Source organism: Rhinopithecus roxellana, chromosome 8, assembly GCF_007565055.1.
Source record: "Rhinopithecus roxellana isolate Shanxi Qingling chromosome 8, ASM756505v1, whole genome shotgun sequence".
NCBI classification, from domain to species: Eukaryota; Metazoa; Chordata; class Mammalia; order Primates; family Cercopithecidae; genus Rhinopithecus; species Rhinopithecus roxellana.
In genome coordinates this window covers 10,431,820-10,712,712 of record NC_044556.1, presented here as the reverse complement: position 1 = coordinate 10,712,712, position 280,893 = coordinate 10,431,820, and the positions used below count along the sequence as shown (strand labels likewise).

At 51.1% G+C, this 280,893-nt stretch overlaps 8 protein-coding genes and 1 long non-coding RNA gene across 16 annotated transcripts; 4 read left to right on the top strand and 5 right to left on the bottom strand.

The window, feature by feature from the left end:
- Positions 1-62,443: 62,443 nt before the first annotated feature.
- On the bottom strand, positions 62,444-72,651 carry LOC115899129. Of its 2 annotated transcripts, XM_030936079.1 has the most exons (3): positions 72,288-72,651; positions 66,390-66,519; positions 62,444-65,682 (listed from the first exon to the last, which is right to left on the bottom strand). In XM_030936079.1, the coding sequence occupies exons 1-2, from the start codon at positions 72,545-72,547 to the stop codon at positions 66,516-66,518; spliced, it is 264 nt and encodes an 87-aa protein (XP_030791939.1). In that variant the 5' UTR covers positions 72,548-72,651; the 3' UTR covers positions 62,444-65,682; positions 66,390-66,515. The 2 variants fall into 2 exon arrangements, with proteins under 2 accessions (XP_030791939.1, XP_030791938.1); XM_030936078.1 differs by lacking the exon at positions 66,390-66,519 and having other exon boundaries at positions 65,142-65,682; positions 72,288-72,616.
- A 17,242-nt stretch (positions 72,652-89,893) lies between these two features.
- Positions 89,894-126,517, bottom strand: SAFB2 (scaffold attachment factor B2). Of its 2 annotated transcripts, XM_010367220.2 has the most exons (21): positions 126,332-126,517; positions 125,125-125,212; positions 119,875-119,939; positions 119,585-119,788; positions 116,950-117,012; positions 116,011-116,038; positions 114,593-115,103; positions 114,112-114,161; positions 113,469-113,569; positions 107,679-107,828; positions 107,473-107,585; positions 103,165-103,295; positions 101,827-101,918; positions 98,381-98,517; positions 96,905-97,192; positions 95,754-95,894; positions 94,609-94,654; positions 93,149-93,279; positions 90,753-90,865; positions 90,586-90,652; positions 89,894-90,285 (listed from the first exon to the last, which is right to left on the bottom strand). In XM_010367220.2, exons 1-21 carry the CDS (start codon positions 126,515-126,517, stop codon positions 90,129-90,131), a joined length of 2,862 nt encoding a protein of 953 aa, XP_010365522.2. In that variant the 3' UTR covers positions 89,894-90,128. The 2 variants fall into 2 exon arrangements, with proteins under 2 accessions (XP_010365522.2, XP_030791936.1); XM_030936076.1 differs by lacking the exons at positions 125,125-125,212; positions 126,332-126,517 and adding an exon at positions 120,293-120,348.
- A 323-nt stretch (positions 126,518-126,840) lies between these two features.
- SAFB (scaffold attachment factor B) lies at positions 126,841-173,470 on the top strand. 5 transcript variants are annotated; one of them, XM_010367219.2, is made up of 21 exons: positions 126,841-127,195; positions 130,188-130,272; positions 145,707-145,771; positions 145,853-146,059; positions 149,448-149,510; positions 152,055-152,082; positions 153,025-153,535; positions 153,959-154,008; positions 155,330-155,424; positions 157,416-157,565; positions 157,644-157,726; positions 158,059-158,198; positions 158,366-158,454; positions 162,011-162,117; positions 165,985-166,272; positions 168,970-169,107; positions 169,347-169,389; positions 172,003-172,121; positions 172,338-172,435; positions 172,807-172,873; positions 173,149-173,470. In XM_010367219.2, the coding sequence occupies exons 1-21, from the start codon at positions 127,007-127,009 to the stop codon at positions 173,276-173,278; spliced, it is 2,745 nt and encodes a 914-aa protein (XP_010365521.2). In that variant the 5' UTR covers positions 126,841-127,006; the 3' UTR covers positions 173,279-173,470. The 5 variants fall into 5 exon arrangements, with proteins under 5 accessions (XP_010365521.2, XP_010365519.2, XP_010365520.2 ...); XM_010367217.2 differs by having other exon boundaries at positions 172,332-172,435; XM_010367218.2 differs by having other exon boundaries at positions 165,982-166,272.
- Positions 173,471-173,863: 393 nt separating this feature from the next.
- Positions 173,864-175,007, bottom strand: LOC115899128. The gene is made up of 3 exons (XR_004058798.1): positions 174,948-175,007; positions 174,544-174,666; positions 173,864-174,418 (listed from the first exon to the last, which is right to left on the bottom strand). It is a non-coding gene; the product is annotated as an uncharacterized LOC115899128 (long non-coding RNA).
- Positions 175,008-183,368: 8,361 nt separating this feature from the next.
- MICOS13 (mitochondrial contact site and cristae organizing system subunit 13) lies at positions 183,369-186,810 on the bottom strand. The gene is made up of 4 exons (XM_010367208.2): positions 186,374-186,810; positions 185,478-185,655; positions 185,237-185,288; positions 183,369-183,596 (listed from the first exon to the last, which is right to left on the bottom strand). The coding sequence occupies exons 1-4, from the start codon at positions 186,400-186,402 to the stop codon at positions 183,499-183,501; spliced, it is 357 nt and encodes a 118-aa protein (XP_010365510.1). The 5' UTR covers positions 186,403-186,810; the 3' UTR covers positions 183,369-183,498.
- A 139-nt stretch (positions 186,811-186,949) lies between these two features.
- On the top strand, positions 186,950-193,870 carry HSD11B1L (hydroxysteroid 11-beta dehydrogenase 1 like). Of its 2 annotated transcripts, XM_010367209.2 has the most exons (9): positions 186,950-187,190; positions 189,070-189,170; positions 190,111-190,235; positions 190,319-190,449; positions 191,750-191,861; positions 192,235-192,326; positions 192,617-192,710; positions 192,838-193,003; positions 193,095-193,870. In XM_010367209.2, coding segments are annotated over exons 2-9 (918 nt in total). In that variant the 5' UTR covers positions 186,950-187,190; positions 189,070-189,168; the 3' UTR covers positions 193,291-193,870. The 2 variants fall into 2 exon arrangements, with proteins under 2 accessions (XP_010365511.1, XP_030791297.1); XM_030935437.1 differs by lacking the exons at positions 186,950-187,190; positions 189,070-189,170 and having other exon boundaries at positions 190,040-190,235; positions 192,617-192,764.
- Positions 193,871-195,835: 1,965 nt separating this feature from the next.
- On the top strand, positions 195,836-197,079 carry RPL36 (ribosomal protein L36). Its single transcript, XM_010367207.2, has 4 exons — positions 195,836-195,970; positions 196,149-196,243; positions 196,730-196,864; positions 196,943-197,079. The coding sequence occupies exons 2-4, from the start codon at positions 196,151-196,153 to the stop codon at positions 197,030-197,032; spliced, it is 318 nt and encodes a 105-aa protein (XP_010365509.1). The 5' UTR covers positions 195,836-195,970; positions 196,149-196,150; the 3' UTR covers positions 197,033-197,079.
- Positions 197,080-197,236: 157 nt separating this feature from the next.
- On the bottom strand, positions 197,237-222,664 carry LONP1 (lon peptidase 1, mitochondrial). Its single transcript, XM_030935436.1, has 18 exons — positions 222,081-222,664; positions 215,897-215,985; positions 214,854-214,973; positions 213,306-213,537; positions 211,291-211,352; positions 210,642-210,771; positions 210,006-210,089; positions 208,406-208,626; positions 206,756-206,894; positions 204,370-204,548; positions 201,926-202,013; positions 201,480-201,602; positions 201,286-201,402; positions 199,951-200,091; positions 199,701-199,866; positions 198,849-199,066; positions 198,605-198,769; positions 197,237-197,618 (listed from the first exon to the last, which is right to left on the bottom strand). Exons 1-18 carry the CDS (start codon positions 222,507-222,509, stop codon positions 197,436-197,438), a joined length of 2,886 nt encoding a protein of 961 aa, XP_030791296.1. The 5' UTR covers positions 222,510-222,664; the 3' UTR covers positions 197,237-197,435.
- Positions 222,665-223,018: 354 nt separating this feature from the next.
- On the top strand, positions 223,019-280,529 carry CATSPERD (cation channel sperm associated auxiliary subunit delta). Its single transcript, XM_030936490.1, has 22 exons — positions 223,019-223,182; positions 226,947-227,001; positions 230,694-230,770; positions 233,303-233,375; positions 236,246-236,360; positions 238,892-238,959; positions 241,722-241,835; positions 247,466-247,549; positions 248,759-248,909; positions 250,441-250,536; positions 251,413-251,495; positions 253,815-253,991; positions 254,974-255,087; positions 258,953-259,042; positions 260,192-260,250; positions 262,545-262,623; positions 266,479-266,531; positions 268,620-268,694; positions 271,461-271,589; positions 274,565-274,742; positions 277,977-278,134; positions 280,174-280,529. The coding sequence occupies exons 1-22, from the start codon at positions 223,109-223,111 to the stop codon at positions 280,472-280,474; spliced, it is 2,403 nt and encodes an 800-aa protein (XP_030792350.1). The 5' UTR covers positions 223,019-223,108; the 3' UTR covers positions 280,475-280,529.
- The last annotated feature ends 364 nt before the right edge of the window (positions 280,530-280,893 follow it).

Below are 280,893 nucleotides of genomic sequence, written 5' to 3'. Positions count from 1 at the left end.
ATTCTCCTGCCTCAGCCTCCTGAGTAGCTGGAATTAGAGGCCCATGCTACCACGCCTGGCTAATTTTTGTATTTTTAGTGAAGACGGGGTTTCACCATGTTGGTCATGCTGGTCTCGAAATTCTGACCTTGTGATCTGCCTTCCTTGGCCTCCCAAAGTGCTGAGATTACAGGCGTGAGCCACTGTGCCTGGCCTATACAAAAATTTTAAAAATTAGCTGGGCATGGTGGTGTGAACCTGTGGTCCTAACTACTTGGGAGACTGAAGTGGGAGGATCACTTGAGACCGGGAGTTCGAGACTGCAGTGAGCTATGATCACACCACTGCACTCCAGCCTGGGGGAACAGAGTAAGACCCTGTCTCTGGAAAAGGAAAAAAGAAGTGCTTGTGGTTGTATGTCAAAGAGATTTGGTGGATGTAATAGCTACTGCTATGACATGAGCCCATTTTGGGATTGAACATCCTGGCTTCTGTGATGGGTTGAATTGAGTGGGGATGTAGGATGGGTTCTAGCCAACATGGTGAAATCCTGTCTTTACTCAAAATACAAATATTAGTTGCTAATGAAGTACCCTCCAGAACCCTATTTTCTTCTGCCACAGAAATCAACAAGTTCCAGGCAGTGACTGCTCCATCAGCCAGAGTCCGGGAGGGAAGTGATAATCTTCAAGTCCCTGGCCCAAAAGGTCACAATTGCATATACATTGTGAGTGAGAAATAAACTTTGGATGTTCTTAGCCTCTGAGACATAGGGGCTGTTTGTTACTGCAGCAAAACCAAGCCTATCCTAACAGATACAACAGGAATGGAGGCTTTTGATACCACAGAAAAAGGTGGCAGACATCCTAGGCAAAAGGTGGCATAGATCCTAGGCAAAAAGGAAGACTCTAGACCCTATCTGGGTAACATTTATCAAGCCTTTGCTGTGGTCCAGGCGCTCTGCACAGCACTTCTTTTGAGAGCTTACATGCTTACATTGAATTTGCACACCCACACTATGGGGTAAGAGCTGATTTTTTTTGAGATGGAGTCTCACTCTGTCGCCCAGGCTGGAGTACAGTGGCACGATCTCAGCTCACTGCAACCTCCGCCTCCTGGGTTCAAGTGATTCTTCTGCCTCAGCTTCCTGAGTTGCTGGGATTACAGGTGTGCACCACCATGCTCGGCTAATTTTTCTTATTTTAGTAGAAAAAAAAAAATAGCCAGGTGCAGTGGTGTACGCCTGTAATCCCCTGTAATCCCAGCTACTCTGGAGGTTGAGGCAGGAGAATTGCTTGAACCCAAGAGGCAGAGGTTGCAGTGAGCTGAGATCGAGTCATTGCACTCCAGCCTGGGTGACAGAGCAAGACTCTGTCTCAAAAAAAAAAAAAAAAAAAAAAAAAAAATGCACCTTTATTTTACGTTCCACTGAAGAAGAAAACAGCGCTGCCCGTTAAATCACAGCACAGATGCAGGAGACACAACCTAATTTAAGAGCTGTTAAAACGTGGAAATTGTGCATCTCAGAATGAAGGGAATGTGCTGTTTAATGCTTCATGACTGACTCCCCTGCTAGACCCCAAAGTCTGATGTTGAGTTCCCAGGGGTGCCTACAGCAAGGCTTAGCACATAGCAGGTGCCCAATAAATATGGGTTGGATGAGTAAATGAACTGTCTGGCCAATGCTAAGAAGATTTCAAGTGTTCCGGGCATGGTAGCTCACGCCTATAATCCCAGCACTTTGGGAGACAGAGGTGGGAGGATTGCTTGAAGCCAGGAGTTTGAGAACAGGCTGGGCAAGATAGGGAAACCCCATCTCTACATTAAAAAAGAAAAAATAGCCAGATGCAGTGGCACAAGGCTGTAGTCCCGCTACTCTGGAGGCTGAGGTGGGAGGATCGCTTGAGCCCAGGAGGGTGAGTCTGCAGTGAGCTGTGATCACACCACTGCACTCCAGCCTGGGTGACAGAGCAAGACCCTGTCTCAAAAAAACAAATAAATAAAAGGCTGGGCGCAGTGGCTCACGCCTGTAATCCCAGTACTTTGGGAGGCCGAGACGGGCAGATCACTTGAGGTCAGGATTTTGAGACCAGCCTGGCCAACATGGTGAAACCCCATCTCTACTAAAAAAAAAAAAAAAAAAAAAAAATTCAAAAATTAGCTAGGTGTAGTGGTGGGTGCCTGTAATCCCAACTACTTGGGAGGCTGAGGCAGGAGAATTGCTTGAACCCAGGAGGCAGGAGCTTGCAGTGAGCCGAGAGTGTGCCACTGCACTCCAGCCTGGGCGACAGAGCGAGACTCCGTCTCCAAAAAGAAAAAACATAAAAAATTTAAAAAACGTTTTCTTTTTTTTTTGAGGCGGAGTCTCACTCTGTCGCCCGGGCTGGAGTGCAGTGGCCAGATCTCAGCTCACTGCAAGCTCCGCCTCCCGGATTTACGCCATTCTCCTGCCTCAGCCTCCCGAGTAGCTGGGACTACAGGCTCCCGCCACCTCGCCCGGCTAGTTTTTGTATTTTTTTAGTAGAGACGAGGTTTCACCGTGTCAGCCAGGATGGTCTCGATCTCCTGACCTCGTGATCAGCCCGTCTCGGCCTCCCAAAGTGCTGGGATTACAGGCTTGAGCCACCGCGCCCGGCCTAAAAAACGTTTTCAAGTGCTATCTCATTTTATCATCGCCATCATCACATAGGGACCATCATAATTCACATTGTACAGATGGGGAAACTGAGGCCCCCAAAGGGACAGAGGCTTTTTGAAATTGACTCCCCTGTCCTGAGGTTTGTCTCCGCCCTGCAGCCTCCATCCCCCAGTTCCAAATCAGGGTGCCCCGGACATCCCAGGGCCGGCTTCACCCTGACATCAAGCTCCGGCCGAGCTGCGTTGTTTGGTGAAAATCTAATCACGCCAGCCCGAATGCCGACATCGAAATGACTGCCAAGCCCTTGACTCGGGGTAATTAAGAGCATTTTGGGACGCCTTGCTTGATTAAAAGCAGATCATTCGTTGAGAATGAAAATTCAGAAGGCAGATTGCTTTTGTTGCTGCCACGATGCTATTTTAAACCCACGCAGCTCTCCAGCTAATAAAGACCCATCACTCGGTTGTCGGGGTGTTCAGGACGAACTGTCTGCAGGATTCCCCGACTGCTGTTTACCGCAGCACCACAGCCCACAGGGACCCCTGTCACGGCATCAGACCCAGCGAGGTGCAGGCTGACCTCAGTGTCACTCCCAAACCTGCTCACATCTCAAGGTTACCCCTCGTGTCTTCCTGGTCCCCGAACCAGAGAGTCAGATGTCAACCTGGTCTCTTCTTTTTTTTTTTTTTTTTTTTTTTTTTTTTTTTTTTTGAGACGGAGTCTCGCTCTGTCGCCCGGGCTGGAGTGCAGTGGCCGGATCTCAGCTCACTGCAAGCTCCGCCTCCCGGGTTTACGCCATTCTCCTGCCTCAGCCTCCCGAGTAGCTGGGACTACAGGCGCCCGCCACCTCACCTGGCTAGTTTTTTGTATTTTTTAGTAGAGACGGGGTTTCACCATGTTAGCCAGGATGGTCTCGATCTTCTGACCTCGTGATCCGCCCGTCTCGGCCTCCCAAAGCGCTGGGATTACAGGCTTGAGCCACCGCGCCCGGCCCAACCTGGTCTCTTCTTGCCCTTACCCCCTCCCCAGACTCTATCCCACCTGTCCCCAGGACCCCCTCCTGCCTGGATTCCAGTTCCAGAAAGCTCCTTTTTTTTTTTTTTTTTTTCCCGAGACAGAGTCTCGTTCTGTCACCCAAGCCGGAGTGCAGTGGTGAGATCTTGGCTCACTGCAACCTCGACCTCCTGGGCTCAGGTGATCCTCCCACCTCAGCCTCCAGAGTAGCTGGGACCATGGGTGCATGCACCACCACGCCTCATTTTTGTACTTTTTTGTACAGAGGGGGTTTCACTATATTGCCCAGGTTGGTCTTGAGCTCCTGGGCTCAAGTGAGCCTCTTGCCTCAGCCTCCCAAAGCGCTGGGATTACAGGTGTGAGCCACTGCACCCAGATGCCAGAAGGCTCCCTCTAACGTTTGCTCAGCCTCCCCACGCTTTGACTTCACCCAACGAACCGCTTCTTATTCTTCCAGACTCAGTCGCCTCCTCTGACCTCCAGGCTGGCCCAGAGACCCCCTGTTTTCTCTAATCACCCAGGTCGGAAGGGCCCTCTCCTGGGTCTGCCTCCTGCCTAGACTGTGAGCCATGTGTGGATGGGGTCAGGTCTGTGGTGGTCACTGATGGTTCTCCAGAGCCCAGCACAGGTTCAGGCACCAAGGAAGGGGAGGTAAATACTGATGAATGAGGGGGCCGGGTGCGGTGGCTCACACCCGTAATCCCAGCACTTTGGGAGGCCAAGGCCAGCAGATCCCTTGAGGTCAGGAGTTCAAGACCAGCCTGGCCAATATGGCGAAACCCTGTCTCTACTAAAAATACAAAAATTAGCCAGGCTTGGTGGCGTGCACCTGCAATTCCACCTACTAGGGAGACTGAGACAGGAGAATCACTTGAGCCTAGGAGGCAGAGGTTACAGTGAGCTGAGATTGCACCACTGCACTCCAGCCTGGGCGACAGAGACTCCGTTAAAAAAAAATAATAATTAAATAAAAATAAAAATACTGATGAATGAATGAATGAATGTATTGGGGTGGGAGGTACTAGAAACATGCTGGATCTCAAGGTATCGGGACCTCAAACGGCCCCTCTCTCTGCCCTGAAGCACCGCTTCTGCCAGTCTAGGTCCTGACCTGCACCCCAGCCAGGGGGAGGGACAGAGGCCTTCCTCAGAGACTCAGCCTTTAGCTCATTATTTCCCCAGCAGAGGAAGGGACAGGACAGCCCCTTGGCTTGGCCCCTTCCCCACCTCAACCCCCAAAGACGCCAGTATGTCCACATCACATAGATGCAGGCATTCTGTCCGACCCCAGGAACAGATAATCCAGTGCTGGGGAGAGGATGGGGGTGGGCTCCAGGGCTGGGCTCCCTGCTCTTCAGGGGCCAGTGGCTGGGCAGGGAGTTGGAAGACACAGAAGGCCCTGGAGGCCAAGGGAAAGGATTCCAGCAGAAGAGGTTGGGGAGGGCTGCAGTGGGAAGTCCCTCCTGTAGTCTAACCTCGGGCCAGGGAGTGACGTAACACAGCGGTTCTCCCTGTGGGTGATTCTGCCCCCCAGGGGACACTTGACCATGTCTGGGAGTATTTGTGCTTATCACCTCTCAGGAATGGAGGTGTGCTGCTGGTGTCCAGTGGGTGGAGTCCAGTGATGCACAACCTAAAATGCACAGGACACTCCCCGCCTCAGAGGGTAACGCAGCCCCAGATATCAGCTATGCCCTCCGGAAGCGGTGGCTCACGCCTGTAATCCCAACACTTTGGGAGGCTGAGGCGGGAGGATGGCTTCAGCCCAGGAATTTGCAACTAGCCTGGGTAACATGGTGAAACCACCTCTCCACCAAAAAACAAAAAATACAAAAAATTAGCTGGGTGAGATGGTGCGTGCCTGTGGTCCCAGCTACTCGGGAGGCTGAGGCAGGAGAGTCGCTTGAACCCAGGAGGTGGAGGTTGCCGTGAGTGAGATCGGGCCACTGCACTCCAGCCTGGGCCGCAGAGTGAGCCTCCTTCTCAAAAAGAAAAAAGGCCGAAGAGGAGAGCATCTAATGTCAGCTACCACTTAGGGACACCCACTCTGTCCCAGGCTTTTCTGGGGAGTGCTTGACCATCCTAACTTCCCGTGAGGTGGGCACGAACATCATCCCATTTTCCAGATGTGGAAAACTGAGGACCACAGCAGCAAAGCCACGTCCCCAAGGTCGCACACTGTGTTTGAAGGTCAGCCACACGGGAGCAAGAATTTTGTTTCTGGCTAATTCACTGCTGGGTCCTTGGATCAGGCCTGGCACATAGTAGGTGCTCAGGAAACACTGAATGAATGAATGAATGAATGAATGAATGAATGAATGAATGAATGGCAGAGCTGGGATTCAGACCCAAGCTGGTGGATGCCAGAGTCCCCCACTCACAGCCCTGGGCTCAGGGTGGGAGGAACTTCTGCTGCCCCTTGCGTCCCTGCAACCCCCTGGACCTCTGAGCCCCACGGACCAGGCGCTGTCAGGATCCTGGAGGCCACAGCTGATGTTTAAAGTCCTTATTGTGGTTCCTGAAAAAGGAGCAGGTGTTGGCAGCTTGGCTTTGCCGAGGAGGCCCCACGGCCGGTGCCTTTGTCCCCGGAGCTGGTAGAATCCTCTGCTCAGCCCCTCCATTCAACCCACTCAATTCCACATTCCACTTCCCCCCTCCCCGTCCACATTCTTCGCCTGCAAATACCCCCATTCTGAGCAGCTGGGGCCCAAAAGGCAGGCATCTTTGTTCGTCTTTTCTTGTCCTCCTCTGCCCGTTAATCTAATCGCTTCCTCTCTGAGATGCGGGAGGAAGGAGAAGGGAGGGAGGAAAATAAACAAATACCGAGGGGAAAAGAAAAGATTCGCCGAGGTGTCCACTGAAGGGGATTTTCGCCTGCCACTTTGAGATATTAACAAAGGCCGGCGGGGCGCGAGGGGAGGCTTGCGGCAGGGAAGTTGGGCACTGGGCGGGTGGATCTGGCTCCCGGCACTGCATTGAGATATTCAGAAAAACAAATTCATCTGGCCTGTCTTCCTGACGGTTTGACTGCCAGACACTGGTGAGTCCAGGCCAGGGGAGACAGCCCTCAGCCATGCCGAGCCGAAGAGTTTGGGAAGGAAGGCAGGGACCAATGGGGCCCATTTCCCTCTCTCTCCCCGACTTGCTGTGTGACCTTGAAGGATCTGCCTGCTGTCTCTGTGCCTTGTCACTAAGAAGCGGCCCTTTATGTCCCCACTTTGGAGGGATGGAGGATTCAGGGGTGCTCAGAGAGTGAAAGGTGTTTGCACAAGTTTACCCAGTGCTGCCGAAGCAAACTCCTGGTTTAGGGCCCCTTCCCAGGACCAGGGAGGAGGGGAGAGGGCTAGGGGCTGGTCAGAGGGTCCAGATGGAGCTCAAAAGCCGTCAACCCAATGTCGTCCCACAGGGATTCCCAGGTGACTGTAGGAGCCTCTTCTGTCTGAGTCCTCAGCCTTTTCTGTATAGTAATATCTTTTTATCTTTTCTTTTGTTTTTGAGATGGAGTCACCCTCTGTCACCCAGGCTGGAATGCAGTGGCGTGATCTCGGCTCATTGCAACCTCTGTCTCTTGGGTTCCAGCGATTCTCCTGCCTCAGCCTCCTGAGTAACTGGGATTACAGGCGCCCGCCACCACGCCCAGCTAATTTTTGTACTTTTAGTAGAGATGGAGTTTTTGCCATATTGGCCAGGCTGGTCTCAAACTCCTGGCCTCAAGTGATCTGCCTGCCTCGGCCTCCCAAAGTGCTGGGATTATAGGCGTGAGCCACCATGTCCGGCCAAGACCCTATTTCTTAAAAAAAAAAAAAAAAAAAAAAAAAAATTGGCGGGTGTGGTGGTGTGTGCCTGTGTTACCAGCTACTCAGGAGGCTGAGATGGGAGGATCGCTTGAGCCTGGGAGGTTGAGACTGCAGTGAGCTGTGATCATGCTACCGCACTCCAGCCTAGGCAACAGACTGAGACCTTGTCTCTATTAAAAAAAAAAAATAGATGATGGCCAGGAACAGTAGCTCACTCCTGTAATACCAGCACTTTGGGAGGTCGATGCGGGCAGATGCCTTGTGATCAGGAGTTTGAGACCAGCCTGGCCAACATAGTACAACCCCGTCTCTACTAAAAATACAAAAAAAATTAGCTGAGCGTGGTGGTAGGCACCTGTAATCCCAGCTACTTGGGAGGCTGAGGCAGGAGAACGGCTTGAACCCCAGAGGTGGAGGTTGCAGTGAGTCGAGATCGCGCCACTGCATTCCAGACTGGATGACAGAGTGAGACTGTCTCAAAAAAAAAAAAAAAAAATAGAAGAAGAAAGAAAAGAAAGAAAGAGAGGAAAGGAAAGGAAAGGGAAAAGGGAAGGGAAAAGGGAAGGGAAAAGGGAAGGGAAAAGGGAAGGGAAGGGAAGGGAAGGGAAGGGAAGGGAAGGGGAAAAAGAAAAGAAAGAGGCCGGGAGCAGTGGTTCACGTCTGTAATCCCAGCACTTTGGCAGGCCGAAGTGGGCGGATCACCTGAGGTCAGGAGTTCAACACCAGCCTGGCCAACATGGAGAAATGCCATCTCTACTAAAAATACAAAAATTAGCTGTGCATTGGGGGGTGGAGTGGGGGAGTCTGTGATCCCCGCTACTCAGGAAGCTGAGGCAGGAGACTCGCTTGAACCCAGAAGGCAGAGGTTGCCGTGAGCCGAGATCACGCCATTGCACTCCAGCCTGGGCGACAAGAAGCAAGACTCGGACTTAAAACAAACCAAAAAAATACATGAAAAGCCCAAGGTTTGGTGCATAAAGAGATGGCAGAAACCAAAGTCTCAGAGATGTCGTGTAAAACTTGCCCCCAAAGGATTCTGCAGTCCCACCCCTAGGCTTTTATTTTCTTTGATGATACATGTGCCTGTGTCCCTGGGTGGGGAATCTTGCTATTGTCAGGAAATGAAACGCCACCGCCTGAGCTTGATTGCGTTCTTCCCACCCCCGCTGCAGGATCCACTCACAACGGGGGACGGGGGACGGGGGACGTGGATGGGGCATGGAAGCCCCAACATGGGAGGTGGAATTAATCACGGCGCCATTCATGGGAGGCGCCTCAATTGTTGCAAACTATTTAATGAGAGAAAAACAAAAATGACTACTTCCCTGAGGAATTAGAGGGAGGCATTTTCCATTAGGGTTTTGTTGATGAAAAAGGACACGATTAGAGAAAATCCTATTGTTGGCAGGGCCCTGGTCCTGGGTTCGAGCCAGAGAGGGGTACTCCAAAGAAATGGTGGCTAGGGCTGGGAGCAGGGTTCACGCCTATAATCCCAGCACTTTGGGAGGCCAAGGCGGGCAGATCACGAGGTCAGGAGTTTGAGACCAGCCTGGCTAACAGAGTGAAATGCTATCTCTACCAAAAATACAAAAATTAACCAGTCCTTTTGGCGGGCGCCTGTAGTCCCAGTTACTCGAGAGGCTGAGGCAGGAGAATCTCTTGAACCCTGGAGGCGGAGGTTGCAGTGAGGCGAGATCGTGCCACTGCACTCCAGCGTGGGTGACAGAGCAAGACTCTCCCTCAAAAAAAAAAAAAAAAAAAAAAAAAAAATTAGCTGGGCACGGTGGCTAACGCCTGTAATCCCAGCACTTTGGGAGGTGGAGGCAGGCAGATCACTTGAGGTTGGGAGTTTGAGACTAGCCTGGTCAACATGGCAAAACCCCATCTCTACTGAAAATATAAAAATTAGCCAGGTGTGGTGGCGCACGCCTGTAATCCCAGCTACTCGGGAGGCTGAGGCAGGAGAATTGTTTGAACACGGGAGGTGGAGGTTGCAGTGAGCCAAGGTTGCGCCATTGCACTCCAGCCTGGGCGACAGAGTCTCTCTCTGTCTCCAAAAAACAAATAAATAAAACAAAATAAGCAAACCCTTGCTGTTGTGGAAGAACATGGAGCCAGGATCAAACAGGCTGAAAAACAGGGTGATGGAGCTGTCTGGGAGGTGCACAGGGCAAGGGGGCATCATGGAAGGCTTCCTGGAGGAGGTGGCTCTGCAAAGACAGCGGAAGTTAGAAGGAGCCAAGAGAAGGGATGTGGGGGAATGTTTTAAGCAGAGGGGGCAGCGAGGGTAAAAGCCTGGAGGTGAAACTGTGCGTGACTCCCTCAGGCAATCGGGGGGTGCAGGAGAGAGGCGGGAGACCAGGGAGGAGATCTGGGGTGGGAGTAGCAGACTAGTGTTGGAGCAGAGCTGAGAGGGGCAGATGGGAGAGAGGGCCTGGAGGGAGAGCAGGCAGGATGTGGGGACAGACAGACTGTGATGGGGAGGGGAGAAGCAGGACAGAAACCAGTGTCCAGGTCTCCAATTCAGGGGTGGGGGCCCAGCGGGACCACCGCTGAGATGGGGACCTAATAGAAAGAGCCAGCTGAGGGAAGAGGCCGAGACCGGGGTGGCAGCTGAGGATGGAAGTCCTGAAGGATGTTCAGAGGACACCCCCAGGGTAATGACTGGGCTCACAGGAAGGACGCGGAGCTAGAACCAGAGCTCTAGCATCCATGCAGCACTGCTGTTCCCTGTCTAGAACACCCTTCCCCATGCTCCACCCAACTACACTGTCTTCTCCCTCCACGTCTCAACCTGGAAGACACCTCCACCTGGGAGCCCCTCTGGGTTGTACATCCCCCGTGACAGCCCCACTGTCACTGCCCAGTCACCGTGAGCTCTGTAGCAGGGGGGCTGCCTCCATCTCTTCTCTTCTGTGTCCCCAACACACAGTCAGCACCCTAGGCCTGTCTGTTACCAGAGCAAATACATCTGTCATTTTCACCATCATGCACCCAGCACCCATCACAGCCCTTTGGTAACTCTCTCGCCAGCCATCCCATCTCACGTGGCTCTTCGAGGGGCCGCCACACAGAGGGAATCGCCAGAGGCCAGCCTTTCTGATGCAAGTGATAATGGGGCCTTTTCCAACTGTCCAGGCCCCAGAAGAAATCAAAAACGGAAGAAATGGGCCAGGTGTGGTGGCTCACACTTGTAATTCCAGCACTTTGGGAGGCCGAGGCGGGAGGATCACCTGAGGTCAGGAGTTCAAGACCAGCCTGGTCAACATGGTGAAACCCTGTCTCTACTAAAAATACAAAAATTAGCCGGACGTGGTGGCATGCACCTATAATCCCAGTTCCTCAGGAGACTGAGACAGGAGAATAGCTTGAGTCCAGGAGATGGAGGTTGCAGTGAGCTGAGATCACACCACTGCACTCCAGCTGGGGTAAGAGTGAGACACCACCTCAAAACGAACAAACAAACAAAAAACACAAAATCACGAAAATAGGTGATGAGATCAGGAAACTCAGAAGCGCTATTTAAGCTTAGGAAATCAGGGAGGACTTCCTGGAGGAGATGATATTGGAGGTGAGAAAATCAGAAGTTGAGATGGAGCTGGCCAGGTGGATACCTGGCACAAGAGCACTCCAGGCAGAAGGCACAGCCCGTGCAAAAGTCCTGGGGCAGGACTGCACCTGGGGTGTTGGAGGAACGGCAAAGAGGCCCATGTGGCTGGAGCGGAGTGAGCAATGGGAGAGAAGGAGGGGAGGGCAGGGCAGGGACCGGCCAGGTTGTGCAGGGCCTGTGGGCCTCAGAGAGAACTTGGGCTTTGACCCCAAGGGAGGTGGTTGCCATGGAGGGTCTCCATAAATGTTTCTCCCTCCTGAGTCTCTGCGACTATAGCTCCCACCACCTCATATGGAGAGAACCTCCAAAGGGGACATTTGACACTCTCCAGGAAGATGATCCTCACCCCCGACGTAGCCCTGGCTACATGGCTCCTCCTTCTTGACCGTGGCTCCTCCTTCTTGACCAAGCGGCAGCCTGGTCCCAGGTGGCTCAACACACTGCTACCCAGTAGAACCCCAACATGGCTGCCTCATCCTCAGCAGAATCAAGTCCCCACATCCCCACACTTGTCCAGGCTTCTGCCCCACATATGAAGAGCTCCAGATAAAACCATTTAGGTCTCCCCCTCCCAGCCCTATCACTGTCTCCACCATCTCCCACCTGCCAGGGTTGGGGTGGGGGCTCTGGGAGAGAAGCCACATGCCCTCGGTTTCCCCATCCAAGGCATGGCCACATCTGTCCTTGAAGGAGTTAAGGGTACGGGAACCGTAGTGGCCATCACTGTATCTGAAATTCCACCATTAGGGCTCCATCCCTGCAGACCTTGCAGAAATCACTAGCGGCACTGCTTATTCACTCAACAAACACCGACCCAGTGCCCACTTTCAGATAAGTGTAAACCAGGTGCAGCCCCAGCCCTGGGCTGACTGCAGCCGAGTCCTGGACCCGACCTGATCCTAACCGTGGACTAAACCCAAATCCTGGCTGAGTTTGGACTGAATCTCAGACCCTGGGTTGAGCCGGGGTCAACCAGGGACAGCCCCAACTGCAGACTGAGCTCCAGACTCAGACTAAGCTGCTGACCCTGGCCTGAGCCCTAATACCAACAGAGTCCCAACCCCAGGCTGAGCCCCAATCCCAGCCTGTCTTGGCTGAGCCCCAATCCCAGCCTGTCTTGGCTGAGACTATAGACACTGCCTGAATCTGACTCTGAATGTCAGATTCTTTTATCACCCCTGGAGGAGGCTGAATCCCTCCCAGCTCGGCTACCTCTAAATCCTAAAGCCCACCCCGTAGCCCCAGCTGCACTGACCCATGCTGGCTCAGCCAGATCCAGAAGGTAGGAGGGTCTTGCCCCACTTGCTCCCCTCAGAGACCCCGGGACTGGAAGTTTCCCAGTGGCCCAGCAGTGAGAGTGAGCGGGTTAAGGTCCCGGCTGCAGCGGGTGGGCCTCAAATGCCCTAGCCTGGGAGGCCCTGCCAGGCGCTCCATCTCCTGCCCAGCGGGGGCCGCATTAGCCGCTCAAAACCCATTCGGGGAAATTAGAGCAGAGGCCTCTGCGACAATCACGGGTCATTCTCGTCTCCTGTTCCCAGGCTCTCCCGCAGCGATGACAGCCCAGCAATGGGGCTATAGGGGGAACACAGGGAGACTGGGGGATCCCAGCCGGCCGGCTCAGGCTGAAGCCTTCTCCAAGTCAGCCAGGGAAAGAAAACTGGAGGCTTTAAAGACATCACTTCAGTGCTCCAGCACCTTCCATTGCTCCCAGCTGACAAAGATGTCCAAATGGTTCAATCCAACAAGCAACAGTGAGGTCACGGCAACACCAGGGGAGAAGCCCATTCCACCAGTTCTCCATCTTTCTTCACACAGTGTGTGCATTTTCCGAATGTCCTCCAGCCTCGGCAGGTCAGGAGGCAAAGTAGGTCAGGTTTACATTTAATTCAGAAATGAGGTGGACTTCAGGAATGGTTTGATCCAGTATTTTCAAGTGGTCTTCAAGAATCAAGGTTCAGCAGTGCGTGGTGCCTCACACCTGTAATCCCAGCACTTTGGGAAGCTAAGGCAGGTTTATCACCTGAGGTCAGGAGTTCAAGACCAGCCTAGCCAACACAGCGAAACTCCATCTCTACTAAAAATACAAAAATTAGCTGGGTGCGATGGTGCTTGCCTGCCATCCCAGCTACTCAGGAGGCTGAGGCAGGAGAATCACTTGAACCCAGGAGACGGAGGTTGCAGTGAGCCGAGACCACACCACTACACTCCAGCCTGGGTGACAGAGCAAGACTTTGTCTCAAAAAAAAAAAAAAATTAAATTAATTAAATAAATAATAAAAATTAGCTGGGCATGGTGGCAGGTGTCTGTAATCCCAGTCACTCGGGAGGCTGAGGCGGGAGAATCACTTTAACCCAGGAGGCAGAGATTGCAGTGAGCGGAGATGGCACCACTGCTCTCAAGGTTCAGCAGGGCCTGGTGGCTCACAGCTGTAATTCCAGCACTTTAGGAGGCTGTGATAGGAGTATTGCTTGAACCCAGTTCAAGATCAGCCTGGGCAATAGAGTGAGACCTCGTCTCTATAAAAACAACTTTGTTTAATATTAGCTGAGCGTGGTGGCACACGCCTGTAGCCCCAGCTGCTTGGGAGGCTGAGGTGGGAGGATTGCTTGAGGCTGGGAAGTGGAGGTTGCAGTGAGACAAGACTGCACCACTGCACACCAGCCTGGGCAACAGAGTAAGACGCAGTCTCAAAAATAAATAAATAAGTGAAAATAAGAATCAAGGTTCATTCTATCCTGAGAGATCTACTCCCAGCTTCTTCCCCCACATTCTGCAAGTTTTTCACCTCCAGGTTTTCACTCAAACAGGAGCCCCTACATGACTGGCTGTTCCATGCCCACAGGTAGCACAGCAGTGCAGTCCCGGAAAAAGGGGTCAGGAAACTGGCTACTGCCCCAGCCGGGAATTCTCTGCCCTTTTCCAGGTGTAAGTTTCCCCACCTGGAAAATGAGAGGATTGGAATCTAGGACTCTTAGAATGTCTTTCAGCTCTAAGGCTCAGTGATTCAGAAGCCCTCACAATGGGTGTTTTTGGGGCATTAATCCTCTGGTAACCATTTCAGTCAACAGGCAATATTAGTGTGCATTTGCTATCAGCTGTGCTAGGGCCTCTGGGCTGTGATAACCTCTAATCTTCACCTCCTGTGTGAAGTAGGTACTGCTCCATTTTACAGAATAAGAAACTGAGGCTCAGGCAGATCCAGCCTCCTGCTGAACATCACACAGCTGTTTGGTAGTAGAGCCAGAATGTAGCCCCCCACACTACAGCACCTCTAGTCCTGCTGGACAGGATTTCTGGGTCCAAATCCTCAATTCTGGCAATGAGAGGGAAAGTGGAAGGAGGCTTTTTTCTCCCACGAATGCATCTCCAGATTTGTCATGAAGCCAGTGGACTCAGTTTACCTCCTGGAACTCCCCCTTCCCCTGCAGGGTCTCCCACATTGCTGACAAATGCACCTCCTTCTTTTACAGATGTGGAAACTAGGGCTCAGAAAGGAAAAGCGAGTCTCCTAAAGTCTCACTGCCAGGCAATGCTATGGTGTCTTCATCAGTCTGGATGGACTGCTACAGTAACAAAGAACCCCGTGGAGCCAGCCTCCAAGATGGCCCCAGTGAGCCTTTGCCTCCTGGTATTCATGACCTTGTGGAGTCTCTTCCTCCACTGAATCAGGGCTCAGTGAGGCATATAGAAGTGACAGTGAGTGACCTCTAAAGCTGAGCCGTAAAAGGCACTTCAACTTCCTCCTTGCTTTCTCTTGGATCAACTCATCTAGGATAAACCAGCCACCATGTTGGAAGAATACTCAAGCAGCGCTATGGAAAAGTCTGCATACAAAATTGAAGGACAGGCTGGATGTAGTGGCTCACACTTGTAATCCTAGCACTTTAGGAGGCCAAGGCAGATGGATTGCGTGAGGCCAGATGAGATTAGTGCCCTTACAAGAAGAGACACCAGAGAGTTTGCTCTGTCTCTGCCATGTGAGAACACAGCAAGAAGGTGGCCATCTGCAAGTCAGGAAGAGAGCCCTCACCAGGAGCTAAATTGGCTGGCGCTTTGTTCTGGGACTTCCCTGCCTCGAGAACTGTGAGAAAATTATCTTTTTTTGTTTAAGCCACGCAGCTTGTGGTACAGGCTGTCCCTGATTTACAATAGCTCAACTTATAATTTTTTTTTATTTGAGGGTGACAAAAGCAATACGTGTTCAATACACTACTCTAAGTTGAGTAACAATAAGGAGGAGGCTGGGCATGGTGGCTCACATCTGTAATCCCAGTACTTTGGGAGGCCAAGGCAGGCAGATCATGAGGTCAGGAGTTCGAGACCAGCATGGCCAACATGGCGAAACCCCCATCTCTACTAAAAATACAAAAATTAGCCAGGCATGGTGGCATGCACCTGTAATCCCAGCTACTCTGGAGGCTGAGGCAGGAGAATTGCTTGAACCCGGGAGGTAGAGGTTGCAGTGAGCCGAGATTGTGCCTTTGCACTCCAGCCTGGGTGACAAGAGCAAGACTCTGTCTAAATAAATAAATAAAATGAGGTGGCATCCAGGTAAACTCATTATAAGTTGAAAATATTATACATCTAAAACATACTTAGACTTATATTTTCAACTTTTGATGGGTTTATTGGGTGATGACCCCATTGTAAGTTAAGCAGCATCTTTGTTTAGTGATGGCAGCTGGAGCTGACTTCACTATCCTCACAAACCAACCAATCCCCATTTTATCCCCTTCATTAACTTCTTTTTTTTTTTTTTTTTTTTTTTTTTTTTGGAGACACAGAGTCTCTGTCACTCAGGCTGGAGTGCAGTGCAGTGACACAATCTTGACTCACTGCAACCTCCACCTCCCTGGTTCAGGTGATTCTCCTGCCTCAGCCTCCCAAGTATCTGGGACGACAGATGCCCGCCACCACGCCCAGCTAACTTTTGTATTTTTGGTAGAGACGGTGTTTCGCCATGTTGGCCAGGCTGGTCTCAAACTCCTGACCTCAAGTGATCCGCCCACCTCGGCCTCCCAAAGTGCTGGGATTACTGGTGTGAGCCCCTGCGCCTGGCCTCCTTCGCCAACTTCTGAACCCACCTTTGGTTTACCTACCTGCTCTTCAACTCTCTACCTTGACTAGAAGTTAAACCACATGAGGGCAAGTATTTTGTCCATGTTATTGGTGGCTGGATCCCCAATACCTAGGATGGTGCTTGATATACAGTAAGTGCTCAACATCTACTGGGCGAATAGGCCCAGGACTCGCACCAGAGTCTCTGCACTGTCACAGAGGGTCTTGTCCCCCCGAACTTTGGAATAAACAGGACACAGGGTTCAGAAGCAAAGATGGGGTAAGAGATCAGGGTCCTTCCAATTGCCTTTCATGCATCTCCCGAAGGCAGAGCTTCTTTGCTTTGGCACTGTGGGCATTTGAGGCTGAATCGTTCTTTGGGCTGGGACCATCCTGGACACTACAAGGTGCTGAGCAGCATCCCTGGCCTCCACTCACTCCATGCCAGGAGCACCCCCCAAGTCATGACAACCAAAAATGTCCGCAGACATTGCCAGATGCCCCAGGGCATGCAAAATCACCCCTGGTCAAGGCCACTACCTTAAAGAAATGACTTCTTGGCTGGACACAGTGGCTTACGCCTGTAATCCCAGCACTTTGAGAGGTTGAGGTAGGAGGATCACTTGAGGTTAGGAGTTGGAGACCACCCCGGCCTCCAAATCTGTATGGCAATATAGCAAGAACCCATGTCTACGAAGGAAAGGAAGGAGGGAAGGGAGGAAGGAAGGAAGGAAGGAAGGGAGGGAGGGAGGGAGGGAGGGAGGGAGGGAGGGAGGAAGGAAGGAAGGAAGGAAGGAAGGAAGGAAGGAAGGAAGGAAGGAAGGAAGGAAGGGAGGGAGGGAGGGAGGGAGGGAGGGAGGGAGGGAGGGGCCGGGCACGGTGGCTCACGCCTGTAATCCCTGCACTTTGGGAGGCCGAGGCGGGCGGATCACGAGGTCAGGAGATCGAGACCATCCTGGCTAACACGGTGAAACCCCGTCTCTACTAAAAAAAGACAAAAAATTAGCCAGGCGCGGTGGCGGGCACCTGTAGTCCCAGCTGCTCGGGAGGCTGAGGCACGAGAATGGCTTGAACCCAGGAGGCGGAGCTTTCAGTGAGCCGAGATGGCGCCACTGTACTCCAGCCTGGGTGACAGAGCCAGACTTCGTCTCAAAAAAAAGAAAGAAAGAAAGAGAAAGAAAGACAGGGCTCGGGCCGGGCGTGATGGCTCACACCTCTAATCCCAGCACTTTGGGAGGCCGAGGCAAGTGGATTGCCTGAGGTCTGGAGTTCGAGACCAGCCTGGCCAATATGGTGGAACCCCATCTCTACTAAAAATACAAAAATTAGCCGGGTTTGGTGGTGTGCACCTGTAATCCCAGCTGCTCAGGAAGCTGAGACAGGAGAATCGCTTGAACCCAGGAGGCAGAGATTGCAGTGAGCTGAGATTGCAGTGAGCCAAGATCACACCACTGTACTCCAGCCTGGGTGACAGAGCAAGACTCCATCTCAAAAAAAAAAAAAAAAATGGCTTGTTGCCCACCTCTCTGCCTCTGCCACTGCCACTGCCAAATACATCCACAGCACTTGTGGGAAGATCTGTCTGAGCCCATGGATTCCAGGCTGGGCGGATGCCGGCACGTAGAAGGCTTCACCCAAGACGGCTGGTCCCAGCCAGACCCAGAGAAATTAGATTAACTCGGAGAAGCTCGCCAAGACGATCCGTCAGGCTGCCTGAAGGACAGCGTATTGATTTCCACGTTGCGAAAAAATTAAATGATATCCCTTTTTGTTATTTAAAACGCTGCTTAAGCAATTCCGTAATGGAATGGCCCGGCCCGGGTCCAGGAACTCCCTGGCCCGGCCAGCAGCGTCTCCGGATTGGGTGGAGGATGAGGGAATGCGGACACGGCCCTGTCTTCCCCTGGGTAATTGATGACCTCAGGAGAACAGCTCCATTTTGCCTGCATGCAGCGTGCACAGCTCTGATTTATTAAAGACATAACAATTATGAAAATAGCTGATTTATAATCAACTCGCCCGGACCCTAATTGATTTCTGGGGCGAAATTTAGAAGAGGAGGTATTGACACCTTGGGGACAGAGCCAGCCACCGGCCTTGGGGATGGACTGTGATGGGTGGCTGTGGTGGGGTCCGGGGAGAGGACGGGACAGGCAGACAGCGGCCTGAATCTAGTTGGGCTCTGTCACTTCATGAGATGGGCTTTCTGCCCAGCGTTGCTGGAGAGGGTCAAGCGGTAATGGTTGCCACCATTTGCCAATGACAGAGGCGGGCCCTGGCTCCAGCAGAAGGACCTGTACCATACTGCAGACAAATCAGGCTGGGCCCGGTGGCTCATGCCTGGAATCCTAGCACTTTGGTGAGGCTGAGGCAGGTGGCTCGCTTGAGGTCAGAGGTCAGGAGTTCGAGACCAGCCTGGCCAACATGGGGAAACCCTGTCTTTACTGAAAATACAAACATTAGCCAGGTGTGGTGGTGTGCGCCTGTAATCCCAGCTACTCAGGAGGCTGAGGCAGGAGAATCACTTAAACCCAGGAGGTGGAGGTTGCAGTGAGCCAAGGTCGCACCACTGCACTCCAGCCTGGGTGACAGAGTGAGACTCCATCTCAAAGAAAAAAAAAAAAAAATAGGCCAGGCGCATTGGTTCATGCCTGTAATTGCAGCACTTTGGGAGGCTGAGGCTGGCAGATCACGAGGTCAGAGATCAAGACCTTCCTAGCTAACATGGTGAAACTCCGTCCCTACTAAAAATTAAAAAAAAAATAGGATGCCAGGTTCAATCCGAGTTTCAGCCAAACAACAAATGAGTTTTTAGTGTTAAGTATAGCCCATGCAATACTTGGTTTATACTCAGACTTTTTTTCTTAAAAAAGTATTTGCTATTTACTTGAAATTCAAGTTGAACCGGATGTCCTGTATCTTATTTGACAATCCTTCTTTGACAGTCAGGACTCCAGCTCCCAACAGCCCATAAGGGACAAGGCTGACTCCCATTCACCTGATGGGGAAATTGAGGCAAGAGGGATCAGGCGTGGTGGCTCACGCCTGTATTCCCAGCCCTTTGGGAGGCTGAGGCGGGCAGATCACAAGATCAGGAGATGGAGACCATCCTGGCTAACACAGTGAAACCCCATCTTTACTAAAAATACAAAAAAAAAAAAAAAAAAAAAAAAAAATTAACCAGGCGAGGTGGCACACGCCTGTAGTCCCAGCTAATCAGGAGGCTGAGGCAGGAGAATCGCTTGAACCCGGGAGGCAGAGGTTGCGTTGAGCCGAGATTGCACCATTGCACTCCAGCCTGGGCAACGAGAGCAAAACTCTGTCTCAAAAAACAAAACAAAACTAACAAACGAAATTGAGGCAAGAGGATTTTCAATGTTGGCCCAAGGTCACATGGTAGCTGACTTTAAAATTCAAATCCAAGCCAGGTGCAGTGGCTCATACCTGTAATTCCCCAGCCCTTTGGGAGGCCAAGGTGGGAAGATCGCTTGAGACCAAGAGTTTGAGACCAGCCTGGGCAACATAGTGAAACCCCATCTGCCCAAAAAACCTTTTTAGAAATTAGCCAGACCTGGTGGTGCGCACCTGTGGACCCAGCTACTTGGTAGACTGAGGTGGGAGGATCCCTCGAGCCTGGGGAATCGAGGCTGCAGTGAGCTGTGATTGCACCACTGCACCCTAGCCTGGGTGACAGAGGGAGATCCTGTCTCTAAAAATAAAAATAAAAATAAATAAGTAATAAATAAATATATATATATATATATATATAAGTATTCTGTCAGCTACAACAGCTGACCACCATGCAGACAGCACCACGTCCTACAGCTTACTCTATGGCCCAGGCTGGAGAGTAGTGGTGCGATCTTGGCTCACTGCAACCTCCACCTCCCAGGTTCAAACCCAGCCATGAAGTCCGCCTACCAAAGCTTTCAAGATGCCACATCTCTTTCGGAGGGAAGGGACCAGTTTTTCTTTCTATGCAGGAACATGTAAGAGTGGCTATGGGACATCTCTGGTAACAGAGAGATGTGGATTAAAACTACCTCTTTATTTTGGGGGGGGGGTTGTTTGTTTAATTGAGATAGAGTCTCACTCTGTCGCCCAGGCTGGAGTGCAGTGGTGCGATCTCAGCTCATTGCAATCTCCATCTCCCATGTTCAAGTGAGTCTCCTGCCTCCCGAGTAGCTGGGATTGCAGGCGTACGCCACCAGGCCTGGCTAATTTTTTTGTATTTTTAGTAGAAACGGGGTTTTGCTATGTTGGCCAGGCTGGTCTTAAACTCCTGGGTTCAAGCAATCCTCTCACCTCAGACTCTCAAAGTGCTGGAATTACAGGCCTGAGTCACTGCACCCAGCCAAATTGCCTTTATTTATTTATTTATTTATTTATTTTATTGTATTGTATTTTATTTTATTGTTTTTTGAGACAGAGTCTCTCTCTGTCACCCAGGCTGGAGTGCAGTGGCACAGTCTCGGCTCACTGCAAGCTCCGCCTCCCGGGTTTACGCCATTCTCCTGCCTCAGCCTCCCGAGTAGCTGGGACTACAGGCACCCGCCAGCTCGCCCGGCTAGTTTTTTGTATTTTTTAGTAGAGACAGGGTTTCACCGTGTTAGCCAGGATGGTCTCGATCTCCTGACCTCATGATCCGCCCACCTTGGCCTCCCAAAATGCTGGGATTATAGGCATGAACCACCGCGCCGGGCCACTAGTTTTGTTTTTTTGTGTTTTTTTGTATTTTTTGTAAAGGTAGGGTTTCACCATGCTGCCCAGGCTGGTCTCAAACTCCTGACCTCAAGTGATCCGCCCACCTTGGCCTCCCATAGTGCTGGGATTATAGGCGTGAACCACCACGCCCGGCCACTAATGAGGTTTTTGTGTATTTTTTGTAAAGACAGGGTTTCACCGTGTTGCACAGGCTGGTCTCGAACTCCTGACCTCAAGTGATCCTCCCAACGTGGCCTCCCCAAGTGTTGAGATTATGCACTTTCATGCATTAGGCATTGATTCCACCCTGAGTGTGGAGTCATACACTTGACCCTTTCTGCCTCCCCAACTCCTCCTCACAGCCTCCACCAGGGGAGAAATTACCACTGTACCTAATGCACTGATCAAAACATTGAGACTCAGTTGGGTGCGGTGGCTCACGCCTGTAATCCCAGCACTTTGGGAGGCTGAGGCGGGTGGATCACGAGGTCAGGAGATCGAGACCATCCTGGCGAACATGGTGAAACCCCATCTCTACTAAAAATACAAAAAAATTAGCCAGGCGCGGTGGCGGGCCCTTGTAGTCCCAGCTACTGGGGAGGCTGAGGCAGGAGAATGGCGAGAATCCGGGAGGCCGAGCTTGCAGTGAGCTGAGATCCGGCCACTGCACTCCAGCCTGGGCGACAGAGCGAGACTCCATCTCAAAAAAACAAAAACAAACAAAAAAACATGGAGACTCCGTGACTGAACAACTTGCAGATGGTTCCTCCATAAATTCCAAAGTTGGAATTCAAATGTATGCGCCTGTGATCACAACGCCTGTGGCTTTTTCTTCTTCTTCTTCTTTTTTTTTTTTTTTTTTTTGAGACGGAGTCTTGCTCTGTCTCCCAGGCTGGAGTGCAGTGGCCAGATCTCAGCTCACTGCAAGCTCGGCCTCCCGGGTTCTTGCCATTCTCCTGCCTCAGCCTCCCCAGTAGCTGGGACTACAGGCGCCCGACACCTCGCCCGGCTAGTTTTTTTGTATTTTTTTAGTAGAGACGGGGTTTCACCGTGTTAGCCAGGATGGTCTCGATCTCATGACCTCGTGATCCGCCCGTCTCGGCCTCCCAAAGTGCTGGGATTACAGGCTTGAGCCACCGCACCCGGCCGCCTGTGGCTCTTTCAACGGATAAGGTATTTGTGACTACTTGTGATCTGTATAATTACTATTATGGGTGTATCACTACTATCCTTCACTGAGCTCCCACTGTTTGTTGATCAGTCCCCAGAATTCACGCTCTAGCGGACTCCTCTGGAAAAGCATTTTACAAAGGAGAGCGTTCACAGAGGTTGAAGGGCGTGCCCAAGGTCACCCAGTGGGTGGCAGAGCTAGAACTTGAACCCAAGTTCCCCTGGCTGCCGTCCATTGCCTTCCCTGCCCCTGGGGAGAAACCAGGGCTTTGCCCATGATCTACAGAGGTCGCTAATCGAGACCCTGCTCTGGTTATTTGGTAGTTTCGGGGCCTCAGCAGGCTTTTTTTTTTTTCTTTTCAGCAGAAGCAGGTGGTGGTCAGGGGAAGAGACGAGCCAAGTGCTGAGTCTGCAATGTGAGCGTCTCTGCAAAAGCCACCAGCCACGTGGCCACAGAGACCCAGGGCTGTGCAGATGATCAATGTCGCCTCATCCCTCGCTCTGCCGTCCTCTCACCTCCGCCTCGGCGCCCTTTATCCCTCCCACCCCGGGTCGCTCTCTAGCTTCCGGGTACAAGAAGACTGAGAGACACGGCACAGCGTCCTGAAAATTATGGTGCAGAAATCGTTCAAGGACTGCGGAGGTGAGGAAGGGCAACCCAGGCCCCCATGGAGACACAGAAGGCCCAGTGCCGTGGCTCATGCCTGTAAATCCCAGCACTTTGGGAGACTGAGGTGGGAGGATTGCTTGAGCTCAGGAGTTCAGGGCCAGCCTGGGCAACATAGCCAGACCCACATCTGTACAAAAAAACTAACTGGGCATGGTGGCCTGCACCTGTAATCCCAGCTACTTGGGAGGCTGAGGCAGGAGAATCGCTTGAGCTTGGGAGGCTGAGGCTGCAGTGAGCTGTGATCGTCCTACTGCACTCCAGCCTAGGCAACAGAGCGAGACCCTGTCTCAAGAAAGAAAGGAAGGTTTGGGATGCCAAAGCAGGTGAATTGCTTGAGGTCAGGAGTTCAAGACCAGCCTGGCCAACATGGTGAAACCCCGTATCTACTAAAATCCAAAAATTAGCTGGGCGTGGTGGCTGTAGTTCCAGCTACTAGGGAGGTTGAGGCAAGAGAATTGCTTGAACCCAGGAGGCGGAGGTTGCAGTGAGCTGAGATCACGCCACTGCCTTCCAGCCTGGGCGACAGAGCAAGACTCCGTCTCAAAAAGAAAAAGAAAGAAAGAAAGAAACAAAGAAAGAAAGAAAAGGGGGAGGGAGGGACGGAAGGAAGGAAGGAAGGAAGGAAGGAAGGAAGGAAGGAAGGAAGGAAGGAAGGAAGGAAGGAAGGAAGGCAGGCAGGCAGGCAGGCAGGCTCATAAGTAGGATGAACCTGCTGGAGAGCAAGTAGAGGGTGGGAACAAAAATCTTGGAGTCCACAGGCCGGGTGCCCATCCCAGCCCCTCCTCTAATGATGAGCAAGTTAATTTTTCTGTACATCAATTTCTTGATCTGTAAAATACGTTTGAGAAACAGAATCTACATCCTGAGGCTGATGTGAGAGTATGTGAGCTGTAACAAGCACTTTCAACAATGGTTGGGATAGATAAATCCTATAGTAGATCACAGGAGATTTGAAGGTAGCCCAGGAAGCCTTCCTGGAAGAGGCAACACTGGAGCTTGGCCCTCCTTAAGGGACAGAGAGAATCTGAACAGAAGGGAGTGGGAAGTCCTGGTGGGTGGAATAGCTTGGGTGGAGGTGTGGAGACTGGGAGTTACACACCTCAAAGGCCAGGACGAAGAGTTGGGATTTTGATTCAGGTAATGGGGAGCCATGGGAAGTTCCTCAGTAGGAGGGTTAGGAGGGTGAGAGTATCAGCATGGCTGTGATTTGGGGAGATAAGCCCAAAATCTCCTCAATCAGTGTCTAAGGCAGAGCCCATCAGGCATGTTATACTCCTGCTTTATACAAGTAGACACTGAGGGGTTCACTAAAGTTCCCAGAGCCACAAAGCACTTAAGTTCTGGGGCTGGGATTTGAACCCAGGCAGTCCAGTACCAAGACCCCATCTTTAACCACTCTGGTGTGAAGTCATTCTGCAGGAAAAGCACCAAAACCTGAACTAACAAGCACCAGTCCTAAGCTGCTTAAGGGCCAGGTGCGGTGGCTCGTGCCTGTAATCCCAGCACTTTGGGAGGCCTAGGTGGGTGGATCATTTGATGTCAGAAGTTCAAGACCAGCCTGGCCAACATGGAGAAACCCTGTCTCTACTGAAAATACAAAATTAGCCAGGCATTGTGGCACACGCCTGTAATCTCAGCTACTCAGGGGGCTGAGGGAGGAGAATGGCTTGAACCTGGGAGGTAGAGGTTGCGATAAGCCGAGATCGCACCATTGCACTCCAGCTAGGGCAACGAGAGTGAAACTGTCTCAAAAATTTTTTAAAAAGGGGGGTGGTGTGGGGGAGGAGATGAGGACACAGACACACACAGAGGGAAGACAGTGTGAGGACACAGGGAAAAGGTGGCCATTGAAAAGCCAAGAAGAGAGACCTCAGAAGAGATCAACCCTGCCAACACCTTGTCTCAGACTTCCAGCCTCCAGAGTTGTGAAACAACACACTTCTGTTGTTTAAACCACCCAGCCTCTGTACTTCTTTTTGGCAGCTCTGACAAACTCAAATAGTGCCCGTGAGACCACCTTTACCAGCTCTTCAATAGCCAGGACTCTAAAAGTCACAAAAACAAAGAACAAACAGAAACACTTGATTTCAATTGACTTCAGCAAAAAGAGAGCTATTGTAAATAAGTGTACGGCTTCAGGCACAGTTTGATCCAGGTGCTGAAGCCATGTCAAGACCATCTGCTTTCCTCTGAATTAACTTCATTCGCAGGAAGCTTTTCCACATGGTGATCAGATGGGTCCTAGGAGGACCAGGCATTTATCAGCTCGGCAACCCCTGAGGAAAAGGTGTCTTCTTACCCCACGGCAGGACTTCACCCACAAGTCCACCAAACATTTAAGAGTTCTCTCTGATTGGGACAACACTGGTCATGGCTCTGAGATAATCACTAAGTCCAGAGGTATAGCATCCTCTGATTGGCCAGCCCTGGGTATCTTTGATTGGACTTCCCTAGAAAGAGACCTTCAGGCAAGGATTTGTGGGGCAAGGAGTTTATGTAGAAGAAAGCATTCCAGGAATCATTGGGAGGGGAAAGTGAGACAAGGGAGGGAAAGATACAACACAAGGGGTGTTAATGAGCAGGTGAATGTGCGGAAAACTGGGGCTCACTCCCACTGGGAACCTTTGGGAAGTACAGAACCTGCTTGGGGTTATCCCAACAGATGGGTGAGGGAGCTGAAGTATTGATCCACCCACTCCCCATCTGTAAAGGTGGAGAGCTGCATTAGCTCTCCTGCCCTCTGGCCTGGCTTGCACGGACCAAGTGGCCTCCAACAGCCAGCAGGACACCATCAGAGAGGAGATGTCACAGGTGTTAGCAGTATACAGCCTTTGCATGCAAAGGTGACCTCAAGGCCAGGTGTGGTGGCTCATGCTTGTAATCCCAGCACTTTGGGAGGCCAAGGTGAGCTGATCACCTGAGGTCAGGAGTTCAAGACCAGCCTGGCCAACATGGTGAAACCCCATTGCTACTAAAAATACAAAAAAATTAGCTTGGCGTGGTAGTGGGCACTGTAATCCCAGCTAGTTGGCAGGAGAATCTCTTGAACCCGGGAGGTAGAGGTTGCAGTGAGCTGAGATCATGCTGCTGCCTTCCAGCCTAGGCGACAGAGCAGGACTCAGTCTAAAAAAAAAAAAAAAAGAAAAGCGACTTCAAGATCATAGGGGTAGGGTTGCATTGGGTCACAGCCTCCCTCCCTGGTTCCCAGGTTGAAGCCAACCCTGCCTGGACCTCAGGAACCAAAAGCAAGACAGGGAAGTTCCTCCCAGAAAAATCTAACATGCTATTCCTGAAAAAGGAAGAGTGCAATGGTCTTACTAGAGTCACTTCTCCTTAATTATTCCCATGGATACCATATGATCCCACTGACTGCCTCTTGACATTGACCTCAAGTTGTCCAAGACCCTGAGCACCTTCTCAGTCTACAGGGCCGATCACCCTTTCCAACATCACACAGAGAGAGGACTAGGTAGTAGGATGGATGACACCAAGGCTGCTGTTATATCTGTGGCTGCCACAAGGTGTCGCTGTTGAACAATAGTCTTGCACAGTCTGTTGCCTTCTTTTCCCTTTGCACTGGCCCCAGTAGAATCCCAATTGAGGTCCGCAAGGTTAGAGCCCTTTGATTTACATTCATGAATGACTTCAGGCCCCAATCACCAAGCTAGACACAATAACAGGGAAAGCGAAAGAGGCAGAACTTGCAGACACATGTTGAATTCAAATCAACCAGGTTTTCCTCCATTCTCCTCCTCTGTCCCCCTTAGGACTAAGTCCCCATGTGACAGCACTAGGCTTCCTTTTCTGCCTTCCGGTGTCCCTCAGGGCCACCCCTGCCCATCAGAGACAACCTCAGGAGCAAAGGAAACTGGATTGCAATTCCTTTCCTCTGGTGAATCCTACTTCAACACCACTAGCCAGCTCTGCACACCAAGGAGTTTGGGGAATGGCAGCCTATGTCCAAGTATCAGAATTTGTTACCTATTACTGTACAACAGATTATCACAAATGTAGCAGCTTGAAATAACTCATTTATTATCTCACAGTTTCTGGAAGTCACACATCCAGAAACAACTTAGCTCGACCTCTGTTCCAGGGTTTTTCCAAACAGCCATAATCAAGATGTTACCTGGGGCCACTGTAATCTCAAGGTTGCCAGAGAAAGATCTGTTTCCAAGTTCAAGAGGCCTTGCTCATGCCTGCTATTTGTTCTTCTTCCTCTTCTCTCTTCTCTCTTCCTCTTTCTCTTCTCTTTCTCCTTCTCCTTCTCCTTCTTCTTCAACAGCATCTTACTCTGTCACCCAGGCTGGAATAAAGCAGCATGATCTCAGCTCACTGCAGCCTCAACCTCCCCGGCTCAAGCAATCCTCCTGCCTCAGCCTCCCAAGTAGATGGGACTAGAGGCACACACCACCACACCCAGCTAATATTTTCTACATATGTATTTTTAGGGACAGGGTCTTGCTATGTTGCCCAGGTGGCTCTTGAGTTCCCGGGCTCGAGCAATGCTCCCACCTCAGCCTTCCATAGTGCTGGGATTACAGGTGTGAACCACTGTGCCCAGCCTGATGGTTGCTTCTTCTCACTTTCTTGGAGTCCCACTTCTATGGGAGTAACCTCAGGCTGGTCTTCCAGAAATGAGAGGGCCCATGGAAGAGAGCCCAATTATCCCAGCCAATCCCCTAACAAGAAAGGAAGCCCAACCAACATCAGCAGAGCTGCCGATCCAAGCCCAAGTTCACTGCAAATTCACTGCAGAGACAGGAATGAGCCCAGTTGAGACTGGAAGAGTCAGATGGTTTTATCTGTAGACTTATGATCACAAATAAATGCTTAGGCCAGGAGCTGTGGCTCACACCTGGAATCCCAGCACTTTGGGAGGCTGCAGCAAGAGGATCACTTGAGGCCAGGAGTTTAGGACCAGTCTGGGCAACATAGTGAGGTGCCATCTCTACAAAAAAAAAAAAATTAGGAAAAAATTACCTGGGTGTGTTGGCGCATCTATAATCCCAGCTACTTGAAAGCAGAGGTAGGAGGATCACTTGAACCCAAGAGACTGAGGCTGCAGTGAGCCATGATCATGCCACTGCACTCCAGCCTGGATGACAGAGTGAGACTCCAACTCCACACACACACACACACACACACACACACACACACACACACACACACACATAAGATAAAATAAAAATGCTTAGTGCTTGAAGTCATTGGCTGCAAAGCTGCTTGTTATATATGCAGCAGTAGCTGACTGATCCAACCAGCAACAGCGCCATCACCATCCCCCACAATGGGCACCCACTTGCCTTCAATAGGAATAAAACTAAGGGGAATCATTCAACTGATTCTCTCTAAATAAAGAAGTTCTGATTCAAGGAGCTTAGCTGTCTCCAATACACAAAGGAAAGGTGGCTGGCAGCACCTGCTGATTACAAAATGTTGAGTTCCACTGCACCAGGCATCCCAATACCCTTGTTTTCCATCCACCCTCCCTGGAAGGTTCAGAAGCCAGGGAGTGCTCTTCCAGGCTTGCAGACTGGGTCACAGATTGGCCAGGAGCATTCAGGACCCTTTGGCTGCCCTCCCTACTATCCAAGTAGGATAAACAGGACCCCTCCCTACTATACAAGTCCCAGCTGCTTGCAGCTAAGGAGGCTCCCTAACCCTTCTATCCAATGAACTGGAGACCCTCTCACGGTCAGGCATGGTGGCTCAGGCCTCTAATCCCAGCACTTTGGGAGACCATGGTGGAAGGAATACTTTAGCCCAGGAGTTCAAGACCAGCCTGGGCAATATAGCAAGACCCCATCTCTATAAAAAATTTAAAAATAAAAAATGATCTGGGCACAGTGGGGCACACCTGTAGTCCCAGGTACTCAGGAGGCTGAGGCGGGTGGATTGCTTGAGCCTAGAAGGTCGAGGCTGCAGTGAGCACTCCAGCCTGGGTGACAGTGAGACCCTGTCTCAAAAAACAAAGGAAGAAAGAAAGAAAGAGAAAGAAAGAAAGAAAGAGGGAGGGAGGGAGGGAAGGAAGGAAGGAAGGAAGGAGAATGGAAGGAAGGAAAAAGGGAGGGAAGGAAGGAATGAAGAAAGGAAAGAGGGAGGGAAGGAAGGAAGGAAAGAGACAGAGAGAGAAAGAGAGGGAGGGAAGGAAGGAAGGAAGGAAGGAAGGAAGGAAGGAAGGAAGGAAGGAAGGAAGGAAGGAAGGAAGGAAGGAAGATTGGTTCTTAAGAAGGGGCAATAAAGCCGGGCGCGGTGGCTCAAGCCTGTAATCCCAGCACTTTGGGAGGCCGAGACGGGCGGATCACGAGGTCAGGAGATCGAGACCATCCTGGCTAACACGGTGAAACCCCGTCTCTACTAAAAAATACAAAAAAAAAAACTAGCCGGGCGTGGTGGTGGGCGCCTGTAGTCCCAGCTACTCAGGAGGCTGAGGCAGGAGAATGGCGTGAACCCGGGAGGCGGAGCTTGCAGTGAGCTGAGATCCGGCCACTGCACTCCAGCCTGGGAGACAGAGCTTTCAGACTCCGTCTCAAAAAAAAAAAAAAAAAAAAGAAGGGGCAATAAATTTTAGTAGAAAATGGCAGGACTGGCTTCAGAAAGACTCACACCCTCAATGCCAGTCGATAAGGAACAAGATGGCTTGTGTTAAGGAACAAGATGGTTTGTGTTTTGCCTTGATCATATCATGGCCTAGGGCTTGGCAACATCCAGGAATTTTTTTTTTTTTTTTTTTTTTTTGAGACGGAGTCTTGCTCTGTGGCCCAGACTGGAGTGCAGTGGCGTGATCTTGTCTCACTGCAAGCTCCGCCTCCCAGGTTCAAGCAATTCTCCTGCCTCAGCCTCCCAAGTAGCTGGGATTACAGATATGCACCACCATGCCCAGCTAATTTTGGGGGGTTTTTTGTTTTACTTATTTTTTTATTTTTTATTTTTCTCAGTAGAGACAGCGTTTCACCACATTGGCCAGGCTGGGTCCTGACCTCAGGTGATCTACCCACCTCAACCTCCCAAAGTGCTGGGATTATAGGCGTGAGCCACCACACTCAGCCATGTCCAGGAATTCTTGATAAACGGCTCTGGTCTCCTGCCTACAGGCACCAACTTGAACCTGCCAGGACCTTCCCTATAAGCCCTGGACCTCCCCAATGTCCAGGCACTAACAGGGCTGCTGGGACCTGCTTCAGAACACTTATTCTCATTGGTCAGTGCCACAAGTTGTACCTGTAGCTAATTTGTTTTTAAGAGATGGGGGTCTTGCTATGTTGCCAAGGTTGGATATGAACTCCTGGCTTCAAGCAATCCTCCCACCTCAGCCTCCCAAGTGCTGGGATTACAGGAGTGAGCCACCATGCCTGGCCTCTCTAAATTTTGTGTTTGTTTGAGAAAGTCTTACTCTGCCATCCAGGCTGGAGTGCAGTGGTACAATCACGGCTCACTGCAGCCTCAACTTCCCAGGCTTAAGCAATCCTCATACCTTGGCCTTTCGAGTAACGGACCACAGGTGCATGCCACCACACCCAGCTAATTAAAAAAAAAAGGTTTCTTTTTTTAGAGACAGGGTCTTGCTGTGTTGCTCAGGCTTCTAAATATTTTTATCATCACTCTGGAGAGCAAGAGGTCTTGGCCAAATAGCTTAGTGGTTAAGAACATAAGCTCTAGGCCAGGTGCAGTGGCTCACACCTGTAATCCCAGCACTTTGGAGGCCAAGAGAATCACTTGAGGCCAGGAGGTCAAGACTGCAGTGAGCCATGTTTGTACTACTACACTCCAGCCTGGATGACAGAGCAAGACCTTATCAAAAAAAAAAAAGCAAAAGTAAATAAAATGCATATTTATGTGTCACTGTATTTGTAGAAATCACAGAAAGATTGACAAGAAATTAATCGAATTTTCTCTTGCAGTGGGATGGTAGAAGCTGAGTGGAAAACGAGAGGGCCAGGCACAGTGATTCCTAGCTGGATGAAGTCCTAGCTGCTCGGGAGGCCAAGGCAAGAGGATCATCTTTGAAAACAAAAAAAAGAGATAGCTTGGACTGCTCCTGAGCCAGGTGGAGCTGCAGCCTGCCTCTGAATGTCATCAATCAAAGACAGCCTACATCAGCCCAACCCCAACCAGATCCCAGACACAGGAGCAACAACACATAACTGATTGTAAGCCATGGAGTTTAAGCTTGGTTTGTTATGCAGCAGTAGCTAACCATTACACTTCCAAAAGATAACACTATCATGAACCCCGTTGTACAGATGAGGAAATGGAGGCTCACGGTCATTCTCACTGCTCAGTGCCACAAGCTGTACCTGTGGCTAATTTGTTGTGGTTTTTTGGGTTTATTTCTTTTAAGACAGAGTGTCACTCTGTTGCCCAACCTGGAGTGCAGTGGCATGATCTCAGCTCACTGCAGCCTCCTCCTCACGGGTTCAAGTGACTCTCGTGCCTCGGCCTCCTCAGTAGCTTCAGGGGAAGCCTGAAGTTTCCCAGAGAATGAGTGATAGAGCCAGGATTCAATCTCAGATGCCCAAATTCTTAACCATTCTGTATCTAGCCCTGAGATAACAGTGCCTGTCTCCCTCCAGGCTAAGCCATTCCTTCTGAGTCTCTCCTGCTCATTTACCTTTGAGAGGAATCACAGGATCATAGAGACAGAAAGTAGGATGGGTGGGGGGTAGCAGAGGCTGGGGAGGGGGAGGGGAGTGTGTGTTTCGTGGGGACAGAATTTGAGTTTGGAAAGATGAGAAGATTCTGGAGATGGAGAGTAGTGATGGTTGCACAATACTAATGAATTACCTAATGCCACTGAATTGTATATTTTCAAATGGGTTAAGGCCATGCACGCCTATAATCCTAATGCTTTGAGAGGCCAAGGAGGGAGGATCACTTGAGCCCAGGAGCTTGAGACCATAGCATGGTCCTTTCTCTACAAAACATACAACAATCAGTCAGGCATGGTGGTGCACCCCTGTAGTCCCAGCTACTCGGGAGGCTGAGGCAGGAGGATCACTTGAACCCAGGAGTTTGAGGCTGCAGTGAGCCATGATCACACCACTGCACTCCAGCCCGGGCCACAGAGCAAGACCTTGTCTCAGAAACCAAAAAGGGGGTTAAAATGGTAAATTTTATGTTTTGTCTATTTTGCCCCATTTTTTTTTTTTTTTTTTTTTTTTTTTTTTTTTTTTTTTTTTTTGAGACAAAGTTCCACTCTTGTCACCCAGGCTGGAGTGCAGTGGTGCAATCTTGGCTCACTGCAACCTCTGCCTCCTGGGTTCAAGCAATTCTCCTCCCTCAGCCTCCCAAGTAGCTGGGATTATAGGCGCCCACCACCACGCCTGGCTAGTTTTTGTATTTTTGGTAGAGACGAGGTTTCACCATGTTGGCCAGTCTGGTCTCGAACTCCTGACCTCAGGTGATCCATCCACCTCGGCCTCCCAAAGTGCTGGGATTACAGGCGTGAGCCACCGTGCCTGGCCTTTGCCACAATTTTTTAAAGGGGAGAGGCAGAAGGAAGGTTTCAGCCTTCCTCACTTGGCGACCTCACTTTGTGCTTCTCACTCTTCACCCCTTCCCAATAGCCTAGACGCAGTGTCAGGGGCCGGTTTGGAGACATTGAGACCAGAGAGGGTGCAGAATTGTCCAAGACCACACAGCAAGTTGAAGGCACTGCCAGAACTTACACTGCATCTACAAAGTCAAACTGCCTGAACAAATAAGATAGCCCCAGGATGCCTCTCCAGGGAGTGAGCGATTTTGCTTAAGCTCCTGGTGGCAGGGGTAAGGAGAAAGGGAAGGAAGCAATTTTTCTGTTGCCTGAGCCCTGAGAATTTCCTCCCTGGGGAGAGGCACCCGCTGGTGAGGACGTGCCCGGGAAGCCTCCAATCACAAGATTAGGTGATTTCATTACTGTCTGCAAAGCTGCTGGGATGGGGGTGGTTTGAACTTACAGATAATCACCCCTGATGCAGGGCGCTGAAGATATAACAGATCCCAGAGGCTGCTCCGGTGGTGGGGCCTGAGTTGTCCCCACGTGGGGAGTGGGGCTCAGGAGCTGGAGAAAGGGAGGAACCTGCCCAAGGTCACACAGCAAAGAGGGACAAGAGACTCCCCTACAGCCACCAGAGCACTTGTGATTAAACCTGAGGCAGGTGCCGTCCCTCCTCTGCCCACAACATTCCATGGTTCCCACCCTCCTCAGGGCAAAAGCCTAAGTTATCTCACAAAGCCCTGCATGACCTGCCTCCTAACCCCTCATCACCTCGCTGCCCTCTCCTCTTCCCTCCGTCCCCCTCACTCCCTCCATATTGTCCGTGTGGCTCCAGCCAAATAGGTCTCCTCTGCCTGGAACTCTCTTCCCCCACATCCCTGACTTAAACTAATGCATTTTCCTCCATCCTATTCCCAGTCTTCCATCTTCACCCATAGCCCTCCGTGGCTCCTGCTTCCCTGGATGTAAAAGCTCAAGCCCTCCCTGCAGCCCACAAAGGCCTGCATGATCGGCCCCATCCCCTCCCTGCCCTTCCTTCCTCCCTCTCTCCCACTCTTCCCTCCATCCCAGCCCCTGCCACTCAAAAAAAGAAAACAACAACAAAAAGAAACAAACAAATGAGGATTTTGCACACACCTGGGATCTGAAAGGAATTTTCAGTGCATAGCCCATGTTTGGACTCCTCCCTGGGTGAGGAGCTCACTACCTCCAAACAGTTGCCCTTTTATCTCTGAGCAGTGCCTGCCACGAGCCAGGTCAGCCTCTGCGAAATCTGGGCTGAGTGTGAAGAGCACATGTGGAGGGAAGGGGTTAAAATGAGGTCAGGGGCCAGCACGGTGGCTCATGCCTGTAATCCCAATGCTTTGGGAGGCTGAGACGGGTGGATCACCTGAGGTCAGGAGACCAGCCTGGCCAACATGATGAAACCCCAACTCTACTAAAAATACAAAAAATTAGCCGGGCATGGTGGCAGACACCTGTAATCCCAGCTACTTGGGAGGCTGAGGCAGGAGAATTGTTGAACCCGGGAGGTGGAGGTTGCAGTGAGCTGAGATCGCTCCACTGCACTCTAGCCTGGGCAACAGAGCAAGACTCTGTCTCAAAAAAAAAAAAAAAAAAAAAAAAGAGATCAGGATCTTAGCAGGCAGGCTGCTGTCTGGCAAAGGTTGGAAGCCCTCCTGAGGCCATGGGAGTTTGATTAACGCAGACCCTCCCTTCTGTCTGTCTTTGTCTCTCTCTTTCTCTGACAGTCTCTCCCTCTCTTTCTCCCTTGGTTTGTGTCTCTCTGCTTCTGTCTCTCCCCTCTTCTCTGTCACCTCTGTTTCTGTCTCTGAGTGTCCATGCTGTTAAAAGTCACACAGATACTGAGACAGCATTCCACCCCGACTGAAAATTGCCAGCCACCCCAGCAGTGGAATAATTGAATCGGCGGGCGGCAGGACTGAATCAAGTGAGGGCGGAAGGGGGCACATTCCCAGCTAAAAGTGGGGCCCTCGTCAGGGGGATGCGGTTTGCTATCGGTAGCAGGAACATGAGTTTGCGGGGTGGCGAGGGGCGAGTGAACTCTCACCGGCCGGCCTGGCTCCCCCCGGCTTCCCTGCTGAAGACCAGCTGAGTCCTGCAGAGAGAGCCCGAGGCCTGAGCCGTGTCTGTCTGCCCCCTCCCCCAACTTCAACACACGGAGTCTGCTTAATGCTCAAAGTCACTTGGCAGGCCCCAGTTGGGGGTTTCACCAGGATCAACAGCCAGCCAAGCCCAGCTCATCAAAGTGGGGTTTCATTCTCCATCATCCAACCATTCACACATCTGCCTTCCCCATCACGGATCCGTCCTTCACCCATCCAGCCAACACCTACCCATCCATCCATCCTCCCATTTCCCACACCCTCATACACTCACCCATATGCCCTCCCACCCATTCCCCATCATCTGCCTTCCATCCCCCAACCTTCATCTCCCGTCTCCCTTTCACTCACCTACACTCCCACCCATATACCCACCCCTACAACCCCCATCCACTCATCTACCCTTTCCTCCACCATCTACCCACAGGCCGATCCATCCTTACCTCCACTCAACCACCTACCCAACCATCCATCCATCCACTCACAATCCATCCACCCACTCATCCATTCATCAACCCAGCCATCCACCTATCCATCAACACACCCAACCATTCACTCATCCATCCATCGTTCATCCATCCACACATCCACCACCACCCACCAATCCATCCATGCAGCCATCCATCCATCCATCCATCCATCCATCCATCCACTCATTCACTTATCCACCTATCCATCCATTTATCCATTCATGCATGCATCTACCCATCTATCCATCCATCCATTCATCCATTTATCCATCCATCCATCTCTCCATCCATCCATCCATCCACCCACCCACCCATCCATTCATCCATTCACCACCCACCCACCCAACCATCTACTCATTTATACACCACCTACCCACCCATCCATCACACATTCATCCACCCATCCATCTCTTCATTCATACACACACACACCTTCCCATCCCCCACCCATCCACCTTTCTTCCCCTATCCCTCCATCTCCCATCCCCCATTCAACCATCCCTCCACTCACCTTTCATCCCTCTGTTCATCCATCTTCCCCTCCCTCACCCCACATTTCCCACCCACCCGTCCATCCACCCACACACACACACACACACACACACACACCCCATTGATTCATTAACGTTAGGCTTTTGCCAAGTGCCCATGTCTATGCTGGGTACTGAATATATGGGAATTAAAACAGCTGAGGCCCCTGTTCTATTGGAGCTTAGCACCCAGTTGGGAAGATAAATGTTAAGCAAACCCCGGAACACACAACTTCGTTATAGAAATTGTGGTGGTTCCTTGAGAGACGCTCAGGCCGCTCTGTGATGGGCAATGCGGGGAGGAGTTTGGGTAGGTTGGGGGGCCATAGGAGCACTCTGAGGGGGAAGGGTGTGGCAGGCAGAAGGAGCAGCATATGCAAAGCAGAAGCAGATGGAACTGCCCCTGGGGAGGGAACCTGGACAAGGAGTGGGTTTGGGGATAAGTTGCTGCTGCCAGATTGGGTGCTGCTGGGTGTGAGAAGCCTCGGGGGGAGATAGGTAGGAGTCAGCCACAGGGGGCGGCCAGAGGGCAATGGAGAGGAGAAGGGATAGCCAGAGAGATGAGAGGGAAACCAGGATGGGTGGGGTCCTAAAGCCTAGGGGAGGGACTGGGAATATCAATATCACTTTCCCTTGCTCAGATGGAGATTTGACATCCAGAGATCTGCATGGACCTGTCTCCCAGTCAAGACTCTGACCAACATCTCCATGGGAGAGGCAGAGGCTGCAGTGAGCTGAGATCGTACCACTGCACTCCAGCCTGGGCGACAGAATGAGACTCTGTCTCAAAACAAAAAAACAAAAAAACAAAAAACTCCCTGGGAGGATCACGGAAGGAGTACCCTTCTGCAGGTAGCTTCTTTTATTTTATTTTATTTTATTTTATTTTATTTTATTTTATTTTATTTTATTTTATTTTATTTTTTGGCACTTCAGCAACCTCCCTAGTAGCTGGACCCAAGCCCAGCTAATTTGTGTGTTTTTTGTAGAGATGGGGTCTCCCTATGTTGCCCTGGCTGGTCTCAAACTCCTGGCCTCAAGTAATCCTCCCACCTCAGCCTCCCAAAGTGCTGGGATGACAGGCATGGGCCACCGTGTCTGGCCCACAGCTGGCTTCTGATCCCAGCCGGGTCAGCTCTGGCTTGGGCTCCCTGGTCAGGCCACACAGACGGTGTAATAGCCTCTCTGTTCTCAGCTGTGAAATGGGAACATTTCACCCACTCCGTGAGGCCACGGGGAAGCACCAAGGGCAAGATTGTCAGGCCTCTGAGCCCAAGCTGAGCCATCATATCCCCTGTGACCTGCACGTGTCCATCCAGATGGTCTGAAGCAGCTGAAGATCCACAAACGAAGTGAAAATAGCCAGTTCCTGCCTTCACTGATGACATTCCACCATTGTGATTGGTTCCTGCCTTACTCTAACTGATTAATTGACTTTGTGACAATACACCCTCCCTGCCCTTGCGATAATGTACTTTGTGATATTCACCAGCCCTTGTGAATGTACTTTGTATGATACACCCTCCCCGCCCTTGAGAAGGTACTTTGTAATATCCTCCCCTGCCCTTAAGAAGGTACTTTGTAATATTCTCCCCCACTTTGAGAATGTACTTTGTAAGATCCACCCTCTGCCCACAAAAAATTGCTCCTAACTCCACCTCCTATCCCAAACCTTAAGAACCAATGATAATCCGACCACCCTTTGCTGACTCTCTTTTCAGACTCAGCCCGCCTGCACCCAGGTGAAATAAACAGCCTTGTTGCTCACACAAAGCCTGTTGGTGGACTCCCTTTATTTACACGGACGCGCGTGACAAACATGACCACAGCAGGACGCTATGGAGTCCTCTACACCATGCTAGCATGGCCTCTTGTCTCCTGTATCATTCATTCCTTCCTTCCTTCATTCATTCGTTGAATCCAGGAGGTGGAGGTTGCAGTGTGCCGAGCTTGTGCCATTGCACTCCAACCTGGGCAACAGAGCAAGACTCCTGTATTGACGAAGTGCCCAGGCACTGTTCTGGGTGTTGGGAAGACAGCTATGAACAAAACAGACCCAGTTCCTCTGTCCTCACTGATGTTAAAGTAGAGTGAGGCTGGTCGTGGTGGCTCATGTCTATAATCCCAGAACTTTGGTTGGCTGAGGTGGGCGGATCACTCGAGGTCAGGAGTTCAAAACCAGCCTGGCCAACATGGTGAAACCCTGTTTCTACTAAAAATAAAAAAATTAAAAATTAAAAAAATAAAAATTAGCCAGGCATGGTGGCAGGCGCCTGTAATCCCAGCTACTTGGGAGGCTGAGTCAGGAGAATTGCTGGAACCCAGGAGGCCGAGGTTGCAGTGAGCCGAGATTGTGCCACTGCACTACAATTTAGGCAACAGAGTGAGACTCTGTCTCAAAATAAATAAATAAAATAAAATAAAAATAAATAGAGTGAGACAGATAATAACACACAAATGCATAATCTAATTTCAGGGAGCGGGAGGAATCCTAAAGCAAGAATCGAGGCACAGGGAGCCATACCCTTGTAATCCCAGCTACTCAGGAGGCTGAGGCAAGAGGACAACTTAAAGCCCAGGAGTTCAAGACCAGCCTGGGCAATACAGGGAGACCTCATCTCAAAGAATTCTAAAGCAAAGGAAAGCAGAAAAGAAGGACAAAAATAGAGTAATCAGGGATGGCTTCTCTGAGGAGGTGACATATGCCCTGGAAGGAAGTCAATCTGGCCAAGAAGTCTGAAGTAGGACCAAGATTAGCATTTTAAGAATTGCTTAAGAATCAGGCACGGTGGTTCACGCCTGTAATCCCAGCACTTTGGGAGCCTGAGGCGGGTGGATGACTTGAACTCAGGAGTTGGAGGCCAGCCTGGGCAACATGGTGAAACCCTGTCTCTACTAAAAATACAAAAAGTAGCTGGCTGGGCATGGTGGCCCATGCCTGTAATCCCAGCTACTTGGGGGACTGAGGTGGGAGGATCACTTGAACCTTGGAGGCAGAGGCTGCAGTGAGCCAAGATCGAGCCACTGCACTCCAGCCTCGGTGACAGACTGAGACCCTACCAAGGAAGAAAAAAGAAGGAGAAGGAAAAGAAAGAAGAAAGAAAAATAAGAAAGAAGAAAGGAGGAAAAAGGAAGAAGAAGAAAAAGAATCAGCTACTTTTGAGGCAGGAGGATCGCCTGAGCCCAGGAGTTTGAGACCAGCCTGGGCAACATAGCAAGACCCCATCTCTATTATTTTTTAAGTAAATAGAAGTTTTTTAAAAAAGATTCAGCTACTTTTTTTTGAGATGGAGTCTCACTCTGTCACCCAGGCTGGATGGAGTGCAGTGGTGTGAACTCGGCTCACTGAAACCTCCACCTCTTAGGTTCAGTCGATTCTTGTGCCTCAGTCTCCCAAGTAACTGAGATTACAGGCACACACCACCACCACACCCAGCTAATTTTTTTGTATTTTTAGTAGAGATGGGGTTTCACCGTGTTGGGCAGACTGGTCTCGAACTCCTGACCTCAGGTGATCCGCCCACCTTGGCCTCCCAAAGTGCTGGGATTACAGGCGTGAGCCACCGCATCCAGCCTCGAATCAGTTACTCTTTGCAGCTGGAACTGAGAGGGAGGAAGGGAGAGAGGGGTCCACACTGCCTGGAGCCTGCTCTGGCACTTCCCATCCCCCTTCCTGGCTTACTTCTCCGTTGCGATTCAGGCTATGTGACATGCTATAAATTTTTCTTATTTATGTTGCCTGCTTTCTCCTCCCCAGACTGCTGGCTCCATAATGATGGGCCTTCCTTCCTTCAGACCTGCTTGTTCCTTGCTTTGCCTTCAGAAACTAAAACAGTGTCTGAAAATGTCTGAATGAATGAATGGATAAATGAACAAATGAACAGGCATCCTTCTCATCAGAAGGACAGGGTGGGAGGGCAATCAGCCTCCGGCCACTTCAAGAGGCCTCTTTAGGAGGTCAGAGCTAAGAGGTATAGGGTCAGGGCCCCCCATGATTACTGAGATTCTAATTAACTCTGGGGCCGAGAGGGCCGCTCCGCTCAGAGGAATTATAGATAAGTTTGCATCCCAGTGTTTGAGCAGTGGCTCTGTGGGGGGGTGGGCGGTGGCTCTCCCTCCCCTGCCCTCCCATCCCCAGCCAGCTGGCCAGGGAGGCGAGCACAGAGAGAGGTCATTTGCATAGGCAGGTAATTGGTTTTGCAAATAAATCTGGTTCTTGAAATTTGTAGATTAGCAATAATACGTCTCCAGATGAGAGAGAAAGGTCATGGATGAATAAAACAACAATTAAACTTTCAGAAGATTATTAAACTAAACAGAAACCTGGCATGGGGTGGCCGAGGGAATAAGGAGCTGGGCTAGGAAGGTGGGGGGGGATGGGAGTGGGGGCATCTGCTGCCTCTGCTCCTGCCCCCAGATCCTACTACTTAACAGGGTCTGGGTAGAGTAGAATGCTCCGTGATCCTCCCAGAACAGCTTTTAGGATTCCCATTTCTCAGTCTAGAAAACTGAGGTTGAAGAAGGAAGAGGAAGAGGCCCTAGGTCACCCAGTGGGGCCACACCCCAGGCAGGAGCTGAACCCAAGCCCGTTAGCTTTGTGCTGTCCTGGGTGGCACTGAACCTTATATTGGCAAGGGGATGGGCACAATGGCTCACACCTGTAATCCCAACGCTGTGGGAGACCAAGGCGGGAAGGCCGCTTGAGGCCAGGAGTTCGAGACCTCCTTTGGCAACATGGTGAGACCTTGTCTCTACAAAATAATAATATTGGCAAGGGAATGAGATGTAAGGAAGGGCTGGCATTGACAGATGCCAATTGACAGAGGGTTCGAAGGTCGGGCGCAGTGGCTCACACCTGTTATCCCAGCACTTTGGGAGGCCAAGGCGGGTGGATCACCTGAGTTCAGGAGTTTGAGACCAGTCTGGCCAACATGGTGAAATCCTGTCTCTACTAAAAATTCAGAAAAATTAGCCGGGTGTGATGGCGCGCGCCTGTAATCCCAGCTACTGGGGAGGCTGAGACATGATAATCTCTTGAACCTGGGAGGCAGAGGTTGCAGTGAGCCAAGCTCACACCACTGCACTCCAGCTTGGGTGACAGAGTGAGACTTCATGACACACACACAAAAGAAGACAGAGGGTTCGATTCCCCTCTCTGCACTTCTTGGCTGTGTGACCAGGACAATTCCATTCTCCCGCCGTGCCTCAGTCCTTCCATGCCTATAAAATTGCGGCGAAGAGCGTTTTAGGTGTGATGTGAAATTTGCAAATGTTATCATACTTGTGTGGCAATTCAATGTGACACAGCAGCTAATGGACCGGGCACCGTGCCTGGCATGGTGTAGGTGGCCGCTTTGGGCATGCTGGGTTCTTGGCTGCAAGTAACAGAAATGTGCTCCAGGAAACAAAAGCAGATGTATAGGTAACAAAACCAAAATGTACAGGTAACTCTCCGGGTGGAAGGCAAGAGTGAAAAAAGATGTTAGCCAACAGGGAGAAACTGAGGAAAAGCACCAGGTAGCACAGCCATCTTTCGGCCGTCCTCTAGCATGCACCCTTGGGTGAGTCACCTTTCCCCTTGACACCTCAGTCTCCATAGCTCTAAAAGAGGGAAGAGTGGTGTCTACTTTGCTTATTCAGTTTCATCACTTAAAATATTGACTGAGCCCCTAAAAAATGCCAAGCATTGTTCTAGGCACTAAAGATACAACAAAGAACAAAACAGGCAGAAATTTCTGTCCTGGAAGTGCTGGCAGCCTAGTTGGGCAGACAGATAACAAGCAAATAAATCAAGAACATCTATGGGGTTTTAGGGCAGAGCACGGTGGCCCATGCCTGTAATCCCAGCACTTTGGGAGGCCGAGGTGGGCGGATCACGAGGTCAGGAGTTCAAGACCAGCCTGGCCAACATGGTGAAACCCCGTCTCTACGCAAAATACAAAATTAGCCAGGCATGGTGGCAGGCCCCTGTAATCCCAGCTACTTGGGAGGCTGAGGCAGGAGAATCGCTTGAACCCAGGAGGTGGAGGTTGCAGTGAGCCAAGATTGTGCCACTGCACTCCAGCCTGGGCAACAGAGCAAGACTCCGTCTCAGAAAAAACCCAATACGTATATATATAAACTGAGCCCGTAACGAGTGCCAAGCATTGTTCTAGGCACTGAAGATGCAGCAAAGAACAAAACAGGCAGAAATTTCTGTCCTGGAAGTGCTGGCAGCCTTGTTGGGCCAAAAGACAATGAGCAAATAAATCAAGAAAATCTGTAGGGTTTTAGAGCATGCTAAGTGTTGTGAAGAAAATCAGAACATGGAAAGTATTAGGAAGGGACAAGAATTGGAGAGGGAGGGCAGGTTGCAATTTTTTTTAAGAGATGGGGTCTCTCTCTGTTGCCCAGGATGGAGTACAGTGGTGTAATCACAGCTCACTGCAGTCCAGAATTCCTGAGCTCAAGCAATCCTCCCACCTCAGCCTCTTGAGTAGCTGGGACTACAGGGGCACGCCACCATACCTGGCTTTTTTTTCTTTTTTTTGGACACGGAGTCTCACTCTGTTGCCCAAGCTGGAGTGCAGTGGTGCGATCTCAGCTCACTGCAACCTCTGTCTCGGGGATTCAAGCAATTCTCCTTGCCTCAGCCTCCCGAGTAGCTGGGATTACAGGCACATGCCACCATGCCCAGCTAATTTTTGTATTTTTAGTAGAGTTGGGGTTTTGTCATGTTGGTCAGGCTAGTCTTGAACTCTTGACCTCAAGTGATCCACCTGCCTCGGCCTCCCAAAGTGCTGGGATTACAGATGTGAGCCACTGTGCCCGGCCTAATTTTTATTTTTTATTTTGTAGAGATGGAGTCTCACTATGTTGCCCAGGCTGGCCACAAACTCGTGACCTCCAGTGATCCTCCTGGCTGCAATTTTAAACAGGTTCATCAAGGAAGTCCCATTGAGAAGAAGACTTAGACCAGAGACCTGAAGGAGAGGAAGAAGGGAGCCAAAGAGAAATCTAGGGTAAGAGCATTCCTGGCAGGAAACACAGCCTGTGCAAAGGCCCTGAGGCAGGACCATGCCTGGTGTGTTGGAGGAACAGTGAGGAGGCCCATGTGGCTGGGGCAGAGCAAGCAAGAGGGAGAGGGGAAAGAGATGAGGTCAGGGAAATGATTGGGGGCAGATTGTGCGGGCCTTGGAGATGACAAGGAAGACTTTGGCTTACGTCCTGAGATGGCAGCCTCATGTTCACACTCTAGCATCTCCCTGAGGTAGTCACTAAAATGGTGAAGAGTGTCCACTCCTTTTTCCCAATCCATTCAATGACAGAGATTGCAGGGTGGCCCCCAACATCCATTCCCTACTTTCTTCTTTACAAATGAAACCTACCCAGCTAAAGACTGTGTTGCCCAGCCTCTCTTGCAGGTCAGTGTGACTGTTTGACATATTGTGGACAATGGGACAGGAGCAGGTATAACCTCAGAAGAAAAGAACAGGCCTTCTTCTTCCTCTTCCCCCACTGCCCTGCCTGTGTCTGGAAGGTGGCCACTGTCGCAGGGGCCGGAGTAGCCACTGAGGTCCACAAGATAGAAGTTGGGGGCTGAGGAGGCAGAGCAACAAGACTGAAGGAGCCTGGATCCCTGGCAATTGTGGAGCCTCTGCTGCAGCCTGGGCTGATGCCCAGGTTATGAGGACAGGAGTGACCAGTGTCACCCTTGTTTAAACCATGGTCTTATGGGTTTCTGGCAACGTAGATCATGAATAATCAAAAGTTGTTTTATTTTTCAAGACTGAGTCTCACTCTGTCACCCAGGCTGGAGTGCAGTGGCACGATCTCCACTCACTGCAAGCTCTGCCTCCCGGGTTCATGACTTTCTCCTGCCTCAGCTTCCTGAGTAGCTGGGACCACAGGCACCCGCCACCATGCCTGGCTAATTTTTTGTATTCTTTAGCAGAGACAGGGTTTCACCATGTTAGCCAGGATGGTCTTGATCTCCTGACCTTGTGATCCGCCTGCCTTGGCCTCCCAAAGTGCTGGGATTACACGCATGAGCCACCGCGTCCGGCCGAATAATCAAAGGTTTTGAGCACTCTCACTGTCCCTATTGTAGATTTCAGAGTTTTTGTTGTTGTTTTTTGGAGACAGGGTCTTGCTCTGTTGCCAGGCTGGAGTGCATTGGTTCCATCACAAGCTCACTGCAGCCTTGACTTCCTGGGCTCAAGCGGTCCTCCCACTCAGCCTTCTGAGTAGCTGGGATTACTGGGATGTAATTTCTGGGATTACCTTTGACTTTTTTTGTGGAGATGGGGTCTCGTTCTGTTACCCAGGCTGGAGTGAAGTGGTGCCATCATAGCTCACTGCAGCCTCGACCTCCCCAGGCTTAAGCGATTCCCCAACCTCCACCTCCTGCGTAGCTGGGACTACAGGCGTGCACCACCACACCTGGCTAATTTTTAAATTTTTTGAAGCAGTTAGCGGGGGTTCTCACTGTGTTGCCCAGGCTGATCTTGAACTCCTGGGCTCAAGTGATCCTCCTGCCTCAGCCTCCCAAAGTGCTGGGAATACAGGCATGAGCCACTGTGCCCAGCCTTCCAGACTTTTGCTCTTCCATGCTAACACTCCCCTGCTGCAAAATCCCCATCCTCTCTCCTCTCCTCCTCCCAATTTTCCTTTGACACTTGGCCTGGCTCCTCCCACCCTGCTGCAACCAAGCTGTACCATGCCACATGCTCCACCTTTTGGCCAGCCTGGTAACTGACCCTGGCTCTCCTCTTCCTGATGCTGTCCACTTTTTTTCCAACAGACGTAGTTTTATTCCAAGATATGTTCATGGACATCCATCTTCCCCTCCACTCCTTCATCTTCATATATCCCTCCCTCTCTCTTCCAAACTTGCAGTTCCTCTAGAACCAAGCTGGGTCCTTTCAACCTCTATGTTGTGGCTTTGTTGTGATTCTGCAAGGCAGAAAGGGGACCAGAGAGGGTAAGTGGGCTGGCTGCATCACACAGCCGAGCCATCCTCTCCAGAGGAAGCTGAAGAGTGAGCCCAGTCAAGAGAGGATAAAAGCTGGGCATAGTGGCTCACATCTGTAATCCCAGCACTATGGGAGACCAAGGCAGTCCATTACTTGAGCCCAGGAGTTCAAGATCAGCCTAGGCAACATCATCTCTACAAAAGATACAAAAATTAGCTAGGCATGGTGGTGAGTGCCTGTAATCCCAGCTACCTAGGAGGCTGAGGTGGGAGGATCGCTTGAGGCCAGGATGTGGAGGCTGTGTTCAGCTAATATTGTGCCACTGCACTCCAGCCTGGGCAACACAGTGAGATCCTGTCTCAAAAAAAAAAAAAAAAATATATATATATATATATATATATGGGCATGTTGGTGCGCACCTGTAATCCCAGCAACTCTGGAGGCTGAGGCACAATAATTGCTTGAACCTGGGAGGCAGAGGTCACACCACTGCTCTCTGGCCTGGGTGACAGAGCAAGACACTGTCTCAAAATAAATAAATAAATAAAATAGAAAAGAAAAAGAAAAAAAGACATGACAGAAACTATGAACCGGCTGGGCGCGGTGGCTCAAGCCTGTAATCCCAGCACTTTGGGAGGCCGAGGCAGGCGGATCACAAGGTCAGGAGTTCAAGACCATCCTGGCTAACATGGTGAAACCCCGTCTCTACTAAAAAAAAAAAATACAAAAAAAAAAAAAAGAAAAAAGAAACTATGAACCTTCTGGTCTGGGGACACAGGACAGTGGGGACCCTCAGACACAGAGCCCCCCATTATTCTTCCAGGAAATCCTTCTATCATAGCTCAATTATCTAATTCCTTCTTTTGTTCCACAAACACTTACTGAGCAACTGCTGTGTACCAAGTCCTATTTGGGGTGCTGGAAACAAAACACACTCATCCCCTTTCTCCCAGGCTAGCGAGGGAAGCATGGGTGAGGTCAGACTGTGATGAAGGCACCCAGAGGAGGCCCCTGACCTGGGCCTTGGGCTTCCCAGAGGAGGTGATGTGGAGGCTGAGACGTCAAAGATGAAAAGGAGAAAGTACCATGGTCCATGCCGAGGGAATGGCAGAAGCAGAGGCTCTGAGGTGGGGTGGGGTGGGTTTGAGCCCCTAAGAGGCAGCCAGAGCAGTAAGAGATAAAGCCAGGGATGTAATAGAGGCCAATGGCCTGCAGAGCTGGGGACAAGAGCAGGGTCTTGATCTCAAGGGCAATAGGGAGCCAAGGAAGGATTTAGAGCAAGGGAGGAGTGAGACTGGATTTGCCTTTGAGAAAAGACTTTGAAGAAGGACTGGAGGGCCCAAGCCTTGAATTCAGGGCCCAGGACAGGGCTTTGCCTCCTTCACCACGTCCTCCACTCAGCCCAGGCGCAAGGAGGAAGGAAAGCCGGGAGGGGGTACCTGGCTGCCAAAAGCCCAGCCACTAATGAGCCCGGTGCGGCGCGAGCTATTTTTAGCAGCTGCTCCTCGGGACGCCTAATCGCTCCGGCCGGCTCCCGCCAGGCTGCCATGGAAACGCTCGCGCCACCGCCAGGAGCTCGGTCCGGTCCCGGCCCGGGCTGCCCGCCCTTCAGCCCGGGGCCAGGATGATGCGTGCTGCCCCCCGCCAGGAAGGAGCCCTGCCTGCCTTCCCAGCACTGCCACTGCAAGGCTGTGCGACCCCGGGGCATCTCTGCCCCTTTCTGGGCCTTAGAGGGCAAGAGGGGTAAAGGCGTGCACTGGAGGCTGAGAAGCACGTTCGAATCCCCACTGGGCCAACCACTTGGGGTGCAAGATCAGGAATGTCCCAGAATCTGAGCCCTCTTTTTGTCATCTGAAAAACAAGTCCCCCGTCTCATTTAACTGCGGGGAGCACCCGCCCCGAGGAATAAGTGATTTCAGAATTCCAAACACTCATTAAGCACCTACTGCATGCCAGCCATTGCCCTAAGCTTTTTTTTTTTTTTTTTTTTTTTTTTTTTGACAGAGTAGAGTCTTTTTTATTTATTTATTTATTTATTTTGAGACAGAGTCTCGCTGTCTCCCAGGCTGGAGTGCAGTGGCTGGATTTCGGCTCACTGCAAGCTCCACCTCCCGGGTTCACGCCATTCTCCTGCCTCAGCCCCCCAGTAGCTGGGACTACAGTCATCCGCCACCATGTCCGGCTAATTTTTTGTATTTTTAGTAGAGACGGGGTTTCACCATGTTAGCCTGGATGGTCTCGATCTCCTGACCTCGTGATCCGCCCACCTCGGCCTCCCAAAGTGCTGGGATTACAGGCGTGAGCCACCGCGCCCGGCCAGAGTGGAGTCTTACTTTGTCGTCCACGCTGGAGTGCAGTGGGACCATGTCGGCTCACTGCAACCTCCACCTCCTGGGTTCAAGTGATTCTCCTTCCTCAACCTCCCAAGTACCTGGGATTACAGGCATGAGCAACCATGCCTGGCCTTTTTTCTTTTTTTTAAGAGACACAGTCGCTCTGGAGTGCAGTGGTACAATTGTGACTCACTCCAGCGTCAGCCTCACGGGCTCAGGTTATCCTCCCACCTCACCCTCTGGAGTAGCTGGGACCACAGGCATGCACCACCGCGCCCAACTAATTTTTGTATTTTTTGTAGAGATGGGGTTTCACCATGTTGCCCAGGCTGGTCTCAAACTCCTGGACTCAAGTGATCCACCCGCCTCAGCCTCCCAAAGTGCTGGGATTATAGACGTGAGCTACCACCCTCCCTGGCCTAAATTTTTATTTTCATTTTTGTAGAGGCAGAGTCTTGCTTTGTTGCCCAGGCTGGGTCTTGAACTCCTGGCCTCAAGCGATCCTCCTGCCTCAGCCTCCCAGAGTGCTGGGATCACAGGTGTGAGCCATAGCGCCCAGCCTGCCCTAAGCTTTCTATGCATTCACTTTATTAATTTAATCCAGAGGCATATTACAGGTTAAGCGTTCACAGATGAAGCCATTGCTGCCAGGAGGTTAACTGGCTCTCCGGATGGGGAGGCAAGGAAGGGACCCAGGTTTACTGGATGGGGACACAGAGGGTGAGGCTTCCCTCCTCCAGGGTGCAGGTAGGGACACTGAGGCAGAGACGAGGGCAGCAAGTTGCCCAATGCTGAGAGCCCTGGAGTTCGGTTCTCTCTCGCCCACCGAGGAAAGCTATTATAGAGGGGTCGTGGGCGGGTGGCGCGGGGCAGCCCGCCAACAACTGACACCAGAGGCTATTTCAGGAAGTGTCACTCAGTTAGTTGGGACAGGCTGAGGCCCAAGGAGGGAGGACAGGAAGAACAAAGCCCTGACCTGGGCCAGGACAGGGAGGTGGAGGCAGGAAGGCAGAGTGCATGAGACTGCAGCCGTGTGACCTATGGCATGTCTGCTTTGTTGCTCCGGGCCTCAGTTTCCCCATCTATAGAGATGGGGTCTTGCTATGTTGCCCAGGCTGTTCTCAAATTTGTGGGCTCAAGCAATCCTCCTGTCTCAGCCTCTTGAGTAGCTGAGACCACATGCATACAACACCATATCAAGTTAATTTTTAACTTTTTGTAGGGACAGGGCCTTGCAGCATAGCAAGACTCTACCTCTACAAAAGAAATGAAATGGGAGAAGGGGATTCTTAAAAATTAAATTACATTTTAAAACTGACCAGGAGCAATGGCTCATATCTGTAATCCCAGCACTTTGTGAGGCTGAGGCAAGAGAATCACTTGAGGCCAGGAGTTCGAGACCAGCCTGGGCAACATAATAAGCAAAAGTTATTTTTTTTTTTCATTCTTTATTTTTTGAGATGGAGTCTAGCTCTCTTGCCCAGGCTGGAGTGCAGCAGTATGATCTTGGCTCACTGCAACCTCCACCTCCCAGTTTCAAGCGATTCTCCTGCCTCAGCCTCTCGCATAGCTGGGACTACAGGCACAAGCCAGCACACCCAGCTAATTTTTGTATTTTAGTAGAGACCGGGTTTCACCATGTTGGCCAGGCTGGTCTCGAACTCTTGACCTCAAGTGATCCGCTCACCTCAGCCTCCCAAAGTGCTGGGATTACAGGCATGAGCCACCATGCCTGGCCAAAAGTTATAATTTTTTAGATACAAAAAATTGAAAAATGAACTGAGCATGGTCGTCCCAGCTACCCAGGAGGCTGAGGTGGAAGGATCCCTTGAACTCAGGACTTCGAAGCTGCAGTGAGCTATGATTGCACCGCTGCTCTCCAACCTGGGCAACAGAGCGAGACCCTGTCTAAAAATAAATAAATAAATAAATAAAATACAGCGAGCCAAATGCTAAAAACAGTGCCAAGTGTCACGTGATGCTACTTGTCAGCTATTATGATTCACCGGTTGCATCTGCCACGGGACATCAGGCCTTGGTGGGCTCACGGGCAAGGTGGCGGAATAGCTGGCCTCATCCCAGGTCTGAGGGTCAACCCTGAACCACCAGAGAGCAGGAGAGAGAAAAAGGAGTCCCAAGCCTAACACACAGCTGTCCTGAGCTGGCTTCCCCACTCCCGCTTCCCACTGCCCTGCCTGACTGGTGCCTGCATTTTTACCCTTAGTGCTGCCTCCATGGCACCTGTACCAGCCCCCGGGAGGAGATGCTGGAGCTGCCCAGAGCTGGGGACCCGAATGGAACACAAGCCCCCATCCTCCACTCGTCCCCGGTCACCCTGGCAGCGGGGAGGGGAAGGGAGGGGAGGCCAAGGTTACTGAGCCCCTCCCCCTGCCTGGCTATAATTAGCCCCGAGATGAATTAAACATGAGGCTGGGCTTGTCTAGGCAGCAGCGGAGGCAGCAGCATCGTCCCTGACACTATAATTGTTCCCGGGCAGCAGGCAGAGGACAGGGCTGATGTGTGAGGCTGGGGGAGGTGGGGACACTGGGCTTGGCCGTGGGAACACAGCTGTGTGGGGCCCGTGGACATCTTTGGCAGGTACATGTGTGACCCTGAATGCCTGTGTGTGTGATCCTCAGGACTCTCCAGGCATGAGTGGGAAGGGGTGGTCCTTGGGCCTGGAGAAGGCTCAAGGCTCGGGAGCCCTGGGATGAAGGTGGCAGCCCCACAAAGGGCATGGAGGGGGGACTCTCCAACCCCATCTCCAGCAGCCCTGCGGTGGGGGTGGGGGGCCACCATTAACGCTGCTAACAGCCAGCATGGTGGTTCACACCTGTAATCCCAGTACTTTGGGAGGCTGAGGAGGGAGGATCACTTGAGGCCAGGAGTTCAAGACCAGCCTGGGCAACATTGCGAGACCCCATTTCTACAAGAAGTTTAAAAATTAACTGGGTGTGGTGGTGCGCACTTAGGAGGCTAAGGCAGGAGGATCACTTGATCCTGAAAGGTGGAGGCTGCAGTGAGCCAAGATCATGCCACTACACTCCTGCCTGGGAAACAGAGTGAAACCCTGTCTAAAAAAAAAAAAGTTGCCACCATCAGTATGCACACCTTCGTGGGAAGCCCCCATTCCAACCTCCCGTCACCAAGTCCCAGACTCCCTCATCCACAGTGCCATCGGGCACTCGGGCAGCGTAGCTGTGGTTCCAGCATTCAGGCTGCCACCAGCCACTGTCATGCTGATGGGAACCTGTCAGTCCAGTTTGCAGTGAACATGCCTGTCTGGTTCTGTCTCTTCCAGGCTGGGAGCCCCCTCAGGGCTGGGTCTCTGGACCCCGCATGGCCCAGCTCGGGTAGGATTCCCATAATGGGGGGACACTTCTGGGGTCTTTGGAGTTTGGGGAGGTGGAGAGGCTGCGGATGAGGGAAGCATCCTTTAGGTCTAGAAACATCTGCAAATTGATGGACATTCTTGGGCCTCCTGGTCATCTTTCCACTCCAAAAACTATTATCCTCCCGTTTTATAAGGGAGGGAAACTGAGGCTGAGAGAGAGCCAGTGAACTGCCAAAGTGACACAACAGGGAGGGAACAGAGCCTGGAGGTCTTAATGGCTCCATTAACACCATTATCTGGGCCAGGCGTGGTAGCTCACGCCTGTAATCCCAGCACTTTGGGAGGCTGAGGTGGGCGGACCATGAGGTCAGGAGATTGAGACCATCCTGGCTAACACGGTGAAACCCCGTCTCTACTAAAAAGGACAAAAAAAATTAGCCGGACACGGCCGGGCGCGGTGGCTCAAGCCTGTAATCCCAGCACTTTGGGAGGCCGAGACGGGCGGATCACGAGGTCAGGAGATCGAGACCATCCTGGCTAACACGGTGAAACCCCGTCTCTACTAAAAAATACAAAAAAAAAAAAAACTAGCCGGGCGAGGTGGCGGGCGCCTGTAGTCCCAGCTACTCGGGAGGCTGAGGCAGGAGAATGGCGTGAACCCGGGAGGCGGAGCTTGCAGTGAGCTGAGATCCGGCCACTGCACTCCAGCCTGGGCGACAGAGCAAGACTCCGTCTCAAAAAAAAAAAAAAAATAGCGGGACGTAGTGGCGGGCGCCTGTAGTCCCAGCTACTCGGGAGGCTGAGGCAGGAAAATGGTATGAACTTGGGAGGCAGAGCTTGCAGTGAGCAGAGATCACGCCACTGCGCTCCAGCCTGGGTGACAAAATGAGACCCCCATCTCTAAAAAAAATAAAAATTAAAAAATTAAAAAGGCCAGGCATGGCGGCTCATGCCTGTAATCCCCACACTTTAGGAGGCTGAGGTGGGAGGATCACCTGACGTCAGGAGTTCAAGACTAGCCTGGCTAACATGGTGAAACCCCGTCTCTACTAAAAATACAAAATTAGCCAGTTGTGGTGGTGCATGCCTGTAATCCCAGCTACTCGTGAGGCTGAGCCAGGATAATTACCTGAACCTGGGAGGCAGAGGTTGAGTGAGTTGAGATTACACCACTGCACTCCAGCCTGGGCAACAGAACAAGACTCCGTCTCCAAAAAATAAGCCAGGTGCAGTGGTTCACACCTGTAGTCCCAGCACTCTGGGAGGCCGAGGCAGGCTGATCACCTAAGTTCAGGAGTTTGAGACCAGCCTGGCCAACATGGTGAAATCCGGTCTCTACTAAAAATACAAAAATTACCTGGGCGTGGTGGCGGGCGCCTGTAATCCCAGCTACTTGGGAGGCTGAGGCAGGAGATCACTTGAGCCTGGGAGGCAGAGGTTGAAGTGAGCCAAGATTGCACCACTGCACTCCAGCCTGAGGGACAGAGCAAAAATCTGTCTCAAAAAAAAAAAAAAAAAAAAAGAATGTTTTCCTCATTCACAGCCCCTCCTCCACCTCCCCAGACTCGAAAGACCCCAGGAGTATCCCACCATTATGGGATCCCACCCAAGCTGGGGTGTGCAGTGTCCAGAGACCCAGCCCTAGAGAGGCTCCCAGGCTAGGGGAGACAGAACCAGACAGAAACCTCACAGCCCAAGCAACCAGGCCCGGTATGGGGGTGATCTGGTGGATGAGTACACGGGGGCCCCCTACAGACAAAGAGTGTTTACACATGGTAAATAAAGACATTCCCAGTGGGGAGGCAAAAAGCAAAAAGAAAAAACAAAAACAAACAAAACAAAACAAAACAAAAAAAAACAAATTTCCTTTGGGAAGCCAAGATGGACAGATGACTTGAGGTCAGGAGTTTGAGACTAGCCTGGCCAACATGGTGAAACCCCATCTCTACTAAAAATACAAAAATTAGCCAGGCACGGTGGCAGGTGCCTGTAATCCCAGCTACTCAAGAGGCTAAGGGAAGAGAATTGCTTGAACCCGGGAGGCAGAGGTTGTAGCGAGCCGAGATCGCGCCACTGCACTCCAGCCTGGGTAGCACAGCAAGACTCTGTCTCAAAAATAAATAAATAAATAAATAAAGTATATAGAAAGCCACTCTGGACCAGGCGCGGTGGCTCACGCCTGTAGTCCCAGCACTTTGGGAGGCTGAGACGGGCGGATCACGAGGTCAGGAGATCAAGACCATCCTGGTTAACACGGTGAAACCCCGTCTCTACTAAAAAATACAAAAAACTAGCCGGGCGAGGTGGCGGGCGCCTGTAGTCCCAGCGACTCGGGAGGCTGAGGCAGGAGAATGGCGTGAACCCGGGAGGCGGAGCTTGCAGTGAGCCGAGATCGTGCCACTGCACTCCAGCCTGGGCGCCAGAGCGAGACTCCGTCTCAAAAAAAAAACCAGAAACCCACTCTGGTGCCTACGGTGCATTTCAAAATGACAAATCCCACAGCCAGAAAAGCTCTTGCAAAATAGGGGTGACTGATAATAGCTTGCACCCCACCCCCCAGAGCTATTATAAGGATAAAATGAGATAAGGAGAGTGTGTAAACCCCCAGCACATACTCAGTGCTTGCAGAGCAGCTTTTGCAACCATGGCACCAAACAAGCCCATGTAGATCTTTTTTTTTTTAACAGTTATATATTCATTTCAATGTATATATTCCCCCAAATTTATATACAGCATCTACTCTACTCAAAAAAAAAGATCTATATCTGGGTTTTCATGGCAGGATATAAAGGTGCATTTTAGAAATAGATATATTTTGTCAGAAAACAATGGGAGGAGGAGTCGGTTTAGATAAAAATGATGGTCGGAATGAAGGAAGCCTGCAGTCAGGAACTGCTCAGAGTAATAGATTTCGCAGCCTGTTCCTGGGCCCAGTAATTAATCCTGAGGGGCTAATTAAATTCCAGTTTCCTCTCTAGCCACTAAGCAGCCTCCCTCCTGGCCTCCCTCTTCCCCTAGGGAGGCCTGGCCTGGCCCACCCCTGCCAGAGCCTTCCTCCTGCTGAGCCGCCAGGCCCCCAGTTCCCTGGGCTTAATCATCAGGAATTAAGGTTTAATCAGAAGGTTGCTTGAGAGGAGCAGCCTCCCAGGTGTACAGCCACACCGGGAATAGGGTGAGCTCAGTGAGGCGGGGTCGAGCAAACGCAGGGTCAGATGCTGTCATTCACTTCACACTTAGGTATTTTGTTCATTGTGTATGTTTTCATAATCATCGTGACTTTTTTTTTGAGACAGGGTCTTACTCCATCACCCAGGCTGCAGTGCAATGGCACTATCACGGCTCACTGCAGCCTCAACCTCCCTACCTCAAGTGATCCTCCTGCCTCAGCCTCTTCAGTAGCTGGGATCACAGGTGTGCACCACCACACCTGGCTAATTTTTGTATTTTTTGTACAGACAGGGGTCTTGGTATGTTTCCCAGGCTGGTCTTGAACTCCTGAACCAAGTGATCCTTCCACCTTGGCCTCCCAAAATACTGGGATTACAGGCATGAGCCATCGTGCCCAGTCTCCTCATGACTTTTTTTTTTTTGAGACAGAGTCTTGCTTGTGGCGCAGGCTGGAGTGCAGTGGCACGATCTCGACTCACTCAACCTCTGCCTCCCAGGTTCAAGCAATTATTCTGCCTCATCCTCCTGAGTAGCTGGGATTACAGGCACCCGCCACCACACCTGGCTAATTTTTGTATTTGTGGTACAGATGGAGTTTAACCATGTTGTCCAGGCTTGCCTCGAACTCCTGATCTCAATTGATCCGCCTGCCTTAGCCTCCCAAAGTGCTGGGATGACGGGTGTGGGCCACCGCGCCCAGCCCTTCATGACTTTTTTCAATGCCACATCAAACTACTGTTTATCTTGGTGACTGAATTTAATGGCGCCTCCTTAAATTTTGCGCTGAGGTGAGTGCCTTGCTGTTTACCCTAATCCTGGTCCCAACTCCTCCATTCATGCACAAAGCCAGCAACTCCTAAGCATCCTGAGACCTGAAGCTCATTTCAGGTTCACCGCTGTCTGAGGACACTCTGTTATTGGGCCTATTTTATGGATGAGAAACTGAGGCCCAGAAGGTCAAGCCATTGGCTTTGGGTTCCTTGGCTAAGGGGAGGCAGAGAGGCAGGATTTGAACCTAGGCCTCCACTGAGATGGGGTTGCTGCCTATCCTGAATCCAGAGACAATGCAACCTACTTCAGAGCACCCTTTCTGGTGTTTTTGTTTTTGTTTTGGTTTTTTGTTTTTTGTTTTTTGTTTGTTTGTTTTGAGACCAGGCTGGAGTGCAATGGTGCGATCTCGGCTCACTGCAACCTCTGTCCCCTGGGTTCAAGCAATTCTCATGCTTCAGTTTCCCAAGTAGCTGGGACTACAGGCACACACCACCATGCCCAGTTGATTTTTGTTTTTTGTGTTTTTTTGAGACGGAGTCTCACTCTGTCACCCAGGCTGGAGTGCAGTGGTATGATCTTGACTCACTGCAACCTCCACCTCCCAGGTTCGAACTATTCTCCTGCCTCAACCTCCCGAGTAGCTGGGACTACAACCACACCTGGTTAATTTTTGTATTTTTAGCAGACATGAAGTTTCACCATGTTAGCCAGGCTGGTCTCGAACTCCTAACCTTGGGTGATCCACCCGCCTCGGCCTCCCAGAGTGCTGGGATTACAGGCGTGAGCCACCGCACCAGGCCGATAAACTCCCTTTCATATATACATCTCTCCTATTAGTTCTGTCCCTCTAGAGAACCCCAGCTAATACTTTAATATTAATCTATCAGGTGTCCTTCCCCGCTTTATACCACCCTTATCTAGTCTATGGGGGATACCAGGAATCTATCAAGTATCCTTCCCTACTTCCTGCCACCCCTAGCTGTATGTCGACTACAACAAAGAGAGAGACTTGATGCTGAAAGAAGCCCAGAGTAGGTATGAGGATTTGTTCTGCGGCTTTGACACATCCATAGGAGTTTTCTAGGTATGAGAATTTGTTCTGGGGCTTTGACACATCCATAGGAGTTTTCTAGGTATGAGTAGGGCCTGCTGAAAGGGGTTTACTGTGTATGCAAAAGCCTAGAGAAGTGAAGGAGAGTGTGACTTGTTCAGGGACTAACAAGTTTGACTCCTTGAAGCTGGAGAGGACTTGAAGGCCAGAAAAGGAGCCTGAACGTCATCCTATTCATCCTGTTCACAGGGACATGGTCACCCAGGCTCAGCTCCACCCCCTCTCTTCCAGTTTCTCAGCTCCTTCCAACAACTGACCTGGCTCCCAGGTGCTAAGGTCAGAAGTGAATGCATCTGTGAATTAGTGAAGGAATGAATGAATGCATCTGTGAATTAGTGAAGGAATGAATGAATGCATCTGTGAATTAGTGAAGGAATGAATGAGCAGAGGCAGCTCCTTCAAGGTTGCGTCGTGATAAATCCTTCTGAACCCTGCCCCGGTGCCTCACCGTACAGGCTCCAGAGAGGACCCTGCCCCCAAGGATCCCCACGCTGGGACTGTGGGATGGAGCTGGACACAGACACCCAATCTCTGCAGAGTCAGGGCTGGTGCTGAACGACCTTGGAGGGGAGGACATTGAGCTGGGTGCAAAGTTTTTTTTTTTTTTTTGTTTTTGTTTGTTTGTTTGTTTGTTTGTTTGAGACAGGGTCTGGCTCTGTTGCCCAGGCTGGAGTATAGTGGTACAACCTCAGCTCACTGTAACCTCCACCTCCTGGACCCAAGTGATCCTCCCAACCCAGGAGGCAGAGGTTTCAGTGAGCTGAGATCGCACCATTGCACTCCAGCCTGGGCAACAAATATGGATGTGGGGGAATAGGCAAGCAGGTAGGTGGATGTGGCTGGCCGCGTGGAAAGAATGGGGGTAGTGGGGCCAGCCAAGGATCAATCAGGCACTGGTGAGAAGTTCTGGCTTTACCCCGAAGGCAATGGGAGCCATGGAGGGCTCTAGACAGAGGAGAGACATTGCCTGATTCAGGTGCTCACAGACAACCTCTGGGGGCTACAGTTGCAGCAGATTGTGAAGGGAGGTGACTGCATTGGTCTGGGAAAGTGAAAGTCATGTACCTAACGCCACGTTGTCCAATGTGGGAGCCACTGGCCACATGTAGCTATTGAGTACTTAAAATGTGACTGTTGGACTGGGCGTGGTGGCTCACGCCTGTAATTCCAGCACTTCGGGAGGCTAAGGCGGTGGATCATTTGAGGTCAGGAGTTCTAAACCAGCCTGACCAACATGGTGAAACCCCGTCTCTACTAAAAATACAAAAATTAGCCAGGTGTGGTGGCACGTGCCTGTCATCCCAGCTACTTGGGAGGCTGAGGCAGGAGAATCACTTGAACCTGGGAGATGGAGGTTTCAATGAGCCGAGATCGCACCATTGCTGAAGATTGCACTCCAGCCTGGGGGACAAGAGTGAAACTCTGTCTCAAAACACACACACACACGCATACTCTCAAACACACATACACCAGAAAAAATAGCTCATTCACAATTTTTTCTATAGATTGCATGCTTAAATGATATTTTGGCTGTATTGAGTTAAATCATATTACTAAAACTGCTTTCACCTGTTTCTTTTTACTTTTTTCTTTTTTTTCTTTTTAACTTTTTGAGATGGAGTTTCCTTCATTGTTGCCCAGGCTGGAGTGAAAAGGTGTGATCTCGGTTCGCCACAACCTCCACCCCCTGGGTTCAAGCGATTCTCCTGCCTCAGCCTCCCAAGTAGCTGGGATGACAGGCATGCACCACCACACCATCTAGTTTTGTATTTTTAGTAGAGACGGAATTTCACCATGTTGGTCAGGTCTCAAACTCACGAGCTCAGGAGATCCACCCGCCATGGCCTCCCAAAGTGCTGGGATTACAGGCGTGAGCCACCGTGCCCAGCCTTCTTTTGACTGTTTTTTCTTGTGGCTACCAGGAAATCTTTAATTGCCCACGTTGATGGCACTTGCATTTCCAAGATGCTGCAGCCTTTGCACTGACCACCAGAGAGTGTTGTGCCCTTGTGGCAGGATCAAGCAATCCGGAATCTGAAGGAAAAGGAAGTAGTTCAAACCGACGATCAGTCCTTTGTGGTTGTTGTCTTAGAAAGGTTCTTACAGCTGAGACACGTTTGCCATCTGGCATCTTTCAGCATCTAAGGGAGACAAATCTGCCTGGAGATAGGGAGTCTGCCGCTGATCCTCACACCATTTTATCCTGCTACGTGGGGGACAGAATGCGGCCTCTAGTCAACTCACAGATTCTGCAGCCTTTTTTTTTTTTTTTTTTTTTTTGAGACAGGGTCTGGCTCTGTAACCCAGGCTGGAGGGTAGTGGTGCAATCTCGGCTCACTGCAACCTCCACCTCCTGGACCCAAGTGATCGTCCCACCCCAGCCTCCCGAGTCGCTGGGAACACAGGCATGCAACACCATACCAGACTAATTTGTGTATTTTTTATAGAGACAGGGTTTCACTATGTTAGCCTGGGCTGGTCTCGAACTCCTGAGCTCCAGTGAGCCGCCTGCCTCAGCCTCCCAAATTACTGGGATTGAAGGCGTGAGCCACCGTCTACAGCATTTATTAGATACCTACTGTGTACTTTGCTTTCTTTGCTCTTGGTGATTCTCCAAAAACCTTAACATACAAGGATTTTTCTTTTCTTTTTTTTTTTTACTTCCCTTTTTCCAAATGAGAAAACCAAGGCTCAGAGAGGTCAGTGGTGCGATCTTGGCTCATGGCAACCTCCGTCTCCCGAGTGCAAGGGATTCTGGTGCCTCAGCCTCCCAAGTAACTGGGATCACAGGCATCCGCCATCACACCCAGCTAATTTTTGTATTTGCAGTAGAGACAGGGTTTCGCCATGTTGGCCAGGCTGGTCTCGAACTCCTAACTTCAGGTGATCCGCCCACCTTGGCCTGGCCTCCCAAAGTGGTGGGATAGGATTTTTTTTTTTTTTTTTTTTTTTTTTTGGAGACAGAGTCTTGCTCTGTCACCCAGGCTGGAGTGCTGTGGCCGGATCTCAGCTCACTGCAAGCTCCGCCTCCCGGGTTCACGCCATTCTCCTGCCTCAGCCTCCCAAGTAGCTGGGACTACAGGCGTCCACCACCTTGCCCGGCTAGTTTTTTTTTGTATTTTTTAGTAGAGGCGAGGTTTCACCGTGTTAGCCAGGATGGTCTCGATTTCCTGACCTCGTGATCCGCCTGTCTCGGCCTCCCAAAGTGCTGGGATTACAGGCTTGAGCCACCGCGCCCGGCCAGGAATTTTTTTTTTTTTTTACTTCCCTTTTTCCAAATGAGGAAACCAAGGCTCAGAGAGGGAGGGTGTATTGACCAAAGTGGCCCAGCAGAGCCACAGCCTTGCACCCAGCAGCTCTGGCTCCAATGTGTTCCAGACTTCTCCCATCAGCCAACTGCCTCGCAACTTCTAATAAACTCCTGAGAAGCGCTGAGCAGATGCAGTGGCGCCCACGCTCTTTATCTGCCCAGATCGGGCCGGCTCAGCAGAGCAGTCAATAATTAATTCTGAATTCTGCCCATTTATCACGGCGGCAGGAGCCAGAGTGCCTGGAATCCAAATCCCAAGCCTCCATGCCCCTCGGTCACCTGGACCAAGGCACAGTAGTGGCAGGAACTAAGCTGGGGAGGGGGCTTCATTGAGCCTGGGAAGGGAGCAAGGGTGTTCCTGCCTTCCCACTGCTCCCTGGTGCTGGGTTATTAAACGCTGTGTACTGCAGCAGTGACCAAACCAGACCTCTTCCCCATCTTCGTGGTGCCCACAGGCTAGTGGGGAAGACATACATTGAATGAATAATAATATTAATAATTAATGCTATAAAGAAAAAGAACAAGATGTTGTGAGAATACAAAACAACAGGAAGATGACTTGTTTTGGGGGCCTCCCCAAGGAAAGGACATTGAACCTACAAATCACAGGGTGAAAGGTGAAAGGTTGGGAGAGGGTATTTCATATACAGAAATAGCCCATGCAGGCTGGGCGCAGTGGCTCACACCTGTAATTCCAGCACTTTGGGAGGCCGAGGCGGGCAGATCACCTGGAGTTCGAGACCAGCCTGGCCAACATGGTGAAATCCTATCTCTACTAAAAATACAAAAATTAGCCGGCCATGGTGATGCGTGACTGTAGTCCCAGCTACTCAGGAGGCTGAGGCAGGAGGATTGTTTGAACCCGGAAGGTGGAGGCTGCAGTGAGCTAAGATTGCACCACTATACTCCAGCCTGGGCAACAGAGCTAGACTCTGTCAAAAAAAAAATAAAATAAAATAAAATAAGAAAGAAAGAAAAAAGAAAAAGAAAAGGAAAAGAAAAGAAATAGCCCCTGAAAAAAACCTTGTGGCTGAGGCCCAGCAAGGGGTTTAGTAGGCACAAGTGTGAGGTCAGTGCCAAGTCAGGAGACCTCAGGGCCAGGCCTGGAGCCCTCATAGTGAGGCCAGCAGCCTTCAGTGGAGAGCCAGGGGCCACCAAAGAAAGAGATGGGTAAGTTTCTGTGATGTTCCAAGGGGCTGCTTCCGCCCCAGGTGCCTCACCCTGCAAGGTCAGGTGGTCGGCTCTGTGTGGTTTTTTTTTTTTTTTTCCTTTGGTTGGTTTGTTATTGAGGCAGAGTCTGACTCTGTTGCCAGGCTGGAGTGCAATGGCGTGATCTCGGCTCACTGCAACCTCCACCTCTCGGGTTCAAGCAATTCTCCTGCCTCAGCCTCCCAAGTAGCTGGGACTACAGGCACTCACCACCACGCCCGGCTAATTTTTGTATTTTTAGTAAAGACAAGGTTTCACCATGTTGGCCAGGATAGTCTCGATCTCTTGACCTTGTGATCTGCCCGCCTCGGCCTCCCAAAGTGCTGGGATTACAGGCGTGAGCCACTGCACCCGGCCTTGTTTTTTTTTTTTTCTTATGACTGTTTTCCTTTCTGACGGTTCTTTCAAATCCATTTGGGCATGGGGATGAGTCGGGATTTGTCTGCCAGCAAACACCCAATGCCGTGCAAGCAGCTCCTGGCATGGCCATCCCAAACACTTCCCTCCTTGGGCAGGCAGGGAAACTGAGGCCCAGTGAGGTACAAAGAACACCCAAGGTCACTCAGGGGAAGGTCATGTGTGGGAGGAGTTTCTGGGGAGTCTCAGGGGCCGTGTGCCTGCCCTGCAGCTTCTGTCTCTTTTCTTGGGCCATGAGCTTGACTGGGTATCCTAGTCACCATGCTGTCCTCAGAGCCCTGTAAACTGGAGGTGCTTAATCAGTGATTGTGAAATGCATGATCCCACAAGCTTCTGAAGACACCCCAGAGGTCACACTTAGGACATCAGAAGGGAAGGGGGCTCTTTTTTTCTTTTTTTGAGACGGAGTCTTGCCCTGTCACTCAGGCTGGAGTGCAGTAGGGTGATCTCGGCTCACTGCAAGCTCCGCCTCCCGGGTTCACGCCATTCTCCTGCCTCAGCCTCCGGAGTAGCTGGGACTATATAGGCACCTGCCACCACACCCGGCTAATTTTTTGTATTTTTAGTAGAGATGGGGTTTCACCGTGTTAGCCAGGATGGTCTCGATCTCCTGACCTCGTGATCCGCCTGCCTTGGTCTCCCAAAGTGCTGGGATTACAGGCATGAGCCACTGTGCCTGGGTTTTTTTTTTTTTTTTTTTTTTCCGAGACAGGGTCTCGCTCTGTCACCCAGTCTGGAGTTCAGTGGTATGATTATAGCTCACTGTGGTCTCAAACTTCTGGGCTCAAGTGATCCTCCTGCCTCAGCCTCCCAAGTAGCTGGGACCACAGGGGCGTGCGACCACACACAGCTAATTTTTAAATGCTTTTGTAAAGACTGGGTCTTGCCATGTTTCCCAGGCTGGTCTCAAACTCCGAGGCTCAAGCAATCCTCCTGCCTCAGTCTCTCAAAGTGTTGGGATTAGAGTCATGAGCCACCGAGCCTGGCCCAGGGAAAGAGGGGTCCTTTTCAATAGGAGATTTGAGAAAAAAAAATACAGAGACATGGAGAGAGACAGAGACTGAGATGCAGACCAACTGAGAAACTCAGAGAGACAGACATTGAAGAGAGGCAGAGATAATGAGATACAAACAGAACCACAGAGAGAAATAGAGCGACAGAGAGCAGATGAAAAAAAGGCTGGGTGCAGTGGCTCACGCCTGCAATCCCAGCACTTTGGGAGGCCGAGGCAGGTAGGTTGCTTGAGCCCAGGAGTTCCAGAACAGCCTGGGCGACATGGCGAAACCCCATCTCTACAAAAATTTAAAAATTAGCTGGGTGTGGTGGCGTGTGCCTATAATCCCAGCTACCCAAGAGCCTGAGGTGGCAGGATCGCTTGAGCTGGGGAGGTTGAGGCTGCGGTGATCTGTGATTGTGCCACTGCACTGCAGCTTGGACAACAGAACAAGACCCTGTCTCAACAAAAATAAAATAAGAGACTGAGACACAGAGACAGATGAAGAGAGAGGAGAGAGAGAGAAAGAAAGATGACAAGGTCAGAACCAGCACTGACTTGTATGGGAGCTGTTGGATGAATTACAAAGAAGGGCCCCCAGGCCAGGCGCGGTGGCTCAAGCCTGTAATCCCAGCACTTTGGGAGGCCGAGACGGGCGGATCACGAGGTCAGGAGATCGAGACCATCCTGGCTAACATGGTGAAACCCCGTCTCTACTAAAAACTACAAAAAACTAGCCGGGCGACGTGGCAGCGCCTGTAGTCCCAGCTACCCGGGAGGCTGAGGCAGGAGAATGGCGTGAACCCGGGAGGCGGAGCTTGCAGTGAGCTGAGATCCGGCCACAGCACTCCAGCCTGGGTGACAGAGCGAGACTCCATCTCAAAAAAAAAAAAAAAAAAACAAAAAAAAAACAAAGAAGGGCCCCTTCCTGGGGCCCTCTCACCTCTGCAGCTGGGTCCTCTTGTGCAGTGAACAACCTGCCCCACTGTCTGTGGCAGCCGGAGCAGCATCTGTCTTGATATCTCTCATTGAATGAATGCTCAGAGTTAAGAGAATGCCAGAGTCCAGCCTGGAGTCTCACAGAAAGAGAACAGACAGACAGAGGCAGGGCAGGACAGAAGTGGCAATTCCAGGTCCTGGTAGTTTCTGGCTAAACCGCTGATGTCTCCTCTGGGAACCGCCTGGACTCACTTGCCCTCTAGGAGAATTCCCTTGGACCTTCTTGGAGCACAAACTAGGTGGGCGGCCAAGGCGGGAGGTGGCTCCTCCCCGGGACGCCGCAGGCCCTAGCGAGATGGCAGCTGCCAAGTCTCACCCGAAAGTCCTCATAGCCTAGACTTGCTCAGGGTGGAGCCGAGTCTGAGAGGCCCTGGCGGGGAGCGGGCGGGATTCTGAGTTTCACGGCTCAGAGATGGGAGGGGGCTGGCCTGGGGTCACCTGGAGTAACAGTGTCACCTGGAGTAACAGCATGTGCAAAGGCCTGGAGTGGAGTGAGAGGAGGGTAAAAGAACAGCAGCCTGAAACCGTAGATGGGGTAGAATGAAGCCCAAGAGAGCTAGCTCCAAGGCCAAGTTAGGAAGCTTACACCCAGTCTTGCTTTCAAATATTTAATCTTTTATTCAGTGCACTCTCAAAACAGTATTTCTGTATCTAGTTCCAAGCTGGGTGATCCTGCGGCCCCAAAGGTAGTGATGACTCCGACTGCTGGGAGAAGACACAGACCTCCCAGTTCGGTGGATCCCGAGTGAGTCAGAAGGTGAGACTGGAAGCAGCAGCGGCCTTGAGGGAAGTAGGCTCTTCTTGAAGGATAAGAAATGGCTGCATGAAGAAGCAGGTATTGAAGCTAGGGCTTTCAAGGATGAATAGGAGCTTGCCAAACAAAGAAGGTGGGACATGCAAACCAAATGGAGGGACTGTGGCCCAAACTCAGGGATATGTGGATGGAGTAGCAGGAGAAAGACAGACTGGGGGAGCAGAAGAGTCAGTGTGAGCTTTCTCCAGATCCAAAATCAGCAGCCTGTCATTCAAGGCCAAGAAATTCCACAATAGTTCCCCTTGGCCCTGTCAAGCCTGTCAGGCCTGGAGCTTCCTCAAAGCAGCTCTGATGACTCCAGCCACTGTCATCTCCCCTTCTTGTGTCACGAGGACCGTGCACTTTGGTGCATGGTGACATTCAGTGGGGGCTGCTTTCCTCGGTGTGGCTGTGGGAACTTAGACCCATGCCTCAGTTTCCCAACCTGGAAAATGGGCTGCAGGAAGCCACTTTTGCAGCTTTATGTCTATCTCAGGCCAGGGAGGCCTTGGACAAATTATGTGAAGGAAGAAGAGAAAAATGGAAGATAGAGAGAGAGAGGGAAGGAAGGGGGCGAAGGAAGGGAGAAAGGAGAACAGATGGGATGGGAAGCGACAGGAAGAGGGAGGAAGGAAAAGGCTGTGCACCTCCCCACCCAGGTCATCACCAAGGGACAGGTCCAACATTATTATTTCAGACACGCCAGTGCTGTCGAGGCTTAAGAAATGGGTGATGATTTGCATGCAATTTGCATGAGATTTGCATACTATTTGTTAAATGTCAAAAATGCCCTGAAAATGCTTTCTCCCACCTCCACCCCCAGTCGAGAAGTGGGAAACCTTTCCCCCCCTTCCTCCACCAGCTCCCAGCATGGGCTGGGGACCTCTCAGTTCAGAGGCTACTGGGGCACCAGTCCAGAGGGTGGTGACCCTGGGCAAGCCGAAAGCCATCTGTAAAATGGGCTGTCATCCCGGCCTCTGAGCAGCGAGGCTGTCAATCTTTTTTTTTTTTTTTTTTGAGACGGAGTCTCTCTCTGTCGCCCAGGCTGGAGTGCAGTGGCTCGATCTCGGCTCACTGCAACCACCGCCTCCCGGGTTCACGCCGTTCTCCTGCCTCAGCCTCCCCAATAGCTGGGACTACAGGCACCCACCACCACGCCCGGCTAATTTTTTGTATTTTTAGTAGATACAGGGTTTCACCGTGTTAGCCAGGATGGTCTTGATCTCCTAATCTCGTGATCCGCCCGCCTCAGCCTCCCAGAGTGCTGGGATTACAGGCATGAGCTACCGCCTCCGGCTGGCTGTCAATCGAGACAGGGCTCCAAAAAGACGTGCGCAGGTCCTGACACGGAGTAGGGACCAAGGAATGGAACTGGGGAGATTATTAAATGCCCCATTTTCTTGCCAAAACCTGATGGAGGAAGGTCCCTGAATATGCACAGGGAAATGAGTGACAGAGTGGATCCAGGTTCGAGATAGATGCATGTGGCCCAGCTGTTAGCAGAGTCCCAAACCACGCACGAGCAGGGATCTGGGCTGCCTCCCTCTGTGTCCCTAACAACCTCCTTGGGCCTCGGTTTACCCTCTGCAGAAAAGAGAGCAGAAGACTCTGCTCCAGGCGGAGCTCCAGGGGACACACAGTGGGTCTCTGTGGACAGAGTCCTGGGTTAGGCACCAAGGGAGAAGTGGAGGGGGCTAGGAAGGCCCCTCTCCAGGCACACCCAGGGGCTAGCAAGACCGAAGTCATTCTGCAAAGCAGCTCCAGTAGGTCTGCCTGCCGGAGGGAAATGGGGCTCCTCTCTCTTCCCCTCCTTCTCCCCCTCCTCTCGGCCAAGCGGGAGTTGGAGGGTAGATGCCCGAAGTTCAGCAGATGCTCTGAGGGGAGACGAGCAGGAGCCCCGGGGCCAAGTGTTGCCCCGAGCTAAGCAAACAAACAATCTGGGCGCGGCTGTCCCCATGGTGGCGATTTACTATCCACCTGTCCGTGCTTTGAGTCCTGCGGCCAACAGGACTCTTAATTAAAACATTATTTCTTCCCAGGCTCCGGCGTCTCCGCCCGTGGTGCCTGGAGAGTGAACACGGCCCTCGAGGACATGTGCAGCCCCTGCACTCCCTCCCCAAAGACCCTCCCCAGGGCTGCACAACGTAACGTTACGTGACGTGGCTCCGGGTCAGAGGTGCAACGGAAGCCCGGCACACTGCCCTGAGGGTCTCCACCTGGAATTCCCACAAGGCACTCCCTGCAGTGCCCCGAGATGACCTCCCATGCCTCGGCTCAGTTCCCTACCCCCAGATCCTCATCCTCTTGGCCAGAGTTCTTCAGACCCCCTTCCCCTGCCGCCCCAAGACCCTGTGCAGACAACAGATTTAAGGGAAAGGGGGAAACCGTGCAGGTACCTCCTGGGGAGGTATTTGGGGGTGGAGATGGGGCGCAGTTGGAGGCCTGAGCAGGAGCTGGGATGTCCCCATCTCCCTGCTTAGTCATTGGAGAGTTCGGTCAGGACTGGCTGCACCCCCAGCCAGGGCTGTTCACTGCACAAAGGGCCTGTGGGGGCCCCAAAGAGGGCTAGGTGCTCTCTGGCTGGGAAGGAGAGAATCCGAGAAGACTTCCTGGAGGACACTGCAATCCCAGGTGTATTGGAGCTGCAGAGAAGAGGTTGAAAAGTGCTCCAGGCAGGGGGCATGGCTTGGGCAAAGGTGTGGCTGGGAGAATGTCCTGGGCAAGAGGGGAAGTGCCTCCGAGTGCCTCTCCTGTCCCCTCTGTGCTTCTCTTCTTGCGATGCCCTCTGGATGCCCATGGGAGCTTTCCAAGGTGGCACAGTGCTTCCCACTGAAGACAGGGCACCCGGGGCCCCAACAGGGGAGCAACAGCCTCAAAGTCACACAGCAGAGCTGAAAGGCTCAAGGCTCCCTCCTGATAGGCTGGGCAGGAGAAAAAATGTCCTAGGTCCATGTCAGGGATTGGGGCTCCAGCAGGAGTTGTCTGAAGCAGTGTGTATCATCTGGTCAGGCCAGGGTTTCACCATCCACCTGGGAGCCCAGACCCTGGAACAACAGGAGGGGAAGGATACACCCGTTTCAATACAGGCCCAGGGAAGGGTGAAACACCAGTTCTCTACCAGTTGTCCTTCCCTTTGACCTAACATCCCTGACATGGACAGTGACACCTATAGTCATCCCCTCCTCCTGTGGATGTCCCTGGTGTCCTTTAAGAGGTACAGGGATGGCCCCTGGTGACTGGTGAATTTGGCTGTTTTCTTTCCTTTTCTCTCTCTCTCTTTTTTTTTTTTTTTTTTTTTTTCTGAGACAGAGTCCTGCTCTGTCACCAGGCTGGAGTGCAATGGCCTGATTTCAGCTCACGGCAATCTCCGACTCCTGGATTCAAGAAATTCTCTTGGAACGTGGCTGTTTTCTGCCACCTGATGGCAGTCGCAGGAATTGCAGGCAAAGAGTGCAGTAAAACCAAAGCTCAATCCTTCACTGTAAGGAGACAGGTAACAGAGCCCAGAGAGGAGAAGCAATTTTCCCAAGGTCACCCAGCAAGTCAGGGGCCATACGGCTCTGGTGCACATGTTAGTCCAAAGAGAAGTGAGCCACCGAGGTCATGTCCCTACCCTAGGGACCAGAAGCATAGGAAGGGGGTGATGGTCAATAACATCTGTCTCTTCTCCTTCCTGGGCCTCAGTTTCCCTATCTATGGTCTCCACAATCTCTAAGGTCCTTTCTCTGTCTCAACTACTACAATGACTTACCTGGAGTGAGATCTAGGCTCCCGGGAGGTGGGAGAAGTGTTTTCCAAAAGTGCCCTCTACCCCAGCTTATTCCTTCAGCCAATACCCGGGTCCCCTTGGTCATGGCTCTGCCTCCTCCAACCCAGACTACCTGAAAGAGGGAGACAGAAAGACACAGATTGCAGGAAAAACACAGCCCTTGCCTTGGCATTCGAGGCTTCCCTGTTCTGCCCAGTGTCTGGCTGGTGCCTCTTCCTGCCCCTGCCAGGGCTCACTTCTGACCTGGAGATTCCCTCCCCTGCATCCAGGCACCACTAGAGCTCCAGAAAAATATTCTGAGCAGCCCACTCCTTGCCTCCAGAGACAAATACATCCCACTAATATTTATTGAGCACCTACTATGTGCCAGGCACTGAACTGGGAATCCAGCAGTGAACAAGATGGATGGCAGTGCCCTCATAGAGTTTACAGTCTACTGTAGGAGACAGGTGAAAAAAACAAGTAAAGAGTGGAGAAGTTGGACGCTGACAAGTGATGGGAAAAGATATGAAGCAGGGACGGAGTGAAATACAATTTTATTATTTATTTATTTCGAGACGGAGTTTCACTCTGTTGCCCAGGCTGGAGTGGAATGGCACGATCTCGGCTCACTGCAACCTCCACCTCCCGGATTCAAACGATTCTCCTGCCTCAGCCTCCCCAGTAGCTGGGATTACAGGCATGTGCCACCATGCCTGGCTAATTTTTGTATTTTTAGTAGAGACGGGGTTTCACCAGGTTGGCCAGGTTGGTCTTGAACTCCTGGACTCAAGTGATCTGCTTGCCTCAGCCTCCCAAAGTGCTGGGATTACGGGTGTGAGCCACTGCGTCTCGCTGGAATGCAATTTTAAACAGGATGGTCAGGGAGGGCTGCAGGGAGAGAGGGAGTTGGGGACCTGAGGGAACAGTATTCCAGGCTGATGGAACAGCCTGTCCAGAGGCTCTGAGGCAGCGAGGAGGCCCATGTGGCTGAAGCAGAGGAGAGAGGGAGGAGGAGAAAGCAGGGAGGGAATACAGCAGGTCATCCAGGGTCTTGCAAGCCTCGGGAAGGACTTAGGCTTTGACCCTGAGGGAAGTGGGAGCCATGGAGGGCTGCTGGCAGAGGAGGGATGGGCCCTGACTCAGGGGCTCACAGGCGCCCTCTGGCACCTGCTACAGGGAAGACAGACTTGTAGGGGACAAGGGCAGGGGCTGCGGACCTGGGTGGGGGTGGCTGGGCTGGGCCAGGGGTTGAGAAGTGGGCGGATTCTGGTTAGACTTTGAAGGCGGAGCTGATGGAACCAGCTGAAAGACAGATAGAGGGCCTTGGGAGGAAGAGAGGAACAGACTGATGCCAATGAAATCAGAATAATAACAACTGTTCCCACTAATGGAGCAGGGGAAGGTTTAGTGATGAAGGCCGTGGTTTTAAAGCTTGATTTAAACCCTGGCTCTGCCCCTTCCCAGCTTAATCTTGCTCTGCCTCAGTTTCTCCACCTGTAAACCACCCATGATAACAGCACCTGGCCAGGCACGGTGGCTCACACCTGTAATCCCATCACTTTGGGAGGCTGAGGTGGGCAGATCACCTGAGGTCAGGAGTTTTAGACCAGCCTGGCCAACATGGCGAAACCCAGTCTCTACTAAAAATACAAAAATTAGCCGGGCATGGTGGCAGGTGCCTGTAATCCTAGATACTCAGGAAGCTGAGGCAGGAGAATCGCTTGAACTCAGGAGGCAGAGGTTGCAGTGAGCCAAGATTGCACCACTGCACTCCAGCCTGGGTGACAGAGCAAGACTCCATCTCAAAAAAAAAAAAAAAAAAAAAAAAGAGGCCAGGCGCAGTAGCTCACACCTGTAATCCCAGCACTTTGGGAGGCTGAGGAGGGCAGATCATGAGAGATGAGGTCAGGAGATTGAGAGCATCCTGGCTAACACGGTGAAACCCCGTCTCTACTAAAAATACAACAACAAAAAAAAAATTAGCCAGGCATGGTGGCAGGCACCGGTAATCCCAGCTACTAGGGAGGCTGAGGCAGGAGAATCGCTTGAACCCGGGAGGCAGAGGTTGCAGTGAGCCGAGATCGCACCACTGCACTCTGGCCTGGACGAGAGAGCAAGACTCTGTCTCAAAACTAATAATAAGTAAATAAATAAATACTAGCATCCACGCCGGGGGCAGCCGTAAGGCGACATGAAAAACCCCTAGCATCTCACAGGCTCTCAAAGCGTGACCATGATGGAGTGCCTGCTGGCTCCCATGACGACCTGTCTCCCTGCAACGCTGCTGCCTCGAGGCAGAAAATGTTGTCACTACTGCACTTCACAGAGCGTAGAAACAGGAGGTGGCAAGAGAGGCTGGGGGAGGGAGAAGGGGGGCCCTATCTACCCGGAAGTGAGAGAGGCCCTGGCAGGTTTGTCTCGAGCAGCCCCCACGGTTTTTTTCACCCTAGGGTACTGTCTGGGCTGACGGTCCAAAGTGTTTTTCTCATTTCTCAGATGCGGAAGCTGAGGCCTCCCCGGCTGGCGCTGCACCACCCACTAGTAGCCCCTGCTCTGCCTCTACAGGTCTGGGAGTGGTCTGGGGATCTGGGGAGCTCAGAACCCATTCAATGCCCAGAGAGGGTGGGTTAGCTGCCTCGGGACACACAGCCAGGGAACAGCAAAGGCAGATAGGGGCCCCCGTCTGTTGGGGAAGACAAAGCTGGACTCCGCCATCAACCCCAGCTGTGTGTGTGGTCAGGGATGGGGCAAAGGGCAGGGCATTAGGGTGGGGTGGGAGCCCAGAGGAGGTTGAAACTGTCTCTCTCTCTCCTTTTTTTTTTGTTTTGAGACAGGGTCTCACTCTGTTGCCCAGGCTGGAGTGCAGTGGCACGATCTCAGCTCACTGCAACCTCCGCCTCCGGGTTCAAGCGATTCTCCTGCTTCAGCCTCCCAAGTAGCTGGGATTACAGGCGCGCACCACCACACCTGGCTAATTTTTGTATTTTTAGTAGAGACAGGGTTTCACCATGTTGGCCAGGCTGGTCTTGAACTCTTGACCTCAGGTGATCCACCAGCCTCGGCCTCCCAAAGTGCTGGGATTGCAGGTGTGAGCCATTGCACCCGGCCAAAACTGTCTCCCCTGAAGGCTTCCATCCTCTGCCTCCAGCATGGCTCACTGGGATCTCCACCCTGGTCTCCTGTCTCCAGCCCTCCCCCCACCACAGTCCGTCCTCCCTGCTGCAGCCAGGGGTTACCTGTGAGCACTGAGTTAGGTCCCATGCCTCCTCTGCCCACAGCCCTCTATGGCTCCCACCTCCCTCAGGGTCAAGGCCTAAGTCCTCCCTGCAGTCTGCAAGGCCCTGCATGAACTAACTGCCTTGGCCTCTTCCCGCCCTCCCTTCCTCCCTCTCTCCCTTTGCTCCAGCCATACGGGCCTCCTCACTGTTCCTCCAACATGCCAGGTGAGGTACTGGCTCAGGGCCTTTGTACAGGCTGTTCCCACTGCCTGGAACACCCTTTCCTGACTCTCTGTTTAACCACCTCCTCCACATCATAGCCTGAAATGTCACCTTTCCAGAGAGGCATCCCCCAGTCACTGACCCCTCTCCACCTTCCTCGCGTCCCCCACAGCACCGACTGCGAGCTGACATTCTCCCATGCTATTATTTGGCTCTTGTCCCACGGGACTGCAGGCTCTGTGAAGGCAAGGTCTGGTCTCTCTGGGTCACTGCTGAATTTCAGTGCCCAGCATGGAGTCTGGCACACAGTAGGCACACAATAAATGCTGACTCTGTACTGCATGATTACAGTCTAGACGTCTGAGGGTCGTCCAGTCCCCAGACCTCATAGAAGGTACACTGCTGAGAACACTCTCTCCCAGCCCCAAGCTCTGAACCTCCATCCTTCATCATCCTCTTAGCCTCCCCCTCCCCGCTAAGATCTTCCCTCAAGAAGGCCTGGGAAAGGGACCTCTCCCGCCCCCACTGCAGCCCCAGGCTCCTGCAACAGGGTGGCATCTGAGGCTACTGCCCTCAAAACATCAACACAGGCTTGGTGACTCAAGCCTCTAGAGGGCCAGTGAGTGTGACCCCCAAAAAATCCAGGGTAATTCATATGGCCCCCGTCCCTCTCCTGTTCAACACTTCCAAGGTGGTGGTCCCAGGTCACCTTCACCACCGCACGGCCACCCCGACGTGTTTCCCAGAGCTGCCCCAGGCCAGCAGTGAGCTGTTCCTGTGGCCCCAGCGCCCTTCTCTGGAGACCCCTCCTTGGGCCAGAAGACACCCCGCTTGAGGGCCATCTTGGCCAGGGGACCTCTTTGGGGACCCAGATATCCAAGTGTGAGTGTGGGTAGCGGGCATTAGGGTGGGGCTATGGGAGAGATAAGGGGGTAGGGAGAGACCAGAGAAGGAAGAGAGAGAGACCCTCAGGGAGACAGAGAAAAACGGCAGAGACAAATGCACAGAGACACCTAGAGAGAAAGACAAAGAGACGGAGATAGACACACATGTTGAGACACACAGAGAAAAAAAAGAGCAGAGACTAAAATGACAGAGACAGAGACACAGAGAGAGACATACACCGCGGGAAGAAAGAGACAGAAATGGACAGAGATGCACAGAGAAACAGAGACAAAAGAGACACACAGAGAGAAAAACAGCAGAGATAGAAATGGAGAGACAGAGAAAGAGAGAAAGACACGGAGAGACACACAGAGAGAAGAAAGCAGAGACCAAAATGGGCAGAGACACAGAGAAAGACAGAGACAAAAGAGACAGAGACACAGAGAGAGATGCGCGCACACACACAGACGGAAATGGACAGGGACACAGAAAGAGACTCAGAGAGACAGAGAGAGAAAAGCAGCAGAGACAGAGACAAATGGACAAAGAGACAGAGAGACAGGGAGAGAGAGACACACATACAGACACAGAGAAAAACAGACAAAAATGGACCGAGAGACAAAAGAGACAGACACGGAGACATAAGGAGAAAAACAGCAGAGACAGAAACGGGCAGAGACACAAAGAGACAAAGGGGAAGAGAGACAGAGACACACACAAAGAGGAAAACAGCAGAGACCAAAATGGGGAGAGAGACAGAGACAAGAGAAGGGGACAGAAATGAGAGAGGGAGACAGAGATGAGGGAGAAACAAGGAGGAATACAGCAGAGATAGAAGTGGGCAGAGACACAGAGAGACAGAGAGAAGAGAGACAGAGACAGAGATGATCACAGGCAACCAAACCATCAGGGAAAGAAAGAAAGAGAGGCAGAGACAGAGAGACACACACAGAGAGGAAAAAAACAGACATCAAAATGAGCAGAGACACAGAGACAGAGAGAGAAAGATGAGGAGACAAAGATGAGAGACACAGATATAAATGAGACAGAGACAAGAGACAGAAACAAAAGAGGGAGACACAGATAAGAGATGGAGATGAGAGGGAGGGCGACAAAAGAGATGAGAGAGACAAAGGTGAAAGAGACAGAGATAAAAGAGAGACAAAAGAGAGAGATGAAAGAGACAAAGAGGATAGGCACAGAGACACAAGAGAGAGTCAGAGACAAGAGACAGAAAGAAGAGGGAGAGAGATGAGACGGAGACAAAAGAGAAACAAGAGACAGAGATGAGAGAGAGACGAGAGAGTGACAAAAATGAGAGTGACAGAGACAAGAGAGAGGGAGAAAAACAGCAGAGACAGAAACAGGCAGAGAGACAGACACAGACACAGACAGACAGCCGGGAAGCAAAAGACTGACGCCAGCAAGGCCGGGTCAGGAGAGAGGCCGGGCGGGCAGTGCGAGGTGGGAAAGCAGTGCCAGCCCAGGAGGCCGCCCTGGGCGCCTGCCTCCCACGCTGCTCTCCGGGGGTCCGCGGCCGCCACCCCGCCACCACCCCGAGCCCCGCGGCCACCTGGGGTCGCTGACGAGCAGCAGCACCGAGCCGTCCTGCAAGCGCGCGTCGCGCACCGTCTGGTGGTCGTCCAGCCGCCGCGCGTTGTAGTAGAAGGCGCGCTTCCAGGAGCTCACGCCCTGGCCCACCAGCTGGGCGCGCAGGTCGCTGAGTGTGTCCCGCGGCCGCACGGTCAGCGGCAGCAGCAGCGCCTCGTCCGCCAGGTGCACCTTGATGTGGTAGCGCTTCCAGCGCGACAGCCCCCGCCGCAGCCCCTCCATGGCGCCCGTCAGGCTCCGGCTCCAGCTCTGGCCCCGGGCCCCGCGCGCCCCGCGCACTCGCCCGACCGGCCTGGCCGCCCGCCCCCGCCGCGCCCGCGCTCCGCCCGCCCAGACACGCCCGGCACGCAGTGGGCAGGCCCGGCCCGGCGGGGCGGGGCGGGTGCCACGGTCCCCTCAGGCGTCCGCTCCCCACTGCTGACCCCAGAGTGCTCCCGGGGGTCCGAGGTGGCCACGCACGACAGAGCCATCAGTGGGGTCATCCCAGCCAAGGAGACGCGCGAATGTCCAGGGGGTTACATGGTGGAGGCGCCAGGGAGGGAGGCTGGGAGGCCACTTTATTTGATCTTTTTAAGGTCAGAATCTCACTCGGTCGCCCAGGCTGGAGCAGTGGCACAATCATGGTTCCTTGCAGCCTCGACCTCCCGGGCTCAAGCGATCCTCCCGCCTCAGCCTCTCGAGTAGCTGGGACTACAGGCCCTGCCACCAAGCCCAGCTCATTTTTGTACTTTTTGTGGAGACGGTGCCTGGCTGTGTTGCCCAGGCTGGTTTTGAACTTCTGACGACAAGCAATTCTCTGCCTCGGCCTCCCAAAGCGGTGGGATTATAACCCTCGGCCACCACGCTCAGCCTACATTTAAAAAAATAATAAATTTACTTTTAGGCCGGGTGCAGTGGCTCATGCCTGGAATCCCAGCACTTTGGGAGACTGAGGCAGGCGGATCACCTGAAGTCACGAGTTCGAGACCAACCTGGCCAACAAGGTGAAACCCCGTCTCTACTATAAGTACAAAAATTAGCCAGGCGTGGTGGCACGTACCTGTAGTCCCAGCTACTCAGGAGACTGAGGCAGAAGAATCGCTTGAACCTGACAGGCAGAGGTTGCAGTGAGCTGAGATCGCACCACTGCACTCCAGCCTGGGTGACAGAGCAAGACTCCGCCTCAAAAAAAAAAAAAAAAAAAAAGAGGAAGAGAGAAAAAAAGAAGATGAAAGAAAGAGAAGAGAAGAAAAAAGAGAAGAGAAGAGAAGAGGACAGGCGCAGTGGCTGACGCCTGTAATCCCAACACTTTGGGAGGCCAAGGTGGGCGGATCACCTGAGGCTGGGAGTTCGAGATCTGCCTGACCAACACAGAGAAATCCCATCTCTACAAAAAATACAAAAAAATTAGCCAGACGTGGTGGTGCGTGCCTATAATCCCAGCTACTCAGGAGGCTGAGGCAGGAGAATCGCTCGAACCCAGGAGGCGGACATTGTGGTGAGCCGAGATACACCACTGCACCCCAGCCTGGGCAACAAGAGGGAAACTCCGTCTCAAAAAACAAGAAAGTAAAGAAAAAGGAAAATAAAAGAGCACCTGCTGAGTGACAGTCTTCTAGGTACTTTATTGGGGTGGGGGAAGCATCTCTTATTTTTCCCATGACACTATGACTTCCCATTTTACAAGTGAGAAAACTGAGGCATGGAAAAGAGATTTCCAAGAGGAAACAGAGAAAAGTGGCAGAGCTGGGATTCGAACCCAGGCCACCTAGCATGAGCAGTTTGGTTGTAATCCCTTCATCACACAAACATCACTTTTTTTTTTTTTTTTTTTTTTTTGAGACGGAGTTTCTCTTGTTGCCCAGGGGGGTGGAGTACAACGGCACGATCTCGGCTCACCACAACCTCCGCCTCCCAGGTTCAAGCGATTCTTCTGCCTCAGCCTTTCTGAGTAGCTGGGATTACAGGCATGCGCCACCAAGCCTGGCTAATTTTTTCTATTTTTAGTAGAGACGGGGTTTCTCCATGTTGGTCAGGCTGGTCTTGAACTCCCGACCTCAGGTGATCCACCCACCTCAGCCTCCCAAAGTGCTGGGATTACAGGCGTGAGCCACCACGCCCGGCCCACAAACATCACTCTTATACAACCATAAGAGTTCAGATGGAAGTTTCTAATTATTATTATTATTATTTTTTTTTTTTTTTGAGGCGGAGTCTCGCTCTGTCGCCCAGGCTGGAGTGCAGTGGCGCAATCTCGGCTCACTGCAAGCTCCGCCTCCCGGGTTCACGCCATTCTCCTGCCTCAGCCTCCTGAGTAGCTGGGACTACAGGCGCCCGCCACCTCGCCCGGCTAGTTTTTTGTATTTTTAGTAGAGACGGGGTTTCACCATGTTAGCCAGGATGGTCTTGATCTCCTGACCTCGTGATCCGCCCGTCTTGGCCTCCCAAAGTGCTGGGATTACAGGCTTGAGCCACTGCGCCCGGCCTATTTTTTTTATTTTTGAGATGGAGTCTCACTCTGTCACTCAGGCTGGAGTGCAGTGGCAATATCTCGGCTCACTGCAGCCTCCACCTCCCAGGTTCAAGCGATTCTCCTGCCTCAGCCTCCTGAGTAGCTGCAATTACAGGCGTGAGCTACCATGCCCAGCTAATTTTTGTATTTTTAGTAGAGACAGGGTTTCACCATGTTGGCCAGGCTGGTCTCGAACTCCTGACCTCAAGTGATCTGCCTGCCTCGGCCTCCCAAAGTGCTGGGATTACAGGCGTGAGCCACCATGTCCAGCCTTTTTTTTTTTCCCTTCAGATGGAAATTATTTTTTTTTTTTTGAGGCGGAGTCTCGCTCTGTCGCCCGGACTGGAGTGCAGTGGCCAGATCTCAGCTCACTGCAAGCTCCGCCTTCGGGGTTTACGCCATTCTCCTGCCTCAGCCTCCCGAGGAGCTGGGACTACAGGCGCCCGCCACCTCGCCCGGCTAGTTTTTGTATTTTTTTTTTAGTAGAGACGGGGTTTCACCGTGTTAGCCAGGATGGTCTCGATCTCCTGACCTTGTGATCCGCCTGTCTCGGCCTCCCAAAGTGCTGGGATTGCAGGCTTGAGCCACCGCGCCCGGCCCAGATGGAAATTTTAAAGAAAATGCAAACCAAATTAAATTCCAGATGGCCCCTTCAACCCTTGCTCCCAGTGAAAGAAAATATACAACTATTAGGAGAAAACATAGAAGTTAAAAATAAAAATAATCTGGGCTGGGTGTGGTGACTTACACCTGTAATCCCAGCATTTTGGGAGGCTGAGGTGGGCAGATCACAAGGTCAGGAGTTCGAGGCCAGCCTGGCCAATATGGTGAAACCCGGTCTCTACTAAAAATACTAAAATTAGCCAGGTGTGGTGGTGCCTGCCTATAATCCCAGGACTCAGGAGGCTGAGGTGGGAGAATCACTTGAAACCAGGAGGCGAAGGTTGCAGTGAGCTGAGACCACGCCATTGCACTCCAACCTGGGTGACAGAGTGAGACTACGTCTCAAAAAAATATAAAAATAAAAATAATCTTACTGTGTTACAGCATATTAAACCCAGAAACCTTTAATTAAAAGATTAATAACTGACTACAAATATAAAATTCCTACACACATATGCACATTAAAAAAATACTAGAAGATCAACAGGCAACATCAAGGAGGAAAGTTTCCCAAAACATGATAGACCAAAGACTGATTTCCTTAATATGTAAAGAGCATTTGGAAATCAATAAGGATTAACAAGTCAATTGAAAACTGGGCAAAGTGGCTCACTCCTGTAATCTCAGCACTTTGGGAGGCCAAGGTGGGTGGATCACCTGAGGTCAGGAGATCAAGGCCAGCCTGGACAACATGGTGAAACCCTGTCTCTACTAAAAATACAAAAGTTAGCCAGGTGTGGTGGTGGGTGCCTGTAATTCCAGCTACTTGAGAGGCTGAGGCAGGAGAATGACTTCAACCCAGGAGGTAGATGTTGCAGTGAGCCAAGATTGTGCCACTGCACTCCAGCCTGGGCGACAGAGTGCCTGTCTTTAGAAAAACAAAATAGCCAGGCGCGGTGGCTCAAGCCTGTAATCCCAGCACTTTGGGAGGCTGAGGCAGGCAGATCACGAGGTCAGGAGATCCAGACCATCCTGGCTAACACGGTGAAACCCTGTCTCTACTAAAATTAGCCAGGCGTGGTGGCGGGCACCTGTAGTCCCAGCTACTTGGGAGGCTGAGGGAGGAGAATGGCGTGAACCGGGAGGCGGAGCTTGCAGTGAGCTGAGATCGCGCCACTGCACTCCAGCCTGAGCGACAGAGCAAGACTCCGTCTCATAAAAAAAAAAAAAGAAAGAAAGAAAAAGGGAGAGAGTGAGAAAAAGAAGAGGAAAGAAAGAGAGAGGAAAGAAAAGAAAAGAAAGAGAAAGGCTGGGCGCGGTGGCTCGAAAAAAATAAAGAAAAACAAAACAAACAAATAAAAAATACTAGAAGATCAACAGGCAACAACATTAAGGGAGAACAGCTTCCAAAACATGCTAGACAAGAGCCTGATATCCTTAATATGTAAAAAGCATCTAGAAATCGATATGGATTAACAAGTCAGTCAAACAAAAGGTGAGACATGAATGGTTTTTTTTGTTGTTTTTGTTTTGTTTTTTGAGCTGGGGTCTTGCTGTTTCCCACACTGGAATGTAGTGGCGCAATCTTGGCTCACTGCAACTGTGTACCACCCCTCCCGGCTAATGTTTTGTATTTTTAGTAGAGACAGGGTTTTGCCATGTCGCCCAGGCTGGTCTTGAACTCCTGGGATTCAAGCAATCCTCCCGCCTCAGCCTCCCAAAGTGCTGGGATTACATCCTAAGCCACCGCACAAGAACAGTTTTCTGAAAAGGAGACACAAACGTCTTCTGGGCATAGGCAAGGGAGTTCATTCTCGCTCATGGTAACCTAAATATAAAATAAAACTACCATGAAATACCTTTTTCTTCTTTTCATCCCTCTGGCTGGTAAAGATGAAAAAGTCTGAGCATTCGCTGTGTTTTCAGGGTTTGGGGAAAAGAGCAGCCTCATGCTGTTGGGGTTCAGAGTGTGAAATGGTGTAAGCTCTCTGACAATAGCTGTTTGAAAAAGGTATAAGCCAGCAGTGTCCTTTCTGGGAAGGTATCTTTGTGCACAAAGAGAGATGAGAACATAATACATGTGCCAAGAAATTTACATGTAACACAGCAAAGTAGGAGGCTGGCACAATCCCTGACCTCCTTGAACAAAGGAGGGAAACTGAGGCCCGGAGAGGAGTAGTGGCAGAATGAGAACCCAGGCTGGGCTGGTCACTCTCTGGGGAAGGTGGGAGGCTGGCTCAACCTGAAGAACTAGGTCACCATGGCCCCCAGCCACCTCCCTGTTCAGGCTGAATTCCAGGCCTCGCCCATCATAATTGCTGGTGTCCAAGAAGGTCAAAGGGAGGCCTGGGGACACTTGGCTTCAACATGGGGAGGCCACGCTGAGCCCTGGGAGTGCTAGGTGCCACTTCCAGTTAATTCTGACTTTCTCATTAAGCTGTTAGGAAAAGCCTGGTGGCTGCAGGCGACCGGCCCTCTGCCTGGGTCTGTGGGTTAGAGGGATCATGGTTTCTGCCTTGAGACACCGTATTATCTGTGGTGGGCAATTATGGAAGATCCAGGCAGACACTGACAAGCTCAGAGAATCCCTGAGCTCTGGAGTCTGGGAGGCTTAGAACTGTGGGATCACTGAACACACAGACTCCTCGGATCTTAGAACAGCTGGTGTTTTGTCCTCCTCAGAGCTCTCTAGTGGGTGGGTGGGGGCTCTGAGCGGTAATCACCAGACATCCCCTCTGGCTGTCTTAGGGGAGAAAAAGATGCAGTAGTAAGTTTTAAGAAAGTTCAGCAGGAAGCAAGAGGAATAGGCTTTTAAAAATGGGCCAGAGGCGGGGCACGGTGGCTCTTGCCTGTAATCCCAGCACTTTGGAAGGCTGAGGCAGGAGGATTGCGTGAGGCCAGGATTTCAAGACTAGCCTAAACGACATAGTGAGGCTCTGAGTCTACAAAAAAAAAAATTTTTTTTTTTTTTTTTTTTTTTTTTTTTTGAGACGGAATCTCACTTTTTCACCTAGGCTGGAGTGTGTGGCACGAACTCAGCTCACTGCAACCTCCACCTCCCCGGTTCAAGCGATTCTCCTGCGTCCTGAGTAGCTGAGATTACAGGCATGCGCCAACACGCCAGGCTATTTTTATATTTTTAGTAGACACGGGGTTTCACCGTGTTAGCCAGGCTGGTCTCGAACTCCTGACCTCAAGTGATCTGCCTGCCTCAGTCTCCCAAAGTGCTGGGATTACAGGCACGAGCCACCATGCCTGGCCAGAATTTTAAAATTAGCTGAGCGTGGTGGTGTACACCCCTGTAGTCCCAGCTATTCGGGAGACTGAGGCAAGTGGATCACCTGAGACCAGGAGTTGGAGGCTGCAGTGAGCTATGATTGTACCACTGCACTCCAGCCTGGGCAACAGAGCAAGACCCTCTCTCAAAAAAAAGAAAGAAACCTCTTCTACATTACAAGAGTCAAAGTATCTATAATTCCAGAATGTGGCAATGCTAAGGGCAGTGGATATGTTACAGATGGGGGCAAGTGGGCCCGGCACCCACCATCCTTCCCTATTCGCCTACAGGATTGGTGGAATATGTAGGTCCCCCACCCACACTTCTCCCTGCTGCCCAGCCTCTGATGAACAGGCATTCTGGCCTATGTTGTTTTATTTTATCTTATTTTATTTTATGAGACAGGGTCTTGCTCTGTCACCCAGGCTAGAGTACAGTGGCATGATCACAGCTCACTGCAGCCTCAGCCTCCCAGGCTCAAGCGACCCTCCCACCTCAGCCTCCTGAGTAGCTGGGACTACAGGCACGCACCTATAACCCCAGTTGTGGTGGCGGGTGCCTGTAATCCCAGCTACTCCAGAGGCTAAGGCAGGAGAATCACTTAAACCCAGGAGGCGGAGGTTGCAGTGAGCCAAGATCGTGCCACTGCACTCCAGCCTGGGCAACAAGAGCGAAACTCCATCTAAAGGAAGGAAGGGATGAAGGGAGAGAGGGAGGGAAGGAGCGAAGGAAGGAAGGAGGGAGGGAGTCAGGGAGAGAAGGAGGGAAGGAGGGAAGGAAGGAAGGAAAGGGAGGGAGGGAGCAAAGGAAGGAAGGAAGAAAGAAAGAAAGGAAGGATGGATACACTGCCAGGATGTTTGTTGGGCAAATGAAGGTTTATGGTGGTCCCTGTTGGCAAGTTGTGTTTTTCTAGCCTCATTCTATTAGAAACAAAGGCTATTTACCACCAACATGTTTAAACAAAGTAGCGTTCCTCATATATAAAGAGTGGTTAGAAATCAATAAAAATAAAGCAACACATGCAAAGAACGTGGATACACTTTGGACACACAAAAGACATAGGTGGGAAATTGTAAAAGACTCGTGAAAAAGTATTTTGCCACTCTAATATTTGACAAAAAGTTCCAATAATAGTTTTTGTGAAGGTACAAGGCAGTGAGAACTTGCATACATTGCTGGGATAAGTTAGTACCATCTTTCTGGAAGGCAAAATGGCCAAGTATATTGAAAGCCTTTGATGGAAAATAACCATAATGACTCACATTTGTGGAGTGACAACCTCATTTATTATCTTTCCCCATCAGAACAGAAACTCCCCAGCGGCTATTTTTTCTGTTCTGTTCACCACTGAGTTCCTGATATCTGAAACAACTCAGGCCCCTGATTTTTATACCTAGCATGATCCCATCTACTCAGTTTTCTGAAGTTTGAGAACCACTGAGCTAAGCTAAAAGGGAAGTTTTTATGCAGACAGACATCCGAGCATCCAATCTATTTAGGCCTTTTTGACAACCCTCAAGTTCTTAGCAGTGAGTGAAGAATTCTCAGGGGTTCCCCACTGACCCATAGGTTAATAGTTGTGCTTGTAGTTATTAGAATTAAACTAGATGATTTTTCTTTCCTTTTTTTTTTTTTTTCCTTGAGGGAAGGTCTGGCTCTGTGTCACCCAGGCTGAAGTGCAGTGGCATGATCTCAGCTCACTGCAACCTCTGCCTCCTGGGATCAAATGATCCTCCCACCCCAGCCTCCCAAGTAGCTGAGACTATAGGTGCACACCATCCTGCATGGCTAATTTTTTTGTTTTGTTTTGTTTTGTAGAGATGGCGTTTTGCCATGTTGCCCAGACTGGTCTCGAACTCCTGGACTGAAAACAAATCTGCCCACCTTGGCCTCCCAAAGTGCTGGGATTCCAGGCATGAGCCACCACACCCAGCCTGAGATAATTTCTCACACTGAGTCTTTAGAATGCACCAGGCAGTGTTCAAGGTTTTACAAACCTCAACTCACCTCATAGCAATGCTATGAGGTAGGTGCTAATATCAGACCCATTTGTTTTTTACAATTTCTTTTTGTTTTGTAGTTGTTGTCTTTTTTTTTTTTTTTTTTTTTTTTTTTTTTTTTTTTTTTTGAGACGGAGTCTCACTTCGTCACCCAGGCTGGATTGCAGTGGTAGGATCTCGGCTCACTGCAAGCTCCGCCTCCTGGGTTCACGCCATTCTCCTGCCTCAGTCTCCTGAGTAGCTGGGACTACAGGTGCCCGCCACCACGCCCGGCTAATTTTTTTGTATTTGTAGTAGAGACGGGGTTTCACCGTGTTAGCCAGGATGGTCTCGATCTCCTGACCTCGTGATCTGCCCACCTCAGCCTCCCAAAGTGCTGGGATTAAAGGCGTGAGCCACTGCGCCCGGTCGAATATCAGGCCCATTTTACAGATGAGGAAACTGAATGCATAGCATGAAAACAGTACCCGATCCAAGGCCTGGTACATAGTAGATGCTTAGTTTGAGCAGGATCTGAATCTATGGTCAGACCCATAGACACAGCTCCATGAACAGTCGCTCCTGTCTCTCCAGGGGGCCCCAGGAAGCACTTCATAAATGTTTCAGTTCTTCAATTCTTTGGTGAATTCAAGAACCGAAACAATACAGAGCCTCCAGGAAAGGTGAGCAGGGGCCGGAGAGGTAGCTTTCCAAGGGGCATGGAGACATGAGGCACACAAGTCACTGGCCAGCCCAGATACACCAAAATGTACACAGCATGAGGAGAAGTCAGTCACACAGAGCCACAGACACACCCAAGGCAAATACAGCCGTGATATGTAGCAAGAGAAAAATGAGACACGCAGTCACGCGCACAGAGACACATGCCCCCTAGAGCAAACACAGATACACACGGGGACACACGCCCCGTGACAAACGCAGATGCACACAGAGAGACACACAGCCCTAAGCCCCACACACGGAGATTCACCAGATCCACACCCCAAGACAGAAGCAGGCACGTCCACTCCTGAGGCCAATACGAACTCACTCTAAGAGAAGCACAGACACACACACCAACAGGGCCTTCGCCTACGGGCGGCCGGGTTGGGAGGCTCTGCAGACCCCCGATCCTTGAGGAAGCCCTCATTCCAGCCTCCACCTGCGCCCCCAGGGCCTCCCACGAAGGTGGTGTTGGGCCCGTGGGGGAAACTCAAGGCGGGCAGAGAGATTGGGCTCCCGCAGCAGGAGGGGCCCAGCCGGGTCGGCTGCGCAGCAGAGCGTGGCTCTTGGGCGCCACCTAGTGGACACATGGAGTGGAGGGTCCGGCTGCCCCAGATCTACAACTCCACAGGTCCTGGGTCCATCTGTTTCTGCTTTTGTGTCTAATGCGTCCCTGTGTGTGTGTTTGTTTCATTCTGTGTCTCAGTCTCTGTCTCTCTTCTCCCTGAATCTCTCTTTTTCTGTGTCCCGGTGTCTTTCTCCATCCTTTTTTCCCCTTCTCTCCCTGCCCACGGCTTCTCCCACCTCCAGAGCCTGAGGCTTCAGGCATCTCCAGTGACCCGGCACCCCCCACTTATTGCCGCATCTGTTGGGCCCCGTCCCTCGTCGGCATCTTGGTCCCCATGAGTGTCCACCTGCTATGACTCGGCCAGGGGCTGGGTGGGTGGGGGTGTGATACCCAACGGAGTCTCACTCGGTCGCCCAGGCTGGAGTGCAGTGGTGCAATCTCGGCTCACTGCAACCTCCCAGGTTCAAGAGATTCTCCTGCCTCAGCCTCCCGAGTAACTGGGATTACACGCATGCGCCACCGCACCCGGCTAATTTTTTGTATTTTTAGTAGAGAAGGGGGTTTCACCATATTAGCCAGTATGGTCTCGATCTCCTGACCTCATGATCCGCCCGCCTCGATCTCCCAAAGAGATATTTATTTTTTATACAGAGTCTCGCTCTGTCGCCCAGGCTGTAGTGCAGTGGGGGGATCTCAGTTCACTGCAACCCCCACCTCCCGGATGCAAGTGATTCTCCTGCCTCAGCCTCCCGAGTAGCTGGGATTACAGGCATGCGCCACCACACCTGGCTAATTTTTGTATTTTTAGTAGAGACAGGGTTTCACCATGTTGACCAGGTTGGTCTCAAGTGATCCGCCCACCTCAGCCTCCCAAAGTGCTGGGATTACAGGTATGAGGCACTGTGCCCAGCTGTGCCCACCAGTTCTGCCAGCCTGCTTGCTCCTATGTTCTGGTCTTTGGAGCAAGGATCCCCAAACTGGAGGTGGCTTCTGGCCGCCATACTGTGTCTTTGTCCTAACAGAGCCAGGGCCCTGAGTCCAGTGTGACTCGCCCCTCCTTCCCCAGGGCTGGCTGGTGCTAGCTTCCTGGAGGTGAAGGTGCTCATGGCATGGGGAGACTGGGGGCACAGGAACAGTGAGGATTTGGACCTCAAACAAGGAAGGGCCTGAAGAGAGACATTTGAGTGTTACCCTTGAACCTTTCCAGGAGGGCTGGTTCTCTTCTTCTCAAGGGCTGAAAACCCTACAGGCTGGTGGTCCCATCCCCGATCAGCCACTGCAGCCCCAGGTCCCCATGTTCCTGCCTGCTCTTGCTCAAAGGTGCTAGGCCAGGTGCAGTGGCTCATGCCTGGAGTCCCAGCTACTCAGGAGGCTGGGGCATGAGGATTACTTCCAGGAGCTCAAGGTCGCAGTGAGCTATGATAGCGCCGTTGTACTCCAGCCTGGGCAACACAGCAAGACCCCATCGCTCCAAAAAACAAAAAAAGGGTGGGAGGCATGCCTTTCCTCCCTGGGGGCTTCTGCAAATCCTGTTCCTTCTTCCGGAAAACACTTCCGGGGCTCCTTCACTCCTCGTGGCTTAGGCCTGCCCGGTCCCCTCCTCCAGGAAGCCAGTCTCATTCCAACCCAAGACAGCAGGAACCTGCAGGCTTGTCTCAGTCATGGCTGCAATCCTGCCATGGAGCCCTGCGCGCAGTTAAGTACCCAAGAAGTGTTTGCTAAGTTAAATGAGCAAGAAAACAAAGGACTCAGAGCCCAGCTCTTCAGCCTGGATTTCAGCTTAACTTGCTTGGCAGGGGGCCTTGGCCAAGTGGGTTTCCTTCCTGCTTTGGGCACTGTTTCCCCAGCAATGGAGCGAGGGGACCATTCCTGGACCACTTGTGACATCTACCCTGCTGGGTTTCATTTCAGCTGAGTCTGTAAATATTTGGTCTGCTGTGGCCAGCAGCATTCACGCAGTGGAAGCTTCAGTGCCTTTTACGAGCTCTCTGCGAGGTCTGATGTGCGTTTTCTGTGGCTGGGTACACGGGGCACCCCAGCAGTTTCACAGCTGGTTGGCACGAGGCGGCTATGATTGCAAGACTGGAAGAAGCCAAGAGACACCATCGGTGGTTTCCACCACTTAACTCCACAGCGTGCAACATTGGAGAGGCCAAAGCGGGGCCTCTTGTTTTACAAACTGTAATGCAACATTATAGATTACAGCTGTGACGGAAATCGAGCCCAAAAGATTCCCCTTCCCTAAGTCTGTGGGTCACACTTAATTTCTTAGGGGGCAGAGGGAAGGGATCTCTGTTGGGCAAGGAGTTGGGAAGCCCTGGTTTAGACCTGTCTCTTGCTAAAAAAATTCAAAGAACTGCAACCACTTGCTATGCACCTACTGTATGCCAGATATTGCATAAAGCACTTTTTTTTTTTTTTTTTTTTTTTTTTTGAGATGGAGTCTCACTCTATCTCCCAGGCTGGAGTGTAGTAGTGCAATCTCAACTCGCTGCAACCTCCATCTCCCAGGTTCAAGCGATTCTCCTGCCTCAGTCTCCTCAGTAACTGGGATTGCAGGTATGCGACACCATGCCCGGCTAATTTTTGTATTTTTAGTACAGACGGGGTTTCACCATGTTGGCCAGGCTGGTCTCAAACTCCTGAGCTCAGGTGATCCACCAGCCTCGTCCTCCCAAAGTGCTGGGATTACAGGCGTGAGCTACCGCGGCTGGCCAAAACCTCCATTTTAAAAGGCTGTGCACTGGGGAGATGCAGATGCCTGCCCCAGTGATGCCTATGTGGTAGAGTGCCGACAATAAACAATGCTGTAGCGAGTGGTCAGAGCCACGAGCACAGGCAGGTGTGACAGGGACAAAGCAGAGGGTGATGGGCACTGCTGATCCAGTGGTGAGAGGAGACCTCTTGCAGGGGGTGGCCATATGTGGCTGGCTGGTCTCTTCAGTCACAGCCAGTACCACAGTGTTCTTTCTTGAGACAGCCTGTCACCCAGGCTGGAGTGCAGTGGCATGATTACAGCTCACTACAGCCTCTGCCTCCTGAGCCCAAGTGATCCTCCCACCTCAGCCTCATGGGTAGCTGGGACTACAGGCGTACACCAGCAGCCCAGCTAATTTTATTTTTTTGTACAGATGGGGTCTTTGCTACGTTACCCACACTGCTTTCAAACTCCTGAGCTCCGGTGATCCTCCCACCTCAGCCTCCCAAAGTGCTATGGATTATAGGCGTGAGCCACCGGGCCCTGGCTCACAGACGCCCAGGAAGCTCTCCCAGGAGGACAGTGTCTCAGGTCCTCAGTGCCTTATGCTCCACTGAACCCGGCAGCTACTGTGTCAATATTTGAAGATGGAAGCAAACACAGAGCGGCTGCATCTCATGAGGATTTGAGGAGTGCGGAGAAGTGGGTCTTGGCACTCCGGGGAGTAATTTAGGGTCAGTTTCTGGCCCAGTACTGTCTCTGGAAGCACTGCAAGACGTGTAGAGTTATCCTTGGGGTCAACTCTAAAGGTCAAGTGCATGTGCAAAATTATGGACAGTCACGTATGCAGCTTGCTCACTTTTGCCCCAAACATCTATCTCTTCACCACCGTGTGACCTCAGCGTGGGGCGCCCAGCCATCCAGGGAGGCTGAGGAGCAGGGACCCTGGGCTGGAGCCTCAGCTCCATGACTCACTGCCTCTGGGCGGGTCTCAGCCTCCCTTGGACTCAGAACCTTCTTCCACGCTCGACTTCCCAGGGATTGACTCCGGTTTCCCGAGAAGCCGCACCGGGGTATGTCTGGGTTGGTGATGTTGTGTGACGCCCGTGTGTGTCCTTTGTGTAAATCAGTGGCTGGCCCTGGGGACTAGAGATGTCTAACTTGCTTGACGGGTAAGCACATCGGGTGCTTCCCAAAGTGGATTCTGTTGTACCCCAGGGTGACAGACAAGGATGCCCATGTCCTAACCCCTGGGGACCTGTGAACGCACTGGTCTCCAAGACAAAGGGAACTTTTCAGCCTCCATCTCAAAAAAAAAAAAAAAAAAAAGAGAAAAGCTCCCCTAGTCCACCCCGCTGGCCAAAGATGTGGCTGAAGGGCTGAGGTTGGAACCCACTCAGCAGTGACAGCAGAATGTGAACACTGATTTGTCACCATTGTATGACCAGGGAGGCACAGCCTCACCTCTCCCGTGGGTCACTGGGACTCAAGGAAGCCCCCGCCCCTCAATCCGGCAAACCTGTTTTTTAAAAGGCATGGCATCCCCACTAAACGTCGACTTCATGGCTGTTGGTTTTTTATTTTTTATTTTTTCGGAATCAAAAGGCCCTGTTCTGACTTTGCCTTTGAAATTATGCGACTAGGAGTCATGCATGCAATTTGAGATTGGCAATCATCGTGGAGGCTTGGGAGTTCCTTGGGAATGAGAAAATCTAACCTAGGAGCTGTTTTGAAATGTAATGAAATCTTTATGAATACAAAATTTAGCAATTGGTGAAGCTGACACATTTTTGTAGCTGTGGAGACATTTCATAAGGTCTTAATTCTATTTTTTTTCTTTTTTTTGAGATGGAGTTTCGCTCTTTCACCCAGGCTAGAGTGAAGTGACATGATCTCAGCTCACTGCAACCTCTGCCCGCCAGGGTTCAAGAAATTCTCCTGCCACGGCCTCCCAAGTAGCTGGGATTATAGGCACCTGCCACCACGTCTGGCTAATATTTGTATTTTTAGTAGAGACAGGGTTTCCCCATGTTGGCCGGGCTGGTCTCGACCTCCTGACTACAGGTGACCCACCTGTCTCAGCCTCTAAAAGTGCTGGGATTACAGGCGTGAGCCACCGCGCCAGGCCATAAGGTCTTCATTCTGATCCTGCCGTTTTCTTTCTGTATGGCTGGAGCTGGTCATTTCCTCACCGGAACCCCCTCCAGACCTCTGGCATTGCATTTCGCCAAGGCCCCTGTGAAACGTGAGTACCCGAGGTTCTATTCCTATAGGGCTCCCCAGGGCCTGCCAACATGTATTAAGCATTTACTGTATGCCAGGCTTTTTAGGTGGATTAACTAATCTTTGTAAATATCCCATATGGCAACTACAGTGATTACTCCCTTCTTCCAGTTAAAGCAGCCAAAGCAGAGAGTAATTATGACCTGCCCGTGGGCAGGCAGGTAGTAAGAAGGCTGGGTGCCAGGCAGTTGGCTCCTAAACTCGTTCTCAAGAAGCTACCTGTTTCTGCCCCAGTGGCTCTCATTCCTGTGATGCCCCACAGCTCCCCCTCCCCTTTAAAAATATCTTTTAAATGATGGGAAATGAAACATAACAAAATTCACCACCAAATGGTATACAAGGCCAGGCATGGTGACTCATGCCTGTAGACCCGGCAACTTGGGAGGCCAAGGTGGGAGGATGGTTTGAGTTCCAGAGTTCGGGGCTGCAGTGAGCTATGATCACACCACTGCACTCCAGCCTGGGACACACAGCGAGGCCCTGTCTGGCAAAAAAGGGAATTGGAATCTTTGTGCAGTGCCGGTAGGAATGTATAATGGTACTACCACCATGGAGAAGTCTGGCTATACTTCCAGAAGTAAAACACAGGCAGTTACAAGTCAACACAGGACCCAGCAATCCCAGTCCTAGGTACATACACAGGAGAATGGAAAACAGCTGTTCAAACACATACACGTCCATAAATGCTCACAGCAGCGCGATTCACACACAACTGCCCAAAGGGAGGATATATCCATCAGAGCATCTCCTTTTCATAACACATTTTGTTCCACCTACCTTTTCTCTCTTGAAATAGGAGTTAATATAACGTACCTACACTCAATTATTAAAGAAACAGGCCAGGTGCAGTGGCTCGCATCTGTAATCCCAACACTTTGGGAGGCCGAGATGGGTGGGTCACTTGAGGTCAGGAGTTTGAGATCAGCCTAGCCAACAGGGTGAAACCCTGTCTCTACTAAACATACAAAAATTAGTTGGGTGTGGTGGTGGGCACCTGTAATCCCAGCTACTCGGGAGGCTGAGGCACGAGAATCGTTTGAACCTGGGAAGCAGAGGTTGCAGTGAGCCCAGATCCTCGCCACTGCACTCCAGCCTGGGTGAGTGAGACTGTGTCTCCAAAGAAAAAAAAAAGGGGGGGAAACCAGAAACCAGGACACAAACACGCTCACAGGAAGAAGGCTCCATGAAGATAGAGGCCGAGACTGGGCAATGTGTTTACAAGCCAAGGAACGGCCAGAGGCACTCGGCAGCTGTCAGAAACTAGGAGGCTCAGGAAGGATTCTCCCGCATAGCCTGGGAAGGACGCAGCCCTGCCCACACCCAGATCTCAGACTCCTGGCCTCAAGAACTGAGAGCCAATGAGCTTCCTTAGCCAGTTTATGGTGCTTTGTGACAGCAGTTCCGGTAACTCAAGTGTTTGGTTTCTGCGTGGAACAGAGCTGGTTCCAGGCCTGGCTTGCAGGAAAGGGCAGGGCTCTTCTGCCCCCGCAGGATGTCCAGTGGGATTGGCTCCTTTCCAACTCCCATGGGGTGGCCTGGTAGTTGTTGAGCCGCTGCTTGGTAGTTCAGGAGGCCACGCCCACCTCCAGGAAGGGGTGCTCCATGACGTCCGAGACAGAGCTCTGAAAACGGGGCCTGCTCCCAATCCCAGGCTGCCTCCTCAATGCAGGCTGAGCCTACCTTTTATTGCCCAACAGGGAAGCTCTCAACCCTGATTTCTAGACTCTGGCTTGTGGGGTAGACAGGCAAGCCACGAAGACCCCCGTGTGCAACAAGGAGGTGGCGTGGCGCCCAGCCCACCCGTCATTGGAAAACGACTCCAGAAGCCGCCGTCAGGGAGGCTCCCGAATGCGTTCACGGAGGCTCAGGCCTAGACAAGACGCCGAGGGCCAGGGCCAACCTGCCTTTCATGCTCCTGTGTCTGCGGCAAGCTGGGCTGGATTTTCACATGGCTTTTTTAAAACTTAACTTCCCAGTGGGGGCATGGGGAACTCCAGCAGAACCAGCAGTTGGAGGAGGGGCTGTCCTAGATACAGAGGAGAGGGAAAGAGGTCCCCAGTAGGTGGTCCTCCCAATTAACTCTCACCACACCACCACACCAGGCTGGGTTGCCCCTCCCGCCAAGAGGGCACCAGGCAGACCCCATGCACCATCCTCTGCCCCAAGACACCTGCAGCCCCCGCCCTTGGCCAGCATCAGCTCCGCTCGTGTACCAGTTCTGAAGAGGACAGCTGCGCCTCACAGTGGTCGGCCCCTGCAGGGACCTGGCATGGAGGGCTGCGCGCATGGGCTGGCAGCCTGCGGACTACCCTGGCGAGTGAGGTGCCTCGTCTGGCACAGTCTTTAAGGAAGGAAATAGGCATCACACTCAAATGCACTTTTGCAGGCAAATGGACATTTCCAGAAGAACAGAGGGACTAGCTCTACCACCTGGGCCCATTGCCAAGTCAGCGCCATTCCACTCCTGTCCAGCTGCTGGCAGCAGGCACTGAGCGGACACACTAGGCAGCCAGCGGAGGGCGGGCCCACCACACACGCAGCCTTCCCGAAAGAGCCCACCACACACCAGCATGGGACACAGCCCCATACTGAGGTGACAGGGGGAGGGCTCCCCAGGGCCTGGCAAGCCTTCACCACTACCCACGCAGAGACAGGCTCGTGTAAAGGAATTGGTCTGAGGGCCCCATGGCACACAGCACCCCCTGAAAAATTCCTAGTTCCCATGGGCTGACTCTGCAGCCTGTTTCATCATCCAATGATGGGGACCTGGACGCCCCACTTCCTGGGGCGGTTATGAGAATGCAGTAGGATGATGCAGGCAAAAGACTTTGGCAGCGCCTGGTAGAGCCAACAGTCAACATGCGGTCACCACACTGTGCCAAGGGTCAGTCCCATCCCGAGCTCTGTGGCCACGAGGACTCACGCACGTGCACACGCACGCAAGACTGCGAATGGTAAACTTTATTAATGGAAAATGGAATGCCTCGTTAACAGAAACCTTGATTTAAAAACGGCAGAACAAGAACACATTTATTAAAAAAAAAGAGTTCACATTGTATTGAGCTACAACACGGTGGCAGGATTTGCTTTGCTTTTAAAAAGATCCCCCAAGTTCAAGGGAACCCTGGCTACCAGATTCAACAGTGCATCTGCCCACCTGAAAACTCGCAGTGAGTGGGACTTAGTAGCGGCGGGTGAAGTGGGGATACGGGGGGGGATGTGGGTGTGGGTGCGGGACTCTGCTGCCCCGGTCCTGGCTGGCCACTCCGCCACCTTCCAGTCCGCCACCTGGCACCACGTGGCCCTGGGAATGTCCACCTTGTGCAAAGCCGCCTCGCCTAGGAACAAAGTCAGACATTTTTTCCCCTTGAAGTGCTCAGTGTTTTCATCGTAACATGGGTCAGTAATGGTCCCGCAGCCTTTAGAGCGCTTGGGTTTTTTTTTCCAGGTGAGAAAAATCAACACCACACATTGTATTCCAGGTAACTGAAAAGCGTTATTTGAATAAATTGCAAAGAGCTACTTTTTTGCTTTGTTTTCAAAACATCCAACCCAGCCAGCTGATCAAACATGCAAAAATGGGAGAGGAAGTGAGGAGCAGGAGCAAACCACTGTCCTCCTCGGACAACACGCCTTACCCCGCCACTCCACCGCGGCTTGCCATATGCCCCGGCCCCGAGGGCCCAGACAGGCCCCTCTCGCCACCTAGAAGAGAAGAAGGGTCTGCAAACACTCCATCTCTGGGGAAGCCCCTGGACACGTGTGGGGGCCACAGCCACCCTCGTCCCCGGAGCCAGCCCCATACCTTGCCACCTGGCGTGCTCCCGGCTGGCCGCGCCTGTGTCCACGGTACCCTGCCAGGCACGCGCCTGGTGCTCCTCCAGCCGCTGGTTGTGCTCTCCCCAGTCACGGCCACCCCTTTGCCAAAAAAAAAAGCAGACATGCAACCGTCTGATGAGCCTCCAGGGTCGCGCCGGGAGCAGGCACATCTACCCTGACCTCAGCCGCGTGGCGGATCATGCCACAAAGCAAGGGCTGCAGACGAGTGGGCAAATCATGGGAAGTGACATTTCCCCAAAGACAGATGTGCCAGTAAGCATGTGAGAAGGTGCTCAACGCCACCTGGAAATGCCAATCCAAGGCACACTGAGACGCTCCCTCCCCCGGGCTGGGGTGCTAGAATCACACAGTAACACACACCATGGAGGGTGCGAGGAAAGGGAAGAACCCCCGTCCACTGCTGGTGGAAATGTAAAATGGTGTGGCCACTGTGGAAAACAGTTTGGTGGTTCTTCAAAAAGTTAAGGGCAGAATTACCACGACCCAGCAACCCAGTCCCACCTGACAGAAATGAAAACATGATCAAAGACATCTGTGCATGAATGTTCCTGGCAGCAGGATTCCTAACAGCCAAAGGGAGATGGACCCCAACGCCCATGAACTGATGAGGACATAACACTACGTGGTGTGCCCGGACCATGGAGTGTTCAGCCTTAACTAGGATGGAAGCGCTGGCCCAGGCAGCATGTGGAGATGAGCCCTCAATACACGAGACTTAGGGAGAAGCCAGGCCCAGCAGGCACACCGCGCAGGCCAAGAAATGACTCAAGACAGCAAATCCAGGGCCAGAAAGGAACCCGCGGCTACCAAGGGCAGGGGAGAAGGGGGTGCGGCTGCTAAGAGGAGCAGGGTTTCTTCTGACATGATGAAAATGCTTCAGAATCGGCCTTGGGGATGGCTGCACAGATCCACGCACATGCAAACCTCCAATGACTGCACACGTGAAACGGGAAGTACGTGTCCTGTGAATTATACTTCAAGAAAGCTATTTTTTTAAAGTTTCAGACAGAAACTCTAGGAGATGAAAATCTGAGTCCAGTGTCCTGAGTCCTAAGTGGCCGTGCAGGAAAGCAGCCAGACCCAATCTGCATGAGTGCCTGCCTGCTGTGGGTTGCCGGTTGCAGTGACAGTCAGGCCAAGTGAGCCCACAGGCCCGAGAGGGGTCATCGGAGCCCCCAACACACACCTGCCAGGCAAGTGCAATACCGCCCTGGAGGGAGTGAAAGCATGCGTGTGGCACCTGCCCTTGGTGACCCGACCGTGCCCAGCCACGGCTCACTGTGTCTTTGGTTCTGAGGATGAGTTTCCCATTTACATTCCCAAGGCATTTAGCACAAAACCCACTAAGTGACAGGACAGGAATGCTAATGAGGTCACCCAGAAGAGAATACTTTGCACCAGCTGATCCGAGCACTGCCACCGTCTGCACTGCCCAGGGATGCAGGAGAAGCTTCAGGTGGGACTCGGCGCGGCCCCGAGTCAAAGTCCCTGGCAGAGGTGGAAGAGCCTCTCAGCGTAGAGGGAGGGATGGACCGGGGAGCACAGGGTGCCAAAACCCACCCTGCGGCAATGGGCAGGGGCCAAGGCAGCCCTGGGCCGGGCTGGAGACTCATCTCACAGAGGAAAAGCAGGGCAGCAACTGCAAAGCGGTCCTGCCACCAGCCTCCTCACGGCCAGTCCAGGCAGCAACAGGGCAAACAGGCAGGGGTGACCGCAGCTGGCCAAAGCAACCAGAGAGGCACCCAGAGTCCTCCCAGACAAGCCCTGCACCCCAACAATGCTGACGAGACTCAGGACAGCCCCCACAGCTGCAGTGCGGGTGAAGGTGGCTTTGAACACCTACGGAGGACCTGGCCTAGTGTCCTCAGCCCTGAGTCCTGAGGGGAGGGTCCCCATAAGCGATTCTAATAGGCAGGGCAGGGTTGAGAAGCCCCACCCCAGACCAACTAGGGGTCAGAGAGAAAACCCGAGGAAGACACATGTAAAGAGGCAATGTGGAGGCAAGGGCAAGGCTGCTCTACCACGGACGGGGCAGGACTAAGAGCTTCTGCACTGTCTCTCCCAGTGGGAACGCAGCTCCTGTGATCGAGACATTTACAACTGCAGGCAGTCCCCAGCTCAGGAATGGGGATGGGCCATTCTGGGTGACCTGGACAGCTCCATCCCTGAGAGCTTGTTCTGCGCTTTCTTCTTGAGAACCTGGATTTTCTGAGTCAGGAGTTTCAAATGGCAGGACCCATGGTAGTCCATCCTAAAGCTGCCCTAGCTGAAATCAAACCTTGGGGACATGCTCGGCCAGGCACCAACCTCTTCCCAGGCTAGGACAGATGCTCCCCACCCGACTGGGGCTCACTCACTAACCTGGGGGGAGGGGGCAGACCCCGGCCTTCACTCAGCCTCTTGTCGGAGCCGTAGCCCCCCCAGCCATCACGGGAGTCCCGGCCGTGGCGCTCTGGGGGTCCTCCGTGGCCATGGCGGTCATCTCCATAGTGCTGGAAGGCAGGAGAGGGACAAGGTGACACTGACCACGTCACCTACAAAGGCCCACCTTCCAGGGGGACTGTCTACCGAAGGCCCCAGGGCGGCAGGTGGGCCGGAGCCAAGAGAAGACGGCAGGGCGAGGCCTCAGGCCTGGTGGGCCGTGCTTCACTGACCCTCTGCTCCCTGGCTCCCCTCCTCGCACCCCTACAGTTGCATTACTGCCATGAGCTGCCCCAGGAGCGTGGGGAGCCCTGGTGTTACTGCCCTCAACAGCTCTGCTCAAGGTCCACTAAGACGTCACCGAGCCCTATCTTCTCTGAGGAGTTGGGCACTGCCTCCTTTCTGATAACAGGAGTGCCCTCGGGCGGGTCAGCACCCCTGTGCTGTGGCAGGGCTACGCTTCCAGCCTCCCTGGCCAACCAACTCTGCACAGAGGAGCCAGCAGTCACGAAGCAGGCAGGTGCTGCCTGCCGCCATAGGCCATTACTCTGCCACCCACCTCCTACCTCTCCACCAGGCTGCTGCTTTCTCAGAACTCACACCCTGCCACCACGCACGGGGCACCTGCATGGCACCACAGAGACTTAGGGACCACTCTTGTGGTCTTCAGCCCCCAGTGCGCACCCAGCACGGACTTGAAACATGGAGAATCCCAGGCTCCCCCATCCCCCCAACCTTGGCACATGTGGGCTAAATGACAATCACCATTTGGGTTCTTAGGGGCACGCTACAGGCACCAAGACCCAAAGGCTCCCTGAGCAAGTGGACAATGAAGAGACACTTGAGGTTTCTACTGGATAAAATGAAGAACAAGCCCGACATATTTGAAAATGACAGAAACTTGCACATTACAAAACAATCAAATATTTGCACAATTTTTTTTTTTTTAGACAGAGTCTCTCGCTCTTGTTGCCCAGGCTGGAGTGCAATGGTGCGATCTCAGCTCACTGCAACCTCCGCCTCCTGGGTTCAAGCGATTCTCCAGCCTCAGGCTCCCGAGTAGCAGGGATTACATACACTTGCCACCACGCCCGGCTAATTTTTTTTACTTTTAGTAGACACAGGGGTTTTACCATGTTGGCCAGGCTGGTCTCAAACTCCTGATCTCAGGTGATCCACCCACCTCAGCCTCCCACAGTGCTGGGATTACAGGCATGAGCCACCACGTCCCGCTAAATATTTGTGCTTCTAGTAGCTGGCCAGAATCCACACATCCATCCCCGCCACACATGCTAAATTGCCACCTCTCTGGGATAAAGCGGCCGCCTGATTAGAAATGGTGAGTTGTGCCTGCACAGCAGCACAGTGGCCCTAGGGCTTGGCATCGGGGCTCTACTCACCTGCCCGTCCCGGTGGTCTCCCATCATTGGCCTCGAACCCTCCCTCCTGCAAAAGGAAAAGACCCTGTTCAAACAGCGCCGGGCACTACCACACATTTCTGCAGGTCAGGTAAGTTTCATGACTGGGATACTTAATCCATCCCATCACATGAAAAGTATAACTGGCCTGGAAAAAAGAAAAAAGCTAGCTCAAATCAATAGGCTTTTCTCGGGGGGCAGGAACGAAGTCGGATCCTAAAGAGAAAGGAATACAGATCTCACTGAACTAAAATTCCTCGGAGAGCTCTCAGTCAGGAGAACAGGGACAGAGGCCTCCAATGATCCCTAATCTTTGGTCTGACCCAACGCGTGGGACTTGCCAAAATTCACACCAACTCCATCCCAAAATCCAGCAGAATTAAGAGTGTGGCCTCTCAGCCTCCCTTTCCCATTCTGCCCACTCTGACACTCCTTCTAAAGGAGCCAATGAACGGGGAAATGGGTCAGAGATGTGCAGCTGAGGGGAGCCCAAAGACAGGACTCTTAAACTGGAAAACCAAGTGCTGTCTTCTTAATAAACTAGATGTACTCCTCATTTCAAAAGGCTAAAAAGCCCACCCAGACCCTCAAAATGCAAGACAGGCCTCATGAGAAATTTTGCACGTCCTCCATCAATTCTCTGGTAGCTCTCGGGCACAAGAAGCTCTGCTGGTTGTCCAGGCACGAAAGCCCCAAAGCCCCAGCATGCCTTAGGTCACGCCTCTCCTCAGCTGCGCCAACGGAGAGGGGGAACAGCTATGGAGAGACCTCCCAGGAAGCTATGAAACCCAGAACAAGGTTGTGCTGACAAACATCGCTGCCTCACGAGAGAGCTCAGTGTGGGGGGCCTGCACCCAGGTCCCTCCTGGGTACCTGTGAAAAGAGTCGGCGGCTGGAACAAGCTCTGAGATGCCTTCCTATGAGGCAAGCTGGGGATTCTGTAAATGGCCGCCAATTCCAGCAACTCGCTCAGGTTCTGTGCAAGGTCAGAGTTACCCACTGTGCATCTCAGAAGTAAATGAGGCTTCAGAGCACACAGGAACCCCTGCACTGGGCTGAGAATGGGTCAGCTGGATGACCCAGTGCCCACAATGACTGTGGCTAAAGGAGGGGACGGGACCGCTGACCTGTCGATGGCATGGTCCTGGTACTGGCCCCGGTCTCGATGATCGAAATCGTGGAAGCGGTGGTCCGGCCGGGGAAAGTCCGCACGGTATCTGTCCTCCATCGCCACACGCTTTCCTTCTGGCCAATAGGCATCATCTCGTCTGGTTTTTTTTAAAAGAATGCATATTCCATTTATGAAAGGAGGAGAAAAAGGAAGGAGATGGAGGTGGGGAGGGGAGCTCCCTCCCCAGACCCAGTATCGTTTAAAATGCCCTGGAGGGCTAATCTCTAAACACTCGATCATCATTGCTTTGATTTGATAAATTAAAACCCCCATTAACAGCCGAGAGGTACACTTGTATTCTCATCCAACAGTCCCAAAAGGAGCACTGCTGTGAGCTCACTGTCTTATGAGACTGTTAATACCCTGATCTCCACTCATGAGCACAAATGCAAGTGAAATGAAATATTTGATTCTTCTGGAATAGCATTCGAGTTGCCACATTTTTACTTTCCCTGCCTTCCATGGGAGCCTGAATCTCCCTCTGAGTTTCTTGCAAAAGCAAAGAGAATTAGATGAGGTGATAGTGAACTACACACAGCTCCGGATGGCATCCAATTATCTTCTTCTTGATTTTTACCAGAAAACTAGGCTCGTGGAGAGTGGGGTGACGGGTGACTGTCAATTAAGCCGTTCCAGGTAGCTAGAGAGCAATAAACCTACTTTCTAAGCCAGAGGCAATTTCCTTTTCCACAGCGCCTGCTCTGCCTCTCTGTCTACAAGGACACGAGACTGGCAGAGACAGCGGTGGCCAACTTGGGCCTAATGGGCATTCGGTTGTCTCACAAGACAGAGAACAGTTATGCTCCACGGGGAAGTGGAGAGGAAAAGCATCACAAACCCTTCAGCAAGTGGCAGCCATCAAGCTTCCCAGAATAACTCAAGTTGGGGGAGATGCTACACAGCCTCGAGTGGGAACAGTGAACTAATAAACCTGCAGCAGCCAGTGAGAGCTACAGGGGGTCCCCAGGGCGCATGCTCCGTATCAAATTGCAATCTCCCCATCCCGCCCCCCCGACAGGGACTGAAGGGAAGCCGCTGTTCTGCTGGAAGGGTGAACACCGCTGCCACGCTGGCCTCCGTCCTACCCGCGCTCTGGGAGGGACTCACCGATCCAGGTCGTAGGGCCTCCGCCCCGGCCGCCGCTCCTGCTCGTAGCGCAGCTGCTCCTGCTGGCGCCGCAGCTCCTCGCGCTCGCGGTGGATGCGCTCCTGCTCCTTCCTGCGCTCACGCTCCACGCGCATGCGTTCCCGCTCTAGTCGCTCCCGCTCCATGCGCTCCCGCTCCAGCCGCTGGCGCTGGCACTCGAGCTGCAGGCGTTCCCGCTGCAGCCGGGCCTTCTCCTTCCGCTCATGGAAGGCCTCGAGGCGCTGCTCCCGCTCCCGCTGCTCACGCTCCCTGCGGGGACAGGCGAGGCTGCTCTGAACTCCCTGTGTAAGCCTCCACGGAGAAAAAGCCCGGTGCCCAAAACTGGGTGTGAATTGGAAGCAGAAAAAAAAATTGGATCCAAAAGCTCACTGGGTTTCCCTAAAGCTGCGCGTGCAGGGGGTTACCTTGCTTAAGAAAGTCGCCTCAAGAAAAGCAAAGGCAGCACAGCTGGCAACATTTCTAGGTTCACTCAAGAACATTTTCCAAATGCTATGAGCACAGCTTTTGCTTTACTGAGCAATATTTGAGGAAAAGTGACAAGAGAACGCCGGGTATCCCGACAGGAAAAGGCCGAATGTCAAGGCAGAAAGGGACAAACCTTCAAGACCACAGCCCAGAGTGGAGCCGTGGCAAAATGACAACTGGACTCAGCTTGCAGTTTCTGACCTTGTGTGAGAGGTTTCAACAGGGAAGACCGAGACCTCAGCACCCAGGGACCATCCCATCCCATCAAAGCCACACACGGCTGGGTTTTGCGCACCGGCCAAGTTCCAACACCAGAGGAGGGGCGAAAATAGACTTTGAGCCAGCAGAAGGCTCAGCCTGTAATCCAGCACTTAGGGAGGTTGACGCAGGAGGATTGCTTGAGCCCAGGAGTTCAAGATCAGCCTGGCAACATAGATAGCCAAACCCCACATACCATAAAGGGCTTCCCTGACTTTATTCCGAGACAGGGTCTCACTCTGTCACCCAGTCTGGAGTGCAGTGTTGTGATCACGGCTCACTGCAGCCTTGAGCTTCTGGGCTCAGGCGATCTTCCCACCTCAACCTCCTGAGTAGCTGGGACTACAAGTGCGCGCTACCATGCCAGCTAATTTTTAAATATTCTGTAGAGGTGGGGTCTCGCTACATTGCCTAGGATGGTCTGGAACTCCTGACTTCAAGTGATCCTCTGGCCCTGGCATCCCAAAGTGCTTGGATACAGGTGTGAGCCACTGCACCTGGCCCTTTGATGACTTTCATGCCACCTGGCATGTCTGGCGGCTCATGTGTGAACAGGTGCTGGCCCCTGCCTCAAGGACCCAGGCGAAGCACGACACCCACCGGCCCAGGCACTGGCTCTCGGGCACACAGACTCCTCACTCCAAGTACAGCTGGGAGAAGGACACCACCACCAGAGGAAACCACCAGCCCACCGCCCCGCCCAGCTTCACTCACCGCCGCCTCTCCGTTTCTCGGATCTCCCGTTCCCGCTGCCTCTGGCGCTCTCTCTCCCTTTGTTCTTTGATTTTATCAAACGACAAGATGTCTCTCTTTTCTTTGCTTTCTGACTTGCGATCCTGACTCTTGGAGCTCTGTTTACCAAAACTGGTTTGTTAATGTCAGGAAAATGATTGCAACAAACACACAATGGAGATTATGCACGTGTGGATGAGACTAAGGTTCTTTGGCCCCACATGGTGTAGATGGAAGGCTGTGGTCTCCAGACCAGAGGCCCAGGCACAGGCTGCTTCCCTCCAAGTTTGCGTTTTACTGCCTAATCCAGAATCCTGCTTTCAAATGTCAAGGGGCATTCATGGAAGAGAAGAGGTTGGCCCATGCCTCAAAAAACCTACAAGCACGGTTTTTCTAGCATAGCACAGCCAAGGACTCACATAATCCAAAGCAAACCTAGGCCTCTGAGAGCCATGGGGCACATCCGCAGAGGGCCACTGTGGCCATTAGTTCAGAGGGGGACAGCAGTCAGGCCAGCTGTTTGGACAGCTGGAGGGCAGACTGCATGTTTCACATCTCAACTGCTGGCTCAGGACTCAGGCAGACAGCTCTAAATAGAATATGCCAGGCCGGGCGCAGTGGCTCACGCCTGTAATCCCAGCACTTCAGGAGACCAAGGTGGGCAGATCACGACATCAGGAGTTCAAGACCAGCCTGACCAATATGGTGAAACCCCGTCTCAACTAAAAAAACAAAAGTCAGCCGGGCATGGTGGCGCATGCCTGTAATCCCAGCTACTCAGGAGGCCGAGGCAAAAGAATCACTTGAACCTGGGAGGCGGAGGTGGCAGTGAGCTGAGATCGCACCACTGTACTCCAGCCTGGGAAACAGAGCAGGACTCCGTCTCAAATAAATAAATAGATAAATAAATAAATAAACAGAATATGCCAAAATGCTTTAATGCAAAACGGTGCTCCTAATAAGGTACAGAACACTAATAGCCAACGTCTGTAATTTATTTTGGGTAGGTTTTTGGTTTTTTTGAGACCCAGTCTGGTTCTGCTGCCCAGGCTGGAGTGCAACGGCTCACTGCAGGCTCAAGTGATCCTCCCACCTCAGCCTCCTGAGTAGCTGAGACCACAGATGCACACCACCATGCCTAATTTTTCTATTTTTGTAGAGACGGGGTTTCGCCCCGTTGTCCAGGCTGTTCTCAAACTCCTGAGTTCAAGTGATCCGCCTGCCTCATCCTCCCAAAGTGCCAGGATTACAGGCGTCAGCCACCCGCACCCAGCCTACATTCATCATTTTCTATCTGTGGCATAAAGCTCAGAGCTGTAACGACTGACTCCCATTTCAAGGTTCTCCAAGGCCTCACCCAAACTAGACACATCAGACCCTCCCAGGAAGCTTTTAAACAACACAGAACCTGAGGCCTCCTGCTGATCCACACAGAATCTCTGGGGCAGGGGCTTGGGACGTGACATTGTTAAAAAGCTACTCAGCTTATTTTCCTAATTAGCTCCCATAGGAGAGAAAGGGCAAGCAATGAAAGACAAACCAACCCAACAGAAAGACAGGCAAAGGTCAAGGCAGAGACATTACACCAATTATTAATAAAATGCAGGCTGGGGAGGAAGGGGCACACACACACACAGGGAGATATCCCCCAGCACTTTGATGGCACGCTTTGCCTATGAGACGAGCAGATGTCTTACACACACTGCAGTGGAGTAAGAAGGGGACAGGTGCCCACGTACCACTGCACAGTGGGCAGCACAGCAGGCAACAGTGCCAGCACTCCTGGGTTCTCAGGCCAGCTTAGCCACTTACTAGTGACCTGGCAGGTGCAACACACACAGGAGATTTAAGTCCCCTCCACAACCTTTCTGAACAGCACTTTATTTCAAAATTTAAGTTAAAAGAAGCTGGGGGTAGTGGCTCACACCTGTAATCCAGCAAGTTTGGAAGGTCAAGGCAAGAGAATCACTTGAAGCCAGGCTAAGCAACGAAGTGAGACACCCCCACCCTTTATTTTTTAATAGGTAAATATTATCCATAAAATAAAAATAATACGTAAAAGCTAAAAGAAAAAAAAAGCAAAAAGGAAAAAGGCCAAACCCTACGTGTCTGTATGTAGAGACCTCCATGGCATATTACACAGAAAATGCAAGCTCCAGCACATCATCTGTCTGTGGTCCCACGGCACGCACAGGGGACTTGTGTGCAGAGGAAGCCGAGGAGCCCAACCGGACACACAGAGGCTTTAGTATGCCCGTGCTGCATCTCCCCGAGCTGACCAGATGTTCTAATCACGCACATGTGGTCACTATTTATTTTTCAACATCACAGTGACATGGGGGTAAGATTATGGGTCTTTTTCAATGTTCTACTCCAGATTTCTCTATCTTATGATTTTCATGTGAAAAATGACATTAGGAATTGATGCTTTATAAAATCCAAATGTTCATTTTAAAAACTAAGTCTTGGTTGGGCGCAGTGGCTCACACCTGTAATCCCAGCACTTTGGGAGGCTGAGGCGGGTGGATCACTTGAGGTCAGGAGTTGGAGACCAGCCTGGTCAACGTGGCAAAATCCCGTCTCTACTGAAAGTACAAAAATCAGCCTGGTGTGGTGGTGCGTGCCTGTAATCTCAGCTACTTGAGAGGCTGAGGCAGGAGAGTCGCTTGAACCCAGAAGGCAGTGGTTGCAATGAGTGAGATCACGTCACTGCACTCCAGCCTGAGCGACACAGCAAGACTCCATCTCAAAAAAAAAAAAAAAAAAAAAAGTTAAGTCTTAACAACACAAAGTGGTCCTGGCTGAATACGGTGAACTCTGCGTTCATTAAAAAAGCACTGCCACCTCATGAACATCTTAGCTAGAACCTGCAGCTGGGAAGCAGAGGTTTTTATTGTTTTCCAGAGTGAAAAACACAAATGAGATGCTATTTCGTCTAGTTGTGTGCACAACTCGAGAGGGGCAGCTCTTGATCTGATAACATGACCAACACTCTGTCCTAGGCTGGTCTCTACCTTTTTGGTTAATTTAATAGAAACTAGAAAATCAATGAAAGAAAGTAACCTGCTATTAAGTCAACCAAAGAGTAGGACCTGCCTTCCAGCTTGAAAAGCCTGGGTCTGGCCCATCCCAGCCTACGGTGGAGCTGCTGTGTGAACCAATGCTCTGTCGGAAGGCGGCACCTCCCAGTCAGGAGCCAGTACGGGGCCAGCACATGGAGGGAAGCAAACACGGAGGGACACTGCTCTGCAGAAAGCGCCAGGATTCAAGTGTGTGTCTGTATCTACACAATTATCACGTCTCCTACAAACTTCAAAGAACTCTAAGATTTTAAAGGCGAAACAGCGATGTTTTCATAATGCGAATCAAACGGTCGTGGAGCCATCATGAGAAACAGCTGGCCCTGAGATGGTGGAGGCAATACTCACTCTCTCTTTGGACCTGCTGGTGGTTTTCACGCTAATGACGGGCTCTCCTTTTGATTTATCCATCACGACCGTCCGCTCCATTCCTCTGCTTCCTTCAGGACAAAACACAGCAAACTATGAAAACCTGTGGACGCCCCAACTTCCTGCAGTAAACAGCGCTCTGATGGACTCTGGACACACAAGGCGTGAGTCAAGTGACTGACACCAGCCTTGGGAGCCTCTATTTCTCATCTATTGTGAGCAACACAGTAACGTGGGCACAGCACAACGGGGGCTCCCTCACGGGTCTTTGCACAACTGGAGGGACCTGTTCCCAACCTACAGCTTAAACCCGCAGCACGCACACAGGCACAGCCGTCCCACAAAGCCTCTGTGACCCTCCACACTAAACCCCACAGCTCTGGAGCTGGTCTGTGCTGTCACTCCTCCCTGACGTTCTGTGAAGCTCTGCAGTATCCAGTCCGTGCTCGGAATCACACTGCAGCTCTGAGGGAGTGCCTTGCCAGACGGGTGGGCTTCCCTCCATTCATCTCCAGCAATAAAGGCTTCCCAACCAATTCTCTCTCCTGACAACAGAACCACCAGGCTCTAAGCACTGGAACAATGACTTATTTGGGGAGATTTATAATACTTGAGGAACATTTTAAAAACACGTTCCTCATGAGACTCTGGGTAAATTAGCCTGAGAGCTGAAGATCCAGCTTGTAATGTGCTGTACCAAATTTCAATGCTCCAGATGGCTGGGTTTTGTTTCTGTTTTTTTTCTTCCTTGATAGGGGAGGTGGAGTTGGCTTATTTTTTTTGCCACAAAACATTCTGAGTCTCATAGAGATTCAAAGGTGTAAAGCACAATGAACTTTTACAAAATGACAACAGAAGTGGCATCGTCCAAATACAACCACTTCAACAGATGCTTGGAGGTTTCAGTTTTCTCTGTATTTTTACTACCTCCAGCTTTAACATAATGTGGGAAAAACCTGACTGCACACCTGCAAAATAGCATCAGGTTAGTTACAAGAAACTCGGACAACTCACTCTTGCGAATCCCACACTACAATCAGCCAAAGGCCCTGAGAAAGCCAGAACTCAGGCAGCTGAGTTCAGCAATACACGTTAAGCCCTGAGTCCCAAGCACTTCTGGATTCCTGATGTTGTATGGAAACTCCTTTAAGCCATTACATCAACAGACTCTTGTTTCTTCAACGGTGACATACGAACAGCGAAACAGCCACGTCACCAGAGCTTGCTGTCCTCATCTTCCCTTGGAACCCACCTACTCACCACCTGTGCCAGGCCTTGGCCTTACCCTTCCACTAGCACTTAAAAGGCTCTCATCACCTGATTTGGTGACTCTAGACCGACTTGTAGGTCCAGGTTTCAGCTCATCCTGGTCTTTTTCTTCCTTTTTAATGTCTTCAGGCTTTTTTTCCTCCTTCTTCTCAATCTTCTCCTCCTTCTTAATTACGGTTCTATTTAAAAACATGGTTATCAAATTGAGTTCACAAGACTCTGTAACAGGAACGGCTCACCCAGAGCCTCACTCACACATACTCAGATGTCCATGCAAAACAAAATCACCCCGGCGGCAATCAGGTGGGAAAAAATTATTTGAAAACCATAATAATAACAATACTCCTCTTTAGATACAGGCCGCATTCCCACTTCTATTACTTGTTCAACTGAGGGATATGCACAATGAAATTCCTGGGGATGCATTTCCAAAATGCCAGACAGGCTGGCACGCAAGAGTGGCGTGCAGGTGGAGACGAGGAACATGCCAACTACGTGAGAACACTTCTAAAAAGTTTACTTTAATGTTTCATCATGTATGTGTGGAACATTGTTTATAAGCTTTATAGGGAAAAGCATTTCTTCCCAATACAGCCTCAACAGGATAGAGGCCCAGTGGCAGGACGCCAAGCCCCCACTGCACAGAGTGGCAGGCCATTTACCCGTGAGGCGAACACCCCTCGGTTGGTAACTACTGCATACTTTTAGTGAGTTAAATGATGTGTTATGTGCCAGTGAATACGGGAAGGTGTTAAGTGCCATTTCAACCAAAGGCAACTTTCTTCTAAGCAGTGAAATAAATCATCTTCGCCACTCAAACTCAGCTGCTGCGTTCCCTAATGCCATTCGTCTCAGGCAATTAAACTGCACACTGACTCAACACCAACAATGTGCCAGGGTCCAGGCAGGAAAGTCAGGCCTCTGCAGGGCCCTCCAGCAAGCACCTGTTGGCCTCTCCCCCACCGACCCAGGCAGGGTTCCTGGCAGAGCTCCAGCCATGCCAGGGAAGCTGCTGATTGCCCCATCTCTCCTGCCCTTCTCAACCTCCACATCATGGAGTTGTCTTTTTTTAAAAAAATAATAATTCATTTTGAGAAAAACTGACTATTGTAAATCATCTTATCTCCTCTCCCTCATCCCTATGATGACCACGAGGGCGGCCTTACTGTCAATCAGTGGGTCTGCCTGACTGCGGTGATCTACAGTGACGTTTTATAGAGTGTCTTAGGAGGTCATACTTCATATACTGCTCTACAGCTTACTTTTGTTACCTCATGGTATGCTTTAAAGAAGGGTCTTTAGGCTGGTCACAGTGGCTCAGGCCTGTAATCCCAGCACTTCGGGAGACCAAGGCAGATGGATCACAAGGTCAGGAGTTTGAGACCAGCCTGGCCAACATGGTGAAACCCCATCTCTACTAAAAATACAAAAACATTTAGCCGGGTGTGGTGGCGCATGCCTGTAATCCCAGCTACTCAGGAGGCCAAAGCAGGAGAACTGCTAGAACCCAGGAGGCAGAGGTTGCAGTGAGCCGAGATCACGCCACTGCACTCCAGCCTGGCAAAAGAGAGACTCCATTTCAAAAAAAAAAAAAGAAAAAGGAAAAAAAAAAAAAAAGAAGGGTCTTTAGATCCTGAGACAGAACTCAGGGGGAATAAAAAGGAGGTGGCTGGGGCTACAGGTGTGGGCTACCACTTCAAGTAATTTTTAAATTTTTGATAGAGACAGGGTCTTGCTCTTTTGCTCAGGTTGGTTTCCACCCTGGCCTCAAGCAATTCTCCCACCTTGGTCCCGCAAAAGACTAGGATTATAGGCGTGAGCTCTGCACCTGGCCCCAAGTTGAAATAAGTAGGCCCCTGAGTAATGGGTATCAGATGAGCCTTCATGAGCTTGCGACGGGGCGGGACGGGGCGGGGCGGGGGAGGGGTTGGCTCCTTTCACCTGCCGCACAAGATGCTGTGTTTATTCATCTGCTTTCCCTCTAGTAGATAAATATATGTGCTGAAAAAAAGACTGGAAGACTGGAAGGATATCCAACAAAAAGCATCATCCCTGGGTGCTGGGATTACACCTGACATTTACATGTGCTTTCTGGACAACTGTATAAAAAACACTACTCATTCAAGATGGCAAAGGCGAGTCCCTCTTCTTCCCTTCTTTGGAAAGCTTCTCTATTTCACAAGACCGACCACTAATCTAGAAATCCTTTAAACAGAAGGAAAGGCTAACGAAGGTGTAAATTTGAAGAAAAAAATAAGGTCAAAACAAATTTTAAAGTGCTCAACCTCCCAGGCAAACAACCTGCAGGAAGTTTGGTCTTAAAGGTCTTAAGTTCATCACCCAGTTAAGAGCCATGGGGCTCCGAGCAACCTTCATAGGTTGAATCCCAGCCTTGCCGTTTCCCAGCAAACTCAGGCAGGACGCGTTCCCCTCTCTAGGCCTGTATCCTCTCCTACATAGAGCACGTGCCTCCCGGGGCTACTGCAAGGACCGAGAAAACTGCTGCATTCCCAATGCTGGCCACAGGACCATCCCATACTGTTAGTTAATTATTACCACCTTTCCCACAAATACAGAAAAGCAACGAATGAAACACAAGACACCAAGAATACCGCAAACCTGCAACAACAGTTCCCCATCTTCCACCAATACAGACTTCTTTTTTCTTAGCAATGCTGATGGGATGTGTCTTTTTGAAGTTGCTGATTAAATTAGGGGGCTCACCAACCCCCTACCCCCCTGCAAGCTCATGAAGGCTCATCTGACACCCATTACTCAGGGGCCTACTTATTTCAACTTGGGGCCAGGTGCAGAGCTCACACCTATAATCCTAGTCTTTTGCGGGACCAAGGTGGGAGAATTGCTTGAGGCCAGGGTGGAAACCAATCTGAGCAAAAGCGGAAGACCCTGTCTCTATCAAAAATTTAAAAATCACCTGGGAGTGGTAGCCCACGCCTATAGCCCCAGCTACTAGGGAGGCTGAGGTGGGAGGATCACTTGGGCTTGGGAGGTCGAGGCTGTAGTGAGCCATGATTGCGTCAATGCACTCCAGCCTGGGTGACCCATCTCAAAAAGTAAAATGTTTTTTAAAAATAATAATTCCAATTAAAAATAATTCCAATTAAATATAATAATTCCAATTTGGCCATGATGTAAATTGGTAATTACATCTTCAAAAACCCAGTTCAACTATGTCGACAGACATGTTTACCCTCTAAACTGCACTGACAATGTAAACTTAAGGCAGACGCTCAGCCTTCTGAGACACTGCCCTGATCATATGCACCACCGAAATCTACCTTCTCAAAAACCTACAATTGTGTTACAAATATAAATAAGCCACACCTGCCTTGAAAGATCTGTCCCTACCTCCATTTTGATTAAATATAAATCACCCCTTTATAAAAATAGAACCTCAGACCCATGGTTCCCAACCACTAGGCCAAGGTACCCCAGGGTGCCACCGTGAACTCACAGGGTGCCTTGGGATATTTTTAATTTTGAAGTAAACACAGCAATACTTGCCATCTGTCAGACACAGCACCAACTACTTGCTCAAGGTCATTCACTGCAACACTAGACCAGGCTACATTCCTTTGGATGATGCTTTATCTTTGAAAAACTGGGTTTATGACGGTTGCTGTGATTAATAAGTGAGAACTACATGAAAATCAACATGGATGAGGAAATGATTCCAAGGTCTGAGAGGCTGTACAAGGAACCAGAATATGGAAAAGGACATAAAAAATAGTATTCTTTCATTTTGTGTATACTGATTTTTCAAAAAGGCTAATCAGTTGTCAGGACACAAATACATGCTGAGGATCATCTGCATCCACTTTTTAAAGACATGAGCTACTTCGTTAAATAGCTTTAAACAGAAAGCTGAAGATTGGCAGTGCGCGGTGGCTCACACCTGTAATCTCAGCACTTTGAGAGGCCAAGGCGGGCAGATCACGTGAGCTCAAGAATTTGAGACCAGCCTTGGTAACACAGTGAAACCACATCTCTACAAAAAATGCTAAAAGTAGCCTGGTTGGGTGGTGTATGCCTACAGTAGTCCCGGTTACTTGGGAGGCTGGAGTAGGAGATTCACTTAAGCCTGGAAGGTGGAGGCTGCACTGCAACTGCACTCCATCCTAGGTGACAGAGTGAGTCCCTGTCTCCAAAAAATAAATAAATAAAAGCTGAATATTGAAGTGGCAGCACAACACAAAAATCAGCTGAGACTCCAGCAGGAAGCTGGAAAGGCTGTGTGGGTAGAGGTGGGGACAGAGTGTGTTTTTCAAGGCCCATGGTGGCTGCCCTTGCCCTCCTCCCAGGGATTCCAAGAGGAGGTTTGAAAATTCACTTTACTTTTCAATTTTGATCTCCACAGAATGATGTCTGTCGACACTTGATAATTTTTCCTTCTTCACTTCGCACTCTTTTCTGTCAGAAAGCTTTTTCCCAGCAGGCTCGTTTTTGGCCTAAAATATAATACAGACAGAAATGATGTGTGGCCCAGGCCTTCTCACTTGCAAACTCCATTTGCGAGTTACCATAGATGAGAACTGCCTCACCTTCTCTACGGAAATCATTCGTCCATGCAGCTCAGTCCTGTGGAGATGGCTGATGCACTTGGTCGCCTCATCGGATGTCGACATGGTGACGAATCCGTAACATCGAGCCCCCGGGCTGCGGGCGTTTGTTACCACTTTGGCCCCAACAACCTTCACGAAAAAGGGCACTCTTACTGTCTCATACAAATGACCACACAACTTGCTAAAGTTATTACCTGACAATCAGAATCATTTTCACTATTTGTCACCCCTCCCAATATTAGTACTTTCCACTATTAGTTACTGAATTGGTTCTAATTAAGCCTGACCTATCCAAATACAATTGCTTTTTTTTTTTGAGACACAGTCTCGCTCTGTCACCCAGGCTGGAGTGCAGTGTCCTGATCGCGACTCACTGCAAGCTCCGTCTCCTGGATTTAAGCAATTCTCCTGCCTCAGCCTCCCAAGTAGCTGGGATTACAGGCACCGGCCATCACGCCCAGCTATTTCTTGTGTTTTTAGTAGAGGGAAGTTTCCCCATGTTGGCCAGGCTGGTCTCCAACTTCTGACCTCAAGTGATCTACCCCAGTCGGCCTCCCAAAGTGCTGGGATTACAGGCGTGAGCCACCGTACCCAGCCACTAAATACAATTGCTTTTAATACAAGATCAGTCATCACAATGAAAACACACAAACATGCAAAGTTATAAAACCATTAAACTTCATTACTCACAACTAATAACCAGAAGTCCTACCCATCCACATCGTTTTCTCTATTTCCACTGTGCCTACGAACAGCTGTGGGGCTACTAAGCAGCGCACCCATCCACTCCAGCTAGGCCTGAGAACAGCCCTAACTCAGATACGGACTGTCGGGAATGTTCCCGTAGGGAAAGGACTTCCACTTCTGGCCGAGATGGGAGAACTAAGCATTGTCTTCCCGCCTGAAACAACTAACAAATGTGATGAAACATAGGCCATGACGGTTTTCAGATCCTGTACATCAGGCTGCCCAAGACAGCGATCCCTAAGAGCTTCCTGACTGCCCCTGCTCACGGCCTGGAGTTCCCAGGCGATGGGGGATGGGTAAAACAGCACTGAGATTCTGAGACCAAGGCAGAGAGAAACCACAGAACTGAGGATCAGAGAGGACACAGCCACACAGAGCCAGCTGAAGAGACCCACAGAGGGCTCCTCCCGCCCAGTGCATGTGTGTGCAAGGAAACCAGAGGCTGGGACAGCACCACCCACAAGGAGCAGAGGGAACAATCACTGGGGGCACTCAGGGCCACAAATGGTTTGTTCTTCCCAATAGCCAGGGTGGAAAGGCTGGTAATTCACGGGCATCAGACCCACTACTCAGAGGGCATTGCCCACTGATGAGACAAAATCAGCCCAAACTGAAGGCTACTTTGACCCTGACTTAGAAAGCGTAAAAGTCTCACAAGGACCAAAGTGTGTCAAGTGCCTCAGCTGTGTACCAGAAAAAAGCTCAAGGGTATTTGTAGAGATACAAGTATAACTAGCACCCAACAAAATACAATTCACAACATCCCGTAAAACATTACCGGGACAGGCTGGGCACAGTGGCTCATGCCTGTAATCCCAGCACTTTCTGAGGCCAAGGCGGGTGGATCACTTGAGGCCAGGTGTTCAAAACCAGTCTGGGCAACACGGAGAAACTACATCTCTACCAAAATTTTTAAAAATTAACTGGGTGTAGTGGTGTGGTGCCTGTGGTCTCAGCTACTCAGGAGGCTGAGGTGAGAGGATCGCTTGAGCCCGGGAGGTTGAGGCTGCAGTGAGCACCACTGTACTCCAACCTGAACGACACAGTGAGATCCTGTCTCTAAGGGAAAACAAAACAAAACAAAAAACAGAAGAAACTTAAAAGCAGCCAGAGGAAAAGAGACAAATTGGAAACTAAAGGAACAAGGATTAGGTTACCTAGAATTCTATACCCAGTGAAAATTTATTTCAAAATGAAGACAAAGTAAAGACTTTTTCTGACATGCGAAAGAAACAAGAACACATCACCAGCAACCCCACACTACAAGAAACTTCCAGTTCCTTCAGGAGGGAAGATGATCTCCGACGGGAACCTGGATGTACAACAAAAAGCAAGGAAGAGCACCTGGCGAGGTGAACGTGATTTTTTCCAGTCATTTCTGGGTCTCTTTAAAAGATAAGTGTTTGGCCGGGCGCGGTGGCTCACGCCTGTAATCCCAGCACTCTGGGAGGCCGAGGCAGGCGGATCACGAGGTCAGGAGATCAAGACCATCTTGGCTAACACGGTGAAACCCCGTCTCTACTAAAAATACAAAAAATTAGCCGGGCATGGTGGCAGGCACCTGTAGTCCCAGCTACTTGGGAAGTTGAGGCAGGAGAATGGTGTGAACCCAGGAGGCAGAGGTTGCAGTGAGCCGAGATCGCGCCACTGTACTCCAGTACTCCAGCCTGGGCGACAGAGCAAGACTCTGTCTCAAAAAAAAAAAAAAAACCTGTTCAAAGCGAAAAAGCCAAACCACAACAAATCAAAGCCAACAAAACATTGGGTGACTTCTTCAAGAGAAGTAAACTGCATGACAAAAACATCATGAAAATCGACGGGAGGGGAAATGCAAGTATATTCCCGCAGATAGTTCTTGCACTACACTGAACCCAACAGAGCACCACTTGCAGACAGACTGTAAGGGAAGATGTGTAGTGTAATCCTACAAGCAGCCAGTAAACCACAATGACAAAGAGAGTAAATAAGCCATCAGTCATCAAAGGACTCGACCCACAAGGCGGAAGATAAATGGGAAAAAGAGATAAATGAACATCATGAACAGAAAACAGACAGCAAGATAGCAGATTCAACACCAGCCCCACCAGCACTGGTGCACAGAGTAAACGTTTCCCCAAAACACAGGAGTCCTGGTCTCTGACCCATCTGACTCAGTGGGTCAACCTGAGTAAGGCATTCCCCGTCTCTGGGCCTCATGGCCCCAACTACGAAATGACAAGGTGGAACCCACACGCTCAAGGTTCCCATCAGACTCTGACGTCCTGTGGTGTAGACCACACAAATGGAGGAGTCGAGACTCTGCCTGTATGTGTCCAGGGCCAAAGGGACAGAAGACTCTCCTGACAGAAACACAGACGCCACGTCCCATATCACAGCTGAAGCCAATGATGAGGTCATTCTACTTTACCATCAAATTATTCATCCTTACAAGGACATCTCTTCTGATGACAGACAAAACCCAAATGAGAGCAGGCACCACACTAAGCTTGTACATCCCCATCCCTGGGCGGTGCCATCCACCCTGGAGCTTGTCACAGCAGCCTATGCATGCTTCGGTCAAGTAGCCGAGTGGTGTCCTGCCCCTCTGGCCTTCCTACGTCCTCCCGTTTTTGTCCAGACCCGAGACCCACAGGCAAGGCCAACTTTATCACTCACGCCTCAGCTGAATGTCACTTCTTCAGCGAGGTCTGCTGAAGCTGCCTCCCGAATCTAAACATGGTCTTCCCAGCATACTGATGGCGTACTCTAACCTTCCTTAATATGCTCATCACAACACGTACGTGTGTATTTCTTAAATGGTCTTTTTCCCATCAGACTAAAAAATCTGTGATGACAGTGACCATGTATGTTTACTTCTGCTTAATCATCAGTGTCTCAGTGAAGTCAAAAAAGTAACTGAAGAAACGGGTTATTCATGGTTATAAGAATTTCCTAAGCCCTTGTTGAACACACACAGACTGTTAAGAGAAAAACTGAATTAAATGCTTTCTCTGGGTCCTGTCTGCTTCTTTTTTTTTTTTTTTTTTGAGACAGAGTCTCGCTCTGTCGCCCAGGCTGGAGTGCAGTGGCCAGATCTCAGCTCACTGCAAGCTCCGCCTCCTGGGTTCACACCATTCTCCTGCCTCAGCCTCCCACGTAGCTGGGACTACAGGCGCCCGCCACCTCGCCCGGCTAGTTTTTTGTATTTTTTTAGTAGAGACGGGGTTTCACCATGTTAGCCAGGATGGACTCGATCTCCTGACCTCGTGATCCGCCCGTCTCGGCCTCCCAAAGTGCTGGGATTACAGGCTTGAGCCACCGTGCCCGGCCCTTGTCTGCTTCTTAAGCAATGAAACATTAACCAACACCTGATAGGTGACACAGACCTAGACAAAGGAACGGCTTCTGTAGCCAGAAGGCTGTGTCGGACAGGCCCCACTCTGCCTGGAATCAGGGCACCATCCAGACACTAAATGGTCTGAGCCTTCTCCTTTGGAAGCCACTCCCTAGAGGCACCCAGGAGACCAGGGGAGTGCCAACTGCTTATCAAAAGACTCTTGGCTAAGTGTGGTGGCTCACGTCTGTAATCCCAGCACTTTGGGAGGCCAAGCAGGCAAATCACATAGGTCAGTAGTTGGAGACCAGCCTGGCCAACATGGTGAAACCTCATCTCTACTGAAAATACAGAAACTAGCCAGGCATGGTGGTGGGTGCCTGTAATCCCAGCTACTCAGGAAGCTGAGGCACGAGAATCACTTGAATCTGGGAGGCGGTGGTCGCAGTGAGCCAAGATCACACCACTGCACTTCAGCCTAGGCAACAGAGTGAGACGCGGTCTCAAAAAAAAAAAAAAAGACTCTTACATTAATTAATTCCAAACAGTGGAATCATTTTAAATTGTCCTCCTCAACTTCCTTTGGAAAGCTGCTGAATTGTACTATTTTTCTCCTGCCCCCATAATCAGCATCTTAGTGATTTTTGAACCATGATCATGTCACACTATATACTTAAAATGCTAAATTAAATGAAAGTCAATTATTCGTGTCATTCATGTTTTTTTTTTTTTTTTGAGACAGTGTCACTCTGTTACCCAGGTAGGAGTGCAGTGGCACAATCTTGGCTCACTGCAACCTCTGCCTCCTGGGTTCAAGTGATTCTCCTGCCTCAGCTTCCCAAGTAGCTGGGACTACAGGCACACAACACCACGGCTGGCTAATTTTTTGTATTTTTAGTAGAGACGGGGGTTAGCCATGTTGGCCAGGTTGGTCTTGATCTCCTGACCTTAGGTGATCTGCCGGTCTCAGCCTCCCAACTTACTCTTAAGGGAAAAAACTCATCATGTCAGCTTTAAGTTTTGCTTAGGACAAAAGACCATCAGTCTCTTTGAGACCAGTCAGAAAGAACCCCAAGAACATTGAGATGGAAGCTGTTTATACCGCTGTTCTGAGCACTGCTGTGATATGACCAACCACCTGCCCTGCTCGGCACCCTAGTTACTGAGAGTCAGGAAATAAGGTGCACTGCACAAGACTGGGCGAGCTCTGTTGCTGTCTTTTTTTTTTTTTTCAGATGGAGTCTCATTATGTCGCGCTGGCTGGGGTGCAGTAGCCGGATCTCAGCTCACTGCAAGCTCCGCCTTCCGGGTTCACGCCATTCTCCTGCCTCAGCCTCCCGAGTAGCTGGGACTACAGGCGACCGCCACCTTGCCCAGCTAGTTCTTTGTATTTTTTAGTAGAGACGGGGTTTCACCGTGTTAGCCAAGATGGTCTTGATCTCCTGACCTCGTGATCCACCCGTCTTGGTCTCCCAAAGTGCTGGGATTACAGGCTTGAGCCACCACGCCCAGCCATTGTTGTCGTTTTTTAGTAAACACAAGGTCTTGCTATGTTGCCCTGGCTGGTCTTGAACTCCTGGGCTCAAGCGATCCTCCTGCCTCAGCCTCCCAAACTAGTGGGATTACAGACATGAACCACCGCACCCGGTAGAGTTTCCTTTTTAACTCTGATAATCACAGTGGATGGTATGAGGCAAGGGAAGGCATACCTTCCCGTACTTGCTGAAAAGGTTTTTGAGATCTGTGGCTCGTGTTGTTGAGGACAGCCCGCTGACCCACAGGTTCCGACCAGAACTGCTGCCGACTCGACCTGGCACGAGAGGGAGATTCTTAGGCATCAACCCAAGGCCTAACAAGCAGCACAACCATTCTTAAGATCGCAGCCCTCTTTAAAAGCCCTAACGATGCCCAATCCCAACTGTTGACTCAAGAATTTAATGCACACACACATGCCAACACACAGAAGGCTGAAAATCTGGACAGCAAAAACTGAGTTTCCTTACTCAAGGAATAATCATGCCCATGTCAGTTATGCACTGAAATGTCTTTTGATGATCAGATCTCATCCAAGACAGCAGTCTCTAAAATCCTTGAAACAGTCTTCAATGAGCAGAATTATTCCTTTCTTGTAATGTGCTTTTCACTATCCCATAAATGACAACCACAACAGAAATATAAAATGCAGATGCTTGCGAACTTCTAAAACTAATCTCTCAAGAAACCATTAGGTGGTTGATTCCAGTAACCCATAATAAAACAAATTACTGGATCCAAAGTGTGGATATCTGCACACCCCTCCTCCCAAAATAAGGGATCCAAACATGGCTCCCTACCACATAAGTTAAATCATACCTTTTTCATCTTTAATGATTGGCTTTATATCTTTTTCTTCCTTAAAAGAGCTAGAGACAAAAGTTAATGTTACTCATACAGGAAAAAAACGAAAGAGAACAAAATTAAAAATATGATTATGTGCTAAAACTGAATACCTACCAGAAAATTAGTCTGAAATAAAATTTTAACAGACACCTCTGCAAGCTTATATTGGAAAATCTGACCCCAAAAATACAATGTCAGATTTGTAAAAGTCAATTCGATTTAGCTGAAGATAACAATTAACAATTTAAGAACACAACCATGATAGGTTGAGAAAAAGAAAACGAATTGAATCACCCATTAAAAACACACAAAGAGAAACAAAACATTCTTTAGAAGCAAAACTACAATTTCGTCAGTCTGGCTGGCCAATTGCAGAAAAAAACAGCTTATGTGTGTCATTAAATGACCAATGAAAAGGAGATAGCGTCTGGTCTAAAACTGAGAAAAAACAAACCTCATTTTCTGATCAGCGCCCTCACTGGTTGAGGACTCTTTAGGAGCCGGAGGGACTTCATTACAAGCTTCAAAATCAAACTTCCTCCCGTCTTCTTTGCTATCTCTGGCTTCTGGGCTTGGGGCTTCCGTGGGTGCTTCCGCGAGCTCCTCGCTAGAGGCCTCCGCGAGCTCGGAGGCCGCACTACTCTGCTCAACTGCCGGCTCTAGCCCTACAGGCTCACAGTCCGTCCTCTCGCCATCGCCTGGCTGCTCCGCGGGCTCCCTTTTCACTACCGCTAACAGGCTGTCTGCCTTGCTCGACTGAGCGTGTGCTGTTGACTCGCTGGCCAAATCTAAGTCACCCTCTTCCGGATGGGCGCTGTCAAATAGGTCCTCTTCCTCCGCAAGCTTTCTGTCTGGCCCCACGCTACTTGTGTCCTGTGCAAATGGCTGCTCCAGCTCGGAACTTTCTTCTTTTACTGGCTCAGATTTACAAGTTTCCCCCAAAATGTCGAGTATTTTCTCATTTTCTACGGATTTAACAGGAATAGAATGGCACAAGGTTTAATTACCAGGGAAATAAAGCAATCACAAATGTGGAACTGGCACGGCTGCCACACTAACACGAAGAGAACTGCTAGCTACACAGAGATTGGAAAACCCGCGGGTACACAAAGTTATACTGGTTACACTACCTGCGCTGCGACCGCCTCTAGGTAAGCCTCTACGCTACACGGAAGAAAAAAGGCCCCCACAGATTTAAAAACCTACAACCACGCGGCTGCTTCTCAACAGTCTTCTTCGAGTTTTTGTTCAAGTCTAGGTCTTCTGACTGATTTTCCAATGTCCAAGGTGCTGAACCGAATGCAATCACCATTCAACGACAGCTCAATTTCCAAATTTCTTTGAATTTCTTTTAACAGAACAATCCAATATGAAAATCAGAATCTCTTCTGACGGTGGGAGATAAACGCAGTCCGGAAGGGGAATAATATGTTGAAAATTTTCACGAAGAAACTCTGTTTCCTCTTCTGGAATCCAGTCACTTCTCAGGTGGTAAGTGCCCTGACAACAGCTTTTTCCTGCCTTAACTGCGTTAATCAAAACGACTGCAGCAAAATATCACAAGATCTGTTTCATGTGTAGAAACACATGGAGGAATCATAGGGACAGGGGGAATTAAATGCCACTCTACGTGGTTAGAGATGAAAATAATCACTACATTGCACCAAATGTATTTGACCTCAAGAAGCCAGAATGGCTCTTCCACAGATCTGGTGATACGAATGGGTTTCCAATCTCTGATCCTTGTATGATCTGGATTGTCCACCATTAGAGCAATTTACAAGATCATAACACAACTTAAAACATAGACAGCTTTAAAATAATAGCGTGAAAACTTTCAAACCATAACTGTCGTGTTTCTCTTATCAGTACCTGGCTCCAAAAGAGATTCTTCAATGTCCTATTTAAAAAAGAAAAAGCAAATCCACAAGTCACTTTAAACACGGGGCAGATACATTTCACCAGCAAATACAGCTTTCAATCATCTGTGAATACCTGTTTCCACAAAACTTTCTCCTGTCCAAAAAATGTATTCCATCCTACAATAACTTGATGAAAACCAGTTCATTTTGCCAGTTCCTCTGGTAATAGCAGGTCCCTAGTGATAATAGTCTGTCTGATTCTCCCAAGTCTGGGCCCCGCACAGACATACCACTCACCCCACGACCAAGCTGACCTAGTGGCTGCTGCAGCTGGCAAAGACCCCCTTTGTCAGAGGAGAGGTCACAGTGGATTTAGGAAAAAAATACTTTCCCCAACATAAACTTATTTGTAACTGAAGCCTGTTATAACAAAATGATCTCTCTACTCTGCTGAAAACCTTTTCCGACATCTGGCTCACTTAGGACAATAGGTCCAATCCTTCTGGTAGCCCAGACTCAGTGAGGCGGGCCCAGCTGCTCTGCAACACCTCTGGCTTCTCCCCAACCCTGTGTGCTCCCCTCTCTCTTCTGCATCAGAGCCACCACCCACAGTTTCTGCTCCAAATTCTTCTTTCCCTCTTCAACCTATCCGCCGTCAGACCTCAATTCAGACATAAGTTCCTCTGGGAAGAGTTCCAGGCACTTCTAAAGTCCGATCACCACAACTGCTCCCTCATCACACTTCTTTTTCCCTTCTGGTTATATACTTGGTTTGATCCCACTGCCCCTGCTAGATGGCCAGCCCTGAAACTATTTCTGTTCTGCTAACCTCTTAACCCCAGTATCCAGCACAGTATCATTTCCTTACACATACACACTGCTCTTTCACTGTGGAACATCAACCACTTGTTTAACATTGCCAGTGATGCAGAACCAGATGGTAACTTACCGCAGTTACTTTGAAGTTCAACGATGAAGTTTCCGAAGTGTTCTTGAATCCTTCCCCATCCACCTGAAAAACAAAATGGAAGATGACTTTGTGGAAGCTGGAGCTGTGAAAACCAAGGCCGACACCTCGCTTAGGCAACCTGTGTCTGTTTCCCTCACAGCACCTTTTGCCATCTAAAAGTCTACTGTTGGGTCATTCAGTTCCGCACTTGCCTCTCCGTCAGAACACACCCTCCACGCCTGTGCTCCACCAGCGTCTCTGGCAGTAGCCTGCAGGGGGGTATGCTGCTCTGTCTGTACTGGGTGAATGAACGAATCAATTTCCCAGGCAGTTTCTAAGTACTGGTGATTAACACATACCCCTCCCACCACAGGATTTCTAAAGCAGAACTCAAAAATGATAAACTGTGCTCCTCCAATTTCACCTGGTAGCAATACTCTTAAGGTAACAATCACCGGGCACTTTCTCCTAGCCTACTTTAATCATTCATTCGTTTGAGACGGAGTTCTGCTCTTGTTGCCCAGGCTGGAACAATGGCGTGATCGGCTCACTGCAACCTCCGCCTCTCGGGTTCAAGTGATTCTCCTGCCTCAGCCTCCCGAGTAGCTGGGATTACAGGCACGCGCCACCACGCCCGGCTAATTTTTTGTATTTTTTAGTAGAGACAGGGTTTCACCATGTCCAAGCTGATCTTAAACTCCTGACCTCAGGTGATTCACCCACCTCAGCCTACCGGAGTGCTGGGATTGCAGGTGTGAGCCACCACACCCGGCCCTCCTAGCCTACTTTATTAAAAACAAACATTTAACTTGGTCATTTTCTCTCTTTACTACATGCCAAACAAAAGAAAAACTTATCACCAAGTTTTACTAAACTTGAAGCTCTTTTTAAGTGAACTACAAAAAGATCACTCCCAAATATTCTTTTTTCCTTTTCTAGTTTTGAACCCATGACCTGGATGCCTCCATTAACTGAGAAGTACACACTCTGAAAATAATAAACACACAGCAGCACCAGGCTGAGAAAGGCAGCTAATCAGTTCCTCAGTGCTGCCCTAGGTCAAAGGAGGGTAAATTTGGAGGCAATGACTTTTGACCATAAGGTTTAAGGTTCAGTCCTACGAGGCATTTCCACCCCCAAGCTGAAAGCTGCAATGCCTTAAGGAAATAAAACCACCTACGGTGCACGTGACGTCGGATTAAAATGAAGATCAGCTCGAAGACAGTGATGGCTTGTGGTATCTGAATAGCCCCACCGGAGAGCTCTATGCCAAAACACTAGAAGTGAAAAGCTGGGAAAGCCCTAAGCAAAGGTCCTCCTTTACATACAAGGATGCTCAGTCAGTCCCTTTGGGGAGCAGGGTTGGTACTTGTCTTCACTGTACTTTACATCTTTTAATGTAACTGCTTAACCTTGCTTAAAACATTAACAGGCTGGGCGTGGTGACTCACACCTATAATCCCAGCATTTTGGGAGGCCAAGGCAGGCGGATCACTTGAGGTAAGGAGTTCGAGACCAGCCCGGCCAACATTATGAAACCCTGTCTCTACCAAAATATATAAAAAATTAGCCCGGTGGCTGGGCGCAGTGCCTCAAGCCTGTAATCCCAGCACTTTCAGAGGCCAAGGCAGGCAGATCACAAGGTCAGGAGATGGAGACCATCATGGCCAACAAGGTGAAACCCCATCTCTACTAAAAATACAAAAAAATTAGCTGGGCCTGGTGGTGCGTGCCTGTGGTCCCAGCTACTCAGGAGAATTGCTTGAACCTGGGAGGTGGAGGTTGCAGTGAGTCGTTGCAGTGAGTGCCACTGCACTCCAGCCTGGGTGACAGAGTGAGACTCCTCTCAAAAACAAACAAACAAAAACCAAAAAAACAACATTAAAAGGAATATCTCCACGATGAGATTAGAAACCATTTTTAAGCTGGGTGCGGCATTATACCTGTAATGCCAGCACTCTGGGAGGCTGAGGCAGAAGGATTGCTTGAGCTCAGGGGTTTAAGATCAACCTGGGTAACCTAATGAGATCCTATCTCTAAAAAAAAAAATTTTTTTTTAATTAGCTGGGCGTGGTGGTTCACTGTAGTCTCAGCTCTGCAGGATTGCTTGAACCTGGGAGGCTGAGGCTACAGTGAGTTATGATCACAACACTGCACTCCAGTCTGCACAAGAGAGTAAGACCCTGTCTCTAAATAAATAAACCGTCTCTGTTTCTTAAAACTATTTTTTTCAGGGAAAAAACTTACTGGGCACTGTGGCCTGTGCCAATAAGCCTAGCTAGTCAGGAGGATCACTGGAGCCCAAGAGTTCAAGACCGGCCTAGGTAACAGTGAGACTCCATCTCAGAAAACGAAAATCTTTTATGTCAGAGCTTTCTATTTTATGACTTACTGCATGCTTTCAAAGTGTCTCCCAGCCAATTATAAAAACACTCCCCAGTACTACAGAAAAGCTATCTATTAGTTAATCCCTGACCTACACAGCGTTTAAATGGACATGGTTTAACAGCAGGGTTTAGACACTGAACTATGTGTTCACGGTGGTTTAGCTGTGTTCTCCCTCACATGAGAAGCACGCGAGCGCCAGGTGCCTCGGGGCTACGGGCACAACCCGCTGTGTCTCCAAGTTACCTACAGCATGCTCTGGGAGCTGAGCCGGGAGCTGTCTTAGCTGTGCAGCCACGTATTCTTTACTATCACAAAAGGAATCGAGAAGACTGTCCGCGCCATCCTCCCCAAAATCTGGAGCACTGCTATTCTCCACTTCAGTTTCATCTAGCACACTCATGTCCATCATGCCCATATTCTGCAGGTTCTCCAGACTTGCTTCCATGTCCTCCTGTAAAGAGGAAGAAGAGTTGTTAACGACCACCTGGACCAGGACAGGGAGCTGCTGCTTGTCGTCTCTACCCTGACATCACTTACCTGCCCGTCTCTGGAATCATCTTCCAGGCCGTTATCTTCTGTGCCTTCCTCCTCCATCTTCAGTCCTAATTACAGAATAATTGTTCAATCAGATTAACACTCAAGTTCTACCTCATAATTAGTTTATGCAGAATAGATTTCAATCTTATAACAGAACACATTACAAGAGAAACTAAAAGTCTTCTCTCTCCTGTCACACATAATTTTGTCTCAATTTGTTTTCTTTTTTCTTTTTTGAGATGGAGTCTCACTGTGTCGCCCAGGCTGGAGTGCAAGTGGCATGATCTCAGCTCACTGCAACCTCCGCCTCCCGGGTTCAAGCGATTCTCCTGCCTCAGCCTCCCCAGCAGCTGGGACTACAGGCGTCTACCACCAAACCCAGTTAATTTTTCTATTTTTAGTAGAGACAGGGTTTCACCATATTAGCCAGGCTGGTCTTGAACTCCTGACCTCGTGATCCACCCGCCTCGGTCTCCCAAAGTGCTGGGATTACAGGCATGAGCCACGGCGCCCGGCCTCAATTGGTGTTCTAAGTAATACATCAATAGGGAGATGAAAATCTAGGATTCCTGTTAGATTATCAGAGTAGTCTGATTTACCACAAAATATCTAAAAGTTTCCAAATATTTCAAAAACACTCCAAACCTAAGAAAAAAAATCACAAAAAAATGAACAAAGGATAAAACCAGGCATTTTCAACCAACACCAACAACAAAAATACAATACCCATCTAGTAACCGACAAATTGCAACATAAAATAACATATTGAGTTAGTGATTTGCTGGCTCTCCCTATATTCCACCCATTTCAAGTAAGTCTTCGTCATTTTTCAGCTCAAAAACTTTTTTTTCCTCCCAAGGCAAAAGGCACAGGCTGCCATAAAGTCGAGAATCATCCTGGGTTTTGTGACCACAAAATGACTATTTGATAGAATTCTGCTAGGTATTGCAAAAGGAGGCTGGAGGGGACCAAGAGTGGAAACCTTGAGAATAAACTTGAGGCTCCTTATGTGTCAAAAACCTTACTAATGTGCACACCCTTTATTCCAGGAATTTGAGTCTTAGGGTATCTGACAAGGAGTCTGAAACATAGATATCTGTCTTATTGTACCTGTTAAACACCCAAAAGGGAAACAAATTACAGCACATTTTCATTCAGATGTAGTTCACAACAGGGGGGAATGGCGGGCAATGTCTGGAGACACTGTTGGTTGTCGCGACTTGGGAGAATGCCATTAGCATCAGCAGCTAGTGACACTGGTCACGACCCTACAATGCAAAGGATACTCCCCAACCACAGAGAATTATTCGGCACAAATTGTCAAGTGCCAATACTGAGAAACCCTGTGGGACACCATCCAATGTCTCACAATGTTTAAAGAATGTATGCTTTTAAAGAATACTTAATGAAACAGAAAAAATGCCCACAGTGTGGGCACGGTGGTTCACGCCTGTAATCCCAGCATGTTGGGAGGCTAATGCAGGTGAATCGCTTGAGCCCAGGAATTAAGAGACAAGTTCAGGCAACACAGTGAGACCTCATCTCCATCAAAAATACAAAAATTAGTCAGACATGGTGTTATGCACCTGTACTCCCAACTACTGGCAAGGGTGACGTGGGTGAGTGCTCTGAGCCTGGGAGCTTGAGGCTGCCATGATCATGCCACTGCCCTCCACTCTGGGCAACAGAGTAAGACCGTGTCTCTCTCACACACACACCCATAAAGAAAAATCAAACAGAAAAAAAGATACACGTTTCTTAAAAGCCGGTGTCTATTTGTATCCATAAGAGCGTATATGCGAGGATATGTTTATAAAATCCAGGTGGATAAGGCTAAGATAATCACCAACAAGAGTTAAAATACTCAGGGGTAAAATTAGAGAGAATTTTATTTTCACATGCATACTTTTTACATTTTCCAAATTATCTAAAAGTATTACTTCCAAAAATTGTTCAAAAAAGAAAATTAAACATAAAAAACCTGCAGGGTCTACACCTTAAGAGTCTCACTCACCACTGTTATCAATAATCACTCAAGAAATGCAGTTTAATTGCATGTCTCGCAACGTGAGCTTTTTCCAGTCTATCATTTAAGACGCCTAACAACGCTAGCAGGTTTTATGATTCTGCGTTTGACACATGAGAATTTGGTTGAGCTCCAAAGCTGGCACTCTGAAACTCAGCTGTCCCACTTCCCATGACATCTAAACACAGCATATCCTTCTGAAATACGTTGTCTAAAAATGTTTGGTAATTGCACCCAATTTCTAGGCCCTAAATAGTAGCCTGCAGTGCCCACATAGAACGGAAATAGGAGAAATGCTGACCATAGAGCATCACCGAAAAGCTAATGTGGCGTAGACAGGCGACGCCCCAATCCCCAGCACCTGGCATTGGCCAACGAAAAGCTGCCGCTGTCAGGGACACAGATGTAAGAAAATCCAACTTTAATCCCACATGGCATCTAAAACTTGAATTTTTCATCCAAGTTTTATTTTTTCCAAACCCACCTACAATGTTGCCTAGGACTCCTAATTTTGGTGAAGACTCTTACTCTGATTTACAATGAGGACACTTTCCCTCAACAAGTTTGGCTGCTTCAATTCTTGCAACAAAGCAGTTACTGGTGAGTTCCCAGAATGAGTCCAACTTTGGACTCAACTGAACGCTGCTGCATAGTGCTCGAAAAGAAAAGTAACTGAGTGTCTCCTGATCTAACAGCTGTATGTAATCACAGGCTCTAACTGCAACCACAAAGTCCTAAGGCACTTGCGCTTTATCCATTAGCCAGGTGCCCTGACACCTCTAGAGAACATCAGCAGCTCAGGATGGAAGATGAGGCCTGCAGGGGCTGAGCTCCACATGAAGACCTGGGCTCTCTCTGGGCTTGGTTACTTCTCTGAAAAAGGAATGGGAAGGTATCAGAAGCCCTTCTAATCCTCACTAGAGCCGAGGCTACATGTATCATTTTTAAAGCAACAGACGAACTTTATCATCCAAGCTTTCCTGTCAAAACACTAACTCCAAGTAGTTTTGAATCGACCTAAGCTTTAATCTAGACATTCAGGCAGGTCTTCAAAGCACTCAGCTAAAGTTTAGTTTTTCTAATGATGCAAAGATCATTAGAAATGATCCCTGCTAGGCCAGGCGCGGTGGCTCATGCCTGTAATCCAAGCACTTTGGGAGGCCCAGGCGGGTGGATCACCTGAGGTCAGGAGTTTGAGACCAGCCTGGCCAACATGGTGAAACCACGTTTCTACTAAAAATACAAAAAATTTGCCAGGCGTGGCACCGGGCGCCTGTAATCCCAGCTACTGGGGAGCCTGAGGCAGGAGAATCGCTTGAACCGGGAGGTAGAGGTTGCAGTGAATCCAGACGGCACCACTGCACTCCAGCCTGGGCAACAAGAGTGAAACTCCATCGCAAAAAAAAAAAAAAAAAAAAAATTCCCTGTTAAATTCCTGCTAAAAACCAAGGATAGTTTGAGTAAGTCTTGAACTTTAGTTTTAAAATGAGCACCTACATAAAAAAACTTTTAAACTTTATTGTTAAGCAGTTTTCCCAACCATTAAAAAAAAAATTCAGATCATGCATAAGTTAACACCTAAGCAAAAGAGATAAACTGTATTTCCTGCTGTAGACCAGTCTCTCACATTCTGAATCTGCACAGGCAGTCAGGCCTTCTAGCTGAAACACAGACAGTCACAAGAACAGTAAAAACACATCCATGTTTCAAAAGTAAACTTTAACTTCAAGCTCTTATGCAACCTAACTAAAAGATTTAACCTTTCAAACCACATGCACACGTTTTAAACAGTTAATGTGTTATGAAACACATTAAGAAAACGTTGTTAAAAAAACAATGAAATTGTTAAAAATGCACAATTTCTATTTTCTAAGCACCGATCCTCCACTGCCTGAATTTAGCACTTTTCCAAGAAAACAGGCCCCCTGCACAGAAAACCTAAATTATATTATATTGTTATAATATAATATAATAAGGATAAATTATATTATCCTAATCACCATAAAACCTAACAATGAGGACAATACCAATTGGGATATTCAAAGCTTCAAAGTTTTATGGAATTCAGTGCTTCCAAAAATAACTGTTATCAGCCATAAACAGGAATGAAGTGTCAATACATGTTGCAACACAGATGAACTTGAAGCATTACGTTAAGTGAAAGCTGATACCAATGGCTGTATGTTGTACAATTCCATCTACGTGAAATATCCACAATAGGCAAATCTATGCGGACAGAACATGGATTAGTAGTTGCCAGGGGCTGGAGGGAGAAAAGTAAGGCAACTAACTTCTAATGAGGACCGGGTTTCCTTTTGGGGCGGTGAAAATCCAGAAGGAGATGGTGGCGGTGGTCACAGAGCCTTGTGTATGCACTAGGAAGCACTGAATTGCACACCTTAACCTGATAAATTTAAGGGTCTTGTGAATTAAATCTTCACATTCAAAAACCATAATAGTAAAAAAAAATAGGCTGAGTGCAAATACCCCAACAATCTATTCTGGACCCTAGCAAAGCTGAGTTCTTTTTTTTTTTTTTTTTTGATACAGAGTCTCGCTCTGTCACTGAGGCTGGAGTGCTGTGGCAGGATCTCAGCTCACTGCAAGCTCCGCCTCCCGGGTTCACGCCATTCTCCTGCCTCAGCCTCCCGAGTAGCTGGGACTACAGGTGCCGCCACCTCGCCCGGCTAGTTTTTTGTAGTTTTTAGTAGAGACGGGGTTTCACGGTGTTAGCCAGGATGGTCTCGATCTCCTGACCTCGTGATCCGCCCGTCTCGGCCTCCCAAAGTGCTGGGATTACAGGCGTGAGCCACCGCGCCCGGCCAGCTGAGTTCTATTCAGTCTCGGGTTGGTGTCCTTTTCCTTGCGTTAAGACCTCTTTTTTGAACCAGGAAGGAAGCCAAGTAGGTACATTTGGTTCCTCAGACCCGTAGAAGTAGCTTTAAGAGCTTGTCTTTCTCTAGTTGACTTTTAATCCCAATGGCAGAAGCTGAAACGTTTTTCGTATATTTTAATTGCACTTGGCACCCGTACATCTCTTTCCTCCTCCCTGTGCCCTTGACACAGCTACTTGTTAGGTGGTGATGAGCAAAGCTAACTCTTAGTGGGAGACACCGAGGACCAGAGAAGTTATCCCAGCCTAGAGGGCGGGAAGAGCACTACACACCATTTCTCTAAATTCGCTAAACACTCAAGCCCCAATCATCATACGTACAAGTAAATACCTTTAACACATCTCTTGGCTGACTTCTTGCTGCTGGCTTCTAACTCGATGCCAATTTCATCAGGATCTTGCCCCTCTTCTTTAACCGCCTATTAGGGACAGATGAGTTTTACAACATGATTAAGAGCTGCAGGGCACACACTGTTCCTTACAAGTAACAACCTCCCATGAAACAAAGGCAAACGCGTCCTTGTAGAGAGCAACTCCGGGTCAGCTATCTGGGCCGCAAGCCCAAAAGGCGGAGGAGGAATCCCGCACAGCTTGGGTCTCTCTGGGTCCAAATGACAAAGGAGAGGGAGGCTGTGAGCAGGAGCTCCAGAACTGGGGTCAAGGACCAGTTCCAAAACGGCAACTCGACACTGCCCAACCTTCGACTTTAAAGTTCTATGATGGGACAAATCAGAACAGAGAGGCTGCACTTGGCCCGGCCTCGGTGAAGGGCTGGCCACCGCTGGTGAGGAGGAACAGCAGCCACCCTGGGGAGATTCCCTCAGTGCCTGCCATCTGCCGGGTCCAGGACTAGGCACCCACAAGCTCCCTCCCTCCCTATGCTGAAGGAGTTTGTTCCAGTTGCGGAGACAGACAATCCCCAACCCCTTAATATTTTGCATTGAGCCCCTGCATTCAGCGAGGTGCGACATAAACGCAGAATGAGCTGGCAAGGAGGTGGGGCGGCGCATTAGGGAGGGCGCTCGGGAAGGTGATGTCTCAGGCACACCCGAAATGACAAGGGGCCGGCCACGAGATCTGGGGGACACGGGTGGACAGCTTCGTAAATGCCAAGGCCCTGGGGCAAGAACAAGCACCGCCCCCTTTCCTGTAAAAGCTCAGGAGTCCGCCAGACACCCATTCTCCGGAGGAGGAAACTGAGGCACAGAGAAAAAGGCACCTGCCCAAGGTCACAGAGCCAACGCTCGAAAGGGAGCCCCGAGAGGGGTCCCGGGGCCGCCCTGGTAGCCGAGAAGACCGGACGCTGAGCGCGCTTAAAGAGAAAAGGTAGAAGGAGAATAGGAAGGAAGGCACAGAGAGGGGCGGTAACGGGCCAAGGTCACACAGCCGGCCCCCTGTGTGCCCGACACCTCGAGTCGGCGTCGGCCAAGACGCGGGTCGGGCCCCGGGGCGCCCCGGGTCCGGGAGCCGCGGTGACAGGCGCTGGCGGGGGCGTGCCCGAACCTCCTGCGCCACCCCCGAGCCCCGCTCCGCCTCACCTTCTTGAGCCGCTCCATCAGGACGCTCTTGTTGCCGCCCGTGTCTAGGTTCCGCTTCTTCAGCTCCGCCCGCAGATCGATCACCCGCAGCTCGCTGAGTCGCCTCGTCCCAGTCTCCGCAACGCCCGGGCCGAGAGCAGCCGTGCCAGGGCCCGAGTCGCCCGACCCGGGCAGAGTCTCCGCCATCGTTGCGTTCCCGTCTTCGCCACCGACTCAGCCGCACACCGCCGGCAGCTGGAGTGGCTCTGAACACAAAATGGCGCCGCCTAAGAGGAAAACGCACTCGTTTCCTCCCGCCCCGCTTTGCGGCCGCGCACGCGCACGCGCACCGCCTCACAAGCGTACTTAGCAGCAAGGACGCTCGCGCGTCGACCAACCGCGCGTTCACCGGCACCAGGCGCAGGCGCCGAATCTGCAGCTCGCATGCGTCCCGGCAGTTCCCGGCGGGAGGCTGGCGAGACGCAACGCGACTGCGCACATCCCCGCGTTGTTCTCACTGCGCATGTGTAGTTGCAACCGGGATAGTCGAGCCTGCGCTTGGTGCGCCTGCGCAGAAGCGAGGCGCGCCGGGGCGACTGGAGCGGTTCCCTCGCAGGCGGCGCCATTTTGTGCTAGGAGCCTGATAAAACCGGCCCGGTTCTGTGGAAAGTGGGCGGCGGAGCCAGGGTCCCTGGAATGGCGGAGACTCTGTCAGGCCTAGGAGATTCTGGAGCGGCGGGCGCGGCGGCTCTGAGCTCCGCCTCGTCAGAGACCGGAACGCGGCGCCTCAGCGACCTGCGAGTGATCGATCTGCGGGCGGAGCTGAGGAAACGGAATGTGGACTCGAGCGGCAACAAGAGCGTTTTGATGGAGCGGCTGAAGAAGGTGGATTTGGGGCCCCGAGGGGGGGCACAGGGTGGGTCTGGGATCCTCTTGGCCGCGACGGTGGCTCGCGGGCCCTGGCGTCCGCCCCCGGCCCCGTTCGCGGCCTCCCCGGACCTGGTGTTATCGCGTCCCCCGGCTCTTCCCAGGTCCCGGCGAGAGTTCCTTGGCCGGCTGGGCCTGGGTTCAAATAGTAACGCCGCATTGGGGCCGGGAGAACCAGAAAAACGGCGCGCGTGCAGGAGAAGCGGTGACGGGTGACATCGTCCCCCGAGGGGAGGGTTCTCCCCTCGTCTCGTCCCCACCTCCGTACCTGGAGGGGAGACCCTGAAACCCTCACTTCCTAGGCGAGGGGAAGGGACTCGGCCAAGGTCACCCGGCCGAGGACGGGCGGCGTCGGGATTTGAACCCAGGCCGTGGGATTCCTGGGCCTGCTGCTTGGTTTCCCCACGGAAGAGATTTTGTGACCCACGGGGGACCGACCAGCCTGAATCGGGGCAGATTTTCAGAGGAGACACCCGTAGGACATACTCAAAGGGAAAAACTGAGAAAGCGACCGCAACCCCGTTTTCCCGGTCTGCCGGGACTCGCCCGGTGAAGTAACAGAGCAGGAAGGAAGAGTGGGATTGGCGGTAGCGACCCGAAATGGGAAAGGAGGGGGGGACCTGGGGTGGACTTGAAACCAGCCTCAGAACTGCCCGGGAGGCGGGCAGAGCTTTCCCCTGGTCCATCAGTCTCTCTGGACTCGGGAACCCTGCCAGCTCTCCGTGGCCTGATCTTGGACATAGAAGACCTTGAACCCCTTCTGAGTCTTTTTTTTTTCCCCCTCTTTGTAAGAAGAAAAAAAGCAATAGGACTTTGGTTTGGGGATTAAATAAGGTTGCGTGGAGCAGGCTTGGCGTGCTGCCTGGCGCATGTAAACACTTGGGTGTGTGGTTGCCATCACGATTCCCTTCTCCCTGTGCCACCACGAGTCCTCATTGGCAGATCGGGGGCTCTAACGCCTACCTTGGGGGATTCAAAGGGATCCCTTGGAAAAGCAGAGAGTCAAGTAAAGGTTAGCCGCCTGCGGTTTCCTTATTCCTGTCCGTTTCTTTCTCTGCATTTCTTCCACCTGGCTACTCTGGGACCTCTCCCCTGTAGTCGCTCCGCCTGGCCGCCCACCCTCCCAGGCCCTGCAGGCGGCAGGGCTGGTGACGACATTCCACCATCCTGGCTCCGGAACTACCGAGATCGCAGGGCTTTATTATTAATTGGTGATGAGAAGTAGAGATTTTTTTTTTTTTTTTCCTGATGAGAACCCCTGAGCTCGAGTGGATAGTTGTCTTGGCCAGAGTCACATGGGCCTTTTAAAAGCTCAAACTTGTGTTTCTTTTCACTATGGATTCTCTCTTTACTCAGACAAGGCAGGAAGTTCATTGATCTACATATTTACCCAGAGAAAACGCAGACAGTGGAGATTGGCGGCTGGTCAGGTGTGGTGCCCCTGCCACCAGGGTCTCCCATCAGCTAAGCCGAATTAAGAGGCTTTATCCTTTTTTTCTCCCCGGACGGTCCATAAGCCTGAAAAGCTGCTGTGATGGCCCTGAACCTTCCTGTCAAGCTGGTGACTGAGACTTCCCGTCACTCACTGTCATCTCTGAGAGCACAGATTTGTTCCTTCTTCCTTCTCCTCCTTTTCGTTTTCTTCAAGATGTGGTCCCAAAATACGAATACCAACAGCCCATATCCCTCTCTGCTACTCACCCAAGCCAGTCTGGAGTTTTCTGATCTCGTTCTCTTCCCGTTTCTGTCATCCTGTTGTTGTCCCTTTCTGGGTTTATTTTTTCCAGAAAGGACAAAAGAGCAAAAGGGGGAAACGAAACACCTGCCTAGGGCATTGCTTCTCTTTTCCTGGTGGTGTTTCAGAATTGCCTGTCCCCGGGAAAAGGATGAGGGACTTGGTGATTGTACTTTTCCTTGATCCCAGGAAAGAACTTCAGTCCCTTTTCTGGCTTCTGAGAGGAGAGATTTTTGTTGCTGCTGGTCAAGATGAGTTGTGGAACCCCCAGGCCCTATCTCAATTCAGACTTACCCACCTGGGAAACTTTGAGGGTTCCAAACCTCTGCAAATAAAACAGTACGTGAAATGATGTGAACAAAACTTGTGCTCATGGGACAGGAGAGTAAAGACTGGAAAAGTTATCAGTAAAACTTAACCTGAAGCTAAGTTTCTAGGGATATCATCATGATTGACAGGTTCTGTACTGATGGCTTAGTTGATGCCAGGCACTGTGCTGAGGATGGGCATTGTTGAAGTGAATGACAGAGTCCTGGGGTGGGAGGCTGGGCGTGCCAAGAAATTGTTAATATCTGATGAGGCGCAGTCATGTTGTGGTTGAGAATGAGGTATTGGAGTCAGTCGTGAATGTACATGACGGGGATCGGATGAGGTCATGCATGTCGTGACTGGTCTCGTGTGTAACACGCAGTAGGATCCCAACCAGTGAGCGTTAGTATTCCATCCACACAGTACTGAGTACAGGCACGGTGTGGAGGCAGTCCCTGGAGGGTTAAAGAGTATTTTGTGAGTAAAGTCAGAAGAAATTGGAGAGTGTGCCTTTCCCTTTTTGAGTTCTTCTGGGCTTAGGAAGAAGATGAACCAGATAAGCCTACTGTTTGTTGAGTGCTTCCTTTTCATGGCTAATAGAATCCTCACAACAGCCTTCTAGGGTAAGTACTATATTATTATTAGCCGCATGTTCCGGAGGAAGAAGCAAAAACTGAGCACCTAAGTAAACCCGCCTGGGACCACCCAGCTAAGAACTGGTGGCGTCAGTCGGTCTCCAGTGTAGAGCAAGATAACAGATGAGTGGATGGGCCACAGGCCCTGGGCGGTGAGGGCGGCAGCAGCTTTTTGATCTTAAAAATACAGTTTCCTTGTCACCTGAAGGCTCTCTGAAAGCAGTGTGTGTGCTGGCTTTTTGGATCAACTTTACTTTTCCCTTCTTTTTAGGCAATTGAAGATGAAGGTGGTAATCCTGACGAAATTGAAATTACCTCCGAAGGAAACAAGAAAACATCAAAGAGGTCCAGCAAAGGTATGGAGGATTTCATAAGCAAGCTTCATGTTAAGTGCTTTCTTCAAAACAAATTCATTGCTAATGTGCCTCGTTTACTTGTCTGTGAACCTTGTGAACCACTCTGAACTGGGAGCCTTCAGCGAAGCTTTGCATTTTCTTTAAAGATCTCTACTGTGTTTTGTTTCCTTGGTATCTGGGAATTCTAACAGGATGGAAGGAGTATTTGCCCCTTATTCATTTTCCTCTGTAGATTGTCAGCAGTCTTTAAGTAAGGAGTCTTTCAGGAGTCAGTCACAGTGGCGTGTGCCTGTAATCCCAGGCGACTCAGGGCTGTGGTAGGAGGATCACATGAGCCTGAGAGTTCAAGACCAGCCTGGGCAACATAGCAAAACCCAGCTCTACAAAAAAAACTTTTAAAGGCCAGGTGTGGTGGCATGCATCTGTGGTCCCAGCTGCTTGGGAGGCTGAGCCGGGAGGATTACTTGACCCCAGGAGGTTGAGATCAACTTGGGCAACACAGGGAGACCCCCATCTCCACCAAAAAGAAATTAACCAGGCATGATGGCATGCACCTGTGGTCCCAGCTACTTGGGAGTTTCAGGAGGGGGATCACTTGAGCCCAGGAGCTCAAGCCTGCAGCAACCTATGATTGCACCACTGCACTCCAGCCTGGGTGACAGAGCAAGACCCAGTCTCTTTAAAAAAAAAAAAAAAAAAAAAAAAAAAAAATGCTGGGCACAGTGGCTCACACCTGTAATCCCAACACTTTGGGAACCCAAGGCAGGAGAATAGTTTCAATCTAGGAGTTTGAGACCAGCCTGGCCTGCCTCTATCCACCACCAAAAAAAAAGTAACTAGGCATCGAGGCACGCCTGTTTTTCCCAGCTACTTGGGAGGCTGAGGCGGGAGGATCATTTGAAGCCAGGAGTTCAAGGCTGCACTGAGCTATCATGGCACCACTGAACTCGAACCTGGAGTCCACAAAGTAGGACTGCCTGAGCCTCCTATTGCTTGGACTTGTAGAAAATAACATCCCTTTTAAATATCACTTGGCCAAAACAGAACTGTCACTTTAACATTTCTTTTAAAAACTGCTTATACAGGGCCGGTCGCGGTGGCTCAAGCCTGTAATCCCAGCACTTTGGGAGGCCGAGACGGGCGGATCACGAGGTCAGGAGATCGAGACCATCCTGGCTAACACAGTGAAACCCCGTCTCTACTAAAAAATACAAAAAACTAGCCGGGCGAGGTGGCGGGCGCTTGTAGTCCCAGCTACTCGGGAGGCTGAGGCAGGAGAATGGCTTAAACCCGGGAGGCGGAGCTTGCAGTGAGCCAAGATCCAGCCACTGCACTCCAGCCCGGGCGACAGAGCGAGACTCCATCTCAAAAAAAAAAAAAAAAAACCTGTTTATACAGTAAAAGTCACATTCCACATGACATGACTCTCACCGTCTTACCCAGATCTCTCTCGCCCATCCCCCACACCCTGTGCTTTTTTTTTTTTTTTTTTTTTTTGAGACGGAGTCTCGCTCTGCCGCCCAGGCTGGAGTGCTGTGGCCAGATCTCAGCTCACTGCAAGCTCCGCCTCCCGGGTTTACGCCATTCTCCTGCCTCAGCCTCCCGAGTTGTTGGGACTACAGGCGCCCACCACCTCGCCCGGCTAATTTTTTGTATTTTTTTTAGTAGAGACGGGGTTTCACCGTATTAGCCAGGATGGTCTCGATCTCCTGACGTCTTGATCCGCCCGTCTCGGCCTCCCAAAGTGCTGGGATTACAGGCTTGAGCCACCGCGCCCGGCCACCCTGTGCTTTCAATAGGCCCCAAACAAATGATTTACTCTCCTGGTTCTCTGTGACGTCGCTCTGCCCACCCTTCCCCATCTGTCTGCCTTAGAGACCTAGTTCCTCAAAAGACAACTGATCCATCCCACCAATAGCAACTTGTCTCCTTGGATCCTCTGTCTTCCCGTGGCATAGTTCCTTATACCTTGGTTTAATATTTATGTCATCTTGCCTTCTGTCAAGACCAGATTGTTGAGGACTAGGGCTGTATCTTGTTTATGTTTCTTTCCCCTTCAATGGTTTAACTTGGTAACACTCAATTAATGGCTTAAGAATCAGCAAAGGCAGGGCGCCATGGCTCACGCCTGTACTCCCAGCACTTTGGGAGGCTGAGGCGGGCTGATCACCTGATCTCCAATCAGGAATTGGAGACCAGCCTGGCCAACATGATGAAACCTCATCTCTACTAAAAATATAAAAATTAGCCAGGCATGGTGGCGGGCACCTGTAATCCCAGCTACTCAGGAGGCTGAGGCAGAATTGCTTGAACCCAGGAGGTGGAGGTTGCAGTGAGCCCAGATCATGCCACTGCACTCCAGCCTGGGTGACGGCAAGACTCCATCCCCACAAAAGAAAGAATCAGCTGAAGCTGGGCTTGTGGACCGAATGTTCTCTTGGTTCATGTAGTTTTCCCTATCTGAAATGCTTGTGACCAGAAGGGTTTCGTTTTTTGGATTTTGTGCAGTATTTTCATACGCATAATGAGATAATCTTGGGATTGGGACCCAAATCTAAACAAGAAATTTGTTTCTTCTATACTGGAAGATAATTTTATACCATATTTTTTATAATTTTGTGCATGAAACAAAGCTTTCGCTAACGTTTTGACTGCAACCCACCACACATCAGGTGTGGAATTTGCTATTTGTGGTGATATGTCAGTGCTCGGAAGATTTCAGAGCTTCAGATAGGGATGCCCAACCTGTAATTGAAGGCCTGGTTCTTGGGGCCCAAAACTAAATGGGATCATAACTAATACTTGGTGGTGAAGTATTGGGTTTAAATATCTGAGAGGCGGGCCCCAGTGTCAGCCACAGTGTTTGGGGTAAGCGCTGGGAGAACAGCAGAACGAAGTCACTTTGGTGGCTCATGATATATTGCATGTTTTTGCCTTTATTCAAGTAAACTTCTGCCAAGGGAAAGAGTCCTGGAAAATCAATGGGGAAAGAAATCGTAATAGGAAAAAATAGAGCCTGTGGATCTCTGTTGTTTTCCTTTTTCTTCTGATAAACGCAAGTACTTGTGCTACAGGCTTTTGTTGCTCTTTTTGTTTTCTTTTTGAGATGGGCTCTCACTCTGTCCCTCAGATGGAGTGTAGTGGTGCAGTCATGGCTCACTGCAGCCTTTAACTCCTGGGCTCAAGCAGTGCTTTCACCTCAGTCCCCTAAAACGCTTAGATTTCAGGTGTGAGCCACTGTGCCCAGCAAGTTTTAAAATACCTGCATGGGAGTAAAAAGCAGAAGTTTCTTCACAGTCAGGGAACAGCCCACTACTAAAAATTAGGCAAACTTCTCCAGACTTTGTGTGTATGTATAATGTTTAAAAGTAAACTTAGGTCTGGGTTACAGAGCAAGACCCTGTGTCTAGAAAAACAAAAAATTGAAAGTCAGTGAGCCGGGCATGGTGGCACACACCTGTAGTCCTAGCTGCTAGGGAGGCCAAGGTGGGAGGATTGCTTAAGCCCAAGAGGTCAAGGCTGCAGTGAGCTGTGAGTGTGCTTCTACACTCCAGCTTGGGCACAGAGTGAGAAAGGAAAAAAGTAAAGATACGGGTATATACACACACCTGTATGCATGTATTTTTCTCATTGAAAACCCCTGATCTTGCTGTACAAAATTTCATTGTTTTGTAACAGGCTAATAATCTTCTGTATGAGTAAATATACCACAATTTAGCCCATCAGTCTTTTTGTTACTAGACGTTTGGAGATCTTTGTTTCCAGTTAGCACTCGGTACTTCCAAAGTTCAGTGTTTGCACAAACCAGAGATAAATGCCTTTGTGTGGTCAAAGTAATATAATTTTTGATAACTCAGTGAAAGGAAAATTCTAGAGTCCAAGGATATGGCCTTTTATTTTCACATAGCTAGTTTACAAATAGCTGTCCCAGCCAAGCTCAGTGGCTCACGCCTGTAATCCCAGCACTTTGGGAGGCTGAGGTGGGCGGATCAAAAGATCAGCCTGGCCAACATGGTGAAACCCCGTCTCTACTAAAAATACAGAAATTCGCCAGATGTGGTGGTGGGCGCTTATAATCCCAGCTACTCAGGTGGCTAAGGCAAGAGGATAACTTGAACTATCCTTTGGGAGGCTGAGGTTGCATTGAGCCAAGATAGTGCCACTGTGCTCCAGCCTGGGCGACAGAGTGAGGCTGTCTCAAAAAAAAAAAAAAAAAAAAAAACCAAAAACAAAAAGCTGTCCCAACAGGTTGTACCCTCCCAACAGTGGATGAGAGTGCCTATTTCACTCAACTCAACATCAAACTTACCTTGTTTGCCTGTTAAATAGAAGAAAAGTATTTCATTGTATTTATCTGCATTTTTCTGCAGGTGAGACTTTCATTTGCATTTCTTCGCAGATTATACTGCTTCTGATAATTGGACATTTGTGTTGTCTGAACGGCCTTTTCATGCCCTTTGCCGATTTCTGTGCTGGGTTGTTTGTCTTATTGAGTTAAAAGGACTCTATATAAAATGTTCCTATTGTTTTAATCTGTCATTTGATTCGACTTGTGGTATTTTGATCACTAGGCTTCTAGATTTTATGTTGTGCTTTAAAAGGACTTCTTTGCTTTTAAATTATAAAAAATAGGACTCCAAGGCCAGGTGCGGTGGCTCATGCCTGTCATTCCAGCACTTTGGGAGGCCAAGGCGGGTGGGTCACCTGAGGTCAGGAGTTCAACACCAGCCTGGTCAACATGGTGAAACCCCATCTCTACTAAAAATTAAAAAGTTGTCTGAGTGTGGTGGCCGGTGCCTGTAATCCTAGCTACTTGGGAGGCTGAGGCAGGACAATCGCTTGAATCCAGGAGGCGGAGGTTGCAGTGAGTCGCGATCACGCTGTTGCACTCCAGCCTGGGCAACGAGTGTGAAACTCCGTCTAAAATATATGTATATGTTACACTATGTTATATATAGAGAGAATAAGATTTATGGTTTTATATTTACATTTTACATTTGGAGGTTTAATTCATTTAGAATGTATTTTGCATGTGATGTGAGGTAGTAGGGATCAAAATATGAAACATTTAGCCTGGGTGCAGTGTCTTACACCTGTCATCCCACCACTTTGGGAGGCTGAGGTGGGCAGATCACCTGAGGTCAGGAGTTCAAGACCAGCCTGGCCAACATGGTGAAACCCCGTCTCTACTAAAAATACAAAAATTAGCTGGGCATGGTGGCGGTAATCCCAGTAATCCCAGTTACTGGGAGACTGAGGCAGGAGAATCACTTGAGCCTGGGAGGCCGAGGTTGCAGTGAGTGGAGATCTTGCCAGTTTACTCCAGCCTGGGCAACAGTGCAAGACTCTGTCTCAAAAAAAAAAGAAAAGAAACATTTGTCATCAGAAAGATAACTTCTGCCCCTCCCATTGCATATCCCCTCCCCACCTCTGCAAAAATAAAAGTCGCTGTTGTGATTACTTTCACTATTAGTTTATCCGTTCTAGAACTTCATGTAAAATGGAGCCATGCAATACTAGTTCTTTTGTGTCTCATTTATTTTGTTTTGCTGCTTGTAATCAGTTTTATCCTAGAAATTTACAGTACATTTTGATATCTAATAGGGCAGGTCTATAAGTTTTCTTAATTATATTCAACTACGATAAACGTATCAGTAGGTTTTATCAAGATTTTAACTGAAAATAGAGTGACCGCTGTAATGTATGAATTCAGAATGCTTTAAAATTACAGAAAGCATATCTCAAGTAATCTCAGTACTCCTCTACAACTGATGTGTTTAGCAGACTTGAAATAATTATTAGGGGCTGTGCGAGATGGCTGTCGTCTGAACAGTTTGGGACGCCGAGGCGGAAGGATCACTTAAGCCCAGGAGTTGGAGAGCAGCCTGGGTGACATAGTGAGACCCCATCTCTCCAGAAAATTAGAAAAATTAGTCAGGTGTGATGGCGTGCACCTGTAGTCCCAGCTACTCATGAGACTGAGGTTGGAGGATCGCTTGAGTCCAGGAATTTGAGGTTGCAGTGAACCATGATTGGGCTGTGATTGCTCTCCAACCTTGGTAACAGGACAAGACCCTGTCTCGAAAAAATAAAATAATTACCAGGAAACTAAATTTATTTGTAGTGACGTTATCACAAAGTACAAATTAATAGGATGTTTTATGGTGTTTGAGAATGTTTTGTAACTGGAGATGCAAAGTTGGCCTGTTTGCTTGGTTAAGTGTTACCCAGTCCTGTGCTGCTGGCTTGTTTTATTTCGTTTTTGTTCATTCTGGCAATTTCACACTTAATTAAGTTGCAAGAATAATGCAAGGACTTCCCGTAAACCCTTTACCGAGAGTCCCCAAATGTTGCCATCTGACCACATTTGCTTTATCCTTTTCTCTCCCTGTATGTATAGTTTTACTATGCCGCTTGGCAAGTTGCAAGGCGCATATGCCCCTTCTGCGGTAAAACCAAGGATATTACCTAACTGTAGATGTCCAGATCAAGAAATTAGCATTGATGCAATACTGCCATCTCATCTTAGTCCTCATTTAGATTCAGTAGTTTGTTCCGATAGCGTTCTCTGTAACTCAGACAAAAAATGTCCAGAGTCACGCATTTGCATCGAGTCATCATGTTCCCTTAGTTTTCTTTAATCTTGAACACTTACACTTATTTTGTAGCTTGTTTTTCTATTTGAATTGTTTTGGGTTCTCCCTGCCCCATAATAAGGATCAAGTTATATGCTTGTCAGAAATACACCAGACATGTTGTATTACTGTTTTTTGTTTTGTTTTGTTTTGAAACCGGGTCTTGCCCTGTTGCCCAGGTTGGAGTGCAGTAGTGCAGTCGTAGGTCACTGCAACCCTGAATTTCTGTACTCAAGCGGTCCTCCCACCTTGGCCTCCCAAAGAGCTGGGATTACAGACATGAGCCACCACGCCCAGCCTATATTGTCATCAGAGTGTGCTATCCAGAGGCACATGCTGTTAGTTTGAGCCATTACTGGCCATGTTAACTGACTTTTAATGCTATTGGCCAGGTTTCTCCACTGGAAAGTTACTGTCTTCCTTTTCATAGTTACATTTGTGGGGAAGATACTTTGAGACTGTGTAAATATCGTGCTCATTCTCCATTAGTTTCAGCAACTGCCAATTCCTCTCCATTCATTTATTCTGGTGGTTGCCAAATGGTGATTTTTTAATTTTGTTATTGTTTGTTTATTACTTGGTTTATTGCCATAAGGAATAGCTTGCCCTCCTCCCTCATTTATCTGTGTGAACTTAGATTATTTTATTCCATAGGTTGAAAGCCTTTATGTTTATTTACTACAATGTGCAAAACATTCCATTGGAAGCCCTGTCCAGCAGGCTTCCCTGTCATTTCCACATGTCCATGTCATTCTTTGGACAGTTTTTTACCTTCTGGAATGGGAGGGTACTTGAGTCTCATCTTATGCTTTTCCTGCCCTATCCCTGGGATCAGCCATTTCTTCCAAGGGCCCTGGGCCCTTTTGAGGAGTGCTATTAGAAATCAGCGTCTTGGAACTTGGATGTACTTTTGCTGCTAGGATGTCAGCTCCTGGGCCAGTGCTTGGTTTGTGAGATCTACCAGGCTGACTGTACCTCATGAAATTAAGTACCATTAAATCAATCCGAAGCAAGCCAAAGACAACTTAAGAAAGGTGACAGGCCGGGCGCGGTGGCTCAAGCCTGTAATCCCAGCACTTTGGGAGGCCGAGACGGGCGGATCACGAGGTCAGGAGATCGAGACCATCCTGGCTAACACGGTGAAACCCCGTCTCTACTAAAAAAATACAAAAAATTAGCCGGGCGAGATGGCGGGCACCTGTAGTCCCAGCTACTCGGGAGGCTGAGGCGAGAGAATGGCGTAAACCCGGGAGGCGGAGCTTGCAGTGAGCTGAGATCCGGCCACTGCACTCCAGCCCGGGCGACAGAGCAAGACTCCGTCTCAAAAAAAAAAAAAAAAAAAAAAAAAAGAAAGGTGACAAAGCCCTCATGAACAGTTTGCCAAACTTGCTAGCTGGTTACGATTGATCACTTGATTCTCCAGGATTTTTGAGGTGACAGTTATATCATCAGTGAATCAAAGAATTAAGCATGTTGCTAGATTGACATTGAAATGTACATAACATACTTAAATAGTAAATAAAACTAACAGAAATTTTTCAAGTCCTGCGAAATGACTAATTTGAGAAAATTTTCCTAGATATGATGACTTTTTATCAGAAAATTGTCAATTTTCTCCAGAGTAACCTAAAAGGAAATTTTATAATGTGTTCTGTAATAGTCTAAAAAGAAAATGCACAAGAAAAACTAAAATTCTGGGGGGAAAATACAGGGATTTCCTCTAATTCTGATGATAGGATATTGCGAACAATACAAAGTTTGAGGGTTTGTTCATTTGGTGGTGGGGGAAAGCTCTAATCTTATCTCTTCTTGTGTAAAATAGAAATTCCAGCTAGTTTAGTACTTTTTATAATATAGTAATAAGGAAGACCTGAAGTAAGAATAAAACTGAGAAACAACAAAGAAAGAGAAATTTCGCTACATAAAAGTTAAAAGCCTTTGTTAAGAAAAGATATCCATAAGGTATGCAACAGTCTGGGAAAAAAATATTATAGCACAGAATAAAGAAGAGACTAATAATCCAGAAAGCATTGAATATTCTGACAAATCAGTAAGGAAAACAGGCAACCCAGTCAACAAGGAGCAGAGACTATAAACAAGCAATTCACAGGTAAATGAAAAAGCAGACGTTGCCTAGAGACCAAAAGATTCCATTGCTGGTAATTGGAGAAAAGCAAATTTTGAAATGACATAAGATTTTTGCCTATCAAATTGGTAAAAATGTACACAGTTCCACCAGGTGCGGTGGCCCACACCTGTAATCCCAGCACTTTGGGAGGCTGAGGTGGGCGGGTCACTTGAGGTAAAGTGAGACCAACCTGGCCAACATGGAGAAACCTTGTCTCTACAAATAAAATTAGCTGGGCGTGGTGGCGCGTCCCTGTAATCCCAGCTACTTGGGAGGCTGAGGCAGGAGAATCGCTTGAACCCGGGAGGCGGAGGTTCCGGTGAGCCGAGATTACACCACTGCACTCCAGCCTGGGCAACAAGAGCGAAAACTCCATCTCAAAAAATTTTCTTTTACACAGTTCCTATTCTCCCACATTGACAAGGGTATTGGGGAAGGTGTAGGTGTTGGAGACAATAAATTTGCTAAAGCCTTTTTGAGAAGGCAGCTAACATGGGGAACTGCCATAGCATGGAGTCAAAGATGGAGGTGGATCAATATTCAGTACATAAAAATGTCCATGGCCTGTTAGTAGTTTCTGTAACTTCCTGTCATTGCTCACTAACAATAAGATTTCATCTCATCACAAGCTTATTTCCATGTGTATTTTATAATGTATGTAGACTCAAGACAATGTCCTGAAGCACCACCAACCTGGGAACGTTGGTAACCTCTTACGAGGAAAATGGGGAAAAGGGAAGGTATGAATAGCTTTATACTTCCTGTACTTAGGAGGATGAATCTTCTGTTACTGCAGTAAAGTTTAATGGGTATATTTGCATAATTAGGGAAGTGTGTTTGTGTAATCAAATCAAAAAGTAATGAACCACCCACATGTGGCCCTGGGTACTATGGGAGCGTCTGCAGAAGTCCAGGGCAGCAGAGTCAGCAGTGAGGTAAGACAGTCTCTGAGGCAGAAGCTTAACAGAAGGGAAGAGATGGAATCCCAGGCAGGGAGCTACAAGCAGGCAATAGAGGCGACGACGGTCATGCCTGTAGCTGAGACTACAAACTAGGGCGAAGAGCTGAGGCAGAAGGATTCGAGGGGCTCAATGGCTCTTTAGTTTTTGCTAGAGAGTTACACTTTTCCTATTTGCATTCACTTTTTTAGACATGTTGTTTTTCTTCTCTGGAGAATAGTGTCTTTCCTCAAGTAGTGATGATTAATAAACATTCCAGTCAGGGATGTGCTTTATACATTGAAGATTAAACATTTTGAAAATTGCATGTTCTCTAGATGTTTCCAGTCACTTTTTACCTTCTTCTCCTAAGAAGGATGTGGCTGCAGTGTACCTGTACATACTGCTTGGGAGAAAAGTGGTCATAGAAGTAGAAAACCCGATTCTGTTTGATGAAAATCTAGTACCCCTCCTGAGGAAGAGAGAAACACCGTATGAAGGGCAGCAAGTTTCTGATAAGTTACGTAGATTTTTCCTAGTATCTGGAATAGAGTTGGACAGAAACCAATGTATGTATCATAGAATTGTATCAACTTTATCAAATATAATCATTCTGTGGTAGTGCTCTGGTATCTGTTCCCAGCATGTTTACAGAGACCACTGGGTTGAGTTCCAACTGTTTTTTATACCTTGAGGCATGTTTTGCCAAAGAAATAATGGTATAAAATGGGGATGGATTTCCCAGCCAGCTGACCAAAACATCGTGTATTGAATTCTGTTACTAGTTTGATAGTCCCCTATCTTTGTAAATAAGGTAATTCTAAAAATATGAATGGAATTAGAATATTTTAAACCTCAATTACAATACAAATAATTAGGTTTGGAATTTTTGTCTTTGACTTTTCTTTTTTCTCCCCCCAGTATGTTACATATTTATCCAGTTACAAGAATAGTTTCTAGTATAGACAAATTATTGTTTTGTTCACTTTTTTTTTTTTCTTTGAGACAAGGTCTGACTCTGTCACCCAGGCTGGAGTGCAGTGGCACAATCTCAGCTCACCGCAACCTCCGCCTCCTCGGTTCAAATGATTTTCCTGTCTCAGTCTCCCAAGTAGCCAGGCAGCGGCTGCAGTGAACCAAGACATACCACTGCACTCCAGCCTTGGTGATGGAGTCAGACCCTGTCTCAAAAAAAACAAGAAAAAAGAAAATAAAACGAAAAGAGACTCTTCTTCACGTTGGGAAGGAGGCCTGGCAGGAAGTAGTTTTCCCAGGGCTGTGTGGCTGATCGACTATTCTCCCACGTTCTTCAAAAAGCTGAGCGCTGCCTTCCATAAGGATGCTAGGAAGCTATGCTGGCAGTAGCTCTAAAACACGAAACGATGCTACATTATGCCTTGCCTTTGAGATGTGGTCTTCCAGAGCCTATTTCATGGATTTCATCCATGTGATTTTATTCTTCACATGGAAGATAGTCAAAGAGTTTAATTTGAACTCCCCTATTCTTGACACCAGAAATTTCATTTTTGCCATGCCTAAGGACTTCCATTTTTGCTTCAGTTCTGTTATTTCTAGTATCATCGTTTACATTTTTGTGTTCTCATTTTATCATTTGTATGAAAAAGCAAATGACCATATTAATACTGCTGTTTGGATGAAGGTGCCAGCATGCCTGCCCTTGTGAACTGTTGCAAATGTTATAAATCATCGATTAGTAAGAAAAATTGGGAGGTTGCACAAGGGCAGTTGCGGGAAATGACTTCCCTGTTTTTAGCATTGTTGGCTGACAGGAGAAATAGGAACCTAAGAAGGTATGCAGCCTCTTGATGTTTTTCACGTTTTTTTAAATTACTAAACTCTTTTTGTTTTATTTATTTTGAGATGGAGTCTCTCTCTGTCACCCACACCGGAATGCAGTGGTACAATCTCATCTCACTGCAACCTCTGCCTCCTGGGTTCAAGTGATTCTCCTGCCTCAACCCCCTGAGTAGCTGGGATTACAGGCACCTGCCGCCATGTCCTTCTAATTTTTATACTTTTAGTAGAGATGGGATTTCACCATGTTGGCCAGGCTGGTCTCAAACTCCAAACCTCAGGTGACCCGCCCACCTCGACCTCCGAAAATGCTGAGATGATAGGTGTGAGCCACCACACCCGGCCTAAAATTACTAAACTCTTGAAGAAAAACCTGGAGTTAAGCCATACCTTCCAATCGTCTTGTTTCTTTTTCTTATAGTTAATCTTAGTCTTTTCTTTTTCTTTTTTCTTTTTTCCTTTTTTTTTAAAGACAGTCTGTCTTGCTCTAGCCCAGGCTGGAGTGCAATAGTGTATTCTCACCTCATTGCAATCTCCACCTCCCAGGTTCAAGCGATTCTGCCTCAGCTCAAGCTGGGATTACAGGCGTCTGCCACCATGCCTGGCTAATTTTTTGTATTTTTAGTAGAGATGGGGTTTTGCCATGTTGGCCAGGATGGTCTCAAACTCTTCTCTTGACCTCAGGTGATCCACCCACCTTGGCGTCCCAGAGTGGTGAGATTATAGGCATGAGCCACCACACCCGGCAAGTATCTTCTATTTAGAAAAACATGGTAATGCCACATATCTAAAACTAGAACAAGAATAACATCAGTGGAAGAGAATGGAAACAAGTAATCCCAGAGATAAATACAAATATAATACTGAGGAAGCCAACATTTCAAATTGGTCGGGGTCAAGTACTATTTAGTCAGTGGTGCTGGGAAATCAGTTTCCAAATGGGACAACTATTGGGAGAATAGTCTCAGTCAACATGAAACTGAGAGAATAAATGTTTAAAACCTCAAAAGAACTAAATACAGGTATATTATTTAGCCTTCAGTGTGGAAGAGGACATCCAAGCATGAAGGTATAAACCTTTTTTTTTTTTTTTTTTTTTTTTTTTTTTTTTTTTGAGACAGAGTCTCGCTCTGTCGCCTGGGCTGGAGTGCAGGGGCTGGATCTCAGCTCATTGCAAGCTCCGCGTCCCAGGTTCATGCTATTCTTCTGTCTCAGCCTCCCAAGTAGCTGGGACTACAGGCGCCCGCCACCTCACCCGGCTAGTTTTTTGTATTTTTTAGTAGAGACGGGGTTTCACCATGTTAGCCAGGATAGTCTCGATCTCCTGACCTCGTGATCCGCCCGTCTCGGCCTCCCAAAGTGCTGGGATTACAGGCTTGAGCCACCGCGCCTGGCAACCATTTTTTCCCCCCATTTTAGACAGAGTCTTGCTCTGTCGCCCAGGCTGGAGTGCAGTGGTGCAATCTCGGCTCACTGCAAGCTCCGCCTCCCAGGTTCGCGCCATTCTTCTGCCTCAGCCTCCAGAGTAGGACTACAGGTGCCCGCCACCGCGTCTGGCTTTTTTTTGTGTGTGTGTGTGGAATTTTAGTAGAGACGGGGTTTCACCATGTTAGCCAGGATGGTCTCTATCTCCTGCCCTCATGATCCACCTGCCTCAGCCTCCCAAAGTGCTGGGATTACAGGCGTGAGCCACCACGCCCAGCCAAACTATTTACATTTTTAAAACTTTGGCCACTTAAGAGTGAAATGGGCCGTGTGCAGTGGCTCACGAGGGTAATCCCAGCACTTTGGGAGACTGTGGCGGGTGGATCACCTGAGGTCAGGAGTTTGAGACCAGCCTGGCCAACATGGCGAAACCCCTTCTCTACTAAAAATACAAAAATTAACTGGGTGTGGTGGCAGGTGCCTGTAATCCCAGCTACTCAGGAGGCTGAGGCAGGAGAATTGCTTGAACCCAGGAGGCAGAGGTTGGAGTGAGCTGAAATCTCACCACTGCACTCCAGCCTGGATGACAGAGCTAGACTCCATCCCCCCGAAAAAAACAAAAAACAGTGAAGTGTACTCAAAACCTGTAAACAAAAGTAAAAGACTGGTAAAGAACTGGGAAAATATGTTTTGTACATATGATATATAAACTTCAAATGATGGGGGATAGAGCCGAAGTTTTTTTTAAGAGGGAGCCTCGCTCTGTTATTCCTGCTGGAGTGCATTGGTGTGATCTCAGCTCACTGCAACTTCCACCTCCCGGTTCAAGAAATTACCTCAGCCTCCCAAGTGGCTGGGATTACAGGTGTGCACCACCAGGCCTGGCTAATTTTTGTATTTTTTTGTAAAAACAGGGTTTCACCATGTTGGTCAGACTGGTCTTGAATTCCTGACCTTGTGATCTGCCCACCTTGGCCTCCCAAAGTTCTGGGATTACAGGCGTGAATCACCGCGCCCGGCCAGAGCTGAAGTTTTTAAATAGTGGGGTGGGGGGTGTAAATCAGAAATGTTTAGAAAAGTACAGGTGATCAACAACAAAAAGCAAATGACTCAAAGCAATCTGAGTAGTCAGGAGATAAATTTGTGTTAAAACAGTATTCCTTTTCTTACCTAGCATATTGGCAAAGATGAAGAAAAACGGCAAATTTGTAACAGATTCAAGAAAGATTGGCATTTCTTTTTTTTTTTTTTTTCTTTTGAGACAGAGTCTCGCCCTGTTGCCCAGGCTGGAGTGCAATGGCGTGATCTCGGCTTACTGCAGCCTCCGCCTCCGGGGTTCAAGCAATTCTCCTGCCTCAGCCTCCCGAGTAGCTGGGACTACAGGCATAGGAGATTGGCACTTTTTAATTCACTGTTGATGGAAATGTATAAGTTAAAAAAACCTTCCTCTGCAGTTTTTTTGTTTGTTTTTGTTTTGTTTTGTTTAAGACAGAGTCTTGCTCTGTCACCCAGGCTGGAGTGCAGTGGCGTGATCTCGGCTCACTGCAACCTAAACCTCCAGAGTTCAAGTGATTCTCCTGCCTCCGCCTCCCAAGTAGCTGTGATTACTGGCGTCCGCCACCACAACCAGCTAGTTTTTTGTATTTTTAGTTGAGATGGGGTTTCGTCATGTTGGCCAGGTTGGTCTCAAACTCCTGACCTCAAGTGATCCACCTATCTCAGCCTCCCAAAGTGCTGGAATTAGACATGAGCTGCTGCTCCCAGCCCCTCTGGAGTATCTTGATAGTATGTGGGTTTTTTGTTTTTCTCTATTTTTTTTTTTTTGAGACGGAGTTTAGCTCTTGTTGCCCAGGCTGGAGTGCGATGACACAGTCTTGGCTCACTGCAACCCCCGCCTCATAAGTAGCTGAGATTATAGGCGCTTGCCACCATGTCCAGCTAATTTTTTGTATTTTTCGTAGAGGTGGGGTTTCACCATGTTTTCCAGACTTGTCTCGAACTCCTGACCTCAGGTGATCTGCCCGCCACGGCTTCCCAAAGTGCTGGGATTACAGGTGTGAGCCATCGCACCTGGCCCTTCTTTTTTCTTTTTAAGCATTAAAAATGTGCATACTCGGGCGTGCGCAGTTTCTGTGGGAAAACATGTTCCTTAACTAAAAGGCAGCACACTCGCAACAAATGCTTTTTCCCTCAAACGGACACTTGAGATGGGAAGAAGGGCAGAGCTGAGGGACAGGTCTGATCCTGTTCAACCTTGCTAGGAACCTGTTTTCTACACTTCCACAGCTCAGACAAGAACAGAACCTCTTCTGCTTGGGCGTGGGGCAGGGCTGTCCTGTCCAGAATGGTCTCATTCCTGGATTAGGAAGTCTCCCTAAGTAGCGAGGTGTCTCAGATGTTTATAAAGTGACCACTCGTGCAGTGCTCAGGTCATTGTTGCTTCTGTAAAGTGCGTATCATTTGATCTCATGCTGTAAATGATTCTGTCTTCAGGGCGCAAACCAGAAGAAGAGGGTGTGGAAGATAACGGGCTGGAGGAAAACTCTGGGGATGGACAGGTATGTGCAGCCTTGCGAGTGAGTAGCGTGGTAGATGGACCAGTGGCAGTCACATGATGGTTCGGTCTGGTTGTGTCACAGGAGGATGTTGAGACCAGTCTGGAGAACTTGCAGGACATCGACATCATGGATATCAGTGTATTGGATGAAGCAGAAATTGATAATGGAAGCGTTGCAGATTGTGTCGAAGACGATGATGCTGATAACCTCCAGGAGTCCCTGTCGGATAGTAGAGAGCTAGTCGAGGGGGAAATGAAAGAGCTTCCGGAGCAGCTTCAGGAACATGCTGTAGGTAACCGGCAGTGTCTCTAGAATGTGCCCTGAATGTATCAGTTCCACAATTAAAAAGAGATGATCCGTTTCATATTGGGAAGTAAGTTGTTCTATAATGCCAGTTCAGTAGAATAAGGGTCAGTTGGTTCAGATGATTCTGAACCAATTTGTTTTGTTGAAAAGTGATGTCTTATAACATACACACGTACTTGCCATCCATTTGTGGCATACAGTATGAGACGTTTTGAGGACAACCATTCATACCCTTCCGGTTGCAGGACTTGATCTGTGGTGTTATGGCCTAAGTACCTTGAAAACACTGAAATAGGAAGAGGTTAGAAGTTGGTGTTTTCCTGTTAAGAAGCAGTTGTTGAGCTGGGTGCCTTGATGCACTCCTGTAATCCAGTGACCCAGAAAACTGAGGCAGAAGGAGCAGCCCAGGGGTTCAAGGCTGTACTAAGCTATGATTGTGCAGTTGAACTCCAGCCTGGGTGGCAGAGTCTGACAGAAGCCTATTTCTTGCTTTAAAAAAAAAAAAAAAGAAGAAGAACAACCACCAATTGATACCTATCTTAAGAGTTAACCTCTAATATTAACCTTGATATTGTTTTTAAACCTAAGTTTTTTTCTTGTTAAAAACATATCAGATGGATAGTAAGATTATAGTGGGCAGTATTTCCTGACTACTACCTGCCAGGCATTGGCATTATGCTCTTTCTTTCTCTTTCTCTCTTTTTCTCTTTCTTTTTTTTTTTTTTTTTTGACAGAGTTTTGCTCTTGTTGCCCAGGCTGGAGTACAGTGGCGTGATCTCTGCTCACTGCAACTTCTGCTCCCTGGGTTCAAGTGATTCACCTCCCGAGTGAGTAGCTGGGATTATAGGCGCCCATCACCTAGCCGGACTAATTTTCTTGTGTTTTTAGTAGAGACTGTTTTCACCATGTTGGCCAGGCTGGTCTTGAACTCTTGACCTCAGGTGATCCGCATGCCTCAGACTCCCAAAGTGCTGAGATTATAGGTGTGAGCCACCAAGCCCACCTTGTACCCTTTAATTCTTCTAATAGCAACATGAGTTACTGTTGTCCCCATTTTCAGTTGAGAAAATTGGGAAGGCAAGGACTAAAAAATCTCCAGATGACACACAGCTCGTAACAGAATAAGAACTAAGATCAGGCTAATTCCAGAGGCCATGTACTTAACTCACGTACGACATTGTCTTGGTGCCATTATTTGATACTAATTTCATTTACCTGATGATTAATATTTGTCAGACAGAAAAGGTGATGCATATGAGAAGCCATGGAGCGTCTCTGTGGGGCCCTTTCTGTGTTGACTGGTGGGGGGCCCTGTTCCTGTCCTAGTCCTCAGGTCTTCCACAGTGAGCACTTCTCAAGCAGTCTTGGGGGACGGAAGCCTTGTTGTATGCCAGTCAATCCACTTCTGCATTTCCTCTTGGAACTGATTCCGAGTATCCTTAGAGGTAGCAGATTGTCATATTTAAATGGAGGATTTGAGTCTCAGAAGTGGCTGAGAGTTATTCTGATACAAATAGGGTGTGCAATTTTTGGTGAGTCCCATTCACCAGCTTCTAAAAAGGAGTAGCAGAAACACTTGCACAGCAGCAGGAGTTACTTACCCTTCCTAAATGGCTGCATCTTAAGGCTGTTTTTTTCCCTCCTAAGTAGAAAATAATACATTCTGTAACAAAAGCTGGAAACATCCTAAATGCCTGGAAGCAGTATAGTTTTAAGAGTTGAGGCCAGGTGCTGTGGCTTGGCTGGGCACGGTGGCTCATGCCTGTAATCCCAGCTACTCAGGAGGCTGAGGCAGGAGAATCATTTGAACCAGGGAGGAGGAGGTTGAAGTGAGCCAGGGTTGTGCCACTGTATTCCAGCCTGGGTGGCAGAGTGAAACTGTTTAAAAAAAAAAAAAAACAGTTCAGATGAGGTAGATTTTTGGAGATGGATCAATTTCCGTGTTTCCCTGGACAAACTCCTTAACCTCTGCTCCTCCCTTGCAAGAGGTTTTCGGAAGATTCAATGGATGGATGTTTATCATACACTTAAAGCAGAAGTCGTCAAGTTGGCTGTCACTTGGGGTTTTTTTGTTTTGTTTTGTTTTTCTTTTGGGTTTTGTTTTTGCTTTGTTTTGCTTTTTTTCAAGACAGGGTCTCATTGTGTAAATGAAGGTTTCTGAGAACACAACCACACCTATTGATACTGTTGTCTATGGCTGCTTTTGTGCTTTAGTGTCAGAGAGTCCTGACTCATCTGTTCTGTAATTCCTGAAGAATTTACTATGCAGCTCCAACAAACTGTTTCCCTGGCCTAGTGCAATGCCTAGTGTCTAAAAAGCACCGTATAGTTAATTATGAAATGTACCACCACAAATAGAGTTCTTACTGCTGTGTAACCATCAAAATGAACTAAGCACATCTGTGTGAACTCAAAGATCTCCAAAAGAGAAGTGACGCTTGGGGAGGGTTCCGAATGATGTGCTGGCCCTCTTGCAGATGTCAGAGGGGAGATGGTCTTTGGCGCTTAAACACTTGTGTAGCATATGTGATGACAGCTGCATGGCAGGAAGAAAGGAGTAGTGGAGAGTGGTTTTCCGTGAATGGGCTTTTGTACCTTTTGAGTCTTTTGATCATGTGTATGTCTTTCCTAGTGAAGTAAAAGTGATAAAAATACATGCTGATTATAAAATATCTGAAAAAGTCCCCCCCTAAGTATATCTCAAACTTCACGGCTTTAGAGCAGATGGCCAAAATTGGTTTCAGTCACAAATTACCTGAACCCCCTTTCTTTGTTTGGGGAATCCTTTGCCTTATTGGGCAGAGCCTACTTCTTAGAGTAAAAGCTATTCTTCCCCTGCAAGTAGGGCATAGGAGATTGCCAGTCCCGAGCTCCTATCCCCACCCTCATGCTGGGAGATACTGTTCCATTGAGGGAAGTACCTACCCCAGGGGCAGCAGGCCCCGCATCATCAGCATCCAGGTTGGGGGATCAGCGGTGGCTGAAGGCTCTACTTCAGCAGGACTCTAGCCATTGCTCCTGGAAGAGCAGCTCTCACCCTGTGCTCAGATCCACTTAGAGAGAGTATGCACTCATTTTCATCTCTTTTCTGCTTGATTTAGACTTTTTTCTTTGGTTTTCCTCTTTAAAACCTCCACAGATACCATTATTATTATTAGATTTCATAGTCTGTGTGCAGGTGGACATTTACATACAACGTTTCTTTCAGTTTAGCTGCAATTATACTATAATGGTGTTTTGATTTCTGCCCTGGGTTTAAAATTTTGTTGTAAATTATTTTCATAGCTGTTCACTTTTCATTGTACAGATGTATCATTATGTTACGTTATTGCTGGTGTGATGAACTGTATTTTCTCCATTTATTTTACAGATAGAGGACAAAGAAACTATAAACAATTTAGATACTTCATCATCTGACTTCACTATATTACAGGTAAACTGTTGTATGTCTCAGTAATTTTAGAATGAAAGGTCAGACCACAATTTCTGGAAACCATTTCAGACACCATACGCCAATTCTGGCTAATCACCACCACAAAGGTTGTTTCCTTTGCTAGGATTGTTAGCGGGTGTTTGCTTTCTGCTTTTCTCCAAATATAATGTACGCATTGCCAGGGACTTAACTCGGCTTCGACGGACAAGTGGCCTCCAAGCGCTGTGGCTTACCAGCAGTGATAAAAGACATGTTTTGTGGCATTCTTGTTAATTTCATTGCTGGAGGGGAAAGGCAGCCTGTCTCATCTACTCTGGGTGGCATCCCCTGCAGAAAGACAATTTGATGAGACAGCAAGAGGGAATGGCTGCCTGGGAAAGATGAATAGGGCCCAGATGGGGATTGAGGGTTGACAGAGCCCTGCTGGGGAAGGTGGAGTCTCAGGGGTTCTGGTCTTGTCTTTGGGAAGTTTTTTTTTCTGAAATTGCCCAGATTTCTTTTAATGACTGTATCATCCTACCTGTTTCAATAGCATCTATGTAAATATTAAATCTTAGATGAGAACAGATGAGTTGAGAATTTCTAAGTATGATTTTTATATTTGTGGGTCTTGAGTTTTTTTTTTTTCCCCAGCCTACATAGATATAAGTTGTTAGAACACACTTACTTAGGTAGCTAATTCTTAGGAGAACTTTTTGTGGAGAAACGAAGATTGAGCCAGCTTTTGCCTGGCCTTTTTTCCCCCTTCTTCTTTTTAAATGTCTTCTATGCTATTGTAATTAGAAATCACCTTTTGGAAAAGATCTCCATTTGCTTCTGCCAAGCAAGGGCAAGGGAGATACTGGAAAGCCAGAGCTCCAGCCTTGAGGAGGGCGCAAATCTCAAGAAAATGTGGTGAAACCCAGTTCGCTTTTAGAGCTGCTGTCTCTTCACCTGTGAATTGACATAGCCATTCCCGACTCAGAAAGGAGAGGAGGAGCCAGATCTTGTCACTTTTTCCCGTGGGTCTTTCTTGGTCACAGTCTCCCATGTTAAAATGGGAAACCTACAACTCTCCTAAACAAATAGGAATATATTTGCTTCTCTTTAGAGAAAATGAGAAAGAATTATTCTGCCAACATTGATCATTTGCTTCAGTCGTATGGTCTGAATTCCCAGCATGGGGTAGGGTACATGGGGGAAAAAACTGATTAAAAATACGTGAAACCATGAGGAAAGTGTACAGTTTCATAGAGCATCCTGGAATGGCAGGGCAGTTCCCAGGGGAAGTTCTAATTCAGTCACACCTATTTATTGAGTATATGTGAAGCCCCTGTGATGTGTCAGGTGTGGCATTAACTACCAGCATTATGCAGATGAATGAGAAGGAAGGATGTTCCCCATGCTCGTAGGGCCTGGCCTGATGGTTAATAGTGCAGACTTACACTCATATGGCCTTTGCTCAGAGTCTGTCTCTGCTTCCCACCTGCTGCGTGTCCTTGGGCAAGTTAGTCTGTCTGGTCACAGTCTATTACTCTGTAAAAAGAAGGGTGCTGCCATTAGGAGCGACCTCCTGTGACCGATGACGAGTCTGTGTGTATGTAAGGTGCTTATATTTGTGCCTGGAACCTAATCAGTGCTCATCAGTGTTAACTGGAATTCCAGAGGAGTGTACCTTGTGTGCACAGGAAACATAAAGGCTGGGGGATCACATCATGTGGGAAAAACTCCTTTGCTTAGTGGGCATAGCTGGAGTTGGGTTAGAGGGAAATAGGGAAAGCCTTCCTGAAAGGAGATGCCACTGAGCTGGATACTGAGGGATGTGGATGACTTGGCTGGATGGGGCAGGGGAGGACTGGACCTGTCAGGGAGGGAGGTGGCATAGGAATTCATTGGCTGAAGGCTGAAAGCCACAGAGGGACATGTGCTTACTGTGGACACAAGATGCAGAGAGATGGAATGGGGGTAGTACAGCCAGATGCCACAATAGGCAAGGATAGCACCAGCCTGAGTGGGCAGGGCTTCCTGGGAAGAGTCTGAATGACTTCTAGAGCTGGCCTGGTGGGGACATTGATTGGAAGAGGAGATGAAGCAGGAAGGGTATTTACAGAGGTGTTCACGCTGGCACCACCATGCCAAGTAAGAGCAGGAGTCATACCACCTGGGCCCATATTCTCTCAGTCTTTTGAATATCAGAAAGTTACCACAGCTTCATTGAGTGAAAAAGTGACTGTTAATGTGCCATGCATTCCTCTAGATGCTAACAGTAGAAAAATGAAAACACTACTCTCCTTGAATTTGAGAGTTCAATCTAGAGGGTCAGGCACACTTGTGATGAGTGCCTCACCGTGAAGTGAGACCAGTCCCAGGCCCCTGGAGAATGAATGGAGGGTGGGCAGAGTGAAGTGGAGCCATTCCTAGAACAAGCAGGTTCTCCACCTCTTGCATTTGTGAGTCTCCTTCCGTGTATTTTTTAATTCCCTCTGTAGTTATTCTGGGTTTTCATTTGAATAAACTGTAGGTGTCATTCATCTGGCACAGTCTTATTTATGTTTTTTCTTGCAGGAAATTGAAGAGCCATCCCTGGAGCCAGGTACTGTTAAATGAAAAACTTAGCAGCGGGGGTTTGGAACCATTCTAGTTTTCCACCTTCTCTAATTTGAATTCTTTGATTTTTTAAAAGTTGCCTTCGTATAGTATACATTGTTCTAAAGGTTTACAATCCAAAACCTACCAGGATCATAGAGATTGGAAACCCAGCCATATCACCAGATCTGTGAAAGTGGCTCACTTCTCATTTTACAAAATGTATTGGCGAGATGAAAGTATCTCATGCCTTTTTGAATGTCAACAGCATTGAAGCATACATAGAAAGAGTTCCGGATGCCTCTCTTGAGGGCTAATACCTCTACACCCACAAAACAGATCTTGTGATATTGGGCAGTAGCTTAACTTTGTGGTTTTTAATTGAGGCAGCTCAGGCAGTGGTAGGGAGATACATTTTAAAACAAATTTGAGACATAACTGGATTCCAGAAGAGGAAAGAGTGTCTTCATGAGAATTCCAAACACTGTTCACTTTCTGGACTGCAAATATCTCAGAGCACGGATGGAAGAGATTCTGGTTTTCATGTTGGACTGTTCTGTTAAAAGAAATTCAAAGAAATTTGGAAATTGAGCTGTTCAGTGAATGGTGATACATTCAGTTAAGCAACTTGGACTTTGGAAGCTAAATTTGGAAGAGTCATATCTAAACGACGACAGAATGAAGACTGTCAAGAATCAGCCAGAAGGTTTTGGGGGTTAAATCTCTGGGATGCTTTTCTCTTCCGTGTAGCGTAGAGGCTTACCTAGAGGCGGTCGCAGCGCAGGTAGTGTAACCAGTATAACTTTGTGTACCCGCGGGTTTTCCAATCTCTGTGTAGCTAGCAGTTCTCTTCGTGTTAGTGTGGCAGCCGTGCCAGTTCCACATTTGTGATTGCTTTATTTCCCTGGTAATTAAACCTTGTGCCATTCTATTCCTGTTAAATCCGTAGAAAATGAGAAAATACTCGACATTTTGGGGGAAACTTGTAAATCTGAGCCAGTAAAAGAAGAAAGTTCCGAGCTGGAGCAGCCATTTGCACAGGACACAAGTAGCGTGGGGCCAGACAGAAAGCTTGCGGAGGAAGAGGACCTATTTGACAGCGCCCATCCGGAAGAGGGTGACTTAGATTTGGCCAGCGAGTCAACAGCACACGCTCAGTCGAGCAAGGCAGACAGCCTGTTAGCGGTAGTGAAAAGGGAGCCCGCGGAGCAGCCAGGCGATGGCGAGAGGACGGACTGTGAGCCTGTAGGGCTAGAGCCGGCAGTTGAGCAGAGTAGTGCGGCCTCCGAGCTCGCGGAGGCCTCTAGCGAGGAGCTCGCGGAAGCACCCACGGAAGCCCCAAGCCCAGAAGCCAGAGATAGCAAAGAAGACGGGAGGAAGTTTGATTTTGAAGCTTGTAATGAAGTCCCTCCGGCTCCTAAAGAGTCCTCAACCAGTGAGGGCGCTGATCAGAAAATGAGGTTTGTTTTTTCTCAGTTTTAGACCAGACGCTATCTCCTTTTCATTGGTCATTTAATGACACACATAAGCTGTTTTTTTCTGCAATTGGCCAGCCAGACTGACGAAATTGTAGTTTTGCTTCTAAAGAATGTTTTGTTTCTCTTTGTGTATTTTACACTGATTACATAATTTTTTTCTTTTCTCAACCTATCATGGTTGTGTTCTTTAATTCTTCCTAATTACCTTTAGTCCAGCAGAATTAATTAACTCCTGTGGGTCTGAAATCTTATGGTTAGGTCAGATTTGCAATACAAGTTTGTCGGGGTGTCATTTTTCAGAGCTAAGTTTCGGGTAGGTATGCAGCCTCAGCGCGAGCTTCATGGTTTTGAGTTTGTTTCCTCCATGCTTCTTCCTTGCGGAGTGACATTGTCCTTTGTCTCTAGTTCTCCCGAAGATGACTCGGATACAAAAAGGCTTTCCAAAGAGGAAAAGGGTAGGTCACCTCAGCGACACCTGTCCCTTGGAGCATGTATGGCCTGGGCAGTGGCGGGTATTTGATTCTGGTTCATCGCGCACTATGCTCCTTACCTGGGAGATTCCTGAGACTTTTGTGCAGTCTTTTCTCCTTCTCTGCTGTTACCTCTACAGGTTCGGGGCTGTAGGAAGCATGCCAGGTCCTAAGAGTGAGGCTGATTTGGTGCAGATCCTTGTGTTGGGAGCACATTCTTTCTATAACCTTCATTAAATTCATTAACTGAGAAATAATTTTACCCTGCCAAATTCTTTCTTAATCAGTGTTCTACAGGAGTAAAAACATGGGGCCGGGCGCGGTGGCTCAAGCCTGTAATCCCAGCACTTTGGGAGGCCGAGACGGGCGGATCACGAGGTCAGGAGATCGAGACCATCCTGGCTAACACGGTGAAACCCCGTCTCTACTAAAAAAAAAATACAAAAAAATTAGCCGGGCGAGGTGGCGGGCGCCTGTAGTCCCAGCTACTTGGGAGGCTGAGGCGAGAGAATGGCGTAAACCCGGGAGGCGGAGCTTGCAGTGAGCTGAGATCTGGCCACTGCACTCCAGCCTGGGCGACAGAGCGAGACTCCGTCTCAAAAAAAAAAAAAAAAAAAAAAAAAAAAACATGGGATAGATGCAAAGCTATAGGTGGAAAGAGAAACAGTGCATTGTTGACACCAGGTTTGGCTGTTTTGCTACATGGCCACTGCACTTTCTCCTGTAATTAAGCGATTGCTCACCTTTTTGTTGTTGTTGAGACAGAGTCTCGTTCTGTTGCCCAGGCTGGAGTGCAGTGGCGTGATCTCGGCTCACTGCAACCTCCGACTCCTGGGTTCAAGAGATTCTCCCGCCTCAGCCTCCTGAGTAGCTGGGATTATTGGCGCTCGCCACCACACCCAGATAATTTTTTGTATTTTTAGTAGACGCGGGGTTTCACCATTTTGGCCAGGCTGGTCTCGAACTCTTGACTTCGTGATTCCACCACCTTGGCCTCCCAAAGTGCTGGGATTACAGGCGTGAGCCACCACGCCTGGCCCGCAATTGCTAACTTTCTTAGGAAACCTCAGGTGGTCCCGACAGCCCCACTCAGTATTGTGATGGGCCCTGTGGCAGTGCTGATGGGCCTGGTGTTGCACTAGAGGGTCTTGGTGAGGACAGTGGTCAGGCCCACGGCCCTGTGTGACTTTTAGTGCTGCCACTGCCTCAGGAAAAGTGGAAACCATGTCTGGTTTGGAAAGTTTGTCTCTAAGACTCAAGATCTTGTGGGTATTTGGGTTTTTACTAGAACTTTCTTTTGAAATAGGTCGCAGCAGTTGTGGTAGAAATTTCTGGGTTAGTGGACTCTCTTCTACAACCAGAGCTACAGATTTGAAGAATCTTTTCAGCAAATATGGGAAGGTAAGTGCCAGAGCTTTTGTGGAGAAGGTACTTTGAAACCAGCGTTGGGTGGCCTTTACATACAGGTCCTCTCCCCTCAGTGAGTTCTTTGAGAGATACCAGGAGCTTATACTTGCTGATGGTTGGGGAGGGTCTACCCCTCCATGGGTAGAGGTGAAAGTGATGTGGAAGCTTCCAAAGCCCACATCACTGCTGTATTTCCCCCCTTCTTTCCAAGCTTGTCCCCTTCCCTGTAATGACTCGTGGATCCGCTTCTGTGTCCTCAGGACGTCGCACTCAGGTGGGCTGCCAGGGTTGGCCAGCGGGGGTGCTGGCCAGCATGTCTGGGAGGCAGCAGTGTTCTTAGAACAGCGTTCATGATGCTGGAACTCAGAACAGGGACCCTGGAGTCTGATGATGGGTGTCCTGACCATGGGTGTGTTCCGTCCATTGACTGAACCTCACCTCAGCAGCTGGGGGCTCTCAAAGTTGCTGCCTCAGTTCACCACTGGGGGCAGTTCTAGCTGCCTCTTGTCTATAGCACCTGCCTTTCCTGAGCCCATGAAGGTGGAGGTGATAGCACCAGCCCCCTACCCGCAGTGCCCAGCGCAGCCGCCTGGCCCTCCTCCCTGTGCTTTCTCACTACCCTCCTCCCTGATGCTTCCCAGACCCGCCTCCCAAACAGCCTCATGCATCCAGGGCTCCTCGTCTCTCAGAGTCAGTTTTGGGGACAGCCAAAGGAAAGGAGTCCAATCCTTTGTGTTACACAGTGAGGGTTCAACACATTGCAATACATAAAACCAAATGTTTTCCCTGATACTGGCTTCGAAGAACTTAAAAGAGGATAAAACAGACTGGGCGCGGTGGCTCACACCTGTAATTCCAGCACTTTGGGAGGCCAGGGTGGGTGGATCACAAGGTCAGGAGTTCAAGACCAGCCTGGCCAGTATGCTGAAACATCTCTACTAAAAATACAAAAATTAGCCAGGCGTGGTGGCGCATGCCTGTAATCCCAGCTACTCAGGATGCTGAGGCAGGATAATAGCTTGAACCCTGGAGGTGGAGGTTGCAGTGACCTAAGATCGCGCCACTGCACTCTAACCTGGGACAGAGCAAGACTCCATCTCAAAAAAAAAAAAAAAATGTCATTATTACGGACATAACTAAGGGCTTCCTGGTATGGTGATACAAGGTGTGTGGCTGGCAACACCTGCGCCAAGTCTCCTCTGCTATAACCCGTTTCCTGACTCCATGGCGGCCCCAGCGGGTGGGTGTGCTTATTGGGGAAGTGTCACCCTGGAGACTACAGTGTCTTGAGGGCAGCAGGCCTGATGTGGGTTAAGTTGAGGACCAGGCCCCTCTGAGAATGTCCTCTGGGACTAGGATTCCATGTGGCATGATGAACATGATTACCAGCCATGGCCACTGGCTCCTGTGGGGCTTTTCATGAGCCATGGTGTCTTCTGCCGTCAAAGGGCGACCCTAACTGCTGCCTGCTGTAGTTGAGAGAACCAAGTACACTGGAAAGGACGCGTCTACAGGATCTGAAACACGTCACTGAGTGTTGTTACAATCAGTGGTAGGGCGGATCTGAGCTCCAGAGCATGGCTCACACACAGACCTTTCCTTGCATCAGTCGGTGCCGAAGTCTTTTTTTTTTTTTTTTTTTGCTTCATAATTTACCACCTATGTAGCATGACTGTATATTTGGAATCATTTCTTCACAAGTTTTAGACCATATTAAAGGAACACTGGCAGAACCCTGTTTCATTTCCCTTTCGTCTGTTCCTACACTGCCCTCCTGGTCCCCTTGAGGAACTAGACACGCGATTAGAACTGGCCAGAGGTCCTTAGAGGAACAACAGCGAAACAGAAGCATTAGCAGCATTGTCGTCCCCAGTCTAACGCTTGTTGGACCCCCGATGAGCAGACTTCCCTTTGGGCTGTTCGTATCCCCATGCCCCGCTCAGTGGGCCTCGTGTCTGAGTCGTATTTGCCTGCTTTCCTTTGAGGTGGTGGGCGCCAAGGTTGTGACAAATGCCCGGAGTCCTGGAGCTCGCTGTTACGGTTTTGTCACGATGTCCACAGCCGAAGAGGCCACAAAATGCATTAACCACCTGCACAAGACGGAGCTCCATGGAAAGATGATCTCCGTGGAGAAAGTGAGTGGCTGTTTTCTTCCCAGGATATAGCCCACATTAGGAAACGAGGTAATACTTGCACTTGATTGTCGTTTTCAGGCCAAAAATGAACCTGTGGGAAAGAAAACCTCTGACAAAAGAGACAGTGACGGGAAAAAGGAGAAGTCGAGCAACAGTGACAGGTACCTGTCCTCCCTGGCTACATTAAAGGGGCAGGGTGTTTTACACACAATCTCGCTCTGTCACCCAGGCTGGTGTGCAGTGGCAAGATCTCCGCTTATTGAACCTCCACCTCCCTGGCTCAACCGATTCTCGTGCCTCAGCCTCCTGACTTGATGGGATTATAGCCACGCCCATCTAATTTTTGCAGTTTTAGTAGAGACGGAGTTTCGCCATGTTGGCCAGGCTGGTCTGGAACTCCTGGTCGCATGTGATCCGCCCGCCTCATCCCCCCAAAGTGCTGGGAATACAGACATGAGCCACCACGCCCAGCTAACACGTCTGTTTTTTATAGATCTGCAAACCTTAAGAGGGACGATAAATGTGACAGAAAAGATGATGCTAAGAAGGGTGAAGACGGAAGTGGAGAAAAGAGTAAGGACCAAGATGATCAGAAACCTGGCCCCTCAGAGCGATCTCGAGCCACAAAGTCAGGTGGGCAGCTGATGAGCCCAGGAGATTCTGTCTTGTTTCTGTGCCTGGTGGGGTTTGTTATTCTGCTGTCATTAGCTGGCAACCCAAACTGGATTCATGTTGCGGAGGGTTTTTCTCATCTGGGTGTTCGTGGTCTTCCACTTACACTTTCCCTGTCTTTTCCATAGGAAGTCGAGGGACCGAGCGGACTGTAGTAATGGATAAATCCAAAGGGGTGCCTGTGATTAGTGTAAAAACATCTGGGTCCAAAGAGAGAGTGAGTATTAATTTTCTAACTAGGGTATTTTGTTCTTTTCAGTTTGTATTTGCGTCTTAGGGAATTACTAAACTTCATCTGAAAAAAGCTTTTATCTGCTGTTTCAAAAATGTAGAGATCTAAAACTATTTTTTTTGAGACAGAGTCTCGCTCTGTTGCCCAGACTAGAATGCAGTGGTGCGATCTTGGCTCACTCCAACCTCCACCTCCCGGGCTCAAGCGATTCTCCTGCCTCAGCCTCCCAAGTAGCTGGGATTACAAGCCCACGCCGTTATCTTTTTAGTAGAAACAAAGTTTCGACATGTTGGCCACGCTGGCCTCGAACTCCTCACCTCAGGTGATCCGTCCGCCTTGGCCTCCCAAAGTGCTGGGATTACAGGCATGAGCCACTGCGCCCGGCCTCAAATTATTTTAAGAAATGCAGAAAGTTTTCGTTTATCCTTATTTTATCCTTACTTTTGCTCTGATAACTGTTACTTATTTTCTAAAACTAACTTTAAAATTCACATATGGGAGCAGTTGGCTTTTCCCTGTGTGGCAGTCCGTGTTCCCTGTCTACCTCGAAAGTGTCAGCACCTCCCCATGATGCATTCCTACACCCAGCAGTGTGGGGCATGCCATGGTGACTTGGCCCGTCTCTCCAGCCTCCTTGACCCCTTCCTGTACTCTTGTCTTCTTGCTGGGCTGCAGTGTGAGCCGGGCATGGTGGCTCATGCCTGTAATCCCAGCAGTTTGGTAGGCTGAGCTGGGAGGATCACTTGAACCCAGGAGTTGGAGACCAGTTTGGGCAACTTAGTGAGACCCCATCTTCACAAGAAATTTAAAAATTAGGCAGGTTTGACGGTATGCATCTGTGGTCCCAGCTACTCAGAAGGCTGAGGTGGGAGAATGCCACTTAAACCTGGGAGGCCAAGGCCGCCTTCATTCCACTGCATCCTAACTTGGGAGAGAGAGTGAGACCCCATCTCAAAAAAAAAACACCTATTATTTGCATGGTCTGTGCACACCAAGCCACCCTTACTGGTTAACTGTCAACTGGGGACACTCTGAGATCCAACTTCCCAGTTGCCAGCCAAGGACCAGTCTTGCCAGCAGCCCCTCCTTAAGGAAGGGGAGGGACCTTGGACCTGCCCGGTCAACCCTCAGCTGCATGGAGGAGGAACCATTTCAGTTGGTGAATGGAACGGATTACTTGGGAGCTTTCAGTCTCTGTGTGCCAGTATTATGTCATAGCCTTTTATCCTTGTTCTATAAAACACCTCTGGAAAATGGAGAAAGGAAAGTGTGGCTTCTGGGGATAAAATGAGTAGGTCTCTTAAAAATGTAGTCAGCACAAATAAAGTACTTGTCAAGTGTACTAGAAGTGCTCCATTTGGGAACTCATTATGTGTTTAATTATGAAGGAAAAAGCAAAATTAAGGAATTTATTTTTGAAGCAAAAGACATAAAAAAGTGGTTTTTTGATCTTATATGAAGTTTTTGGGGGCAATACTCATTTCCATTTTTTTCTATATTAAATGTACTGTTAGATCACATTTTAGCATTAAATGTTGATGAAATTCTGTGTCTTTCAATTATGATAGGCAAAATGTAAGGCCTCTTTGGATTAAACAGCTCATTATCTGCTTTTCACTGAAAGTTATTCATCACATAGGACTTCCACATCTGATAGTCAGGCATGGATATATATACGTGATTCTTCCTGTTCCCCGTCACACCTACTTGAACTTTTTTCATTTTTTTATTTTATTATTTATTTTTTATGTATTATTTATTTATTTTTTTTCAAGACGGTCTCGCTCTGTGGCCCAGGCTGGAGTACGGTGGCTCGATCTCAGCTCACTGCAACCTCCACCCCCTGGGTTTTTTTGTTTTTGTTTTTTTTCCAGGTTCATAATTTATTGTACAAATTGAATTATCACATGATGAGTTGGCATTAGCTTCTCCAGGCATGGGAACTTAACAGATGACGTTAAGAACCGTAGACAGTTTAAAATCCATTTATGTTGCTTTCACAGCTGGAGTCTTTTTGGACCTTAACTTGAAACATAAGACAAAGCAAAGCTTCCATATGTGGCCAGTACACAATTCATTCTCTGTGAGAGTGTAAAGGTTGAATTTTTTTTTTTTTTTTTTTTTTTTTTTTTTTTTTTTTGAGACGGAGTCTCGCTGTCACCCAGGCTGGAATACAGTGGCCGGATCTCAGCTCACTGCAAGCTCCGCCTCCCGGGTTCACGCCATTCTCCTGCCTCAGCCTCCCGAGTAGCTGGGACTACAGGCGCCGGCCACCACGCCCGGCTGGTTTTTGTATTTTTTTTTTTTTTTTTTTGAGGCGGTGTCTCGCTCTGTCACCCGGACTGGAGTGCAGTGGCCGGATCTCAGCTCACTGCAAGCTCCGCCTCCCGGGTTTGTGCCATTCTCCCGCCTCAGCCTCCCGAGTAGCTGGGACTACAGGCGCCCGCCACCTCGCCCGGCTAGTTTTTGTATTTTTAGTAGAGACGGGGTTTCACTGTGTTAGCCAGGATGGTCTCGATCTCCTGACCTCGTGATCCGCCCGTCTCGGCCTCCCAAAGTGCTGGGATTACAGGCTTGAGCCACCGCGCCTGGCCAAGGGTTGAAATATTTTTTAATACCAGTGAACTGGTATTGTGCGTCACTTTCTGGACCTGCCATGATTTCAATCTGCCAAAGCCACAAATTCCACAGCTGGTGTCCTTCAGCGATCCTCCCGGGGGTTTTTAAGTGATTCTCCTGTCTCATCCTCCTGAGTAGCTGGGACTACAGGCACCCGCCACCACGCCCGGCTAATTTTTGTATTTCTAGTAGAGACGGGATTTCACCACGTTGACTAGGTTGGTCTCAAACTCCTGACTTCAAGTGAGCCACTGCGCCAGCAATTTTTTTTTTTTTAGTCAAAGTCTTGCTCTGTCACCGAGATTGGAGTGTAGTGGCGCATCCTTGGTTCACCGCAACCTCCGCCTCCCAGGTTCAAGGGATCCTTCCACCTCAGCCTCCAGAGTAGCTGAGATTACAAGCATGCACCACCATGCCCAGCTAATTTTTATTTTTTATTTTATTTTTATGTATTTATTATTTTTTTGAAACAGAGTCTTGCTCAGTCGCCCAGGCTGGAGTGCAGTGGTGCGATCTTGGCTCACTCCTAGCTCCGCCTCCCGGGTTCACACCATTCTCCTGCCTCAGCCTTCCGAGTAGCTAGGACTACAGGCGCCCGCCACTATGCCCGGCTAATTTTTTGGTATTTTTATTTATTAGAGATGGGGTTTCACCATGTTAGCCAGGATGGTCTCAATCTCTGGACCTCGTGATCCGCCCATCTCAACCTCCCAAAGTGCTGGGATTATAGGCATGAGCCACCGTGCCTGGCAGTTTTTATATTTTTAGTAGAGTCAAGATTTCACCATGTTAGCCAGGCTGGTCTCAAATTCCCAATCTCAAATGATCCACCTGCCTTGAACTTTGAAAGTGCTGGAATTACAGGCATGAGCCACTGTGCCCAGCCTCTGCTTTAACTTTTTAATGTTCTTTGGTGAACTAGGCTTCCAAAAGCCAGGATCGCAAATCAGCCAGCAGAGAGAAGCGGTCCGTCGTGTCCTTTGATAAGGTCAAGGAGCCTCGGAAGTCGAGAGACTCAGAGTCCCACAGGTGAGTCGGGATCCAGAAACGGTTTGGTGTTTTCCTAGAATGTGGTCGTGACTGTGTCCTGAAGGACGTCTGCAGAGTCCCCTGGGGTGGGATAGAGCTGTCAACATTTTTGCTCCTTCAGCTTTCAGTTCATAGACTTGTTATGTTTTGACTTTCATCCTACAGCTCTTTTTTTTTTGGAGACAGAGTCTTGCTGTGTCGCCCAGGCTGGAGTACAGTGGCGTGACCTCAGCTCACTGCAACCTCCACCTCCAAGCAATTCTCCTGCCTCAGCCTCCCGAGTAGCTGGGACTACAGGCATGCACCAGCACGCCTGGCTAATTTTTGTATTTTTAGTAGAGACAGGGTTTCACCATGTTGGCCAGACTGGTCTGAAACTTCTGACCTCAGGTAATCCACCCGCCTTGACCTCCCAGAGTGCCAGGATTATAGATGTGAGCCACTGTGCCCAGCCTACCTATCTCTCTTTTCAAATAAGTCTCTTCCCAAAGATTGTAGAGGGTAGCAAAGGCAGGGAGATGGAATGCCTTCCAGCATCAATAGTGCACGTCGGCCGGGCGCGGTGGCTCAAGCCTGTAATCCTAGCACTTTGGGAGGCCGAGACGGGCAGATCACGAGGTCAGGAGATCGAGACCATCCTGGCTAACACAGGGAAACCCCGTCTCTACTAAAAAAATACAAAAAACTAGCCGGGCGAGGTGGCAGGCGCCTGTAGTCCCAGCTACTCGGGAGGCTGAGGCAGGAAATGGCGTAAACCCGGGAGGCAGAGCTTGCAGTGAGCTGAGATCCGGCCACTGCACTCCAGCGTGGGCGACAGAGCCAGACTCCGTCTCAAAAAAAAAAAAAAAAAAGTAGTGCACGTCAACAAAAAATACCAAATTTGCTCCGGAAGATGTGAAAGCGGGAAGACAGTGAGGAAGATCCAGCAAGAGCAGAGAGGGCTTCCTTTTTTTTGAAATGGAGTCTCTGTGTCACCCAGGGTGGAGTGCAGTGGCATGATCTCAGCTCACCGCAGCCTCCACCTTCCCTGTTCAAGCAGTTCTCCTGCCTCAGCCTCCCAAGTAGTTGGAACTACAGGCACAAGCCACCACACTCGGCTAATTTTTGTATTTTTAGTAGAGGTGGGGTTTGGCCATGTTGGCTAGGCTGGTTTCGAATTCCTGACCTCAAGTGATCTGCCTGCCTCGGCCTCCCAAAGTGCTGGAGATTAAGGCGTGAGCCACTGCTCCAGGCCTGACAGGGCCTCATTCTTAAATAAGTCAAGAAAGAACTAAACACAAACGTTATTGGCGAATTACAGCTAATTTATCTTGTCTATGAAGAAATACTTCATTAACTTTAGTTTTAAAAGTAAGGACCCCGGCCAGGCGCGGTGGCTCAAGCCTGTAATCCCAGCACTTTGGGAGGCCGAGACGGGCGGATCACGAGGTCAGGAGATCAAGAACATCCTGGCTAACACGGTGAAACCCCGTCTCTACTAAAATAAATACAAAAAACTAGCCGGGCGAGGTGGCGGGTGCCTGTAGTCCCAGCTACTTGGGAGGCTGAGGAAGGAGAATGGCGTAAACCCGGGAGGCAGAGCTTACAGTGAGCTGAGATCCGGCCACTGCACTCCAGCCTGGGCGACAGAGCGAGACTCCGTCTCAAAAAAAAAAAGTAAGGACCCCCAGGCGCAGTGTCTCATACCGGTAATCCCAGCCCTTTGGGAGGCCGAGACTGGCAGATCACCTGAGGTCAGGGGTTCGAGACCAGCCTGACCAACATAGTGAAACGCCGTCTCTACTAAAAATACAAAATTCGCTGGGCATGGTAGTGCATGTCTGTAATCTCATATACTTAGGCTGAGACAGGAGAATCACATGAACCCAGGAGGTGGAGGTTGCAGTGAGCCAAGATCCCGCCATTGCACTCCAGCCTGGGCAACAAGAGCAAAACTCCGTCTCAAATAAAAAGTAAGGACCATTAGTTTAAAAGGAGGGGGAGAGGGCACTGCTCTGCCTATGAAGTAATCACCCTTTTATTCCTTTAAAAAGAAAAAAAAAAAAAAACACAAAATCTCACATTGTCCTGTGAATGCAGACATTGGCAGATGGCATTTCTGCTGGGGGAGTAATGAACACGGACAGCCTGGGGGGCGCACCCGCAGGAGCCTGCATTGCTAAACGCTAGAGTGTTCCAGACCCTTGACCCCTCTCCGTGTCTGCCCTAGAGGAACCTATAAACAAGGAAGTGTTGGGCTTGGGTGTCCCGTCAGGTTGTGAGCATTTGGACAAAACTGCAAAGTTCCGGTAAACCGCAGCCCTTTCATACTAGGGGCTCCTCCAGAAAGTGCTGAGATCCACAGAGGCAGGCGTGGGAGGATCCAAGACATGTTGGGTGAACTGAGGAAGTTGCAGTCATTTGGGTCCAGAACACAATGAGGCAAGATTATATATTTCTGCTGGGACAGAAAACACAGTTGTCCCAGAGATGATTGGCCTCAGGACCCCTGCGGATACCAAAATTTGCAGAGGATCAAGTTTCTGATATAAAACAGTGTGATATTTCTGCATATAACCCATGTACATCCTCCTGTACACTTTAAATCACTTCTAGATAACTTCTGATACAATGAAAACGCTGTCAGTAGTTGGTATACTGCACCGAGGTGCTTTTTTTTTTCAGTAGCTCCCTGCACACACCCTTTTGTTTTGTTTTGTTTGTTTTGAGACAGGGTCTCACTCTTTCACCTAGGCTGGAGTTAACGTGGTACAATCATAGTTCACTGCAGTCTCTACCTCCTGGTTTCAAGTGATTGATCCTCCCACCTCTGCCTCCCAAGTAGCTACTACGCCTGGCTAATACTATTTTTTGTGGAGACGGGGTCTTACTTACTGCCCAGGCTGTATATCTAATAACTGTGTAGGTAAAGGATCAAAAGAAGAAAATCTGAGCCTGCGCACAGTGGCTCACGCCTGTAATCCCTGCACTTTGGGAGGCGGAGGCGGGCGGATTGTTCTGAGCTCAGGAGTTCGAGAACAGCCTGGGCAACCGTCTCTACCAAAAAAAAAAAAAAAAAAGAGAGAGACCGTCTGGCTCTTGTCTTTTGTGTTTTATATACAAAGACTGGAAGAATGCACTAAAATGTCATCTGTATCCCTGCCAAAAGGTACAACTGGTAATGTCCTCACATCTGGGGGGCCTGCCAGCCCCACTTCACAAGGACTCATTTAATCCTGTGGTCTAGGGAGTGAAGGTTCCAGTTCACAGTCACTATGAAGCATATACTCTGTTGCTTTTTTTTTTTTTTTTTTTTTTGAGAAGGAGTCTTGCTCTGTTGCCAGACTGGAGTGCAGTGGCTCACTGCAACCTCTGCCTCACGGGCTCAAGTGATTTTCCTGCCTCGGCCTCTCTAGTAGCTGGCACTACAGGTGCATGCCACCATGCTCAGCTAATTTTTGTATTTTTAGTGGAAACGGAGTTTCACCATATTGGCCAAGGTGGTCTCGATCTCTTGACCTCATGATCCACCCACCTCAGCTTCCCAAAGTGCTGGCATTACAGGCGTGAGCCACCACGCCCAGCCTGTTGCTTATTTTTGGCTATTTCCTGAAATCACTTGTCAAGCTCCAGGAAATGTTGGGTAAATGAGGCCCAGTTCACGTTATACCTGATCACACACACACATCCTGGGCCTCATTCCTGGGATTTTCCTGGACTCCTCCCGTGGGCCGGAGAAGCCTTCTCCCTGCTGGAGTGTACGGTTCTGCAGACCACGTAGTGGAGGCACAGCCCTGGAGTCTGCACAACCATGCGTCTTAAAGTCAGCCCCGGGACCTGGCGGGGGATCTCTAGGTCCCCTTCTGCAGCTCTACTGTTGTGCAGCAGGGTACGTGAGCGCAGTGAACGCGAACAACGCATGCAGGCGCAGTGGGAGCGCGAGGAGCGTGAGCGGCTGGAGATTGCCCGAGAGAGGCTGGCCTTCCAGCGCCAGCGGCTGGAGCGTGAGCGCATGGAGCGAGAGCGGCTGGAGCGCGAGCGCATGCACGTGGAGCACGAGCGCAGGCGCGAGCAGGAGCGCATCCACCGTGAGCGCGAGGAGCTGCGGCGCCAGCAAGAACTGCGCTACGAGCAGGAGCGGCGGCCTGCGGTGAGGCGGCCTTACGACCTGGACCGGTAAGCAGATCTGCGCTTCCCGTAACACGTGGCGTTCAGAATCGTGTTAGGGACCTCACAGTTGAGTTAGCTTGACTTTTTTTTTTTTTTTTTTTTTTTTTGAGACGTCTCGCTTTGTCGCCCAGGCTGGAGTGCAGTGGCTCAATCTCGACTCACTCCAAGTTCCGCCACCCGGGTTCACGCCATTCTCCTGCCTCAGCCTCCCGAGTAGCTGGGACTAAAGGCGCCCGCCACCACGCCCGGCTAATTTTTTTGTATTTTAGTGGAGACGGGGATTCACTGTGTTAGCCAGGATGGTCTCGATCTCCTGACCTCGTGATCCACCCGTCTCAGCCTACCAAAGTTCTGGGATTACAGGCGTGAGCCACCGCACCCGTCCAGCTTGGATCTTTCATTCAAAGGAAGCATAGGCCGGGCACACTCGCTAAGCCTGTAATCCTGACATTTTGGGAGGCCAAGGTGGCCGGATTGCCTGAGCTCAGGAGTTCGAGACCAGCCTGGCCAACATGGCAGAACCCCATCTCTACTAAAATACAAAAATTGGTTGTGGTGACAGGCGCCTGTAATCCCAGCTATTCGGGAGATTGAGGCAGGAAAGTCGCTTGTACCTAGGAGGCATAGGTTGCGGTAAGCCAAGATCACACCACTGTACTCCAGCCTGGGCAACAGGGTGAGACTCCATCTCGAAAAAAATAATTAGAGACAGGAGACTGGATAAAGTAGTGCTGGTTAACTAATCAGGTTCAAGGGTGGCACAGACCTCCTGAGGAGGGAAGCTCAGGGCAGGCGGAGCGTCATGTCACGAGTGACCAGAGGAGGGGCTGCCAATTGCACCTCCTTTTTAAGACTCTTCCCTGGCTTTTTTTTTTTAAGACAGAGTCTTGCTGTGTCACCCAGGCTGGAGTGCAGTGGCGCGATCTCGGCTCACTGCAACCTCCATCTCCTGGGTTCAAGGGATTCTCCTACCTCAGCCTCCCTAGTAGTTGGGATTACAGGCACCCACCACCACGCCCGGCTAATTTTTGTTTTTTTAGTAGAGATGGGGTTTCACCATGTTGGTCAGGCTGGTCTCGAACTCCTGACCTCAGGTGATCCACCTACCTCAGACTCCCAAAGTGCTGGGATTATAGGCGTGTGCCACTGTGACCGGCCTTGTCCTGGCTTTTTTAATCCATTGTAATTTGTTTTTGGTTATTCTGGAAATAAAGAATTAAAAAAAAAAAAAAAAAAAAAAAAAAAAAAAAAAAACTTTTGAGACAGTTTTGCTCTTGTTTCCCAAGCTGGAGTGCAATGGCACAATCTCGGCTCACTGCAACCTCCGCCTCCTGGGTTCAAGCAATTCTCCTGCTTCAGCCTCCCAAGTAGCTGAGATTACAGGCATATGCCACCACGCCCGGCTAATTTTTTATATTTTTAGTAGAGACAGGGTTTCACCATATTGGCCAGGCTGTCCAACTCCTGACCTCAGGTGATCCACCTGCCTTGGCCTCCCAAAGTGTGCTGGGATTACAGGCGTGAGCCACCATGCCCGGCAGTAAGATTTTTTTTTGAGACGGAGTCTCGCTCTGTCGCCCGGGCTAGAGTGCAGTGGCCGGATCTCAGCTCACTGCACACTCCGCCTTCCGGGTTTACGCCATTCTCCTGCCTCAGCCTCCCGAGTAGCTGGGACTACAGGCGCCCGCCACCTCGCCCGGCTAGCTTTTTGTATTTTTTTTTAGTAGAGATGGGGTTTCACCGTGTTAGCCAGGATGGTCTCGATCTCCTGACTTCGTGATCCGCCCGTCTCGGCCTCCCAAAGTGCTGGGATTACAGGCTTGAGCCACCGCGCCCGGCCATTTTTTGTATTTTTTAGTAGAGACGGGGTTTCACTGTGTTAGCCAGGATGGTCTCGATCTCCTGACCTCGTGATCCACCCGTCTCGGCCTCCCAAAGTGCTGGGATTACAGGCTTGAGCCACCACGCCCGGCCTCGGCAGTAAGGTTAGTTTTAATTTCCCAAACATACTGAGGAGGAGATAGGAACACAAAATGCTGAGCACAGCTGCTGTCAGGAGTCAGGTGCCTAATTCCAGCAGTGGTTGTGTCAGGCTTTACACGTGCACTGCAACCTGGCAAAAATCGCTGTTTGTTGTTTCTTTCTATTGCATGGGTTGAAGGGGAGCCTAGGTCATGTACAATGCAACTTCTGTGAAGGGCCTTGTAAACTCTTCTTGGATCTATTATGCCTTGGTACGAAAGCCTTCTGATGAGAGTTCATTATGGTCATCTGTGTGTTGCAGCAGTACATGGCCGGGGCTGCTGGCAGGGCAGGAGGTGGGGCACGAGAGATGGCAAGTGCACTTGACAGAGCCCCTCAGGGTGGAGGCTCACGTGGCTTCCTGAGCGGAGGTGGCTGTGTAGGACTCCAGAAGCCATCTGCAGGCAGCGCATAGGACTGACTGCTTAACTAAATGGCAGTTAACTAATGGCTCCCCCTTTAGAAAACCGAGGCCGCTTTGATCAGGGGAGGTGGGTGTGTGGGACAAAACAAAACAGCTGTGCAGTCACTGGGGTCAAATCAGATCTTGCCTTCTATAGCAGAGAACAGTCTTGGTGAAAGTCATCCTGGTTCTGTGAAGTGATAGGGGCTAGCTCCCACAAAGGTGATAGATACATTTGGGGTGGAGGATCCCTCTATCTCTGTCTTGTCCCCTCACAGGCGAGATGATGCCTATTGGCCAGAAGCTAAGCGGGCCGCCCTGGATGAGCGCTACCATTCTGACTTTAACCGCCAGGACCGCTTCCACGACTTTGACCACAGGGACCGCGGTCGCTACCCCGACCACTCGGTGGACAGGTCAGTTGGGCCTCTGCTGGGCGTGCAGGTTTTCTTTTTCCTGGCTCATTCTCTGACTGAGAACAAGGACTCCTGGGCTCTCTGAGCCCCCTCCGTTCATCAGGTGTATGCTGAGTCAGGCCCGCAGGTCTCCTGCCTCCAGTTGGGGAACTGATGCTTTTCATTGGGGGCCTGATGGTCCTTTCTTTGTGAACAAGCCTATTCTTCCCCTTACGGTTTGATTTAAATTACCTTTTCAGGAGAGAAGGTTCAAGGTCAATGATGGGAGAACGAGAAGGACAGGTGAGTCCAAAGCTACAGTGGTAGCCACAGAATTTCCCGTAGAATGGGTTCTTTTCCCTTCAGCGTGCCTTCTTCCTGCGTTTTCCTTGAGTGAGAGACAAAATGAGGAAAGAGAAAAATATAGCACTAGAAGAGTCTAGGTGTATGGGATGGGAATTTGGGATTATTTGGGGTTAGTCTTGGCTGTCAGTCTGAACAGTTACTCTGAAGCCGTTTTTAGCCTTGACCCCAGGGTTCTGTGTCCCACACTCACCACAAAAGTGCCAGGGAACCTTGGGGTGTGACCTGGCTCTGCTGGGAAGTGTCTAGTGAGCCGCACAGCTGACTCAGACAGGTGCATCTGGGAAGGCTGTGGTTGCTGTGTCTGTCCTCGAGTGCCTGCCCTCTTTGGAAAGTAAGGACATCCTTCATCACCCCAGGGCCCTGCTTAGCCTTGGAAAACAACTAGGTCTCTGATCTGTGCTCGTTCTCCTTGGGCAGCTAGCACGTTAGAACAATAAGCTTCATTTTCTCTTTCCATCTTACATTGAGACTGAGACTTTGCAGGAGAGCCTTGGACCTCTAGTGGCTTTCCCTGTAAACTCGGGGGCAGCATGTTGCTGTGTGGAAGATGCCTCCTCTCTGAGGACTCCACTCATGAGCCGTTTCTCCTCTTGCCAGCATTTTTTGGACTCCAGCATAAGCTTCCCATTTCTGTCTCCCTTGGTTCCTTAATGTGGCTGAGCATAGCCAAGTACTCAGCTCTGTCTTGGGATCCTTAGGAATTCCATCAGCCTCATGGGGTTCCTTTTTCCCTGCTCCTGGAGGCAAATTATATGCAGCAAAACCTAGAACTAGTCCTGTGGATTTTCTCTGGTGGAGGAGCATACACCAATGGTTCCATGTCCAGGCTCCAGAATCAGACAGAACTTGGGTCACACCTTGGTGTCACCCCTTCCTGCTGAGCCTTTCTCCCCAGCAGTGAAATGAGGGTGATATTCCTCCTACACAGGTTGGGGTGGTGGGGAATTTACATGAGGTGGGCGTGTGTCTGTACAAACGTGTTTATCATTACCAGCTCCTTTTTTTTTTTTTCAATAGAGACGGATCTCACTATGTTGCCCAGGCCAGTTTTGAACTCCTAAGCTCAAGTGATCCTCATGCCTCGGTCTCCCAAAGTGCTAGGATTACACATGTAAGCCAGCATGCCTGGCCATCAGCTACTTTCATGCAGGTGTCAGATATGCTCTCCTAATAGTGGAAGGCAGTTTGATCCGTTCTCCTCACACAGTCATAAATGAGTCATCACAGTTACCCCAGAGGCAAATGATGATCTCTCCCTACAGCGAAAACTAGCACAGAACTTACGGGCCTTGTTGAACCGTTATCTGGGTTGGTTGGACAGAAAAATGTTGGTTCAATTTTCAAATACTAAGGAGAGCTTATTTCAGGAGGCCCTTTTTTTACTTTGTTGAGGGGAGGCGTCAGAGCACACGCTGGGGAGAATCGGCCAGGGAAGCAGGCAGTGGTAATGTGGGACATCTTGCATATGGGGGAGCATGCTGCCATCTTTGCCTTCGCCCTGGCAGAGCTCTCTCTCCATTGAATGGGGAGGTGAACTTGGACATGTACGATGACCAGGCTGCGTCGAGGAGGTTTCCTTACCAGGACTCTTTTCTAGTTGCCTTTCACCTACAATATTGTCATGGGGCAAAAGCCCCAGAGGCCACATACACATTTGTGGAAAGAGAAAGAACAGGACTGTGGAGCCAAAGCTCCCTCACTAGCTTTTGTGAAAGTCAGGCTGGAAAGTGCTTCCGGCCACAGAAACAGGCTGTGGGTGTAAATATTAACCTTGGCCATCAAAAAAGTAGGCCTAGAGTGTGACTCGCCCTCTTGGTCTTCCCTGAAATAGCAGGGTCAAGAACTCCTGGTGTCTCTCTGTTAGCCATGTGGTTTACAAAACAGTAACACAGAGGAGGGCATAGTGGGACTGGCCAAGTGGATGACCAGCCATTTATCTGTTACTGTCCTGTGTCCTGTGTCCTGAGTAGAGCAAGATGTAAGGTCCTGGACCAGGCACCCAGCAGCAACTTGTGAGAAACTTGACTGTGAGGAAGGGTGCTTGCTTGCCTAGCAGTTGGTTGGATGAGGGGCTCTGTTTGATACTTCGTTCACTGTGGAAGGAAGAAATTTGTAAAAATTATTTCCGGAATATGCACACATTAAAGGTTTATAAACCTGACCTTCCCTTAGTAGAAGACACTTAATAAGAAAGTACTGTTGGCTCTGGGCACTAACCACTTGAGCTGTGGGACCCAGGGAATCTCTCTCGCAAGCATCATCTTTCGTGGGTGACCCCGGTGGCCCTCCCGGCCCTGGTGGTGCCGTGGGTACCTGCCTTGGAGATTCCTTGGTACTAGCACCTTTTGTGTACCAGGCTATGAGCCTAGAGCACAGGGCCTCTGGCCTGCAGATTTCAGGGAGGCAGCTATGTCATGTGAACCAGTATGGCCTGCCAGCACTTCTGTCCAGAGTGACTGTCGTTGTCATCATTAGCGTGTAGCCTGAAAAGCCTTGGGGTCTAGGGGCTGACACTGAAGGTTTTTTTCCTCCTGGCCCTGTGATTTCCAGCATTACCCAGAACGCCATGGAGGACCAGAGCGCCACGGCCGGGACTCCCGCGATGGCTGGGGGAGCTATGGCTCCGACAAGAGGATGAGTGAGGGCCGGGGGCTGCCTCCTCCCCCCAGGTTTGTGTCCCACACCCCACAGTACCTATCCCTGGCCTCACAGAGTCAGCTGACCGGATAGGTCTGTCCCACCCAAGGGGCCCCCAAGTCTCTGGGATGTGGGCACAGGGTGGGAAAAACACAGGGATTCATCCTCCAGAACCCACCACATTTATTAGCATGAGAGCCAGAGATGGGGGCAATCCAAATCAGAGATGTCTCTTTTTCAAGGGGCAGACGTGACTGGGGGGACCATGGCCGAAGAGAGGATGACCGGGCATGGCAGGGCACGGCTGACGGCGGCATGATGGACAGGGATCACAAGAGGTGGCAAGGTGAGGAGCAGCTCTGGGCTGGGACCAGGGTGTGCTGGGAAGTGATGGAAAGATGGAGGCCACGCCTTCTCTCACTCCTCAGGGGAGCACAGGAGGTGCTCTGCCCTCAGTGCTGGAATGAGGAGTGAAAAGCACTTCAGACACCACCTACTCTCTGGTGGTCTGGCCCAGGAGTTGGACAGTGGGCGTTCCCGAGTCCTCTGCTGGGAGGACACTGGATGTCTGTGGTCACCGTGCTGAGGTGTCCTCCTGGGACCTGCTAGTTGCGGGTACCTGGGGGCATCACCAAAGGGAGTGCAGTGGGCTAAATGTGCTGTGGGTTCCACACCATGTGCGCAGGTTCCCTGTGTGAAAGCACTTCTGTCTTCCAGGTGGTGAGAGAAGCATGTCCAGTCACTCGGGGCCTGGCCACATGATGAACCGAGGAGGGATGTCAGGGTAAGGCATGCCAGGGGCGGCTCCCCTTTCCCCTGCTTTGCATATTGGCCTACCTTGGAGGACGCTTAACAACCAGTCCTTCCAGCTAACGCCCCCTCCCCCAAGTGTGACGTGAGGCCAGGCATGGGGTACTGTGGAGCCTGCTGCCACTCAGGAGGGGAAGGCATCAGGAAGGGGCCTTGCCTGCAGGCAACATCCAGGGAAGCTGTGCAGGCTGGGATGGACCAGGGGAGCAGGAGGATTTCACAGTCAAACCAATGTGAATTTGTTCCTAGGCGCGGCAGCTTTGCCCCAGGCGGGGCCTCCCGGGGCCACCCCATCCCACATGGTGGCATGCAAGGCGGGTTCGGAGGCCAGAGCCGGGGGAGCAGGCCCAGCGACGCCCGCTTCACTCGCCGCTACTGAGTACTTGGAATCCTGTGTCCTGTCACGTGGCAACAAGGCTATGTTCTGTTAGGAGTTATCTTAAACTGTGTAAAAATATTTTTTTTTTAATCTGCTGCCATATTGTAGCTCAATACAATGTGAATTTTGTTTTTCGTTTTGGGTTTTTTTTTTTTTTTTGTAATAAATGTGTTTCCGTTCACATACCCTTTATTTAAAGTGTCATTTCTTTATTTCCGCCTCTTTAAATGAAATGAAATTATACTTAGAGTGTCTTTTAGTTGTATTGATATATACTGTTCCTTTTATTATTTTTTTTCTTTTTTCTTTTTTTTTTTTTTGAGATGGAGTCTCGCTCTGCCACCCAGGCCTGGAGTGCAGTGGCACAATCTCGGCTCACTGCAAACCCCGCCTCCCGGGCTCAAGTGATTCTCCTGCCTCGGCCTCCTTAGTAGCTAGGACTACAGGCACCTGCCACCACGCCTGGCTGATTTTTGTATTTTTAGTAGAGTGGGGGTTTTGTCGTATTGGTCAGGCTAGTCTTGAACTCCTGACCCTCGTGACCTGCCTGCCTCGACCTCTCAAAGTGGTGGGATTACAGGCATGAGCCACCGTGCCTGGCCAACTCTGTTTATTTCTAAATATGTATGAAACGCATGTGCTAGAAAACCTCCAGGAAGGCATCCGGGTGTGGAAGAGGCTTTCCAGTGAGACGATTGGTTTTCGCTTAATGGGCCTGTGCGGTGCAGGTTTTGCCTGGCTTCTCAGGTCAGCAAGCTGTCCGCTCCTTTAATGTTAGCACAGACTGGGCTGCTCTGCTCTTGGGTGCTGGGTGACATCCCTGTCAGGGTGTGGGGGGTCTCACACCCTGTTGATGGACACTGGCAGATGCTTCCCCCACGGATCACGCTCAAACCAAGCCTGCGAAGATTTCCAGCTGCCACTTTCCACGCTGACTTGCCAGAGCCCAGTCACCACCATCATGTGGATGCTTCCGCATTACCTTTTTACTCAGAGGACAAACTATTTTCACGGCAGAGTCGGGGGTGGAAGCAGTGAAGGCTGAAGGTCCTCAGCAGCATCTCAGGCCTGCGGTGTGCTTGTGCGTGGGTGCAGCCCCCTTGTGCCAGGTTGGGGCTCTGACCAGCCCAGGGCTGGCCTCTGCGTTGGCCAGAAGGGACAAGCTCAACGCCAACCCTCCACGTACCAATAGCAGGCTGGAGCCACGGAACCTGGGATCCAGCACCTTTCCTAATCCAGGAAGCCCGACCAGACTTGGGACATACCTCAAACTGTGAAGCAGGTGCCTCCCACATTTTGTAAGCCTCACTAGTGGAAAGTGAGGAGGAAGCAGCGTCCAGCAGACAGGAAGACGGTGGAGCCCTGGTGACACTCTAGGGTCCCTTCGGCTGTAAAGGACAGGTGACCCCACCAATACCAGTAGTGGCTTAGATGATAAAGGGGGACCCTTCCCTGCCTTAACGGGAAGTCTAGTCAGTTCCCAGGGTTCACTGCAGCCCACCTCACGCTCTGTGTCTCTGAGGATTTGGGGGCTCTCATGGATGACGGATGGCTGAAAGAGCTCCAAAAATCCTATCCACCCACAGTGTGGGTACATCGGGGCCTATCCAGCAGGACAAGGAAGGGCAGGAACAGGGACTTGCACTCACAGGCCTCTTGGCAAACTCACCCCTGAGGCTCCACAGCCGGAACTCGGTCCTGTGCTGGCCTTTCTTGCGACCTGTCCCTGGCGAAGATGGAATGTTTCCTTTCAGAAGGGATGTGACATCCAGGAAGGAACCCAGTGGTAACCCCCAGCAGCCATGTTCTCAGCCTTCCCCTCATACCTTTTTTTTTTTTTAACACACAAGCAGTTCACATTGTTTGTACTTTTTTTGTTTTGTTTTGTTTTTGTTTTTGTTTTTGTTTTTTGAGACGGAGTCTCCCTCTGTCTCCCAGGCTAGAGTGCAGTGGTGCGATCTTGGCTCACTGCAACCTCTGTCTCCTGGGTTCAAGCAATTCTCCTACCTCAGCCTCCTGAGTAGCTGGGACTACAGGCACCTGCCACCATGCCCGGCTAATTTTTGCGTTTTTAGTAGAGATGGGTTTTCACCACATTGAGCAGGCTGGTCGCAAACTCCTGACCTCAAGTGATCTGCCCACCTCGGCCTCCCAAGGCGCTGGGATTACAGGTGTGAGCCACCGCACTCGGTTCCATTTTTTTTGAGCCATATGCAGTTGTGCATGCCAGTAATCAATCCCAGCTACTTGGAAGGTCAAGGCAGGAAGATTGTTTAAGGCCAAGAGTTCAAGTCCAGCCTGGACAGTAGAGCAAGACCCCATTTCTTTGATGGGTTTTAGGGGGTATTTTTGAAATAAATGACAGGCCGTGTGTGGTGACTCCCGCCTGTAATCCCAGCACTTTGGAAGGCCGAGGTGGGTGGATCATCTGAGGTCAGGATTTTGAGACCAGCCTGGCCAACATGGCGAAACACTGACTCTACTAAAAACACAAAAATTAGCTGGGTGTGGTGGTGCACGCCTCTAGTCCCAGCTACTCAGAAGGCTGAGGCAGAATAATCACTTGAACCCAGGAGGTGGAGGTTGTAGTGAGCCAAGATTGCACCACCACACTCCAGCCTGGGCAACAGAGCAAGACTTAGTCTCAAAAAAAAAAAAAGAAAGAAAGAAATGACAGATTCCACTAGCTGAGAGAGATGAGGTCTGTGAACATCTGGGGCATGTCCCTACAGACTTTTTTTTTTTTTTTTGAGATGGAGTCTTGCTCTGTTGCCCAGACTGGAGTTCAGTGGCGCAATCTCGGCTGACTGCCAGCTCTGCCTCCCAGGTTCACGTCATTCTGCCTCAGCTTCCTGAGTAGCTGGGACTACAGGTGCCCGCCACCATGCCCGGCTAAGTTTTTTTGTATTTTTAGTAGAGACAGGGTTTCACTGTGTTGGCCAGGATGGTCTCGATCTCCTGACCTTGTGATCTGCCCGCCTCGGCCTCCCAAAGTGATGGGATTACAGACATGAGCCACCGCACCTGGCCCAGACTCCCTTTTAACTCTGCTTTACGTGGCCTCATACCTTCCTCCCAGGTGTCATTATTAGCCCCAGTTAACAGAAGAGAAAACTGAGGGCACAGATTGGACACTACCTGTAAGAACCAAATGCCCACAGCAATAATTGTAAACCCCAACTGTGTAACCTACATGGATCTACAAAGTCAGAATCCATGGCCGTTATGCCAGTTCTCTAGGGCCAAGGTAACAAATTGCTACAAGCTTTTTGTGTGTGTGACAGTCTCCTGTCGCCCCGGGTGGAGTGCAGTGGTGCAATCATAGCTCACTGCAGTCTCCATTTCCTGGGCTCAAGCGATCCTCCCACCTCAGCCTGCCCAGTAGCTGGGACTACAGATGGGTGACACCATATCTGGCTAATTTTTGTATCTTTTTTTTTTTTGAGATGGAGTCTTGCTCTGCCGCCCAGGCTGGAGTGCAGTAGCCGGATCTCAGCTCACTGCAAGCTCCGCCTCCCGGGTTTACGCCATTCTCCTGCCTCAGCCTCCCGAGTAGCTGGGACTACAGGCGCCCGCCTCGTCGCCTGGCTATTTTTTTTTTTTTTTGTATTTTTTAGTAGAGACGGGGTTTCACCGTATTAGCCAGGATGGTCTCGATCTCCTGACCTCGTGATCCGCCTGTCTCGGCCTCCCAAAGTGCTGGGATTACAGGCTTGAGCCACCACGCCCGGCCTAATTTTTGTATCTTTTGTAGAGATGGGGTTTCATCACACCCAGGCTGGTCTTGGATTCCTGGGCTCAAGTGATCCACTCGCCTTGACCTCCCAAAGTGCTAGGATTCCAGGCATGAGGTAACGCAGGCAGCCCAGTCTCCTAGGCAGGAGAGGTGCCTCGGAGTGCTTCTCCCTGGCCACAGTCTTGAGTCATCTGCATGGGATGTTCTACTTCTTACGCCCAGACAGCACCCTTTGTCGTCCTTCTGCTACACAGGGAAGGACAAGGATTCGGCCCTGCTGTCAGCCAGGCACTGAGCTGTACTTGCCCTTCCCCACCGCCCTCAATGTAACCCTGGGAGGCTGTACAACCCCATTTTGCAGACAGAAATACTGAGGCCTAGCAGGGTGAACTGACGAGTGAGGACAACCAGCTGGCAATGGAAAAGATCCAAGCTTCGAACCACCCATTCATTCAACTCCCATTTCCAGAGCCCCCCTCTCAAGCAGGGTCCCCGGCACTGACCAGATGTGTTCACACAACAGACCCAATCAGTGCCTGCCCTCAAGGTGGGCACACATGCACGTGGTGAGCTTATGAAGTGCAGCTTAGGCAAGGCGCGGTGGCTCGTGCCTGTAATCCCAGCACTTTGGGAGGCTGAGGCAGGCGGATCACTTGAGGTCAGGAGGTTGAGACCAGCCTGGCCAACATGGTAAAACCCCATCTCTACTAAAAATACAAAAATTAGCCAGGAGTGGTGATGCGCACCTGTAATCCCAGATACTCAGGAGGCTAAGGCAGGAGAATCGCTTGAACCGAGGAGGTGGAGGTTGCAGTGAGCCAAGATCACGCCATTGTACTCCAGCCTGGGGGAGAAGAGCGAGACTCCATCTCAGAAAAAGGAAGTGCAGCTTGATGGTACAGGTTGCCCTGGCCACAGAAGGAATGAAGGCATTTCCTGGATGGGGGAGCACACTGTGAAGGCTCTGAGGCCAACAGGAGCAAGCTTGTGTGAGAAACTGCCAGAAGGCTTTGGGGGAAGAGGGGAATGGCCACAGGGGACAGCGCCATGTATTTTTGACACTCTGGGAGTGAAGTCTCTGGCCATGGGCTACTTGGTGGTCTCCTGAGGTTGTTCTATAGAGTAAGAGGAGCCTTTTCCCTCCAAATCATGGTCCCCATCCTTACGCATGTCTCCAGGAAGCAGCCGAAGCCCAGGTCCCAGAGGGACAGACCCTGCCCTTGGTTTCAGCATGGCGACGCACATGAGTGTCCACTTCGGCCTGCACCTCAGCCAGGGAAACGTCTTCAGAGTTGGCCATGCCTCTAGTGGCAGCCAGCCCAACAATGCCAGGCTCCAACAGCAGGCCTTCACTGGCAAGACTCTCTGAACCAAGATGGACCAGTGCTTTGTGGGTAAGTGGAGTAGACTAATGAGTCCTCATACATACATCCACCAACCCACTCACCCATCCATCTATCCACCCACCCATCCATCCTCCATCTAACCCATGCATCCATCTATCTACCTATCCATCCATCCATCCATCCATCCATTCATCCATCCACACACCCATCCATTCATCATCCATCCACTCACACACCCCATCCATCTACCCCATTCATCTACCTATCTATCCATCCATTCATCCACCCACCCAGTCATCCATCCACCCATCCATTCATCCACCTATCCACCAAATCCAACCCATCCATTCATCATCCACCCACCTATCTACCCCATCATCCATCTACCCATTCACCCATGCATGCATCTACCCGTCTAACCACTCATCCCATCCACTCCTTAATCCATCAAGCCATTGACTGTACTCATCCATTAATTCATCCATACTTACTAATCATCTTCTATTTATTTATTTATTTATTTATTTTTGAGACGGAGTCTCATTCTGTTGCCCAGGCTGGAGTGCAGTGGCCTGATCTTGGCTCACTGTAACCCCCGCCTCCCAGGTTCACACCATTCTCCTGCCTCAGCCTCCCGAGTAGCTGGGACTACAGGCACCTGCCACCATGCCCAGCTAACTTTTTGTATTTTTTTTTTTATAGTAGAGACGGGGTTTCACCGTGTTAGCCATGATGGTCTCGATTTCCTGACCTTGTGATCCGTCCGCTTCGGCCTTCCAAAGCGCTGGGATTACAGTGTGAGCCACTGCGCCCGGCCTCTTATTATTAATATTATTTATTTTTGAGACGAAGTCTCGCTCTGTCACCCAGGCTGGAGTGCAGTGGCGCAATCTCGGCTCACTGCAACCTCCGCCTCCCGGGTTCAAGTGATTCTCCTGCTTCAGCCTCCTGAGTAGCTGGGACTGCAGGCGTGTGCCACCACGCCCGGCTAATTTTTGTATTTTTTTTTTAGTACAGACGGGGTTCTGCCATGTTGGGCAGGCTGGTCTTGAACTCCTGACCTCAGGTGATCCACCCATCTCGGCCTCCCAAAGTGCTGGGATTGCAGGCGTGGGCCACCTGCCCAGCCCATGCTTACTAATCATCTTCTATACCCCAGGCTCTACACTGGGGTTTGGGGCCACGCCTACTATTAACACATGGTCCCCTCCCTCAGGGAGCTTGCATCCTGTTGAGCTAAGTCACACAAAAGCAAACTGCGGTGCCCAAGGAGAAGAAAAGGTGCTGAACTCTGCCTCAGGACAGGGGCATGGGGACCCTGCGTGTAGGAGAGGAGTCTGCCAGGATGAGGGGCAGAGGGGTCTTACTCTCCTGCAAGGTGAGATGAGGCAGGGTGTGTAGGGACCTGGTGCCCCTGGAATGCAGACGTGGTGTGAGGGTTGAAGCCTGGAAGTTCTCTCCCAGCCTCAGCCTCAAGGAAACCAGCCCTCCTCTTGGCCTGCGTCTTCCTTCTTCCAGAGACCACCCCTGGGGATGAAGGACGCCAGCCCTCCTGTGGCCTCAGTGCTGCCACAGGCCAGCAGAGGGGTCAGAGCACGGGGCTTCCACTGCTGCCTCTGCCATCGCCTGCCTCTAGGTAAGTTCCTGCAGTTATCTAGAGGAGGCTACTGAGCTGCTCTGAGGATTGCGGGGTGAAGGGTGTCATCGCAGGACTGCATTCCCTCTCCCTCCAGCTCCAAAAACCGAATTCTACCAAGGCATAGAGCAGCTCCCAAGCCCAAGTTCACTGGGATCACTACTGAAAGTGACAGGAGACAGCCAAGTGTCTAGGCAGAAAGGGGCAGGTCCCAGGGAAACCCCACCTTCAAGCCAAAAACAGCCCGAAAGCTGCAAGACCAGACTGCTGGTCCTGGAGGAAACCCACCACCCAGAGTGAGAACTTCTGTTCCTGTTTGCCCCCCTTCCTGGTTGATTCTTTCTGAACAATGCCTTTTAAGCAATCGAATGTTGCCCTTTCCAATACTACCTATGGTCTCCCCCTGCCCCCGCAATTCTGAGCCTATAAAATGTCCTGGACCCAGCTACGTGAGGAGGAGAAAACCAGCCCCCGCATCCTCTCTCCGCTGAAAGCTGTTCAGTGGCTCAATAAAATTCTTCTCCTCCCTCCTCAGCCTTCAGTGTCCAGCGTATCCTCGTTCTTCTTGGGCGCAGTACAATAGCTTGGGAACCACGGAATGCAGGTACAAGCTGTAACACAGGCGACTGGGGCATGCCAGCATGGCCAAGCGAGGCCCAGGCTAGGCGTCACTGGCTGGAGGTCCCTGGCTTGCAAAGTGACTGAGAAGAAAAATCCTCCCTCTCTACTGACAGCAAACTCATTTCCAGGACCAGGTGAGATGGGAAGACGCGTGGCTGTCAGCTGCTTCGGTTGTCACCTTGTCCTTCCAGATTTAATTAAAACTGGCTGCTCAGCCCTCAGCCCACACGGGAAGAACCCAGGTTGCCGCTGGCCCATATGGCACCGGATGGATGGGGCCAAGGGTGGGCTAAACGTGCTCTGGGCTGGTGCCACGGAGACCCTGAGCCCAGCATCCCCCCAGCCAGGGTTGGGGACCCTCAGGGCTCACGTTGCTCCTGGTTACCTTGGCTTTTTTTTTTTTTTTTTTTTTTTAAAGAGACAGGGTCTCACTATTTCACCCAGGCTGGAGTGTGGTGGTAGACTCATGGCTCACCGCAGCCTCAGTGTCCCAGCGATCCTCCTTGCCTCAGCCGGGGCTACAGGCACGTGCCACCGCACCCAGCTAATCACCTCCACTTCTGCTGCACCCACCAGCCCTTGGGATGCCCAGTTAGCACTCACTCCAGGCCAGGGCCGGGCAAGGTGCACTCAAGGCTGGAGCGGGACCATGGGCAGCTGTGGTGACAGGTGAAAGGAAGGGCAGCCACTGATGACAGTCAGCCACTCGGTGTCCCCCACGCCCCAGCCCCAGCTGGCCTCCACCTATGGACTCCCCCGTTCTCTAGCTCTGCCCATCCCACATCGCGACAGGCTCGCTTTCCCTGGACTCCGTTGCTGGCCCATCCTCTCGCTTTCCCTGGACTCCGTTCCTAGCCCATCCTGCTTCCAGCTATCAAGTGACCCCAGCTGTCAATGGCAACGTGCCACAGCCCAGCCTTGCCTTGCTCTCTGGTCTTGGTTGTGGGTGTGGTCGCGTGTTTTCCCAACCCCTTCCCACCTTCCCAAAGTCACCGCCGGACCTCTGCTCTCTGGAGCTCCGCTTCCATGGCCCCCCAACTCCCCTGACCCCCGGCACATTCTTGCACACAGGTGCCAGTGGATGGGCGAGGGCGGACTCATGGGATAAAGCCCCCATGAGTGACCCCAGGGAAGGACTAACTCACATTTTCGGAGCTGCAGGACCCAGCCGCCTGGATGGAGGGGAGCAGCCCAGAAGGCAGTTGCTCACTGGCCTTGTCCAGTCCTTCCCCTTTAACAGTGATGGTAACAGGTTTGAGGCTGCAGACGCCCCCTGGCCCAGCCATGGCATCACAGCACTGAGTGCAAACCCCTCCCGTCCCCACAGGCTGGGGCTGTGTGCCTGGGTGCGAGGCGACTGGAAATCCTGCATGCCTAGTGAGGGTTTGTGAACAGCCTGGGCTCCAGACAGGTTGGGCAGACAGAACTGTCGGTGCAAGTTTCTTCATCTGTAAAATGGGCCTGAAGCCTGCTCCTTCCTGGGGCTTCAGGAAGGGCCTGGTGGACGGTGGCAGGAGGCGGTGGGTGCGTGGGTGCTGCTGGCCAGGACGGTGAGCACCGGCTTCCTCCTGCAGCACCGAGGGTCAGGGATGCTCCCCTGCCCTGCTCATCCCTCCCTCACCCTAGACCTGCCCTGACCACTGCTAAGGCCCAGTAAGGACAGGGGTACAGCGGATGTGGGGGACCTGCCCCAGGACCACACTCCTCGGGGGAAGGGGGTGGGTAGGCCCCGTGGGCTCCCCTTCTACCAGATTAGGCCGCTGATCCCAGCCACACCCCTCCTACGCCCTGCTCAGGCCAGGGGCTTCTCCTCTCTGAATGGGACAGGGGGGGAGATGCCCTGGCCTCTAGTCTCTGCTCCTCTCCTCTGTAACAGCTGTCCCCTCCTGAACTCAGTCCCCTACACCAAGCAACATAAACCCCTGAACTCGTGGGAACGGGGACCCTGTTCCACCTCGGTGAGCATCACCCATCTGCTCCCTGCTCTCAGGGCAGCATCCTACGGAGGCCTCCGGCCCCACCCAAGCCCCCCACCGCCACACCCCCATCTGCCTGGAGCCACCAGGCCTCTTGCCATCACCAACCCTGTGGACCGCCCTCTGTGGCTGGATGCTGGGAGCCTCTCAGGGAGCCCCTCAACAGGCCCGGCCTCCCAGGGCTCATGCCTGATGCGGGGGACCTGTGCAGGCTGCCAGGTAGCTCGGCCAGCGAGTGGCAGGGGTGTCAGGGAAGGCGTCCCAGGGGAGAGGGGATGTCCGGGAGACCCTCTGAATGGCAACAAACACCTGGATTTCCTTCAACGGCCAGGAATCCCTATAGGGTTGTCGAGGAGAGGGTGGAATGAGGGTGGAGTCCAGCCAACGAAGGGCCGGGACAGGAGCTGAGGAGGGCGGAAACCAGTGGCCCCGGGGGCTCCTGCCCTGTGTCCTACAGGGAAGCAGACCCCACTTCTGTCCACTCTGGCTCTTCCACTGTCCTACCCTGGTCTCAGCCCTCCAAAACCAAGACCCCGCAAAACCCAGGCTTGGCCAAAGCACTTTCCCGGCCCCAGAGCACGGCCTGTGGAGCACCGGGAGCAACTGCTCTGACCTCTGACTCCCCGCACCAGAGCAGACGGCAGAGAGGAGAGCTATGGCCTGTGGTCAAGATCAAGCCCTGATAAGCCATCAGGAGCCCGAAGCCCAGGCTTTGGTGCTCTGGGCACCACCAGGCCGACCCTGTGCCCCTTGGGGCCAGCACACTGGTCAGGGAACACTTCCGAAGTCCTTTATTGGGCCGGCAAGGCCGGGAGCTGCCCTCGGAGTGGGGTCCCAGTCTGGAGTCTTCAGGTCAGTGGTAGCCCTGCCCATTCTGGCTGGGGCAGGCGGCCCCTGCTGACTTGCTACTTGGTGCGTGCCTTCACATACTCCCAGCCCTCCTTGGAGTACTCACGGACCTTGGAGGGGGCCACCGACAGAGCTGACATCACCGTCATGATGCCTGTGGGAAAGGGACGGCCACTGGTGATGCTCCCCTCCCAGCCTCACCCAGCCTCCAACCCCTGGGAAACGCTGAGTTTTTTTTTTGGGTGGTGGGCAGGGGGACAGGGGACGGAGTCTCACTCTGTCTCCCAGGCTGGAGTGCAGTAGTGCGATCTTGGCTCACTGCAACCTTCGCCTCCCGGGTTCAAGTGATTCTCCTGCCTCAGCCTCCCAAGTAGCTGGGACTACAAACGCACCACCATACCGGGCTAATTTTTTTTTTTTGGAGATGGAGTCTCACTCTGTCACCCAGGCTGGAGTGCAGTAGTGCAACCTCAGCTCACTGCAACCTCCGCCTCCTGGGTTCAAGCAATTCTCCTGCCTCAGCCTCCCAAGTAGCAGCTGGGATTACAGGCGCGCACCACCAAGCCCAGCTAATTTTTGTATTTTTAGTAGAGATGGGGTTTCACCATGTTGCCCAGGCTGGTCTTGAACTCCTGACTTCAGATGATCCGCCCGCCTCAGCCTCCCAAAGTGCTGGGATTACAGGCGTGAGCCACCACACCCAGCCTAATTTTTGTATTTTTAGTAGAGATAGGGTTTCACTATGTTGGCCAGGCTGGTCTTGAACTTCTGACCTTGTGATCTGCCCTCCTCAGCCTCCCAAAGTGCTAGCATTACAGGCATGAGTCACCATACCCAGCTTTGTTTTGTTTTTTAGAGACAGGGTTTCCCTCCGTTGCCCACGCTGGAGTACGGTGGTGTGATCATAGCTCACTGCAGCCTTGAACTCCAGGGCTCAAGTCATCCTCCTACCTAAAATTCCCGAGCAACTGAGATTACAGGCACACGCCACCATGCCCAGCTAATTAAAAAAGATTTTTATTTTTTATTTTTTATTTTTGTAGAGAGAGGGTCTCATTATATTGCCCAGGCTCTTCTCAAACTCCTGGCTTCAAGCAATCCTTCTGCCTTGGATTCCAAAAGTGCTGATAGCCATGAGCCAACACACCCAGTAAGCAAAAATTTTTTAGAACAACTTCCAGTAGAAACTGAGGCAGCGGTGGGACAGGGCTTTGCCTTGTCGAAGCTCATAGAACAAGCTCCGATGTGGGCGGGCCCAGGCCTCCTGCCTCTCATTCTACCAGGCGTTGCACAACCCAGCCCTCAAAGGCTCCCCCCAATCCCCTTCCCTAGAATCTCCACTCTTTTCCTTTGTATTTATTTATTTATTTTTGAGACAGAGTCTCGCTCTGTCACCGAGGCTGGAGTGCAGTGGCACCACCTCTGCTCACTGCAATCTCTACCTCCTGGGTTCAAGCGATTCTCCTGCCTCAGCCTCCCGAGTAGTTGGGACTACAGATATGCGCCACCACACCCAGCTAATTTTTGTATTTTTAATAGAGACAGGGTTTCACCATGTTGGCCAGGATGGTCTCGAACTCCTGACTTCAGATGATCCACCCACCTCGGCCTCCCAAAGTTCTGGGATTACAGGCGTGAGCCACCGTGCTCGGCCTCCTTTCTCTTTTAGATCCCTAAGAGACACATGTTGGGCAGGAAGGGGGATGGACAGAAAGGAATGGCCAGGAAGTGGGGAGAGGCTCTAGACTGGGGTGTCTGCAGCAACCTCCCAAGTAAAGAAACTGGGTGCCTTACCTGCATTCCAGGAGTCACGGATGGGAAAGTCAATCTTTGGAGGGGCTGGGAGCTGGGAAAAGAGATGAGCAGAAAGAAGTGGTGAAAAGGCTCAGCAGCCCATCCCCAGAAGCGGAGGGAGGAGGACAGGCCTGAGAATCAGGCCAGCATAAATATGGAGAACAACATCAGGCAGGGCTGGAGGGACCCCCCAGGAGCTCACCACCCGCCAAGCCCTGGCCTCGCTCCCAGCCCAGAGTACCTGGGGTATCTGCAGGCCCGTCTGCTGACACACGTACTGGCTGAACTGGTACATGGCGGGCGGGACCACCTCTCCAGCCTTCTGTAGGGCTGCCTGGCTCTTGTCGCTGGGCCCCAGCAGCTCCTGGTCGTACACCAGGTAGACGGCGCCCCCAGCCACACTTCCCTTGATGAGAAACCTGCGGGCAGGGACGGGAGGAGCAGAAGCTCAGCGGACACTGACCGCCACCCTCGGAGCTAAAGGCCCACGGAGACAGTGAGACCCTCCTGGGGGCTCACCGTCCACAGGTGACACTCTGTTGTGTAGCACCGTCCACAGGTGACACTCTGTAGTGTAGCACCGTCGACCCAGACTCCCATTATATATAGCACTCGATTTACAATGTGCAAGGCAGGGCGGCTGGACGCCACTTTAACTGATACACTGAAACCCAGAGGGGGAGAGTGGGTCACTCAAGGTCCCACAGTGCGCGGGGGCAGTGAAGACGTAAGATCCTTGACATTCTAGAAGCCTTCCAGCCCTGGAGAAACCAAGTGCTCCTGGGCGCCTCCTGCCCGCTGTCACTCCGAGCACGCATTCACCTCCCATCCACGCCAGCGGCAGGATTCACCGGCATTCCCACTTCACAGAGAAGACAACTGAGGCTCGGAGGCGGAGGCTGACACCGCGAGGGGAACGCCAAGGGCTCGCTGGGAGGCAGGAGGGAGGGGACTGGCGACCTCGGGAAGCCCCACCCCGCTGGAGCCTCAGTTTCCCTATCTGGCCCATAGGCGGGGGACGAAGGGGAGGTGACCCTACGGAAAGCGAAGAGCAGATCGGGACCAGACTGGAGACAGGGGTGCTCACAGAAAGGGACTTTTTCGGGGACTCAGGTCCCCTCCGGCTCCCCCACGCACCTCATCAGCGACCACACACGGGCCACCATTGTCGCTCGGATCCACGCGCAAGGACACTCGACTCGCCCGCCGCTTCCTGTCGCGGTCCTGCAGAGGCCTCGGGGAGGTGTAGTCTTTCTTGCCCGACGCAAGGTCCTCTGGGAGTCGTAGTCTCTGACGGCTCTGAGTCCAAAGAAAGGCTGCCGTCCCGCAGCGAGGGGCCGCTGGGAAATGGACGCTTTAAGGCCCGGGCCGCCGCAAGGCTGTCTGGGAAACGTAGTCAGCACGGCGCTATTTGTACCTGCCCGCGGAGCCTCCTGGGAAATGTAGTTCGGCCCGGCCCGGTCCTGGCGGCGTGAGGGGAAAGAGTCGTTAGGTGCCTGGCTGAAGCCTGAAGTTAACCCGAGAAGAAGTCGGAACCCGAGAGATCCACCCGCGCCCGCGCGGGGAACCAAGGGCCCGGACCTAGGAAGAGTGTGCCTAGAAGGCAGTTGTCACGGCAACGCGAGGGCGGGATTGTTCGAGAGCGGCGGCCCCCTCACGTGATCGATTCGGAGGCGGGGCGTCCGCCCAGGGGGCGGGGCCGGGCCCCTGCTGGGAGGTGGAGACCAGGCGGGGACTGTTGCCCGGCGACGCTCCGGCGCTGGGTCCCCGCGGCCTGGCTCCTCCCCGGGAGAAGGTGGGCTTCCAGTCACGTGACCCGGGCGCTACGGGAGGGGGCGCGGTCGGGTACCCGGCAGGAGGCGGCCGAGAAGAGAGGACCGTGGGGGCGTTCGCGTGGCTCCCAGGCCGGGACCCCAGCCCCGCTGGACAGTGGGGGAAACTGAGGCCTGAGTGGGTGAGTGCACGGTTTAGGGGTGCGCAGCGGGTCACAGGCCCGCTTTGTTCAGAGGGGAAGCTAAGGACCGCCGAGGTCAAGAAAGGGCCGGTGAGTTCTGCAGGGATTTGGTTCCCCCCCATTTCTCCCGCATTTCGGCCGGCTGCTGTAACCATTCATCTGCCCATCCATCTGTCCATACGTCCATCCTTCCATCCATCCATCTGTCCATCCACACTTCCGCTCATCCATCTGAATCCCCATCCATCCACCCATCCGTTCATCCATCTGTCCCCCCATCCACCCACCCATCCATTCATCCATCTGCTCCCCCCATCCTTCCACCCATCCATCTGTCCATCCATCCATCTATTTATTTGGCCATCCACTCATCCATCCGTCCATACATCCATAAATACATTCATGCATCTGTCCATCCATACGTCCATCCTTCCATCCATTTATGTGTTCCCCCCGTTTATCCATTCATCCATCCATCCACTCATCTGTCCGTCCATTATCCATCCATCCACCCGTCCATCTATTCATCTGGTCATCCACCCACCCATCCATCCTTGTATCTGTGCATCCATCCACCCATCCGTCCACCCGTCTGTCCATCTGGTCCCACTTCCCCCTGCCAGGCTGCTGCAGTCAGTATGGAGCTGGGGGTGGAAAGAGGGATGAGCAGAGGGGCTTCATGGGCTGTCCCTGGAAGGGGAAAAGGTGGAAGCTCGTTGCTTGCTGTGGGCATGCCTGGTGTGTTTGGGGAAGGCGAGGAGTTCACTCTTTTGAGAACTGAACGATTCATTAATGGGGCCATGGGAGAGGAGGATAGACAGGTAGTCAGGGTCTATACCTGCAGGGCCTCATGGGGTGCAGTGAGGAGCCTGGTTTCCACCAGTTGCAGTGGGGACCCCTGAGAGGGTTTGGAGCAGGCAGGGCCATGGCCATGTTGCTTTTGACACAGATGCCTTTGGCTGTGTGGACAGGAGAGGCAGGGAGGGAATGAGTGTGGACATGGGGAAGCCAGTGTGGAGGTGGGGGAGACCAAGTGGGAGATGGAAGGGAGGCCAGAGGAAAAATGGGGGTGGTCAGGCCAGGAGTAGGGTTTAAGAGGGAAGTAACAATCTGGGAGCCCTGGAGAGAGACAGAAAGGGACAGCTGGGGAGAGATTGGAGAGGGAGAATTGATAAGATCTGAAAACCATGAGCTCATGGGGGTGAAAGGCTAGAAGGAGGTGAGGATAATGCCTGGGTCTCCTATTTAGGGACGGGACAGTGGGGCTAGTTCGGGGATGGTGAGCTGGGGAGAGAAGCAGGTGTGGGGTGACATGCTGAGCCTGGATTGGGTCCTGCTGGCTCAAAGGGGCCTGGAGGTTGTCAAGAGGAGACACCCAGAGAACAGCAGAGGCAAAGAACCTAGGGCTGGACCTACAGATGGGAGATTTCGGGGCTCCTCAACGATCCCCTTCATCTGGTTTGTCTCATCTTCCTGGTTCTGGAAGTCTTCTTCCCCTTGTCCCACTGACTTTTTTTTTTTTTTTTTTTTTTTTGAGATGGAGTCTTGCTCTGTCGCCCAGGCTGGAGTGCAGTGGCCGGATCTCAGCTCACTGCAAGCTCCGCCTCCTGGGTTCACACCATTCTCCTGCCTCAGCCTCCAGAGTAGCTGGGACTACAGGCGCCTGCCACGTCGCCCGGCTAGTTTTTTGTATTTTTTAGTAGAGAGGGGGTTTCACTGTGTTAGCCAGGATGGTCTCGATATCCTGACCCCTTGGCCCGCCTTGGCCTCCCAAAGTGCTGGGATTACAGGTGTGAGCCGCCATGCCCAGCCTTTTTTTTTTTTTTTTTTTTTTTTTTTTTTTTTTTTCCTGATATGGAGTTTTGTTCTTGTTGCCCAGGCTGGAGTGCAATGGCAAATCTCAGCACACTGCAACCTCCATCTCCCGGGTTCAAGCGATTCTCCTGCCTCAGCCTCCCAAGTATCTGGGATTACAGGCATGCGTGTGCCTCAGCCCCCTGAGTAGCTGGGATGACAGGCACCTGCCACCACACCCGGCTAATTTTTGTATTTTTAGTAGAGATGGGGTTTCACCGTGTTGGCCAGGCTGGTCTCAAACTCCTGACCTCAAGTGATCTGCCTGCCTCAGCCTCCCAATGTGCTGGGATTCCAGGCGTGAGCCACCACACCCAGCCCAAGGAGGTCACTTTTGCACCGAGACTTGAAAGAAGTGAGAGACCAAGCCATTTGGTTATATCCAGAAACAGCATGCTAGGTGGTAGAAACAGCCTATGCGAAGACCCTGAGGCAGGATGGTGACTGGCGCTTTTTTTTTGTTTTTCTGAGATGGAGTCTCGCTGTGTAGCCCAGGCTGGAGGGCAGTGGCACAATCTTCTCAGCTCACTGCAAACTCCATCTCCCGGGTTCACGCCATTCTCCTGTCTCAGCCTCCCGAGTAGCTGGGTCTACAGGCGCCCAACACCACGCCTGGCTAATTTTTTGTACTTTTAGTAGAGACGGGGTTTCACCATATTAGCCAGGATGGTCTCGATCTCCTGATCTCATGATCCACCCGCCTGGGCCTCCCAAAGTGCTGGGATTACAGGTGTGAGCCCCTGCGCCCGGCCAGCTGGTTTCAAGGAACAACAAATGATCTGTTTTAGTGGAGGAGAGTGAGCAAGGAGGACAGGTCCGCGCAGGGCGCTTGTGGCCACCAAGGCGTCTGGTTTTTATTCTAACTGGAACAGGAAGGAAGTTCAGTCCAGGGGAGGCAAGGTGTGTGGATGGAGAGGGCTGAGAAGGGTGGAGGGAGAGGGTGCAGGTGCGGTGGTTCATGGAGCCATCGTGGTGGCCTGGACAGGTGGTGGCTGTGGAGAGGAGGGCATGGATCCAAGGTGGTGGCATCACCAAACACCCACCAAAAGCGGTGGCTGTGGGCCAGGCCTGTGCCGGCCACCTCTGTCCCCTGTCCCTCTGCAGGCCCACAGAGGACCATGAAGGTGCTTCTCCTCACAGGGCTCGGGGCCCTGTTCTTCGCCTATTATTGGGATGACAACTTCGACCCAGGTGAGCACCTGGGGTTGAGGGAGGGAGAAACCGGGCCAGCTGTCCTGTCCTCCGCCCAGAGTGACCACCCCGGCTATGGCCAGCCAGCCTCCAGGGGGCGCGAGTGCTGCTGACAGGGGCCAACGCTGGTGTCGGTGAGGAGCTGGCCTATCACTACGCGCGTCTGGGCTCCCACCTGGTGCTCACTGCCCACACTGAGGCCCTCCTGCAGAAGGTGAGCCACCCCATGTCTAGATGAATGGTGGGGGTACTTGTGGCGGGAGGGAAGAGAGCCTGGGTTTGAATCCCTGCAATGATCCAGGCTTCCTGTGGGACCTTGGGCAAGTCGCCTAACCTCTCTGAGCCTCTCAGTTTCCTCATTTGCAAAACGGGGACAATAAAACCATTTTCTGGCCAGGCACAGTGGCTCACGCCTCTGGTCCCAGCACTTTGGGAGGCTGAGGCAAGTGGATCACCTGAGGTCAAGAGTTCAAGACCAGCCTGGTCAACATGGTGAAACCCCGTCTCTACTAAAAATACAAAAATTAGGCCAGGCAAGTTGGGCTCACACCTGTAATCCTAGCACTTTGGGAGGCCAAAGTGGGCAGATCACTTGAGGTCAGGAGTTCAAAACCAGCCTGGCCAACATGGTGAAACCCCGTCTCTACTAAAAATACAAAAAAAACCAAACCAAAACAAAACAAAAAAAACGCCGGCATGGTGGCATGCACCTGTAATCCCAGCTACTGAGGAGGCTGAGGCAGGAGAATTGCTGGAACCCGGGAGGTGGAAGTTGCAGTGAGCTGAGATTGTACCACTGCACTCCAGCCTGGGTGACAGAGAGAGACTCTGTCTCAAAAAAAAAAGAAAAAAATAATTAGCAGGGCATGGTGGCACGAGCATGTAGTCCCAGCTACGTGGGAGGCTGAGTCAGAAGAATCACTTGAACCCTGGAGGTGGAGGTTGCAGCGAGCCGAGATCGCACTACTGCACTCCAGCCTGGGCAACAAAGTGAGACTCCATCTCAAACAAACAAAAAACCCCACCTTATCATGGGTTAGGATGTTGTGCCAGTGCAGTGAGGTGGTGACTGGAAAGTGCAGTGTTTCTCAGCAAATGAGAGTATTGGGTGTCCACGCCTGTGCTGATAGCCAGGGTTCTCAAACTCCAAGGGAAGGATGGGCACTTCTTAGCAACAAACAGCCCATTGCTACTTCAAGGAAGGGTATAGCTCTTGGACACAAACCTTTCAGTTTTTCAAGAGAAGCTAGCAATCTGGAAATTGTAGGTAAAATGTCCTGTTTTAGATGTTGGTGATTGACTAACCACCAAATTGGCCAGCATTCTGGCCCGCGGGCTCCACTTTGTGCCCCCCAGCAGTGGTAAATTTTTGGGAATGGTGTCGAATGGGGCTCGAGACTCAGAGTGGGGGGGGGGTTTCAGGCGGGGGCCTCCCTATGGCTGGCAGGTGCGGGGTGGGAGGGGGGTGCGCTGCTGTAGAGGAGAGGCCCACGGGCAGCTCTGGCCCCCCCCAGGTGGTAGGGAACTGCCGGAAGCTGGGCGCCCCCAAGGTCTTCTACATCGCTGCGGACATGGCCTCCCCTGAGGCGCCCGAGAGCGTGGTGCAGTTTGCGCTGGACAAGCTGGGTGAGGGGCTAGGCCTGAAGCCAGGAGTCCAGGACCTTGGCCTAGGCCTTAGGGACAGGACCGGAATTGGGCTGTGGGTGTGGCTACAGTAACAGGTGTCTCAGGGCGGAGACGTATGAGGACTGGGGGCGTGGTCGGGGTGGAGTCTCATTGCATCTTGCAGAAAGAGCTCTGAACGGGGCCTCATTGAATGGGGACGAAACCTTGCCAGATCCAGGGAGTAAGGCCAGGGCTGGGTGTCTTTGATCGTAGGGGGAGTTACCTGGGGCGGAGCTCACTGGATCAGCGCTCTGGGTGGAGTTAAGATCGGGGGCGGGGTTTCATCGTGTCCTTGGGGAGGGGCCTCCGGGGCTGACCAGCGTTTCTGGGCCAGGAGGGCTGGACTACCTCGTGCTGAACCACATCGGCGGCGCCCCGGCCGGCACGCGAGCCCGCACCCCCCAGGCGACGCGCTGGCTCATGCAGGTGCTCCGCTCCTCCGTGGCCCCCGCCCGCCCCTCGATCTCAGGGACCGGTGGTCCGCTCCCTTCGCGGCCGGGACTCTGCCACCTCCCGAGCCGGCTCTCCTCCATTCCCGCCCCGGCCACGCCCCTCCTAGCCCAAGGCCCAGCCACGGCCTTGACCCCGCCCTTGGGCAGGCCTTCCGAGTTTCTGGCCCCGCCTCGGACCTGGTCCTGGCCCCGCCCTCCGGGTTTCTAGCCCCGCCCTTCCCCTGGGCTCCGCCTCTGCCGGTGACTCGCAAGTGCCACCTGCAGGTAAACTTTCTGAGCTACGTGCAACTGACGTCGCGGGCGCTGCCCAGCCTGACGGACAGCAAGGGCTCCCTGGTGGTGGTGTCCTCGCTGCTCGGTGCGTGTACTCGGCCCCGGCTCTGCGGGACGGGGAGTGGGGAGCTCGATGCGGGTAAGTCTGGAGGGTCTGGGCAGGCTTCCCGGACGACCGGGAGCCACTCAGCCGCTGCCGTCCGCGCTCCCAGGCCGCGTGCCCACGTCATTCTCCACTCCTTACTCGGCGGCCAAGTTCGCGCTGGACGGCTTCTTCGGCTCCCTGCGGCGGGAGCTGGACGTGCAGGACGTGAACGTGGCAATCACCATGTGTGTCCTGGGCCTCCGAGATCGCGCCTCCGCCGCTGAGGCAGTCAGGTGAGGCCCGGGCGAGCCTGGGGTTGGGCTGGGGCCCATGGGCGGCCGCCCAGCCCCAGCCGCAGTCCCCACCGCGCCCTCCCGTCCCCAGGGGAGTCACGAGGGTCAAGGCGTCCCCGGGGCCCAAGGCAGCCCTGGCCGTGATCCGCGGCGGCGCCACGCGCGCGGCTGGCGTCTTCTACCCGTGGCGTTTCCACCTGCTGTGCTTGCTCCGGCGCTGGCTGCCGCGCCCGCGGGCCTGGTTTATCCGCCAGGATCTCAACGTCACGGCCGCTGCTGCAGCCTGAGCACCGGGGGGGGTGCCCCTTACCGTCCCAGACGGGAACACTCCTCCCTGCAACTGTCCCTGGAGCCAGAACACTCACAGAGACACCCCTGAGAGGGTGGCCATAGCCCAAGATGAAGTCATCAAGACAGAAAAGCAAAACTGACAAAAACGACGGGCACCTGGAACCAGTTACAGCTTCGGAGGTGCAGGTGCCCCTTGTTAGGCGCCTTTGTCCGGGACCTGCAAGGCCTCACTCGTTTGATCTTTATTGATGACATGACTGCTTCCATTTTGCAGATGAGGAAACTGAGGCTCAGAGAGGTCACGCCACCCTTGAGCCACCCATGGACCCCTCTCCATCTCCTGTCTGTGTTTCTATAGAGTCCCTGATTTATTTTTTCCACTCATTCCATCTGGGAGGATCTCCCCCAACCCCTGCCAGCTTCCCCCAGCTGGGGTCTCTGGTACTCTTCACACCTGCAGGGACGTCTACACTGTTCGTCTACCTGGTGGCAGGGTCTGATGGGGAGGAGGAGGGAAAGAGTGTGTTCTGGGCTGGACCCAGCCTGTTTGAGAATAAAAACTCTTCTTCTCTTGCATATATGTTATTCAAATTCCTTGGTAATTCCAATTTGCTAGCAGCTGGCGGGCAGCAGGAGGGGGGTGTGTGTATCAGGATCCTTGACTCTCAATCCCATTTCATAGGTGGAGAAATGGAGGCTGAGAGGGCCAGAAGCCGCGGCTCACGCCTATAATCCCAGCATTTTGGGAGGCCAAGGTGGGCAGATCACTTGAGGTCAGGAGTTTGAGACCAGCCTGGCCAACATGGTGAAACCCTGTCTTTACTTTTTAATTAATTTATTTATTTTTGAGACGGAGTCTCACTCTGTCGCCCAGGCTAGAGTGCAGTGGTGCAGTCTAGGCTAACTGCAACCTCCACCTCTGGGGTTCAAGCGATTCTTGTGCCTCAGCCTCCCGAATAGTTAGGATTATAGGTGTGGGTCACCACGCTTTTTTGTATTTTTAGTAGAGACGGGGTTTTACCATGTTGGCCAGGCTGGTCTCGAACTCCTAGCCTTAGGTGATCCCCCTGTCTCGGCCCCTCAAAGTGCTGGAATTACAGGTGTCAGCCACTGTACCCGGCTGCAAATATTTTAATTAAAAAATTAGCCACGCGTGGTGGCATGTGCCTGTGGTCTCAGCTAAGGAGGCTAAGTCAGGAGGATCACTTGAGCCCTGGAAGTCAAGGCTGCAGTAAGTTATGATTACAGCACTGCACTCTCTAGCCTGCGTGACAGCAAGACCCTGTCTGGAAAAAACATGAAAGTGCTAACCCCAATTAGAGCAGCCCTAAATTGAGACTCTCTCTCGTATATTAGTAGCATTAAAGGAAAAAATTGGAAATTTGTGTGTGTCCGACACGTGATTGTTATTTAGCTTTCCGTCCCTGCACCACCTAAAATTAGATGTCCCCAAGGGGCTGTATTCAGACCGAGTCCAGAGCTTGACCAATTGATAGATAATGAAACCAATACCTCGTTAATGGGCCTTTTTTTTTTTTTTTTTTTTTTGGACAGAGTTTCGCTGTTGCCCAGCCTGGAGTGCAGTGGCGCGATCTTGGCTCACTGCAACCTCTGCCTCTCACGTTCAAGCAATTCTCCTGCCTCAGCCTCCTGAGTAGCTGGGATTACAGGAGCATGCCACCATGCCTGGCTATTTATTCATTTATTTATTATATTTTTGAGACGGAGACTTGCTCTGTTGCCCAGGCTGGAGTGCAGTGGCATGATCTCGGCTCACTGCAAGCTCCGCCTCCCGGGTTCACGCCATTCTCCTGCCTCAGCCTCCCGAGTAGCTGGGACTACAGGCGCCCGCCACCAGGCCCGACTAATTTTTTGTATTTTTCGTAGAGACGGGGTTTCACCGTGTTAGGCTGGTCTCGAGCTCCTGACCTCATGATCCACAAGCCTTGGCCTTCCAAAGTGTTGAGATTACAGGCGTGAGTCACCGCACTCGGCCTAACGGGCATTTTAACAGTTCAAACATGGCCGTGCGCGGTGGCTCAAGCCTGTAATCCCAGCACTTTGGGAGGCCGAGACGGGCGGATCACGAGGTCAGCAGATCGAGACCATCCTGGCTAACATGGTGAAACCCGGTCTCTACTAAAAATACAAAAAACTAGCCAGGCGAGGTGGCGGGCGCCTGTAGTCCCAGCTACTCGGGAGGCTGAGGCAGGAGAATGGCGTAAACCCGGGAGGCGGAGCTTGCAGTGAGCTGAGATCCAACCACTGCACTCTAGCCTGGGCGACAGAGCGAGACTCCGTCTCAAAAAAAAAAAAAAAAAAAAAAAACAGTTCAAACAGTTTGTGATTATTCTTGTTCTACAATTGAAGAAATTCTGGGGGATGAGGTCGTCGATGCTGAGTCGGCCAGAAATCGGCGGAGTTGGAATTCGAACTCATGTGACAAGCAGAGGGAGGAAGGCAGCCATAGCCACCTCCACTGGTTCCGACTGCAGCTCTCGGGCGCGCAGGAGTAAATGCGCATGCTCAGTGAGACCGCGGGGGGAAGACTCCAGCCGCCAGGGGGAGTGCGCGCCGTTCTTGCCTCTCTGGCCTGCGCCTCCTGAGCCCAGTAGATATCCCAGAGTTCCGCGCGGCGCCAGCCCTTCCGTCACGGCCGCCACTGGAGAGCAGTAGGTAAGTGCGTTCCCGCACTGCCGGGATCCGCCGCCATCCGGACTCCCGTGTCCTCTGTGCGGGTTGGAGGATGGTTGGTTGTGGCCAGCGAGGCTGAAGAAGCCGGGACGCGGGTCTTTGGGCCTCGGGAACCGAGCCTGTACTTACCTCCGCCCCTTCTCCCCGCCGCTGTCCGCAGCCATGGCTCTACGCTACCCTATGGCCGTGGGCCTCAACAAGGGCCACAAGGTGACCAAGAACGTGAGCAAGCCCAGGCACAGCCGCCGCCGCGGGGTGAGTGCGGGGGCCGCGCGGAGGTTGTCGGGGGTTTCTTGGAGGGTGGAGGACACGGCTTGGGCAAAGGCTCTCGACCTGAAAGAACGCGCGTTGGGGCCCGGAACTAAGGGGGGCAGCGTGCAGTCCACGCTGGGGCAGAGGGAGCACCTTGAGAGCGGCGCGGGCAGCGGGTTTGGGGTTCTGACGTATGAGTAGGAGTTCGCTGATGGAGCTGGCCCCAGGTTGCGGTGTGTGAGGCTGGGGGATTTCAGGTGTGTCAGTGTACTGGGCTTCTTTATTCAGCAGGCAGCCTGGACTCCAGGCGCGTCCTGCGAGTGTTGCGGAGACTGGGACTTGGGGAGGATGGGAGCTGCTCTGGGCGCGGTGAAAAGCCCCAGGGGTTAATACCTTGGTTCTCACAGCTACCTACAGAGGGGAGGAAGTAGGCAGGGAAATCGTGGCAGCGCGAGCAGCTGTTTAAAACGGCCGCCCCTTTCCCCCCAGCGTCTGACGAAACACACGAAGTTCGTGCGGGACATGATTCGGGAGGTGTGTGGCTTTGCCCCGTACGAGCGGCGCGCCATGGAGTTACTGAAGGTCTCCAAGGACAAACGGGCCCTCAAGTTTATCAAGAAAAGGGTAGGTGGGCGCTGCCGGCCGAGGGGCGGGATGGGATGGGAGTTGGGGCCGGGCTGACTGCGGCCTCGTCCCTGGCAGGTGGGGACGCACATCCGCGCCAAGAGGAAGCGGGAGGAGCTGAGCAACGTGTTAGCCGCTATGAGGAAAGCTGCTGCCAAGAAAGACTGAGCCCCCTCCCCTGGCTTCTCCCTGAAATAAAGAACAGCTTGACACAAGCCCTGGCTCTGCTGCTGTCCGTGGGTGGGGGGGGTGTTGTCCACCGTCCCCTCCGGTGCCCGCCCTGAGCCACACCCTCTGCAGGTGCTGCCTGGCCGCCAATCAAAAGCCCTGGCCCACCCACCCTTCCTGGGGCAGCAGATGAGGAGGCCGCCGTACTGGAAACGACTTTAATCATTTAAATAGTTTCTGTGCCAGACACGGATGAAGCCGATTGAGGTCCCTGGGATCTGGGTCACTGGACCGAGCTGCTCGCTCCGTGGCTCCGCTGCCAGGCCCGGGCGCAATCCCCGCAGCGCTCAGTTCCAGCCCAGACAGGGCCTGACATCCGCCGCCTGCAGTCCTGGGGCGGCCGTCACCGCTCCACGGCCAGCGCCTCTGCTTCTGCCTGCTCCTCCGGGAAGGCGATGTCAAAGATCTCCCGGTAGTGCTCCACGAAGTGCACCTCCAGGCCCTCGGTGATGAAGGCTGCCAGGTCATAGAAGTCCTTCTTGTTCTCAGCTGGCAGGACGATGCACGTCACCCCTGCACGCTTGGCCTGGGGGCAGAGTCATGGTCAGCCCTGCCTGGGCCTGTGGCAGGGCGGCAAGCGTGCTGTCCTCCAGGAAGGAAAGGGCTTCTAACAGTAACTCCTGAAACCCAACAGGATCCCCATCCCCAGCGGGAACAGGCTCAAGGCAAACCACTGGCCTGGGCTCCGACAGCCTTTGAGCAGGGGCCAGGGCCTCCCCACCGTGGGAGCAGTCTTAGGGCTCTGGGTGAGCCTCACATCCAGGGGTCAGGCACAGTGTCTGCGGCCTGAACACGGGCCTGTGAGCATCTGCATCTGAGCCCGGCCTGCTCTGCCCCCAGGCCCTGCCGCACCCCTCCCCACCTCCGGAGGCTACACAGGTCTGCCAGGCACAGCCCCTTAGAAGGACAGCAGTTCCCACTGTCACTGCACACTGCCTCCAGGAAGTGAGCCTCCCAATCTGCCCCACCATTGATCTAGGGAGTTTGTGCCTGGTGTCCAGGGGGAAGTGGTCATGGCCACTGGACCACGCCTCCCTCATAGTGGCATATCCTGGCTGACTCCACCAGGCTTCCTACACACACGGCAGGTGTGGTGCAGTCTGGGGACAGGCAGGGCCAGGAGGGAAGAGTGGGGACAGTGGCATTCCAACCCGCTCAGCACCCTAAGAAGAGGCCAGCCCCTGGGCGGGGGTTCCAAACACGCCCTACACCAGCAATGCCTAAACCTTGTCCCCATCTCCAGCCTCCGCCTTGCTGCTGGGCTGCCTGGGAAAGAAAGGAGCCACGCCCCCCTGCCCCTCTGCTGGGGAAGCCAGTGGAGGCGCTGGAATGTGTGGAGAAGGCAGCTAGGGCGGTCAGCTTAAGGCCAGCTCCAGGCCAGAGAAACCTGAGTCCAAAGCCCAGGGCTTCCCTCTTTCCTGGCCCACACAGAGGCTGCATGGTGGGAACTGGGCCTGTCCCGTGGTGGTGTGGGCCCTGCCAGTGCTGTGGGGCAGGCACAAGGACACTCACTGCAATGGTCTTCTCCTTGATGCCGCCAACAGGCAGGATCTTGCCCGTGAGGGAGACCTCGCCAGTCATGGCCAGGTTCTGCCGGACGGGCCTGCCCATGGCCAGGGACAGGAGGGCCGTGACGATGGTGCACCCTGCACTCGGGCCGTCCTTGGGGGTGGCGCCCTGTGGGGGGGTGTGGGGAAAGCGGGTGAGTAGGTGGCCAGAGGCCCAGGGGCGGGGCGGGAGCGGGCAGCGCAGTTACCTCGGGCACATGCAGGTGGATGTGTGAGGTCACCAGGTAGTTGTTGGCGGGGTCGTGCTGCATGAGGAAGGCCCTGGCGAAGGTGTAGGCTATGCGGGCGCTCTCCTTCATCACCTCCCCCAGCTGGCCTGTCACCTCCAGGCTGCCGTCCTTGTCACCCTTGGCGTCCTTGTCCTGTGGCCGCCTCAGGGATGTCTCCACAAACAGTGTGGAGCCTCCTGGAATGGGTGTGGAGCTGTGAACACGGGAGGCCTCAGAGTCCGGGCTGGCGCTCACTCCACCCCTCGGGGCCACCCTGACCACTCCTGCCCCAGCTCAGCATCTTGGTGCCCGTGGGCAGGGGCTGTGTCCCATCAGGAGCCAACACCGGCCTCCACCTTTACTGCGTTGCAGGTTCCTGGCCCTCTACGCCCCACAGGGCAGCCCCCAGCAGCTGCCAGCCACAGAGGATACCCCCAGGGCTGCAAGGACCCCAGCTACTGTTGCCCTGCCCAGAGACACAAGCCCCTCTCCAGCCCCTCCCGCACCGCCCCCTTTGCCCTCTCGCCTCCTTTCTGTGTGGTGGCCCCAAGGTCCATCTGGATGAGCTCATGCTGAGGGACCCCTTGTCCCCACCTGTAAGCCTATCAAAGTGTCACCCAAATCCGTAAGGCCCATGGTGTGCTGCCACCCGTGTGCTCACAGCCTTCCCCTCCGTCAGCCCCAGACGCCCTGGGCTGCCCACACACCGCCCCCAGCCAGAGGCGGTCCAGAGCCACCAGCGGCCAACTGCACAGGTGTGCAAGGTGGGACCTGCTTGTTCTTGGGTAGAAATGGGAATGGCTTGGGATCTCCTCCCGCCACTACACTCACCCATGGCGGTCCAGGCCAGCCCCATGACCACGCCGGGCGGCGTCACGTCGTACATGCGCTCCACAGTGAACACGGGCTTCCCCACGAAGTCCTGGAGGTTCTCGGGCGTCACCTCCACGGACTCGGCCTCGCCGCTGACGATCTTGTAGGCCGATTTCCGCAACACCTGGGCAGTCAAGGCAGCATGATGGGGATGGGAAGGTGGGGTGGGGTGGGCGGCAGGTACCGGGAGGACGGGGTGGCAGCTCACCTTCTCCACTTGCTTCTGCAGGTTGCGGACGCCGCTCTCGCGGCAGTACTGCTTGATGAGCAGTGTCAGCACGTCCGACGACAGCTTGGCCTTGCTCTCATCCAGGCCACACAGAGCGCGGGCCTGGGGCACCAGGTAGCGCTGCAAGGGCGGCCGTCAGGGTTGGGTCTGGAGGGACCTTGCCCACCAGCTCAGTCCAGAACCTGGGAGCCAGTGCCTTTTCCATGGCCCCCAGACCCTGGCCTGGAAACGAGGTCCCTGATGGTGAAACCAGGACCTGGACACAGGCCCTGCCACCCGCCATGCCCAGAGGCCCGAGGCCTTTGCCTGTGCTGCGTCCTCTGCTTGGATCCACTTTCTATTCCCCAATGGCATCTTAGATACCACTTCCTCCAGGAAGGCCTCCTGGTTGTCTCTGGGCTGGCCCCATACACAGACCCAGGGCCTGTAGGGTAGCTGACTGGTTACGTGGCTGTTGCCCTCAGCACATGAGAAGGGGGACTGGGTCGTGGGCTCCAGGGTGAGCGACAGCCCCACACAATTCTTGCCATAGTTCTGAGCTCTAACGGCATGCGGGGAGGGCATCTGTGAGATGGACAGAGCCATGCAGGCCACTCTACATTTGCCACTGATACTGGGGGGCATTCCTGATGCCCTGAGGGGTCCCCATGCCCCCCAGTCCTGTCCCAAGGAACTACAGACCCGCCCTTTGGGGAAGTCAGGCTGGAAGCTGGACCCAGCAGTGGGCATTGAAGCCCCCAGGGGACACGAGGATGCTGGGAAGGCCTCGGGGCAGGGACCAGTGCCCACCACTGGCTGTCAAAGGGCTCCTAGGGGAGAAATGCACTTTCCAGAAAGAAAACACATCAGGAATACGGGACGCCCACCTCCCCCGCAGAAACAGACCCCATATGCTCCTCACTAAAACCACTCCTCCTTCAAGCCTCATTCCCGGGGAGGGGACCACAGGCCCCACTGCTTCCAGGCTGCCAGAAACCTTCCCTACACTCTGGGTCAAGTGGGGGCCCAGCCCTGGGGCAGCCTGGAGGCCCCAGGAGACGGTGTGTGCACTGACAGCTGATGGCCATGTGGCCTGATGGTGGTGGGCGGTGTATTGAACAGTCCCAGGCCCTAAACCCCGTGCCCGCTCGTGCCACCCCACAGCTGCTCACAAGCGTCTGGTGTGTCTCTCATGGCCGCATCTGTTCCTCTGGGCTACAGGTCCCACCTGTCTCTCCTGGGTCTGGGAACTCCCAGCGGCACGGCCTCTGCAGGCTCTGGGGGACACCCCCTGCTCTGGGGACGAAGACAGTGGTGGGGAGGGTCTGGGCTTACCTCTGCGATGGCCAGCTTCTCCTGGGCCACGTAGCCCGACACATTGATCATCTCCATGCGGTCTCGGAGCGGCTCGGGGATGGTGTCCGTGACGTTGGCTGTGCAGATGAACAGCACCTGGGGGAGGCGGCAAGGTGCTGGGGGACTGGCCGCTCACCCTCCCCCCAAGCCCAGGTCCCAGACGGGCCCCCCACCTTGGACAAGTCCACGGGCACGTCCAGATAGTGGTCCAGGAAGTTGGCGTTCTGCTCTGGATCCAGCAGCTCCAGCAGCGCCGACGAGGGGTCCCCCTGGTAGCCCCGGCCAATCTTGTCCACCTGGGGCAGCAGACACCAGGTGGTGGCTCTCGCCATGTCCCTGGCCAGCCCGCCCAGTAGGGAGACCCCGGGGTCGGGGCTGGGGACGCCCTGCGTGAGAGCAGCACCCACACCCTGCCTTGGACGGGCAGCCTGCTGGGCATGGCTGTGGGTGGGGGGGAGCCGTCTGTGCCATCAGGTCCAGCGTCACGGCAATGGCACCTGAGTTGACCTAGGGATCCTGGGGCCCGGAGGGCTCTGGGCTTCATCTTGCACATGGCCTTGCCTGGTCAAGGCTGCCTGGGACTCTGGGGTAGGAAGCCTCAGGGCCTCTCCGTACGCACCTCGTCGATGAGGATCAGGGGATTCTCCGTCTTAGTCTTCTTCAGACACTGGATGATTTTCCCGGGCATGGCGCCCACGTAGGTCCGCCTGCGGGCGCACAGCAGGGTCAGAGGCCACTCGGTAGCCTGGCTTGGCCACGCCGCCGCCGTGCACCCTCCAGGGCCACGGGGGAGAGGCCACCTGGATGCCCAGGAGACATGGCCGCAATGCGGGGGCAGGAGGGACATGCTGGTAGCCACCAGATACGTGGCACTTACAGCCATGCTGGTCACTTGCCCCCATTTGCCCTGTGCTCATGAGAGCTGGGGAGCACGGGGACATCCCCCCAGCTCAGATTCTGGGGTCACCGATTCAAAGCCAGATCTCCCTCAGTTCCATCACTCAGCTGGCCCCTCCTACCCTTGGTGAAAGCCAGCCAGGTGCTGGCAGCAGAAGGCCCCCCACTCCTCAATGAGGGATGCCAGGCCCACCCCAGCCCTTGAGGGCTCCGGTGACAACAGTCATGGCCAGCACTGGCTCTCAGGAGGGCTTCCTGCAAGCTCCATGCTCTGCCCCAGCACACGGGCCCAGCACGTGGCAGGGACAGACAGAAGAGTCACAGGCCCCAAGAGAGGCAGTGAGGAAGGCTCTGTCTGCGGGATGAAGACACGGGGGCAGGGACAGAGGGACTGAGAGGCCACTGGGATGTGTGTGCCACTTTTAAGTGTGCGGGGGTAAGGAGTGTCTTAGGGAGAGGCCCCGAGCAACGCAGATGAGGAGGGAGTCACGCGGGGGTCTTCCAGGCCCAGGACACAGCCCGTACAAAGGCCCTGAGACAGGACCACGCCTGGTGTGTTGGAAGAACAGAGAGGAGGCAGTAAGGCTGAGGCAGAGGGAGGAGGGAGGGAGGGACGAGAGGAGAAAGAGGGAGGAGGGGGAGAGGGAGGGGAGGGGGAGAGGGAGGAGAGGGGGAAGAGGGAGGAGGGGAAGAGGGGAAGGGAGGGAAAGGGAGGAGATGGAGAGGGAAGTGGGTAGAGGAATGGGGGAGGAAGAGGAGAGGGAGGGGTGGGACAGGTCACGCAGGGTCCTGTGGGCAAAGGAGAGTTTTGCTGCTGTTATCAACAGTGATCCATCTCCCGCAGCCAGTCTCCTGTCCTTGTCCTTGTCTCAGGAACCCAGAGTGACGTCAGCACAGACGCCTGCCATCCCTGCAGCCCCGCTCCCTGGTGACTCCCTCCCAAGGCCGGAGGCGGCACAGGCTCGTTCAGACCCCGCTAGGGTCTCTCCTCCGGCAGTGAGTGGGCCTTGTCTGCACTTCTAGCCATCCCTGAACCAGGGCCCAAGAGGCTTCAGGACCACCTCAAACCGCGTGCCCAGGAAGGAGTGGGTGCCTCCCACACCCGCCCCTCCACCTTCACCCAGCTGCTCCTTCCTGCTCAGACCCCCACCCCATCCAAGGGCCTGCAAAACAGGTCCCCTGTCCTCCCACTCAGACCCCCACCCCTTCATCCTCCAGGCCCCCACCCCCCTGGTCAATGTGGGACCCCCAAAACTGCACTGGCCCCACCTCCTCCAGCTTCTCCCAACTCCAGGCTGGTGAGAGTGGCCGCGCCCTGGGGACTGGACACGGTGTAGGCCAGCATGCTGTCACCCTTGCAGCGGGCAGGCAGACACTGAGAAGGCCTGAGCCTGGGGGATCCAGAGCTGGGGATGTTTTTAGAGGAGCCAGAAATGTTCACTTGAAACCTGGACTCAAGTGAACGCCTTGCAGGATGGAAACAGGTGGCGGACTTAACAGATGCCTCGCGCTCGGCTTTCACTGGGGCTACGGTTTCCAAACAACCGTGGTCTACAGAGGTTGGCGAGGAGGGAGCCGCAGAAGCCGCGCCTGGCTGCCCACCCGAAGGGCCAGGTGGGAAGGTGCTGAACGCTGAGGGCCATGGCCCTTGCTCTGGGCCTGAGGCCGGCCGGGAGGAGTGAGCCCACAGAGGCACCGAGGTTTCTCCGGTGTGCGCAGCCCGGTCCTCACTGGAGACCGTCTCTCCTGACTCCAGCCCGCAGACTTCAGGGTGGGGGGTGGGGCCGACCTCACTCCGAGTCCTGGGGCATCAGCCACAGTCCACATAAACCAGCGTGTGCACGGCAAATGCCGGCCCTGCAGCTCTGGCCGGGGCACTGCAGGACCTGAGCTGGAACTACTGGGGGCGTCTACTGAGGGCCGGCCGAGATGTCTCTCTCCCAGGGGTCAAGCCATGGAGATTCCTGCCAGCGCTGTTTGAGCGCCTGGAATCAGCCAGGCCTGAAGTCCGCCACATGGCTGGACTTTTCAGTTACTCTAGCGTGAGTGGAGCTGGCTACCCGCGACCCAGATGCTCTACCAAAGGTTAACAGTGACTGGAGAAGACGAAGCCCGGCAGCACAGCTGAGGGGAGCCCGCGGGGAGAGCTCTCGGAGCTGGGCCTACCTGTGGCCCTTGATCTCAGCCACGTCAGTCATGCCCCCGACGCTGAAGCGGAAGTACTCTCGGTTCAGGGCGCGGGCGATGGAGCGGGCAATGCTGGTCTTACCCACACCAGGGGGGCCGTAGAAGCAGAGGATCTTGCCCTGGGTGGAGCCGCGGAGCTGGCTGACGGCAATGAACTCCTATGGACAGAGGCAGGCTCAGTGGGAGCGTGGGCTGGGCAAGCCGGGGGCCTGGGCATGACTCGCCACCTGCACACTGCCTTTCACGCCTGAGAGCTGCGGAAAGGGACCAGGATTGTCTGGGAGGCTGAGCAGATCAACGCTGCCACTGGCCACAGGGAGGGGCAGCCTGTGACAAGGGCTCCATTAACACCAATAGGACAACTAGGTGCCAGGAGACCGCGGCCGCCTGGCAGTGCCAGGCCTGTTCAGCAGTTCCCCACCTCCTAACGGGTCCCTTCCCCGGGACCCCGAACACCACCAACCAGCCCGACCCAGAGAGACAGCCCACTTTCTGTCCTCCACCAATGCCTCTGGCTCCTTTTTTTTTTTTTGAGATGGAGTCTTCCTCTGTGGCCCAGGCTGGAGTGCACTGGTGCGATCTCAACTCACTGCAACCTCTGTCTCCTGCGTTCAAGCAATTCTCCTGCCTCAGCCTCCCAAGTAGCTGGGATTACAGGCGCAAGTTACCACGCCCCGCTACTTTTTTTGTAGTTTTAGTGGAAGCGGGGTTTCACCATGTTGGTCAGGCTGGTCTTGAACTCGTGACCTTGTAAGCCTCGGCCTACCTCGGCCTCCCAAAGTGCTGGGATTACAGGCGTTAGCCACCGCGCCCGGGCTCTGACTCCTGTTTTTAGCCTCTGACTCCCACCTGCCTGCCTGGTTTCTAATGTCTCAGGAGTGATATTTAAAAAATTAATTTAAAATTAATTAATTTTTTGGCCGGGCGCGGTGTTTCAAGCCTGTAATCCCAGCACTTTGGGAGGCCGAGACGAGCGGATCACGAGGTCAGGAGATAGAGACCATCCTGGCGAACACGGTGAAACCCCGTCTCTACTAAAAAAATACAAAAAAGCCAGCCGGGCGAGGTGGCGGGCGCCTGTAGTCCCAGCTACTCGGGAGGCTGAGGCAGGAGAATGGCGTGAACCCGGGAGGCGGAGCTTGCAGTGAGCTGAGATCCGGCCACTGCACTCCAGCCTGGGCGGCAGAGCGAGACTCTGTCTCAAAAAAAATAAATAAATAAAATAAAATAAAATAAAATAAAATAATTTTCAGACAAGGTCTTGCTCTGTCGCCCAGGCTGGAGTGTAGTGGCGCCATCACAGCTCACCGAAGCCTCCACCTCCTGGGTTCAAGCAATCCTCCCACTTCAGCCTCCCGAGTAGCTGGGACTACAGACATGCACCACCACACCAGACTAATTTTTTTTTTTTTTTGACACAGAGTCTCACTCTGTCACCCAGGCTGGAGCACAGTGGAGCAATCTCGTCTCACTGCAAGCTCCGCCTCCCAGGTTCAAGCCATTCTCCTGCCTTAGTCTCCCGAGTAGCTGGGACTACAGGCACCTGCCACTGTGCCCGGCTAATTTTTTGTATTTTTAGTAGAGACAGGGTTTCACCTTGTTAGCCAGGATGGTCTCGATCTCCTGACCTCATGATCCGCCCACCTCTGCCTCCCAAAGTGCTAGGATTACAGGCGTGAGCCACCGTACCCGGCTTTTTTTTTTTGAGATGGAGTCTTGCTCTGTTGCCCAGGCTGGAGTGCAGTGGCGCAATCTATGCTCACCGCAAGCCCTGCCTTCTGGGTTCATGCCATTCTCCTGCCTCAGCCTCCCAAGTAGCTGGGACTACAGGCGCCCGCCACCACGCCCGGCTAATATTTTTTGTATTTTTAGTAGAGTTGGGGTTTCACTGTGTTAGCCAGGATGGTCTTGATCTCCTGACCTCGTGATCTGCCCGCCTCGGCCTCCCACAGTGCTGGGATTACAGGCATGAGCCATGGCGCCCGGCCCAAATTTTAAAATTTTTTGTAGAGATGGGGGTCTCACTCTGTCACCTAACCTGATGTGCAGTGGTATGATCACAGCTCACCACAGCCTCAGCTTCCTGGGCTCAAGTGATCCTCCCACCTAAGCCTCCTGAGTAGCTGGGACAAGCAGCCCCACCATGCTCGGCCTATCGGGCATGACTTCAGTCCATCTGGGAAATCCTCGAGCCCCCGGGGGCAGGGCAGGATGCTCCCTCCGTCAGGATCCCCCCGACCAGCACCCCCAGGCCAACGAATTCACCAGGGGGCTCCTTTGAAATCTCAACCCACAGCACACAGAGTCCTGGGCCTGGGCCCACTGCCCACATGCAAATCCATAGCCGGCCAGACACTGGGCTCACCAGGATGCGTTTCTTGACGTCCTCCATGCCGTAGTGGTCTTCCTCCAGCACTGCCTGTGCCCGCACCAGGTCCAGGTTCTCGTTGCTGTACTTGCCCCAAGGGATGGACGTGAGCCAGTCTAGGTAGTTGCGGGTGACACTGTCAGGGGAAAGATGAGAGATGCTGAGCGGAGCTCACGAGCTGCCCGTGTGTCTGCTGGACTTGGCCGTGTGGTTGCCCGGGGCTTGAAACCATGTGTGGGGCCAAGCGCAGTAGCTCACGTTTGTCATCCCAGCTCTTTGGGAGGCCCAGGTGGGAGGATCGCTGGAGCCCAGGAGTTCAAGACCAGCCTGGGCAACTCGGCGAGACCCCATCTCTATAAAACAGTTTATAGGCCGGGTACAGTGGCTCACGCCTGTAATCCCAGAATTTTGGGAGGCCAAGTCAGGCGGATCACAAGGTCAGGAGATTGAGACCATCCCGGCTAGCACAGTAAAAGCTGCCTCTACTAAAAATACAAAAAATTAGCTGGGTGGCGGCAGGCGCCTGTAATGCCAGCTGCTCCGGAGGCTGAGGCAGGAGAATGGCATGAACCCGGGAGGCGGAGCTTGCAGTGAGACGAGACACTGCACTCCTGCCTGGGCGACAGAGCGAGACGCTGTCTCAAAAAAAAAAAAAAAAAATTTACAAACTGCCCTGTCCAAAGCACCCAGCGCAGGAAGGAGGGGACGGCTGGAGGTCCACTGCTGACTCTTGTCAGGAGAGCTGAGATGGCATGAGGTGGCTCATGCCTGTAATCCCAGCACTTTGGGAGGGCAAGGTGGGTGATCACTTGAGGTCAGGAGTTTTGAGACCAACCTGGCCAACACAGCAAAACCCCATCTCTACTATGAATACTAAAAATTAACTGGGATGGTGGCGCATGCCTGTAATCCCAGCTACTCAGGAAGTTGAGGTAGTAGAATCGTTTCAACCTGGGAGGTGGAGGTTGCAGTGAACCAAAACTACACCACTGCACTTCAGCCTGGACGACAGAGCAAGACTGTCTTAAAAAAAAAAAAAGAAAGAAAAAGTCAGGCGCGGTGGCTCATGCCTGTAATCCCAGCGCTTTGGGAGGTCAACGCAGGCGGATCATTTGAGGTCAGGAGTTCAAGACCAGCCTGAATAACATGGTGAAACCGCATGTCTCCTAAAAATACAAAAAATTAGCGGAGCATGGTGGTGCATGCCTGTAGTCCCAGCTACTTGAGGGACCGAAGCAGGAGAATTGCTTGAACCTGGGAAGCAGAAGTTGTAGTAAGCCAAGATTGCACCACTGCACTCCAGCCTGGACAACTGAGCGAGACTCCATCTCAAAAAAAAAAAAAAGCAGCCCTGGTGTAGAGCCAGGTGTCCCTGGGTTCAAATCCCTGGCACCACGTACCAGCTCACAGGCCCTGACCACCACTTCCACAGCCCTGAGCCTCGATTTCCTTGGGGAATGGAGATGGTGATGACGTGTCCTGCCCAGGAACAGGACTGATGCTCACCGAGTACCCCCTAGCCCACCACCAAGCACCTGCCACAGCAAGAAGGTGCCACAGGGCTCTCCTGCTGGGTCCCCTGGCCTGCCCAAGACGGGCTGAGAAGGGGTTGCCCAAGGGCTGGGCCGCCCCGGGCCTGGCGCTCACTTGAATTCCGAGGAGTGGTTGTCCAGCAGGCCCAGCTTGCTCAGCTCCTCGTCCACAACATCCATGACATGCTTGGGGACCACGAGCTCCTTGAGGCGCTCCCGGAACTTCTCCTCAATGGCGTCCTTGTCGTCCTTCTCCAGGCCCAGCTCCTTCTTGATGATCTTCAGCTGCTCCTGCAGCAGGTACTTGCGGTGCGTCTGCTTGATCTTCTCCTCCACCTGTGGGGTGAGGCGCTGCCATCAGGCCCTGGGTCTGGGAAAGTGGGTGAGTGTGTGTGTCCCTGGACGAGTGGGGACCCTCTGCTCTCCCAGGACTCAGAGAAAAGAAATGAAACCCAGGGCAGGAATCCTTTGGTTCCTTCCATCTTTTGTTTTATTTTTGAAACAGGGTCTTGCCGGGCGCGGTGGCTCAAGCCTGTAATCCCAGCACTTTGGGAGGCCCAGACGGGCGGATCACGAGGTCAGGAGATCGGGACCATCCTGGCTAACACGGTGGAAATCCTGTCTCTACTAAAAAATACAAAAAACTAGCCGGGCGAGGTAGCAGGCACCTGTAGTCCCAGCTACTCGGGAGGCTGAGGCAGGAGAATGGCATGAACCCGGGAGGTGGAGCTTGCAGTGAGCTGAGATCCAGCTACTGCACTCCAGCCCAGGCGACAGAGTGAGACTCCGTCTCAAAAAAAAAAAAAAAAAAGAAACAGGGTCTTCCTGTTGCCCAGGCTGGAGTGCAAAGGCACCATCATAGCTCACCATAGCCTCCACCTCCTGGGCTCAAGCGATCCTCCTGCCTTAGCCTCCTGGGTAGCTGGGACCACAGGCACCTGCCACCACACCTGGCTCTAATTTTAAAATTTTTTATAGAGATGGGGCCAGGCACCGTGGCTCACGCCTGTAATCTCAGCACTTTGGGAGGCCAAAGCAGGCGGATCACCTGAGGTCAGGAGTTCAAGACCAGCCTGGCCAACATGGTGAAACCCTTCTCTACTAAAAGATAAAAATTAGCCGGTGTGGTGTCGCACGCCTGTAATCCCAGCTACTCAGGAGGCTGAGGTGGGAGGACTGCTTGAGCCCTGAAGGTGGAGGCTGTAGTGAGCTGAGATTGCACCACTGCACTCCAGCCTAGGTGGCCGACTGAGACCCTGTCTTAAAATTTAAAAAAATTCCAAAAAATGCTACAACTGTGAAGTGACTGACCATCAGGCAGGCTGTGATCTGCCGAATATCAGGACAGTGAGCCTCAATGGCTGGGTCTTAAGAAACAGCATCTCGACTTTTCCCAGGCTGCTTCCCAATTTCCAACACTGTCCTCAAGATTACAAAGGCAGAGGAATTCTTCCCTTGATGTGGGACGGTCCTGAGACTGCTCCACCCTGGGCTCATTACACTGGGACCAGCTTTAAGCTTTCCTGTTCAATGCAGAGAGTTCCACAGCCCAGGATGACAGAGCAGATGATGGCACGAAGCCCTCAAAACCCAGACAGGCCTTCTGGGTTTGCCCTGGCCGATGCCACTGGTCCCTCCGTGCGCTCCGGAGCCTGATGTCACGTGGCCTGACGGGAAGGCCCCCAAGAGTGGCTGCGCCTCAGCCTCAGGCTCACCTCCCGCCCCAGGCGCTGCTGCAGCTTGCTCAGTTCAAATTCCTTCTTCAGCAGGGAGAGGGCCTTGTACAGCCGCTTGGGAATCTGCCGAGACAGGGAGGGCGGAAAGGATGAACAGAAGTCGGTATCTGTGCATGTAGGGCCGAGGTGGGGGAAAAGGCGCATCCTGAGAGATGCTGCCAGGAGCGCCTGGCCACGCCACACCCAGCACAGAGGCGTGCGTGCCCTCCGCCCTGACAAATTCTGTGCTGGAAACGCATCCTATGGATACCTCCGCAGGCCCTCCAGCTGCATGCATGGGGTCGATCTCAGGAATGCTGCTCACAACAGCAAAAGACTGGCGATACCCTGGGTACACGGCCCAGAGGATCCCACTGAACCCGCAATGGTAACTCCCAGCTGAAGGCTATGAAGCCGCTCAAAGGCGGACGGATGTGGATCAAGGCACACAGCGGGAAATCATCTCAAATACAGAGCCAGGGACACACGGCTGGGTGTGGATGGCGCACGGCGGAGGGGCGAGGGCAGGCAGGCACGGGGGAGCCGAGGAGGAGTGAGGGCAGCTGGGCATGGGCGGAGCATAGTGGAGGTGGGGTGCAGCCAGGTGTGGGGGGCTGTGGAGTGGGGGGCACTCACGTTGGTCTCTTCCAGGACGTCCTGCAGCTCGTGGGACTCGGCCCCGGTGAGAGCAGCACCCATGTCGCTCAGGTAGATGGGGTTGTCCACCACCCGCTGGCCAGCCTGCATCATCTGCAGCACCGACTCCCTGGGGGACAAAGGGAGCTGCCTCGGTGTCCATGGCCTTGTGCTCTGCTGCACTGCGGCCCCCTGACGGGGACCCAGTCCTCAGGGTCCTTGTCCCCTGTAGCTACGGGCAGGGCCTAGGGGTGCTCTCTGGGAGCAAGCTCTGCTGCTTGGTGCCGAGTTCAGGGCCCACCTGTCCTGGGCTGGAAAGGCATGTGGCATCCCCATGTGCAGCCCCCATGGGAGCCGTGCAGTGACCTCACCTCAGCAGTCTGCTCCCCACTCCCCCAGCCAATGCCAGCAACAGCGTCCAGCCTCAGCAGAAGGGGACAAGGAACCTGGGCCTGCTGAGGCCCCGGGCCTCCAACCTGCCCCACGCCCCAGTGGGCAGCAGGCTCCTCCGCACAGGCTGCTCCCTGGGCCACGAATCCCTGCCCCAGGCGAGGTTTCCTCCCAGGAGGACGCTGAGGAAGCTCCCCATTCACCCAGCTGCAGAAACACAGAGATACCCCGCCTGGCAGCCGCCCGCACGGAGGCCCACCTGTAGAGAGGGTTCAGGGCAATGATGTCCCGGATGGTCTTCACGATCTCTGCGGTCAGGGCCTGCCAGGTATGGGGGCAGGGTCATTGAGGCCCAGCAGTGCTTCAGCAGGGGGTGGGAGGCGTGGCCCTGGGAGCCCCACCCACCAGTTGCTCCATCAACTGCCCCCCTCCCCTCCCCGCCACCAACTGGCCCTGGTCACGGAGGGCTTCGGAGACGGAGAAGTGCAGCCTAAACTCACCAGTCCCAGGGACACGGGACCAAGAGAGTCCAGACTAAAACCAAAGCCCGTCTCCTTAGCCCTCAGAGCCTTGTCCTTAGGACAAGCTATCTTGGGGGAAGAAGAGATGCCTTTTCTTTCCTTTATTATTTGTTTTTGAGAGACCAAGTCTTGCTCTGTCACCCAGGCTGGAGTGCAGTGGTGCGATCTTGACTCACTGCAGCCTGGAATTCTTGGGCTCAAGCGATCCTCCCCGCCTCATTTTCCGGAGTAGCTGGGACCACAGGCATGAGCAACCGTGCCTGCCTACAACCAAATTTTCATCACCTGGTCTTGGCCGGGCATGGTGGCTCACACCTGTAACACCAACACTTTGGGAGGCAAAGGTAGGTGGATCACTTGAGGCCAGGAGCTCAAGACCCACCTGGCCAACATGGTGAAACCCCGTCTCCACTAAAAATACAAAAAAAAAAAATTAGCCAGGCACTTTGGTGGATGCCTGTAATCCCAGCTACTCAGGAGGCTGAGGTAGGAGAATCACTTGAACTCAGGAGGCGGAGGTTGCCATGAGCCAAGATTGAGCCAATGCACTCCAGTCTGAGTGACAGGGCAAGACTGTCTCCAAAAAACCGTTAATCACCTGGTCTCTAGTCTTTGGCTTTGACCCTGAACTGTCTGAGCTGACCCTGGTAGAAGGCACCAGAACAGGCCCACTGGAGGTCCGGGGCACTTGCTTTAAGAAGAACAAGTTCGGGCCGGGCACAGTGGCTCACGCCTGTAATCCCAGCACTTTGGGAGGCCGAGGCGGGCGGATCACGAGGTCAGGAGATCGAGACCATCCTGGCTAATGTGGTAAAACCACGTCTCTACTAAAAATACAAAAAATTAGCCGGGCGTGGTGGCGCGTGCCTGTAATCCCAGCTACTTGGGAGGCCGAGGCATGACAGTCACTTGAACCCGGGAGGCGGAGGCTGCAGTGAGCTGAGATGGCGCCACTGCACTCCAGCCTGGGTGACAGAGCCAGACTCTGTCTCAAAAAAGAAAAAACAAAACCAAAAACAACTCACAGGGGCTAGCAGGACAGGATAGAAGCGCTGACCTCAAGAACTCAGGAGGGCCTGTGGACAGGACGGCTCGCCCCTCCCAGCGTCCACAGCAGACATCACCAGTTGATCATGGCACTTTCCCCCCAGGCTCTGCAACAGCCTGAGGAGGCTGATGACACCAGGCACACAAGTAAGGAGCTGACATGCTTCAGGCCTTTGGTTAGCTTTGCTGACTGCCCCTACAGCAGGAGGGCAGGTGGCACCGCCAGGAGGCTGGCCACCTCGGAAGCTGACTCCTTGTGCCACCAGGAAAGCAGGATGGCCTAGGTTGGGGGGATCAGGGTGGCCAACAGACTGTTTCCTGTCCTACAGCCACGGGTCCCAGCTTCCCCTCCCTGACCTCCCGGGCTTGGTGGGAAGAAGCCGGGGCTGGAAGGTGTCTTGGTAACTGCTGGACACTTTGGCACAGGGGACACGGGCTGGGGCTGTACCTGGGTTCCAACCCTGCCTCCCTCTCGAGTAGCTACAGCTCCAGCAAATTTCCTGTGCCTCTCCCATCCCAGAGTCTTCCAAAGACCTCTGGGAGGAAAAGCACCCTCTTTGTTCCATTAGAAATGAGTTCCAGACAAGCCAGACCCTTGCTGAGGGGCTCAGGGTGGGAGACAACTCCTAGGAGAGGCTGTAGGAACAGCTCAAGGGAGCCCATTGGGGAGGCGGCTGCGACCGCCCTGCGTGACACACGGACTCACTTTCACCTCCTCTGTGACCTGGAAGTCCTCGTGGACGACGTTCTCCACCTCCACCATGAGCACCTCGGCCGGGAGCTCAGGGGCAGGCTCAATCGCCAGCTCCGCCGGGTGCCTGGCGCTCAGCTCGTCCTCCGCCTCCTTCTTGCTCCGCTTTGACTTCCTGCGGGGCTTGTGCTTGTTCTCTGCCTCCGGCTCCTCGGGCTCCACCTCTAGCTGTCTGCTGATATGGACTCTGACACAGGAGCAAAGCAGGCATGAAGCCACTGAGGCTGGGAGCTGCCCTGGCCCCGGCTGAGGCCTCCCTGGTGGTACAGGTGGTCCAAGGGTCCCGTTGAACCCAGACCTCTGGAGCCACAGGGTGGCTATGGGGTCCTCAGGCTGGAAACTTGAGCCGCTTTCTCAGGGCCTCCCAACCAGTGTCCCCTCCACCCCTTAGACTCTCGCCAGATTCAGGCATTCCCTGAGTCCCACGCCAATGCACCACTGTCCCCATCCTAAGTATCGTGGATAAGCTGCAGCGACAAGCCCCAGGGCCTCCTGTTGAAAACAGTGTCAGCCTGGCCGGGCACAGGCTGGTCTCTGAGACTCTGCGCCCTGGACTCAGCTCAAGTGGCTCCTTCCTGTCGTTCAGGTCTCGATTTCAAGGACACCATCGCAAAGAATGTCCCCAAGCACTTCACGGAAGCTACCCACCTCCACCACTCAAGCTGTCTACACCTCCCCTCAGAGCACCGAGTGCCCTCCACCTCATGCCATCTGTGTCTCCCCTCAGAGCACCGAGCGCCCTCCACCTCTCACGCCGTCTGCGTCTCCCCTCAGAGCACCAAGCGCCCTCCACCTCTCAAGCCATCTGCGTCTTCCCTCAGAGCACCGAGCGCCCTCCACCTCACGCCGTCTGCATCTTGCCTCAGAGCACCCAGCACCACCTCAACTCAGGGTCTCACTCTGCTGCCCAGGCTGCAGTGCAGTGGTGTGATCATAGCTCACTGCAGCCTCGACCTCCTGGGCTCAAGCAATCCTCCTGCCTCAGCCTGCCAAGTAGCTGGGACTACAGGAACACACCATCATGTCTAACTTTTTAAAATTTTTTATAGAAACAGGGTCTTGCTGTGTTGCCCAGGCTGGTCTCAAACTCCTGGGCTCAAGTGATCCTCCCACCTCAGCCTCCTGGGTACCTGGGACCACAGGCATGAGCCACCATATCCAGCTAATTTTTCTATTTTTTTTGCAGAGATGGGATCTCGCTATGTTGCCCAGGCTGCACTCAACACCTGGGCTCAAGCGATCCAACTGCCTTGACATCCCAAAGTTCTGGGATTCCAGGCAGGAGTCACTGTGCCCGGCCCTGCAGCTTGCCCCTTTCTGAGACAGGAGGGGTCCAGAGGTGACACGTCTCATTCTTACCCCCAGCTCTGGCCTCAGTGCTAATAAGAAAGCCACGGGGCTGACAGACAAGGCAGGCTGATGCTGGGGCCTGGGGCACCCTGGGCTGGTCTCCTGCATGCTACCCTGCCCTCCATCCCCCACTACCCCCTGCCAGCCGCCTACCTTCTGTGTCCCATGACGATCATGCGCAGCTTGTCCCCAAGGTCCTGCATCTCGTGGATCTGGGCAAATGTCCCCGTGTGGTAGATTTCATCCAGGTTCTCGACCACATCTGACTCGTTGCTGTGGAAGAGGAGCACAGAGGAGCGTTGGAACACGGCTTGCATGCTTGGCAGGATGTCTCTGGCTGAGAGGGAGGAGGGAGAGAAAAGAAACGTCCCTACCAAATGCTACTGAAAACCAAGAGCGGCTTCCTTGGCTCCCACAGGAGCTCCAGAGCCTAGGGAAGCTTCTGCCAGGTCAGGGCTGCCCCCAGTGGTCACAGGACCGAGTGGGTGGCTCCTCACTAAGTCAGCCACAAGCACATGGTCCAGATGGGACTTCAAGTCTCTTCTATGCTCCTATCACAGAGCCTGCTTGGAATGCATACATGGAACTTTTGAGATGGAGTTTCGCTCTTGTTGCCCAGGCTGGAGTGCAATGGTGCGATCTGGGCTCACTGCAACCTCCATCTACCAGGTTCAAGCGATTCTCCTTCCTCAGCCTCCCGAGTAGCTGGGATTACAGGTGACTGCCGCCACGCCTGGCTAATTTTTTGTATTTTTAGTAGAGACGAGGTTTCACCATGTCAGTCAGACTGCTTTGGAATTCCTGACCTCAGGTGATCCACATGCCTCAGCCTCCCAAAGTGCTGGGATTACAGGTGTGCAACACCATGCCTGGCCCATGGAACTCATTTCTACGTGGAGCCATGATCTCCGACCAGCTAGCTCAGCTTTCAGGCAGCCTCATGGTGCATCTCATGACCAAGGGTCCCTGAAGTTAATTTCCCCCACATTTTAACAATGCATGAAGTTTAGTGCTACAAGCTGAGTTCTTAGTCCAGGCTGAAAAGGTAGCCTGCCTGGCTCCTGGCCTTTACTCTGGAGGTCTTCCCTGGTTTCCTTGGGGTCAAGAGTCAAAAGTGCAAAGTACAAAGTAGGACTTGTGGTGAGCTGGACTCCAGGGCAACGTCAACAAGGGAATGAAGGAAAAAAATCACTTACTTGTCATCTCTCTTTAGAAAGACACCGACATAAGGCTGGGCGAGACGAACTTTCCTTCTTAGCAGCTCAACCAACTTCTTATTTTTAACCTAGCATGACAATGACCCCAAGGTGAAATGCAGGGTAGATTGTTTTTTTCTTTGAGACAGAGTCTCATTCTGTTGCCCTGGCTGGAATGTAATGGAGTCATCTCGGCTCACTGCAACCTCCGCCCCCACTGGGTTCAAGGGATTCTCCTGCCTCAGCCTCCTGCGTAGCTGGGATGACAGGCATGCACCACCACACCTGGCTAATTTTTGTATTTTTAGTAGCGACAGGGTTTCACCATATTGGCCAGGCTGGTCTCGAACTCCTGACCTCAGGTGATCCACCTGCCTCAGCCTCCCAAAGTGCTGGTATTACAGGCGTGAGCCACCACACGCGGCCCAGGGTAACTTTTCTAGCTGACATTGACAGCAGCTCTAACGTTGTCTAGATTATTCTCTGGAGACATGCTAATCGGATCCGGGATACTAATCAACAGGGTTCGGGAACGCCGAAACCCAAAAAAAAAGAGGAGGCCAGGAGGCTGTGGTGGCGAATACAGTGAGGCAGAATTGACTAGCTGCATTTTTCTTAGTGGTTTCCTCCATTCCCAAAGGAAGTTCAAAGTAGACGGATGGTCAGAACCCAGAAATTGATTTAACATCCAGCTTCAAAAGGGATGTCCGGGGCAAACTGTCTTGGTTTGAAAATCAAAACCATTCTGCTTTTATTCATGTCAGAATAAACAAGTAATTCAAATGTGGCCCACTCCAGAGGCTGATGACTTCCTTTTTTTTTTTTTAGAAAGTTTCATTCTGCCGCCCAGGCTGGATGGAGTGCAGTGGTGCAATCTCGGCTCACTGCAACCTCGACCTCCCGGGTTCAAGCGATTCTCCCAACTCATCCTACTGTGTAGCTGGGATTACAAGGGCACGCCACTGCACCTGCTAATTTTTGTCTTATTAGTAGAGACGGAGTTTCGCCATGAGCCACCATGCCTGGTCCCTCCAATTTTCACTGCAAGTTACTTCCTTATCACATCATATGCTGTTAATTAATGATCAAGACCCCCAGGATCACAGCATATTCTCAACAGCAGGTTCAGGGCTAATGATGTCTTCTAGGAAGCATTTGAAGGAGCAAGGAGCTCACCTGATTTCTTTCAAGTCTTCGTTAATTCACTGGACAGACCTTGATTAAAGGTAATGGCCTGGCCAGGTGTGGTGGCTCATGCCTGTAATCCCAGCACTTTGGGGCACTGAGACGGGAGGATCACTTGAGCCCAGGAGTTTCAGACCAGCCTGGGTAACACAGTGAGACCCCATCTCTATTTTCTTTTTGAATTTTTTTTACTCTTTATTATGTAATAAAGTTAAAAAAAAATACATATATATATATGAAATACTGGCCCTCAAACTTTTGCAGGCACCAGGATGACCTGAAGGACTTTAAGAAGCTCACTGCTGGGCTCTACCCTCGGAGTTTTTATTCAGTTCTAGGGTGGGTCCAAAAATCTGCACTGCAAACAAAAGAGCATCACATGATGCTGATGCTGCTGGTCCACGACCATCCTTTGAGAGCCAGTGTTTTGACTCACTCCCTAACACAGGCTCTTAACTTGTGGTCCAGAAATTCCTGACATTATAGATACCTAATTTTTTTTCTTTCTGGGAAGAAAGTCGATAACATCTCACAGGAGGGTATGCGACCCACTGTTATAAGTGAAATTTTTTTTCTTTTTGAGACAGAGTTTCACTCTTGTTGCCCAGGCTGGAGTGCAATGGCATGATCTCCAGCTCACCGCAACCTCCGCCTCCTGGGTTCAAGCGATTCTCCTGTCTTAGCCTCCCGAGTAGCTGGGATTACAGGCCACCACACCCAGCTAATTTTGTATTTTTACTAGAGACGGGTTTCTCCATGTTGGTCAGGGTGGTCTCGAACTCCCAACCTCAGGTGATCCGCCCACCTCGGCCTCCCGAAGTGCTGGGATTACAGGCGTGAGCCACGGCGCCCGGCTATAAAATGTTTATTTAGAGACAGAATGCTTGTACCTTGGTACTGCAAGGAAAAATTAGCATTCGGACAAAAAGTTTTCTTAGTAAGACAATTTTACTTTCTGAAGGGTGCTCCTCGCAGATGGAACAATGGCGAGAGCAGAGCACACTTGAACAAAGGAGGGAAGCAAAATTTTTTTTTTTTGAGACAGAGTCTCGCTCTGTACCCCAGGCTGAGTACAATGGTGCGATATCTGCTCACTGCAAGCTCTGCCTCCTGGGTTCACGCCATTCTGCCTCAGTCTCCCGAGTAGCTGGGACTACAGGTGCCCACCACCACGCCCGGCTAATTTTTTGCATTTTTAGTAGTGACGGGGTTTCACCGTGTTAGTCAGGATAGTCTCGATCTCCCGGCCTTGTGATCCGCCCTCCTTGGCCTCCCAAAGCAATTTTTATCTTTTCCGCAATTTGTCTTTGCCACTGTGTCTTGCCTCTATTGGCTGGAGCCAGATGCACAATCTAAGCTAACTTGACTGATAACTTAAAACTTTTAAAAATAGATAAAGGCAAGTGAGAACAAAGGAAAAGAGAAAGCTGCTTGCGAAAGGACTTAGGAAAGTAATCATATTTTTCTTTTTTTTTTTTTGAGACAAAATCTCGCTCTGTCGCACAGGCCGGAATACAGTGGTGCGATCTCAGCTCACTGCAAGCTCTGCCTCCCAGGTTCAGGCCATTCTCCTGCCTCAGCCTCCTGAGCAGCTGGCACTACAGGCGCCCGCCACCATGCCCAACTGATTTTTTTTTGCATTTTTAGTAGAGACGGGGTTTCACTGTGTTAGCCAGGATGGTCTCGATCTCCTGACCTCATGATCCACCCACCTCAGTCTCCCAAAGTGCTGGGATTACAGGCGTGAGCCACCACGCCCGGCCCACAAAGTTAGTTTTTAAAATAAACTAGTACTTCTAACACTTACGATTTATTCTTTAACACCCACCAAAAATTAAGAGCCACTGATCTATACTCAGAAGTCGCTAATGAGGACAGAACTTTCTAGAGCAAGTTGGCCAGATAATCAAGCACAAACTGAAGAGGATTAGCTTTGCTAACAATTTCAGAAACATTTATTGGGTCCCAAAGAAGTTGCCCCCCAATTTCCCCTCTGCCAACAGCTGATAGCTGCATCCTTGGCATCTGCCTCCTGGCCTTGGCAGGATACATTTTTATGATTTTTTTTTTTTTTTTTTTTGAAACGGAGTCTTGCTCTGCCGCCCAGGCTGGAGTGCAGTGGCCGGCTCTCAGCTCACTGCAAGCTCCGCCTCCCGGGTTGACGCCATTCTCCTGTCTCAGCCTCCCGAGTAGCTGGGACTACAGGCGCCCGCCTCGTCGCCCGGCTGGTTTTTTTTATTTTTTAGTAGAGACAGGGTTTCACCGTATTAGCCAGGATGGTCTCGATCTCCTGACCTCGTGATCCGCCCGTCTCGGCCTCCCAAAGTGCTGGGATTACAGGCTTGAGCCACCGCGCCCGGCCCATTTTTATGATTTACAACCCATCACAACCAGATATATAATGAGAACCACCTGCCAGTCTCCCAAATACTATCCGCAGCCACTAATTTAACCCTCCTGGCTAGCTCCACGTGGGCAGTCTGAACTCTTTTAGAAGAATCCTCTCTCTGCTCAGGCACTGGAAGCAAGGGGCATCTGTCACTCTGCAGAACTGAGGGGACCAGACCTGATGAACACCATCCCGGGTCCAGAAACCTGGGAGGGTAAAGAGAACTGCCGGGGTGAAGTCAAGGATGGGAAAAAGGCCTCCGAGGCAGAGTCCTGAAATGTCAGAAGTACACCAAAGAGGAAACAATATCAGGTTATTACTGAGGCAGGGCCTCATTTTGTTGCCCAGGCTGCAGTGCAGTGGTGACACCATGGCTCACTGCAGCCTTGATCTCCCAGTTTCAAGTGATCCTCCTGCCTCCGCCTTCCAAGTAGCTGGGACGACAGGTGCATGCCACTGTGCCCGGCTTTTCTTTCTTTCTTTTTTTTTGTAGAGACAGGGTCTATGTTGACCATGCTGGTCTCAAATTATCCTCCTGCCTCAGCCTCCGAAAGTGCTGGGATTACACGTGAGACATCGTGCCCAGCCCACATGGTCTCATTTAAGTCCCACAACAACTCTAGTAAGACACTAATACGTCCATGTCACAGATGAGAATGTGGAAGCCAAAGGAATAACTTGAAGGTTATGGAGCCAGAATAGGACCCCACAGGGTCTTGTTCTGGGGCCTGCATCAGTAACTACTGCTCAACATCAAGGAAAGACCTTGGGACCGCGTGCGGTGACTCGCACCTGCAATCCCAGCACTTTGGGAGGCTGAGGCAGGTGAATCACTTGAGGTCAGGAGTTCGAGACCAGCCTAGGCAACATGGTGAAACCCTGTCTCTTCTAAAAATATAAAAATTAGCCAGGAATGGTGGCAAGCGCCTGTAATCCCAGCTACTCCGGGGGTTGGGAGGCGGAGGTTGCAGTGAGATCGCGCCACTGCTCTCCAGCCTAGATGACAGAGTACAACTCTGTCTCAAAAACAAAAACAAAAAAAAGCTGGGACACACAAACTGACAGCGTTGGAGAAGCTCCCTCTGTCCCCTCTTCACTGTCTGTTGCCCCTCTGAAATGGCCTTTCCCTTCCTAACAGATCCTTGAGATTTGTTTATCAGAGTCTGGAGGGTGAGCGCAGAGGCTGACTCACTGCATGACCTTCCTCCCCGCCAGTTAAGAGATAACCTTCCCGTAGATCCCAGTTTCCACATCAGTAGTTGTTTTTTAAGGGAAGGGGAGCTGGGGGAGAAGGCTCTTGGGGCCTTCCTACTCTAAAAGCTCAAGTTCCTTACACTCACTGCTTTCTCCCTATTACATCATCCTGCTCCCTCACCACCCTCAAGACTCTTAGTCTGAAATGATCTAATTTCTACCACCGGAACATAAGTTAAGGCCAGGGACTGCATGACTTGTTCACTACAGTACTCTCAGCACTACCTACGTGGTAGGAGGTCAAGAACACACTGAATAACGTCCTCTTCCCACCCTCCTAAGCCTCCTGTCCCATCCATGCTCTATTATTTCTCGTAATTATTGCCTTCTAATACAATATTGTTACTAATCATCTTTATTGCCTGTCTCATCCCGCCAGAATGGAAGCTCCAAGGCAGATTTTTTTTTGTTTGTTTGTTTTTGTTTTTTTTTTTTTTGAGACGGAGTCTCGCTCTGTCACCTGGGCTGGAGTGCAGTGGCCGGATCTCAGCTCACTGCAAGCTCCGCCTCCCTGGTTTACGCCATTCTCCTGCCTCAGCCTCCCGAGTAGCTGGGACTACAGGCACCCGCCACCTCGCCCGGCTAGCTTTTTGTATTTTTCAGTAGAGACGGGGTTTCACCGTGTTAGCCAGGATGGTCTCGATCTCCTGACCTCGTGATCCGCCCGTCTCGGCCTCCCGAAGTGCTGGGATTACAGGCTTGAGCCACCGCGCCCGGCCCCAGATTTTTTTTTAAGAGACAGGGTCTCGCCATGTTAACCAGGCTGGACTCCAGGGTTCAAGCAATCCTCCCACCTGAGCCGCTGGAGTAGTTGGGACTACACCGCGAGCCACCATGCCCAGCTTCAAAGGCATAAATTTTTGTCTGTTTTGTTCACTGCCATATCCCCAGCACCTAGAACAGTCTCTGGCAAATAATAAGCAATCACTCAAGAAGTATTTGTTTAAGAAACGAAAGAATTCTGATCTCAGTGAGGCTTGTAACCAGACGGCAGAGCGCCTGGGGCAAAGAGGTGTTACAAAACTTATGCCAAGTAAGCAGAAAACTAACAGCGCCGTAAGACTACTCTGGTCCCTTCCGGCCCCGGATTTCTACGACCAGGGTTCTAAGTGGATAATCCTAGGCTCTTCGGGTTCAACTCCTCTCATCTAACAGATTCGAAGAAATTCGACAGGGGAGGACTTTGGCTCAAGGTTGCCAAGCTAGTGGTGAGCAGACAAGGATTCGAACTGCACCCTTTGAGAAACTTCATGTCTGAACAAGTTGCGAAAGACGAGGGCGCTAAAGTGATCCCACGGTTCAGCCCGCTGCTTGCAAAGGTGGGAAACCTGAGGCCGAGGCGGGGACTCCCATTACCTCGATAATCTTGATAAAGCGCGGGAACACCGGGTTGCGGGTGATGGCGATGAGCGGCAAGTGCGGGAACACATCAGGGATCGTCATGGGCGTGAGCGCTGTTATGACTGGGCCTTCCCCGCCGCCCGCGCTGCCCCCCGCGCCCCCGGCTCCTTCCTCTGCGCCGCCCTCAGGGGCGTCCTGGCCCCCCGAGAATGCACCTCCGCCGCGGCTGTTCGCTTCCCAAAACCCCCGCCACTGGCCCCCAGTTACCGGGCCTCGGCCCCACAGTGCCCAAGGAGGAAAGGCGTCACAGGCCCGCCGGCCTCGGAACAACCACGCTCCGGCTGCAGTGGGGACCCGCCCCCCGGCGGCGGCCAGTATCGGCCGCCGCAGCGCCCAGCACCGCGCCGCTCCCCACAGTCGCACGTAGCCTGTACTCGCCGCCATAGCCCGGCCATACTGGCGGCGCACACATCTCGCGTCATTTCCGCTCGCCGCGGAACGCACGTGACGCCCGGCGCGTGCCTCGGGACCCGATGGGGGCGAGGCCCGAAACAGCTGCCTCAGGGGGCAGGGCCTACACGGAGAAGAGGGGGCGGAGTTCGAGCGACCGGCATGTTCTACGCCTCTTCCGGTCTCCTACTTTATGCGCTCAAGGCGTTTTCCGGTCACGTGGATATCTGTGGGCACACGCCAGCGCCCGTACAAAACATCGTATTGTTGCAAACGCAGCGTTTAGAAACTCATGAGCCTCCTGTGCACACTCTTAGGCGCGCGGACGACATGCGCATGCTCAGACTCTCGACTGGCCACGGGTGGCCGGGTGCGCATGCCCAGGCTCTGAGCGCGCGTTTGTGCGCGGATTCAGGCTTCCCGGGATTCGTCTGCGCATGCTCAGGGTTCAGGCGGAGCGCGGGGCTACAGTGCGCTCAGGCCTGCTCCCGGGACTCATTGGTGCGCATGCGCAGGCATCAATCTGCACATGGACTGTGCAGCGGCTCCCGGTGGCGGTTGAGGGGCAGTGTTGGCGGCGGAGGTCCAAGTCGATGCTGATATTGATGCTGGTGGTGGCTGTGACCATGTGGCTCCGACCGCTGGTCACAGCTCAGCCGCTCTGCCGGTAGGGCTTCCCTCCTGGGGCTGGGGTGCTCCCGGGGGTCGGGAGGGTGCTAGTTCATCTTGGAGCCGAGGCCTGCTCCCCAACCTCTCTGAGGCTCCCCTTTTACTCTTTTTAGGAATCGAACTTGACGCCTCGTTCACCCTATTCCACCCGACCCTCTCATCCCGATATTAAGCCCTCCCACTTCTTTTTCTTTTTGGAGACGGAGTTTTTGCTCTTGCCCAGGGTGGAGTGCAGTGGCGCGATCTCGGCTCACTGCAACCCCTGCCTCCCAAAGTGCTGGGATTGCAGGCGTGAGCCACCGCGCCCAGCCTTACCCAGCACATTTTGAAATTTCAGTAAATGTTAGGTTAGTGGATACTCCAACCTGCCATGGGGACCAGTTGCTGAAACTCCGTTCCTGCCCTCAGGGAACTCCCACCTGGACTAAACTGTCACATTCAGTAGGGACCTGTGAGCTGTTTTCTTACGGTGTATGGTCTTATTTGATGTTTACGGGAAGATTCCTAATGATTCCTTAACCTTATTTATTTTACTTATTTTTTTTTTTGTACAGATGGGTTCTCACTGGCTGGGCACAGTGGCTCACGCCTGTAATCCCAGCACTTTGGGAGGCAGAGGTGGGCAGATCACTCACTTGAGGTCAGGAGTTCCAGACCAGCCTGGCCAACATGATGAAAGCCCTGTCTCTACTAAAAATACAAAAATCAGCCAGGATTGATGGCAGGTGCCTGTAATCCCAACTACTTGGAAGGCTGAGGCAGAAAAATCGCTTGCATCCAGGAGGTGGAGTTGCAGTGAGCCGAGATCGCACTCCAGCCTGGGTGACGGAGGGAGACTCAATCAAAGAAAAAAAGGGGGGGATGGGTCTCAGTGTTTTGCCCAGGCTGGTCTTGAACTCCTAGGTTTCAGTGATCCTCCTGCCTCAGCCCCCCAAAGTATTGGGATTACAGGTGTGAGTCACCCACGCCCAGCCATACCCTTATTTTATTATTATTTTTATTTTGAGATGGAGTCTTGTTCTTGTTGCCCAGGCTGGAGTGCAGTGGCACGATCTCAGCTCACTGCAACCTCCCCCTCCCAGGTTCAAGCAATTCTCCTGCCTCAGCCTCCAGAGTAGTTGGGATTACAGGCGCCCGCCACCACTTCCAGCTAATTTTTTGTGTTTTTAGTAGAGACGGGGTTCCACCATGTTGGGCAGGTTGGTCTCGAACTCCTGACCTCGTGATTCGCCCACCTTGGCCTCCCAAAGTGCTGGAATTACAGGCGTGAGCCACCGCGCCCGGCCAATACCCTTATTTTGTGGATATAAAAGCATGCTTAGGAAAATTAAAGACACCCTTACCTAACAACACATAGCTAGTAAGTGGGGAGAAAGATTTTCCAGTGAAATTTACTAATAGGATTTGTCTCAAGGTCTGAAAAGATGGGTTATATCCAGTTCTCTCATTTCCCCACACAGGTTCTCAAAGAATGGTCCCTGGACCAGCATCATCAAGATCACCTGGGAATTTATTGTAATTGCTTAGAAATGCAGTTCCCCGGACCTACTGAGTCAGGGACTTGGCAGTGGGACCCAGCAAACCATGGTTTGTTGAAAGGGTGGCCTGCCCCTCCACGCCTGTGGGCGTTTCTCGTTAGGTAGAAGGAGAGACTTGAGGAAAGAAATGAGACACAGAGACAAAGTATAGAGAAAGAAAAAGTGGGCCCAGGGGACCGGCACTCAGCGTACAGAGGACCCACGCCGGCACCGGGTCTCTGAGTTCCCTTAGTATTTATTGATAATTATCTTTACCATCTTAGAAAAAAGGGAAGTGGCAGGATAATAGGATCATCGGAGGGAAAAGGTCAGCAGTAAGACATAGGAATAAAGATCTCTGAGTCGGGCGCGGTGGCTCAAGCCTGTAATCCCAGCACTTTGGGAGGCCGAGACGGGTGGATCACTAGGTCAGGAGATCGAGACTATCCTGGCTAACACGGTGAAACCTTGTCTCTACTAAAAATACAAAAACACTAGCCGGGCGAGGTGGCTGGCGCCTGTAGTCCCAGCTACTCTGGAGGCTGAGGCAGGAGAATGGTGTAAACCTGGGAGGCGGAGCTTGCAGTGAGCTGAGATCTGGCCACTGCCCGGGCGACAGAGGGAGACTCTGTCTCAAAAAAAAAAAAAAAAAGATCTCTGTGACATGAATAAGTTTAAGGAAAAGCGCTGTGCCTTGATATGCATATGCAAACATCTTCATAAGCCTTTTCAGTGCATAAAGAGCAGCATTGCTAGCAAGTCCCACCTTTCGCCCTAAGGTGGTTTTCTCCTTTCTCAGTAAACAGAACACACAATCGAGTTTTACACCGAGATGTTCCATTGCCCAGGGACGGGCAGAAGACAGATGCTTTTCTCTATCTCAACTGCCAACAACCGCCAAGAGGCCTTCTTTCCTCTTGTACTAGTCCTCCTCAGCACAGACCCTTCACAGGTGTCAGGCTGGGGGACGATCAGGTCTTTCCCTTCCCACGAGGCCGTATTTCAGACCATCACATGGGGAGAAACCTTGGACAACACCTAGCTTTCCTAGGCAGAGGTCCCTGCGATCTTCAGCCGTGTGCGTATCCCTGGGTACTTGAGATTAAGAGAATGGTGATGACTTTTAACCAGCAAGCTGCCTTCAGGCACTTGTTTAACAAAGCACACCCTGCACAGCCCAAAATCCTTTAAACCTTGAGTCACCACAGCACATGTCTCTTGCAAGGACAAGGTTGGGGGTAGGGTCACAGATTAACAACATCTCAAATACGGAACAAAATGGAGTCTCTCATGTCTACTTCTTTCTATATAGACACAGTAACAGTCTGATCTTTCTTTCTTTTCCCCACAGTTTGTCAAAACCACGCCCCCCGCCCTTTGCAACCCCAGTGATTCTGATGCATATTGAAGATTGAGCATCTCTGCTGTAAACTATACCATCCTTCCAGTCACCACACACTCCCTTAAGGAGCACTGAATACTTTATTGCAGGACTTCATAATCTTCCTCAGCTGGGGTCTGTGAAGGAGCCTTTAGACATTCTCGGCCGGGCGCGGTGGCTCACGCCTGTAATCCCAGCACTGCGGGAGGCCAAGGCGGGCAGATCACGAGGTCAGGAGATCGAGACCATCCTGGATAACATGGTGAAACCCCGTCTCTGCTAAAAATACAAAAAACTAGCCGGGCATGGTGGTGGGCGCCTGTAGTCCCAGCTACTTGGGAGGCTGAGGCAGGAGAATGGCGTGAACCCGGGAGGCGGAGCTTACAGTGAGCCGAGATTGCAGCCACTGCACTCCAGCCTGGGCGACAGAGTGAGACTCCGTCTCAAAAAAAAAAAAAAGAGGCCGGGCGCGGTGGCTCAAGCCTGTAATCCCAGCACTTTGGGAGGCCGAGACGGGCGGATCACGAGGTCAGGAGATCGAGACCATCCTGGCTAACACTGTGAAACCCCGTCTCTACTAAAAAAATACAAAAAACTAGCCGGGCGAGGCGGCGGGCGCCTGTAGTCCCAGCTACTCGGGAGGCTGAGGCAGGAGAATGCTGTGAACCCGGGAGGCGGAGCTTGCAGTGAGCTGAGATCCGGCCACTGCACTCCAGCCCGGGCGAGAGAGCGAGACTCCGTCTCAAAAAACAAAACAAAAAAAAAGAACAGATACTTTAGGGTTAACCCTGAGGCAGCTGAGTAGGAGGAGTCATGCTGAATATTCAATAAAAATTGACAGATGGTCTTTCTTGTCACTTGTAGTGCTCGCACAGTGAGGACAGGAAAAGTGTTTAATGTCATACAGGACGTTCGAGGGGTATGTGGTTCCACACTTAAATTCATCCTTCACTTTTATCTAATTACAGGATCAGAGGTAACACTTCTTGTATTTCTTGGGTGCCGGTATTGTCAGGTATTTAAGATCATTACTTTACTCAGTCTTTACAATTCATTCCCCTTTGAAGTAGGGATTAATCTTTCCCATTTCACTGAGAAACAAGTTTAGAGAGATCAAGTCATCCGAACAACGCCAAGAGGAAGAAGTGGTAATAGAACTAAGATGCTCTTGAGTTTTTATTGAGTGTTCTGTCTACTTCTCTCTCAGGAGATTTCATTTTTTGAGACAGGTCTTGCTCTGTTGCCCAGGTTGGAGTGCAGTGGTGCCATCTTGGCTCACCGTGACCTCTGCCTCCCTGGCTCAAGCAATTCTCATGCCTCAACCTCCCTAGTAGCTGGAATTACAGGTGTGTGCCACCACGCCCAGCTAACTTTTGTATTTTTGTAGAGACAAGGTTTTGCCATGTTTTCCAGGCTGGTCTCAAGCTCCTGGACTTCAGTAACCTACCTGCCTCAGCCTCCCAAAGTGCTGGGATGACAGACGTTCGCCACCGTGCCCAGCCTTGATAGGAGATTTTAAAATGCAGAGTAAGCCGGGCGCGGTGGCTCAAGCCTGTAATCCCAGCACTTTGGGAGGCCAAGACGGGCGGATCACGAGGTCAGGAGATCGAGACCATCCTGGCTAACACGGTGAAACCCCGTCTCTACTAAAAATACAAAAAAACTAGCCGGGCGAGGTGGCGGGCACCTGTAGTCCCAGCTACTCAGGAGGCTGAGGCAGAATGGCGTAAACCCGGGAGGCGGAGCTTGCAGTGAACTGAGATCCGACCACTGCACTCCAGCCTGGGTGACAGAGCGAGACTCCGTCTCAAAAAAAAAAATAAATAAATAAAATGCAGAGTGACAGTAGGCGCAACCCTCTTCCTTTGTTTACCTCATATAGTGTCACAGGAAATGCCAGTTTACTTCATGCTTCAAATGCATGAAGAAAAAATACTCTGTCAGTTCAAATTTGTTTCCTATTGACAAAATGGCATAATTTCGGCCAGGCAAGGTGGTTTATGCCTGTAATCCCAGTACTTCAGGAGGCCGAGGCGGGTGGATTCCTGAGGTCAGGAGTTCAGGACCAGCCTGGCCAATATGGTCAAACCCCGTGTCTACTAGAAATATAGAAATTAGGCCGGGCACAGGTGGCTCAAGCCTGTAATCCCAGCACTTTGGGAGGCCGAGACGGGCGGATCACACGGTCAGGAGATCGAGACCATCTTGGCTAACATGGTGAAACCCTGTCTCTACTAAAAAAAAAATACACACACAAAAAAAAACTAGCCGGGCGAGGTGGCAGGCGCCTGTAGTCCCAGCTACTCCGGAGGCTGAGGCAGGAGAATGGCGTGAACCCGGGAGGCGGAGCTTGCAGTGAGCTGAGATCGCGCCACTGCACTCCAGCCCGGGAGACAGAGCAAGACTCCGTCTCAAAAAAAAAAAAAAAAGAAATATAGAAATTAGCCAGGCGTGGTGGTGGGCGCCTGTAATCCCAGCTACTCCGGAGGCTGAGTCAGGACAGTTGCTTGAACCCAGGAGGCAGAGGTTGCAGTGAACCAAGATCGCGCCACTGCACTCCAGCCTGGAGTGACAGAGCGAGACTCCGTCTCAAAAAAAAAAAAAAAAAAAAACTGCATAATTTCACAAATGGTGTCAGCATTTTGAAACAATCTTCAAGTGACTGGTTTCTAACATGTTAATATTTATCATTCTCTGGCCTTTCAAATAACTAATCATCTGTAAGCAAATAGTAACATGTATAGGTATGAGATGTGATATAAATAATTACCGTTAATTAATTAATTATTTTTATTTTTTTCTGAGACGGAGTTTTTTTTTTTTTTTTTTTTTTTTTTGAGACGGAGTCTCGCTCTGTCGCCCAGGCTGGAGTGCAGTGGCCGGATCTCAGCTCACTGCAAGCTCCGCCTCCCGGGTTTATGCCATTCTCTCGCCTCAGCCTCCCGAGTAGCTGGGACTACAGGCACCTGCCACCATGCCCAGCTAGTTTTTTGTATTTTTTTAGTAGAGACGGGGTTTCACCGTGTTAGCCAGGATGGTCTCGATCTCCTGACCTCGTGATCCGCCCGTCTCGGCCTCCCAAAGTGCTGGGATTACAGGCTTGAGCCACCGCGCCCGGCCCTGAGACGGAGTTTTGCTCTGTCGCCCAGGCTGGAGTGCAGTGGCACAATCTTGGCTCACTGCAAACTTCTCCTTCCGGGTTCAAGCGATTCTCCTGCTTTAGCCTCCCACGTAGCTGGGATTACAGGCACACACCACCACACCCATCTAATTTTTGTATTTTTAGTAGAGATGGGGTGTCACCCTGTTGGCCCTGCTGGTCTCGAACTCCTGACCTCGTGATCCACCCGCCTCGGCCCCCCAAAGTGCTGGGATTACAGGGATGAGCCCCTGCATTTGGCCTGAAATTTTTTAATTTTTAAATTATCATTTATTTTAGAAACAGGGTCTTTCTTTGTTGCCTAGGCTGTAGTGCAGTGCTGACATCATAGCTCACTGCAGCCTACAACTCCTGGGCTCAAGCCATCCTCCTGCCTCAGGCTCCCCAGTAGTTGGCACTACAAGCATGCAATACCATGCCCAGCTAATTTTTGTATTTTTGGTAGAGATGTGGTGGTGTTAAGCTGCTCAGGCTGGTCTCAAAACTCCTGGCCTCAAGAAATCCTCCTGCCTCAGCCTCCCAAAGTGTTGGGATTACAGACATGAGCCACTGCACCTGGCCCACCCTGTGAATTTAAAAAACTGTTTATTTGGATGTAATTACATATTGGCAGCAAGTTGCGAAAACAGTACAGGGAGGTCCCAAACCCTTCCGCCAGCTTCCCCCAGCAGTCACATCTGACATGATCATAGCACAAGGTCAAAGCAGGAAAATGACATTGGTACAATCCACCTACCAAATTCAGATTTCACCCTTTATGTTGATAATGGTGTATATTAAAAATTATTTCTACCAGCTGTTTATGGTTATTGATATTATTATTATTATTATTTTTTTTTTTTTTGAGACAGAGTCTCACTCTGTTGCCCGGGCTGGAGTGCAGTGACCAGATCTCAGCTCACTGCAAGCTCCGCCTCCCGGGTTTACGCCATTCTCCTGCCTCAGCCTCCCGAGTAGCTGGGACTACAGGCGCCCGCCACCTCACCCGGCTAGTTTTATGTATTTTTTAGTAGAGACGGGGTTTCACCGTGTTAGCCAGGATGGTCTCGATCTCCTGACCTCGTAATCCGCCCGTCTCGGCCTCCCAAAGTGCTGGGATTGGTTATTGATATTATTAAGATTTTGTGATTAGGGCCGGGCGCGGTGGCTCAAGCCTGTAATCCCAGCACTTTGGGAGGCCGAGATGGGCGGATCACACGGTCAGGAGATCGAGACCATCCTGGCTAACACAGTGAAACCTCGTCTCTACTAAAAATACAAAAAAATAGCCGGGCGAGGTGGCGGGCGCCTGTAGTCCCAGCTACTCCGGAGGCTGAGGCAGGAGAATGGCATAAACCCGGGAGGCGGAGCTTGCAGTGAGCTGAGATCCGGCCACTGCACTCCAGCCCAGGCGACAGAGCAAGACTCCGTCTCAAAAAAAAAAAAAAAAGATTTTGTGATTATCTCTCTAGGACCGCCTGTATTTTCGATCTACAACAACACGCTTGATTAAACATCCTTGCAAGAAAAATATAGCACTATATCTAGGGTAAGCGGCAATTTTATGTACTGTTACCTTCCTTTTAAATTAAATCTTTAGATTTGTCCTCCTTCATTCATTCAACAAACATTAAAGAAGACAGCTCTGCCATGTGTTGCTAGGTGCTGGCCTGTAGGGAGTCCATAGTCAGGGGCTGGAATTGGAGGAAGGGAGATGAAGAGATCAGCCAGGAAATAAAACAACTGCAGTATAGTGTGGTACCAACTGTCAAAGATGCTTGGTATAAGCACTGTTAGGATGCCTCAGGAAAAAATGCCTAGGAAATTTCCACTGGGGAGTCGATGACAAAACTGGGTTTTGAAGGATGAATAGGAGTTCACTGGGATGGTGGGAGCAGCCAGATGTGTATGGGCTTAGAGCAGAGCAGAGCATTCAAAGGAATGAAAACACCGTGCCCAGCATGCACGTGAGTTCGTAAGGGTAGCAGGTTAGGAAACCAGGTATGTCCACCGTGCCAAGATGCTTACCCTCACCCTGAGGGCATGGAGGATGCGGGGCTGCATGACTCCTGTTTGTATTCAAGACATCAGTCTGGCAGCATCAAAAAGGGGACCGGAGGCCAGGTGCAGTGACTCATGCCTATAGTACCAGCACTTTGGGAGGCCAAGGCAGGAGGATTGCTGGAGGATCGCTGGAAGCTAGGGATTCAAGACCAGCCTGGGAATATAGCAAGATCCCAGTGTCTACCAAAAAAATAAAATAAATAAATACAGAAAATTAGCTGGGGTGGGCCAGGCACGGTGGCTCACCTCTGTAATCCCATCACTTTGGGAGGCCAAAGTGCGGGGATCATGAGGTCAAGAGATCGAGACCAGCCTGACCAATATGGTGAAACACCTTCTCTACTAAAAATACAAAAATTAGCTGGGCGTGGTGGCACCCGCCCGTAGTCCCAGCTACTTAGAGGCTGAGGCAGGAGAATCACTTGAACCCGGGAGTCGGAGGCTGCAGTGAGCTGAGATCGCACCACTGCACTCCAGCCTGGTGACAGAGTGAGACTCTGTCTCAAAAAGAAAAAGAAGAAGAAAATTATCTGGGGTTGGCAGTGTGCACCTGTAGTCCCAGCTACTTGGGAGGCCGAGGTAGGAGGGTTACTTGAGCACAGGAGTTCGAAGGTGCAGTAAGCCACGAACACACCGTTGTACCCTGTCCGGAGGACAGAGACCATCTCTGTCATCAGCAGCTCTTTTACAAATCAACCATGACCACTTATAAAACGTAATTATGTCTGGGAGGCTGAGGCAGGAGGATTCCTTGAACCCACGAGTTCAAAACCAGCCTGGATAACATAGTAAGACCCATCTCTCTCTCTCTTTCTCTCTTTTTTTTTTTTTTTTTTGGAGATAGAATCTTGTTTTGTTGCCCAGGCTGCAGTGCAGTAGTGCAGTGTCGGCTCACTGCAACCACCACCTCCTGGGTTCCAGCGATTCTCCTGCCTCAGCATCCTAAGTAGCTGGGACTACAGGTGTGCACCACCATGCCCGGCTAATTTTTGTATTTTTAGTAAAGACAGGGTTTTTACCATGCTGGCCAGGCTGGCCTCGAACTCCTGACCTCAGGTGATCCACCCACCTGGGCCTCCCCAAGTGCTGGAATTACAGGCATGAGCCACCGTACCCAGCCATCCCTCTCTCTCTCTCTCTCTCTCTCTCTCTTTTTAAAGGCTATTATGAAAAATACCATTCATGATGGCAACAAAGACTTTAAAAGGCATAGGAATTAACTCAGTAATTCTTTTTCTTTTTTTTTCTGAGACAGGGTTTTGCTCTTGTTGCCCAGGCTGGAGTGCAGTGGCATGATCTTGGCTCACTGCAACCCCTGCCTCCCGGGTTCAAGCAATTCTCCTGCCTCAGCCTCCTGAGTAGCTGGGCTTACAGGTGTGCACCACCACACCTGGCTAATTTTCATATGTGTTTTTAGTAGAGATGGGGTTTCAACATGTTGGCCAGGCTGGTCTCAAACTCCTCTAACCTCAGATGATCTGCCTGCCTTGGCTTCCAAAGTGCTAGAATTACAGGCATGAGCCACCGCACCTGGCCAACTCAGTAATTCTTATCTGTTGAAAACCATAAAATTTATTGGGAAGTTGGGGGAGGAGATCTGGATAATGAAATGATATACATGTTCATGGATGGCCTTTTCCTATTTAAAAGTTTCCTATATGAAGGAACAAATGGTTTCTTTCTTATATACACATTCCTGATCTAAAACTATTTACTTTAGTGGAATTAGAGCCATATAAATTATAAAACCAAAGTCCATCCTGTCACTCAATGTACATTTTATATAGTTTTATGTTTGATGTGTTCACACATTTAAACTATTATTTCTATTATTTCTGGAAGTCAAATACCTGGACAACAGAGGTTTATTTATGTAAAATAAATAAATTATGTCTAAATGACTCCTGGTTACAATACAAATTTTGTTTGAGTGGAAACATTATAGAGTACTTCTATTGTCTTTTTTCTTTCCTTGTATGACATTATCCTAATTTAACTCATTCATTGTTTATTTCAGAAAACAAGTTTTTTTCACAACAGATAACTTTGAGACTAGTCTCCTTCCATTTACCATCCCTACATCAATGCAGGTAGTTATGTTACGGAACGATCTGAAGGATTCTGGTATAAGTAATACTCAGGGGAAAATACAGATCAGAAATATCAGAGTGGTCTGTTCTTGTTAGTTTAGAGGTTTATTTTACAATGTTCCTCTTAAAGACGTTAAGTGCGATTTCTAAGCCAAAAGAAGGGCTGGTTGCCGGGCACGGTGGCTCACGCCTGTAATCCCAGCACTTTGGGAGACCAAGGCAGGTGGATCACCTGAGGTCGGGAGTTCAAGACCAGCCTGACCAACATGGAGAAACCCTGTCTCTACTAAAAATACAAAATTAGCTGGATGGTAGCCCATGCCTGTAATCCCAGCTACTCGGGAGGCTGAGGCAGGAGAATCACTTGAACCCGGGAGGCGGAGGTTGCTGGCGGTGAGCCGAGGTCGCGCCATTGCACTCCAGCCTGGGCAAAAACAGTGAAACTCTGTCTAAAAAAAAAAAAAAAAAAAAAAAAAAAAGAAGGGCTGGTTTTATTCTGCCTCTACTACCAAAATAGACTTTTTATTCCTGAAAAAGAAAAAAGTCGATGTAGGTAGTCTTCCTTACATTGGTTATATTATAAATAGATAGGTGGGATGGTATCTTACTTTACAGGCAGTAATTTCAAGACCTCCCTTGGTCAGGTACAGTGGCTCATGCCCGTAATCCCAGCACTTTGAGAGGCTGAGGGGGGCAGATCACGAGGTCAAGAGATTGAGACCATCCTGGCCAGCATGGTGAAACCCTGTCTCTACTAAAAATACAAAAATTAGCTGGGCATGGTGGCACGGGCCTGTAGTCCCAGCTACTTGGGAGGCTGAGGCAGGAGAATTGTTCAAACCCAGGAGGTGGAGGTTGTAGTGGCCCGAGATTGAGACACTGCATTCCAGCCTGAGCAACAGAGGGAGACTCTGTCTTAAAAAATAACAATAATAAAATAAATAAATAAAAAATAGATAGGTGGGATGGTATCTTACTTTACGTGCAGTAATTTCAAGACTTCCCTCAGTCAGGCCCAGTGGCTCATGCCTGTAATCCCCATACATTTATTGGCCAAGACAGGAGGATCATTTGAGTCCAGGAGTTCAAGACCAGCCTGGGCAACAAGGAGACCCGTGTCTCTACGGAAAAAAAATAAGAGCCCCCCCCCCCCCAAATTGTCCTAAATCAAAGCAGGAAAACCACACCCTTAGTGAATATTTGAGAAATTATACCATCGACACCTATGCTAAATAAAGTTTTGGGCTGGACGTGGTGGTTCAAGCCTGTAACCCCAGCACTTTGAGAGGCTGAGGTGGGCGGATTGCTTTAGCCCAGGAGTTCAAGACTAGCCAGGGCAACATGATGAAACTCCAAATCTGTAAGAAATTTTAAAAAATTAGCCGGGTGTGCTGGTGTGGTGGTGCATGCCTGCTGTTCCTGCACCTCAGGAGGTTGAGTTGGGAAGATTGCTTGAGCCGGGAGCTGGAGGTTGCAGTGAGCTATGATTGTGTCACTGCACTCCAGCTTGAGTGGCAGAGCAAGACTCTGTCTCAAAATAAATAAATAAAAATAAAGTTTTGTCAATTATCGACATACCAATGTTTCTCCTAAAAGCAACACTTAACAGTTAACGCTAGTCATTCATCATTTCTACTTTCGGCTTTGTCCTCCAAGAAGGTTTTGTTTTGTTTTGTTTGTTTGTTTGATTTTGTGGTTTTTGTTTTGTGAGAGGGAGTCTCCCTCTGTCACCCAAGCTGGAGTGCAATGGCGCGATCTCAGCTCATCGCAACCTCTGTCTCCTGGGTTCAAGCCATTCTTCTGCCTCAGCCTCCCGAGTAGCTGGAATTACCCCAAAAATTAGCCACCACGGCCGGCTAATTTTTGTATTTTTTAGTAGAGACGGAGTTTCACTGTGTTGGCCAGGCTGGTCTCAAACTCCTGACCTCAGGTGATCCGCCTTGTTCTCCCAGGGTGCTGGGATTGCAGGCATGAACCACCACGCCCAGCTTCAGGGAAGGTTTTTATAAAGGAAGAGGAGATGGAATGAATTGAGGTATCTGAGGGCACCCAAGACCAGCTTCAACTTGGTTCTAGCTGGCCCCAAGATACACAGTTCCCAGTATCTAAGAACCAACCAACTATTGCTGGCATAAGTGGTGTTTTTGTTTTGTTTTGTTTGTTTTGTTTTGTTTGAGATGGAGTCTCGCTCTGTCGCCCAGGCTGGAGTGCAGTGGCCGGATCTCAGCTCACTGCAAGCTCCACCTCCCGGGTTTACGCCATTCTCCCGCCTCAGCCTCCCGAGTAGCTGGGACTACAGGCGCCCGCCACCACACCCGGCTAGTTTTTTGTATTTTTTTAGTAGAGACGGGGTTTCACCGTGTTAGCCAGGATGGTCTCGATCTCCTGACCTCGTGATCCGCCCATCTCGGCCTCCCAAAGTGCTGGGATTACAGGCTTGAGCCACCGTGCCCGGCCTCTTTCCTTCTTTCTTTCTTCTTTCTTTCTTTCTTTCTTTCTCAGAGTTTTGCTCTTGTCACCAGGCTGGAGTGAGCCGATCTCGGCTCACTGCAACCTCTGCCTCCTGGGATCAAGCGATTCTCCTGCCTCAGCCTCTTGAGTAGCTAGGATTACAGGCACCTGATGCCACACCTGGCTAATTTTTGTATTTTTAGTAGAGACGGGGTTTTACTCTGTTGGCTAGGCTGGTCTCAAACTCCTTACCTCAGGTGATCTACCCACTTTGGCCTCCCAAAGTGCTGGGATTACACGCGAGAGCCACCGTGCCTGTCCATAAATTTTTTTTTTCAATGCATGTCTAGAAGTCTGGATTTCTGAATCAGTGTTTGAAAAGCTGGTCTCATTGATATCATCCATATGATAACTTTCAGGTCGGCGTTCCAGAAGTGACATCAGCACATTTTGCTGGTTCATTGTTGCTGTTAGTAGTGAATTATAAAGTCTATACTTATGATTATGAAAGTAATTCTTGGAACTTGTCTTTAGGTATGTACATTTGGTATTTTTAAATTTTGTTTGAGTGTAGTCAACATGAGACAAGAGGGTATTAGTGTCGGAAGTATAAGTGATGCTCCTACTTGGATGTCAGCCTCAGGACGTTACTTTGTCCTTTCCAATCAAAATGAAAATTGGCCTGGGGCCCCATCCATAGACTGGGAACCTAGTGTTCCCATCGTGCATTGTAGTCATAAGCCACAAAAGGTGCTTGGACTGATTGAAATAAACAAGAGGCAATTGGCCAGGTGCGGTGGCTCACGCCTGTGATCCCAGTAATCTGGGAGTCTGCGGCAGGCGGATCACTGAGGTCAGGAGTTCAAGACCATCCTGGCCAGCATGGCGAAACCCAGTCTCTACTAAAACTACAAAAATTAGCTGGACATGGTGGTGTGTGCCTGTAATCCCAGCTTCCTCTGGAGGTTGAGGCAGGAGGATCCCTTGAGCCAAGGAGGTGGAGGTTGCAGTGAGCTGAGATTGGGCCACTGCACTCCAGCCTGGGTGACAGAATGAGACTCTGTCTAAAAAAAAAAAAAAAAAAATTCAGGAGACATCAGCGGGTCTTGGTGATGGATTGGTGTGGGAGGATCAGGGAAAGCTGAGGATGACCAGTAGATGTCTGGTAACCAAGCTGGGTGATGAACATTGTCCCTCCCACACACTTCTCACGAGGGGTAGGGGACGGTAGAGAAGGTGAGCTTTGTGAAGAGGGAGAAAGATGAGGACCCTGATGCAGGAGGAAAGAAGATGTGAAAAGTGAAGATGAGGCAAATATTAGCTTTAGAAAAGAGGATCGCTTGAGCCCAGGAGTTCAAGTCCACCCTAGGCAATAGAGCAGAATGCCATCTTTACAAAAAAATTTCTTTTTCTTTTTCTTTTTTTGGAGATGGAGCCTCACTCGGTCCCCCGGGCTGGAGTACAGTGGCCCAATCTCGGCTCACTGAAACCTCCGCCTCCTGGGTTCAAGCGATTCTCCTGCCTCAGCTTCCTGAGTAGCTGAGGTCACAGGCACCCACCACCATGCCTGGCTAATTTTTTGTTTGTTTGTTTGTTTTGAGACAGAGTTTCACTGTTGTTGCCCGGGCTGGAGTGCGATCGATCGATCTCGGCTCATCGCAACCTCCACCTCCCGGGTTCAAGCGATTCTCCTGCCTCACCCCCTCTCCCGAGTAGCTGGGATTACAGGCATGTGCCATCACGCCCGGCTAATTTTTTTTTTTTTTTTTTTTTTTTGACGGAGTCTCGCTCTGTCGCTAGGCTGAAGTGCAGTGGCACAATCCCAGTTCACTGCAACCTCCACCTCCCGGGTTCAAGCGATCCTCCTGCCTCAGCCTCCCTAGTAGCTGGAACTACAGGCGCGTGCCACCACGTCAGCTAGTTTTTTATGTTTTTAGTAGAGATGGGATTCTACCATGTTGGCCAGGATGATCTTGATCTACTGACCTCATGATCCCCTCGCCTTGGCCTCCCAAAGTGCCAGGATAATTGGTGTGAGCCACCGTGCCTGGGTAATTTTTTTTTTTTTTTTTTTTGAGATGAAGTCTCGCTGTGTAGCCCAGACTGGATGGAGTGCAGTGGCACGATCTCAGCTCACTGCAAACTCCGCCTCCCGGATTCACGCCATTCTCCTGCCTCAGCCTCCTGAGCAGCTGGGACTATAGGCGCCTGCCACCACGCCCAGCTAATTTTTTGTAGTTTTAGTAGAGACAGAGTTTCACTGTGTTAGCCAGAATGGTCTCGATCTCCTGACCTCGTGATCTGCCTGCCTCAGCCTCCCAAAATGCTGGGATTACAGGTGTGAGCCACCACACCTGGCCTAATTTTGTATTTTTAATAGAGATGGGGTTTCTCCATGTTGGTGAGGCTGGTCTTGAACTCCTGACCTCAGGAGAGCCACCTACCTCTGCCTCCCAAAGTGCTAGGATTACAGGTGTAAACCACCGAGTCCGGCCAACTGGGGTCAGTTCTGTCTCCCAGAGGACACTTGGCAATGTCTGGAGACGTTTTTGGCGTCAAGACTAGAGGAAGATGCTACTGGCACTGAGTGGGTAGATATATAGATGCTAAAAAGCATCCTACAATGCATATGAAACTCCTCGCAAGCGAGAACCATCTGCTCCCAAATTTCAGTAGTGTTGAGGTTGAGAAACCCTGTTCTGAACTTTTCTCCAGGCTGGACGTGGTGTCTTATGCCTGTAATCCCAGCACTTTGGGAGGCCGAAGCGGGTGGATCACTTGAGGTCAGGAGTTTGAGATCAGCCTAGCCAACATAGTGAAACCCCGTCTCTACTAACAATGCAAAAATTAGCCAGGCGTGGTGGTGGGCACCTGTAATTCCAGCTCAGGAGGCTGAGGCAGGAGAATTGTTTGAACCTGGGAGGTGGAGGTGGCAGTGAGCCACCACTGCACTCCAGCCTGGACGACAGAGGGAGACTCTGTCTCAAATAAATAAGTAAATAAATAAACTTTTCTCCAAACTTCAGGGAACTCATAAACATTTCAAAATTTTATTTTCTTTTCAGGTATAAAACACCCAGTTACACATGTTTCTGGTGATAATTGTTGTTATACTGGAAGTTTGTTTTGTGTGGTAAGTATAAGTGTATAATTGTTCATATTTTTTGCTCCCCTCTGAACACAAATAATCATGAGTAGAAATAAAGGCTGGACGTGGTGGCTCACACCTGTAATCCCAGGACGGTTGCTGGAGCCCAGGAGATCGAGGCTGCAGTGAGCCATGATTATGCTACTGCACTCCAGCCTGGGCAACAAGCGAGACTCTGTCAAAAAAAAAAAAAAACAAAAAACAAAAAACAAAAGGCTTGGGCACGGTGGCTCATGCCTGTAGTAATCCTAGCACTTTGGGAAGTCAATGTGGGTGGATCACCTGAGGCCAGGAGTTTGAAACCAGCCTGGCCGACATGGCAAAACCCCGTCTCTACTAAAAATACAAAAAATTAGCCGGGCATGGTGGCGTGTGCCTATAATCCCAGCTACTCGGGAGGCTGAGGCAGAAGAATCGCTCGAGCCTGGGAGGCAGAGGCTGCGGTGAGCTGAGATCGCACCATTGCACTCCAGCCTGGGTGACAAGAGTGAAACTCCATCTCAAAAAAAAAAAAGAAAGAAAGAAAAAGGAATAAGGACAGTGTAAGGCTTGAGACTGGGTCTCAAGAACTTTGTCAGGGTCATTTCCTGTGGGCTCAGAGCACGGCTGGGAGATGGAAAAGGTTTTGGGGATGTTTTCAGATCCACCGGCTGACACACTGTAAATACATCCATCTATAGTTGATCTTTGAACAATGTAGAGGTCAGAGGTACCACCCTCCACCCCACACCGTTGAAAATCCACAGGTAACTTTCGACTTCCCCAAAACTTAATTACTGGCCAGGTGCGGTGGCTCACGCCTGTAATCCCAGCACTTTGGGAGGCTGAGGCGGGCAGATCACAAGGTCAGTAGTTCGAGACCAGCCTGGCCAACATAGTGAAACCCTGTCTCTACTAAAAATACAAAAAAATTAGCCAGGCGTGGTGGCAGGCACCTGTAATCCCAGCTCACAAATTCGAGGCTAGCATGGGCAACACGGTGATACCTTGTCTCTATTCAAAATACAAGAAAAAAAAAAAAGAAAGAAAAAGAAAAAAATAGCTAGGTATGGTGGTATGCACCTATAGTCCCAGTTACTCGGGTAGCTGAGATGGGAGGATGGCTTGAGCCCAGGAGGCACGTGTTAGAGTGAGCTGAGATCATGCCACTGCACTCAGCTGGGGCAATAGAGCCAGAACTTGTCTCAAAACAAAAATAAACCAAAAAACAAACTTAATTACTAATAGCCTACTGTTGCCTGGAATTCTTACTAATAACATAAACAGTCTATGACTGTCACCCAGGGTAGAGTGCAGTGGTGCAGTCTCAGCTCATTGCAACCTCTGCCTCCCAGGTTTCAGTGATTCTCCTGGCTCAGCCTCCTGAGTAGCTGGGACTACAGGTACACACCTGTACATGCCCGGCTAATTTTTAGCAGAGATGGGGTTTCACCATGTTGGCCAGGCTGGTCTCAAACTCCTGGCCTCAAGTGATCCACCTGCCTCAGCCTCCAAAAGTGCTGGGATTACAAGCATGAGCCACCATGCCTGGCCCTACTTTTTTTTTTTTTTTTTTTTTTTTTTTTTTTTTTTGAGACAAGGTCTTGCTCTGTCCCCAGGCTGGAGTGCAGTGTTGCAATTATAGCTCACTGCAGTCTCAAACTCCTGGGCTCAAGGTATTCTCCCACCTCAGTCTCCCAAGTAGCCAGAGTTACAGGCACACACCACTAGACCTGGCTAATTTTTTTTTTTTTTTTTTTGAAACAGAGTTTCCCTCTTGTTGCCCAGGCTGGAGTGCAATGGCACGATCTTGGCTTACTGTAACCTCCACCTGCTGGGTTCAAGCGATTCTCCTGCCTCAGCCTCCCGAGTAGCTGGGGTTACAGGCATGCACCACCATGCCCGGCTAATTTTGTATGTTTAGTAGAGACATGGTTTCTCTATGTTGGTCAGTCTGGTCTCGAACTCTCGACCTCCCGGTCCACCTTGGGCTCCCAAAGTGCTGAGATTACAGACGTGAGCTTCCATGCCCGGCCTAACTTTGTTTTTTTGTTTTTTGGTTTTTTTATAAGAGATGGGGTTGGCCAGGCACGGTGGCTCACGCCTGTAATCCCAGCACTTTGGGAGGCCAAGACGGGCGGATCACGAGGTCGGGAGATCGAGACCATGGTGAAACCCCGTCTCTACTAAAAATACAAAAAATTAGCCTGGTGTGGTGGCAGGCACTGTAGTGCCAGCTACTCGGGAGGCTGAGGCAGGAGAATGGTGTGAACCCGGGAGGCAGAGTTTGCAGTGAGCCAAGATCACACCACTGTACTCCAGCCTGGGTGACAGAGCGAGACTCCGTCTCAGAAAAAAAAAAGAGATGGGATTGCATTATGTTGGTCGGGCTGGTCTTGAACTCCTGGCATCAAGTTATCCACCCACCTCAGTGCTGGGATTACAGGCGTGAGCCACCACGCCCGACCTAACTTTGGTATTTCTTAGGAGAGATGGGGTTTCATTATGTTGGCCAAGCTGGTCTGGAACTCCTGGCCTCAAGTGATCCGCCTGACTCGGCCTCCCAAAGTGCTGGGATGACAGGTGTGAGCCACCGCGCCTGTTGTATATCCACTTTTTCGCTCTCAGAAACAGCCCCAACAAATAGTCACGTCCAGACATCCAGGTTTTTGTGCAGATGTGAGTTTTCATTTCTCTGGGATAAATGTTCAGGAACGTTACTTGTTGGCATCTTTCTTTCATTCATTCATTCTTTTTTTTTTTAATAGGATGTCAGTAATTTGGTTTTTGCATATTTCCGTGGAGATCAGATATCCCAGACTTATATATATTATTCGAATACTGGGGGGTTCAGTTTTTGGAACTATCACTATGACGGACAGGTATGTTAAATTTGGTAAGAATGTGAAAGTGAAAATATATGTACCTTGTGATTGCAGTAACTGCTGTCAATGGGTGCACGAGGGTTTTTTCCTCTTTTAAGAGTCCAGCTGGGCCGGGGGTGGTGGCTCAAGCCTGTAATCCCAGCACTTTGGGAGGCCGAGACGGGCGGATCACGAGGTCAGGAGATCGAGACCATCCTGGCTAACACTGTGAAACCCCGTCTCTACTGAAAAATACAAAAAACTAGCCGGGCGAGGTGGCGGCGCCTGTAGTCCCAGCTACTCGGGAGGCTGAGGCAGGAGAATGGCGTGAACCCGGGAGGCGGAGCTTGCAGTGAGCTGAGATCTGGCCACTGCACTCCAGCCTGGGCGACAGAGCGAGACTCAGTCTCAAAAAAACAAAACAAAACAAAAAAAAGAAAAAAAAAAAAAAAAGAATGTGAAAGTAAAAATATATGTACCTTGTGATTGCAGTAACTGCTGTCAATGGGTGCACGAGGGTTTTTTCCTCTTTTAAGAGTCCAGCTGGGCCAGGGGTGGTGGCGCATGCCTGTAATCCCAGCACTTTGGAAGGCTGAGGCAGGAGGACAGCTTGAGCCCAGGAGTCTGAGACCAGCCTGGGCAACGTGGCAAGACCCCATCTCTACCAAATAAAAAAATAAAAAATATTTAAAAATTAGGCCGGGCGCAGTGGCTCACGTCTGTAATCCTGAGGCGGGCGGATCACGAGGTCAGAAGATTGAGACCATCCTGGCTAACACAGTGAAACCCCATCTCTACTAAAAATACATAAAAAATTAGCCAGGCGTGGTGGCAGGCGCCTGTAGTCCCAGCTACTCGGGAGGCTGAGGCAGAAGAATGGCGTGAACCCGGGAGGCGGAGCTTGCAGTGATCCGAGATCGTGCCACTGCACTCCAGCCTGGGTGACAGAGCGAGACTCTGTCTCAGAAAAAAAAAAAAAAATTAGCCAGGTATGGTGGCATGTTTTAGTCCTAGCTACTTGGAAGGCTGAGGTGGGAGGGTCACTAGAGTCTGGGAGATTGAGGCTGCAGTGTCTGTGATCACACCACTGCTCTCCAGCTTGGGTTAGGGAAAATTCCAGGTCAATGGAATCAGCTCAGGAGCCTAGGAAGTTAGAAAGGAGACAAAAAGTTTTAGGTCAGGCAAAATCATGGCACCATTTATGCCGTTTACGTAGTGCTTATAAAAAGCTAGTGACAGGCCAGGTGTGGTGCCTCACACATGTAATCCGAGCACTTTGGGAGGCCGAGGTGGGTGGACCATCTGAGGTTGGGAGTTCAAGACCCGCCTGACCAACATGGAGAAACCCCTCCTACTAAAAATACAAAAATACTAAAAATACAAAATTGGCCAGGTGTGACGGCACATGCCTATAATCCCCGCTACTCAGGAGGCTGAGGCAGGAGAATTGCTTGAACCTGGGAGGCAGAGGCTGCAGCAAGCTGAGATTGCACCATTGCACTCCAGCCCGGGCAACAAGAGCGAAACACTACCTCAAAAAAATAAAATATAAAATGAAATGAAATGAAATGAAATCTAGCCGGGCTTGGTGGTGAGCACCTGTAATCCCAGCTACTCAGGAGGCTGAGGCAGGAGAATTGCTTGAACCTGGGAGGCAGAGGTTGCAGTGAGCCGAGATCGTGCCACTGCATTCCAGCCTGGGCAACAGAGTGAGACTTCGTCTCAAAAAAAAAAAAAACCAACAACAAAAAAAAAACCCCAAAAAACAAACAAAACAAAACAAAACTCTAGTGCCCAGCTGGGTAGGGGTGCGGTGGCTCACACCTATAATCCCAGCACTTTGGGAGGCTGGAGGGGGTGGATCGCTTGAGTCCAGGAGTTAAATACTAGCCTGGGCAACATAGCGAAACCTTGTCTCTACTAAAAATACAAAAATTAGCCGGGCAAGGTGGTGCATGCCTGTAGTCCCAGTTGCTTGGGAGGTTGAGGCAGGAGGATTGTTTGAGCCTGGGATGTGGAGGTTGCAGTGACCCGAGACAGTGCCATTGCACTCCAGCCTGGATGACAGAGTGAGACCTGTCTTTAAAAAAAAAAAAAAAGCTAGTGCCCTAGTAAAGGCAACATATTAATTTATGACACATCCACATGCCCACCTGAAGACTCGTGCCATCAACTTCCTCACCTTGCTCACTTTACAGATGAGAAAACTGTAGTGGGTTGAACCAGTGTCCCCAAAATTTATGTCAGCCTGGAACTTCAGAATTTAACTGTCTTTGGCATTTTTGCTGCTGTAACAAAATATCTGAGACCGAGTAGTTTATAAAGAACAGAAGTTTATTTGTCATGGTTGTGGAGGTTGGGAAGTCCAAGATCAAGGTGCCAGCAAGGTTGCTGTCTGGTGAGGGCTGCACTCTGCTCCCAAGATGGCGCCTATGCTGGGGGATCCTCTGGAGGGGCAAAAGCCACATCCTCACACGGCAGAAGGCAGAAGAACCAACAAACTGTGCTCCCTTCAACCCAGAGCTCTTTTATAAGGATGCTCATCCCAAAGACCACGCCTGTTTATAATACATTGGGGATTTCAGCATGAATTTTGGAGGGGACACCGTCATTCCAACCATCGCAGTAAACTGGCTTGGAGGTAGGGTCTTTGCAGATGTAATCAGTTAGGCTAGGATGCAGTCACATTGAAATCAGGTGGCCTTCAAATCAAATGACTGCTGTCCAGGCGAGGTGGCTCAGCCTGTAATCCCAGCACTTTGGGAGGCTGAGGGGGGTGGATCACTTGAGGTCAGGAGTTCAAGAACAGCCTGGCCAACATGGTGAAACCCCGTCTCTACTGAAAATGCAAAAAAACGCCAACCCACTACAGTTGGGCGTGGCGGCGCATGCCTGTAATCCCAGCTACTCAGGAGGCTAAGGCAGGAGAATCACTTGAACTTAGGAGGTGAAGGTGAAGGTTGCAGTGAGCGGAGATTGGGCCACTGCACTCCAGCCTGGGTGACAGAGTGAAACTCTGTCTCAAGAAAAAAAAAGAACAAAGAACAAACAACACAAAAAAGAACACCTAGCATCACTAAAATCCCCAATTATTACTAAAATAGCCTTTGTGTGTGTGTACATGTGTGTACGTGTATGTGCGTGCATGTATGTGTGTACACGTGTGCATGCATGTATGTTTGTGTGCACCTGTGTGTGTACCTGCATGTATGTTTGTGCGTGTGATGGTGAAGTTGTTTTTATCATGGACATTTCAGGAGGAGAGGTTACCTCAGAGAATAGTTGAGCTCAGCATTGCTACAGCCAGGACAAGAGTCAACCCCTATTGCTATCAATTGTATATATTGATGGCTGGATACGGTGATTCACACCTGTAATCCCAGCACTTTGGGAGGCCGAGGAAGGAGGATCACTTGAGCTCAGGAGTTCAAGACCAGCCTGGGGAACACAGTGAGACCCTCCCCCATCTCTACAAAAAATTGAAAAAGAAATTAGCTGGGCATGGTGGCAGGTACCTGCGATCCCAGCTACTCGGGGCTGGAGGATTGCTTGAGCCTGGGAGACTGAGGCTACAGTGGGGTATGATCACACCACTGCACTCCAGCCTGGGGGACAGAGAGAGACCCTGTTGCAAAAAAAAAAAAAAAGAAAGAAAAAGAAAAGAAAAGGAATTGGCTGGAGTGATGGAGCAAGACCTAGAGTCGCTTCCAGGGCCAGATGGATCTCATAATTCCTAATGGGATAGGTGGAGGGAGGATCTCGAAGGCGGGTAGAATATTAGATCTCCAAAGCTGTCCACATCCTAATTCCTGGAACCTGTGAATATGGTTCCTGACATAGCAAAAGGAACTTAGCGGATAGGATTAAATTAAGGACCTTGAGGCCAGGCTCAATGGCTCACACCTGTAATCCCAGCACTTTCGGAAGCTGAGGCAGGTGGATCACGAGGTCAAGATTTCAAGACCAGCCTGGCCAAGATGGTGAAACCTCATTTCTACTAAAAATACAGAAAATTAGCCAGGCGTGGTGCCAAGCACCTGTAATCCCAGCTACTCAGGAGGCTGAGGCAGGAGAATGGCTTGAACCTGGGAGGCAGAGGTTGCAGTGAGCTGAGGTCACGCCATTGCACTCCAGCCTGGGCAATAAGAATGTAACTCTGTCTCAGAAACAATCAAGGCCACGCGCTGTGGCTAATGGCTGTAATTCCAGCACTTTGGGAGGCCAAGGTGGGCGGATCATCTGAGGTGAGGAGTTTGAGACTAGCCTGGCCAACATGGCAAAATCCTGTTTCTACTAAAAAATACAAAAATTAGCCAAATGTGGTGGCAGGTGCCTGTAGTCCCAGCTACTCGAGAAGGGGAGGCCGGGAGGATTGCTTGAACCTGGCAGACAGAGGTTGCAGTGAGCTGAGACTGCGCCATGCACTCCAGCCTGGGCAACAGAGTGAGACTCTATCTCAAAAAAAAAAAAAAAAGCTGGCAGTCTTAGTCTCTCTCTCTCTCTCTTCCTCTCTGTCTGTGTCTCTCTCTCTATCTCTCTCTCTTTCTCTCTCTCTCTCTTCCTCTCTCTCTGTCTCTCTCTCTCTGTCTCTCTCTTCCTTTCTCTCTCTCTCTCTGTCTCTGTCTCTGCAAGATGTAGGAGGTAGCCAGCTGGGCTGCTATGGAAATCTGTCTCACTCTCCCTAGGTGGGGCCCTTGATTCACGTTCCAAGTCAGCAGCTAGACACTTTGCTGTCCAGCCAACAATCAGGAATGAGGGCTCCCAGGCAGGAATGACTCAAGCATTCTTCTAGCAGTCTGGGTCATATCATTTTCTCCAAACACTCAAACCAAAGCTGTCTTCTTTCAAGTTTTTGACCCAAATGTCACATTTCTTTTCTTTTCCTTTCTTTTCTTTTTTTTTTTTTTTTTTTTTTTTTTTTTAGACAAGGTCTCACTCTGTCACCCAGGCTGGAGGGCAGTGGCACGATTGTGGCTCACGGCAACCTCTGCCTCCCGGGTTCAAGTGATTCTCCTGCCTCAGCCTCCCGAGTCACTGGGATTACAGGCGCCCGCCACCACGCCCGGCTCATTTTGCATTTTTAGTGGAGATGGGGGTTTCATCATGTTACCAGGCTGGTCTCGAACTCCTGACCTCAGGTGATCCACGGCCTCGGCCTCCCAAAGTGCTGGGATGAGAGGCGTGAGCCACCCCGCCTGGTCAAGTGTTCTATTTCCAGAGAGGGCATTATCTGTTTTTTTTTTTTGAGGCGGAGTCTCGCTCTGTCGCCCGGACTGGAGTGCAGTGGCCGGATCTCAGCTCACTGCAAGCTCCGCCTCCCGGGTTTACGCCATTCTCCTGCCTCAGCCTCCCGAGTAGCTGGGACTACAGGCGCCCGCCACCTCGCCCGGCTAGTTTTTTTGTATTTTTAGTAGAGAGGGGGTTTCACTGTGTTAGCCAGGATGGTCTCGATCTCCTGACCTTGTGATCCGCCCGTCTCGGCCTCCCAAAGTGCTGGGATTACAGGCTTGAGCCACCGCGCCCGGCCCTGTTTTTTTTTTAAAAAGACTTTCCTTCATTGTAACTTATCAGATACTCTGAAGTGCGACCGGCGAGCCCGTGTGTGTTAAGATTTGATTCATCTGAAGCATTTTCTGTTTGTTTCATAGGCAGAAATCGTCGGGTCTTTAGGTGGAATCTTCCACTTATTTTCTTTGTCACAGGTTGGGATGCTTGTAGTGGATCAAGGGAAGGTAAGTAACTTTGCAGGGGGAAGAACTACTCAGAGGACCTTTGTCTAAGCCCAGGTTTTCGTGACAACTCACATGTTTTTAAACATTTATTTATTTTATTTTATTTATTTATTTTTTTGAGACGGAGTCTGGCTCTGTCTCCCAGGCTGGAGTGCAGTGGCCGGATCTAAGCTCACTGCAAGCTCCGTCTCCCGGGTTCACGCCATTCTCCTGCCTCAGTCTCCAGAGTAGCTGGGACTACAGGCGCCACCACCTCGCCCGGCTAATTTTTTCTGTATTTTTAGTAGAGACGGGGTTTCACCATGTTAGCCAGGATGGTCTCCATCTCCTGACCTCGTGATCTGCCCGCCTCAGCCTCCTAAAGTGCTGGGATTACAGGCGTGAGCCACCGCGCCCAGCCAATTTTTGTATTTTTAGTAGTGACAGGGTTTCACCATGTTGGCCAGGCTGGTCTCGAATTCCTGACCTCAAGTGACCCCCCCACCCCCCACCCCGCCCCACCTTGGCCTCCCACAGTGCTGGGATTACAGGTGTGAGCCACTGCACCTGGCCCAATAGTACCATTTCAGTATGTAATCAATATAAACAACTCATGGATGAGATAGTTTACATTTTTCTGTGCTAAAGCTTCAAAATGAGGCCAGGTGCAGTGGCTCATGCCTATAATCCTAGCACTTTGGAAGTCTGAGGCGGGCAGATCATTTCAGGTGAGGAGTTTGAAACCAGCCTGGCCAATATGGTGAAACCCCATCTCTACTAAAAACACAAAAAAATTAGCCCGGCATGGTGGCGGGCGCCTGTAATCACAGCTACTTGGGAGGCTGAGGCAGAAGAATCACTTGAACCTGGGAGATGGAGGTGGCAGTGAGCCGAGATCGTGCCACTGCACTCCTGCCTGGGCAACAGCCAAATTCCATCTCAAAAATAAAATAAGATAAGATAAAAATCTTCAAAATGCATTGAGCATTTGACACTTAGAGTAATTCTCTATTGAGAGCTAAATTTTCAATGGTTAAAGTGAAATGTAACCCTATCAAAATAACAAAGTTGTATTTAATAAAAATAAAAAAAGAAAGGCAGATTTGTGGCTTCTTTGCTTTCTTTGCTTTCCCCTGCACTGGCTAGCCGGACTCCTCTTCCCTCATTGGGATTCAGTGGGACTCCACAGTAGGGTCTGGGGAGAGGCTGAAAGCTGTCTTTTTCTCCCAGGGCATGTTCAAGTACTCAGACCACCCCCTCAACCGGAGTTTGGGGCTGTCTTTTGACTATAACGGGACTCTCGACATCGTCATCGCCCCCGGCCAGAAAGGCATCCTGCTCCTGTGGTTTGAGAAGAGCCTGTTGTTTTCCCATAATGCAGGTGAGCCCAGGGGCCCAGGGTGGGGCTGCTGCCCAGTGGCCTCCTCTAGAGGGGCCAGGTACAGCCTGGATAAAGGGAGGGGAAGGAGCGACCCCTCCACCACTCGATTTTTTTTCCTCTTCCATGTTCCAAGTGGACCACAAGCCCATAATCACTCAGTGGATCTCTCTGCGTCCTCACCAGCTTCCTGGCTTGCAGGATACTTAGGGCCGGGTAGACGGTGACAACTGAAATAAGTGATGGTGACAAGTGTCTCCATCATGGAGGTTTATTCTGCCAGCTTTAGGGTGCATCCAGGGAAAATGCCAGTCAGACACCTCTGAGGCTGCTTTTCCAGAGTTTCAGGAGGCTTTGTATTTAACATTTCTTTTTCTTTTTCTTTTTTTGAGATGGAGTCTCGCTCTGTTGCCTAGGCTGGAGTGCAGTGGCGCAATCTCGGCTCACTGCAAGCTTCGCCTCCCGGGTTCACGCCATTCTCCTGCCTCAGCCTCCCGAGTAGCTGGGACTGCAGGTGCCTGCCACCACACCCGGCTAATTTTTTTTGTATTTTTATTTTTTGTATTTTTAGTAGAGACGGAGTTTCACCGTGTTAGCCAGGATGGTCTCGATCTCCTGACCTTGTGATCTGCCCGCCTTGGCCTCCCAAAGTGCTGGGATTACAGGTGTGAGCCACCACGCCCGGGACTACAGGTGCACCACCATGCATAACTAACTTATTTTTTGTAGAGACGGGGTTTCACCTTGTTGCCCGGGCTGGTCCCAAACTCCTGGGCTCAAGCGATCCTCCGGCCTCAGCCTCCCAAAGTGCTGGGATAACAGATGAGAGCCACCAAGCCCGGTCTGTTTTATTCCTTATAGTGGTCACCTGTATTAGGAGACATTCCGTTGTGTTCAAGCCACTGGTTGACAAAAAACTCAACGGCCCTCCCTCTGAGCTTGCTTATAGAGAAGACTAATGGGGGTCAGGTTTTCTTTTTTCTTTTCTTTTCTTTCTTTTTTTTTTGAGATGGAGTCTGGCTCTGTCACCCAGGCTGGAGTACAGTGGTGCAATCTCAGCTCACTGCAACCTCCACCTTCTGGGTTCTAGCGATTCTCCTGCCTCAGTCTCCCAAGTAGCTGGGATTACAGGTGCGTGTAACCATGCTCGGTTAATTTTTGTATTTTTAGTAGAGACAAGGTTTTGCCATGTTGGCCAGGCTGATCTCGAACTCCTGACTTAAGTGATCTGCCCATCTCAGCCTCCCAAAGTACTGGGATTATAGGCATGCACCCCTACGCCTGGCAGAAGGGTTGGGTTTTCTTAAACCAAAGCATATTCCTTGTCATGCTTAACACAATTGTGTTTCAGTGCTGTGTTTTCCTTGATTCATTCTCCTTTGAATAGCGAACCTCTCAAAAGCTATAAGGAACATTGAAGAGCCACTGGCCGGGTGGGCTGGGCGGTGGCACGGGTAGCTGGGGTCCCAGTAGTAGATATCCCCTTTCCCATGATGCACACGGGGCCTCATGCACCTGTCCTGTTACCTCCTAGGTCAGCTCGTCGACACCGTCCGAGTGAAAAAAGGAGACCAGACTTTGTTTACTTCCATTTTTGAAGCCCAGATCACCATCCACAACATTGCTGTCAGTGCGTACCCGACCCACTGGTAGCCTAGAAATATTTAGACCTGGCTTATTAACTATAGGCCTGCCAGACGCAACCCAGCCAAAGCATGAAATCATCCGGGCGCAGTGGCTCATGCCTGTAATCCCAGCACTTTGGGAGGTCGAGGAGGGCAGATCACCTGAGGTCAGGAGTTCAAGACCATCCTGGCCAACATGGCGAACCCCCCCCCTTCCTACTAAAAATACAAAAATAAGCCGGGCGCGGTGGCGGGGGACTGTAATCCCAGCTTCTTAGGAGGCTGAGGAAGGAAGAATCGCTGGAACCTGGGAGGTGGAGGTTGCAGTGAGCAGATCGTACCATTGTACTCCAGCCTGGGCGACAGAGTGAGACTCCAAAAAAAAAAAAAAAAAAAAAAAAAAAAAAAAAGCTTCAACTCTATATTTTTTCATATTGCTTGGCTTTTCCACATGAACTTCGTGATTAGAAACCAGAAAATAGCTGTCATATTATTTTTTCTTTTTTCTTTTCCTTTTTTTTTTTTGGAGACGGAGTTTCAATCTTGTTGCCCAGGCTGGAGTACAGTGGTGCGATCTCTGCTCAGTGTAACCTCTGCCTCCCGGGTTAAGGGATTCTCCTGCCTCAGCCTCCTGAGTAGCTGGGACTACAGGCACCCGCCACCGTGCCCGGCTCATTTTTGTATTTTTAGTAGAGAGGAGGATTCACCATGTTGTTCGCCAGGCTGATCTCGAACTCCAGGCCTCAAGTGATCCACCCTCTCGGCCTCGCAAAGTGCTAGAATTATAGGCGTGAGCCATTGCACCCAGCCATACTTATCTTTTGGTCCACAGAAATGACCAGCATTTCAATTTTCATTTGGTCTTGTTTTGTTTTTCCTAGATGAAAACGAACTGGCAGTTATAACTCAGGAGGATAATTTGTATTATGGCAATCTGGGCATCGTGCCAAGTTCCATAATCAAAGTAGGTAAAAAGAAAGTGGGGTTACGGGCTGGGCACGGTGGTGCACCCCTGTAATCCCAGCACTTTGGGAGGCCGAGGTGGGAGGATCACCTGAGGTCAGGAGTTCAAGACCAGCCTGGCCAACGTGGTGAAACCCTGTCTACCAAAAATACAAAAATTAGCTGGGAGTGGTGGCGGGCACCCGTAATCCCAGCTACTCGGGAGGCTGAGGCAGGAGAATTGCTTGAGCCTGGAAGGCAGAGTAAGACTCTGTTTCAACAACAACCAAAAAGAAAGTGGGGTTACGAATTAGTTGGTAAGGAATAATGGTCTTGTTCACAAACTTCTGAACCTTTTTTCGAAGGCTAGAAATCACTCTAGTTAGCAAAATAATAATACCAACAACAACAGCTAAAAGGGGAAGAGTTTTCAAAATACGACAGGTGCTGGTCTAGGCACCTTTGTGTATTACATTATTTAAACGTGACCATCATCTTAGGACTAGCTCCTCATATTGTCCCTATTTGACAGATGGAAAAACTGAGGCACAGAGACCTAAGTCATCTGTCCCAGCTCAAAGTGGTACTAAGTGGTGGCACAGGTGTCATCTGACATCCCCTTGTGAATTATGCCTATCTAATTTTTTTTTTTTTTTTTTTTTTTTGAGACGGAGTCTCGCTCTGTCTCCCGGGCTGAGTGCAGTGGCCGGATCTCAGCTCACTGCAAGCTCCGCCTCCCGGGTTTACGCCATTCTCCTGCCTCAGCCTCCCGAGTAGCTGGGACTACAGGCGCCCGCCACCTCGCCCGGCTAGTTTTTTGTATTTTTTAGTAGAGACGGGGTTTCACCGGGTTAGCCAGGATGGTCTTGATCTCCTGACCTCGTGATCCGCCCGTCTCGGCCTCCCAAAGTGCTGGGATTACAGGCTTGAGCCACCGCGCCCGGCCATTTTTTTTTTTTTTTTTTTTTTTTTTTTTGAGATGGAGTCTCACTGTGTTGCCCAGGCTGGAGTGCAGTGGCCGGATCTCAGCTCACTGCAAGCTCCGCCTCCCGGGTTTACGCCATTCTCCTGCCTCAGCCTCCCCAGTAGCTGGGACTACAGGCGCCCGCCACCTCGCCTGGCTAGTTTTTTGTATTTTTTAGTAGAGACAGGGTTTCACCGTGTTAGCCAGGATGGTCTCCATCTCCTGACCTCGTGATCCGTCCATCTTGGCCTCCCAAAGTGCTGGGATTACAGGCTTGAGCCACCGCACCCGGCCAGGAGCCATATCTTAGGAGCCTTAACCCTGACGTTCTGATGAGGCCAGTGCGTATGCTGGGGAGAGGTTCTTATCCACGATCTGTGAATAGGAATTAGGCTATGTGCAGTTCCTCCTGCCTGTGATCCCAGAGCTTTGGGAGGCCAAGGCAGGAGGACTGTTGGAAGCCAGGAGTTCAAGATCAGACTGTGTAATATAGGGAGACCGCGTCTCTAGAAAAAAAATTTAAAAATTAGCTGGGTGTGGTGGTGCACACCTGTAGTCCCACCTGCTCAAGAGGCTGAGGCAGGAGGATCACTTGAGGCAGGGAGGTTGAGGTTTCGGTGAGCTACGATCGTACCACTGTGCTCCAGCCTGCGTGACAGCATGAAACTCTGTTTCTTAAAAATCATAATAATAATAAAACTAACAAAAATTTAAAATAAAAGAATTATTTTGGCCAGGCACAGTGGCTCCTTCCTGCAATCCCAGTACTTTGGTTCCAGGAGTTCATGACCAGCGTGGGCAACATAGTGAGACTCTGTCTTTACTAAAAATATGAAAATTAGCTGGGCGTGGTGGTGCATGCCTGTAGTCCCAGCTACTTGTGAGGCAGGAGAATGGCTTGAACCCGGGAGGTGGAGGTTACAGTGAGGCAAGATCGCGCCACTGCACTCCAGCCTGGGCGACAGAGTGAGACTCCATCTCAAAAAAAGAATTTACCTTCTTTAAATCTGCATCATGACCGGGCGCGGTGACTCACGTCTGTAATCCCAGCACTTTGGGAGGCCCAGGTGGGTGGATCATGAGGTCAGGAGTTCAAGACCAGCCTGACCAACATGGTGAAACCTGTCTCTACTAAAAATACAAAAATTAGCCGGGCGTGGTGGCGTGCGACTGTAATCCCAGCAACTCAAGGGAATCTCTTGAACCTGGGAGGCGGAGGTTGCAGTGAGCTGAGATCACGCTACTGCACTCCAGCCTAGGCGACAGAGCAAGATTCCATCTCAAAAAAAAAGAAAAAAATCTGCATCATGAAATAAAATTTAAATCTCCAGAAAAACAATGAGAATGATTGGATCTCAGGAATCATTTTCTTCTTAGTTTGCAGACCAACACATCTGGTCAGAAGAGGCAGCCCTGGTGTTCAGGAGCTCAGGGATTCTGGAAATACTGACCCCGCTGCGTGACGCAGCCTTTGCAGCTTTTGATTTCCAGAAGTGCCTCGTGAATATCCAGGCAATTCTCATGGACCCTGAACTTCACGTTGGAAGATGCAATGTAGGTGATCCTAACTGTTTAGATCAATGTTCAATGCACTTTTTAAAAAAGACAAATTCAACCTGGGCATGGTGGTGCATGCCTATAGCCCCAGTTGCTCAGGAGGCTGAGGCTGGAGGGTTGCTTGAGGCCAGGAGTTCAAGACCAGCCTGGGCAACATAGACCCATTTCTAAAACACAAAAAAAAAGTTTTTTTAAAGCTGGGCGTTGGTCAGGTACGGTGGGAGACTTTGGAGACTGAGTCTTTGGGAGGCTGAGGCGGGCGGATCACTTGAGGTCAGGAGTTCCAGACCAGCCTGGCCAACATGGTGACACTCCATCTCTACTAAAAATATAAAAATTAGCTGGGTGTGGTGGCGGGTGCCAGTAACTCCACCTACTCAGCATGCTGAGGCATGAGAATCTCGTTAACCTCGGAGGCAGAGGTTGCAATGAGCCAAGACCACACCACTGCACTCTAGCCTGGGTGACAGAGCAAGACTTCGTCTCAAAAAAAAAAAAAAAGAAAAAAAGAAAGTAAATTAGCCGGGCATGGTGGCACACGCCTGTCGTCCCGGCTACTCGGGAGGCTGAGGGGAGAGGATTGCTTGATCCTGGGAGGTCAAGGCTGCAGTGAGCCGTGATCAAACCACTACACTACAGCCTGGGCGACAGAGCGAGATCCTATCTCAAAAAAAAAAAAAAAAAAAAGAAAAGAAAAGCAAAAAAGCAAAAGCAAAAAAAAAAAGAAAAGCAAAAAAAAAAAAAAAAGCAATTACTGCAAATGTCAGGGTTGGGGGATACTTCTGGAGAGAAGGGAGGGGCTGACATTGTGCCCAACTTGAGCCCTTTTTGGAAATAAAGAGTCTAGCGGGGAAGCGAGAGGCACAAGTGGAGATTCAGGCTGCAGCACCAGGTGGGTCCTTTCCTCCTTCCCGCCTCCTTGCCCTTTCTTTCTGGGAACAGGAGCATGATTGTCTTTCTTCTTTGCCTTCCTAACTAGATAGAGTTTCTGAAAGGAGAATTCACATACAGGATGTATACCATTGACATGCACAGCCAGCTGGAATTGACTGCTTTGTTGATACCCCAGCCAGGCACATCCCTGATTCCTCTGGTAAGTACATCTGGCTGTTTCTGCTATCCGGGATTCTCAGCCAGATGCCCGGTGCCCACTCCCAGATTCTGGAAATCCCTTGGCATCCCCCACAAGGAGAGACGCTACTCAGGCACTCACGATTCTGCATAGAAATTGTCCCTGTGTCTTTTTTTTTTTTTTTTGAGACAGAACCTCGCTTTGTCCATTAAGCTGGAGTGCAGTAGCGTGATCTCGGCTCACTGCAACCTCTGCCTCTCAGGCTCAAGCAATACTCCTGCCTCAGCCTCACGAGTAGCTGGGATTACCGGCATGTGCCACCACACCTGGCGAATTTTGTATTTTTAGTGGAGATGGGGTTTCCCCATGTTGGCCAGGCTGGTCTTGAACTCCTGGTCTCAGGTGATCTGCTCACCTCAGACTCCCAAAGTGCTGGGATTACAGGCGTGAGCCACCATGTCCAGCCATTTCAATGTGTCTTCCCTCTCGACCAGCCTCTGCATGTCTGGGCGTGATGAGGTTGTGGCTGTCCAGCTGGCTGCCTGGCCTCTCTTGTGCTGTCTCTGTGCCTCCTCCATCCTTCTGAGCGCCCCCCATAAATTCATTTTCTATTAGTTTCTTTCTTTTTTTCCTTTTCTTTTCTTTCTGGTTTTTTTTTTTTTTTTTTGAGACGGAGTCTTGCTCTGTCGCCCAGGCTGGAGTGCAGTGGCGTGATCTCCGCTCACTGCAAGCTCCGCCGCCTCCCAGGTTCACGCCATTCTCCTGCCTCAGCCTCCCTAGAAGCTGGGACTACAGGCGCCCACCACCACGCCCGGCTAATTTTTTTCTATTTTTCAGTAGAGATGGGGTTTTACCGTGTTTGCCAGGATGGTCTCGATCTCCTGACCTCGTGATCCACCCGCCTCGGCCTCCCAAAGTGCTGGGATTGCAGGTGTGAGCCACCGCGCCCGGCCTCTTTTTTTTTGTTTTGAGACGGAGTTTTGCTCTGTTGCGCAGGCTGGCATGATCTCGGCTCACTGCAACCTCTGCCTCCCAGGTTCAAGCAATTCTCCTGCCTCAGCCTCCCAGGTAGCTGGGATTACAGGTGCATGCCATCATGACTGACTGAGTTTTGTATTTTTAGTAAGACGGGGTTTCGCCATGTTGGTCAGACTGGTCTCGAACTCCTGACCCACAGGCGTGAGCCACCACGCTGGCCTCATTATCTTAACTCAGCCTGTTGCTCAGGCTTCTCTTGCTAACAGCTAAGAGCCCTGACCCCATGGCCTTCCCCCACCCAGCAGGAAGTACCTGGATGTTTCTTGATCCAAAATCCAAGTGTCTAAGCCTAGACATCAGTTGCATGTACAGATGGTCCCACAATTTTTTGACTTTACAATGGCACAAAATCGATTACATTCAGTAGGAACTGTGCTTCCAGTACTGATACAACCTTTCTGTTTTTCACTGTTAGTATTCAGTAAGTTACATGAGGACCAGGCGCGGTAGCTCACGCCCATAATTTCAGTACTGCAGGAGGCTGAGGTAGGGAGGATCGCTTGAACCCAGGAACTGGAGACTAGCCTGGGCAACATAGTGAGTCCCTGTCTCTACAAAAAATATAAAATTTATGAGCTGGGTGTGGTGGCACATGCCTGTAATCCCAGCTACTTGGTAGGCTGAGGCAGGAGAATCACTTGAACCCCGGAGGCAGAGGTTATGGTGAGCCGAGATCACACCATTGTACTCCAGCCTGGGCAACAAGAGTGACACTCTGTCTCAAAATAAATAAATAAATAAATAAATAAATAAATAAATAAATAAAAATAAAAAAATTAGCCAGGTGTAGTGGCATGCACCTGTAGTCCCAGCTACTTGGGAGGCTGAGGCAGGAGGATCACTTGAGCCCAGGCGATTGAGGCTGCAGTGAACTATAATCATGCCATTGCAGTCCAGCCTGGGTAAGAGAGCAAGACCTCATCTCTTAAAAAATAAAAAATTTGTCCAGGCGTGGTGGCTCACGCCTGTAATCCCAGCACTTTGGAAGGCCAAGGCAGGCAGATTGCCTAAGACCAGGAGTTCAAGACCAGCCTGGCCAACATAGTGAAACCCCATCTCTACTAAAAATACAAAAATTAGCCGAGTGTGATGGCGGGCACCTGTAGTCCCAGCTACTCAGGAGGCTAAGGCAGGAGAATCACTTGAATCTGAGAGGTGAAGGTTGCAGTGAGCTGAGACCACGCTTCTGCACTCCAGCCTAGGCGACAGAGTGAGACTCCGTCTCAAAAAAATAAATTAAATAAATATAAATTTTAAAAAATTAAGAGGAGGTAAATTATTGCTTCATGAGGACAGAGTTTCTGTTTGGGGTGACAAGAAAGTTTTGGAAACAGATGGTGGTGATGGTTGTACAATATTGTGAATCTACCAAATGCCATTGAATTGTACACTTAAAGGTGGGTAAATTCATCTAAATGTATTATCTATTTCTACAAACATTCAGGAAGGCTGGACCCCTGAAATGTCAACGTCGTGATCCAGGGGGTGGAAGGGCGAGCGGGTTTTGTTCTCCTTTTAGTATTGCTTGGTTTGTTCTCAACTTAAAGTAGTCTGGGTTAACTTCCAATGCTTGGTAGGTTAGGTCTATTAAATGCATTTTCAGGCCGGGCATGGTGGCTCACACCTGTAATCCCAACACTTTGGGAGGCCGAGGTGGGCAGATTGCCTAAGCTCGGGAGTTTGAGACCAGCCTGTGCAACATGGTAAAACCTCGTCTCTACTAAAAATACAAAAATTAGCTGGGTGTGGTAGCGTGCTTGTAATCCCAGCTACTTGGGAGGCTAATGCATGAGAATCACTCAAACCCAGGAGGCAGAGGTTGCCGTGAGCCGAGATCGGACCACTGCACTGCAGCCTGGGTGACAGAGTGAGACTCTGCCTCCGAAAAAAATAAAAATAAATAGGCCGGGTGCGGTGGCTCATGCCTGTAATCCCAGCACTTTAGGAGGCCGACACAGGTATATCATCTGAGGTCAGGGGTTTGAGACCAGCCTGGCCAACATGGTAAAACCCTGTCTCTATTAAAAATACAAAAATTAGCTGGGTGTGTTGGTGCATGCCTGCAATCCCAACTACTTGGGAGCCTGAGGTAGAAGAATCACTGGAACCTGCGAGGCAGAAGTTTCAGTGAGCTGAGTTTGCACGAGTGCACTCCAGCCTGGGTGACAGAGTGAGACTCCATCTCAAAAAAAAAAAAATAAAATAAATAAATAAATAAATAAATAAATAAATAAATAAATAAAATAGTAAATAGATAAATAAATAAATGCATTTTCAACTTCTTCTTCTTCTTTGTTTTTTGAGACGGAGTTGCGCTCTTGTTACCCAGGCTGGAGTACAATGGCGTGATCTCAGCTCACTGCAACCTCTGCCTCCCGGGTTCAAGCGATTCTCTTGCCTCGGGCTCCCGAGTAGCTGGGATTACAGGCATGCACCACCATGCCCGGCTAATTTTGTATTTTTAGTAGAGATGGGGTTTCTCCATGTTGGTCAGGCTGGTCTCAAAGTCCCGACCTCAAGTGATCCACCTGCCTCGGCCTCCCAAAGTGCTGGAAGTACAGGCGTGAGCCACCGCACCTGACCAACTTTTTTTTTTTTTTTTTTTTTTTTTCCTTTTTTTTTTTGGTAGAGACGGGATCTCGCGGTGTTGCCCAGGCTGGTCTTGAACTCCCGGGCTCAAGCGGTCTTCCCACCTTGGTCTCCCAAAGTGCTGGGATTAGAGGCATTAGCCACTGTGCCCGGATCCTGGTTTTTCATCTGAAGGTGTGCTGGGGTCACTGCGGGGGTTGGTCGCCCCGTCCTGCCTGCTCACTCCGTACAGCCTGAGCTTCTCTGCCCCCACTCCCAGGTGATGGTGAGCAACCCTCACTCCCTGGGGTTCCAGGCCACCTTCTACGAGAGCGGCTACACGTCAGACGGGAACACCAAGTACAAACTGGTGAGCCGCGTCCCCACAAACCCCGTCGCCTGTCCCTTGAGGGGCCCGCCTCTTCCTCCTTCCCTTATCAGCATAAAAAGCTCAGGAGTTTCCAGGGTACATAGCCCCTGGCCGCGCCCCAGGATGGGAAGATGATCAGGCAGCCGTCACCCACGTGCTTGACCTCATTAAAGTGTCACACGGGAGAGACCCGGATGGCATGACAGGAAGGAGCCTAACCCAGCCCGAGGAGGGTGGCCGGAGATCTGAGTTAGCTGGGAAAACTGAGGCATGAGGCTTGAGTCGGGGCAGTTTCCACAGGGCAGGGGCCTGACCAGGTGCAAGTCGGTGACAGCAAACTCCCCTGACCAGTTTCTTCACATCACATCTAGGTGAGTGAGGAGAACAACCGCTCCTCACTACGGGTCCCCAGAACTCAGGGAGCACGGGAATGGGAGCCATCATATTGGGGTCGTTGTTTCTGTGAACTTCCAGAAGGCTTTCACAGGCGCTGGGATTAGAACAGAGCCCGGCTTGGCTGGGCGCAGTGGCTCACGCCTGGAATCCCAGCACTTTGGGAGGCCAAAGCGGGTGGATCACTGGAGGTCAGGAGTTTGAAAGCAGCCTGGCCAACATGGTAAAACCCTGTGTCTACTAAAAATACAAAAAAAAAAAAAAAAAAAAAAATAGCCGGGCATGGTGGCGGGCGCCTGTAGTCCCAGCTATGCGGGAGGCTGAGGCAGGAGAATGGCGTGAACCTGGGAGGCAGAGCTTGCAGTGAGCCAAGGTTGCGCCACTGCACTCCAGCCTGGACGACAGAACGAGACTGTGTCTCAAGAAACAGGAAAAAAAAAAGGCAAAAATTAGCCAGGCATGGCATCGCTCACCTGTAGTCCCAGTTACTTGGGAGGATGAGGCAGGAGAATTGCTTGAACCTGGGAGGCGGAGCTTGCAGTGAGCCAAGATGGTGCTACTGCACTCCAGCCTGGGCAACAGAGAGAGACTCCATCTCAAAAAAAAAAAGAAAAAAAGAACAGAGCGGGAGTAAGAGGCTTCCAGGTTTGTCTCCCCACGTCCCCTCCAACACCCCATCTCTCCCAATGTCCTGAGTTGGGGGATGCCCATGGTGTTCCACAGATATACTTGGGATTTTCTCTCTTGACCCCACAGGATATTTACTTAAAACAGCAGCAGCACTGGGGCAGGACCGACTTCAACTTCACTTCCAGGTATGTTGTCTCCCGGCAGAGGTGGGGACCGAGCTGCCTACAGGGGTTCCCTTAGCAGGAGCGAACAGAAGCAGGGCTGAGATCAGACCCGCAGCTTTAGAACAATAAAACAAGGTGATTAAAACACTTTATAAGAGCTGGGCGCGGTGGCTCATGCCTGGAATCCCAGCACTTTGGGAGGCCGAGGTGGGTGGATCCCCTGAGGTCAGGAGTTCGAAACCAGCCTAGCCAACATGGTGAAACCCCATCTCTACTAGAAAATACAAAAAAAATAGCTAGGTGTAGTGGCAGGCACCTGTAATTTCAGCTACTCGGGAGGCTGAGGCAGGATAACTGCTTGAACCCAGTAGGCGGAGGTTGTAGTGAGCCGAGATCATGCCATTGCACTCTAGCCTAGGCAACAAGAGTGAAACTCTGTCTCAAAAAAAAAAAAAAGAGCCAAGTGTAGTGGTGGGCGCCTGTAATCCTAGCTACTCAGGAGGCTGAGGCACGAGAATGGCTTGAACCCAGGAGGCGGAGGTTGCAGTGAGCTGAGATGGTCAGGTTTTTTTTTTTTGAGACCGAGTCTCGCCCTGTCGCCCAGACTGGAGTACAGTGGCACGATCTCGGCTCACTGCAAGCTCCGCCTCCCGGGTTCACGTCATTCTCCTGCCTCAGCCTCCCAAGTAGCTGGGACTACAGGGACCACCATGCCCGGCTAATTTTGTTTCGTATTTTTAGTAGAGATGGGGTTTCACCATGTTATTGAGGATGGTCTCGATCTCCTGACCTCGTGATCCACCCGCCTCGGCCTCCCAGAGTGCTGGGATTACAGGCATGAGCCACCGCGCCCGGCCCATACCTTTTTTTTTTTTTTTTTTTTTTTGAGACACAGTTTTTTTGTTTTGTTTTGTTTTGTTTTGAGACGGAGTCTCGCTCTGTCACCCAGGCTGGAGTGCAGTGGCCAGATCTCAGCTCACTGCAAGCTCCGCCTCCCGGGTTCACGCCATTCTCCTGCCTCAGCCTCCCGAGTAGCTGGGACTACAGGCGCCGCCACCTCGCCCGGCTAGTTTTTTGTATTTTTAGTAGAGACGGGGTTTCACCGTGTTAGCCAGGATGGTCTCGATCTCCTGACCTCGTGATCCGCCCGTCTTGGCCTCCCAAAGTGCTGGGGATTACAGGCTTGAGCCACTGCGCCCGGCCGAGACACAGTTTTACTCTGTTGCCTAGGCTGGAGTGCAGCAGTATGATCACTGGTCACTGCAACCTTCACTTCCTGAGTTCAAGCGATTCTTGTCCCTCAGCCTCCCAAGTAGCTGGGATTACAGACACACGCCACCATGCCTGGCTAATTTTTGTATTAGTAGTAGAGACAGGGTTTCGCCATGTTGGCCAGGCTGGTCTCGAACTCCTTACCTCAGGTGATCCACCCACCTCGGCCTCCCAAACTTCTGAGATTATAGGCATGAGCCACTGAGGCCAGCCCCATACACTTTTAAACTATCAGATATTGTGAGAATTCACTGACTATCACAAGAACACCAAGGGGGAAACTGCCTCCATGATCCAATCACCTCCCACCAGGTCCCTCCCCTGACATGTGAGGATTATAATTCAAGATGAGATTTGGGTAGGGACATAGAACCAAACCATATCAGATGGATAAATGGGTAGGTAGATGAGTGGATAGATGGATAGAGAGATGGATGGATGGTTGGCTGGATGGGTGGATGGATGGATGGATGAGTGAATGGATGAATGGATGGGTGGGTGGACGGAACGGATGGATGAATAAATGGGTAGATAGATGAGTGGCTGGATAAAGAGATGGATGGGTGGATGGATGGATGGATAGATGGGTGGGTGGAATGAATGGATGGAAGGATGGATGAGATAGATGGATGGGTGGATGGATGGATGCATAAATGGATAGATGGATGAGTAAATGGATGGATGGGTGGGTGGATGGAATGGATGGATAAATGGGTAGATGGATGAGTGGATGGGTAGAGAGATGGAAGGGTGGATGGGCTGATGGATGGACGAATGGGTGGGTGGAATGAATGGATGGATGAGATGGATGGATGGATGGAGGAATGGATGTATGGGTGGAATGAATGGATGGATGAGATGGATTGATATATGGATGGATGGATGGACGGACGAATGGGTGGGTGGAATGAATGGATGGAAGGATGGATGAGATGGATGGATGGATGGATGGGTGATTGAATGAGTGAAAGGATGAACAAAATGCAGCCGTGTTGTTTACAAGGGTGCTATTCTTTAATAACACAGGTTCCATTGCCTTGCAGCTTAAAGAGAGCCACCATGTCTACCTTAACTGTGGACATAGCAAACAAGGAAATTTCATGTGTGGATATCAAGCCACTGGTAGGTCCCAAATCTTTGCTGTCCCATATTCGGTGTCGTAAGTGTTAAGACTCATGGAAGCTGGACCTGAAGTTGCAGTGAGCAGAGATTGTGCCACTGCACTCCAACCTGGGTGCAACAGAGTGAGACTCTGCCTCAAAAAATAAAAAAAATTAAAAATAAAAACATTCATGGCATAAAAAAATGTATGGCTGCATGCTTCCACACAGATGAACCTCAAGGAGATCCCACACAGTGAGAGAAGCCAGGCACGAAAGGACAAATCCTGTGTGATTCCACTTTTAAGAGGTCCCTAGAGTCATCAGATTCATAGAGATAGAAAGTAGGATTGGGGGTGTCAGGGGCTGGGGAAGGGGGTGATTGAAGCAGTTGAATGCAGGCAGTCACCCTGTTGTCCAGGCTGGTCCCGAACTTTTGATCTCGGGTAATCTGCCCGCCTCAGTCTCCCAAAGTGCTGGGATTACAGTAGTGAGCCACTGCCCCTGGCCAATTTTTTTATTTTTAGTAGAGATGGAGTTTCACCCATGTTGGCCAGGCTGGTCTTGAACTCCTTTTTTTTTTTTTGACATAGAGTCTTGCTCTGTCACCCAGACTAGAGTACAGTAGCACGATCTCGGCTTCACTATAACCTCCATCTCCCAGATTCAAGCAATTCTCCTAACCTCACCCTGCCGAGTAGCGGGGAGGTTTTTGTTGTATTTTTAGTAGAAATGGGGTTTCACTACAATTGCCAGGCTGGTCTTGAACTCTTGACCTCAGGTGATGTGCCTGTCTCTGCCTCCGAGCCACCACGCCCAGCTAATTTTTGTATTTTTAGAAGAAACTGGGTTTCACCATGTTAGCCAGGCTGGTCTCGAACTCCTGATCTTAAGTGATCTGCCCGCCTTGACCTCCCAAATTGCTGGGATGACAGGAATGAGCCACTGTGCCTGACCTGGTCTTGAACTCTTGGTCTTGTGATCCTTCTGCCTCAGCCTCCCAAAGTGCTGGGATTATAGGCCTGAGCTCCTACACCTGGCCAGTCTTTTTTTTTTTTTTTTAAGATATGAATCTTATGGCCGGGCGCGGTGGCTCAAGCCTGTAATCCCAGCACTTTGGGAGGCCGAGACGGGCGGATCACGAGGTCAGGAGATCAAGACCCTCCTGGCTAACATGGTGAAACCCCGTCTCTACTAAAAAATACAAAAAACTAGCCGGGCAAGGTGGCGGGCGCCTGTAGTCCCAGCTGCTTGGGAGGCTGAGGCAGGAGAATGGCGGGAACCCAGGAGGCGGAGCTTGCAGTGAGCTGAGACCCGGCCACTGCACTCCAGCCTGGGCGGCAGAGCGAGACTGTCTCAAAAAAAAAAAAAAAAAAAAAAAAAAAGATATGAATCTTGTATTCTGTTCTAAGGTAAATCCATGCTTGTCTTGCTTTTTGGTTTGCTTTGTTTATTTATTTATTTTTGAGACAGAGTTTCGCTCTTATTGCCCAGGCTGGAGTGCAGTGGCACGATCTCGGCTCACTGTAACCTCTACCTCCTGGGTTCAAGCAATTCTGCTTCAGCCTCCCGAGTAGCTGGGATTACAGGCAAGCCCCACCATGCCTGGCTACTTTTTTGTATTTTTAATAGAGCTGGGGTTTCACCAGGTGGCCAGGCTGGTCTTGAACTCCTGACCTCAGGCAATTTGCCCACCTTGGCCTCCCAAAGTGCTGGGATTACAGGTGTGAGCCATAGCGCCTGGCTGTTTTTTATTATTATTATTATTATTTTTATTATTTATTTATTTTTTTTTTTTTGAGACAGAGTCTTGCTCTGTCGCCCAGGCTGGAGTACAGTGGCCGGATCTCAGCTCACTGCAAGCTCCGCTTCCCAGGTTCACGCCATTCTCCTGCCTCAGCCTCCCAAGTAGCTGGGACTACAGGCGCCCGCCACTGCGCCCGGCTAGTTTTTTGTATTTTTTTAGTAGAGACGGGGTTTCACCGTGTTAGCCAGGATGGTCTCGATCTCCTGACCTCATGATCCGCCCGTCTCGGCCTCCCAAAGTGCTGGGATTACAGGCTTGAGCCACCGCGCCCGGCCTGTTTTTTATTTTTAGATACAGAGTCTCGCTCTGTCTCCCAGGCTGAAGCACAGTAACACAATCAAGGCTTACTGCAGCCTCAACCTTCTGGGCTCAAGCGATGTTCCTGCCTCGGCCTCCCAAGTAGCTGGGATTACAGGCATGCACCACCACGCCCAGCTAAGTTTTCTTTTTCTTTTTCTTTTTTTTTGAGACGGAGTCTTGCTCTGTCGCCCGGGCTGGAGTGCAGTGGCCGGATGTCAGCTCACTGCAAGCTCCACCTCCTGGGTTTACGCCATTCTCCTGCCTCAGCCACCCAAGTAGCTGGGACTACAGGCGCCAGCCACCTCGCCTGGCTAGCTTTTTGTATTTTTTAGTAGAGACGGGGTTTCACCGTGTTAGCCAGGATGGTCTCGAACTCCTGACCTTGTGATCCGCCCGTCTCAGCCTCCCAAAGTGCTGGGATTACAGGCTTGAGCCACCGCGCCCGGCTAAGTTTTATTTTTCATAGAGACAAGGTGTCACTATGTTGCCCAGACTGGTTTCTAACTCCTGGCCTCAAGCAATCCTACTGCCTCAGCCTCTCAAAGTGGTGGGATTACAGGCTTGAGCCACTGCGCCTGGCCGGTGTTTGTCTTAATACAAAACAGCTTTCAAATACCAGAAGTCCTTTGGTCCTGAGGCTTTTAGACTCCATTGTATAACTCTGAGGGTGCCATGCAGCACTGCAGTTTGAGAAGCATGTCCCTAAGGCTGTAGAGTAACCCCCAATCGCTCTTTCTGTCTTCTTTCTCCTTTTTGTTTATTTATTCCAGGCCATTGATTTCTTCATTCATTCATTCATACATGCATGCATGCATTTTTTTTTTCCCATGCTCGCTGTGTACCAAGGATCATGCTGGGCTCATAAATTAGTTCTGGGCCTGGCACAGTGGCTCACATCTGTATTCCTAGCACTCTAGGAGGCCCAGGCGGGTGGATCACCTGAGGTCAAGAGTTGGAGACCAGCCTGGCCAACACGATGAAACCCCATCTCTACTAAAAATACAAAAATTAGCCGGGTGTGGTGGCAGGCACCTGTAATCCCAGCTACTTGGGAAGCTGAGGCAGGAGAATCGCATGAATCCAGGGGGAGGATGTTGCAGTGAGCCGAGATAGGGCCACTGCACTCCAGCCTGGGTGACAGAGCAAAAACTCCGTCTCAAAAAAAAAAAATTAATTGAAAGAAAAAGTTGGCCGGGCGCGGTGGCTCACGCCTGTAATCCCAGCATATTGGGAGGCCGAGACGGGGGGATCACAAGGTCAGGAGATTGAGACCATCCTGGCTAACACGGTGAAACTCCGTCTCTACTAAAAAAAATTTTTTAAAATAGCCGGGCGTGGTGGCAGGCACCTGTAGCCCCAGATACTTGGGAGGCTGAGGCAAGAGAATGGCATGAACCCAGGAGGCGGAGCTTGCAGTAAGCCAAGATCGCACCACTGTACTCCAGCCTGGGCGACAGAGCGAGACTCTGTCTCGGAAAAAAAGAAAAAAAAAAGAAAAAGAAAAAGTTAATTCTGGTCTCTGTGAAGCCACTAACAGCTCGTCAGGTGACACCGGGAGTTTAGTTAGCCCTATCCCAGGCTCTCAGAGCTTAAGCTCCGCAGGGCCAGCTGCAGTTACAGTGCATCCCAGGCACCCAGGGACACGCTATTGGAATCCAGGCCACATGGTTTCCAAACCGTTCCCACAGGAGTGTGTCCCTGTATAGGATTCACTGCGTCTGGGTGACCCTCACTGACCTGGGTCCACATTTCTGTCTCTCTCCTTTGCAGTCGACACTGATTTCAGTTGGCTGTGATCTGGATAAAAAGATCGTCATCCAGAAGTAAGTATGTTGAGAGTGGGTGCCGTGTCTCATGGCTGTGATCCCAGCACTTTGGGAGGCTGAGGTGGGCAGATCACTTGAGGTCAGGAGTTCAAGACCAGCCTGGCCAACATGGCGCAACCCCGTCTCTACTGAAAACAAAACAAAAAAAATCGTGTGGTGGCAGGCCTGCAATCTCAGCTACTTGGCAGGCTGAGGCTGGAGAATCACTTGAACCTGGGAGGTGGAGGCTGCAGTGAGCTGAGACTGAGCCACTGCACTCTGCACTCCAGCCTAGGTGACACAGAAAGGCTCTTGTCTCAAAAAACAAACAAACAAACAAAAACAAAAAGAAGTAAATATGTTGCTATTGGAGTGGAGTGGGGAGAGGGGAGGAGGGGAGTTGTTGGGGTACCATTAGCCACATGGTAACAATTGCTGAGGTGGATGACTCTGGATTATTCTGTTTAGTTTTGTATGTATTTACTATTTCCATAATAAAAAGTTAAATGATTCACCCTAATAGGTTAACTTTGTTTCTAGCACATTGGACTCCCCTCTTTCACCTGTTGGTGATATCCACTTTTTTTTGTTTTTTTTGAGACGGAGTCTCGCCCTGTCGCCCAGGCTGGAGTACAGTGGCACGATCTCGGCTCACTGCAACCTCTGCCTCCCAGGTTCAAGCGATTCTTCTGCCTCAGACTCCCTAGGAGCTGGGATTACAGGCACCCGCTGTCACACCTGGCTAATTTTTGTATTTTTAGTAGAAACAGGGTTTCACCATGTTGGACAGGCTGGTCTCGAACTCCTGACCTCAAGAGATTTGCCCGCCTCAGCCTCCCAAAGCGCTGGGATTACAGGCATGAGCCACCACGCCTGGCCTAACAATTTTTTTTTTTTTTTTTGAGACGGAGGCTTGCTGTGTTGCCCAGGCTGGAGTGCAGTGGCCAGATCTCAGCTCACTGCAAGCTCTGCCTCCTGAGTTTATGCCATTCTCCTGCCTCAGCCTCCCAAGCAGCTGGGACTACAGGCACCCGCCACCTCGCCCGGCTAGTTTTTTGTATTTTTTAGTAGAGACGGGGTTTCACCGTGTTAGCCAGGATGGTCTCGATCTCCTGACCTCGTGATCCGCCTGTCTCGGCCTCCCAAAGTGCTGGGATTATAGGCTTGAGCCACTGAGCCCAACCTAACACAATTTTTAAAATAAATTTTTAAAAAAGCCAGACCAGGCCGGGCGTGGTGGCTCACGCCTGTAATCCCAGCACTTTGGGAGGCCGAGACGGGCGGATCACGAGGTCAGGAGATCGAGACCATCCTGGCTAACATGGTGAAACCCCGTCTCTACTAAAAAATACAAAAAAACTAGCCGGGCGAGGTCGCGGGCGCCTGTAGTCCCAGCTACTCGGGAGGCTGAGGCAGGAGAATGGCGTAAACCCGGGAGGCGGAGCTTGCAGTGAGCTGAGATCCGGCCACTGCACTCCAGCCCGGGTGACAGAGCAAGACTCCGTCTCAAAAAAAAAAAAAAAAAAAAAAAAAAAAAAAAGCCAGACCAGCTACACCTCTAGTGGCAAAGTGCAGAGCCATTTCCTGCCATGCCCCTCCCAGAGTTGGGGTCTCTTGTTTTTTGTTTGTTTGTTTGTTTTCCATATCTGCTCATTTGGCAACTGCTCATGCATTGGACAGAAAGGTGTGCCCTCCCTTTTAAATTTATTTTATTATTTTGTTTTTATTTTTATCAATTTATTTTTGAGACAGAGTCTTGCTCTGTCACCCAGGCTGGAGTTCAGTGGCGCGATCTCAGCTCACTGCAACCTCCACCTCCCAGGTTCAAGCGATTCTCCTGCCTCAGCCTCCCAAGAAGCTGCGATTAGAGGCACGTGATGCCACGCCTGGCTAACTTTTTGTATTTTTTTTAATAGAGACAGGGTTTCTCCATATTGGCCAGGCTGGTCTCAAACTCCTGACCTCAGGTGATCCACCTGCCTCAGCCTCCCAAAGTGCTGGGCCTGAGCCACCACGCCCACCCAGCCTCTCCCTTTCTGTCCCATCCATAATGATTTGGTTCCTTGTGAGGTCACACAATTGCTCAATGTCCTCTTTTGCTTGCAGCACAGTTTCTGCCTGTTCCAAGGGCATCCTGGACGCCTCAGCCCTGCAAGACAATTACAGCTTCATCATCGAGAAGTAAGCCAGTGTCCCCCTGCAACACCTGAAAACCCAAGGCAACAATCAGGCCTGCACAAGCCAAGAGCAAAGTAGGGGCCGGGTGCGGTGGCTCAAGCCTGTAATCCCAGCACTTTGGGAGGCCTAGACGGGCGGATCACGAGGTCAGGAGATCGAGACCATCCTGGCTAACACGGTGAAACCCCGTCTCTACTCAAAAATACAAAAAACTAGCCGGGCGAGGTGGCGGGCGCCTGTAGTCCCAGCTACTCAGGAGGCTGAGGCAGGAGAATGGCGTAAACCCGGGAGGCGGAGCTTGCAGTGAGCTGAGATCCCACCACTGCACTCCAGCCTGGGCGACAGAGCGAGACTCCGTCTCAAAAAAAAAAAAAAAAAAAAAAAAAAAAATTAGGAATTTAATTATTTATTTATTTATTTATTTATTTATTTATTTATTTATTTATTTTAAGAGAGAGGGTCTGGCCCTGTGGCCCAGGCTGGAGTGCAGCGGTGCGATTATAGCTCACTGCAGCCTTGACCTCCTGGGCTCAACCGATCCTCTTGCCTCAGCTGGCTGGTCCCACGTGCTGTCCCGCTCAGTAAGTGTGTGCTGCCACGCAGATACTAGAGTCTGGGCCTTAGTCAATTTGTGCTGCTTTGAAAGACTACCCCAGGCTGGGTGATTTATAAAGAAAAGAGTTATGGCCAGGTGCGGTGGCTCATGCCTGTAATTCCAGCACTTTGGGAGGCCGAGACGGGCGGATCACTTGAGCTCGAGACCAGCCTGGCCAACATGGCAAAACCTCATCTCTACTGAAAATACAAAAATTAGCCAGGCATGGTGGTGGGCGCCTGTAATGCCAGCTACTTGGGAGGCTGAGGCAGGAGAGCTGCTTGAAATCGGGAGGCGGAGGTTGCAGTGAGCAGAGATCGCACCACTGCACTCCAGCCTGGGCGACAGGGAGACTCTGTCTCATAAAAAAAAAAAAAAAAAAAAAAAAAAAAAAAGGAGGGGGGTGGTGGGGAGGAGGCTAGGTGCAGTGGCTTACACCTGTAATCCCAGCATTTTGGGAGGCTGAGGCAGGAGAATTGATTGAGGCCAGGAGTTTGAGACCAGCCTGGGCAACCTAGAGACAAAAAAAAAAAAAAAAATGAGGGTGGGGGGATGGTGTGAGAAGGTGCTAGGTTCTTAAACAACCAGTTATCATGGAAGCTGAAGTTGAAAATCCACTCAGTACCATGAAGATGGCTCTAAGCCATTCATAGCCCTACCCTTGTGGTCTAAACACCTCTGACTAGGCCCCCCACCCCATATTGGGGATCCAGTTTGAGCAGGAGCTTTTGGAAGTGACAAATATTCGATCATATCAAGGCCCCTCATTGCACCCAGCATGGGGGAGCTCCTTACCACGTGAGTGCACATTTCTGTGTGATTTGTAAGACCTGACCCCTCAAATGCAAGTCAAAAGTCAGTTACCCATTTAGAGCTGAGGCCTAAACTGGTGCTTCTGGGCTGCTAAGGGGCAGTGACTTTGGAACCTGGGGAGGACACAGAGGGGAGTGTCATCTTAGTCTATGTGGGCTGTATTGCAAAATACTTTAAACTGGGTGATTTGTTAGTTGGTGCAAAAGTAATTACGGTTTTGATTGGGCGCAGTGGCTCATGCCTGTAATCCTAGCACTTTGGGAGGCTGAGACGGGCAGATCACTTGAGGTCAGGAGTTCGAGAGCAGTCTGGCCAACGTGGTGAAACCCTGTCTCTACTAAAAATACAAAAATTAGGCAGGTGTAGTGGCACATGCCTGTAGTCGCAGCTACTCGGGAGGCTGAGGTGGGAGAATTGCTTCAACCCGGGAGGCGGAGGTTTCAGTGAGCCGAGATCACCCCACTGTCCTCCAGCCTGGGCAACAGAGTGAGACTCCATCTCACAAAAAAAAAAAAAAAAAAGTAATTACGGTTTTTGCCATTGAAAGTAATGGCAAACACTGGCCAGGCGCAGTGGCTCACATCTGTAATCCCTGCACTTTGGGAGACTGAGACATGTGGATCACCTGAAATCAGGAGTTCAAGACCAGCCTGGCCAACATGATGAAACTCCGTCTCTACTAAAAATACAAAAAATTAGCCAGGCATGGTGGCAGGCACCTGTAATCCCAGCTTCTCAGGAGGCTGAGACAGGAGAATCGCTTAAACCCGGGAGGCAGAAGTTGCAGTGAGCTGAGATCATGCCACTGTGCTCCAGCCTGAGCAACAAGAATGAAACTCCATCTCAAAAAAAAAAAAAAAAAAAGAAAAAACCTCGATTACTTTTGCACTGATCTAATTTAAGAAGCAGAAATTTTGCTGGGCTTGGTGGCTTACACCTGTAATCCCAGCACTTTGGGAGGCTGAGGTGAGAGAATCACTTGAGGCCAGGAGTTTGAGACCGGCCTGGGCAACACAGCAAGACCTCATCTATACAAACATTTAAAATATTAACCATGTGTGGTGGCGTGTGCCTGTAATCCCAGCCATTCAGGAGGCTGAGGTGGGAGGACTGCTTGGGCCCAGGAGGTGGAGGCTGCAGTGAGTCATGATTGCATTACTGTGCTCCAGCCAAAAAATTAACTAGAACGGGAAGTTTCAGCATCATCTGGTCCATGGCTCTCAATCGCCCACCTCAGATGCCACCTCCACCCACTCTCATGGACGATCCCCATTTGCGTAAAAGAAACTGCGGCTGTGAAGGGTTGGCAGACTGGGCAGGAACTCACAGGTTCCCCAGCTCTGCTTCTTGGTGTCTTGAAGGGAGTTCTACGATCCCGGCTTCCAGGGGCAGAAGTCCTCCCAGGACCTGCGCGTGTTTTACTCCTACCAGCAGCTGGGCTGTCCTCTCCTCGTCTACTATGATACCCCATGGAAGCCCGTGGTGGAGCTGTAAGACCCCAGGGGGGTGCTGCAGGGTGGTGACGGTGGCAGGGCCTCATGCTCCCTGGCCCTGGGGTACCAGCCTGGCCCTCGGGTACCAGCCTGGCCCTCCAGGCTCCCCTCTATCCCTCAAAATGATTGATGATGATCACTGTTTCCCACTGTGCTCCTGCCCCAACCCCACTGGCCCCCAGGGCCCTCTCCCTGGAACACCTTTTCTTTTTTTGAGACAGGGTCTTGCTCTATTGCCTAGGCTGGAGTGCAGTGGCATGATCTCAGCTCACTGCAGCCTCTGTCCCCTGGGCTCAAGCAATCCTCCCACCTCAGCCTCCCGGGTAGCTGGGACCACAGGTGCCCACCACCACACCCAGCTAATTAGCAGAGATGGAGTTTCACCATGTTGACCAGGCTGGTCTTGAACTCCATGACCTCAGATGATCCACCCGCCTTGGCCTCCCAAAGTGTTGGGATTACAGGCGTGAGCCACTGCGCCCGGCCAATGGTCTTTTCTTTATGCCTATGCACTCCTGCTGTCTTCCTGTTCTTTTTTTTTCTTTTCTGCTCTGTCACCCAGGCTGGAGTGCAGTGGCGTGATCTCGGCTTACTGCAACCTCCGCCTCCCAGGTTCAAGCGATTATCCTGCCTCAGCCTCCCAAGTAGCTGGGATTACAGGCGCATGCCACCACGACTGGCTAATTTTTGTGTTTTTAGTAGAGACAGGGTTTCACCATGTTGGTCAGGCTGGTCTCAAACCCCTGACCTCGTGATCCACCTGCCTTGGCTTCCCAAAGTGCTGGGATTACAGGCAGTGAGCCACCACGCCCGGCCATCCTCCTGTTCTTATAAGGACACCAGTCTTATCAGATCAGAGTCCACCCTACACCCTATGACCTCACATAGCTTTTCTTTTTCTCCTTTCCTTTCCTTTCCTTTTCTTTTCTTCCTTCCCTCTTTCCTTCCTCCCTTCCTTCCTTCCCTCTTTCCTCCCTTCTTTCCTTCCTTTTCTCTCTCTCTCCTCTCTTTTTTTTTCTCTCTCTCTCTCTTTCCTTTTTTTTTTTTTGTGTTGAGGTCCTGCTCTGTTGCCCAGGCTGGAGTGCAGTGGCATGAACACAGTTCACTGCAGCCTCAACCTCCCAGGCTCAGGGGGTCCTCCTGCCTCAGCCTCCCAAGTAGCTGGGACTGCAGGCACACACCGCCATGCCAGGCTAATTTTTTAATGTTTTGTAGAGAGGGGGGGTCTCCCCATGTTGCCCAGGCTGGTCTAAAACTCCTGGGCTCTAGCGATCCTCCTGCCTTGGCCTCCCAAAGCGCTGAGATTACAGGTAAGAGCCACCACGCCCAACCTGTTCCTCTTCTTCTGAGGACCCAGTGCTATCAGATCATCCTCTACCTTATCACCCCACATCACCTTCATTACCGTTCCAAAGGCCCTATCTCCAAATACAGTCGCATGGGTGGGGGTTGTGGCTCCCATATAGGAATTTGGGAGGAGCACAGCTCAGTCCATAACACTCCCATTGCCCCATCCGTGGGTCCTGCTGTCTTTTTTTTTTTTTTTTTTTTTTTTGAGACGGAGTCTTGCTCTGTGGCCCAGGCTGGAGTGCAGTGGCACTAATCTCGGCTCACTGCAAGCTCCGCCTCTCGGGTTCACGCCATTCTCCTGCCTTAGCCTCCCGAGTAGCTGGGACTACAGGCGCCCGACAACATGCCCCGCTAAGTTTTTGTGTTTTTAGTAGAGACGGGGTTTCACCGTGTTAGCCAGGATGGTCTCGATCTCCTGACCTCGTGATCCGCCCGCCTCGGCCTCCCAAAGTGCTGGGATTACAGGTGTGAACCACCGCGCCTGGACTTTTTTTTTTTTTTTTTTTGAGAGGGAGTCTCACTCTGTCGTCCAGGCTGTAGTGTAGTGACGTGATTTTGACTCACTGCAGCCCCCATCTCCCAGGTTCAAGGGATTCTCATGCCTCAGCCCCCGGGTAGCTGGGATAACAGGTGCCTGCCACCACACCCGGCTAATTTTTGTATTTTTGGTAGAGATGGGGTTTCACCGTGTTGGTCAGGCTGGTCTCAAACTCCTGACCTTGGGTGATCTACCCACTTTGGCCTCCCAGAGTGCTGGGATTACAGGCATGAGCCACCACGCCCGGCCTTGTCTTCCTTCATCTTATTCTCCCTGCCCATTCCTGCTGGGTATAATGTCTGCATTTACCTGGTCAGATGGGTGGCTCTGCCCCTACCTGGGGGTCATAACTACAGCCAACTTGACCCTGCTGTAACCTCACACCCGTACTGCCCAGTAGAACATTTTGCCATGGAAATGCTCCACAATTTGTTCCTTCCAATCCGGCAGCCATGAACTATATGTGGCTACCGAGTACTCGACATGTGGTCAGTGTGCCCAAGAACTGGATTGAAGATTGTATGTATGTATGTATTTTTTGAGACAGAGTCTTGCTCTGTCGCCCAGGCTGGAGTGCAGTGGCGTGATCTCGGCTCACTGCAACCTCTACCTCCTTGGCTCAAGCGATTCTCCTGCCTCAGCCTCCCTGGTATCTGGGATTACAGGCGTGCACCACCGTGCCAGGCTAATTTTTGTGTTTTCAGTAGAGACGGGGTTTTGCCATGTTGCCCAGGCTGGTCTTGAACTCTTGAGCTCAGGGGATCCGCCTGCCTTGGCCTCCCAAAGTGCTGGGATTACAGGCATGAGCCGCCACGCCTGGCCCCCGAGCAGGCTTTTCTTTCCTCCCTGTTATCAATGCTCAGTGCTGGCTGCTACCCATCTCCCCATCCACCCAGCTCTGTCTCCTGGCCTCCCTGCAGCCCACACACGACATCCTCACCTGGGAGCGGCAGGCATCCTTGGCTTTGCTCTCTGTCACCTCCCACCCCCCAAGTGGTTTTGCAGCCGTCCAGGTGGCTGTGGCCCGGGTCTTTCTGGGTTGTCCCTGCTCCCTGCGCAGCCCTGCCCCATGCCTGTGTCCTAGGTGGCGAAAAGACCGTTTCCAGGAGGTCGTCGATGCCGAGTATGTGTTACTGGAGGTGAACGGGCAGTTCTCGTACTCCTATTCCCTGACGGCCAAGTCGGCAATGTGCACCTCCCAGCCACAGAACTGGACCACCATGATAAAGGAAACTGGGGGGCCCTTCTTCTGGAACAGAGAGGTAACAGGACCCTAGGATTGTTTCCAGAAGAATCAGCAGCCCACCAGGGTGTGGGAGAGTGTGTGAGGACACCAGTGCAGCCATGGAACTGAGTATGGAATGAAAGACTTGGCTGGGCTCGGTGACTTACACTTGTAGTTCCAGCACTTTGGGAGGCCGAGGTGGGTGGATCACGAGGTCAGGAGTTTGAGACCAGCCTGGCCAACATGGCCAAACCCCGTCTCCACTAAAAATGCAAAAGTCAGCCGGGCATGGTGGCGCACACCTGTACTCTCAGCTACTCAGGAGGCTGAGGCAGGAGAATCGCTTGAGCCCAGGAGGCAGAGATTGCACTGAGCAGAGATCATGACTGCAAAAGACTCGAAAGTCCTTTAGGGGATCTAGCGGGAACTCCAGTTCCTTTTAGGGGTGTACAAGGCCTTTGAGGATTTAAGGAACTGCCCAAAGGATGGGAAATGCAGGCACCAAGGTGTTCAGGGACTTTGCTGATGATGAGAAATGGCTGGGACCATCCCAATGGTTGCTACTGCGGGATGGACGGAATTCCCAGGCTGTCCTACTCAGTGTATATCTGTTTTATTTTTCTTTCTTTTTTTTTCTTTTTTTTTTTTTTTGAGACGGAGTCTTGCTCTGTCGCCCAGGCTGGAGTGCAGTGGCCGGATCTCAGCTCACTGCAAGCTCCGCCTCCCGGGTTTACGCCATTCTCCTGCCTCAGCCTCCCAAGCAGCTGGGACTACAGGCGCCCACCACCTCGCCCGGCTAGTTTTTTGTATTTTTTAGTAGAGACGGGGTTTCACCATGTTAGCCAGGATGGTCTTGATCTCCTGACCTTGTGATCCGCCCGCCTCGGCCTCCCAAAGTGCTGGGATTACAGGCTTGAGCCACCGCGCCCGGCCTGATTTTTATTTCTTTTAGGCAGGGTCTTGCTCTGTCACCCAGGCTGGAGTGCAGTGGCACAATCTCAGCTCACTGAAGACTCAAGGCTCAAGTGATCTTCCCACCTCAGTCTCCCAATTAGCTGGGACTACAGGTGTGCACCACCATGCCCGGCTAATTTTTGTATCTTTTTTTTTTTTTGTAGAGACAGGGTTTCAGTATGTTACACAGGCTGGCTTTGAACTCCTGGGCTCAAGCGATCCTCCCACCTCGGCTCCCCAGTGCCCTGGATTATAGGCCTGAGCCACCACACCCGGCCTCAGTATGTCTGTTTTTTTTTTTTTTTTTTTTTTGAGACGGAATCTCGCGCTGTTGTCCAGGCTGGAGTGCGGTGGCGCGATCTCAGCTCACTGCAAGCTCCACCTCCTGGGTTCATGCCATTCTCCTGCCTCAGCCTCCTGAGTAGCTGGGACTACAGGCGCCCGCCACCATGCTTGGCTAATTTTTTTGTATTTTCAGTAGAGATGGGGTTTCACCGTGTTAGGCAGGATGGCCTCAATCTCCTGACCTTGTGATCCGCCCGCCTGCACCTCCCAAAGTGCTGGGATTACAGGCGTCAGCCACTGCACCTGGCCTCCCTCAGTGTGTATTTCTATAATGCGAGTTGGTTCATGCATGACTGACAAATGAGAGCGTGATGTCCTGTCCCCAGAAGGAAGAGACCGCATCAGTCGACCTGCATCTTCCCGGGACACATGTTTTGTATCAGGAATGCAGCGCATGCAGCAAAGCCACCAGCAGATGGTGTCATAGCTCTTCTTTTTGCATTTGCCTTTTTTTTTTTTTTTTGAGAAGGAGCCTCACTGTGTCCCCCAGACTGTAGTGCAGTGGTGCAATCTCAGCTCACTGCAACCTCCACCTCCCGGGTCCAAGCAATTCTCCTGCCTCAGCCTCCTGAGTAGCTGGACTTGTAAGCACCTGCTACCATGCCTGGCTAGTTTTTGTATTTTTAGTAGAGATGGAGTTTTGTCATGTTGGCCAGGCTGGTCTCGAACTCCTGACCTCATGATCTGCCCTCCTTGGCCTCCCAAAGTGCTGGGATTATAGACATGAGCCACCGCGCCCAGCTGGCTCTGCTGGTATCTCTATATGCATTCTTCGTATGGGTTGTCTCATTGCAAATTGCATGAGTGCATTTAAGAGGTGGCCCCATCACTATTTTTTGTTTTTTCCATCAGCTGTGGTGAGTGGGTGCTTTTGTAGAACATAAAGTTTTTCTGGCCAGGTGCAGTGGCTCACGCCTATAATCCCAGCACTTTGGGAGGCCGAGGTGGGCAGATCACTTGAGGACAGGAGTTCAAGACCAGCTTAACATGGCAAAACCCTGTCTCTACTAAAAATACAAAAAATTACCTGGGCATAGTGGTGCATACCTGTAATCCCAGCTACTGCAGAGCTTGAGGCGGGAGAATCGCATGAATCCGGGAGATGAAGGTTGCAGTGAGCTGAAACTGCACCACTGCACTCCAACCTGGGTAACAGAGCGAGGCTGTTTCTCAAAAAATAAGTAAACAAACAAACAAACAAACAGTGGCCAGGCACTGGCTCACGCCTGTGATCCCAGCACTTTGGGAGGCCGAGGCGGGCGGATCACAAGGTCAGGAGATCGAGATCATCCTGGCTAACACGGTGAAACCCCGTCTCCACTAAAAATACAAAAAAAAAATTAGCTGGGCGTGGTGGCGGGCGCCTGTAGTCCCAGCTACTTGGGAGGCTGAGGCAGGAGAATGGCGTGAACCCGGGAGGGGGAGCCTGCAGTGAGCCGAGATCGCGCCACTGTACTCTAGCGTGAGATTCCGTCTCAAAACAAAACAAAACAAAACAAAGAGCAGGGAAGAGGAGGTAACGATTGGTCAGCTGCTTAACTGATCACAGGTTGATATTATTACTAACAGGCTTCAGCTGTACCTAATCACAAGAAACACTTGTGCCTGGTTCGTGACTGCCCTCAGCATTCCTTCCAGGCGGCAGACGTAGTTTGTCAGTTTGCCAACATTCTGCTTTTATGAGAACAGTCTGCTGTTTACTCATAGCCTCCAGTGGTATACTGAGATGATCACGACCCTCAATCTTTTGGCCTCCAACAGAGGCAGGTGAGATGGAGGCTGAGCAGCCTCCGTCCAGTCTCCACTGCAGGGAGCATGAACCTGCCCCCACCATGGGCACTTGGCCCCAGAGTCCCACCCATGCATGCCTAATGAGGACTAGGGTGGGCGCAGGGCCTCAGCGGGGAGGAGGGAGGCTCAGGGCCCCCTCCCCAGCCCCCAGGGCCAGTGGGCACGCCTCTGTCCCCCACAGAACTATGTGAGCTGCCACGACCCCAACAACGATGCCCCTTTGAGGTGGCCAGATGTCCAGTATCAGATCTTGGGCGGCCGGACAGCAAACCAGATCATTTTCAGCCACAACAACGGCTTCTATGTCTTCTACATTTCCATTGTGGATCCGTACTACAGGTGAGCGGGCCCATCTACCCCGACGACAGGGGACGCCTGATGCCCCTGGGGGCTGGTCACCCATGTTTCGGGGGACAAACCTGAATTCCCCCAACGGCCCAGGCTGTCCCCAGGACAAGTGATATTTTAAGTTCTGGGTGATGTTTGTTCCTGTGTGAAATAAATACTCATTTCAGAGTTCTGCACTGGGTGCTGGGGGAACAGCAGTGACCGGGGGCTGCACCGCTGCCCTGGCACACCCGAGTCACCCTCTCCTACTCCCCGTGGCTAGGGTGTGTTGATGGCTGCGGGTCAGAGCTGGCTCAAACTGGCTCGCCAGTAGACTCTCAAGTATTCAGGAATCTCCAGCCTGACCAACATGGTGAAACACTGTCTCTACTAAAAATACAAAAATTAGCCAGGCATGGTGGCAGGTGCCTTTAATCTCAGCTACTCGGGAGGCTGAGGCAGGAGAATCGTTTGAACCCAGGAGGCAGAGGTTGCAGTGAGCCGAGATTGCACCACTCACTGCCCTCCAGCCTGGGTAACAGAGCGAGACTCCATCTAAAAAAAAAAAAAAAAAAAAAAATTCAGGAATCTTACACGGGTCAATTTCACATCGGTGGCTTCCAATCAGCCACGGTGGAAATATTTACACCTCAGGAATTGGCAGACACTACCCAGGAGGGCTTTACCCTCTGAGAGCCAGTTGTTAACTATTTAGCACTGACAGGTGCTGAGGAGATTATAAAGCCACATCTAAGCCATGCCATGTGTATCAGCGTGTCCCTTTGGGAGGGGGACACCAGGTGGCATCTTCCTCATATCCTCACCCCTGCTAGAAGTCATTGTCACCCATCACCTGTCCTCTCCAGAAGGATGAAAGTTCACCCCCTGAAAAAAAACGCGTGGAGGTCCTGCCTTCCCTAGAGGCCCCAGACTAGGAGGATCAGCTCTGGGGTAGCAGCAGGTGAAAGGCTCTGGGTAGGGTGAGGATGTCCACAAGAGAGAGGAGAGAGGTGTGGGACTCTCCCCTGCCACACCTGCTCCCTGCACCACGCAGCCTGCACTGTCCCCCTCCCCGCTGTGGGTTCTGTGACACCCCTGAACCTTTCCTCCCCTTACCTACCCTCCACTGTCATCCACCACTTCCCTGCTGTTGATGGACCATTTAGTTTGCCCCTTCCACCCTCTCTAGCCAGAGTCTGGACTTTAGGGGAGAATGGGGACCCTAGTGACAGCTGCCAGAGGGCACAGAGAGGATGGCAGACTCAGAATCAGAACCCATAAAAGTTGGCTGGGCGCAATGGCTCATGCCAGTAATCCCATCACTTTGGGAGGCCAGGACAGGTGGATCACTTGAAGTCAGGAGTTCGAGCAAGCCTGGCCAACATGGAGAAACTCCGTCTCTACTAAAAATTAGCCAGGTGTGATTGTGGGCGCCTGTAATCCCAGCTACTGGGGAGGCTGAGGCAGGAGAATCGCTTGAACCCGGGAGGCAGAGGTGGTAGTGGGCTGAGATTGCACCACTGCCCTCCAGCCTAGGTAATAGAGCCAGATTCCACTGTCTCAAAAAACAAAAAACAAAACCCCAAAGAAGTCAAAGTGGGCCAAGTGCAGTGGCTCACACCTATAATCCCAGCATTTTGGAAGGCTGAGGCGGGCGGATCACTTGAGGTCAGGAGTTTGAGACCAGCCAACAACATGGTGAAACCCCATCTCTACTAAAAACACAAAAATTAGCCAAGCATGGTGGCAGGTGCCTGTAATTCCAGCTACTTGGGAGGCTGAGGCAGGAGAATTGCTTGAATTCAGGAGGCGGAGGTTGCAGTGAGCCGAGATCATGCCACTGCACTCCAGCCTGGGCGACAGAGAGAGACTCAGACTCAAAAAAAAAAAAAAAAGGCATAGTGGATGGAAACAGAAGTGGATATACCCGGTCACTGCTGTGGGCCTGGCTTTCCCTCCTGTGGGTCTGAACACCTTTGCCAGAGACAAGGCAAAGTCCCCCAAAGGCAACGCCCAACGGCCTCTCCCTGTATCCCCCACCCCCCCCGCAGCTACTGTCAACTGGAGACCGTCTTTAGCATCTACGTGTATGGAGCGTTCCCCGTGCAGCTGGTCTCTGCCGGGGTCGTCATGGTACTGCTCATCTCCAGCATCCTGGGGTCCGTGTGGCTGGCCTACATGATCCCCAGGCTGCTACGCACAGCACGTGGCCGCAGGATGAAGAGGTTTGTGGCACAGCTGTATGGGAGATGCAAGGCGGTCTGCCAGTTCAGGGCCTCAGCCACAGCCAGGACAGGCACAGAGCCCCTGGGCCGCCACCGCAGTTCTTACAGAGGCAGGTCTGACCACTGAGGCCGGTCCACAGGGTCCCGACCCCTTGTCTTCAAATAAAGTATAGTGTAACATAGCAGGAAGTGGTATGTATTCACCATTTTTTCGTTTTTTGTTCTTTCTTTGTTTTTGAAATGGAGTCTCGCTCTGTCACCTAGGCTGGAGTGCAGTGGCACGATCTTGGTTCACTGCAACCTCCGCCTCCTGGGTTCACGCCATTCTCCTGCCTCAGCCTCCCAAGTAGCTGGGACTACAAGTCCACGCCAGCACGCCTGGGTAATTTTTTGTTTTTTACTATTTTTTTTTTTTTTTTTTTTGTAGACATGGGGTTTTGACATATTGCCCAGGCTGGTCTGGAACTCCTGGGCTCAAGCGATCCTCCTGTCTCAGCCTCCCAAAGTGCTGGGATTCTCGGTGAGCCACTGCACCAGGGTCAGCCA

Coding starts and splice junctions, on each gene's coding strand:
- LOC115899129 (XM_030936078.1), bottom strand. CDS start 72,547: ATGGAGGGGCTGCGGCGGGGGCTGTCGCGCTGGAAGCGCTACCACATC. Junction 65,683..72,287: donor CTGCTCGTCAGCGACCCCAG/GTGGCCGCGGGG, acceptor CTGTTGTTCCAG/GGTCTGGGCTCCCAGGTGGA.
- SAFB2 (XM_010367220.2), bottom strand. CDS start 126,517: ATGGCGGAGACTCTGCCCGGGTCGGGCGACTCGGGCCCTGGCACGGCT. Junction 115,104..116,010: donor AGAATCTCTTTTGGAGCCAG/GTACTGATAAGA, acceptor TTAAATCCGTAG/AAAATGAGAAAATACTCGAC. Junction 101,919..103,164: donor GTCTAGAGTCACCAAATCAG/GTGATGAGAGCC, acceptor TTTGTCCTGAAG/GAAGCAGAGGAATGGAGCGG.
- SAFB (XM_010367216.2), top strand. CDS start 127,007: ATGGCGGAGACTCTGTCAGGCCTAGGAGATTCTGGAGCGGCGGGCGCG. Junction 157,727..158,058: donor AAGTCGAGCAACAGTGACAG/GTACCTGTCCTC, acceptor TGTTTTTTATAG/ATCTGCAAACCTTAAGAGGG. Junction 169,390..172,002: donor TGGGAGAACGAGAAGGACAG/GTGAGTCCAAAG, acceptor TGTGATTTCCAG/CATTACCCAGAACGCCATGG.
- MICOS13 (XM_010367208.2), bottom strand. CDS start 186,402: ATGGTGGCCCGTGTGTGGTCGCTGATGAG. Junction 185,289..185,477: donor CGGGCCTGCAGATACCCCAG/GTACTCTGGGCT, acceptor CTCTTTTCCCAG/CTCCCAGCCCCTCCAAAGAT. Junction 183,597..185,236: donor CCGTGACTCCTGGAATGCAG/GTAAGGCACCCA, acceptor CCTTTCCCACAG/GCATCATGACGGTGATGTCA.
- HSD11B1L (XM_010367209.2), top strand. Junction 191,862..192,234: donor GTTTGCGCTGGACAAGCTGG/GTGAGGGGCTAG, acceptor TTTCTGGGCCAG/GAGGGCTGGACTACCTCGTG. Junction 192,327..192,616: donor CGACGCGCTGGCTCATGCAG/GTGCTCCGCTCC, acceptor TGCCACCTGCAG/GTAAACTTTCTGAGCTACGT.
- RPL36 (XM_010367207.2), top strand. CDS start 196,151: ATGGCTCTACGCTACCCTATGGCCGTGGGCCTCAACAAGGGCCACAAG. Junction 196,244..196,729: donor GGCACAGCCGCCGCCGCGGG/GTGAGTGCGGGG, acceptor CTTTCCCCCCAG/CGTCTGACGAAACACACGAA. Junction 196,865..196,942: donor TCAAGTTTATCAAGAAAAGG/GTAGGTGGGCGC, acceptor CGTCCCTGGCAG/GTGGGGACGCACATCCGCGC.
- LONP1 (XM_030935436.1), bottom strand. CDS start 222,509: ATGGCGGCGAGTACAGGCTACGTGCGACTGTGGGGAGCGGCGCGGTGC. Junction 211,353..213,305: donor AGGTCACAGAGGAGGTGAAA/GTGAGTCCGTGT, acceptor CATACCTGGCAG/GCCCTGACCGCAGAGATCGT. Junction 210,090..210,641: donor ACGTCCTGGAAGAGACCAAC/GTGAGTGCCCCC, acceptor CTGTCTCGGCAG/ATTCCCAAGCGGCTGTACAA.
- CATSPERD (XM_030936490.1), top strand. CDS start 223,109: ATGCTGATATTGATGCTGGTGGTGGCTGTGACCATGTGGCTCCGACCG. Junction 236,361..238,891: donor TTCTTGGAACTTGTCTTTAG/GTATGTACATTT, acceptor TTTTCTTTTCAG/GTATAAAACACCCAGTTACA. Junction 241,836..247,465: donor ACTATCACTATGACGGACAG/GTATGTTAAATT, acceptor TTTGTTTCATAG/GCAGAAATCGTCGGGTCTTT.